Below are 288358 nucleotides of genomic sequence, written 5' to 3'. Positions count from 1 at the left end.
AGTGACTTCTGGAAGGAGAGAAACCCCAGAAAGCCCATCCCCAGGCAGGTTTTCATAACGGTTACGACAACATGTCTCTGCCGTGGGGTGACACCTGCTCTCTTGTTACTGAAGAGGAAGGAGAAAATGAATCCCTGCCCTCTTTATCCCATCTTCCTGTGACTGCTTCTGGGCTCGAAACCGAACAGGGCCCAGCTTTGTAATCTTCCTCCCAGGACCCGTTTTCCGGGTCAGGGTAATACTGGTGTTGTTCTCCTTTGTCTTCCCTTTGTATTCTCCTGTCTGGGGTGAAATGTGGGACCCAGGAGGACAGGGAAATGGATCTGCTAACCAACACTCGGAGCTCCGGACGACCCTGCTGAGACCCCACCTGGAAAGCTGTGCTCAGCTCTGAGCCTCTAATTACCAGCCAGGTACAGACAAATGGAGTGACCACTGGGGGGGAGAAGCAATGAGAATGATGGAAGAGGGGAGCTGGATTTATGAAGAAAGATTAAAAGAGCTGAATGGGTAGAGCTCCATAAATGATGTTCCGGGGGAACTTGGGGACCATCTACTTACATCTGAAGGTTGTAAACAGTCAGCAGAGCAAGAATTATTTTGGTTCAACCTAAGAAATATAACAGAGAGTAATGAAAAGAAATATATAATAATAATGGACTGTAATTTTATACCTATTCTATTCCCATCCCGAGAAACCTCAAACCGTATTATGGCTTAGGATAATATACGCACCACGGTGGGGTGTATTCAGACTGTAAAGTGGCTTGTAATTTTGCTAAAGCCCTGGAAAAAATAATATTTAGTGAGAGGGTAATGGGCACTTTGTGTATAAAGAGCACGGCCCTGGCTTGGCTTAGCCAGTAGCATAGGGGGGAAGCAAGACTGCTTTGTGGAAGTCAGGCCACTCACAAAGCTTCCCGTGACCGTGCTCAGGGGCGCACACAATTCGACCCCCATTTAAGAAAAAAAATAGTAGAAGGATCTTCACGGTCAGAGAAATATGGGTCTGGGAAAACCGTGGAAGGCTGCTACAGCTCACATCTTACACGGTCTCAGGTTGTCAGCTACCTGATGGGGTCCACACGGCAGCGGCCAGACCTCCTCCGTCCTCACCTGCTCCTGCCCAGACCGGGAAAGCCTGAGGATTCGGTGGGGTCTCCGCGTCTGTCTGGACCTCACCTTCTCAGTCCCCGCTTTAGGGGGGCAAATCTTTGCCTCTTTTCCGACTGGGATACTGAGCAATGGGTGAGCTTTCGCATTTTGCGGCTGTCTCTGCTTAGGACGCCCCTTTCTCAAATGCCCACGACTCTGGCATGGCTCACTTCCTCATTCATTCAGGTGTAGAGACTGCGTCTGGCTGCCCTGTCTAAAATAGCAGCACCCTCTCCCCTCATCACCCTCTTGCCTCTTACTCTTTATTTTTTAAGCATACTTACTAATACCTGAGCTATTATATTATATTATATTATATTATATTATATTATATTATATTATATTATATTAATTATATTGCATTTTCTGTCTCCTCTGACTAGAATGTAAGCTGCTTAAAGACAGAGACTTAGCTGTTCTGTTTACTCCCAGCACCTGATCACTTCCTGGCCACCCACAGCATCTGCTCAGCAAATATTACCAAAGTGAGGTTACCTGATGTGCCTTGGTCGTCTCAGAATAAGCGGACTTCATGAATTGCACGTGTAGTTTGTGTCTGCAGCATGTTTTTAATCTCTTAAAATTCTTACCCTTTCGATAGTCCCATGGGATTCACAAGCCGTCTTCTCCCCAGTTTACGGGTAGGAAAACTGAGGCACAAAACTACAACCGGAGAAAACTTCACATTGCAGGAGCCCAGTTTAAACCCAGAGCTCCGGAATTTTTGGACCCTTTTCGGGGCCCTTGGGTTTCTCCTGCCAGAGTCCAATTCTACGTCTATCAGCTCCTTGCCTCCTACGTTGCATAAACTTTCGGAAAGCTGTAAAGGGATTGTAAAGGAACTCTTCACGCAGAACTGGAGTAGAGAAAGCAATGATCTCATTACGGGGAAATCTATAAATCCAGGCCAACCCCCCTCTGCCGCTAATTACAGGTACCTGAGGTCTCCGGCACAGGTTGTTTGCACAGCATGTAACAAACTCGTTGTGCGCTTTGCTACGGCAAGTACCTGAGCGAGCCGAAGAGGTGCTTTGCTGCCGTGGTTTTCCTGCTTTCCATCTGGTTAGGATTCTCAACGGCCGCATACGCGGCTGGTAATGTGTTTTCCGACCCAGCTTTTCAAAGATTGGCCTCCCCTTGCAATTGCTGGTGACCCCGGAGGATTCGGAGCTTTCTCGCCTCCAGCTCCTGGGTCGGCGTGTGTCAGCATCATTTTTGGTTTTTATCATGAATCCAGAGTCACCAAGATGCCGGGGGGCCATATGGGGGCCCCAAGGAGGCAGGCCCAGTCCTTGGGGGGAGCCTCACAAGAGAGTTTCACGGGAGCTTTGAGAAGCTGAGCCACGAGTGACAGCGGTCGTTGCCTTGGGCAATGAGGCCATCACGTGCTACTCACTGTGTGGGAAGCCTCTGTAACTGCTTTTTCCCTTAGCAAGGATTTCAGGGGTGATCGCCTGGCCCCGGGTGATCCAGGGTGGACTGGCCGCAGACACGAAACTTCCAGAAACATATTGCGAGGCGGCGTGACAGAGAGGATATTTGGACTCGGCTTTGCCGCTCGAGTCTCCTGAACACTGCCTCACGCATCCGGAGGGTTGATGCCTTGCTTCCTTTTTGCGGGTTTCCCTCTGCCCAGCTGCTCAGCAAGTAAGCTCACACCTCTTGGTCCTACTTACGAAGGGCAGGGGGATGATAAAAAAAACAAAGATTCTGGAGCCCACTGACTTCCCTTAATTCTTCTCTTTGAGACATGACACCCCATCTCCTGATAGACCCAGATGTCATTTGGGAAGGTCAAATTAGATAGGATGTCAGAACAAAAAAGCCAGGTGCCAGTGAAGAAGTACCTTTTTTGAAAGAAAGCATGAAGAGAGCCACCCCAGACGCTCTGCAGACTTTCCAGACTAGGTGGGTAATGATTAAGTGATTCTTCTTCTTTTTTTAATCAAAGATTTTTTTCCCCCTTCTTTTTGTCTGTCACTTGGCAGTGAGGAGAGTTCATTAACTGGGCGAACAAAGAGAACCCATTTGGGCAATGTGCTTTAGAAGGGAAGGAATTAGATTCATTTGCTGTTTTGTGCAAAAAAAAAAAAAAAAAAAAAATTACACGGATTGATTTTGGCTCCCGAAATTGTGAATGGCGGCATTGAATGCGCAATTGTTCAGTGATGTGGGTACTCCGACTGCCTCTGCGAATGATCTTCACCACGCAGAGCCTGCGTGGACCCGGACCGTAATGTTCTCAGAACGAGAATCCCCTCCTCCATCTGCAGAGAAATCTTACCTGACTTGCATGTCAGAGATCATGGTCGTTGGTCCCTTCTGAACACACCCAGGATTCTGAACAAATACAGGGGTGGAAATGGCAGGGTATGTGCGGCGTTTGGGGCGACGCACGAAATGATGATTTTCACTGAGCTCCGCGTGTGTGATTTGTTTCTGTGCAAATGATTCTTTCGAGGGTGTCTTCATCAAGTCTTGATTTACGAATGTGTAAGTTGGTCTAGAGAGTTAACGGGCTTTGACTTTCATGTAAAACACTGCAGAAAGGGAAACTGTGTCAGGTTACAGGCAAAGCAGATGTTTGGAATCCGATGTATCTGGCTTTGAATCTGCTTCTTAGTAGGTACTGTGACCGCACACAAGTTGTTTAAAACCCGGAAGCTTCAGCGTCTTTATCTATAAAAGGGAATAATAGCACCTCCCCATTATAAGAAGGATTCAGTAGAATCACGTATGTTAAGCTCCTGGCACATGGAATGCACTCAGTGAACTTCCATTCACCTCAAAATGCATCCGATTAAATGCAGAGCCAAGGTCAATGAAGGAGGCTCTGTTAATGTACGAGAGAGCTGTTGCTAAGTGCGTGTCCACCGACCCGCTGTCACAGTGGCCAGCTCATACTCAGAGCCACGCAAGGCTTCGCGGCCCCATGAGGGCCTTGGGGCAGCTGCTCACAGCACATCGACTTTGTTTTGAATCCAGATCCTTTAATGCTTTGTTCCTCTTTGGAGACGCGGTGTGACCTTGGGGAAGTCAGCGTGGCGTGGGAGTGTGGAGCTGACGACCAGTGGTCATGGAGCTGATGACAAGAGACAGACCTCTCTTCAGTGCCTTCTTCTTCCCGGGTGGGGACAGTGCGTGCTCTCCCGGGTTCCCGGGGAGAGACGCGGGGCGCTCCTCCGCATTCTCGAAACTTCAGTGGAAGGCCCTGCCCTCGCAGTGATGGTGGGGAGTGACCAGAGGCGCTGTGGAGCCTATGAAATGCATGCCACTCACAGCTCAGAGTGATTGGTGACCCTGCTTTCCTCCCAGAGTGAACTAGACTTCTTCCCTCCATGCTTTGGAAGGACACGGGCCCGTTCTGTCTTGCAGAATGGGGGAAAACCTTGCCTTCCACCCTCTCCTACTTTCTCCTCCATCATTCCAGATTCTCCTGGAGATTTTTCTCTTTAAAATCCAGTTTGGTTTAACTCAGGTGGAAAAAATAAATCACTTCCCTCGAGCTCACGACCTCCACCACCCTCAGAAATGCCGATAAATACCTGGCATGGCTTGAAACAACTCAGGAGGCTCCTAGAGGAGGTTTCCTGGTGGGGGGAAGTGTGATGTGGTGTGCTGGAGGTGGTTTGGGAAGCAGAAGGAGAGCATGGGAGCCCCGAGGCCGGGGAAGGGTGAGGGGGATCACGGAATGCAGAGAGGTGGGGTCGTGGATGAGAGGTGGCTTCAGGGCAGGGAGAGGTGCAATGATCCTGGTTGGGGAGCCCAGCTCTCCCTCAGTTGTGTGATGCAACTCTCTCTCTGCCTCCTTGAGACACTTTCGGGAAAGGCACATGTTACCTTTCAAAACCTTCTGCAGGAGACTTCGGAGGATTTCTTTTGAATGCAGCCCTGTGCTGAGACACGCCTTCAACCAAACAGCCCAGCTAAATTCAGGGCCTGGGAGTAGTCACTACATGTTTGCTGGGCTCTGGACCCTGGTGACACTGGTTGAACATTTCACATTCATTTGCTCACCTGACCTTTGCCACAATCTTACACTGAGCCCCATTTCACAGAGTAAGAAACCAAGGCTTAGCGTGATTAAAAAAAAAAAATTAAACAACAAATATTTATTTCTCATAATTCTACAGGCTGGGGAGACTAAGATCAAGGAACCAGCAAATTCAGCAAAGTCACACGGCTGTGATGTCGTTGGATAGAAGCTTGGGTGCGTCTGGCTCCAGGGTCTAGCTCTCCCGCCTCTTCCCTGCTCTCTCCCTTCTCTGTTGTAGAATGTGCTATGCTTTTGGAAGGCAGCTACGCTCACCAAAACCTTGGTGCGGTGTCTTTGGAAGTCTCCCTAGCACTGGGCGCATCACATAGTGTGTGCTCAGTAATGTTTGCGGAGCAAGTGAATCATTGGTGGAGCAGCTACCCAGTTAATTCATGCAATGCACCTGGGCCGAGCAAGATGGCAAGAATCAATCCTTTTTGGCTTTTAAATTCCCAAGGCTTGGGGCGCCTGGGTGGCTCCGTCGGTTGAACGTCCGACTTCGACTCAGGTCATGATCTCTCGGTCTGTGAGTTCTAGCCCCGCGTCGGGCTCTGTGCTGACCGCTCAGAGCCTGGAGCCTGTTTCAGGTTCTGTGTCTCCCTCTCTCTCTGCCCCTCCCCTGTTCATGCTCTGTCTCTGTCTCAAAAATAAATAAATGTTAAAAAAATAAAAATTCCCAAGGCTTCCCAGGTATACACGTCTGGGTTCACAGTTACCCTCTCGAGTGAAGAATTCCACGGTTTAACTATTTCTTGGGAGACTTTCAGTGGCTCGGAGAAGTGCCTGTGCACTCAACACTTGGTAAGACAAACATTGGCAAACAAAAAAGGAAAGAAAGAAAAAGAAAAAAATCAGCAAATCAGCAAATCCAAGACATGGCCAAGTGTGGGCATAGATGCCTGATTGTTATTCAGGGACAGAAATGAAAGGACATCAGGTCCCTAGATTTAATATGTGGCCCAGAGCAGCCTTCAGATATGTTTTTTTTTTTTTTTTTTGATGGATTTACAAGAAAGTACCTCACTCCATCAATGAAACCGGGGCAACAGAAAACACAGGTGGGGAGAACTTCACTCAGCCTTCTGAAATCAGAGGGCAGAGTCTGGGAGAGACAAATGGAAACTCAGCACTCGAAGGAATTTTGAAGAGTCATCTAATCCGTGCCCCTAAATCATCTGAATCAGTTCATTTTATTTTGAAAGACCCCCAGGGAAAGATACTCAAAAACCTCTTTTTGGTGGAGCCATTACCGTGTTAACGGCTCTTACTCGCTGGAAATTTAATCCCCCTAATTCATCACCTGCCACAGCAAACACGAGCTGATGGAGTCTATCTATTTTTCTAAGGATTTACGTCCCTCCCTGCTTCCCAAATGGGTGTGAGGCAACCCGCTGAGGGAGTGGACTCAGAGTTTAGGGAAAAGAGAATGTATGTAAAAGAGCTGAGTGCTATGTGATATGCTGCCCCAAAGAAAGACCAAGGTAGGCTTCAGCCTGTGAAAATCCCGGCTGGACTTGGCCTCATCCGAACGAGCCAAGTGACGGTGAGCAGAAAGGCTGAGGGGCACAGTGAGAGAACCATTTGCAAGTTGCTTTGAAACACTCTAGAGAAAGGAAAAAGAAACTGGTGGAAAGTAAATGTTGACACAGTTGAAGGTTTGAGGATAGGCTGGTAGCACCTTAGTGTATGTAAGCTGTGTCACAGAGGGTCCTTAAGGCATATGTGACTCTATGCGGGGAAGCCCGAGTGAAATCCACCACCGTTCTGGAGCTGATGGAGACATGACCTATGAAGAGGCAAATTCCAGTGGCGGCCGGAAGACAGGACCCACTGAGAAAGGAAAAACTTGTGGTTCTAGTGGTGGCAGAAGTTAAGGAGGACACTGGCCACTGGCAGGGACGCTGGCTGAGCCAGGATGGGCCTCTGCTGTGGGGAGGGAATGAGGCAGCACAACAGAAAACAGTCCCACCGTCTTTAGGCAGGTACAACGCTGCCTTTAAGGCATCACTACATGAGGGTTTTTCATGCTGACAGGCTGAAAGCAAATGCAAATGTTGAAAGAAACTGAGCGAACAAGGAGGGAAAGTGGGCTCAGATGTATTAGAAGCTATCTAGACTGTGAAAACACAGTGAGGGAGACATGGAAGCTGAAATATTCCTTCTCTTCATTAAAAGGAAGATTGTTCCAATCACAGGGTTACTATTAATGCTATTATTACTACTACTAACTCAATATAATTAAACTGAGATCTGAGGCGCTTTCCCAAGACCGACTACCAGAATGGATATCATTATACGTACGTGCAGCAAATCCTGCGCAGTTCTTTCAGAGCCAGAAAACAAAAACTAGCAGAGAAGGGAAAGGAACCATCAAAGGAAAGAGGACCGAGGGCTCCTCCTTGTGGACTTTTGTGTGCCCTGCAGCTTAGTGGGAAGTTGGATTTGGATGGATGGATGAATAGATGGATGGATGAATAGATGGATGGATAGGTAGATGGATGATTAGGTAAATGGATGGATGGATAAGTGGATGGGTGGGTGGATGGATGGATGGATGGATGGATGAATGAATGGATGAATGGATAGGTAGATGGATGGATGGATAGATGGATGGATGGATGGATGGGTGGTTGGATGCATGGATAATGGATGGATGGACAGATGGATGGATGGATGGATAGATGAATAGGTGAGCAGATGGATGAATGGATGAATACAATTTAGAGTTAGAGTTTAGAGTAAAAAGGTTACTTTGAATAGGTGTAAAACAGGAAGGGGGCTGTAAGGAAAATGAGGACAGAGTCATCATTAGCTATTTACAATATCTAATAAACATCTTCTAGGGTACTGACCAGAAGTGGGGGACAACACCCTCTCTTTCCTTGCTCTGTGACAGCTAGCTTGTCCAGTTTTCCTCATCCCTTTATAGCCACTTTCTCTCAGACTTCCCAGTTGGTTTTCCTCTCCCTAAGCTCCTGATGTTGGAGTTGTCCAGACTTGGTCCTAGGCCCTGCTCTCATTTCACTCTGCGCTTTCTCCTTGGGTGACCTCATCCATTCCCATGATTTACAAGCCCTCTTGATCCTGGTGGCTCTCAGATGTGTCATTCTTGGCCAGATCTCTCTTGTGATTTGTACATACAGTGACATACACACACACAATTAACCATGCTTCAGTGGTACTTTGATGTCTCAGAGGCAGTTTCCTCTTCTGCCCTATCTGTTCCTGCTCCAGAGCTTCTGGTCTCAGTACTGGCACCTGCATTCACCCAGTTGCTCAGACCGGGAGTCTGAAAGGAGCATTCTGAGTTCTACCCTTTACCCGAGATGCCTACCCCCCAACAAAATGCATCCCCACTGCCTGTCATTTCTATCTCCCTGATTTATCCTGAATCCTTCTCTCTCTTCTATCTCTATTGTCATAACCTTGAACAAGCCAGCACAGTTTCTGCTCCAGACCCTGCAAATGGGCTCCTAACTGGCCTCCCTGCTTCCACAGTTGGTTTCCAGTTATCAGTTCATGCTGTCACCAGAAAGATCTTAAAATAAATAGGAAAGTGATGCCTCTGCTTAAATTTCCTTCATTGTTTCCCACTGCACTTCCTATAAAATCTTTAAAAAAAAATGTTTATTTCTTTTTGAGAGAGAGAAAGAGAGAGAATACAAGTAGGGAGAGACAGAGAGAGAAGGAGATACAGAGTCCGAAGCAGGCTCCAGGCTCTGAGCTGTCAGCACAGAGCCCGACGCAGGGCTCAAACTCAGGCTCAAACTCATGAACCGTGAGATCCTGACCTGAGTCCAAGTCCGATGCTTACCTGAATGAGCCACCCAGACACACCCCCCCTCCCATAAAAGCTTGTAATGTGGCTACAAGCCCTAGCATGGTGTAGGTGTAGCTCCTGAGGTCTCTGGAGCTCATCCCAATTTACCCTCTGTCTCATTCATCTCTGGCCACACTGACATTTAAGGTTCTCAAACAAGCACAGCTCTTCCCTGCCCCAGGGCTTTGTTCATGTGATTCCCTGGCCTGGAATGTTCTTCTTCCCCTTCCCTCTGAACGACTAATTCCTACTTCTTTTTCAGGGTTCAGCTTAAATGTCATTCCCTCAGGATGGCACTTCCTGGCACCCCCAATCTGTATAATCCTCCCTGTCATAGTCCAATCTGGCTACCATGACAATACCGTGGACTGGGTGGCTTATAGACAGCAGACATTTATTTCTCACCGTTCCGGAGGCTGGGAAGTCCAGGTTCAAAGTGCTGGCAGATTCTGTGTTAGGTGAACAGTCACTTTCTAGCTCATAGATGGAAGCCTTCTTGCTGTGTCCTCACATGGTGGAGGGGTGAGGGAGCTCTCTGGGGTCTCTTTTATTGGAACACTAATCCCGTTCATGAGGACTCCACCCTCATGACCTAACTACCTCCCAAAGGTCCCACCTCCAAATACCATCACCTTGGGGACTAAGTTTCAACACGTGAATTTTGGGAAACACAAACATTCAGTGTCTAGCATCCCCAGCCATTTTCTCTACCATCACAGTCTGCACTTTTACATACCATTTCCTCTCACTTAGTAATGTAGAAATTTCTGTGCCTATGTTTGGTAGTGTCCTTCTCTCTCTACAACATTACAGTTCCGTAAAGACAAGCAGTATGTTCATTTGGCTCACAAATTTCTATTTTCTAGGAATCTGGAATGGAGAACCAGAATGCGTGTCAGTCTTTTCTGGTTGCCTGCATTGGAGACAAGTCCTCCGGAAGCTGTGGCAAAGACCTTCCCACCAGGGAGGACAATGCGGAGAAAGCAAGAGGAAAATCCTTGCAAGAGGAGAGACAGATCCAGCAACAGAGAGGTGGAGAGACATAGACACACAGAGACCCAGAGAGAGGCCGATATGCCCCTGCCCACACTGGGTTTGTTGTTTTTCCTTAGGAGATAGATCTCTGAATCCTCACATCAATCCCCTTTGCACTTTGGGCGAGGCTCATTAAATTTCCGCAACCTGAGACCAACATGAGCTGGTGGGAGATGAAAACAGAATAGTTGGAAGAAAGGTCTCTTGGCCATGTAAGCAAAGAATATGCATCTTGAGTCAATCATTGCAAGTGACCTAATGACAAATTTCAGGAACTGGGGTATGAGCTCTCCACATACCTGTTCATTTGCCTGTTACTTGTCTCTGGCTTTTGACGGTGCTTCCCTGGTCTGCAGTCTCTGGAACTGTCTTCGTGCTGGAGTGTGTCCATAGGCGAGAGCAAAGCCAAGTCTCTGACCACCCCAGACACCTCAGAGTCAGATGGGAGCCCTGGAGCCCATTTTCTCTTTCCAGTGTGGCAGAAGATGTCCAGGGCAATGATGGATTTTTCCTTTCTTCCTCTGAAGGACAAGGCTGGGCTAAGCAACATATCCTTCCTGAAAATGATGCATTTCTTGGTCTCTGTGCTTAAGGGTATGTGATTTCTGAAGGGTAAACATGGCCTTAAAGGGGGAAAAATTGTTCTGCTTAACTATGCAGAGAATTCCCAGAAGCTCCTTTAATTTGGTTTTCTTGAATAGGGCACATTTGCATTCACTGACTTGGGGCTTTTTAGAATAGCAAATGCATCTCTTTCTTCCCTGTGTTTCGTTAAATGACTAGGCGGTCTCCAAGCTGCACTAACATTAGCCAGTCCCCCTGAGATTTGGAGGCATGTCGATCTAGCTAGCTTGTTTCTTTTCCTCTACCTTCCCTCCCCAGATTTTCTCATTTTAAATCCTCCTTGTCATGTGAGGACTGGACCTCAGAAATGAGTGTGTGTGTGTGTGTGTGCACGCAGTGCACTCATACAGCAGGGTGGGGGTAAGAGAGGAGAGAAGGAAAAGTGTATGAAATTTTGATTAGGATAAAAATGATTGCCTTGGTCTACAGCCGAAGTTAGGAAAGGGGGTGGATGTTTTTACTGTTTTACAGTTTAATTTTTTATTAACGCATTACCGTGTGGCACTTAATATTTGGTGTTAGGGGCACTGGGTGGCTCAGTTGGTTGAGTGTCTGACTTCGGCTCAGGTCATGATCTCGCGGTTCGTGGGTTCAAGCCCCGCATCAGGTTCTGTGCTGACAGCTTGAAGCCTGGAGCCTGCTCCGGATTCTGTGTCTCCCTCTCTCTCCCTCTCTCCCACTCACACTCAGTCTCTCTCTCTCTCTGTCTCAAAAATAAATAAACATTAAAAAACATTAAAAAAAAATTTGGTGTTAGTGACACATGATATCAACTGGCTGCTCCTGGGTGGGCAAGGGGAGGCTGAGACCAGAAGGGCATGGGAGTTCAGCCTCCAGAGTGTCACAGGTAAGTGAACAGAAAAGAGAGAGAATTCTAGAATTCTCCAAATTCTAGCAGAGAAGCCAACACACTTACGTTGATCTCACATATCCTCTGTGGGCAGACATTTTGTTTGTCCCAGTATTTTGCAAGTACAAATGAGGCAGACTGGAATCACTGATTGGGAATGTATGAAAGTAAAGAATAAAAGGATTGAACCCTCCCCCAAAGAACTCTAAAAATTTGACAGAGTTCCCTCAACATGCAATAAAGTTTACCAAACAACCCTACAATACACTGAAATTGCTAATATGTAAGAAAATAATTTTAAATCAAATTTGGTTTGTGGGACTTCATCAAGATAAAAAGCTTTTGCACAGCGAAGGAAACAATCAGCAAAACTAAAAGGCATGGGAAAAGATATTGCAAACAACACATCAGAGAAAGGGTTAGTATCCAAAATCTATAAAGAACTTATCAAACTCAACACCCAAAAAACAAATAATCCAGTGAAGAAATGGGCAAAAGACATGAACAGACACTTCTCCAAAGAAGACATCTAAATGGTCAACCGACACATGAAAAAATGCTCCACATCACTCATCACCAGGGAAATACAAATCAAAACCACAATGAGATACCACCTCACCCCTGTCAGAATGGCTAACATTCTGGCAACAACAGATGTTGGCAAGGATGTGGAGAAAGAGGATCTCTTTTGCACTGCTGGTGGGAATGCAAACTGGTGCAGCCACTCTGGAAAACAGTATGGAGGTTCTTCAAAACACTAAAAATGGAACTACCCTACAACCCCGCAATTGCACTACTAGGCATTTATGCAAGGGATACAGGTATGCTGTTTTGAAGGGGTACATGCACCCCCATGTTTATAGCAACACTCTCAACAATAGCCAAAGCATGGAAAGAGCCCAAATGTCCATCAGTGGATGAATGGATAAAGAAGATGTGGTATATATACAATGGAGTATTACTCAGCAATCAAAAAGAATGAAATCTTGCCATTTGCAACTACATGGATGGAACTGGAGGGTATTATGCTAAGTGAAATTAGCCAGAGAAAGACAAAAATCATATGACTTCATTCATATGAGGACTTTAAGAGACAAAACAGATGAACATAAGGGAAGGGAAGCAAAGATAATATAAAAACAGGAAGGGGAACAAAACATGAGACTTAAATACAGACAAAAAACAGAGGGTTGCTGGAGGGGTTGTGAGAGGGGGGATGGGCTAAACGGGTAAGGGGCATTAAGGAATCTACTCCTCAAATCATTGTTGCACTATATGCTAACTTGGATGTAAATTAACAAAATAAATTTTAAAAATTTGGTTTGTATCCACATTGTCCTTTTGATCCATTTAAGTATGCTTTTTTAGGGTTGTATGATCTGAAGCCATGACAGAGAGGGGAGAACTAGTTCTGAAGTTGAAATCCTGGTTTTGAGACACAATTTTTTCCCACCCAGCTTGGGCAAGGTGCAACATTTCTGAGTCTTCCTTTTCTGAAAGCAGTATCCACTTTACCCGGTGGTTAGAAGGGATTTGATGAGATACTGTACATGACAGTGCTTTGTAAACTGTGAACCATGAAGATATTATTTCTCCTCTAGGCTACTGGCAACAGTTTTCAGCAATGCTGATCAAGATAGTAAAAAAAAAAAAACATGGAGTGTGCACAGGAACTTATAGGTACGTGATAGTCACTATTTGTATGCTAGTGGCTATAGCTGCTATAGCTTCTGATTCACCCTGAAACCAGAATCCATCAACTTGTTCTAGGGTGTGCTAGGACTAGAACCTTCCAGGGCTGTACATACTCTGGGAGTAACTTACATTTCTGGAAATGCCAGAAATGCCGGTGGAATTCAAATGACTTTGTTGCTTTCGTGAATACGTATCTCCTTTGATCTCCTTCGAAGTTCCTCTTAGATGGAGGGCTATTCGTTCAGGGGCACTGCAGCAGTAATATCTCCTATGCGTATCCAAACTCTAACCCCACAAGACATTCTCTTAGAGAGTCCACCCTGTGGGGGTTTCTCTAATGTGCTGACGTCAAACCCGCCCACAATTTAGTGAATCGTTTCTTGCACACCCGTTTGGTGTTGGGCACAGTGCTAGGTCCTGTGGAACGTTGACTACATGCAGTTACCCTCTTCCAAGGTAATCACCAACCCCAGATACGTGTAAATATTCACATAAAGTGAACCGAGGTTTATTTACAAAAAGAATCTTGCATTTTTGCCTGTAACATGCCCAGCGTGGTTTGGAAAGTGGCACAATGATGCTGTTAAACATTTCAGTGCCACATTATCACAGAAATAAAAGCAGTACAGGGTCCAGAAAGACTCCTTTGGTGGACATTGCTTCTTGATTTTTCATAAAGCGGTTGGGCCTGAGCATTTCCTTTCCTGACTGTTGGAAGCTTAAGGCAAGGGAAATCTGGCTGATGATGAATCCTTAGATACAATAACACTCTTAGGACAAGGCGAGTTGTTAGGAGGGCACCGTGGCCAACCTGCTGTAAAGCCATCGGCACAGGAAAGATGGGCGAAGTGATAGTTTGGCTCGTGGCTTTTGTCGGGGTGCTGGGGGCAGTTATTGTCTTGATAAATTCTGTTTCATAGAAGGATGTTAATTTTGCCAGTTTTCCTTGTCATTGACTGCATGGTATTTACTCTTGAAAGTGACATTACTACAAGGATCTGCTCTTCTCTAACGTTAAGACGAGAGGGAGCTGATTCCATTTGATATAAACTTCGCCTAAATAACAGATTTGGTGAGGCAGACTGAAGTCTTACGATTCAACCTTGACAAAGCCTGTTCTGGGGTGATATTTGCATACTACTTTCCAAGGGCCATTTAGACTGTACACAATCAATGGGTTCCAACTAAATAAACGTCATACACAGCAGGGAATAGACACAATCGTTTAAAAATGGGTCTACTGGTAGCTATGTCTCCCCATCATCAATTGCATAGTGATACCTTCAGAGATTCATTAAAATATACTGTTTCGATTGCTGAACTTTTTTTTTTAAATGTTTATTTTATTTTTGAGAGAGACAGAGACAGAGTATGAGCAGGGGAGGGGCAGAGAGAGAGGGAGACACAGAATCGGAAGCAGGCTCCGGGCTCCGAGCTGTCGGCACAAAGCCCAACGTGGGGCTCGAACCCACACACCTCAAGGTCATGACCTGAGCCGAAGTCAGATGCATCACTGACTTGCCACCGAGGTGCACAGATTGCTGAAACTTTTTCAAAAGCTACTTCATGTACAGTTGCAAGGTTTCCTACAGCTTACAGAGCTTACAGGGCTCTGAATACCTTTACTTGCCAAAGTGTTGTGCTTAAAAATAGACAAGGAAAGTTATTCTGGCAGTAAGAATGCTGCTAATTTGATATAGATCCATACATTTTGGAAAGTGGGACATATTTTTAATCTGTTCCGGGGCTAGGGATACTCCGAAGTTTGTCACATTTGGGGTGGGGAGGGTCTCTCTAAGTACGTGTCCTCATTAGCTTTTCTATGCTCATCAGAGGATAACATTCCCACACTTAGCTGGCACATGGTTTGACACTTAGTCATGACATAAAATACCCCTTCTCCAATGGTTATCAGGGAGTATAAATTGACCCGATAGCTCTCAATAGCTTACCTCAGAGAAATTGTACTGATGGAAGTTTTCTACGCGGCTGTAGCACATGCACAGGAGATACTCTATTAAATACTCTAATTTATCCCCGAATTGAGGCAGATAGAAAGACTTTGGCCACATTATTTTGGGCTATGCTCAGTGTTATGATTTTTCTGAACTGTGCTTAGTGTTGTGCCATTGGTCTGTGAGTCACTGTGGAGTGTTAGAACAAACAACCCCAGGAGACTCTGTTTTGTTTTAGAGAAGATTTCACTTTACCCACACAGAAGTCTGGCCTTTGTCCCAGCCTCCGGGAGGTAGTTGCTAAACCCGTGGAATTTCTTGGCTGATAGGAATGTCTTGTTATTCATGGTGGGCCCCTTGGGTCACACTTGAGAGTTTATGCTAACGAGGTGAATTAGGGTGAGGCTAGCCATACCAGAAAGACCAAGCATGTGATTAGAGAACTGAGGCTCTGGGCAACCACACGACAACAGATTCAATCAGTCATGCTTACATGATAGAAACCATGGACACTGGAGCCTGGGTGAGCTTCCTGGTAATACTCTGTATTGTCACACATCAATGATGGGAAAGTAATGTGTCCCTGAAGACATGAGAGCTTCAAATTTGGGACTCTCCCAGACTCTGCCCTGTGTATCTTTCTTTGGTCCATTCTGATTTGTTTCTCTTTGCTATGAAAACACTCCAAATATAGCACTTTCCCGCGTTCTGTGAGTCATTCGAGTGAATTATCAAAACTGAGGATGGTTTTGGGAAAACCCCAAACTTGCAGTTGGTATCAGAAATCTTGGGCAGACTTACTTGGCATCTTAAGCACTGTGCCCATAATCTGAGTTTACCTAATTCTTGGTAAGATGTTTTAGAGGACGTTGTTCTCCACATCACATCATGGGGAGTGGGTATCAGAAAGGCACATCTGGACACACTTTTATCGATGAGAGACGCCTCCGCTCAGCTGCTGCGTGAGGGGCTGGGGAAGCGCATCTCAGGTGGATTGAGCCGATTTCTCCCCCTGATCCCTATGGAGAGGCCCTGGATCATATTTTCCTATGGAAGATAGTGAAAATATGGGACAGCCTTTTGAGGTTCTCAGAAAGACAGACAACACCGTTAGACTCACAGATCAGACCTAGTCCTGGGGGACATAGCATTTCATGATACATTCTGCCATCTGGCTGAGATAGGAAGAACAAGGTCCCCACTGGGGTCTTTCCATCCTCAAGTAAGACAGGGAGGGACCAGCGTTAGCAGGACAGCAGCACTTTCTCAAGCAGAGGTGGGATGCAGGAAGCATGATCTCCTAGCAGTGGTGCTGGTGAGGCCACAGCCCTGGCCACAGGGAGAAGTTGGAGGGACAGTCACAGAAGGTTTATACCAAAGAGCAGAGCTTGGTGGCTTTGATTCTTCAGCAAGGATAGTGCTCTGGCTATGGGTGCCACAGAGATCCAGTGAGGCACCACAGCTTGGGTGCACAGGTTAGTGGTTTTGAAGTCTTGTTCTCAATCACCAAGAGTCTAGAGAACAGACATCTCTCCTACACAGTCCTCCCGGGCAGGGGTTGTCACTAAACAAAAGGACATGGGGAGATGAAATCTTCAGACCAATTGACCATAGAAGATTCACATCTCCTGTCTCTTTCTCAGTGTGATGGATTTCAGCCAAGGAATTCTCAGTGTTCCCAACAAATCCCCAAGTTTAGATGAGCATATGTTGCCTGCTTAAGAGGCCAGAGTAGATTGCGGGGGAGTTCTGGAGCCCGCACAACATCTACCTTTTATTTCAGACATAAAGCAGATCAAGTCATAGTTCGTTTACAAATATCGCCCCTTACAACTCTATTAATAATGGTTCCTGGCAATGTTGACATCTGATTGGAGGTAGTTTGGTGGAGCTTTAGTCATAGAAACAAACAAACAAACAAACAAACAAAAAACAAAAAAAGACAATTTGTTGTTTTTTTTTTTAATTTTTTTTTTCAACGTTTATTTATTTTTGGGACAGAGAGAGACAGAGCATGAACGGGGGAGGGGCAGAGAGAGAGGGAGACACAGAATCGGAAACAGGCTCCAGGCTCTGAGCCATCAGCCCAGAGCCTGACGCGGGGCTCGAACTCACAGAACGCGAGATCGTGACCTGGCTGAAGTCGGACGCTTAACCGACTGCGCCACCCAGGCGCCCCAAAAAAAGACAATTTGGATAGCAAGCATCACAATAGTGAGCTGCTAAGCACGTTGAGAATAAAGCAGACTTCTTTGGCTAATGGGAAATTGACCTACGGCTTCATCCATCCTCCGTAGTCAGCATAAAACTGTGAAGGCAAGGGCGCCTGGCTGGCTCAGTTGGTAGAGCATGCAACTCTTCATCTCAGGGTTGTGAGCTCAAGCCCCACCTTGAAAGTAAAGCTTTAAAAAAAGAAGTTTGTGAAGACAGGTGAGGGGTGGGACGGGGCAGAATGCAGGGTGCTGGAGAATGGACTGGCTTCCATGAGCACTGTGGAATGATGGGTGGGGACTAGGGTTTCCCGAAGGGCAATGGGGCCAGAGTGTGCCTGGGCTTGACCCAAGTTTAGGATGTTGCATTTTATTTATTTATTTATTTATTTATTTATTTATTTATTTATTTATTTATTTTAATGCTTATTTATTTATTTTGAGAGAGAGAGAGAGAGAGCAAGGGAGAGGCAGAGAGAGGGAGAGAGAATCCTGAGCAGGCTCAGAGCTGAGTCCCAGCCCCACGAACCATGAGATCATGACCTGAGTTGAAGTCAAGAGTCAGACGCTCAACAACCCGGCCACCGAGGCTCCCCGCGTTTTGCATTTTAATGTGTAGGCAAAGAAGAGTTTCTAGAAAGATTATGGCTTGAGTTAGCACACAGCTGAGATCTAGTGGTTCGTGAACCTCTCTTCCAAATGGTGCAGTATTGAATTCATTTAGCATAACTGAATATTCTAGATAAGAAACTTGCTCAAGAAATATGGTGAGGTCTTTTTCTCTCCCAAGATACAGCAAGCAGCTGCAGCCCCTGGAGGAAGCTACCACCTGTTTGACGTGAGTGGAGTCCCTCCTGTCACCACTGACACCCATGGGGTGGTGACGGGGCTGAGATCGGCAGCAGCCATGGAACAGAAGAGCTGTCACTCCCTCAACAAAGAACAAGGATCCCTGACACGGACTCCATCGGGGACAGTCTGCGAACTTGGACTTGGCAGGGGTCCCAGCTGTTTTAAGCACCTGGCGGTCTGTGACGACTGTGTACCACCGGCTACTGTCCCTGGGCTTTCAGATGTCAAACACCAGAGAAGTTTCCAGTGTAAATTTTGGGGGCTGACATAGGGTTGTCATTTTTAAATCTCGACAAGTAGGGCTTAGATAAAAAAAAAAAAAAAGTGTTAAGGTACCATCCACAATCGGCATCACTTCGTAAAGAAAAGACATTTCAATGACAAAAAAAGTGGGAAGGAAATCATCACAGAATACAGGACAGTCTTAAAATGGAAAATTTAGTTTTTTGAAACACTCCTCAGACTGACCTTATTTTGTATCACTTGTCCCCGATCTGTTAAAAAAAAAAAAAAAAAGGGCGGGGGGAGATGGGGTGCCGGTGATATTCGGAATTAAAGGACCCGGGTTCAAGTTCCGACTCACCCATTGGCTCTGTGGCTTGGAGTGAGTCACTTCCGGTTTCTCGGCCTCGGTTTCCTCCACCACTGTCGTGAGACTCAAGTGAGACCCCATGTAGGGAAGGGCTTAGTGAATCGTCAGGAGACAGGCAGAGGTCGGCCACACACAGACCCTGGAACCCGCGGGCCGCATATAATCACACAGTAACACAGGGCTGAGGTGGACAGTTGATTTTCTCTACTTCCTAATGATATTGACCTGATATCAGAAGGATGGTTTGACTCCGGCTGCTCGCACAGTATGGTTTCTTATCAGAGGTTCTTCGCAGAGGGGCTGAATACTCTTTCTCTACCAACAGGGCTGTTCGGCTCCTAAAGGAGCTGCAGGAGCAGGATGCCCTAACTCGCCGGTTTTGGGGGTCACCGAGGGATGTCTCTTTTGGTGACAGCAATGGGGGCACAAGGTGGGAGCAAGCTGGAGTCTGTCTGTCCTGTCCGGTGTTCGTCTCCTTCTCCGTTCTAGTGCTTTCCCCTTGGCTTCCTGACCACACGGGACGCTGTGAATGCTGGGATGCTGCACCGTCACGGCCCTTTCCTCACACCTGCGTCTCCAGAGAATTCCTGCACAAGTATCCTGACGGTGTTTCCCCAGGCTCCCAGGCTCACCTGCGTCTTCTTCCTCTTGCTTCTGGTTTCTGGGATTCAGTCACTTCAAAAGGGACACGAGAAGTTGCTCTTTTTACCATCGTCAGATTCTAGCTAAAGCCCAGGCCAGCCATCTCAGAAGCACCAGTAGCTTTTAGGACGTTTTCCCAGCACAGCAGCAGGTCCTGGTAGTGCCGTCCCATGCCGCATGCCACTTTAAACGAAGGCACGCCATGAGCTATGGGTTGTCTCAGGTAGAACTTGAGGGCCCTGGCATTTGGGGGACTAGCTTTGGGAGCTTCTTCTTAGGACTGGAGCCACTGTTAGAAGCCAGCAGAACCTCACGTGCCATGCACGGGGCCCAACGTGTCTTGAACACTTAGCTGATCCTTCCTGTCAACAGCCCCCATGAGCCACATTAAAGGAGGCGAGGCAGGGGCACTTGGGTGGCTCCGTCTCTGTGCTCTCTCTCTGCTTCTCGCCCTTCCAGTTTGGTGGGCCTCTAAGTCCCCCCTTCCACCTCCTGCGTTTTTACGCTCTGCTCAGAACTTGGCTCTTGGCTCCATTCACTCCTCTGCTTTTGTTATCAACCAGATACTTCGTGAAAAGCATCCCACTGCAGCCTTGCAGGAGGCCCTACCACGCTGGCTGGCTCCGCCCCTCCTCTGGGGAGAGGGGGTATTTGAACAGGTGGTGCCAGTTCACGATCATCCCCGGCGGGAAGGACGCTCGGAAGCAAGACGAAGCCTTGGAGCCCGAGAGGATCATTGGCACGGGAACGGGAAGAGGCCGCACACGCTGTGTTCTTCGTGCCCCGGATACTGACCGGAATCCTTGCCCACTCTCCTGTGCATCCCTGGACCTTAGTCTCCACATCTCCCTCTGCTCTTGGGTTCTCCCATTTCCCTTTCCTCTAGCTGATGTAATCACTCCCCACTGGCCGTGCACCCAGGAGCCCTTCTGAATCTTGCCATGTCCTCCCCGATCCCTCCTCTGTGGAAGTCCATCCCTATCTGGAGCTACTTTCTCTTTATTTTCCTTTCTTGAAGTTTATGTATTCCTTTTTTGAGAGAGACAGAGACAGTGTGAGTCGGGGAGGGGCAGAGAGAGAGACAGACAGACACACAGACAGACAGAGAATCCCAAGCAGGCTCCACACTGCCAGAGCAGAGCCCGATGTGGGGTTCGAACTCACCAAACTGTGAGATCATGACCTGAGCAGAGATCAAGAGTCAGATGCTTAGTAGACTAAGCCACCCAGGTGACCATCTACTTTCTCTCTTTCTCTCTTTTTTAATGTTTATTTATTTATTTTAAAAAAAAATTTTTTTTTCAACTTTTTTTATTTATTTTTGGGACAGAGAGAGACAGAGCGTGAACGGGGGAGGGGCAGAGAGAGGGGGAGACACAGAATGGGAAACAGGCTCCAGGCTCTGAGCCATCAGCCCAGAGCCCGACGCGGGGCTCGAACTCACGGACCGCGAGATCGTGACCTGGCTGAAGTCGGACGCTTAACCGACTGCGCCACCCAGGCGCCCCAATGTTTATTTATTTTTGAGAGAGAGAGAGAGGGAGAGAGAGAGAGAGACAAAGACAGAGAGTGAGTGGGGTAAGGGGCAGGAGAAAGGCCCAGAATCCAAAGCAGGCTCCAGGCTCTGAGCTGTCAGCACAGAGCTCAACGTGGGACTTGAACTCATGAACCTTGAGACCATAACTGACTGAGCCACCCAGGCGCCCCTACTTTCTCTTTCCTAAGCAAAGAAAAGCTTCCACGGCTCATAAGAGCGATGGGTGCCCAAGGGAAATTGGGAAGCCTGGTGGGTTTTCAGGTCACCCTTTGTACTTGGACCTGATGCTGACAGAACGAACCCCTACCATACAGCCTCAGCCCCTCTTCCTCTTTGAGGCAATATCTGGCAGCCCCCCACCTCCCAGGGCTGAAGTTTAGCAAGCACCCACCCCCGCGCTGAAACTCATGCCAGTCAAGCCCTTAAAATTCACTCACCCCTTTCTGTGAGTCCCATGTAGCCTGGAATACAGAGGAGGTTCAGAACATGGAAACTGGCAATCTAGTTTCTGGGGCAGGGGGCTAGATCGGAACAGATAGGGCCTTGACTGTGCAGCACATAAAATTAGAGTAAGGCAGCGTATGGTGAGGAACACAGCTTAGTGTAAATGCTGTGGGCTTTTAAGGCAGGCAGACCTGGGTTCAAAACTCCAGCTCTACTTCTGGTGAGTGAGGTGCTCTCCGGCTGGTTATTTAGCCTCTCAGAATTTTAGTCTCCTCATCTGTAAAAGGGAGGGGGGATGGTAATACTTAGGCTTATTGTAGGATAAAGTGAACCTGATACATGGTAGGTTCCAGGAAATGCTAGTTCCCAGGGGGACCCAGAATAGCAAAGCGCAGCATGCCATCGCCATCTGGTGGTAGATTTTAGAGTTGCAAGTAATAGGTTCCAGGAGAAAATAGTTTAATACGATGGTTGGCTTTAACTTAATTTCGCTTAAATAACAGGATGTACAAAGATGGCTAAAAGCTAAGAGAAATCTAATAAATGGCTGAGCATGGGAAGGAATCCCGTTCAGAGAGAATAACAGGAACAAAAACAGAGGTGGGAATTATTACACTGAACGTCGGACGGAGAGGTATCGTAAAGAGAATCAAGAGGTTTGTTGTTTCTCATGTTGCCACAAGCTTTCCACAAGTAGGCGGTGGACGGGGACATGCTTGACCCCAGGGCATGGCCTGATATGACATTACCGCTACCATCCAGGCTTTAGAGGATCGTGGCTTTTATGTGCCTATACACAGTCCCGCGGTGAAGAGGTTTTCGGTGGCTGTCTGAGGCGAATCCTGCAACGGTGCCGGCCAAGACCGCCACCAGGGGAGTGGCCTGATGGCCTGCGGATTCCGCAGGGGCTGGATATACGGACGTCTCCAGTCCTGACCCATGAGGAACCACATTCGCCCAGCCACCACCCTCACTGGCTACTATCACCTCTCACTAGGGACCCCAAGGGGGTTCTTAGGAAAAGGTTGGGTTGCACACAGCATGCACGCCTACAACTCCGAAAAGAGAGTCATGAAAGTATGCTGTTTGAGGATTCAGTTGACGGCAGTGAAGGTATTCCGGGGTCCGCAGGATCCTCTGGGAGGAAAACAGCAGGGGCTACATGCCACGACTGATGTCCTTCGGCACTGCTCGCTGCTTTACGAAGGCCTCCGTCTCCTGGAGGGTTTGGGTGTGGTTGGGCGTAGATGGCTTGTCCGGGGTCGTCCCTATTCTTACCGATTTCCCCGTTACAGCTGGTCAGCTACGACCAGGGTGCTCTCTGAGACCCAAAGCAGTTTTCACCGTGTAATGCTAACTGGTTTGCAACTGGAATCGAACCTACAGCCTTGGCCTCATCCTCCCTGTGTTCTAAAGACTGAAATCACGAACTCAGAGGAAAATGTTAAATAAACCCCCCATGTGTGTATGCACTCACGCGCACACACACACACACACACACACACACACACACACACAAAGAGTGAGATGCCAACGTGAAACGGGCTAAGATAAGTAAAGTAGCTTTGTCTTGAGCAGAGCTGACCCCTCACGGGTGCAGCAGAGAATCAGGGACACAGCCAGAAGGACTTGGCCCCGTCCTCGTTCCTCCTGCGGGTTCCAGCCCCTTTCTCTTATCTTCTTTCCCACAGAAACACAGTCCTGCTGAATCTGCAACTGAAGCCAAAAGGCTGTCCGGGAAGCTCCCTCGTGCAGTCCATTTCAGACATTTAAGTGATGCCCTTGGTGACTGAAGGGGCGGCCGTATGGCTGGCTGCCAACTGCTCCCCGTCCCAGGAATCCAATCTGAGCCCCGGGCGATCAAAGCCATGTGCGGCAAATCCTCAGCTAATATGTCACGTCCTGGCATAGGTCCTGGCAAACACACGCTTCGGCCTTTGTGGGTCAGCCAGAGGGTCTTGGCAAGCTGGGGACCCTGCTGATCTTGCTGCTGCTTGAGCTGAAAGAGCTGTGAACCCCGAGTCTGGGGCCATCAGTATGATAAAATATGCATGATATAAAAGGTACCATTTTAACCATTTTCAAACGTCCACTCGGTGGCATGAAGTCCATTCACAATGGCGTGTGAGCGTTGCCCCCACCCGTTTCAAGCGTCATTTCATCTTCCCAAACAGAAAGGCTGCACCCATTAAACAATAACTCCCTATTCCTCTGTCTCCCAGCCCCTGGCAACCACGGTTCTACTTTCTGCGTTTATGAAGTTGCCCATTCTAGGTACCTCATGTAAGTGGAACCACACAGTATCTGTCCTTCTGCGTATGGCTTAGTTCACTTACCGTTGGCCAATTTCATCTGTTCCAGCATGTATCAGAATTTCGCGACCTCCTAAAGCTGAGTAATCTTCCATTGTATGCATACACCACATTTCGCTTATCCATTCCTCTGTTGATGGACATTAGGGCTGCATCCATCTTTCGGCTGTTGTGGGTAATCCTTTCATCAACATCGGTGTACAAGGATCTGTTTGAATCCCTGCTTTCAGCTCTTTGGGATGTATACTGATTCCTGGATCATATTCTGTGATTCCGTGATTGACCTTCTGAGGCAACACCATGTCGTTTTCTACAGCAGCTCTACCATTTTATGTTCCCACCAGCAACCTCACCAACACTTGTCATTGTCCTCTTTCTTTCTTTCTTTCTCTCTTTCTTCCTCCTCTCCCTCCTTCCCCTCCTCCTCCTCCTCCTTCTCCGCCTTTTAATAATAGCAATCCTACCATCCTAATGGGTGTGAAGTTTGTGGGGTTTTAAGTTTATTTATTTATTTTGAGAGAGAGAGAGCGCGCGCGCGAGCGAGCAAGCATGTACGTGTGCACACACAAGCGGGGAGGGGCAGAGAGAGAGGATTCTTTTTTTTTAAATTTTTTTTTTTCAACGTTTATTTATTTTTGCGACAGAGAGAGACAGAGCATGAACGGGGGAGGGGCAGAGAGAGAGGGAGACACAGAATCGGAAACAGGCTCCAGGCTCTGAGCCATCAGCCCAGAGCCTGACGCGGGGCTCGAACTCGCGGACGGCAAGATCGTGACCTGGCTGAAGTCGGACGCCCAACCGACTGCGCCACCCAGGCGCCCCCAGAGAGAGAGGATTCTAAGCAGGCTCCATGCTGTCAGCACAGACCGCCTCGCCAGGGGACTCCGTCTCATGAACCATGATATCGTGACCTGAGCAGAGATCAAGAGTCCCCCTTTAACGGAGTGAGCCACCCGGGTACCCCAGATGCACTTTCTTTCTTGTTTTTGGGTAGGGTAGGGTGTTTGAGCGGTATCTTTGGCCTCTCCCCGCTAGATGTCAGTAGCACCTTCTCCTGAGTGGTGACAATCAAAAGTGTCGCCAGGCACTACCAAAAGTGCTTGGCGCGACAGAACAGCCCCGGTTGAGAACCAGGAAGTCAGGACTAGCTAAAGCCAGCCTGGCACATCAGGAGGAGAGGTGGGGGGTGGCCCCAGTTATTGTGACCTGAGTATTAGGAGTTCCAGTTCCAACTTGCTCATTGTCTCAGTTGAGATTTGTGGGTTTTTCCATCTAAAAGTGGAGCTCAAAGGGAACTAATTTGCTGCTATGCTACAGAAAACACGGCGTTTTTTGCTACACCACTAGGGGGCCCTGTTGCCCAAGAAAGGCTCAAGATGGTGGGGCTCTGTGACCGGTGAAGGGAGCGGAGGGCTTGAGAGGAGGCTTTTAATGAGCAGATGGTGCTCAAAAGCTCAGGTTCGCGTTCCTAAATGCACGCCCCTGCTTCTAGAAGCCCTCTCCCCTCTTCACCCCTTCTGGCCAAGGGAAGGATAGTTGCCTTTCCTCTCCACATACTCCTTCATGTTACAGATTCTTTCTTTGACGTTGCTTCCCTCCAAGGCTGAACTTGAAAGCCCTCATCAAATTTCATAGGTTGGAATAAAAGTACTTCACCTAAAATATTACAAAAGAATCCAGCTCACCGAGCCTACCGACACTCTGAGGTATTTAGCCACTCTGATACTTAGTTCCTGAATCATGGCAGCACATAGACGCCCGAGGTCGGCCTGCACACTTAGAGTCATGCACTGCGCGTGCTCTGTTGGCACTTAGAATCCATTCCCAGCCCTTTCTATGCTTCCTTCAATATTGCAAGGGAGGAGAGGCCAAAACCTACCTTCCCATTCTTTCCCAGAGCTAGGATTCTAGGTGCAATTCAGGTTGTGCCAGTGAAGCGAAATTACAAGAAGAGTGGAGAAGCAAGCAGAGCTCATCTGCCTGCTCCGGGGCTTTTGGAAGAAGGTCAGTCAGAGGGGAACGTTTGTGGTGTTTCACTCCACTCCCAGGGTCTGGTCAGTGCTTGAGAAGTGTGAGCCAATTGTGTGGTGTCATTAGCAGTGACAGCTTCCTGACCTGTGAATGCAGCTGGAGCAATTTGATCTCGAAACCAATAGCCTAAAGTTGGTCGCCTTACTTGTGCCCACCTAATAATTACGAGAGTGCCTGATTCCCAATATTCAATCCCTTTCAGCTACGGTGGTTCTGTTTCTCGCATTGAACTCTGCCCGACCCGTGTATGTTCACTCACATGCACATGCTCCCGACTGCCTTTCCACGCTGCTGCTTTAAATTTAGGTACTACTTATGGATCATTTGTTGCGTGGTGCTCTTGGAGGTTGTCATCCATAGGAATCTTCTATTGATCTTACAAAAATAGACTCTGGAACTCAGGAACCTCAGAACAGTACAAGTGAGTAGTTGCTAAGTTCCGTGTCATTCTCTTGGCAATCAGAAAGAATGGGATCAATGGAGTTACCTCATTCAAATAGGTTTGAGTGAAACTTGAAGGACAGGTCAACCCTGCATAGGTGAAGAGAAGGGGGACAGTAGGATGTGAGAAGAGACAGGCAGGGAGTGACATCTCAAAGGGTCAAAACCTGGATTGATGTTCTTGCTTTGCCACCTCTTCCAGTTGGGTCAAGGATTTGATCTCTGAAAGCCAACTTTTACCTGGTTTGAAAAACAAGAAAACCCTATAGGGTTGTTGTGAGGACCAGATGAGATTACAAAATTGATCTCTATCTATGTATCTATACCTCTGGATATCATCATATACTACACAGATGTAGGCTAGGTGTTCTCTGTTTACCCCTGCAGACCCAGCACCTCACCTCCACATCCTGTTCAGATGCTGGCTTGAATGGACAGCATCCAGGGGTGTCTTGCTCTCTCAGTGGATCTCACGTTGGGTTCACGCAATAGGAGGCTTTCACAGGAGACTAGAAGGTAAGAGGAAAGAGGGTCAGAGCCCTTTCACCAGCTCCCTCCCTTCCAGCTCCACTGTGATCCTATACCAAAGATACAGCTTCCGGAAGGCTGCTGTCTGTCTCCCAGAGGTAGAACTTGATCGAGTTGCAGTGGTGGCTCCAGGTCACCTGCATTCTCGTTTGCTGGCTTCCCTACTTCACCCACACCATTGAACATTGTCTCTTTGATAAGCTTTCTTCAAACACCCCTTTGGAAGGCGCCATTTGTTTCCTGCCATGATTCCAGCAGATACAAAAGGTAAGCGGCTGTATTCAAATATTCCCCTTGACTACGAACCTGTGATAACTCCCTGCTGTTTAATCAGGTCAAGTCCAAATTCATTTTAACAGCCTATGAAAAATGCAATTAAGAAAGCGGATCCACATTGCATGGTTTACAGGTCACCCTGCTACTTCTCCCGGCAACCATGTGCACAAAGGAGACTTGAAGCCTGAGGTTGAACATGGGGCCAGTTGGAGGGGCACAGGGATGGTCTTCCACTGGTTTCATTTCAGTCCCCTACTTCTAAGCCAGATAAACATCCCTTCTGCCCTTTTCTTTCCCTGTTTCCCCTTGCCTCCATTCCTATGTGCTCCCCCTTTTCTTTTCCCTTTTAAAATCCAAAGGTGAACACTGAAGGGGAAGCGTGAACTTAGGTGAAAGGGGGACATAGTGAACCACTGGAAAATTTCTTAGGCTTTAAAGCCCCATGGTTCATTGGGCAGCTAACCTACCAGATGAGGCAAGCGGTAGATGATTCATTTGGATAACAGGAGGTCCAGATGGGGAGAGAGAGGGAGGAGGTACAAATCACAGAGGGGCTGTGCAGTCTAATCCTGACTCAGTGCCTGCCCAGCGTTCATTCTCCATCCCTTTTTCATCCAAGGTGAAGCGTCAGAGCTTAAGACTCCATTTTCATGGACTAATGACAACCCTTTTGGAGATATAGACATGCTACACCTATGCTGACCTAAAATAAGTTTTTAAAATATTAATAGTGGTGTCACAGAGACTTCGTCTCTGAATAAGGAATTACAGGCAAGTATGGTGGTAAAGCACAGGTTGGACACGAACACACCCTATCTTATTGCATCCCACAAATTTTACTGAGCACCTACCCTCTTAGGGATCCTCTAGGACTCTGGTAAAGGATAAATTTTATTATGTAAAGACTATCCTTTGTGGCTTACAGAAGAGGCTTCTTGCCACGGGCCTTTGGTAAATGGCTTACTTCAAGCATAGGCTCAAATTTTGTCCACCCCTGAAACCTTTCCTTTATCTCGAATAGTGTGATAATGACCCTTTATTTGGCACTTACATGAGTGAAAGAATGTGTGAACCGCTTCAGGTTTTCTTTTCTCCCCCACAATTTGCCTAGGGACTGAAATCATGTTGTATATTTAAATGATTCCCAACAATGCCAAGCACAGGGTTGCATAGGAGTTAAATTAGAAAAATCTTGTGAGTTAGAAGATACTCTCAGGAGGGACCTATCCCTGAACACCTCCATTTCCAGGTGAGGAAACAGACACATATAGAAATAGACATGATCAAGTTACTTATAAAACTCAGACCAGAATTCAGATCATTGGATGTCCAATTCTGTATTCTTCCACAGCTTTCTGATAGCTTGGAAGCTGGCCAGCTCTGAGGTATCTGTACTGACACATCAGCTCAAGGGTGAGAAGGGAGCATGGTAGATCACAGAGGGATGAGTCACCATGAGCTTGTCTGCTCTGAAGATTCTAGAAAGTACTGGAATCTGGTAGCTCATTCCGGTAGCTGATCCATAAGTGTTGGATGCATATAAGAAGACATTTCCCTTTTGCATCTGGAAAGCAGGTATGGCAGGTGTGAGAGGCCAACTCCCTGGATATGGTGCTCCCCAGGCCATGATGGGATGATGGCCTCCATATTGTGGACTTTTGAAAGTAGGAATTATCCATGTATTCCCGCACTGCTAATCCATGAGAATGGGAATTTCCTACTTGAAGTTAGCATTTAGGTCTACCATCTAAGCTTACCGTATGATGACAGATGGCTGCACTTTCTTCGTCTCTCCGTACCTTTTCACTAACCAGAGCCTTACACTCATGGCTTGACTTTCTTGCCATTTCTGTGGAGGTGCATCATTTTCTAATCCGAAAGAAAAAGCCTTCAAGAAAATGGCACCTCCTCAAAGTCTACAACTGCTCAGCTTTTGGGTATTTTCTGATTCATTCAATCACAATACCAAACCAATACGTTAAACACAGATTGTATTCTGGTCATTCAACAAATATCTATCCCCTGCTTACCACTGGTCAGACCTGCAAAAGGCACTGAGGATAAAACCAGAATGACACAGTCCCTGTTCTCAAGGAGCTTAGTATTTGGCGGGGAAGACAGTCAGCCACACTACAGCGTGATGAATGATAGGGTAGACACTACCCAGTGCAATGGGAATGTTAAGAGGGGCAGGTAGCCCAGCCTTGGGATGGGGTACAGCATGGTGGCTGGGCTTCTTTACTCAAGAAAATAACATCAGAGCAGAAATTGGAGAGATTAGCAGGAGCTAAGGAGATAAAATTGGGGGTTGGTGGTGAAAAAAGTAGCCTAGGCAGGAAAACCACATATACAAATTCTTGGAGACCTTCCTGTATCTCCAGGAAGTGGCAAGTTGCATAATGTTACCAGAACATGTGGTTCAAGGGTGAAATAGCAAGAGTTGAAACAGAGAGGGCAAGACAAGTTTAGCTCATGCATGGTCTTGTAAACCCCATAAAGGGGACTGAATTTTATCCTAACAGCAGTGGGGAAACCAGTGGGGGCGGGGGGGTGGTCAGCAGGGATGTGACATAATGTGATCAGGTCCCAGGTGAGAGATCACATAAAGCTAATAACCATAATAATGATGATAATTATTAGTACTAGCATAACTGTATTCAATGGAAGGGTAATTTCCTCCACTGAGGAGGTGAGTTGAGATAATAGCCAGCTTATAAAGTCTAGGTTTATAACATTAGGTGGTTCTGTGATTATCTTTACCAGTAATTGTTCTAGGAATTTTCCTAAGGACACACACTAAAAGGCAAACAGATATTTATCGGGCACAAAGATATTTATCAACCCGTTATTTACATAAGTGAAAACTCTGAAATCTTCAAAATTTACAATAAGAGGATTAAATCAATTATCTCTAAAATGAAATAGTAAGCAGCTATCAATATAAAGTCACCAGAGATTTTTTTAATGACATGGAAGTATAAGTGAAAAAGGCAAGGCCTATGGCAGGAGTGCGTGTGTGAATTACATGAAATTTTTATTTTTTCCTTTATACTTTTAAATATAATTTTATACAATCTACGCTTATCAAAAATATTATTTGGAAAAAAATATTTTGATGACAATGACCGTCCATGCACTTTTCTGAGTCTCATTCATGGACTAATTTGGTGGGGCAGATATTCAGCAGACATGCACCCTTACGGTTGTGCACATTAACTGCTGACTCCCTTCCAACTGGTCAATGCCCTGGCATGTGCTTGGCTAAATATATATTTTTTAATGTTTATTTTTGAGAGACAGACAGAAACAGAGCACAAGCAAGGGAGGGGCAGAGGGAAAGAGAGACACAGAATCTGAAGCAGGCTCCAGGCTCTGAGCTGTCAGCACGGAGCCTAACGCGGGGCTCGAACCCACAAACCGTGAGATCATGATCTGAGCTGAAGTTGGACGCTTAACCGATTGTCACCCAGGCGCTCCTAAATATTATTAATCTCGCCCCAGGAGAAGAATTTGTATCACCAGAAGATTCATTTCTGCATAGGCATCTTCCTCAGAACACGTATGTAGTTTCAATGGAAAAATCATAGGTTTTAATGCTGGCCCTGATTCTTACTAGCTGGATGACAGATTGTTTTAATCTTCTGAGACTCATTTATAAAATGGAAATAAGAAATACCTACCCCAGAACTTATGCAGGGTGGTTGTGAGACTAAATAAATGTGAGTAAAGCCTCTGGCCCCAATGAGACATAGTTGGCTTCATCTTTGTCCACAGAAAGTATATTTGAGTTGCCATATTGCTTGTTGGCTAGCCTTGTAGTCATGGGATCCCATGAAGAATTCACTGACGTCGTGAAGTATCTGTATGTCTGCACAGCCTTTTTTGACTACCAAAAAGCTGGTGATTTTTTTTTTTCAGGAATTGCTGGTTTTGTTGTTTTCCAACAATGGTTGAGCCATTATTGACATGAAGCATTCTTTAGCTGACTTCATTCAACTGCAGAAACTTTCCACCAACACTCACTACCAGCATAGACTCATCAGGTTTTTTCTGATTGGGCATGCACAATGCTTAAAATATCCATGAAAATAGACCTTTCCTGGGATTTTCCATCAAAGTCGTTGGAAAATCTACTTCCCAGAGAAAGCTTTTCTAGTGGGGTTTTGATACCGTGGGAGGGGACATGTGTATGAAGTGTTGTGATGACTAAACCCATTCAAATTGAGAAGCCCAATGCCTACTAATGATCTAACTCAAATTTCCCAAGATCTTGTATTACCAACACAGTTGTTCAGTTAGATGGAGCTCTTGATTTGTGTGCAATGGCAGGTTGCCTATACAGCAAATAGAATTCATTTGTAGAAAAGAAAGAGAGAGCAAACATTTTTAAAATGCATTTTGTGTTGCTGTTGTTATTGTCTTCCATCAGAATGTAAATTTTAACACTACTCGATCACCTCGTGTAGGACACAGGTTTCAGTTAGTTTCCGTGGTGGATCCAGGATGGCTGCCTGTCATTGCCTGCAAGGGGTGAAGGTTTCAGGCCACAGGCCAAAGCAGAGTTAATAGAGGGGGGCGCTGAGGAAGGTTGTCCTGTGTGGGCAAAGCTGATGCTGATCACAAGTGTTTATGAATTCTGAAGAAGTGAGATGTCTTCTGTTTTTCCAGTTCTGGAAGCCAAGGCTGGGAGTGGAATTGCATGAGTCACAGCTATGCACAGAAGGTTTTCGTGGTGGGTTTTAGGGCCTCAGTGATTCATTTCTCTGGATCATTTAACACTGACCAGGCAGTGCTCAGACTTGCCCAAGACCCTGTGTACACAGGGATGTCGGCCTTTTGCAACTCACAATGCCAGCCTGAAAATAGGGAGGGAATGGTCTATGAGCACCGGACATGGCCATCTATATGGACATACAGCACTGCTAAACAATGGGCAGATGCCTGGTGCCCTCTCCCCTCCAAGCCAAATCCTACCTGGGATATTGGATTCATAAACTGTAGCAGATTGTAATCTGGGAACTGGGAATGGGCTTATAGTGTGGAAGGGGGAGGCATTTGAGGTGGGTGTCATAGGGTGGGAGAGCTGGCTAACAGCCTGACGCTGAGGAAGAGGGAAGAAGGCAGAAAATGGAAACTCAGGGTAGAACCGTAATGGTGCATTTGCTGAGATTCAGTTCTGCCGGCATCTCTCAAGAAGGCAGAGAATTTTATAATATATTTCAGAAAAGTGTCAACATTCTCATCAATAATGAGAAAAATTTATTTTTCTATTTTTAGATGCCTGGCAATTATCAGATCCTAGGAGAGTTACAAGGCAAGATGCCTGCCTGGGGAAGCTGGGCTTTTGTGGGTAGAAGAAGGAATTAAAAATGCAAGGTGGCTTCTGCTAAGTGCCAAATAAATGATTTAAGCAGTAATTGCCTTGCAATTGAAAGAAAGGAAAATAATCAGGGCTCCCTGAACCACCCCCTCCTACCACCTTATGGCCAACTTCCTAGGGAGGAAAGAGGTTATTTGTTGAAAGACTGATAGAACTGTCAAAAATCCAAGTAATCAACTACATAAATTTTGGAGCATAAGTCACAATTCTATTTGTTCTACAAGAGTGTAAAATTTACAACTTGTCATTAAGATAGAAACTAGGAACCCACTACTGCTTCCTCTAAGAGCGTCACGCACACCCCTTGCATGATCCCTTCGTTTTCATCATGCTTATCTGTGCAGGTGTCTTTGTTACCAGCATTTGTCATTTGAGGTGATAGAGGGGCCATTGGTCATCAGGTGAACTCAAGGGTGGATTTGTTTCTTGCACCTTCTGATAGGATCACTGGCATAGACTTGTACCTAATGAGGCAATTAAACAGAGAAATGGTCACGAGGAAAAGTAGATGACGTGAACCCAACAGGAGTTTACAATGTTGGCAAATTGCCTTGTCAGAAACGTCAAGGACTGGCATCATGGGACACGAAGGACTTAGGCAGGGAGAGAGGCCAGGAAAGGTTCTTCCAGGGAGGCCAAGACTGTGATGAAAGATGTGGACCCGGGTCTGGGTGGGCGTCAGGGGACAGCAGGGAAAGGGCGTGTCTGACACAGATGTTTCTCTGCAGAGACTTGTAAGCATGTGATGTAGGGTGGGGAGTGGCATGGGGAATATGAATTAGCTGCTAGTTTTGAGAAGACATGTTGTCATGGTTTGAGTTCTCCAAAGCACACTTTGAGGAATTGGGTACAAGTAGTTTATTCAGGAAGTGATCTCAGGAAGCACGGCGAGCAAGTGGGAAAATGGGATAGATGGAGGGAAAGCCAATGCAGGTGTGTTGGACCCACTTGGACCCACGGGGTCCGCAGAGGGGCTTGAGGGACACCAAAGCGTTCTTTTTTCTCGGAATCAATCATTTATCACAAAATGAACAATTTCAGTTTTTAAACATCCGATCACTTTTTCTTCATGCTTAACTGGAAATGAGTAAATGGAATTTTATTCAAACTTCACAAATACCCTTACATTTAGCCTGAGATGAAGTGTGAGAAAGTCCAACCTTACCACAAAGGTGAGCGTCTGAAAATAAAGCCAGGAACCAACAGGCATTTATCAGACAGAATTAAAGCACTCCAGCGAAGTGACAATGAACAGTGATGCAGCCCTGAGGAAGACTTTTGGCATTAGGAAGCTGAAGTTTTGATTCATCCAATTCCATCTTACAGGCTTGAAGTTTGCTCCTCGGCCTTAATTCCGGGGCACTTCGGGCTTCCCCACGAATAAGCTTTGTGTGCTCCTAGTGTCCCCAGAGAAAACCTTCAGGAGAGGCAGGTGTCTGACCAGTTTAGCCATCACCTTGTATGGGAACCTCCACTGAGCTGTAGGTGACTTCAGGTGTTCAGAGGAGAGATTCGTGGGTGCCATCAGCTTCTGCCATCCATTCTTCCTGCCTTCAAGGAAAACTCTCAGAAAGGGACCTTGGTCCCTGGATCCCCAGCTTCCTCCTTCTCCCTCTCCCTGTGCTTCATGTGGTTTCCTTTCCCAGTCCACCTCCCCAGAGTCCTTACTCTTTTTATCCTTTCCAGGTAACTGAGTGGGGGCAGGAGTTCACAGGTAGCATTTGCCTTTCAGCAGGTGTCCAAGGAAGGAATTTTGAATTATGAAATTTCATCAGATTGAGAAATACGTTTTGGGAGAGACAGAGATCTACCCAGAGCCTTGACATAAGTTACCTTCTAGGCTTCTGCCAGATGTTAGCTAACTCATAGCCCTTGGGAAACTGTGATGTTTGGTTCATGAATGCATATCCTCATCTTATTTTCTGCAAGACTGAGAACCAGGGGACAGTCTTTTGTTGACATTTGGAAGTGCCACAACTGTAAAGTGACAGTGATATTAGCTGGGCGCCAATCTGTGAGTTGAGAGTAAGAAAATAATTAAATAAGACTTTAAAACATTAATCAGAAGAATTCTTTCCAACAGGCGATCTTTCCTGCTCTTGCAAGAGCAGCTGAAGAGCCGAAATGATCACAGAAACTATCAGCCAAGGATGTACCAAGTCATCCTGCACCTGAAATTATGAAATTCTCTATTCTTGACACATGTAGTCATCTCCACAGCGACTGCCTGTCATGTCACAGAGCAGACAAGAATATGAACACAAAGAGAAATAGCACCAGCGAATGACAGAACCATGGTTCCGCGTCCATGTGAATAGTCTAGGTCAGAAAAATAAAAGAACAAAATCTCTTAACATGAAGGTAAAATTATCTAGGAATTGATTTTTTCCCTGAGACAGCCTTTCTCTTCACACAGACTGTTTTTTTTTTAAAGTTGATATTTTTGGGGAGGGTTATGAGGAGATGACAAGCCCATTAGGAACTACAATAATAAGAATCATAAATCTGGAGGGAGTTCAAGGGTTCACCTTGCTCAGCTTCTGGTTGCCAAGCAGAAATGACCACGTTCTGAAGGCCTGCAGGAAAGATGATTCTGCGTCTTTCTCAATGTCCCAGCTTGCATGTTTTAACCTCTCCACTAGATAGACCCTTCTTACATCAATTGTGTGTCTCGTATTGAATTTTAAGTCTCTATTTTATGCTCTGTTCTCACTGGCACACTGAAAACAGCTGGTTGCTGTGAATGCCACACACTGCCTTGATGATAATGTATCTGCCCCTGATCCTCTGGGTTCCCTCTGTTCCTAGACCAATAGTGTTGACCCTTCGTGTGGAATTACCAAGGAGAAGGGAATGGGGAGGAATTGGCTGAGGCGGGTGTGGAGACAGCAATTTGTCCCCCCAGATTTGCAACAGTTGCTTAAAGGAAAATTACTTTGCCTGAATTTCTGCCAGTAGCAAGTTGGGTGAGGTGGCCCAGCTTTGGCCATCCAGACCCAGTGCCTTACCAGATAGAACTATAAGTAGGGAGGAAGTGGATGGGACTGAGCTGCTCCTCTGGTCAGGACACCCTACTCTGGACTTAGCAGTCACAAAGAAAAACACTCTTTCACAATTAAGTCCACTGCACATTGGTTTTCTTGTTGGAGCAGCCTCCATTGCACCCTAACACAGGGTACAGCCACTGGTACGGAGACAAGCCAAATGGGCAAGATTCACATTCAAAACTCTCCATGGCAGACTCAGATTTTAAAGAAAACTTCCAGACTGGGAGTCAAATAGAGCCCCATGCGAAGCTCAGATGCCAGAAATTCCAACAGTCCACCAGCAGACAGCTCACTCCGGATCGAGGCCAGGGCAAGCTGGGCTCTGGTTACATACTTCCAGGTCCTCAGGCCGAGGACCACCCCATTCTCCTTCACTTAGGAAGTTATCAGGTTGGGGAGGAAGAGAGGAGTTCTTCCAGGGCTCACCTGAACTCCATGCTCAGGCATTAAAAACTGTGGATCATCCACATACCTGTGCGTGTCGAGACGCCGTCATGGTCGAATCCATTTCCTCAGCAGGTTCCACTGGTGCCGGGACTTGAGCAAACCTCTAAGAGAAAAAGAAGGTGTTAAGGGGCAGGGGGAGTGGGACGTGTAGGCCATGAAGCATGGCTCTCCAATGATTCTTCATTTTTGTCCCATAGTAATATTTGCACCACGTACAGACCCCATCACGCCTTATCTCATTTGATTGTCCTGGCTAGTTTTGTCTCTTAGAGGGAGAGAAGTAAGCAGGAGCCCAAGTCACTGAGGGCACCACTGTTCTTGGGGGCTCTCTACCCATAGTTCTGCTTGCTTTCATTATTATTTTTTTAAGATAGCCTTTTTTTTTTTTTTTTAATGTTTATATCTGAGAGACAGTGGGTGGGGAGAGGAGGGGCAGAGAGAGACAGAGACAGAACCTGAAGCGGGCTCCAGGCTCTGAGGTGTCAGCACAGAGCCTGAAGCGGGGCTCAAACCTGTGAACCGGGAGATCATGACCTGAGCCAAAGTCAGATGCTTCACTGACTGAGCCTCCCAGGTGCCCCAAAGATCGTCTTTTTTTTTTTTTTTTAAGTTTATTTATTTGTTTTGAGAGACAATGAGCGAGTAGGGGAAGGAAAGAGAGAGGGAGAGAGAGAGAGAATCCTAAGAATGCTCTGCACTGTCAGCACAGAGCCCAATTTGGGGCTCAAACCCATGAACTGTGAGATCATGACTTAAGCCAAATCCAAGAGTCAGTTGCTTAACTAACTGAACCACCCAGGCACCCCTGCTTGCTTTCATTATTTATCTTCATTCCCCCTTTGTTAAATTGCTTCAAACATGCTTGTTTCACCCTTTTGGACATTATTGCTGGGAGTAGAAAATGGTAGAATTCCTGTAAAGACCAAGTTTGCAATATCTATCAAAATGATAAGTATATTTACTTTGGGGCTAGCAAAACCACTTCTGAGAATTTATTCTCCTGATTATCTCCACACACGAAATGTGTAAGTATGAAATTATTTATTGCAGTATTGTTGATCATAAGAAGAGACTGGAAACAATTTAAGTGTTTTCAATAGGGTATTGGTTAATTAAACCATGGTACATGCGCACAGTGGAATCCCATGCAGCTGTTACAAAAAGATAGAAAGACAGAAAGACGGAAAGACAGACAGACAGACAGAAAGAACATTTAGAAACTCTGTATCTTTTAATATGGAAGAGCCTTGGGATGCATTGTTAGGTGATAGAAGCAAGATTTAGAGCACTTTATAAAGCATGCTACCTTTTGTGTATGGAAAGGAACACACCCAGTTTATAAGAAAATAATAAAAATAATAAAAATAAATACAAGAGAGGGCTCAAAGCTCAGGAAGTGGGTGAGCGAGGACAGGGAGAGAGTGAGCCTATTCAATGTATGGCATTTTATTCATTTTGATATTTAACTCCATATACTGCCTACCCCAAAATAATAAATTAAATGAAAATAAAAACTAGTTCTCTTCCTGGGATTCTTTTGTTTAATAAAGTCTGGAAAATATAGCTCAGAGATGGAAGCTGACTCAGTTTACCAGGTAACCAATGACAGAACTGAAGTTCCAGAAGCAAAGGGACTGGGGAAAACTCATAGCTGCTAATATGACAATAGTGGTCTGCTATTATTAGGAGCTTGGAAATGACTTACCAAAAAAAAAAAAAAAAATGCTTCAGTCAAATCTATTCATTATGGAAAGAGGATGGAGAGAGAGCATTTAAGGTTTATTATCATAGAATTATTATTATGGTTATCAGGAGTTTTATATATTTTATCTCACTTGGTCCTCTCAACAATACCATAGGGTACTCTCAGAATTTTCATTTGTTAGAGGAGAACACTGATCTCAGAGAGGCTCAATAATTTGCCCCAGACCACAAAGCAAGTGGGAGAATGGCTGGGATTCACAGAAAGCCTATTTTAATTATGAAAGAAAAACCATTATCAGATGCAAATCCAATTAATCTACTCAGTTATTTGTTCAAAAATGTTTAGTGAGCGTCTATTAAGTGGTAGGCGCCACTTTAGATCCTTGCGACTTATTCATCAGATTAGCTTTCCTTAAATACAGAATAGATGTCTCTTGGAGTTTGTCTCAGGAGTTTTTGATCTATTTCCTGTTCTGCAGATGCTAGCTGCTTGCACTGGGAAAAGGGATCACGCTCAGCCTCTTTTCTCACCCACTTTTCACTTTATTGATGGTTGGCTAAGCCCCCAAGAATCAGGAAAGAAAGTGGAGTCCAGGTTACTGACTTTCGATGCAGATACTCTAACCTCTGCCCATATGCACTCAATGAATGTCCTATTCTCTGATCAATCAATCCTTGGGGAGGAGGAGCTAGTAAGAGCAGCAAAAAGAGATCAGAGGTGGGAATGTGGTGAGGGTGTGGGCAGAGAAATGCCCCCTTCTTCTCCCATCTTGCCCATTCACACACTCCTATCTGAGCAACATTTCCCTGGGACTCTAGGGGGAGTGTCAAAAGTGAAATCTCCCAAACCTCAGACAAAACCGTTATTATTCTCTATTTTTACTAACAACGTAAAAGAAAGGTTGCCAGGGAAATGCAAAGATTTGGGTTAAATGTGATGCTGATATGTATCAATGGCATTTTTGAGGGCTGTATCTCGAGAATTTGGTTAGAGAAGCTCTCCTGCTAGTATTAAACCCATTGGACTGGAAGCGGACTTTTCCTGAACAGCTTCTTTGTTCTAAATACCGAGCAATTTGGGGGGAAATCTACCAAATTACATTATGTCCACTCACAAAGCAACTGACAATATTTCACACTGTGTTAATAGGAGAATCTGGAGCAGTCACTGCCCAGACTAGGACATTTCTCATGTCATACAGTTTTGTTTTTGTTTTTTTTTTTTAGAGAGACAGAGAGAGAGAGAGAGCATGAACAGGGGAGGGGCAGAGAGAAAGAGAGAGAGAGGGAACGAGAGAATCCCAGGCAAGTTCTGCACTGTCAGTGCAGAGCCTGACACAGGGCTCTATCTCACAAACTGTGAGATCATGACCTGAGCCAAAATTAAGAATTGGATGCTTAACCAACTGAGCCACCCAGGCACCCCATACAGCATTTTGAAGTCCGGGATGTCTGATGCCCTTAGGTATTTATTCCCAATACCTCCCCTGCTCATACTTGATCTAGTTCCATCTTAACTTTATTGTTTCCCTGATTTTATTTTCCTTTCAAGGTACTGAGCTCAAGGAGCTTCAGGAGCCACAGGGAAGACAATGGTCAAGATGGACAATTGTTCAAGCTAGGAGACTTAATAACTAAAAGGCAGTTCCACCAAGAACCACCTTATTGGAGTGGTTCTGATCTCCAATTCATGTTTATTTAATGACCCTTTAAGGTCCTGCACTTCTCATCAGACTCACCAGCAGGACGGGGTAGTTTCCCTCAGAACTCAAAACACGTTAGTACGCGTGACAGAGACTCTGGTGCTCACTCATACCTAGAGGCACGTGGGTGGGCTACACTTCCCTGTACCCTTGCAGGTAGGCTGATCATGTGATAAGTGATGGCCGATGGGCTGCAAGTGGGGTGTTGTCCAGGGCTGAACGTCTACTTGCTGTGATGAGAACTCCAGCCCTCTCTTCTCCTGCACATGGTGGTCATGGAATCCTCTGGGAGAGGGTCCCAAGAGCAAGGTACCACTGAGACACTACAGGGACAATAGCTGCTTGGAACGTTTTCCAGATCCAGAGTGAAGCATTTCTTGTTAAGCCCCTGAGATATTTGTATTGTTACGACAGCATCATCTAGCTTACCCTAACTGGTACACCGTGTGCTTTTAGCTAGCTATAGCTTTGTCAGCTCTCTGAACAAACTGGAATCACACGACGTTCTAGAAGTTAAATGCCTAGCCACCATCCAAGAGCATGCTTAAGGAATAACCAAAATATCTATTGCCATCACGAATAACTGTCACCCAAGGCAAGGGAGAAGACCCTAATCCCTATAGGAGTTAGTGGCACCTCTATCGATGGAAATGGAAAGAAAATACCAATTTTGGCAACTCTGAAGAACAAAGAATGTCAGTTTGTTGTGCCACAATTAAAATGGTTTTTTTGGGGGGGCGCCTGGGTGGCTCAGTCGGTTAAGCGTCCGACTTCAGCTCAGGTCACGATCTCATGGTCCGTGAGTTCGAGCCCCGTGTCGGGCTCTGGGCTGATGGCTCAGAGCCTGGAGCCTGCTTCCGGTTCTGTGTCTCCCTCTCTCTCTGCCCCTCCCCCGTTCATGCTCTGTCTCTGTCTCAAAAATAAATAAACGTTTAAAAAAAAATTTTTTTTAAATGGTTTTTTTTTTTTTTTTGTTTAGCAACAGACTCATGAAATAAGACTTAAAAACAAGTCTTCACTTAGATCGTGTTTAACTTTTGAATTTTTGTCCCTCCCTCCTTTTTTCCCTTACCTTTTCACCGTTTAGTGCATTACAGAGGTTTTCTATTGAGAAGATACAACTGTGGATCAGTTAGGATGTTTCTGGCTACAAACAGCAAAAGCCCCCAACCCAAACTAGTTGAAATGATAAGGATGTGAATTATCTCACATTATCAGAAGTCTGGAGGGTCTGTGGGGTTCTGGGTTAGCTCCTTCAGCAGCTCGGTTATGTTATCAAGGATTCAGATTATTTTCCAAAGCTGACAGCGAGGCCGTGTGTCAGTTCCAGACATCACATCCACACGGGACGATGTTCAAAGGGAGAAGAGAGATCAACTTATCCCGGGTTTCTCACTTAAGAGAGGAAATATTTCCCACAAGCCTCTTCTCATCTGCCAGAAGTGGTCACATGCCCAATCCTGAAGTCATCACTGGTGAGGAGGACAAAATCGTCAGCACTGACTTAGAACCAATTACAGCAGGTGTAAGAGGATGAGTGTTTGGGCGGAATGGGTGTTGGAGAGTCTATCACAGATATGATCTCTATTTCCACTTTGCAGCCAAAGAAACAGATATTCTGGGGGCATTTCCTTCCTTTTGGTCCTCCTGAGGTGACTCCTGTTGTCTGGATTCTTCTATCATGACCACATGTTACCGTGTGACAGACGCTCCAGACGCTCACACTTTTGGTCATAGATTTTGCAATAACTTCTCATGTGCCTCCTCCGGCTCATCTTGTTTTTCTTCAGTCCATCTGCACGCCCCTGCTTGATGAAGGTTCTTAAAATCCTCCTCTCATGCCGACCCATCTTCCTGCAGTTATGTTTAACCTCCCTCTCTCGTCATTGGTCTTTGCTTCTGACGTCTCTAGGTATTTTTGGTATAGCAATCCCATCCACCACTGCTAGGCAGACTCCCCTCTTTAAATCACTCCCCTGGCAGGGCACTTGGGTGGCTCAGTCGGTTGAGCATCCGACTTCGGCTCAGGTCATGATCTCACAGTCCATGAGTTTGAGCCCCGCGTCGGGCTCTGTGCTGACAGCTCGGAGCCTGGAGCCTGCTTCGGATTCTGTGTCTCCCCCTCTCTCTGCCCCTCCCCTGCTCATGCTCTGTCTCTGTCTCAAAAATAAATAGAAACATTAAAAAAAAATTAAAATAAATCACTTCCCTTGCTGCTCAACACATCTGGCTCAACGCATCAACTCCTGCTTCCATAGTTTCGTGTCTTTTCTCTCATCTTGAATATCTTATTCCACCTTCTCTGCCTGTCCAAAGCCCTTGACCATTTGTGTCGAACTCACCTTGTTCGCAAAGGCTTTCTTGGCTACCTCCAGCCCGTGCTGGTCTCTCCTCACTGAATTCTTACTTCACGTGTAACCAACGTCCTAAGTGTGATCCTTAGTATGTGCTAAGCTGCTCTCCCCAAATAAATGAGGTTGGTCTTGAGAGCGGAGACCACTGTTAGGCTTCGTTTCTGTACACATTTGGCACGCTTCACTGATCTTTCAGTCAATCAGCAAGCAATGACGGAGACCCACTCCTCATGGTTACACTGTGACCTTAACCCAGAGGGAGTCCAGGAAAAATCTGTACTGATTGAGCGCATTTTGACTCATGACACGGAGAGGTCCCCTCTGAGTAAGATCAACTTCGGAACAGGACTGGGAGTTGAATCTCGTGTCTGGAAGCTTCGAGCTCACTTCGGATAACCTAAATCTGGGTACCCGTTTAGAAGGTCATGCTTCTGGAATTGCATTCCAGAGTCACTGCAGAGGGTTGAGAAGCACTTGGTGTAGCCCTTTAAACAAGAGCTCCACTCACACATAGGTACTTTTGTAGATACTATCCTTTTTGTATGAAAAAAGACGTGTGCCTCAGTTCTTTTTGGTTTAATAAATGGGAAGATACTCACAGAGACATTGCGTCCTTCCCCTTGTGATCAGTGATATGCATTTGCCGGCCAGTCAGTCTGAACAACGCATACGGACAAGCACCACTGAACAGAGGGAAGAAAAGCGTCCCTTGGAGGAATTAGATTGTTCCTCTACCCTTTGCTTTGGGCACCAGACCTGTAAAGCCCTCCGGACCCTGGGCTGCTTATGTTGTATGTGACTGTGTGAGATGGGAATTAACACATAATTCTGTGTCCCAGCTTTATTGCTGAGGTCCATAATGAGTCGGTATAATTAAGCACCATTTGCCTGGTTAGTTAGTTCAGGTGTCTAAATCTGTCACAATAAAGTATGTGATGTTAAACATGTTTGGATTAGAACCTTCTGGAGCCAATGCCAATGCAGACAGCTATATTAATCACATGGGAGGTTATCTTATTTGAGATTTTCTATGCACCTCTGAGTTACAGTGTTTCATCCATCAAGGGCTTGCTGAAGACATCTGTAAACTTTGATTTATTGCACTGTTCCTGGTACAGAATTAAATAGCATTATACTCAAATATATTGGCTTAATTGACAGGTAGAGATTTAATCCTGTTAATTATCTAGCTTGCCTGAAAGCTTTCATTAACCCCTTGCTGAATCGGCAGGATTCAGAAGAGGTATGTCGGTACCTGTTTCAGGCTCAGGTAAATCCATCATTGTCTTTCCTCTTCACAAAGTTTATTCCTGCCAGCCCCAGTTTGTGAGTAAACACACATCCCCACCAGACAAGTATGTCATCTGGGGTCATCTCCTCTGGCTCTCGACAACCCATTCCTTTAGGTAAATGACATCAGGAGGTTTGTAGTCAGGGTCTCTCCTGCCTTTGGGTTTTGTAGGTGAGCATTTAATGAGATAACATACATGGAAGTTATTCATTCATTTATCCAACATGCTTTAATTGAGCACTTACTATGTTGAGGAACTCTGCTAGGATGGAAAAAGCAAAAAAAAAGAAAATTTACGTATATATATATATATATATATATATATATATATATATATATATATGACAGTTCAAATCCTCAAGAACTTACATCATTTATAAATCAAGGTGATATACAAATGTATAAGACACCTATTAATAATTCTTTATCTGTGCCATTATAATAATGCATGCTAATAGGTTCTCTATGCCAGAAAACATCTGTGCAGTTAAACTTTATCCTCCTAGAACTAGGACTTCAACAAAGGACACTAAGGTGGAAAATTTTAATCAGGGTGGCAAAGGAGCCTGGGAGACATCTGAAGGGGATGGAGATTTGGAGCTCTTCAGCTCCTCCTCACAAAGCATCTGTCGCTTCCTGCAAACATGGCAGGATCCCACCCATAGAGCCACCTCTTAGACTTCTCTACCCCTCAGGTCGACTAATGTCCTCCCTGCTGGGCTGGATATGGAGAACACAGAGAGAGGACAGACCTCTCGGCCTTCCTGCAACTCACAGTTTGGCGGAGACACAGACAGCAGTTAAGAAGGTAATGAGCAAAGGCCCCACAGGGGGGCTATCAAAGCCCTAAGAACACTGACAAGTTCAAAGGAGTGGAAATTATCATGAGGACTGCAAACACAATGCAGAAACCCTCGGGTCACATTCTGGCTTATTAATCTTGGTTTCTTAATCCGTAAAATGTGATGATTAAGGGGCACCTGGGTGGCTCAGTCGGTTCAGTGTCTGACTCTTGGTTTCGGCTCAGGTCATGATCCCAGGGTTTGTGAGTTCAAGCCCCGTGTCGGGCTCCTCGCTGACAGTGGAGAGCCTGCTTGGGATTCTCTCTCTCTGCCCCTCCCTGCTTCTCACTCTCTCTCAAAAAATAAAATTAAAAAATGTGAATATTAATAATAGGTAACTTCTATGGGTTTTGTGAGGAGTAAATGAGTTTTTACAGAGTTTATTATAGTGTCTGGAACATCGTAAGTACTTAGTACAGGTTAGCTACTCGTATTATTACCATTGTTATTTTGGGGTCACATCTTCTATTATCCCAAATAATAAAAGTTTAAAGAACTCAATCTAGTTGGTTGAGTGTCTGACTTCAGCTCAGGTCATGATCTCCCAGTCCATGGGTTTGAACTTCGCATCAGGCTCTGTGCTGCAGCTTGGAGGCTGGAGCCTCCTTCAGATTATGTGTCTCCCTCTCTCTCTCTCTGCCCCTCTGTCTCTGTCTCTCAAAAATGAATAAACATTAAAAAATAAAATAAAATAAAATAAAATAAAATAAAATAAAATAAAATAAAATAGAAGGAATTAAATGGCAACAGTAAAAGCAGAAATCATTTTTTAAAAAGCCAAAATCATAATGTGGGAAAACAGCAAAATATACTCAGCACTTACAAATTTAAGTTTTGAAAAGATGGGGACACACGCATGCTTCTGGATAACAAGACTGAATACTGTAACAATGTTCATTTTCCCCAATTTAGTGTATCCATTTATTAAAAACCCAATCAACATGCTGATGGGATATTTTTTAGAAATCAGCAGTATCTGGAGAACAAGTGAGGACAGCTAAGAACATCTGAAAACATTCTAATAATATTAAATTCATCTGACCAATCTAGATTAGAAGAAAAGTTATTTTGAGAGCAGGCAGACATCAGTATAAAAAGAACCTGATACCTTACTGAAATACTAATTGCCATCAATCTGGAATTCATATCTACTCACTCCCAGCTCTGGATCCTTTTGCCTCTTTGATGCACAGAGCTCTAAATCAATTAGACAGGTTGAGAATAAATTGCTCATGTCCCTCAATACAAGCCAAGGAAAATAGTGAAACCCTAAGGCAAAAATATCTTTGGATCTTATTCAGATGGGATCATGTGTATTTAGTGAATTTTGTTATTCGTTTCAAAAATATCTATTTTAATCACAAAAAGAATTTGGTGCACATGAGCCATTATGAATCTTTTTGATTATTTTCAGTCCATGTTTTTCTCATTTTCAGGCTGGGAAGTTTGGGAAGGTCCTGTTCAAATGTTAACTTTGTTGGCCAAGGGTAAACGCTACCACTTATAAGTAATTTGTAAAGTGACCGCTGGAATGATTCGAATTAACAGTTTTATCCCTAGGGTCTAGAAATACAGGAAGTTGCTTCATCCGACATATGAATGAAAGGAGAGGAGATTTGATGGTGGGAGCATGGCCTGGGGAGATTGTTAGCTGGGATAAGGCTCAGGATACTTGGAGCTGGCAAGATAATGGTGGGACAGAATGCACAAGGATCCCCCCGTCCTCCCAAACATACAGGTATTAAATGAAAGATGGGAAGTCTAGAAATAGAGGGGTAGCAGTATAGCAATCAGATGTTAGTGTCAGTACTGATTTCAAATACTAAGCACCATCACCAGGCTGTGGGTTAAGAAAACACGTTCTAGGGGTGCCTGGGTGGCTCAGTCGGTTGAGCAACCACCTTTGGCTCAGGTCATGATCTCACGGTTTGTGAGTTCGAGCCCCGCATTGGGCTCTGTGCCGACAGCTCAGAGCCTGGAGCCTGCTTCGGATTCTGTGTCTCCCTCTCTCTCTCTCTGCCCCTCCCCCACTCATGCTCTGTCTCTCTCGGTCTCAGAAATAAATGAACATCAAAAAAAAAGAAAGAAAGAAAACATGTTCTAGAGTCAAAAAGACACTGACTTAGGTCCTGGCTCGACCACTCATGAGCTGTCTAATGTTAAATGGGTTTCCTAAACACTCTGACTCCCAAGTTCCTCATTTCTAGTTCAAGGATTACACAGATCTCAACAAATGGTAGCCAATAAGAGACTGGTCATTGTAAGTCAAAGGTTCTCATCAAAGGCAGTAGAAAATGAGGTGGGGAGTGCAGAACTGCGGAAGTAAAAGGAACTCCAGGAGATCAAGTATTGGGTATAGACATTGTGTGTGTGCGTGCATGCGTGTAAGGGAGAGGGAAAATTACAGATATTGGGGATGGTTAAAAATACTAATGAACTCACACAACAGAAAATCCACAGAAGTTTTATGTAAAGAAGAGAAGGGTAGAGTGGATGGTCCAGAGAAATACTTGGAATTCAGCTTTGGGAGAGAGAAAGGATACCGATGGCCAAAGGTCTGACCTTTGGAAAGCCAACTGGAACCCCATTCCTGTGTGCAAAGGAGGAAGCAGCAGTTCTGGGGAGGAAGAAGATGGGTATGAGGTCAGTGGTTCCTGCTGCCCCTGGGTGACCTCTGTCTGGAGGCAGTGCTACATCAGGGGATACTTAAATGGCCCCGAGCACCGGGAGAGAGCCAGGCATAGACAACAGGGTCTCCATGGAAGCTTCTGGTACCCATGAACTCAAGCACAAGAGCTATGACCAAGAGGGCAAACTTTCTTGTACTCTTTATGCTTCTTCCCATGCAGATCATTGGATGAAACAAATGGCACCAAGTAACGCTTATGACAGCACTGGACTCGCAACTCCCTTCCAGTGTATTTCTTGTCTTTCCCAATTTGGGGCTCATCTACTTACAACTCAGAGAGCGGAGAGGGATATTGATGACAACACCAGGAGTGGGGAGCAGATGGAAGAAAGGGCTCTGGCTCAACTCTGTAAAGGGATTATATGATCTAGCAGGCTCTAAGGCCACTAGCTTGATCTGGATTTATAGGAACAGGATGTCTAGCCTAACAGAAGAGTAGCTTCAGCCTCACTTATCCGTAGGTGCCAGGATCTTAGCTAACATGTACCAATGGAGCCTGGAAGATTTGAGAAAAATGAAGCGATGAGGAAATTACTGTGGAAACCCAAAGATTCTAATCTTCTGTTAGAGTTGGAACTGTCTCAGCCCTTTCCTGAATCAGCAAAAAGAACCACTGTCGCCATACCTGTGTCCCTCAGAGATGAAGGAGAGAGAGAGAGAGAGAGATGGGAGGACAGTAGGGGGAGAGAAGAGAGAGAATTCATGTCCTACATGAATTCTGTGCAGTAGTTTCACAGTGGCACCCACAGTTTCCCTTTTCCTGTTCATTGGAGGGCACCAGGTTGGCCAACTCCAAAAGCAACACGTGGGCATGGATTCTCCACCTAGATCACCACCTCTGCGGCCACAGGTCGGTATCTATGTGAAAGACTAGCTATCTGAGCAAGGGAGTTGTCCTGTGGCACTTTTGAAGCCCCTGGCACTCTCCCACCAGTGCAGAGCTGCTAGGACCAATATGGCAGTATCTTGTGTTCTCAGAGTCCTGTGGGGATAAATGATGGAAGAGCTCCCCGAGGTGTGATTTGCTCTTTTATTGCAGAACTCAGCCATGAGCACCTCGTGTCCAGGCCAGGAGATGGGCTGTGTGACAGAGGGCTGCTTATGTCCTCAGCTGCAGTTCCCACGCACAGTGAGATGGGGACAATGCTACCCGCTTAATAGCTAGTACAAGAATTTATCTTAGGAAGAGACTTGTCTTATTTGAGAAAACTGCCTTGATAAGCTCCCTCGTGTAGTCAATTCCTTTGAAGCACGGCTATTCTCTGATGCCAAGTTCCCAGTGAAAGAGCCAAGGTTCCTCTGCATAAGAAAATTACTTACTTATGTTTTCGTTGTGTCCGGGAGAAGGAAAGGAGGAGAACAAAACAGAGGAAGAAGGAGGTAGAGTGGGGGAGACCATGTGTTGCACAGTGGGCTTCATCTTTTCCAATATTCTTAAAAACCATAGAACACTCGGTTTGGTCGGATTTCTTACGGAAACCCGTGAACAGGGTTGATGGGGTGTATGCCAACTCCAGGCAAAACAGAGGTCACAGACACAGATGAAAGAAGGGGAGACAGACCAGCTGCCACCTGTACAGCTAGACCAGTTTTCTTGTCTTTGAAGTCAAACCTGTGCAGCCTACCTGGTCCTCGGGGATGCACGTTGAGCCCCAGCAGCTGTGCCCCATCAGGGCGGAAGATGAGCTACCCTAGGTGTGTAGGCCCCAGGTGGATGCAGCTTAGGAACTACTGAAAATGGAAGCAACGATGGCGCCTGCGACCACCTCCTCTGACCGTCTTTGTAGTAGCATTTCCTTTCCTCTTCGAGGAGGGGCTTCTGCAGGCTCGGAAGGGCCTCGGCACCTTCACAGCTGCCAGGAACCAAGTCTCTGCAGTTTCCAGGAGGACCTCCGTCTCTGTCCCAGCATTCTCTTCCACTCCGTTCCATGCCACTCACCCCCCACGCATTCCCTGAGCACGAATTCTGCACACAGAGACAAACCACACACAGTCTATGCGAATAGAATGCTTCCTTCTCTGCATCGTTGGTGGCCTGGGCCCCAGGGGACTGACCCCTTATTTCTCCTTGCTTTCTGAGCACACTGCTGGGATGCAGAGCATTTCCTTGTCTTCGAGATCGGTCCTTCAGAGAAGCTAGTATCAATTCTAGCATTTCTCATACATTTTCACGTTTCCTTATACACTGTTGCTCCCTGTATGTTTTCTATTGCTGCTGAAACAAATTACTAGTAAGTTTGTGGCTTACAGCAGTATAAATTTCTTCTCTTACAGTTCTGGAGGTCAGGAGTCGAAAATGAGCCAGCAGGGCTGTGTTCCTTCTGGAGGCTCTAGGAGAGAGTCCATTTGTTTGCCTTTTCCAGCTTCTAGAGGCTGCCAATATTTTTTTGCTTGTTTCTGCAACACTCCAACCTCTACTTCTGTCTTCACACAACCCCCTCTCTGACCCTGACCTGCCTGCCTCCCTCTTATAAGGACGCTTGTGATTATATTGGATCCACCTGGCTAAGTCAATTTATTCTCCCCACCTCAAGAGCCTTCATTTAATCACACCTGCAAAATACCTTCTATCATGTAAAGCAACATATTCCAGGTTCTGGGGATTAGGATGTGGGCATCTTTAGGGGGCTGTCATTCAGTTCACTGTATTCCCCAAGGTAGAAAAGCATGCACTTGTGTCCCCACCCCTTCTGGAGCCATGTTGCATCGCGCAATGTCAGGTTCACAATGGTCTATGGCTGGAAGCCCGGTCTCCCCAAGACGTTGTGGGTTATCTTGGACGTGAGGTGCAACTGAAAACTAAACATCATAAGGCTCCGCTTTTCTTAAGATAAATTCGTTCATTTGTTTAGCAAATATTTATTAAGAGCCTACCTTGTGTAGATGTGGTTCTGAGGCATGGGGGAAGATAACAATGAATGAAACAGAGGAGTCTCTGATACTGTAGGACTGATCAACTAGGAATAACAATATAAAGGCAGGTTCCACATCATATTCAGTAGGGGATTGCGAATGAAAACAACGACAAGATTCCACACATATCTATTAAAACTCTAAAGTCCAAAACACTGACAACACCAAATGCTGGTGAGGACGTGGAATGATAGGAATTCTCACTCATTGCCGATGCAAATGATGCAAAATGATACAGCAACTTTAGAGATCGTTTGCCAGTTTCTTACAAAGCTAACCATATTCTTTTTTTTCTTTTTAATAACTTGACTTCCTTAGAGCTGTTTCAGGTTCACAGAAAAATTGAATGGAAGGTACAGAGAGTTCCCACGTACATGCTTACCATCCCCCTTCCACAGCCTCTCTCATTACCAACATCCCTCACCAGAGTGGTACATTTGTTACAACTGATGAATCTACATTGACACATCATGATTTCCCAAAGCTCATAGTTTATGTTAGGATTCACTCGTGGTCTTGTACATTCAACGGGTTTGAACAAATGTATGATAACATGTATTCATCATTATAGTAAGACAGAGAATAGTTTCACTGCCCTAAGAATTTTCTGTGTTCCAAATATTCATCCCTTCCTTCCCCTATAATCTCTGCCAAGTACTGTCTCTATTGTTTTGTCTTTTCCAGAATGTCATATAGTTGGAATCATACAGTATGTAGGCTTTTCCCATTGGCTTCTTTCATTCAGTAGTATGCATGTAAGATTCCTTCGTGTGTTTTCATGGCTTGGTAGCTCATTTCTTGTTAGCACTGAATAATCTTCCACTGTATGGACATACCACACTTTATCTACTCACTCACTGAAAGACATGTTTGTTGCTTCCAGGTTTTGGCAATTATGAACAAAGCTGCTATAAACATGTGAGCAGGTTTTTGTGTGGATATAAGTTTTTAGCTCCTTGGGTAAAATGTCAAGGAATGTGATTGCTGGATCATATGGCAAGGGCATGTTCCACTTTGTAAAAACTGCCAGGTTGACCTCCAAAGTGGCTCCACCCTTTTGCATTTCCGTCCGGAATGGATGAGAGATCCTTTGTTGCCCATCTTTGCCAGCCTTTGATGTTGTCAATGTTCTGGCCACTCTAATAGGTGTAGAGTGGTATCTCGTTGTTTTAATTTATATTTCCCTGGTGACATATGATGGGAAGTATTTTTTCCATGTGTTTATTTTCCATCTGTGTATCTTCTATGGTGAAGGTATGCATCGAATCAGTGCATATCTTTTAATCAAGTGGTTGATTTTCTTCTTGTTGAGTTTTAAGCAACCACAAGGTTTTACCCTGTGTCTTTGGGGGCAACTCTTTATATGAAGTAATACGGACTTAGCATGTTAATGGCATTCAGATCCTAAAAAGGAGGGGAAAGATGTAAAATGAAACCAATTTTTTGAAAGATCTGGTTTCCTTCAGTCTAAAATTCTTACCAGATGATTCAGTAATCATGCTTCTTGGCATTTACCCAAATGAGTTGAAAGCTTACGTCCACATACAAATCTGCACATGAATGTTTATAACAGCTTTGTTAATAATTGCCAAAAATTGGAAGCGCCATAATGTCCTTCAATAGGTGAATGGGTAAACAAACTGATACATTCATACAATGGAGTATTATTCAGTGATTAAAAAAAAGAAACGAGCTCTTAAGCCACAAAAAACATGGGGAGGGGAAGTTAAATCATATTGCCGAGTGAAAAAAGGCAGTCTGAAAAGGCTAACTACTGTAGGATTCCAACTAGATGACGTTCTGAAAAAAGACAAAACTAGGGAGACAGTAAAAAGACCTGTGGTTGCCAGGAGCTTGGGGGGAGGGAGGAGAGAAGAATGAGTGGAACACAGGTTTTTAGGGCAGTGAAATGATTCTGTATGATACTCTAGCGGCAGATACATGACATTATGCATTTGTCAGAATCCATAGAATTTCAAAACACAAAGAGTGAACCCTAATATAAACTGTGGACTTTAGTTAATAATAATGTATCCATATTGGTTCATCAATTGAAAGTGACGTACCATATCAATGCAAGATGTTCATAATAGGGAAACTGGGTGGGGTGGGGTATATGGAAACTCTCTGTACTTTCTGCTCTAAAATAAAGTCTATTAATTTAAAAATGCATAGCATGTCAGATGATGATGTGTACTGTGAAGAAAAATAAAGCGGCACACAGGTAGAGAAGCAATGGTGTGGCGGTGGAGTGTGTGTGCATGTGTGCATACCATTTTGTTTTTTAGATGGTTAGGGATGACCTCACTGATGAGGTGATGTTTGAAAATTCTTCCAAGAAGTGACAGGGCAAGTCACTTAGACTGCTAGTGAAAAAAAAAAAAAAAAACCTTTTTAGATCAAGGGAAGCAAGTGCAAAGGCCCTGTGGCTGGCATATGCTTAGTGAGTTTGATGTTAGTGTGGCTAGAGTAGATGAGCTTGAAGAGAAAGCAGGGGTGGGATGGGAGAAGGGATATGTTATGGAGCACCTTTTTGGTCACTACAAAGAATTGGGATTTTACCCTGAGTGAGATGGGAGATTGTGAGCAGAGAGGTGACACTGACTGATTTATTGTAAAGAAAATTCCTCTCACTATTGTGAGAATAGATTGTAGTAGGAGGAAGAATGGAACTAGAAGACCTAATTTAAGGCCTGCAGAGTTGGTGGGAGGAAGTATCATAGCTAAATCCAGACACAGGATCATGTCCTCACATGAGCTTCTGACCCATTTAAAAGAAGAGATTGGCTCCCAGAGCAGCTGGGAGAAAGGAAACTTGGGGAAAGAGTTTAATTCTCATGAGAGTTATTGGAAGCCTAGTATTTTGGTGACACTGTTCTCACTGTCCCTCAAAGTTCCCAGGCGAGGGCTTCCCCCTGGGTAAGTGTCACGATGTCTGCATACAGAATGAGCCTTCGCTACTGGCTTCCAAGAAAATGTGAATTCTGTGCTCCTATAATGACTTGGGCAGACAGCGTGGTATCTTCTGTGTGACTGAAGACCTGATACATTGCAAGTTCTACCTCAAGTTCCTTTACATTCACTAACTATCGTAATCCTCATAATTGTCCCATTATTAGGCCTTATCGTTGTCCCAGTCGACAAATGAGCGACTGTAGACCAGAGAGGTCAGACATCATCCCACCGTCATGTGGTAATAAGTAGTAACCAGGTCGACCTGACCCGGAAGCCTAGTGCCTTCCCAAGATGTGTGCAGACAGACGGATAATAAAGTACTGAGCACCTCAGTGGACGCTCTCCCATACAACCTTGCTGTTTAATTCCAGAGTAAAAATATGAAAGACCACCATTTCCATGTAAAACATCTTTCCTTCCTTTGGCTGTTTGACACCTGTCTGAGTGGGTTTGGGGAGAAACAGTGGAGTGAGTGAAGGAAGGAAAGGTTCAGAGAGCAGGGTAGTGAAATGTGTCAGAAGAGGCAAATTCGGGCAGATTTCTTTACTCCTCACCTACTGTTTCTTTCTTTTTTTGTGTGTGAGATATAAATGTTTATTATTTTAAGCCACTACATTTTGGAGTAAATTGTTACATCATGATGATAACCATTGGACATCCAATTCTCTTTCTTTTTTTTTTTTTTTTCAATATATGAAATTTACTGTCAAATTGGTTTCCATACAACACCCAGTGCTCATCCCAAAAGGTGCCCTCCTCAATACCCATCACCCACACTCCCCTCCCTCCCACCCCCCATCAACCCTCAGTTTGTTCTGTTTTTAAGAGTCTCTATGCTTTGGCTCTCTCCCACTCTAACCTCTTTTTTTTTTTTTTTCCTTCCCCTCCCCCATGGGTTTCTGTTAAGTTTCTCAGGATCCACATAAAAGTGAAAACATATGGTATCTGTCTTTCTCTGTATGGCTTGTTTCACGTAGCATCACACTCTCCAGTTCCATCCACGTTGCTACAAAAGGCCATATTTCATTCTTTCTCATGGCCATGTAGTACTCCATTGTGTATATAAACCACAATTTCTTTATCCATTCATCAGTTGATGGACATTTAGGCTCTTTCCATAATTTGGCTATTGTTGAGAGTGCTGCTATAAACATTGGGGTACAAGTGCCCCTATGCATCAGTACTCCTGTATCCCTTGGGTAAATTCCTAGCAGTGCTATGAGTGGAAAACAGTGTGGAGGTTCCTCAGAAAATTAAAAATAGACCTACCCTATGACCTCACCTACTGTTTCTAAGTGGTTCCCATGGTACAAAGGCTAGTGGCTAACAAGGAGGGAGAAAAGCCACTTTCCTCTGAAAGGCTGTAGATTGGGTGGGTTTTCTGCTTGTTGCCAACTCTTCTGGCCGGGAAGGGAGTCCAGGGTGGGTCAGGCTGGTCCGGACGCCCAGATCTCTGCTGTGGTTCTCAGCCGTCCTGGCTCCCAGAGACTCTCAGCTTTCTCCCAGGCTACATCTCCTCACTATTGAGTAGAAAATCCTTCCCTGGCCACAGAAGCTGGGTGGATTTGCTTAAGGAAGGTCCCGCACTTCTGTACCATGGCCTAATGGAGGTTTGGGTGGGAAAGGTTGTCAAAGAGGTCCCAGCTAACTGATGACTCTGGGGTGGGTAATATTCATGTCCACAGGCCATTAACCAGCTGAGTTATAAACTCCAAAAGCAGATACGCTGCCTGACTACACTCTGTATGTTCGTGACAGAGAGGGTGGTTGGCAGGGAGATGCTGTTTACTTTATCCCTGCCCCCCGAATCCTGAAGGCCATTTTAATCAGCTTTCAAACAGCTTTTGTACTTTTTGGTCTTTGAGTTTGTTCTTAGGGCTACACACAGACACCCATACATAATCCTATTTTAATAGAATCAGGGGAAGCATCAGAATGGCTATATCATATCAATGCCTCATTAAAATGGACATCTTTTGCTATAGCAGGGGAGAATGGCTGCTTTGTAGTTTAGCAGTGTTTTTAATTATTTAAAGCAACATTTCCACACACAGTTGCTTTGGTGAATAGAGGTCAAGTTTTATTTTTATTTTTATTTTTAATATAAACAAGAAAGGTTGTTTTCCTGCTTCCAAAGTAAGATGCCAAGGAAGGACAGGCTGTGACTGGCTTTGAATATAATATCGTATTCCTGGTAAAATTGGACATGTTTTTTAAAACATATTGCTAATATTTGGAGCGCGATTGTAAGTATTTCTGGGGGGCAAGGAGTGGGGAGCCACACTAGGGGGCTCATGGAGGAAATGAAGATACCCAGTTAGCTCTGGGTGAAAATGAGCTGTTTATGCTGTAGAAAGGGCCGCTGGTGAAATCAACCACATCTAAAAGAAAAGTGGCAATAGTGATTTCAATAATCAAGGTATTTTGCGCGTGTGTGTGAAGTGGGTCCACGCATATCATTAGGGCAGATGACGGAACCGCTGGCCTTGACCGAGCTGGCTTCAGAGGCTGTGGGTTAGGGGATACCAGAGAGAGCAAGGCTCAGAGGACAGGAAGGAGGATACAGATGTTGTGGAAGAAAGGACATGAGGTGATCCTATGGCAAAGGAGAGGCTCCGGTTCCCCCCTGCGAAAATGCCATCAAAGGTCACGGGCAGACTTGAGGCATCTGAGTAAGCACAGCTCCCCTGAGGGGAAGCCTTGTGAGGGGAGAGGATGGGGGGTATGGTGGGGGCACGCCTTAGCTGTGTCTCACCAAGAGCTGCAGAGCTTGGAACATGACAGTTTGGGGACTTGGGAAAAGTGATACTAATGAGCACTTGAAGTTTTCCTAATGGAATTCTTAGTGAAAGGCTTAATCCACATACCCAGTATGGAGTCTCTGGTAAATTGCTTTCTCTGGCATCTGTATCACTTGGGGTCCCAGAAGGAAACAGAAGGAGCACTCACACTGGGTAACTGAGGGGTGCTCAATAAAGAGACCACAAAGGTATGGGCAGTGTGAAGAAACCACAAGAGACTGAGCTCAGGGCTGGGAACAATGTGGGGAGAGCATCGTCACCACCTCCTCCGGAGCGGATGGGAGGAAGCAGTACTGAACCTGGGCAGTGGGGAGAGGACCACGCTGGTAGAGATGTACAGCAAATACGGGAGAGGGCCATGGAAATAAATACCCCGACCCCTCTCTCTTCCACCCTCCAATCACCTGCTGCTGAGTCTCATTGGTTTATCCCAATTCGAAGCCAGACGTGATTGTGTGGCTGGCATGTCTCAAATCCATAGGCAATTGGCAGGCTGGAAATCTGAGTAAGAGTTGATGTTGCAGGCTTGAGTCCAAAGGCAGAGAACTCACGTAGAGTTTCCATGCTACAATCTGGAGGCAGAATGTTTTCTTTTTCAGGAAACATCAATTTTCGCTCTGAAGACCTTCAACTGATTAGACAGGTCTCACCCAGATTATGGAGGGTAATCTGCTTTACTCAAAGCCAACTGACTGTGAATGTTAATCACATTCAAAACATACCTTTGCAGCAACACATACACTGGTGTTTGGCCAAATGTCCGGACACTATAATCTTGCCAACTTGACATACAAAATTAGCCATTACACGCTCCATGTAGTGGAGCAAGACGAAAGCAGAGTTAGGCTGAGGTTCAGTCAGGAACTTTACAGTTGAAAAATTACCCCCATACATGTTGAATTCTCTAATCAAAACCAGATAGCGAAACAGGCATTATCATCCATTATTTACAGAAGTTGCAACGGAGGCTCAGAGAAGTTATTGTCCAAGGACAGCTGGAAAATTGTAGAGGCAAGACTCAAACTCAGGTCCCTTGATTTCAATCCTAGACAGTTTCTAAGTGAGGAATACAACATTTTAAAGTCCCATTATGAAATCACATATTAGGAGTTTACTGAAAATAATAAAATGGGGGAGTGAGCAAGAATACGGATGAAACATGATTGGTCACATATTGATAATTGTTGGGGATGGATGATGGATAAATGGAAGCTCATTGCATTTTTTCTCTACATTTTGGATATGTTTTATAATTTCCACAATGAAATTTCACGCCTTTGTGAGCTGAAAAAGTAGAGTTATTCACTCAAGCTTAACATTCGTAGTCATATGAATTCAAGCCCTTTGGATCTAACTCTGCTTTTCCCTATATTGCTTTGGAAGGGCGTTACTTGCTGAGGAGCGAGGGAGGTTACGGCAGGTATCTCTGCTGTCAGGTTACACTGAGCATCTTCTGATGACATTGACCCTTGCATCTGTGGGCTGACATGCAGGTCACGCCATGGGATAATCGTCACATGCACAGACCCTGCAGCCAGATCGTCTGGGTTTGATCCCTGCCTCTGCCACTTACCAGCTGTATACCCTTGGCAGGCCACTTAACCTCTCTGTACTTCAGCCCTGCTCTCCCAAAAATAGGACAGTGATACTTTCTTGATCCTAGATTTATTGTAAGGACTGAATGAGTTTATATCACTAAAAGACTTAGACTATATCTGCACACAATTGGTGTTATGTAAGCGTATGTTGAATAAAATCTATAAAATTCTCTTTTCATGAGAGAATCAACTTTTAGCTGCATATGGTTTTCTGGTTCCTTTGTCTTTTTTAAAAAAATGTTTACTTATTTTTGGGAGACAGAGAGACAGAGTGCAAGCAGGGGAGGGGCAGAGAGAGAGGGAGACACAGTATCTGAAGCGGGCTCCAGGCTCCGAGCTGTCAGCACAGAGCCCGATGTGGGGCCCGAACCCACAAAGGGGGAGATCATGACCTGGGCTGAAGTCAGACGCCCCACCAACCGAGCCACCCAGGTGCCCCATCCTTTGTCTTCTAATGCTGGAAGAGAAACCAATAGATAAATTATTGATTCATTTAATAATTATTGAGGCCCTGTTTTATATCTGTCATGAGGATGACCGTAAAGACGAGAGTCTTTGACAACAAGGAACACAATTCAGTTGGGAAGGGCAGACCATTAACTAAATCGATAGTTCTTAACATTTACTAAGATATAACCTTTAGAGAATCATATGAAGATTATGAGTCATCTTCAGAAAATACTCATACACACACATAACTGAGTTTAATTTAACCCCATATACCATGTTAGGAAACCCTAAAATAAACAATTATAAATAGTATGATAAATACTATGATAGAGATATGTTCCCTGTTTACATCTCCAAACCAGTTTCTCAACACTCTTCTCTCTTGCTTCCCAGTTCTACTATATTGACCTTCTTTGGTTCTTTAATGAAATAAGTTTCCAAAGTCGTGGTTGCACACCACAACAGACAAATCTGTGGTTGAACACAACAACAGGTAAATAGGCAAAAACCTTCTATGTTCACACACACACACACACACACGCACACACACGCACACACTCCAATATATGTATATTTATTTACAAATTGTATACATGTGTTATCACCATTAATAGATCAAGACAAGAAGAACCACAGCTAGGGTAAGATTCAACACTAACAACAGAGGATGTAAATCCGCATTTCAAAAAGCCTTGGTGATGATTTCATATTCTTTTAGCAGACTTCTTGTCAGATTTGATTAAATAATTGTTTTTGTCTCATAATGTGGCTGAGAAAGAATTTGTTTCAGGCAGTGTCAGTTCAGCGGCAAATTCTTTTTTAAAAAAATTTTTAATTGAAGTATAATAGATAGATAGCCTTATATTGGTACCAGGTGTACAACATAATGATCTGACATTTGTATACGTTGTGAAATGATCGCCACAGTAAGTCTAATTGCCATCCATCATCCTACAAAGTTAGCTTTTAGGATTTAGTCTCTTGGTAACTTCCAAGTATGCTCGAGAATATGACTGGCTGTAGTCACCATGCTGTACATGACATCTCCATGACTTATTTATTTTGTAACTGGCATTGGTACCTCTTGACCCCCGTCATCTATTTTACCCACTTTCCAACATGCCCCCCACCCCCGGCAACCACCATTCTGTTCTTTGTATGTATGATTCTGTTTTGTTTTGTCTGTTCATTTGTCTCGTATTTTAGATTCCACATTAATATGTGAAATCATATGGCATTGGCTTATGTCACTTAGCAGAATTCCTTCAAGAATCATCCATGCTGTCACACATGGCAAGATTTCATTCCTTTTTATGGCTGAGTAGTGTTCTATTGTATATAAACCCCACGTCTTCTGTACCTATTCATCCATTGATGCACACTTAGGTTGCTTTCATATTTTGGCTATTGTAAGTAATGCTGCAATGAATATGGGGTAAATATATCTTTGTAAATTAGTGTTTTTGTTTTCTTTGGATAAATACCCAGAAGAGGAGTTGTTGGATCATATGGTGCTCTATTTTTAATATTTTGAGGAACCTCCATACTGTTTTCCCTACGGTTGCAACAATTTACATTCCCACTAGCAATGTACAAGGATCCCCCTTTTCCACATCCTCACCAATGCTTGTTTCTTGTTGTTGTTGTTGTTTTTTTTTATAACAACCATTCTAACAGGTGTAAGGTGATATCTCATTGTGGTTTTAATTTTAATTTCTCTGATGATTAGTGATTTTGAGCATCTTTTCACGTGCCTGTTGGCCCTCTGTATATCTTCTTGGAAAAAATGTCTATTCAGGTCCTCTGTCCATTTTTTAATTGGACTGTTTTTTTGCTGTCATGTATAATGAGCCTTTGTATATTTTGGATATTGAATATATCATCAAAATATCATTATTTTCTCCCATTCAGTAGGTTGCCTTTTTGTTTTATTGATGGCTTCCTTTGTTGTGCAGAAGCTTTTTAGTTTGACATACCCCCGCTTGTTTATTTTTGCTTTTGAAGTCAGATCCAAAAATTCATTGCCAAGACCAATGTCAAATAGCTTACCACTCAAGTTTTCTTCTAGGAGATTTATGCCTTTAGGTCTTACATTCAAGTCTTTAATCTACTTTGAGCTAATTTTTGTGTATGATGTAAAACAGTGGTCAGAAGAAAATCCTTGTTCATTTCTACTCACATATCTTCGATCTGTGGCTTCTTTGCAGAAACCTCTTTAAACCACGCTTCATTTTGCATAGGTTTAGACTAAGCGATATAACCCATGAGCTCATGTAGTAGACACATATAGGCTGCACATTAAGGCATGGCGGTTCTGCTTCCAGAATACATCATGTACTTCCCGTGGCACGTGACCCTCTGACACTAAGGGACTTGCTGGGTTCTGCCGCTTTATTAGACAATAATAGAGCTTAATTTCCTATTCTGTTAAACATTCAGCATAAGTAGGTGACTATTCCCTCTTCCTGCTTCCTCATGGATGGATTATTTTATGCACCTCTTGGGGAATAGCACCCTACTTGGCAAACCTGGGCTCGCAAACACCAGGCCATCTAGCTACAGTCTTCCCAAAGCTGTGATCGCTGCCTGGAACGCTTTTGCTGCCCACTTACTCGGGGCCTCATTTCTACACTCCCTTCAAGGTCTCCAATTCATCACAGCTTCTGAGCAGCTCTGTCTACCTCCCCCCACCCTTAAATCAGGTTGGGTATTTCTACTATTTATTTCCCTAGCACTTCATCACACAACTAATACCTGCTGAGTTTCTGTTATTCGAGGTTTATCTAGGTGAGCAGAATGGACATCTCCCTGCACTTACGAAACTTACAGTCCAGAAGAGTTAGTAATCATTATCCAAATAACGATACAAATAAATATGATATTAAAATTGTGTTACATGCTCTGATAGAGAAGTACAAAATGTGATAAAAGCATAAAGGATGGGGATTTGATTTCACCTGGGGAACTAATTAAGTCTAAATTTGAAGGAGTACTAGACAAAGGAGAGACAGAATTCTGGGGAGGGAGGTACGGGAATACCATATGCAAAGGCCCTGTGGCAGAAGGAGGCACTTATTTTAACAGTTACTATATATTTTATGGTTCTTTGTAAATTTGTCTGTGCCCCTCCTTAGATGCTGAGCTCTGTGAGAACAGAGACTGCGTCTGTCTCCTTCACTATGTATCGCCCTTGCCTAACATAACACCTGCCACATAGTAGCTGCTCAAGAAATACTTGTTGAATGAATGAGCACCTAGGAAAAGCAATAAATCCAGACTGAGGGTTCAGAAAAATTTTCTCAGAGGAGACAGCGCTTGGGTTGAGATAGAAAGGACAAGCAGGATTTTGCTACAGGAAGAAGCTGGAAGAAGGGAAGGAAAGACAGACTGGGAGGTAATAGGGGTGCACCGGCAGGGGCCTCCATCTGGCAGTGGTTCGTGGTGCAAAGGGTGAGGCTGGAGGGGACATGAGGTGCTGTGATACAGGTGCAGCATGAGGGCCCAAGCTAAGGCGGGTGCAGTGGGGATGGAGACAAGGGGCACTCCCAGGTGGGTGGGGGGAGTGGTGCCAGCAACCAAAGGGAGGACACAGGGAGAGCAGTTGTATGTGATGCGGGGCGGGAGGTGCGGGGGGGTGGGGGGGATGACAGCTGCAGAGGTGGCCAGGCTGAATTGGAAATGCTCGTGCAATATCCAAAGGAGTAAACGCTACTGGTGAAGGTTCCTGGGCCCGTAGTCACCTTTGCTCTCTGACTTAGGGTCAGGAAATCCCAGTGAGTGTATTGTCTAGGCTACAACAATGGCTAAGCCACTGTCCCTGTCCTGGGGTGCATTCCAGGCTATTAGGGGATGAGCTACATGTGGAATTACACGCAAGGTAGGAAGTGTTAAGTAAGGGAGGACCGAGCTGGGAATTCAGAAGGGACAGAGTGGGAGGTCACTTCTGTTTTTAGAAAAAAAAAAAAAGTTTATTTATTAATTTTGAGAGAGAGAGAGAGGGAGAACAGAGAGAGAGAGAGAGCATGAAAGCAGCGGGAGGGGCAAAGAGAGAGAGGGAGACAGAGCATCCCAAACAGGCTCCACGCTGTCAGCACAAAGTGACACAGGGCTCCATCCCGGGAACCCAGAGATCATGACCCGAGCAGAACTCAAGAGCGGGTTGCTTAACCGCCTGAGCCACCCAGCGCCCCCGGGGGAGGTCACTTCTCGAGGGGCAGGAGGTGGTGAGACTCTGCTGAGAAATCACCACATGGGGTGAAAGTCCCGTGTCATCCATATTCTGTGGGGGTAGCAGGAAAACAGGGGTGTCTTTGTGGGCACTAACCTCAAAAAGCTAGTCCTTTAAAACCCAGATCGCACAGTGACTTTTAAAAATAGCCGTTAGCGCGGAGCCTTTTGGAAAGTCTAAATAAATTGCATTCATTGGTTTCCCCTTGCCCATACATTAATCTTCTCAAAGGCTGCCGTGCGTTCATCAGGGCTGCCTTCTCCTTCTAGAAGTGCCTTTCCAGGGGAAGCTCCCCGTATCAGTGCACCGCATGGATTCCCGGCGCCTGTGGGTGCAGTGCTGGAAGGAGCGAGCTCCACTCCTGGTCCTTAGAAGCCCCTGCGGACCCTTCCCCTTCCTCTGGGTGGGGCTAGCACAGGTGTTTGCTGCGCCCCCCCCCCCCCCCGCCCCCGACATTAGGGCTCGCTGTACTGACGTGTGACACATTGGCAGAGTTGCACCATGCCACTGCCCCTCCCGCAGCGTCTGGGAAAGTCCTGGGTAGGCCCCATCCCTACCCAGGGATTTCTCTTGTTGAACAGCTAAGTAATTGGTCTCTCTCTGGTCAGCTACCTGGAAACTACCCGCTTCCATAAATAAATAATCTAGAAGTGGCCCAGCCAAAGCATCTGAGTATGTGCACCGCCAGGCCTTTCTCCCTCTGCCGATTCATTGGCCATCACCTTTAGCAAATGTGCCCTTGACTTTCCGGAGCTCGGGTGAAGTCAAGGAGCCTTCTGTGGAAGCTTTGGGGCTCCTAGCAGGGCATCTTTTGAATTACTTATGTGCCTATTGAGTCCATCTTGAGCAGAATCTGTCACACTTCGTGGGCTTCCCAGATTTAGTTGATTGACTTTCTCCACCTCTCCAAAGAGCACCAGGTTCACACCCCCAGAGTCCCCCAATGTGTCTGGCCATCTGGCCTGCCAGGGTATCTTACCCGCTAGCCGGTAAGTGTGCAATTTCAGACAAATACAGACCAGGACTGGGTGAAGGACTAGCGTTCAGCTGCATGGCTGGACAGGGCTGACCTTGCAAGGAATGGTCTGGGACAGCACTTGCTTTGCAAAGAGGGTTCAAAGCTCCGGGTGGAGACGGGAGTGTGTTTCCATGGCCTGTCCATCGCTCCTTAGCTGGCCATGAGTCCAGGAAGGATCTTCTTTATTTTAAAGAACCATCTGGAGCAGTTCAGATTCACAGGCTCCTAGATCAGCAACAAACTGAAAGACTGAAACCCATAAGGTTGGTCCCCCTTGTTTAGGTGAAAACCTTGTCTACAGTGTTTGAGATGGCCTCATCTTGGAACTGAATTAGGAGGCAGCCCAGGTGTCCATACCCAGCCTCAGAGAGGAGAAGCCGGCCATGGCTGTGAGTCAGAAGTCCGTGGGGGCGCCTCCTTCTCATTCTGTGTCACCTCTTTGCGGTGTCACATTTGGCTCTGTGTCTGCCAGTCGTGGCCAGGCTTCCCCTACCCATTGGCCAGTTTTAAAAACAATCTGAAAAATAGCATCCCTAGACCTCCAAGGCCATCCTGGCCCTTAGCCCTCGAGGGACATTTTTTTTAAATGTTTGCCTTTAAGTTGTTTTGATTCAGCGTGATAAGGAGAGAGCTTTGAATCTGAGGAATGTGCAAATGATCCCCTGAGTTTATTGTCAGGCAAAGCATGTTGGGATTGTTGGACTAGATGATGTTTGAAGTCCCTTCCAGCCATGAATGCCATGTTCTCATAGGTGGTCTGACAAGTGAAGGCCATAGTGGAAAAGCCACCCACCTCGACCCGGGAACAGTGAGGGTTCCAGCAAACCCAAGTTTCAGGAAGAAGGATCTGGTTGTAACAAGTAAGGACCAGGGGCCACTCTCACCAGGTAGAAGGCAAAGGCTATTTTTAAGAATTTAGGTTCAAAATAGGACATCAAGCCTTGGAGGAGGCAGAATAAGTTTCTATCCTATTCTTGGATGTGCTGAAGTCCTTGGAACCAAGGCAACGATTTAGGTGGAAGTAGGCTCAGGACAAAGGCTCGGCCAGGTGGAACAAGGCTGGGGGTGGGGGTGGGGGGAATTATTGGAACCAAGAGACCAATATCAGATAGGGACTAATAGCCGAAGTGGCTTACGTTCTCGAATTTCTCCTTCTAGGGTACAGGATGTAAAGGGTTGCACCTCAAAATTCTGGCTTGGTGGCCTCAGTTGAAAAGGTGAGTTTCAGCTGGTTATTCATGTTAATTTTGTGGCGTGAACCTTAAACATGCAGAGAGAGAGACTGAATCTCTGGCAACATCTGCACAGACAGCAAAGCCAGCAGAGTGGTATCCAGCCCTGGCTTTTCTATCTGTGTCTGGAATCGTCCTCAGAGAACCTTCACACAGATAGCACAATGAAGAAAGTGCTTAGCTGGCCTCACCTGGGATAGTTATCAGACATTAATGCAAAGGACAAAGATGTGCCATCAACTAGACAGGAATGAGGGACCTCGGATCACAGCGAAGCAATTCAGCAACTGAGGATATTCTCGACAAGGGCTGTTTCTGCGCCCCTCGTTTTGTAGGACACTGAGTGTTTTGGTGGGCAAGGTAAAACACAGAGTGATGTCTTCTCCGAATGGTGAGGGAAGACAGGCACACTGCCCTATAAAGTCTCTATTATTCCTTTCCTGCTCTCAGCTCTACTGCCCCAGTCCTAACCTCGCCACGCATCTCCTGCCCCAGCCCAACCCTCGCTCCGTCTCTGCTGTCCGCGGGGAGCTGCAGGGACGGGTGAAGAAGGCTTTGGATCCCCGGCTGGCATCTGCTGACTCAGCCCCTTGTGAGTAGCGTTTCTGATCACATTTGCTGTTCTCGTCGCAAACAAATATCAGCTTTGGCACTTCTGCTTGAGTAATCTTGTCTTCATCTTGCCTACTTGGTTAGAGCACTGCTTCTGGAAACGTGCTTTGGAGGAGGTGTGCGTGTGTGTGTGTCCAGGTTCAAATTTGCACACTCTAGTATGCAGTGGGTTGAAATAAGAGCCAAATTATCCTTTTTTTCCCCTCTTCTTTCGGACACATTTACGTGTAAGTCATGAAACAAAAATGTCACGCAGGACGCCTGGGTGACTCAGTCGGTTAAGCGTCTGACTCTTGGTTTCGGCCCAGGGCACGATTCATGGGTTCAAGCCCCGCATCAGGCTCCGTGCTGACAGTGCAGAGCCTGCTCGGGATTCTCTCTCTCTCTTTCTGCCCTTCCCCCCTCAAAATAAATAAATAAACAATAAGAAATGAAAATGTCATGCTCTAGAGACTGTACAAATTGGGGTGGAATTGGCTTGGAGCCACTCCTGGGAACGATACCGGAAGTGCCTCATCCACGCGCAGACCTGATTTACAGGACAACGTTCTGTATCGTATGTTGATCCCAGAATGAGGGGAGGCTTCTGCGGATGGGGGAGGAGAGTGAGTATATTGTGCACATGGGATGGGTGTGCAGCACTGGGGCCCGAGGGTGGATGGCGGCAGGCAGTCCCTAACAAGGCCCCTAATGAGCCCTGCCTCCTGGTATTTATTTATATGCTTCTGTAGCTCCCTCCCCTATCATACCAAATTTGGGCTGCATTGCCAAGAGAATACATCAAAGTGACCCTTTTCCCCTTAACTTCTGACCCATGGAAACCGCGAGGTAATAAATGTTCATCCAAAGCTTCCAAGTTTGGGGGTAATTTTTATGCGGCAATAGATGATGAATTCACGCAACACATGGGCTTGGTCATCCCTGCCCCTCCTGTTCCAGGCAGGATGACCGCCAAGGTGGAGAGATGCCTTATTAGGGGAGCAACAAACTTCTGCTTCTCTCCACTGAACAAGAACGAAGTACATAGCTCTCCCCGGCTGCAGAGCAGGCTGGGAAATGTGTTTTGGTTTTGTTTTGTTTTTCGGCTGAGAAAATTACCGCCTCAAATTTCAATCAGGGTTCCGCAAGTAAGGAAGAGAGGGAATGGATATTGGAAAGGCAACTATAGTGTGTTAAAATAGATTAATTTCAGGGGCGCCTGGGTGGCTCAGTCAGTTGAGCTTCTAACTTCGGCTCAGGTCATGATCTCACACTCTGTGAGTTTGAGCCCCGAGTCGGGCTCTGTGCTGACAGCTCGGAGCCTGGAGCCTGCTTCGGATTCTGTGTCTCCCTCTCTCTCTGCACCACCCCCCCCCACTCATGTTTTGTCTCTATCAAAAAATGAATAAATGTTAAAAAAAATTTTTTTTAAATAGATCAATTTCTAAGTGGACCACACCTCACATTAGTGCTTCCCAAACTTTTCTTATCATGGTACCTAGAAAATCATGTTTGTGGTAACCCAGCATAAATGGAGAATGTTGAAGATGGCCAAGGCAACTCACCTGGGGACACAGATTGATGTGGGACTGACCTAGCTTTTCCAAGGGCTGAGAGGATCAGTATCCTTGCAGACCAGTAACCCATTTCCAGGAAGGCCGCTTGAGAGGTGCCGTGGGTAAAGGTTCTCAGAGATTGGCATGCAGGAGCTTTATCAAGTAGTGCTTTCCAGAACAACACCTGTGAGCGGGGGAGGGACTCATAATTGGGCAAAGGGAGAAGCGGAATGGCCTCAAATCAGATACCTCAGAGGATCCGATGGGGAGCTCTGGAGCTGGGGTGGCCCTTCTGAGTTGTCCACTTTGAGAAAAGGGAGCCAGGTCAAGGGAGCCATCCCTCCGCATCACTGACGAGTCACTGGATATGGGAGGGGCCTGGCTTTGGACAAGGGACTCTCTTAGGCTGAGGGCAATGCCTTGATTGGGACTCAGCTGAGAGCCATCAGCTGCCACGACTCCCATCAGGTGGGGGAAAGGGTGCCTCAGTCCCAGAGGGGTGGGAGGGTCTGGGCAGAGCTCCCTGAATTCACTTCCAGAGGCTCTGCACTCCACGATCACAGGGCACAGCCATGCTCTCTTGCGGAATGACCCGTGGTGGCGTGGTGAGAGCAGGAAATTGAAATGCATGAAATAAAGGTCTTACCCAGAATGGCATCTGCAGTCTTATGCAAATTGGCATCTCAGCCAGCAGGTGAGTCCCAGAGGCCTGAAGGAGAATTCTGCCAGTCTTCAGCAGCGCTACAGGGTTGACATATGTATTTCTCACTGCTGTTTATTTGAATTCAGCCAGACTCTTCTGCAGCATTTAATTGTCATGGACCTCATGTTGCAAGAGGCAGCTGAGAGCCTGAAATGAGCTCCCAATTTGTCTTTGGAATTTTTTCTCCATTATGAGACTAGAAAGATTAAAGGGATAATAACACCTTACGCCCATATCATACTTTCCCACTAGCAAAGAGCTTTCAGATGCATATTATCTTATTTGAGCCTCCTGATAGTCCTGCGAGGTAGCTACAAGAGCAACCATTAGCTTAGAGGCGAGAAAATGATTAGTTAGGGAAGTTATGCCACTGCCTTATCTTCCAAAAATGGGTTGTTATTTCTTGACGAAGGCAAGTGAGCAAGAGAATTCCCGTGCTCTTATGCATTTCTGGTTTATAGCATCTTTGTCCCATCTCCGAAGCTACCATACAAGAGCTAGGAAGCAGAAACCGAAAATACAGCAACCGTCAACCTCTGTGGTTGCACCACTTATTCACTGGGCTCCTACTGCATGTTGTGGGAGTGGTCCAAAAAATGTGAATAAAAATCACAGTTCTGGTGGCGCGAACCATGCAATAAGGGACCTACAATAGGCCGAGGACTAGACAACCACGTTAGGGAAAAGACGACGATCCCAATTTGCCAGGAGTTTAGATGCTGGAATGTTCTCACGGAAGAGGCAGCCCAAGAGCTGATCCCTAACGGGGATCCTTGTCAGAAGGTGACACAGCATTACCTACCCCGAGCTTACTGAGTGCTGGGCCCTGGGCTAACATGAGCGTGACTGCATTCACCATGTGGCTGAGGCCACGGGGTCAGTAGTGAGCCCATCACACACGTGACTGCCAGCCAGCCCACCAAACAGCCCATGCCTGCTTGCTCTCCCAACTGGGCTCTTTTTTTTTAACCTTATTTTGTTTTCAATGTTGTTGTTGTTGTTGTTGTTGTTGTTGTTGTTGTTTTTCCAACACTTCTGGTAGCATGTGATAGGGCTATCACCAGAATTAAAAAAAAAATGTCTGGCTGCAGTTTTCCTTGAAAAATAGACTCTTTGGTCTGAGATCTCCTGGCGTCTTTGGGGGGGATTCAGAAGACACTTTGAGCAGCCAATGTTCTTGTATCGGCACCAAGTCAGATGTCCATTTTGCACACAGGTGATATATAAACCTGTGCCCAAGAGAAACAGCAGGGCTTTGGATGGAGTGTTGTTGTTGTTGTTGTTGTTGTTTTTCCACAGTTGCCTCTTTGTCTTGCCTTTTTTTTTGTTTTTGTTTTTGTTCCACCTTTTTTATTCTTCTCCCGGAGGGAACGTTCCTAATAGGTTTAATCAATGAAAAATGTAAATAGGCCACTACTGAAATAGAGATCTTCCAGGGATGCAATTTATTCCTGGCTCTGGAGAAGCTAAGTCACGTGGTGCCATCTGTTAATGGCCACTTTGCAGGCTGCCTGGAGGACCGGGTCCCACAAATATGAACCAGAGCTGTAAGTTGCTGGTCTGGTCTGCCGTGCGCAGCTCCCAGGGGCAGCTGACCCGTGGCAGAGCGGAAGAGGAAGATGCTGACTCCGAGGGCAGAAATAACGTCCGACCATAAACCGGTGTTATGTGGGCACGAGTCTTGGATCAGGAGGGTGAGGACTTTTATGCCTCAACTTGAAGCAGTCACTTGGATTGGATTTGAAAAGAATAGGAGTGGGACTAAGACAAGGCAAAGTGGATGTCGACTGGGGGTGAAAGTGGCAGATCCTTACGCAACAACCTTGGCTAATGGGGTATGTTTGCAGCCTTGGCCTTTTGGGAGAATTACTTGCAAGACTGGGCAAAGCCACGTGCCTTCCGGAAGCTAGACTTCCCAGTGAGGAGAATCTGCCTTTGCAGCATCTTGGTGGTCCAAACTGGTTAGGTGATCTGGTGTGTCTAGAGTTGCTCGACCTTGTATGAACGATTCCATCTCAGCATCAAAAGCTTTATAAAATACTTCTTTGCTAGATTCATTCAATGTCACCTTTGACATCCCTTGAAAGAGAGGGAAATGGAATCTGGGGTGACTTTGTCTACATCACCAACCATCCTCTCAAAAGGGGAAGGAAACTGGAGACCCAAAAGGAAATCTGAAGCACAAAGGGAGGAGTCAGGAGTTATGCCCCTGCCCCAGGTGTGGGGGCGTAGAATATGCCTCTACCTTCATTGCTACCAAAGGAAAAATCCTGAAAGGGGGTGATAGGGACTGCCAACCTGCATGTGACTTCTCCCTGGTCCCTCCTTCCCTCTCTCCAACCTTTTTCAATCCCAAGCTCTTCCTCCCCGTTATCAGAGATTTACATTTAGAACGAGACTGTCTAGGAGAGGCATATTTCTGGGAGCTGGTCTTGACCTGAACCAAAGCAGGAAGCGTGAAGGTGTCAAGCTGTGAGCAGGAGAGGGGAAACCAGTTCACTTTGCCAGGGCACTGGGTGGGAGGTGGAGAGGGTTGAGGGCTGAGTGGAGAGGGGAAGGCATGAGATCCAAAGGCAGGCTGGCATTCAGGGACCAGGCTTCCCCTGTGGCTCTGAGAGGTCGATGTTGCAAGGAGGTCCTAAGGAGAGAATTGTGACAATGGGCATGGGTCTCCCACTGCAGCCCGAGCCCAAGAATGACTGGAAAATTTCTCCACAAAAAGGCTTCAATTTCTTCAGAACCCATTGTATTTCATGGGGAGAATGAGCTTTTGTTCCTCATTCATTCATTCACTCATTCATTCACTCACTCATTCATTCATTCATTCATTCAATAAGCTGTTACTGAGTCTGCAGGGTACTACATGCTGTGGAGCCCCTTGGATTCTGTGGTGGGCGGGAGATTATACATAAAATCCCTTCCTTCAAGGAGCTTGAGTTCTAGTGGAAGGACAGGAACTCAAGACAGAATTGAAAAACTATAAAATAAAAGTGGGGGAAATGTGTAGGGTAGGCTAGGTTCAGTCAGGTGGCGAGAGAAGGCTCCTCGGAGGTGACATTTGAGCTGAGACCTAAATGAAGTCAGGAAGCAAGCTGTGGGAATTTCTGGGGGGAAATCTGTCCTCCGGCTGTGGGAACACATCTGCAAGAGTCCTGAGACAGGAAAGTACCTCGCGTGTTGTAGGAACAGAAGGCAGATGGTGTGGCTCTCACAGAGTTGAGAGACGATGTAGGAAGAAGTGAAGTCCTGGAGGCAAGCAGACACCAGCCCGGGGGCCCCAGAGGGCCCGGACTTCCTTCTAAATGTGATGGAGAGCATGATGGATTTTAAACTGTCAAGGCATCACCCTGGCTGGGGTGTGGAGAACGGACTATATAGGAAGAAAAGCATAGGAGGTGGAGACAGGTTTTTGACCCAGCTGGCACCATAATCTGGGTGCTAAGGGATGTTCTCTAAGCGTTTCCCACTTCGTGGGATGTTAGCAGCCTAAGCAAGGAGTCAAGGTCATCCCATGGGAGGGTTTAGCCGGGGTGCACGGCTGGGGGCTTCGAGGTGCCAACATCTGAGTGCCTGACTCACAGAAGGCTGGGACAGCGTGGTCTCAGAGCTTTGTGTCTTGAACAAAGATTACAGGCCAATTCCTCACTCTCATTGTCTCCAGCACCCTCCTCGGCATGCTGTGGCAGAAAAAAGACAAAGCTTGACAAAGTCAAGGAGATCTGTGTTCAGATCTCAACGCTACTATTTAGTATGCCCCCTGGGCAAGTTACTTAACCTCCCCGGCACCTCAGTTTCCTTGTGAGTGAACTCCCAACCGGAAGGGTGGATGTAAAGGCGTGAGATGAGTTATTCATGGTTCTCTGGCACAGTAGGTGTTCAGTAAGGGTGACTCTTGTGCCAATTCTGATCCTGCAAGACCCCCCGCTGTATACCAATGATTCTGCCACCTTTTCCCAGCAGCATCAACATTAGTAGAGCGTGGAAAGACTCTAGAAATCTTTCTCCAGTTGATTCAAGCACTGCCATGTATGGGGCAGGGGCAGGACCAGGAACATGGAAAATCAGAAGAATTTATTGTCAATTTTTCCATATCCCCCTTTCCTTTCCCCAAAAATAAGGAGACCCAGGGGAGGAATGGAAAAGAAAATATTGGGTGGGTAGTTGTGTGATGTCAGAGAAGCACCCCTCCACGCACACACACACACACACACACACACACACACACCCCGCCTGGCTAGCTTCAGCTCATTCCTCTGTAAGGGAAGGTTGGGTCTTTTCTTTTAATGCAGATTTGAAAAAAGTTATTTTGAGAGTGGGGGGGGAGAGAGAGAGAGAGAGAATCTTAAGCTGGCTCCATGCTCGGCACAGAGCCTGATCCAGGGCTTGATCCCATGGCCCTGGGATCATGACCTGAGCCAAAACCAAGAGTCAGACGTTCAAGGGTTGGGTCCTTTTAGCTGGAGCAGTCTAAGCAGTCTATGCCCCAGGAGACAACAGGCTGCCCCAGGTCTCCAGCTCCCTCTGCACACCAGTCAGGGCCAGAGCGGCAGCGCCTTCAGAAATCTCTTATCTCGTAGCGTCACCGAGAAGCCATGACATCGCCCATTTGCCATGATGCCCATCCCTCGGTTCTCCTCCTGCAGAAACCAGTGCTGAGTCAACCCCTGGTAAAGTGTGCTGTTGGGGAAGGCGCGCATGGCTCCTGTAGACAGATCCCGCCCACGCAGCTAAGCCCCCGGTCACGCTTGGTCACTCCACATTTCTTTACCTCCGCCCTGCCTCTCATCACCCCTTGATTTTCGTGTGCCTGCTTGTTTGCTCAGTCTTTGCGCCCCTTCACTAAAATACGCTCCGTGAGAGCAGAGCCTTCGTTGGGCCCCCCACCGTGACCTCCGCTTCCGAGAAGGCTGCTGGGCCCAGAGTGGGCGGATTCAACGGCCATTTGCTGGGCAAGTGAGCAAACGCACGCGTCAGTGATGCCCAGCGTACACGGGCAGAGTTCACAGGATGCCAGCACCTAGATTTCATCCTCAGTCCATAGGTGAAGCAAACACCCGGCTCCCCAGGGGCCGCATCCCTCGACACACAGTTCGGTGCTGAGCAAATCAGATCCGATATTCCCTCAGCCGCAGGCTACCCCAACCACTTGCCGGTTAGCTGGGTTTCCCCCCTTTCACCTTGTTCAAGCAGCCGTGGAATCCTGAGAGTGGAGGTGATCCCAGGAAAGACGCTGGGATGAGTGGGCCGGTTGGGTGTGTGGGAGGCTTGGGGAGGAGCAGAGATGCCAGAGAGCCCAACAGGCGTGTAAAATAAGGAAATAGGTGGCTCACCTGTAAGGGGCCAAAGGGGGACTTTTTCCATCTCCTGCCGGATTCAATGGTCTCTGCACCTCCTCATAGTTTTGGTTCGGACATGGCTCCTTCCTATCAGATCACACTTGCTTTTAGTGGTCCCCCTAATGACATTATGTGATTCCTAAATTGAGCTCTTATTTTTTTTTTTAATTTAGTTATTTATTTTGAGAGAGACAGAGACAGCACAGGTGGGGAAGGGACAGAGAGAGAGAGGAAGACAGAATCCCAAGCAGGCTCCGCATTGTCGGCGCGCAGCCCGGCGTGGGGCTCAAACCCACGAAACCGTGAGATCAGGACCTGAGCCGAAACCGAGAGCCGGATGCTTAACCGACGGAGCCACCCAGGCGCCCTGTAAAGTTAGCTCTTTTAAAGTCCTGTTTGCACCGTAACTAACCTGGAAGCCCTCCCTGCCCGTGCCCACATTATCCATATAGACAGGACATTGTCTCTTCATGTGACTCCAGCTGGACGCCCCACCAGTGGCTTTTGGAGCCATAGCAGAGTCCACAGGTAGGAGAGGGCAGGAGATGTCCTTAGGAAGCTAAAGGAGATACGGGCTTCTGGGCCCAGCAGGCCTTCATCCTAACTTAAATGCACTCGATTGTTGCTTCATTGATTTCAGCTGCTGCTGGGACTGTTTGCCGACCCATTAGAAAGTTCTGCATTTTCCTTCCTCTCATTTATTTTTTTGACCTGCTCCACCCTTGGTTGAAAGAAGGGAATCAGTCTGTGTCCACCGCTCGCCAGCTGGGGGCTCAGTAGTTTCCTTCCTGAGGCTTGAGCGCCCTTCAGTTGGTCCAAAACAGAATCGCTTGCAAATCTGTTTTATTATCAATGTTTGACCAGTGAATGAGCAGAGACCGTGTTGTGTACAGAAAGCACACGGGATTTGGCGAGATCTCGGTCTCATTTTCCTCAGGCCTGCCCCGTTCCCTCCCGAGAGAGACGCAAAATACAGGATTAGTGCGAGGATTAAATGAGGCGACATGTAAAGAGCCTGGCGCACAGGAGGTTATCGGCAAATACTAGGTGTTTACAGCGGATATAAAATCTCCGCATTAGGGCCGAGGGGGAAGGCAGAAAAATGACTCCCCGTGACTCTGGGCTATGGGTCAGCCTCTCCGAGCTTGACTGTCACCAGCCCCAATCTTTGTCCACGCTTTGGGACCATCTTCTCTAACTCAGTCCAGGATGTATCCCCCCCCAACCCGTGGCGAGCGTGCGACAAAATGCAACCCCTTTCCAGGCTTGCCGATGCGTCACCGTTTATCTGAATCAGAGTTGAAACAAAGGATGAAAAACATCAGAACATCAACAAATTCTAAACCGTTAGCAAAAGACAGTAGGAACTCTCCGGACGCCAGACTGCCCGAAGATGGAAAGTGGGGCAATGGCGCCACCAAGTGGTGAAACTGCGAATGACACGCCGCCTGCTGGTTTTTTCATAAACTTCATCGTCCTCAGCGGTGCCCGGGAACCGGATCCAAGGCCTGGCTCATCAGAGGAAGGTCGATGGAGCTGTAGAGAGTGGAAACAGAGCCAAAGAAATGAATCCTCTCTAGGGGGAGAAATAATAAATAATTGTATAATTTACGGCTTGCTAGTGACACAGGGAAGTAATTCGCAAAATGCTGCCCTTCTACAAGGGGCCTCAAAATCACCTGGAGAGCCCGATAAAGGTGCAGATTCCTGGCCCCTCCCCGGACCTACTGACCCGGAACCTCTGAGGATGGCGCCTGGGAGTGTGCATCTGTAACAGGTACCCTGGGCCGCCTGGGGAATGTCAAAAGGTGGGACCAGAGAGTGAACAGAAGCCAATGAATATGGAGCCATGAAGGTTTCCCAAACTCGTTCTGTTAAAAAAGGGAAAGTGCAAACAATGAACAGAGGAGGCTGATCACATTTAAAAGAGCCAGAGGGGCGCCTGGGTGGCTCAGTTGGTTAAGTTTCCAACTCCTGGTTTCAGCTCAGGTCATGATCTCACGGTTCCTGAGTTTGAGTCCTGCTTCGGGCTCTGCGCTGACAGTGCTGAGCCTGCTTGGGATGCTCTCTCTCTCTTTCTCAAAATAAGTAAATAAAAGAGATAGAAACCTGAACGGAAAGGGAACCCTGAACACTAGATTGGCACGTGCCCAAGCAGGCACGCACACACACACACACGCCTGTACATGCAGCTGAACGACTTACACGGATGGGGGTTTTGTTTGCTGCACCGAGGATTTTTAAGATCCTTTCCTTTTTCTGTTAAATCAGGTACAAGTTAAGTTGCTTAAGCTGAAGTACTTCCCACACATTTCGGTCCTGAGCAATCCAGTTACATTGTGGGGCCTTTAGCCCTTACCTGAGATCTGCCTTCCCCGCCCTTTGTCAGTTTTAGATTAGACAGACTCCAAGACCCAGATGGGCTGCATTTATTTCCAAGGAGAGAGAAAACAGTGCTTTCTCTGGCATTTGTCTTCTCCCAGGGGCCAGGAAGGTGACTGACAGATACTGGGCATTTCAAATATTTGATGGATGGAATGAATAGGTGATTGGATGGAAGGAAGGAAGGAGGGAAGGAAGGGAGGGCTGGAGGAGGGGGAGGGGGAGCGAGGGAGGAAAGAAAGGAAGGAGCTGAGCAGATGTGTGTGTCCTTTCCTTTCAACATTCCCTTCTTCCTTCTCCCCTGCAATCCATCCTTGTAACATGCCCCAGTAGCAACTCTGGTTCGAGTCTCCTTGGTCCTTTTCCACAATGGCGGACGGGGAGAAGCTATGCTATGGAAGTTCAGCAGTTATGTGCAAACGGTCCGCTGATCTGAGCATGTCATGGACCTTTTGGTGGCTGATAAATGTAAAAATGAGACAAAACCTTCATTTGCAGCATTTGCCTATTTCTGTGGTGTAAATACTCCCACTGGGGTCCATTTCAAGCCACAGTGTGATGTCACTGAACACAGAAGAGGTGCACAATCGTGTAGTATTTTACCATATAGATATAATCGTAAGTAACCCCAAGCGCAGAGATCACAGTAAAATGTAATAAAGTAACAAAGAGGTGATGAGTTTTGAGTGCTTATTCCCTTTGTGTCTGATATAATTTATTTAGTTATAAGTTACCATTTTTGAAAAATAAATTGTGTTTTTGCAAAATTCCTTTAACGGGGACAGTCGGGTCTCATGAGCAGGTATGAGCCAGTTCCAGCATATCATCCCTCTGCCACAAGAAATGTTCTGTCACTACCATAAGGCCAGAGGTGGAGGGCCAGGGAGCCAAGCTCAGGAGGCGGGGAGGGTACCTGCTGACAGGAGCTGATGAGAGAGGCTGTCAGGAGAGGGCTTTCTGAGGCAGCTATTATAGGGCTGTGCTGAGGGGGTTTCTCTCAATCTTTCCTCTTGAGGTTAGCCTTCCACTGGGCATGGAGTGGTTGCTTCTCAAAGTCCTCCCTGGTCCACTGCCTAGAGCTGGAGGGAGGGGGTGCAGCCTGCGTGTGCACTTCTAGGTCAACCCTGTCCAGCACCCAGCCCACAGGAGGGGTTCAGTGAACATTTACTGTTGAATGAATTAGCTGGTACAGAAGGCATTGGCCCAAGGTCAGAAGAACTCGGCTCTGATCTTAGGTCTTGGGTCTGCCATTGTTGGGTTGTTCAACTCTGTGGTTTCTGGATCTCAGTTCCCTCATCTGTTGGAGGAAGGAGTTAAGCTGCATGACTCTGAAGGCTCTACCAGAATCTCCAGGCCTCTCTTCTCCAGGAATATTGGCCCTGGGACCCTGTCATCAGCCCCAGCCTGAGGCCCTGACCTTCTCATCTCACCCTCAGGGCTTGACTTCATCATCGGCTCAGGGTTCTCCAACCCCTTATGAGTTGAGCCTGGTGCCACTGATGTGAGAGGCTCCGATACATGGAAAACTTTGCTTCAGAGCCCACTTGTTGCATTCGTGGCAGGATTCCAGATCCAGGGACAGGATTTCCCCAGAAATTCTGGAGAGGGGTGTGTCTCTGCCACTAGGCTGGAACATGCCTTTAGATCTCAGCTGCCAGGGTTGCCCTGGTAATGCATTCAGGGAAACTTCCAGCGCCCATTCCCTTCCTCTCTGTCCTGGGGAAGTTGTCAGTGGGATAAGAAGTCCCGGCGAAGAGTGAATATACCCAAAGCCACTGAATTGTACACTTTAAAACGGAGGATTTTATGTTGGGTGAATTATCTCAGTTTTAAAAAGCATGTGATTACTTACCAAAGCAGAAGCAGAAGAGGAGGAGGAGAAGGAGAAAGAAGTCACGAAGTGGCTCTTTGGCGGTTAAGAGAAGCAAAAGAATATTCCAAGATTCTCTGGACCAATTCCTGGTAGAGTTTTCCTTTTGGAAGAAGAGCTCAAACTGAGTACATTCATCCTTATTTGATTTAATATGTTGGATAATTAGGTGTCTGATGGAACCCAAGTGCTGAGTCCTAGAAGAAAAACAGGTCAGAGTGTGAGATCGCCACCCTGTCCGGGGTAAGAAGATGGCGGGAGAACAGAGCAGGGTGTTGCCTGGACCTGCCTCAGCTCCAGCCTCCCCGGGATGTCCCTTCCTATGGATCCCAGCTCCTGGTTCTTTACAGCTTTCAGACAAGTGTCAGCTGGGAGCTCCGGGTCCCCCTAGCACCCACAGCCTCTTATGGAAAAATCCCCTTTTCTCTTTTATTCAGCTGAGATTAAGTTGGAATTTTCCAAAAGGAACCTTTACTCAGAAACTTAGGGAACCAAACAAGTACAAAGGTATTAGGACACACACACCCCAAAACACAACAACCACCCATTCCAATAGAGGGTAGATTTCCACTGTGGTCAAAGTGCACAAAGTCGGAAGAAGACTTGGTGGGATCTCTTCTCTTACCTCAAACCTGAGCAGGGGCCCCGCTCACAAAGACCTGTCTTTGGGGCCTTTGGTGTCTTTCCTTCCTGGTCTCCTCTGGGGTCCTCCTGCCCCCTGGAACTTCCCTGAAGCCATGTCTGAGGCTGGATATTGGAGAAGGAGTCTTCCGAGGCCATATCTCCAAGGGTTTAGGCAAGATTTTTTTTTTTTTTTTTTTTTTTTTTTTGGTGCTACTTTCCAAATTAATTCCAGAATTACAGAGTGAGAGATCTGGTAGAAACCGTATTTACCACCTGGTCCAACTCATCTTTCTGGGAGGAGAAGTACGTTGCCCAGAAGGATCCACCATGTCAGGCTGGAAGGCGCTCATATGTGGCCACAGCGCTGGCCACCTGGCATTGGGCACCTCAGAAGCCAGTCCAGGCTCTTCTGTGGCTTCAGAGAGGAGAGGTCCTCATCCATGCAGCCCCCCACCTCCCCCCGGGCAGAAGAACCTTGAAAGGTGGTATGGGGGTGGTGGGAAGAGAGGAAAGTGGTGCCATACCAAAAATTCTGTTCTCTAGTGCATGGTGGGTGTTTTGCTGTAGGCGAGGCTGGACCGGATGGAGTGCGACGAAGGATCCTGAGGGCCGGCCACTCCCACAGTCAGAGATCCTGAGGGACGGTCACCCCAGGCTCCATCTTCCTCAGCCTGCAAATACAGACCAGTTTACATTTACCTTACAACTTCGCGTCCCTGGGCTGGGCCTGCTCAGTTCGCAGGCCCCCAGTCCTCCTGCAGACTCCCTCACCCCACGTGTCACCAGGTCTCGCTGAAAGTGCTCACGAATCGGGCCCGATGGCCCCCCTGCTACCTGTACTTCTCACGTCCCTGGCAGTCCTAGGCCCATGGCAGAACTGAATCCACCCTGGCCTGTCCCTGCTGACCTTAGACAACCGTCTGCAGACTTGCCAGACGGTGAAAGTCCTCTGAGGTGACAGACCGCTTGTTCCCTCTTTGTCACCCTCCCTCAGGGGCATCCCACAGCAAGGTAGGACAAGCCCGGACCCCAGATACTGCTGTTCTGAGTGGTACAGCTTTTTCAGGTCTCACCATCCCCCTGCATTCTCACACACACAACCATTTCTCTCAAGGTGGGTCCCAAGGCGACCTCAGCCCTCCCATGTGCCCCTGGGGTATGCCAGGGTCTGGCTTCTTCTTTCAGAATGTGCCCTGTGGTCTCTTCCAGGGGCTTTTCAACTTGGCCTTGTCTGGGGTCACCCCATACCTAGGACATATTTTTTCATCCCGGAAGCACAATGGAAGTTGGAATTTGAATCGCTTTTTGGCTCAGAATTTTTTTCAGCCAATGTGGATTCAAATAGATATGTGGGACAGGAGTTCAGCGGGAGTCCACATCCGGCAGCCTGCAAATACCCACCTGGGATGCTGAAGGAAGGTGCTGAATAACCCAGCAGAAGCAGCTCCCCATGGTGTTTCAAGGGATTGTGGGGGAGACTTTGGGGGACGGAGGTCTATTCTCTCTCCAGCAGTATCTGACCCCCTTCCCATGCCCTCACACTTTAAGAAAATAGCTCACTAGGGGCGGCCTCGGTGGCTCATTCAGTTAAGCATCGACTTTGGCTCAGGTCATGATCTCACACTTCTTGAGTTTGAGCCTCACTCTGGGTGAGGCCTGCTTCTCTCTCTCCTCTTTCTCTGCCCCTGTGGGATTTCTCTCTTTCTCTCTCTTTCCCCCTCTCTGGCTTGTGCCCCCTGTCTTTAAAAAATATATATATACACACATATGTGTGTAGATACATACATATACACACACACATATATGTATATAAAAATATAAAAAATATACATATACATATATATGTATATAAAAATATAAAAATACATATTTTATATACATATATACATATATACATGTATATATACATGTATATATACATATATAAAAATATATGTATATATACATGTATATACACACATATATATGTATATATGTGTATATATATGTATATATATATTTATATATACATACGTATATCTGTATATATGTATATATTTATATATACATACGTATATATGTATATGTATGTATATATGTGTATATACATGTATATACATATAACAAATATACATATTTATATGTGTATACATATATACATATATACACATGTATATGTACATACATATATGTACCTATATACATATATACATATATATAAATTTCAAGTGTATTAGAGAAAGAATATAGCTCACTGGCCATTTTGCTCTAAATCCTATGATTATTAAAGCTTTTGAGATTGGTCTTAGGCTCCTGGTACAGGGATACGCGTGGTAAGAAAGGATTCGTAGCATCATCTGTCCCCCAGAGGACCATGAGGTCACGTGAGTGTCTAAGGAATCTTTTTGAACTACAGGCCTGAATCAGGCTTGGTGGAGGCAACACAGCAGAGGTGGGAGTAGAAGGAAAAGATGGAAACCTGCAGGAGATGGTCCCCGGCAAGCCGCTCGACGCTGAGTGCTCTGGGGGACACCTGCCATCTAGTGCTCACGGCTCTTCATGGCCACGAGCCGCTGGCGTTAGTGATCCTGTCCTGCTTTAAGCATTGACTCCATCGGACTGAGCAAGGTCTGCCTCTAGCATAGATCTGAACGGATGGGTGGAAATGTGCTTCCTCTAAGTCAAAGGTGCCCCCTGGGTGAGGTCTGGCTCACAAATAGAACCATCTAGCTCTCTTCAGAGCTACTCTGAAGCTTGCCTCAGAACTTAGCTTGCAAGATATCTGAATGTTAAGAGTCACCAAAGCTAGACCTCACTCCATCCCCAGGGCTATCCGCGGCTTCAGCCCTAGACCCTGCTGGTACCCAGGATCTTGATATCTTTTTTTTTTTATTTTTTTTAAAAATGTTTTATTTATTTTTTAGACAGAGAGAGACAGAGCATGAGTGGGGATGGGGCAGAGAGAGAGGGAGACACAGAATCCGAAGCAGGCTCCAGGCTCTGAGCTGTCAGCACAGAGCCCGACGCGGGGCTCGAACTCACGAACTGTGAGATCATGACCTGGGCCGAAGTCGGACACTCAACCGACTGAGCCACCCCAGCGCCCCAAGGATCTTGATATCTTTTTACACACGGTTGCTATGTAATAATTACGACTTGGGCATCTAGGACCCAGAGGAAGGGGTTCCTGGGGGATGGCCAGAGAAGGTGGTCATGACTTGGTCGAATGGAGAGGAGGGAGGGACCGGGAGTCAGTAACCAAGTTGGGGCATGTCCAGCATGGTGAGACCAGTCTCTAGTCGACTGCCTCTGTTGTGGCTGTCTGCCGGAAATCTTGGTCCTGGAGTGACCACGTGGCTGACAACATGCCCTTATCATGGGAGAGCATGAGAAAGGCAGAGAAGGGCCTGGGCCAGTGCAACAGACTGTCTGTACAGCAGCTAAGGAGTCAATATTCCAACGGATAACCATCTGGACCGAGGATACAGAGAATCTCAAGGCAGCTATCACCTGCCAGGCAGCGCTGAAGGCAGTTCAGACATATTTTCTCATCTAACCTTCATAACGATCCATTTCACAGACTGCGAAACTGGGGTGTAGGGAGGCTATGTAACTTGCCCAAGGATCTACCAGCAAATGGAAGGGCAGGATTTGACCTGCGGGTCTGGATCTAGGGTCCATGCCACACCCAACCGTGAAGCTACACTTTCCTCAGGTCAGGGCTTGGTTGTTGGGTCCCGGGGAAAATGCACAGAGGACAAAATATGGCTTTGCCCTCGGGACGCCCGAGTGGATGCTTTCTACGTGGCTGTTTTGATTCATTTCAGCGGTGGAGCCTGGAGATGCAAAAGTGAACAAAACTCCCTCCAGGAAACTCCTACTAAATTAGAATGAGAGGCGGCCTCTAGGATCCGCCATAATAGCCTGCACATGACATGTGCTCTAGCAGAACAGACACGGGCGAGGCGGCCGGAGGGACTGGGTGGGGGTGGAGGGACACGCTTACCAAAATCCAGCCCCGGCCTGGGTGCAGGGGGAGCAGGGCAGCTCACCACCCAGGGCCTTCTGGATGCAGAGCACCAGGCGGGCACTGCATAGTCTAGGCAGGGCGGGGAGCGCACAGCTGGAGCCAAGGCCCAAGGGACTCAGAGGCTCTGGCCTAGGGGAGAAAAAACAACTTCCGGTTTGGCCAGACGGAAGGATCTGTGCGAGCGAGTCAGGTGCTTCTCGAAGTTTGGCTGCAGCTGTGAAGAGTTTGGGTCCGAGGAAATGGCAGCTACTGGGGGCCTTTAGGTGGACGCTGCATGAGCAGAGTTTGATTTTATGAGAGCTCTCAGGAGCCAGCGCAGCGGGTGGTTTGGATTGGACATATCCTAGCCGGGAGACCCAAGGATGGGTGGGACAGTGCAGTCATCCAGCTAAAGATGGCCCAGGTCGTAACCCGGGGGTGGGAGGGGGAATCCAGGGGAGGGAATGGAGGCTGGAACGGCCGATTGCCAAGGCGGGGGGTGGAGGGGGAATGGGGGTGTGGGGGGCAGCGAGAAAGAAGGAGGCCAGAGGACTCCCAGGCTTCTCAGCGGGGCAAGTGGTGACGTCATTACGCAAGACGCAAGAGGCAAGACGGTAGGAGGGGCGGGGACGCCACAGAGGCGGTTGCTCCACCCCCTCTCGGGTTTGGTTCCCGGGTGACCAGACTTCCAGCAGATTTTCTAAACGTGGTTCCCACACCACTGCTTCCCTCAGAATCAGAATCATCTGGCTTGTTTGGTAAAGCTGGAGATTCCCAAGCCACACTCAGAATCTGAGAGTGACAGGGTAGAGCCTTGGCATTGGAAAAACACGTGGTCCTGGATATTCGTGATTCCTTCCCCCCCACCCCCACTTGTTCTCCCTCGTCTTAAACTTTGATGAAAAAGGAAGAAGAGCCAGTTTTAGAGGGAAGATAATGAGTTTGGCTTTAGAGGTGTTTGCAGGAGTCCAACAGGCAATTAGATATGATAGGCTCGAGCTCAGAGAAGTCACTGGGGCAGGATGGATATAGAGATTCCAGAATATAACGGGAGGAATAATTTGAAATTGTGTATGATTTTCTCTTTTGTCTTCATGAGTCTATGACCTTTACACATAGTCTGCCTCAGGCAACCATATGTCTGGGAAGAGATTAGAATTTGTTCTAGAAGGATTGCCTGGGAAAAAGCCAAATCCATATTCAACTTTTGACGTTCAAAATAAGATTATGGCAGGACAATAATCTTCAAGCCAGGAGGCTATCTTGAGGGAAGATTCACCAAATTCTTTACTTCCCCCTTTCCCTGTTGGTTCCTTAACAGCTAGGCCCTTACCCTGAAATTTAGGCTCAGGTCGAAATCTAGAAGACAGTAGTATGACATAAGGAAGTTAAAATAAAAAGCCGGCCTTCTTCTGAATGGGGAGGTTTAAGGAAGAAGGAGAAAATGGTAGACGTAGGAGGGGTGGAAGGCTAAAGATTCTGCGGCCAGCGAGAGGGAAGACGGGGCCCTGTCATCCAACAATCTGACCGGGCCCCAGAGGAGCACATCCCAAGTTAGACAGCCGCTGGTTCAAGGTCAGAGGCTATAAGGGCACACAAGAGGCTGGCCACCATCTGGGAGAGCCAGTGACCCCACTGGAGGACTGGACGGACACACCCATGGCCAGGAGGCTCTTCTCCTAGCAGAGATAGGCCATAGCAGCTGAAAGGCTGAGAATCTTAATCCAAGAACGACTGAACAGACACTGTAAGGACTTGATAGTTACCCAGCCTGATTAAGCTTCATTAGTTGGAGGCCTCGTTTGCACAATTGCAGTTTTGATCCTGTACACCCAAGACGTAATGGGAGTTCAACGTTCAGCTCAGGGGACCAGTCAGTAGGCGGTAGTAGAAGCGAGTAGACACTGGACGTGGCTGAGGAATGTGGGCGGAAGGAGAGCGGAGGCCTGGAGGAGTGGAAGGGGTGGGCAGAGACCAAGGAGAGGCTGGAGCCGGTGGTGCCGGAGGGCCTGGAAGCATCTGTTCAGGAAGCCCACGGCGAACTTGCCAGTTCGCAGATATTAAAGAGGCAGGTGAAAGTAGTGATAGGAAAGAAGGTTGCCAGGTAGGTCCTGGTTGAGGGAGCGAGTGATGAAATGGAAACAGCCGGAGTGAGCTTGCCCTTCGGAGGGTTTGCCCCGGGAGTAGACACAGTGACGCCAGACGGCAATTGGAGAGGTAGTGGGGATGGTGGTGTGGGGGACTGAACAGAGAGAAAGGATGCAGCCAATGAGAGAAGGCTAAGGTGCTAGGGAAGCAGAGGGTATGGAGTGTGCCGGGTGAGGGAGAACAGAAGGACTGGCCAAGAGCATAGGTGGAGGGACTGACTCTGTGAAGGAGGAGGGGGCCTCCCTCTCCAAAAGAGGAAGACAAGCGAGGACACCGGTGGTCTCAGGTGGGCGTGAGGGTTTATTCATAAAAGAGGCTCGAGGCATCTCTGCCTCTCTTTTATTCCTTCAGGGACTACAGAGTGAGGTCATCTGCAGGATGAGGCTGCGCAAGAGAGGACGAGTCAGGTGGCGGAGGACAGGACGAAGACCGGGCCGTGTGTGGGTGATATACATAGGCCCGGGCGCTCAGCCTCTTCCCCAGGCCCACGTCTCCTAAATGGGAGGCACCTTGCTGACGCAGTTGGTTAAGCACTGACAGCTGGAGTTGGGGACAGTCGAGCTTTATAAATGGAGGAACCCAGAGAAGCGGGGGTTCCCCGGGAACAATTCCCAAAGCTTTGTTGATCCTAATTCCTCGTTAATATAATTGTACGGATAATCTTTACTTTATTGCTCAGGGAATATTGTCAAACTATAACAGATTTTTTTTTTTTTTTTTTTGCATCAGGCTTTTGTGTTTCCATGTGTCTTCTCAATCCTAATCCTAATATAATACCCTTGTGATTTTTACGTGGTTTTTAACCAGAGCACAGATTTCAGCAGATTGTATTTTCTGAAACAGAAGACCGGCGGGGGGGGGGGGGGTGGTGGGGGTAAAAAAGTTACAGAGAGGGAGGGAGGCAAACCATAAGAGACTCTTAAATACTGAGAACAAACTGAGGGTTGATGGGGGGCAAGGGGGGAGGAGCACTGGGTGTTGTATGGAAACCAATTTGACAATAAATTATATTTAATATATAAAAAAAATGATGTTTGAACTCAAAAAAAAATGGCCAGAGCAACATTTCCAGTCCTAAATGCTGCTCCTACTTGTCACTCTCTCACGAAAGGCACAGTCTCTTTTTCTTCCCCCCTCTGAACCTGGATGGGACTTTGTGACTCTCTCAATGGAGATGAAGTGACGCATAGTTTCTAAGACTAGATCATATAAGGTCTCTGTCTCTGTCTCTGGGAACTCTCAGCCTTGAAGCCCAGCCACCATGTTTTAAGAAGACCCGAGCCACACACAGGTGTCTTGGCCAAAAGGTCCGTCTGAGGTCTGAGCTGACAGCCAGCATCGATAATCAGACATATGGGCAAATGAGCCTCAGATGATCCAGGCTCAGCTAAAGCTCTAGGAATCGTGGCTCCAGAGAAGACATACACTTGTGTCCTGTCTGAATTCCTGATCCGTAAAAAATGGTTGTTTCATGCCACTAAGGTTTAGAGTAATTTTTATGCAGCCATGGTAACTGAAACGCATATAGAGTTTTGTTTTATGATTTTTGCATTTGTTAGCGTGAGCATTTACTCCTGTTGCCTCCTAGTCATGATTATTTTATTGGCTGCAAACATTTTGAATTAATGTAGTATTGCTTATTTAAATATTGTGCTATTCTTGGCTACTTAGACTACTTTTCATTTGCCACTATTAAGTAATGATATTAAAAAGTTGTGCACAGCATTTTTTTTTTCTTTGAACTGCTTCACTGGGACAAATTCCCAGAAGTGGAATTACTTTGGGAATGAACATTTTTCTGGCTCCACAAATGTACTACCCAATTGCTACTCAAACAAACTGCATCAGTAGATTCTGCCATCTATTGTGTTAGGCAATTTCAGCACATAAAGCCACCTCAAATTTGTTTTGAATTGAAGTGGGCTATAAATAAACAGCTGCATTAAAAAAAAAAAAAACCCTTTACTACAATGTCAGCAGCATTAGCCACTGCTTGTAATTTTTGCTGATTTAATTGTTGAAATTGTATTTTATCCCTTTTATACTCTGTATCTCTTGAGTGAGTACGAAAGCTGAGCTTTTGCTATCTTCTGAAAGTGTTTTTTCCAGGGGCACAGTCAGTTGAGCGTTGGACTTCAGCTCAGCTCATGATCTTGAGGTTCGTGAGTTCGAGCCCCACGTCAGGCTCACTGCTGTCAGCGCAGAACCCGCTTCAGATCCTCTGTCCCCCTCTTTGCCCCTCCTCCACATGCACTCTCCCAAAAACTAAATAAATATTTAAAAGTGTTTTTTTTTCTGTATTTTAAAAATTGTAAAAATATGTTTTATACATAGAAGTATCTATGTATAGTCTTCGTCCAATAATGTATTTATAAGAGCTCTTGGAATCACTGTTTTTTTTTTTAACTGCAAGTCACAGTTCATTTAATAGATTATGAAATCAATTAAGTGGCTCATAATGAGCATTAAAAGTTAGAATACAATAAAATAAAAACAAAAATATAATTTCGCGGCACAGTGAGTTTTTTCGTGTGAAACTTGTGTTTCAGGGTAAGTATGTTTTGGGTCATGATGCAAAATTTTAAAAGCTGGCCTTATAGAAACATATTTATCAAGCCCTTTTCATACTGATGTAAACATCCCCCAAGCTGTGTCTTACTTTTTTTTTATATTGAATTATCTTTCTTTTGTACCATTTTAATTTTTCATGCGGCCGGGCCCTGGCCGTCCTTTGTAATTTCTTATTGCAGTTCAAAACAGAAATTCATCTTGTTTCTACAGAGGTGATAAATGATCCATCCCAGTTTCTGTCAACTCAATTCTTACTGAAGCGTTCTCTGGACACCCCTGAACTTATAAAAATTCACGTCGGCTCAGCAAAATGCAAATAAAGGCGCGGGCGCAAATGCTGTTATGGAGCAGGCCGATGGAGAAAATGCCATAATCGTGAGAGTGCGGGCTCCTGTTCTCACTTGGAGTTGTCAGAGTGCACGTTGCCTCAGCGAACTGAGTTCTGGGACAGATGCTGCGTAAGCAAATGTTATAATAGTCATGCAAAGGTAGCTACAGAACGATGAACGAACTTGAAGACAAAGCAAAGCCAAAAATTCCCGAACAGGTAGAAATACTCAGAATAATAGGGGAAGATGAGTTTGGGGATCAATCAGTTGAAGACTAATAAATGCTAATGATGATAAGAATCATGATGATGTATTATGATTTTCCAGGCTCATTTACTCCTCACCATCACCTGTAAGGTTTATCATTACTCGCATTCTGCAGGTGAGCAGATGTCAGTCCCAGAAGGCTATGTGACACGCCCAAGGTTACACAGCTAGTAGGTTCTCCGGGAATTTGAACTTCAAGTCCATGCTTGTTATCACCGCCCCAGGCTGCCTCTCATAGGGGAGCCAGGGCTTGTAGTCAGAGGAAAAAGGCGAATGCCTGGGGACGGTTACTTACAATTTAGGAATTGTAGTAGAATACTTCTATTGCTCTATGGGAACTTTCTAGACTTCCCCGTCCACTCTGGCGAATTTTTTTCAAATAACTGGATCTACTCACCTAGAATAGAAGTCGCTGGAGATAAACAGACTCGTGTTTTGTATTTCATCTATTATTTTGCTGGACTCCATCCAGAACGTGAAAACTCCTAGCGTTCTAAGGGCTCAAAGAGGCAGTGGAGACCGTGGCTCAGGGCACAGATACGGCAGCCAGTGTACGTGGATTTGTGACTCAGCTCAGCCTGCTGGCTGTGCGTTTTCTCACTTATAAGATGGGAATGATAATAGTACATACCTATTATTACAGACAGTGCCTGGTCCACAGTAGGTGGTACATTAGTTACATTATTATCGTATAACATGGTTGCTTCTTTGAAGCCAGTACACAGGTACCCCCCACTTTTCAAAAGTCTTCGGTATACTTACTGCTTCTACAAAAGGCCTATGTTAGTACCTGTTTTCACTAATCAAAAGAAATCCAGAGAGGATTTTCGCTCTTACAAAAAAAAGTCCAAGAGCACACACAGCATTCAGCACCTGTTCTGCAGCGAGCCCTTAGCACAGGGTGGCCCCACCCGGCCCCTCCCCAGGAACCACACTCAGCGTCTCAGCATCGGCACTGTGTGTGTGAGCGTCTGTGCTTTATCTCAATTTATTTTGTGCAACGATTAGGAGGTTGTGTCCTCAGGTAAGAGAAAAGCTTGAGAGAAGTTAGTTTGGGGGTCTGAGGATGCTCAAAAATTTTCTATGCAAATTAATGGTAATCGGTTTTTCAATTTATACCATTTTGGATTAGGAAAGTTTTCATAGGCGCACTCTAGTTTGGGGTAGCAGGGGGAACCTGTACTTTATATCGGTTATTCTTTGGTTTCTCCAGATTTTAGGAAATAATCTAGTTTTATCAGCAGCATGTTCGCAGAATTTTTATGTTGGCGTTTGTAAGTTGCATTCAATCACCCGCATTTTCCCATAATTCTTCAGTTTCCAGGGTACGTGCTATCTGAGGGGGGGTGACCGTATGTCCCAGCTTACACTTTTGTCCCAGCGTAATTACCCGACGCAGGGCTTGAACACACGAACCGCGAGATCATGACCAGAGCCAAAGTGGAATGCTCAACCGACTGAGCCACCCAGGAGGCCCGCAGTGTAATTATTTATTTATTTATTTATTTATTTTTATTAAAATTTTTTTAACTTTTTTTTTCCAATATATGAAATTTATTGTCAAATTTGTTTCCATACAACACCCAGTGCTCATCCCAAAAGGTGCCCTCCTCCATACCCATCACCCACCCTCCCCTCCCTCCCACCCCCATCAACCCTCAGTTTGTTCTCAGTTCTCAACAGTCTCTTATGCTTTGGCTCTCTCCCACTCTAACCTCTTTTTTTTTTTTTTTTTTTCCTTCCCCTCCCCCATGGGTTTCTGTTAAGTTTCTCAAGATCCACATAAGAGTGAAACCATATGGTATCTGTCTTTCTCTGTATGGCTTATTTCACTTAGCATCACACTCTCCAGTTCCATCCACGTTGCTACAAAAGGCCATATTTCATTCTTTCTCATTGCCATGTAGTATTCCATTGTGTATATAAACCACAATTTCTTTATCCATTCATCAGTTGATGGACATTTAGGCTCTTTCCACAATTTGGCTATTGTTGAGAGTGCTGCTATAAACATTGGGGTACAAGTGCCCCTATGCATCAGTACTCCTGTATCCCTTGGGTAAATTCTTAGCAGTGCTATTGCTGGGTCATAGGGTAGGTCTATTTTTAATCTTCTGAGGAACCTCCACACTGCTTTCCAGAGCGGCTGCACCAATTTGCATTCCCACCAACAGTGCAAGAGGGTTCCCGTTTCTCCACATCCTCTCCAGCATCTATAGTCTCCTGATTTGTTCATTTTGGCCACTCTGACTGGCGTGAGGTGATATCTGAGTGTGGTTTTGATTTGTATTTCCCTGATAAGGAGCGACATTGAACATCTTTTCATATGCCTGTTGGCCATCCGGATGTCTTCTTTAGAGAACTGTCTATTCATGTTTTCTGCCCATTTCTTCACTGGGTTATTTGCTTTTCGGGTGTGGAGTTTGGTGAGCTCTTTATAGATTTTGGATACTAGCCCTTTGTCCGATATGTCATTTGCAAATATCTTTTCCCATTCCGTTGGTTGCCTTTTAGTTTTGTTGGTTGTTTCCTTTGCTGTGCAGAAGCTTTTTATCTTCATAAGGTCCCAGTAATTCACTTTTGCTTTTAATTCCCTTGCCTTTGGCGATGTGTCGAGTAAGAGATTGCTACGGCTGAGGTCAGAGAGGTCTTTTCCTGCTTTCTCCTCTAAGGTTTTGATGGTTTCCTGTCTCACATTCAGGTCCTTTATCCATTTTGAGTTTATTTTTGTGAATGGTGTGAGAAAGTGGTCTAGTTTCAACCTTCTGCATGTTGCTGTCCAGTTCTCCCAGCACCATTTGTTAAAGAGACTGTCTTTTTTCCATTGGATGTTCTTTCCTGCTTTGTCAAAGATGAGTTGGCCATACGTTTGTGGGTCTAGTTCTGGGGTTTCTATTCTATTCCATTGGTCTATGTGTCTGTTTTTGTGCCAACACCATGCTGTCTTGATGATGACAGCTTTGTAGTAGAGGCTAAAGTCTGGGATTGTGATGCCTCCTGCTTTGGTCTTCTTCTTCAAAATTACTTTGGCTATTCGGGGCCTTTTGTGGTTCCATATGAATTTTAGGATTGCTTGTTCTAGTTTCGAGAAGAATGCTGGTGCAATTTTGATTGGGATTGCATTGAATGTGTAGATAGCTTTGGGTAGTATTGACATTTTGACAATATTTATTCTTCCAATCCATGAGCAGGGAATGTCTTTCCATTTCTTTATATCTTCTTCAACTACTTTCATAAGCTTTCTATAGTTTTCAGCATACAGATCTTTTACATCTTTGGTTAGATTTATTCCCAGGTATTTTATGCTTCTTGGTGCAATTGTGAATGGGATCAGTTTCTTTACTTGTCTTTCTGTTGCTTCATTGTTAGTGTATAAGAATGCAACTGATTTCTGTACATTGATTTTGTATCCTGCAACTTTGCTGAATTCATGTATCAGTTCTAGCAGACTTTTGGTGGAGTCTATCAGATTTTCCATGTATATCATGTCATCTGCAAAAAGCGAAAGCTTGACTTCATCTTTGCCAACTTTGATGCCTTTGATTTCCTTTTGTTGTCTGATTGCTGATGCTAGCACTTCCAGCACTATGTTAAACAACAGTGGTGAGAGTGGGCATCCCTGTCGTGTTCCTGATCTCAGGGTAAAAGCTCTCAGTTTTTCCCCATTGAGGATGATGTTAACTGTGGGCTTTTCATAAATGGCTTTGATGATGTGTAAGTATGTTCCTTCTATCCTGACTTTCTCAAGAGTTTTTATTAAGAAATGGTGCTGGATTTGGTCAAAAGCCTTTTCTGCATCGATTGACAGGATCATATGGTTCTTCTCTTTTTTTTTATTAATGTGATGTATCACGTTGATTGATTTGCGGATGTTGAACCAGCCCTGCATCCCAGGAATGAATCCCACTTGATCATGGTGAATAATTCTTTTTATATGCTGTTGAATTCTATTTGCTATTATCTTATTGAGAATTTTTGCATCCATATTCATCAGGAATATTGACCTGTAGTTCTCTTTTTTTACTGGGTCTCTGTCTGGTTTTGGAATCAAAGTAATACTGGCTTCATAGAATGAGTCTGGAAGTTTCCCTTCCCTTTCTATTTCTTGGAATAGCTTGAGAAGGATAGGTATTATCTCTGCTTTAAACGTCTGGTAGAACTCCCCTGGGAAGCCATCTGGTCCTGGACTCTTATTTGTTGGGAGATTTTTGATAACCGATTCAATTTCTTCGCTGGTTATGGGTCTGTTTAAGCTTTCTCTTTCCTCCTGATTGAGTTTTGGAAGAGTGTCGGTGTTTAGGAATTTGTCCATTTCTTCCAGGTTGTCCAATTTGTTGGCATATAATTTTTCATAGTATTCCCTGATAATTGTTTGTATCTCTGAGGGATTGGTTGTAATAATTCCATTTTCATTCATGATTTTATCTATTTGGGTCATCTCCCTTTTCTTTTTGAGAAGCCTGGCTAGAGGTTTGTCAATTTTGTTTATTTTTTCAAAAAACCAACTCTTGGTTTCATTGATCTGCTCTACCATTTTTTTAGATTCTATATTGTTTATTTCTGCTCTGATCTTTATTATTTCTCTTCTTCTGCTGGGTTTAGGCTGCCTTTGCTGTTCTGCTTCTAGTTCCATTAGGTGTGCTGTTAGATTTTGTATTTGGGATTTTTCTTGTTTCTTGAGATAGGCCTGGATTGTGATGTATTTTCCTCTCAGGACTGCCTTCGCTGCATCCCAAAGCGTCTGGATTGTTGTATTTTCATTTTCGTTTGTTTCCATGTATTTTTTAATTTCTTCTCTAATTGCCTGGTTGACCCACTCATTCTTTAGTAGGGTGTTCTTTAACCTTCATGCTTTTGGAGGTTTTCCAGACTTTTTCCTGTGGTTGATTTCAAGCTTCATAGCATTGTGGTCTGAAAGTATGCATGGTATAATTTCAATTCTTGTAAACTTATGAAGGGCTGTTTTGTGACCCAGTATATGATCTATCTTGGAGAATGTTCCATGTGCACTCGAGAAGAAAGTATATTCTGTTGCTTTGGGATGCAGAGTTCTAAATAGATCTGTCAAGTCCATCTGATCCAATGTATCATTCAGGGCCCTTGTTTCTTTATTAACCATGTGTCTAGATGATCTATCCATTTCTGTAAGTGGAGTGTTAAAGTCCCCTGCAATTACCACATTCTTATCAATAAGGTTGCTTATGTTTATGAGTAATTGTTTTATATATTTGGGGGCTCCGGTATTCGGCGCATAGACATTTATAATTGTTAGCTCTTCCTGGTGGATAGACCCTGTAACTATTATATAATGCCCTTCTTCATCTCTTGTTACAGCCTTTAATTTAAAGTCTAGTTTGTCTGATATAAGTATGGCTACTCCAGCTTTCTTTTGGCTTCCAGTAGCATGATAAATAGTTCTCCATCCCCTCACTCTCAATCTAAAGGTGTCCTCAGTTCTAAAATGAGTCTCTTGTAGACAGCAAATAGATGGGTCTTGTTTTTTTATCCATTCTGATACCCTATGTCTTTTGGTTGGCGCATTTAATCCATTTACATTCGGTGTTATTATAGAAAGATACGGGTTTAGAGTCATTGTGATGTCTGTATGTTTTATGCTTGTAGTGATGTGTCTGGAACTTTGTCTCACAGGATCCCCCTTAGGATCTCTTGTAGGGCTGGTTTAGTGGTGACAAATTCCTTCAGTTTTTGTTTGTTTGGGAAGACCTTTATCTCTCCTTCTATTCTAAATGACAGACTTGCTGGATAAAGGATTCTCGGCTGCATATCTTTGCAGTTTAGCATACTGAAAATCTCGTGCCAATCCTTTCTGGCCTGCCAAGTTTCAAAAGAGAGATCAGTCACGAGTCTTATAGGTCTCCCTTTATATGTCAGGGCACGTTTACCCCTTGCTGCTTTCAGAATTTTCTCTTTATCCTTATTTTATTTTTGAGACAGAGAGAGACAGAGCATGAACAGGGGAGGGTCAGAGAGAGGGAGACACTGAATCCGAAACAGGCTCCAGGCTGAGCTGTCAGCACAGAGCCCGACGCGGGGCTCGAACTCCCGGACCGTGAGATCATGACCTGAGCCGAAGTCAGCCGCCCAACCGACTGAGCCACCCAGGCGCCCCCCCTGCAGTGTAATTATTAACAGTTCCCCCTTTCAATTTGGAAGCATTCTGGTGTGGAAGATAAACCATACGGTCATCTTTTTTTGGATACTGATCAACACGCCCGTCCCTGGTCACTGCTACATTATATGATCTGGGTCAGGAGGCCCAAAGTCTGGCACAGGACCAAGGGCAATAGTTCTTACCATCTTTCATGCTAGGTCCCGTTTGGCTGGCCTCTGAACCCTTTCTAGGCATAATTTTTTAATACATATAAAAATGTCCAGGATTGGGGCGCCTGGGTGGCGCAGTTGGTTAAGCGTCCGACTTCAGCCAGGTCACGATCTCGCGGTCCGTGAGTTCGAGCCCCGCGTCAGGCTCTGGGCTGATGGCTCAGAGCCTGGAGCCTGTTTCCGATTCTGTGTCTCCCTCTCTCTCTGCCCCTCCCCCGTTCATGCTCTGTCTCTCTCTGTCCCAAAAATAAATAAACGTTGAAAAAAAAAATGTCCAGGATTACCGCGGGATTCCATAATTTTCAGAGAATGCTATCAAAATATTGAAAAAAAATGAATTTGTGATGTAGTAACATACATACATCTTATCAGTGATTAAATCACAGGCCTGATGACAGGTTTGATAGCTATTGTAATTTCAAAGCAGTGATGAGCGTAAATGCTGTGTTGAGATACCTGTGACAATGGTGACATGATACAGAAACACCTGTGATTTCTATTCGTGACAAAGCCACAGCATTTCTGCTTGGTTTCTGTATTCTGCATAGAATAGAATTCCTTCCCCATCCAAGTTCACAGACCCCTTGACTCTACTCAGGCCTCTTGTGAGCTCCACTTAAAAAACCCCTGCACTAGAGCTAATGTTTGCCACACCAGGAGAGAGGCAAATTGCACAAAGAATGAAAAGAAAAGAAGAAGACTGTGATGGTCATAAGTTTGGTGATGGGTATAGGAAGTAGAGACAGGTTTCCTGGGTGTGGACAAAAGGAATAAAAAGGCGTGGTGGGTCTGTCACTGCCTCTGTTGACGGAGAGTACGGGCGAGTATAGCCCATCCAGGATATGGCAGGCGAGGAACATGAATTTGCACAGTGGCTCCAGATGTGGGCTCTGAAGTCTGACACACCTGCGTCTCAACCCTAGCCCTGCCATATGCCAGCATGTCCTTTGCGCCCTCATATAACTGCTCTCTGACTCAGTTGCTCCTGTGTAGTGGGAGTAATAATACCTATTGCGCAATGTTACTTTGAGGATTAAATGATATGATGTATGTGAAAAGCTTAGTGCAGCGTCTTATGTGTTTTTATAAGCCCTCCACCGATAGTTCTAGCAATAGTATCGTGGTTATTGTTGTCACTGTGGAGACCCGCTTCTGAGCTGTAAACAAGGGCTCAGTACAAGTCGCCAAGCATCACTGAAAACGTTGGCATTGACTCACATGTGGCCAGCAGGAGGCAGCAAACACCATACTATAGGCTTAGGAAGACAGGAAAAGGCAGTGGCGAGTGCGGATGGAAAGTGCCTTCTCCCACAGAACGATTCTGATGAGCTAGGTTCCTTCTGCCCCCTTTGCTTGGCCCACAGTGTCCAGAAGGCTGTCCAGCCTCGGTTCCAGACCACTGAGGCACTGTCAGGAATGTTCTGGTGAGGCTGGCCAGGGACCAGGCCAGAGACCAGCTGTTTATACATACCCCATCCTAGCCAAGCAGTGTTTTAACCATATAACTGGAGACAGCCATATATTTGGGTCCCGGGAAGAATTCTGTGTACAATGTGGGCCACTCAGTCTGCTCTCATTTACTCCCTCCTTAAACTTATCTTGTATCTACCTTTGCCCCTGCCCTCCAGCCAGTCCCAGGAGCCAACAGTGTCTACACTGGGTGTGCCCCACTGGGAAACATCCAACCTAGGACGTCCTGTTCTGTCCTCTCTCCTCCCACTCACTATGAGGGAATAATTGCCGATGCGATCCTGGAGAGAATAATCTGGAAATCTTTTGAACGAGAGATACCTGTGCACACGTAGAAAGAAGTCATCCCTATTTTATAGTGGCAGAAAGTTAGTGAGTTGTTGGTGCCAAGATCATATTTCCCTATCCCTTTTCCCTTTACAGTCCTTCTCCAGGACATCCAAGAAATGAGATCCGATTCAGTGTGATGGTAGGAACACTGTGTATGAAATGGGCATGTTGAAGCAAGTATTCGTAAAACTGTTTCCAAAGGAAAGTGCTTCCCTCCTCCAAGTGACTAACCTAGGGATCATTCATGGGTCTGTACTTTGAGAATGGAGTAATCTCCTTTTCTATGCCTCTTAGCCATGGAACTGAATGTGACACGAGGTGTCCAAGAATACTTACTGAACTGTATCAAAACCTGGGAAAAGAACAGAGAGAGCCCCAGGAGATCCAACTTGATTCCCCATTGAATGATTTTTTTTAAACATTTATTTATTTGTTTGTTTTTGATAGAGACAAGAGTGTGAGAGGGGGAGGGGCAGAGAGAGAGAGGGAGCCTCTCTCCAGGCTCTGAGCTGTCAGCACAGAACCCGACATGGGGCTCGAACCCACGGACCGTGAGATCGTGACCTGAGCCGAAGTTGGACGCTTAACGACTGAGCCGCCCATTAGCCCCCGAATGCGTTTAATTTTGGGGCAACTCTTTTTTCACGAATGAAATCTTACACACAATTCCAACAAACAAAGCGGATAAAAAAGGAATTCGCTCTGGTAGAGGCAGAGGGGAGGGAGACAGGACACCTCTACTACCCCTTCTTGACCCCCAGCCCTGACCAGTGAACCCAGGCTGCCTCAGAAGGGCAGTTTGAAGTCCTTGGCTTCCCAGTGGATGACGAACCAGTCCAATCTCTAGGGCAGATGAGACCACAATTGAGCGGTTTGGGGGTTCCGAAATGGTGTGCCCAGACTAACAAGACAACAGTGTAGGTGACTACAGAAAAGGAAGCACTGGATAAACATCCTAAGACCTAAGTTCTGATCCTGGCTGTTTTCACCACTTGGTTGGCTGCTCTTGGAGTCACTTGGCCCCTCACGCACAATGAAAGCTGAAACCAATGACCTCGGAGAGCCCTGCCAGAGTAACCGTTCTTGTCCAAGTCGGCTAATTTATAGCGACTGGGAGGGAAGCGCACACAATTCTCTCGGGGCCCAGGTCCAGGCTGAGAGCCTCTGCTGCAGGTTCCCGTGGAAAGAATGCAACAGGAATGTGTCTACAGCCATTCTGCTCTGGGCTTGGTCCCACGCTGGGTCCTCGTGGCCTCCCTGCTATACTGAACCATGTGGAGGTACCCTTTGGTCAGTGGCCCCTTTTCTGGGCCCTTTGACCCTGCCCTCCAATTTCACAAAAACATACCTGACTTCTGGGTCCACAGGCTGACCTTTCCTTCCCAGGTACCAGTTATCTAACATGTACGGAAAAGGCACTGATATTTCTCTTCCCAAATCTGCTGTCTCAAGGATGACCACCTCTCTCACTTCCTGATGCCAACCGTCACTATTCCTGGCTTGCAACTCAGCATGTACCTTGCTTCTCACTAGTGAGCGAGTATCTTATCTACACAGCGCAGCAAATCAAGAACAGTGGGAGAGAACATAGATTTATTATTATTATTATTATTATTTTAGAGAGAGAGAGTGCACGAGTGGAGAGAGGGACTGCTCAACACGGAGCCCGACAAGGGTCTCGACCCCACAACCCTGGGATCATGACCTGAGCCCAAACCAAGAGTGACTCAACTGACTGAGCCACTAGGTGCCCCGAGAACATAGATTTTTAAAAGACAATTCTATTTTTTTTTAACTACTTAATTTTATTTATTTATTTTTTTTAAATTTACATCCAAATTAGTTAGCACATAGTGCAACAATGATTTCAGGAATAGATTCCTTAGTGCCCCTTCCCCATTGAGCCCATCTCCCCTCCCGCAACCCCTCCCATAACCCTCAGTTTGTTCTCCATATTTATGAGTCTCTTCTGTTTTGTCCCCCTCCCTGTTTTTATATTATTTTTGTTTCCCTTCCCTTATGTTCATCTGTTTAAAGACAATTCTATTTTTATTTTTTTTTTATTTTTATTTTTTTTTTAATTTTTTTTTCAACGTTTATTTATTTTTGGGACAGAGAGAGACAGAGCATGAACGGGGGAGGGGCAGAGAGAGAGGGAGACACAGAATCGGAAACAGGCTCCAGGCTCTGAGCCATCAGCCCAGAGCCCGACGCGGGGCTCGAACTCACGGACCGCGAGATCGTGACCTGGCCGAAGTCGGACGCTTAACCGACTGCGCCACCCAGGCGCCCCGAGACAATTCTATTTTTAAACAAACAAACCTGTCTCTTATTTTGCTCAATAACATGCAGTTGGTTACTCCCAATTTTCTGTGTCTAGAGTTAAGACAGCAGCAGAAATAGTCACAAAAATCAGTTTCAGTGTGATTCAGTAGAAAGGTCACAGAATACGGAGAGGAAACCGCTGACCTGCTATAAGATATTTGGCATATCAATGAATTACTCTGGATTTAAGTTCGTTTTCTGTGAAGAATCATGATACAGGAGTCTCACCGGATTGTTCTAAGGATCAAACGGGATAATTCATTATTTTGAACACTTATGTTTTCTTATGAAATATTCATACACAAAAAACTGTGTAAAATCTCTGTATCTCCTTTAAAGGACTAAAATAAAACGTGGGGTGCCTGGATGGCTTAGTCAGTTAAGCATCCAAGTCTTGGTTTCAGCTCAGGTCATGATCTCACGGTTCGTGGGTTCAAGCCCCGCATCGGGCTCTGTGCTGACAGTGTGGAGCCTGCTTGGAATTCTCTCTCTGCCTCTCTCTCGCACGCTCTCTCTCTCAGAATAAATAAAAATAAAATGAAATGAAATAAAACAAACACACATATTCCCAGAACCCAGTTTAAGAAATAAGGAGTGACATAGAAGTCCCTTCATGTCCCTTCCTGATATCAAACCTCATCTGACCTCCACCTCGTGTGTGTGTGTGTGTGTGTGTGGTAATTTCAGTCTGCATTTTCCCAGGTCTGTCTTTGTTTTCCAACTTACTGAGATATCATTGACACATAGCATTGTGTAAGTTAAAGGTATACAATGTGATGATTTGATACACACATATATTGGGAAATGTTTGCCACAATAAGATTAGTCAACTCATAATTACCATTCTGTTGTTGTTATGGTGAGAACATTCAAGCCCTATTCTCACAGAAACTTCCAAGAACACAATACAGTATTGTTTACAGTCACCATCCTGTACATGGGATGCCCGGAACTCATTCATCTTATAACTGGAAGTTTGTGTCCTTAGAACACATCTCCCCATCGCCCCCACACCCTAGCCCCTGGCAACCACCACTTTCACGTCTGGGTCTATGAGTTCCATGTTGTCAGATGCCACATAGAGGTGAGATTATATACTTTTTGTCTTCCTCTGACTTACCTTCCTTAGCAAAATGACTTACGGTCCATCCAAGTTGTTGTAAATGGCAGGATTTTCTTTTCTCGTGGCTGAATAACACTCCGTTATATATACACCACATCTTCTTTATCCACTTATGCATTAATGAACACCCACGTTGTTCCATGTCTTAGCTCTTGTGAATAATGCTGTGATGAATGCGGGGCGTGCACATATCTCTTCGAGATACTGATTTCGTTCCCTTTAGATATGTACCCAGAAGTAGGATTGCTAGGTCATGTGGTAGTTCTGTTTTTTGATTTTGGAGGAATCTTTATCCTGTTTTCCATAATGGCTGCACCAATTTACAGCCTCACCAACAAGGCACAAGGGTTCCCTGTCCTCCACACCCTCACCAGCACGTTACTTCTTGTCTTTTTTATAGTGACCATTCCAACAGGTCTGAGGTGATACCTCCCTGTGATTTTGATGTGCATCTATCTCCCTAATGATTAGTGATGTTGAGCGTTGTTGGCCATTTGTATTTCTTTGGGAAAATGTCTACTCAAGTCCTCCTCCCACTTTTTAGATGAAAATTTTTTTTTTTTTTTTGCTATTGTCAACTCCCACTCTTGAATCTTGAACAAATTACTCCTTGCTCTTTGTTACAGTTTTATGACCTGGGATTATATCCTTACAAAAATGTACTGTTCAGTTTTGCCTATTTTTGAACTTTGTATTAGTAGAATCTTACTTATGTCTTTCTCTGTGACCTTTTCTTGCCTCAGTGCTCTCCTGTTGAGAATTGTTCATGTGGTCGACTACAGTGGTAGTTGGTACACCATGAGAATACGCCATGGTAGGTATATGAGATGGCTGTGGAGATGCCCTTGGCCACGTTAAAGAGATTTTTCTCCCATCCTGAGTCTGCCAAAATATTTTCTCATAAAATGATTTTAATGTATCGAACATTTTTTGTTTGGATACATACATAAACCTTTATTTTAGCAACGTGGTGAATTACGTCGATGCCTTTCTGATATAAAATCAACATTGCATTCCTGTGATTAAAATTGCATCGATCATTTATACATTATTGGATGTGACCAAGTATATTCTGTTTCGGATGTTTACATACACGTTCTTCAGTGGGATTAGCCTGTGATTTTCCTCTTGAACTGTCCTAGTATTTTGAGTATCGAATTGTGCTGGCTGTATAACGTGATTTTGAAAATATGCCCTCTTGTTCTACCTTCTGAAACAGCTTGGGTAGGACTGGCATTGTCTGTACCTAGAATGTTACTTTACATAACAGCACTTCTATAAAGCCATCTTTATCTGGTATTTTCTTTGTGGACATTATTTTTAACTAGTTATTCTACTTATTCTGTGCTTATAAGACTCCATAAATTATCAGACTCCTAAGGATTGCTTTAGCTGCGTCCCCAGATTTTGATATGTCTTATATTTTATTTTATTCCACATGTGTTTTCTACTCTAGCAGGAGGCAGCCTAACAGACCCAGAATACAGACTCTGGAACCAGACTGCCAACATGCAGACCCAGCGCCACCATTTTCCGGCTATCTGACCTTGACCACGTTGTTCACCTTCTACGTGTCCCTGGTTTCTTCATCTGAAAATGGATGATAACAGGACCAACCTTGAAGGGTTGTTTTGAGGATTAAAAGATATATAAAACTCATAAAACATTACATGGGACATAATTAATTAGCAAATGCCATATATAGCGGCCGTTATTTTACTCCTTTAACCCTTGAGTTGATTGTGTGTTTTAAAATTTCTGAATGTGAAGGGGGGGGGGGTGGACAGTTCTTAATCTTTTTTTGCTAACATTTTATATTTTTATTAAATTGTGATCAGACAATATGATCTATATGATATCAATTTGTTGAAATTCGTTGAGGCCAGCACTTTGGTCTAGCTTATCACTGATTTTCATAATGTCCCACATGTGCTTGGAAATATGTGTTCTCCAAGAACAGGATTGGTAATCAGGCTATTCAAATCACCCTTGTTAGTTATTTTGTTTGTTTAATCAAGGAGAGGTATGAGGATTTTTAAAGCAAGTGAGTAATCTAGGCTTGTTATATTTTGTTTAGAAAAGCAGCTCTTCATGAGTATTCTATAAAGTTTTTCTTAATGAACATTTTATTTTTGACTAGTTTTAAATTTACAGAAAAATTTCAAAGATAGTACAGGCTTCCCATATACTCCACACCTAGTTTCCCATTGTTAACATGCTACATTAGTACGCTACATTTGGCATCATTAGTGAACCAATATTAAAAAATTATTAGTTGAAATCCAGACTTTATTCCGATTTCCTTAGTTTTTACCTAAATGTCCTTTTTCCTGTCCCAGGATCTTATGCAGTTAGTCACCATGTCTTCTTAGACTCCTCTTGGTTGTGACAGCTTCTCAGACCTTTCATGTTTTTGATGATCTTCACAATTTTGAGGGGTGTTGGTATTGGTCAGATATTTTGTAAAATGTCCCTCAAATACAATTTGTCTCCTATTTTCTCCTGATTAGACTGGGGTTATGGGTTTGGGGGAGGAAGATCATGGAAGTAAAGGACCTTTATCATCACATCATGTCAAGAGCACCTATTATCAACATGACTTATCACTGTTGATGTTAACCTTGATCCCCCGGTGATAAGGTTGCACATGCATGCAAGTTACTGTAACTTTTATTATAATGGAATGTTATTGTAATAATACCATGATGAATGCAATAGACTAGAATGCAGACACCTGGATTCTAGGTCCATTTCTGTCACTAAATTGCTCTATGAGTTTTGGCTGGTCGCTTGACCTCTCTGATCCTCTGGGTTTTCTGTTGTTGTAAAACCAAAGGGTTGCTTCACTGGGCATGACAATCAGGACATACATTCTTTTGAAATATTATTTATTTGCATGTTTGTAATTACTTCTGAAATGCTTTCTAAACAATACACAGTTCTAGGTTTACAAATTGTGGTAGCCAGCTTCCAAGCTGTACCCAGTGGATGGGGATGGTCTTTTGTGGAAATGGTGGTATGTGACTTCTGAGGTTAAATAATGAAAGACATTATGGCTTCTACTTTGTGATCTCTTGGATCACTCATCAGGGAGCGTCAGCCACCATGTCATGAGCACTCCAGCAGCCTTGTGGAAAGGTACGTGAGGTAAGGAACTGAAGCCTCCTGGCAATAGCAAGTACTGGCTTGCCAGTGATTGAGTGCACCCCCTTGGAATCAGATCCTCCAGCCCCAGTCATACCTTCCATGATGCAGTCCCAGCTGCCTCTTAAGAGACCCCCATCCAGAACCACCCAGCTAAGCCACTCTGGAATTCCTGAATTCCAACAACTGTGTGAAAGAGATCTTTACAGCTCTTAAAAACGAACAAGAAGGGGTTGGATCCCAAGGCTTTGAAATTCTGACCAGGCTCTCACGGTTAGGGGACTCTGTGTGAGGGTACTGTCTGTCTTAGTTCCAAGACTCCTCCCCCACTTACACCACAGCAGCTCTGCCTTAATCCGGTTTATGTATTGAGGATCCATGTCAGACTCTTTCAAAGAAAGAAGACTGCAGCCAAAAATAAGTTGGAAAACACTGGATTAGATGATCTCCAACACTCAATGATTTCATCCATCAGTACAAAACAAAACAAAACAAAACAAAACAGAACACTTCTTACGAATTGGTAGTGTTTTCTTCAAGGCTTGTTTTTCTTGATAGGAAGCACTGTCCTTGAGGTTGGAAACAAAAGGCCACAGTGTGCTAAATGCATTAGAAGCTGTCCTTCCTTTGTGTGAGGTGGTCAGAGTCAAGGACGTGAAGAAAGTGCTGCTCTCTGGGCAGAACTCCATCCCCCTGGACACCATCTGCAAGCTATGAGGGAAAGATGGGTTTGCTTCTCTTGCCAACATCTAGTTACAATAATAACCATGATATCAATTGGGCACCTGGGTGGCTCAGTTGGTTGAGCATCCAACTCCTGATTTCGGTTCAGGTCATGATCTCAGGGTTCGTGAGTTCGAGCCCCATGTTGGGCTCTGTGCTGACAGTGCAGAGCCTGCTTGGGATTCTCTCTCTCCCTCCCTCTCTGTGCCTCCCACACTTTGTCTCTTTCTCTCTCTCCCAAAATAAATAAACAATGTCAACAATAATGGCAAGCATATACTTGAGTGCTGTGGGCAAGGTCCAGGATAGGGGCTATCTCACTGAATCACTGTGGCTACTAGGAGGCAGGCCATTTTATAGATGGGAGAAACAGAGGCCAGAAGGTTAAACGATTTGCCAGAGTCGTGTTTTAGGAAGAGAAGAGCTGCGCTGAAGACCCTGTCTGTCTGCATCTGGAAAACTCTCTGCCTCTTTCATGTTATTTCAGGCCACAATTCAAAACTGAGCTGCCCTCTTTGGGTCTGAAATGCACCGATTTTACACTTGGACGTTTTAATAACTAGCTGTTAAAGGAAAAGCTTTTCATTCTTGTGCTCCCTCGTTCATGCAAACAGAATCACTGAGCACCCACTCTGTGCCCAGGCGCTGTTCTAGGCACTGAGGACGGAAGGAAAGGAAAACAGAGGCTGGGGTTCCCCCAGGCCTAGCTGGGCGTTGGGCTGGAAGAGGACCTGAGAAGCCATCAGCTGCTTCCACTGCTTGTAGCCAAACTCCAGGGAGGGAAGGGGAGACGGAAGGGGAGGTTCCTTCAGGACCTGAGGACCCAGGTCTTCTGTGGAACACAGCTAGACAATGCCTTCAAGGGACAAAGACTGGGTGTACCCTGGAGCTGGACCCCAGAGAGCCACAAACCCCCAAAGATAGTCCCTGTTGTCCCTCTAGGAACCCTTCTGGGGCTGGACCCAACACTCACTGTACTCTCTAGGCTAGGCACCTGCCACGGTTATGCCAGCCAGCAGCAGAGATATTTCACCAAAATAGCTTGCTCAGCAATCCTATCAACACGAAGCGGGACGGAGTGTTGAGAAACTGTGCTCTGTGAAATTGGCCCTTGAGCAACTGTGCTGTTTGCAATTAAGTCTGCGTTGTTCAGAGAGATTTTCAAGTGTGGGTCTTAATCGCCTATGTGATTCAATTAAATTTAGTTCCGTCTTTCAGTGGGTCTCATTATCTTATTAACAATTCTTCTCTCTGGCTGGAACTTTGTTTTGGCAAAAGTCCAACTATTTTATGGATGTCTTTGCAGGCCCTACCAAATTGGGTCCTCGAAGAGGGGACCAGCACGATTGTTCTAGAATTCCCACGGCCGTGACCCCCTGGAGAGTCACTTTATTCGTGACAAGGCGTCCACCTGAGTGTCGAGGTTGGGTTGGAACCCACCCAGGAAGGTACAAAGGTGTGGGGGTTTAGTTCCACAAAGGGAAGGGGGGATGGGGCTCTGCACTGGGAAGGCGGCACCTGTCTCTGCAAGGACCCTGGTGTCTGATTGCTCCATCCCTGGGTCCATTAGCTATGGAATGAAGCTGGCCCCCCAAGGCCCGCCTCGCCCACTGCGTCCTGGAGACACATTCTAGCACCAGGGAGCCAGGCCTCCACCCGCGCCAGGGCCACTGACCGCAGGACACGCCCCCTTCTTATCTCCAAAATGCAAAACAAGTTCTTCAATCAAGCTTTAGTTTTCCTCCCCTCTTGCACCCCAGGCAAGGCTCCTTCTCAGGGGACGTGTTCTTAGATATAATCTGAGTCTCTGCTACAAAGTAGGGACCAAGGCTGGAGCACGGCCTTTCATCTTTTTGGTTTCTTGCTGACTTTGTAATGGTCTAATTTTTGATAGCGTTCTTAAAGCAGGGAGCTAGCACACTGGCATCTGATTTAAACGCTTACTAGTGATTGTACCTCAAAGTTTTTCCAAAGCATGTGAAAGCCGACTCTGGGCTAACTGGAGAAATAGCGGGGGGGACTAGGTCAGAGACTATTTCACTCAACTTCCAAAAAAATGAATAGTGTGTTCTTGATCTTGATGACTTAAGAGGGTGATTGTGGAGGTTTGCAGCTTAACCTGGGATCAGGTGGGATTTGCCTACCTGGCAAGGGAAACTGAACCACTGCAGGCTGTGGGCGCAGGTGGGGCTCTGGGTCTCCCATCTGGCCCAAACTCTGCTACTATGCAGGGCTCCCGTGCTTTCCTGCCTCCCTGGATGAGGTCCAGCCACCACCTCTGCCCAATTATCTAAAGCCTTGGGAGTGTATTTGCCATGTGGATGGTCTGTGAAGCAGTTAATGTCACCTAACAAGACGGGCTATAGTCATCCAACACGGAGAGTCGGCAACAAAGCCATTATCGTCATGAGATCCGAGGTTGCCTCTTATCTCGTCCATCCCTTTCCCAGCCTTTGTCAATTTAACTCTGGAAAAGAAAACGTTAATAAACATAAGCAACAGCATTTGTAAAAGTTAAACAAAAATGGACCTGTACTTGTGGGATCCTATTGAGAACATTCTTCTTTCTCTGGCAGGTGAAGACACAGGGAGAAGTGGCGACCCACCACCCGGGGAAGGTTCTCACCAGACCCCGCCGGCCCCCGCCCTCAGACTTCCAGCCTCCAGAATGGGTGAGAAATACATTTCTGTTTACACCCCTCAGCCTACAATATGCCGTTATGGCAGGTGGAGCTAATACAGACGTCATTTACTGATGCTGTGTTCCCTCTGGTCTAGACGGTGAGCTTCATGAAAGCAGTTCTTTGTGAGCAGGGCTCCTTGTAAACAGGACTTTGGTCTTCACGGGCAACAGGAACAACAAAGTAACCTGTGAAATTACAGATGGGTTTACCACCCCGCTCAGCCCTACAGCGGCGGCTCTCAGCCTTGGCTGCACAGTGGGAACACCTGGGGAGCCTGCACGCTTTTTGTGGCCTGGCTCCACCCTGGGCCACTCAGATGGGTCTCTGGGGGTGAGGTCCAGACATCACTAGCATTAAGGGCTTCCCAGGGGACTCCAACGTGCACACAGAGGAGACCAACCACCCTAAAGCTAATTGGGTGAAGTACTGGGGCCAGGGGCCCCCAACTAGAGGGTAAGACATCAGGGGCTCATTCCTGTTGCCCAGTTGAATGGCCTGCTTTATGGGTATAGATGGGACGAAGGCCGAGTGAGACACAAAATGGTGTATCGTTTCGATAAATCAAAATAAAACAAACAGCATCAAGTTCACAAAAGTACTTTTTATTTGAGGCAAGAAGTCCGGCTGAAAGGGTTACGCTTCCCGGCAGCCAATAACCGGTTGTTAGTAGCACTATTTAGACTCTGTAGATTCAACTTAGCCAGAAAAGGGTACTAAGGTCCTACTTTCCCCAGCTGAAGAAGAAGGGCAAAGAGACCTGGAAGAGACTTCTATGGATAGTATCTATGGATACTACTCTCTGGACCCAACACCACGTGGGCCAAGCCCTCACTGGCCCGTCCCCAGGTCGTGGACCCACCACTGATGGGCACAGGCCACACTACGCTACATCCAGGAGAAGTGACACGGGGAACAAAGCAGCAGGCCACCTGGAGGAGGACAGGCACCGACGGCTTCAAAACTCATCGGTGAAGGGATAGTCCTTGTGGGAGGCACAGCTGTCAGGAGACAAAGAGGAACATGTCAGCTTTTCAAGGGAGAGACTCTGACCGTAGCAAATCACAAAAAGAAACGGTGAGTGTCTCCTCGGGGTGAAAGCAGAGGCCTCAGAGACAACCGCCAGTTCCGAGACCGCAGATCACGGGTCTGCACCCGGGCGGAAGGCCCCCTCGACTCCTCTGCCACAGGCACGATGGGACACCCTGCTCCCTGTGCAGCCGGCACCGTGCCTGAGGCCTGCGGGGCAGCAAGACACGATTCCTGCATCCCGGGAACTCAGTCTAGCTGGCGGGACCAGACAGTATCCCGTTGTCTGGAACGGCAGGAGGGTGAGGAGAGGAGCCAGGGGTCCGTATGTGTGACAGAGCGAGACGGCGCGGGCATCTCCAGAAGCTGCCCGCCAGCAGTGGGAGCCGAAGGGAGCCGAGGAAAGTAGTGGAGGATTTGACACAGGGAAACACAGGGCAGGAAACAGGCCAGGCATCCACCTGGGAGCGCAGAGCTGCAGGCACGTTTGAACAGGTTCACTATCCCACCTGGTTGGGCCGACGGCCTGTGCTGGGAGCGTAATGGCACCACCGCTGGAGACACAGGCTGGGCACAGTGTGAAAGGCCCAGGGTGAACCCCGCTTGGGGCACACAACTCTTGCTCATTCAAAACTCCTCCACACTCCATTTTTTTTGGCATCCCATCAAACCCGAGTAACATTAACCCTGCCATTAGCCATAGAAGCTCAGGACAGCATGAATTTCCAGAAAGGCACTGGATGTGTATGTCGAGTGAGAAAGCTTCCTAGGTGACCCAGGAATGTTGGAACCGGCCTCTCCCTCCCCACTCCAGCCCCAACCCATCCCCATTAAACATCAGTAGCCCCCGGAATAATCTGACAGCTCTCTCTGCGACGGCACCGGAGTGGAGGGAGTGTAACGGGACCAGTTGGAAAACCACTGTGGTCTGTCAGCCCCGAGAGCTTCAATACCCCTCGTGGGCTGTGGGAAGGGCCAAGGGAACTGACACAGAGTCCCTCCAAGGAGCACAGAGGTCACCCGGTCAACGAATCATTTCTCTCTCCCTCACCTACCCGACCCAAAAAAGGATTCTAATGCTTAAAGGTTAAGTGCCATTAACACAAACAGGGCTGTCAGAAAGGGCCTGGTGTGGGGCTGCCAGCGATAAAACCGTTGGTGGCCTATTTGGAATGCGAGGCCACGGGTGTGACAGCCACACGCTCACCAGGCACCATCCTGCCTAAAGCACAGCGGAGATCTCAGCCCAGACGCAGACCCGGTGGACACCTGCGGGGCGGGGGGGGGGGGGGGGGGGCGGGGCGGCTGCCACACCTGCGGTGCAAACCAAACTGCAGAGGCAGCAGAGGCTGGAGAGAGAAGGCTGGCACCCCACCCCACCCCAGGGAGAGTCCAGATCTCACTCAGAAGAGAATGTAACCATGAGGAGACGGAGGGGAAACAGGCAATAAAAACCATGAGAGAGGAAGCTCTGAGTCCCCGCTGTAAAACGGAATTTTTCTGGAAAGCAGAGAATGAATTTCAAACTTTACTTAGTCATTGTACTGTAGGGAAAGTCACCTCCCTCAGCTTCCAAACTACCAATTGCCAGAAATACAAGGACCCAGCAAATGGGTAGCCGGAGGGGCCCTGGGTGCCTGCCAGTCAGGGCGTCGAGTGGTTTTCTCAGTCATGTGGCTCATCGGTGTCAGAGCCCCAAGCACCACGGTCTTCCTATGGAACCCCTTTTATTAAGTCGGTGTCAGACAGGGTCACATGCAAAGTCTGCCAGGAAGGGGGGTGGACAGGAGCCACATGGGATCACCTGGCTTCAGATGAGCCACTGAGAGTTGAAAATTAACGCTAAAATATGTGGTGGCTGCCTGCGGCGGAGGGGAGAACATATCTAGAACAGATCTCCGGGCATTTTCCCCGTGGCTATGTGCACTGCGGCTCCCACGGGACGAAATGCTTGCTGCTGCACGTGGATGAGAAGGCAAGGCAACGTACACAGGTCGGAACGGTTGTGCTAACAGGCCCTGGGCAGCACGGCCTGCAGGAGCTTCTCTCATTCTGTAGCATCAGATCCCCTCCCAGGACCCACTCACCTCACTAAGGCACAGACTCTCCAGTTCCGGTTGTAGCTGAGTAAGGTGGTCATATCCACGCTGCTCAGTTCAAAGTCAAAGACCTAAAAAGAAATAATAATAATAAAAAAAGAGTCCAGTAAATTCTGCAAATGAAGGTCAAACACAGAGTACCCAAGTATCCGAACAGCCCTGTGCGGGGCCGCTGGCGGGATGCTGCCCTGAGTGCGGAAGGGCAGACAGGAAGACAGATCTCGGAGAGACTTGACTGTAGGACTACGGAGAACGCACGTGGTCTGTCTGGATGCCACACACAACCGGGAAAACAGGAACCTCTAAGCAAAAGGGTACTTTTCAGTCCATTTAGTTAATGTCAAAGGCACTGCTGAGCACTTCTGTGACAAGCACCAGTGGGGAAGGAAATGAAGGGTCACAAGTATCTCCGCCTCAGTTTCCAGTGAATCGAAGGGTAATCCCACAGCTCCAACACAAGGAATCATCAATCGCACACTCTGCGTGAGATGCTACACACAGCACTCGGGGGATCCAGAGGAACTAGGAATGAATTCCAGCCGGGGAGCCGAAGGATGTGGTCAAAGAAGATGGCATCTGAGATGGGCCGAAGCCGCCAAGTAACGTCCAAAGAGGACAAGAAAGGTCGTCAGGAGGGAACCACTTGCCTGAAGAGCACAGCCTGCCTGGGAAGACCTCGGCCCTCACGGTGCCAGCAGGCAGGCCCGAGGCAGCACCAGAAGAAACTGGGGTGGTGGGGGTGGGGGGTGAGGGGACGGCTGCACACGGGGACATGAGGGAGGCCCCTGGGTCAGATGACTGCAGAACGTGCAGGAAAGAAGCCTGCCGCACACTCTGCGATCACAACTGTGGGCAAATGTGCAAACACTACAGAGCAAAAGGCAAGAATAAAATAACTGTGTTAGCACTACAAGATTAATCATTTAAAAACGTTTTTCCTACCACCTTTAAAACAAACGAAACAGGAAACCAAGGACCCATCTCTGGCAGGATAGGTTTCTCACAGCTCACCACTTGAGCTCGAACAGGTAAAACGTGTGGCCCTAACAAGACGACTGTCTCCCCTACTGCGCAGTAAGGGCCCCCCACCCCCACCCCCGCCCCCGAGGCCTCTCTGGGTCTCCCAGGGGACCGGAGGGTGGCACATGCCCTCACAACCCACGGCCGCACAGCACACAAAATGAGCAGCCTGCTGTGGCAACGGCTGCTGGGAACCGGAGGGGTCAGAGCGATCCTGGCAGAGCGGCTTTGCTCAGGGGGAGCAGAGGCTCACGGGCATCAGGCCCCCCGCCTGGAGCAGCTCTTCCCCGCCCCGCAGGGACCCCTGCCCCTGGGTGCAAGCGGCAATCTAACCTGCCCTGGCAGGGGCTCTGAGGGCCCACATGAACACCTCCCTGTGCTCTGAGCCCTGTGCTCTGCCTGTTGCCGGAAGGGGTCCTGGCACGGGTGGTGGGTGGGCTCACGGCCTACAGGGTGTCCGCAGTCCAGACTCACCAGCGCTCCCGGAGCGCTCACTCAGGTACCACGCACCACGAGAAGCCCTCTGATGCATCTTATTTAATCTTCGTGACAATTCTCAAAAGAGGTATCACTTTACAGACGAGGAAACGGAGACAAGGTACCGGAGCCCCAATTCAAGCCCAGGCGGTGTCGCTCAAGGGCCACATTTCTCAGGACAAATGCGGAGTCACCGAGGAGCCTCAGCAAAGGTGGGTGCATGTACAGAGGGCATCACTGAGGCACGAGGCCCACCCCGGCATGGCGCCTCCACCCAAGAGAAGCCACAGTCCCGAGTGCACGGTCTGCTCACTGCAGCCGAGGCTGGCTTCCTGACTGAGAGGTGACAGGAGGGTGGGTGGGGGTCTCACACGTGACAGTTGAGGCACGGGAAGAGAGACCCTGTGCCCTTCTCCACTGAACAAAACCTGGCCGACCAGCCAGGATCTTACCTGGAAGTTCTCGGCAATGCGTTCGGGTGTCACAGACTTGGGGATCACGACCAGATTCCTCTGTATGGGGAACCGGATCAGAACCTGGGGACAGATGCGCCGAGCGAGTATGTACACCAATCACCCACACGGTTATGTCACTTAGTCTTGCACATCCATTCCCCACGAGGGAATTCCAGAACTCCACACGTGAGAAAACAGAGGCCCAGAGGGGTCAGGGTCACCCCCAGCCACACCACGCGCTTCCATGTCTCCCGTGTACTGGTCACAAGGAGGAAGCCGTGGCGCCACACGGGAGAAAGAGAACATCTCCTGGGCAGCTGGTCACAAGTGCTCTTCCCTGAGCACAGAGACGAGCTTCCCACCTACATCAGCAAATGCGGACCCTCGGGGTGGCCTGGAGAGGTCACTGTCCCCATCACACAGCTGTCTTCTAACTTCCAGTCCGTGCCCTTTCCACCACCCACTCCAGGACCCCAAGCTGCACTTCCAGGGAGGGCTCGGCTGGGCTTGGTCGCCTCCCCCCTGCCCGGTTAAAGGGGACCACTACATATGCGGGGGGTTCTGGCAACGGCCACGGGCGCCTGGAGATGACAGTACCTGGGCTGTGGTTTTATTGTGCTTGGCTGCGATCGCTTTGATCCTGGGATCCTCTAACAGGGAAGGGTCCTCGGGCTTGGCCCTGGAGACAAGATGGCCCGTGTGAGCAACCATTATCGCCGCTGCTTAAGGTAGCCAGCAACCCTATCTCCCATCGACCTTAGAAGGCAGTCCGTCAGTCTCCTCCTGATTTGAATCTCGGGTACAAACTCCCAACCCTCTGGAAAAAGAGCAGCCACCTTGCCACTAGAAGCTACTGGAACCCCAACAAGATGCTCCTGGGCAGGTCTGCAAATCAATGCCAGAAGCATGTTCCTTGATGCTGACTTTTTCTTTTTCACCACTTCTAACCTTCACCAGAGGAAAAGAGAACACGATCTGGTGGAAACCTCACCAGGGCCTGTCGGGAGAGCCGAGGGGACTGTAGGCAGTCACCACAATGCCTTTGGACTGGCAGTACTGGATTAGCTTCTCCTGAGTGAGGTACGGGTGGCATTCGATCTGCAAATGCAAACAGGGGGCTGATGGTGACGCGTGGGCACAGGTGCGGGGACAGACAGTAAGTATGTCTCTTCCCCAGACAAAAAATTATGTATGACCGATGTCTTATCTCCCAGATAAGTTGTGACAACTGTTTACACCTCCCAGCTAGTGTCCTCAACCCGAAGAACAATAATCTTATTACTGATGTACCCTGCTCATGGGCCCTAAGGGTTCATTCTGGCTTTGGCCACTTATCAATTGTGACGCGTCTAAGGATCTCAGTGTCTGCACACTGACAATCTGGGAGACCCTGAGTCATCACAAGCCGGGCTCAAACTCCGTCTCTCCTGCAAGCTCGGCTCTCAGATGCCTCATCGTCATTCTCGATCGCAAATCAGGACCCACCTCCTGCCTGGGTGACACGGGTTCGGATAGTAACCCAACAGTCTCCCATGCACAGCCTTCCCTGCTGGAGGTTTACCTGGTTAACAGCCGGCTTGTATTTCAAGCCGGGCTTGTTTAAGATCTTCTCGACTTGGAGATGGTTGAAGTTGGAGATTCCAATAGCTTTCACCAGCCCGGCATCCACCAGCTCTTCCATGGCCTAATGACAAAACAGGGTCTCTGCTTGCTGCTGACACGTGCCCAAGAGGACAAGAACGAGAAAAGCACCCTTGGCACCAGTCAGGTTAACAGGTCCTGCCCTTACTAACAGGTGCCAGTGAGTCAGACCTCTGAGAAGCCAAGAGATGCCAAGACAAAACCAGGCTGGCTGCAATGAGACTGGAAGAGTAACAACGGTGACAGGGTGACAAAATGCAGTGGAAGACAAGGCAGAGCAGACCACTCACAAGGAGAAAGGGAAACCAGCCAGGAGGAAGAAAGCCAAATCAGGGGCCGCCTCACCTCCCACGTGTCCACAAAATTGGTGTCACTGGGGATCACGTTGCCTTCCCCATCCAGTGGGAAATACTCCTTCCCGGGCTGTTGATACGATAACAATCAATCAGTAACGGCTCTTCACAGTCCTGCATCTTTGGAAGCAAAGTTCTAAAAAAAACTCACTCTTAACTACCATAGCTGTTTTTAGAAGACAATCAAGGGCAAATCCACGGGCCAGTGTGAAAGAGAGACAGGCAGACAACTCCCGAGGCCCCCCGACACTTTTTCTTTCAAATGGGTGGCAGCTGTTAGATGGAAACGGTTCCTGGTCGGTGAGATGAGCCCTGCCAGGGGCCGGGCTGGGGACAGGGGAAGGACTCGGGGCCGGGGGCACGGGGCCCGTGTCACCCTGCTGAGTCTCAGCGGCTTATCATGAAAAACAAAGGATGGGAGGTCAGGCCCGGTACACACGGCACAATTAAAACAGGGCCACAGGGTCAAACCCACCACACACCTTCAGTCTGGCTGACAAAGCGGAAACCCAACCCTGTGACTACAGTGAAGGCAGAGAGTGTAATAACTCGAGTTTATTTTGCGCGGAGACTCAGGCTGCCAAGAAGTATCTATCAGGCTTCCACAGCACGGGGCCTGTGTGCAGCACGCAGGACTAGACACACACACACACACACACACACAGAGGCAGAGGGGGCAGCCAATGAGGTCTTTGGGCCACGTGCAGAACACCACTGGAGCCATGTTGGAGGTCACCGTTTTAGACCGTACCGCCAGCAAATGACAAAGCACAGGGCTCCTCAAATTTTGTAACGTGCAAACGAGCTGCCCATGGTTCCCGCGCAGCAGGCCTGGTGGGGCCCGAGGCTGATCTCCAACAAGCTCCCAGGTGGCAGCACTGGCCGCTGCTCAAGGTGCGGAGCCCGGGCCGGTGACACACAGAGCGGGTCTCCACCTGCGCCTTAACGCACCACGGGCTACGTGAGCGACAGGGGCCCGGCCGGAGCCCTGAGCCGCCTACCTTGAAGCCCGTCGGCCAGTGGATAAGGTAGAGGTCCAGGTAGTCCAGCTTGAGGTCGCTGAGCGTCTTCTGGCAGGCCCCCTTGACCATGCTCTTCTCATGGTACGTGCACCACAGCTGAAGCCAGGGAGAGAGCACGTCTTACGCCGCGCACAGGAGGCTGCTTCCCGGCCAGGAGCCCACCCCACCCCTTTCACTGTGATGCTCCAATGGGTGGTGAGGGGGTTTCCACCGCACACCGTGGGTCCTAACTTCCCAAAGGAAGGGAGGAGAAGCAGGTCAGGGAAACCTCTCAGAGGGACCCAACCGAAGGCAGAGTATAGAACGGACAGTTCATAAGGCCCGGGCCCCAAACGGGAGCTCTCCAGGCCATCTTCCTAATAGGCTGGTCTCTGTGGAGTCAGTCTCACCGGCCCAGCCTGTGTCCCTTTGGGCACCAACAGCCTCCAGGTCAAAGACAGTGGCCAGCAGTGGAGATCCATCCGGTCTCCAGATGGAAACCAAGTTCTGTCCTCAAGGGTAACTCTCTGGGAAGGCAGCACCAACCCACAACCTAAGCCTCACCAACAAGGGGCTCCACCCAATGGGTCTACGCTGAACGACCCTCCAATGGACCATGGATAGGTGAGCTCTGGAGCCCTTGTGGCCTGCAGTCAACACACTGCCCCAGAAGAGCGGCCTCTTGAGTAATAACTACAGCATATTAAGTGGCCCTGGAGTGTGGCCTTGGCTCCCAAGCTGACACTGCCATTGGACCAATATCCCTCCCTGCCATCACCCCCCCCCCCCCCCCGGGCTCCCCTGCAGAGTGGTACCTTGCTGACGATGAAGAGGTCCTCGCGCTTCACCACCTGCTCCTTGAGTTTCTCCTGGATGGCCAACCCCACCTCATTCTCGTTCTGGTACACATGAGCACAGTCGATGTGGCGGTACCCAAGGTCAATCGCAATCTTCACAGCCTCTGTCACTTTGCCCGGAGGGGACTGGAGGGAAAAGGAAAGGAAGGCATGGAGTCAAAATAAAAAACCAAAGCAAAACACGGCGTCTGCATACAACCCAGGAAGAAGGGCCGTATGGACCTCCTGCTCGCTGAGGAAGCTCCTGCCCCTTAAGGACGGGCACTGGAAGGTGGCCTCTGTCCCAAGCAGCTTCCCAAGCCGTCTGCTCGCGGAGAGGGGGTAGGGAACCAAGGTGAAATACCACACGGCTTCACTTTCGGCGATGCTGACAACCACTTAACGGCAGCACAGACCACGTTAAAACGATGTGCCAAAGCGGTCTCGCTCGCGTCTTTCCGTCTGTTGACTGACAAACCACTGTATGAAAACCCCCCAGCTGAATCTAACAGGTTCCCAAGACGATAAGGGACACCATTTCCTCCGAACAGCTCAGAAGATTTTAATAACTGCTGTCAATATTTACCCAATTCCCTTTCGGTTTCCGAGCTGGCGCTAAACGCCGATGCTTTCCTTTCTCCTTTTGGGTGCGACATTCTCACAATCACTTGCTTTTAAGCAGTTCTGGGAGATTATCATAAAGTCCAGAACGTCACTGATGCAGATTCCAAGGTGGGGGCTGCATCTGTCACCGCGTAAGAATCTGCTGTAAGAGGCAGAGGTGGGGGACGGTCCCTCCGAGATACCAGCTGACGGAAAGGAGTGGGAAGGAGAGGGGAAACGGGGTCTGTGGAGGTCACACATAATTTGTGGGCGGGGCTGCAAAGACACCGAACGGCTGTCCGTGCCCGAGCCATCTGACCGTCTCCGTCACCAGGACGGGAAACGGGCTGGCTGTCGAGGAGGAAGAGGGGACTCTGGAGCCTTCGAGCTCCACCAGCACCCAGACTGACTGCGCAGACACTTTTTCCATCCCCTCACTGATCCTACTCAGACCAGAGAGGTGAAAAATAAACACATGTGCAACAGACTGTTGAACGAATGCAGTGCATTCCTCCAGAGAGCTGGGGGAGAAGAGAATGAAAAGGAAAACTCCCCAGGGCCACAAGCAGCTGCAGACATTTGCTGTTTTGACAGCAGCTGCTGTGAACAGGAGGAGGGGCGGGGAGGGGGGTCAGAATATGGGCCAGTGGGAACAAATGTATGGCCAGAGCCTGTTGGCACACTCAGTTTGCTCACCCCCGAGGAGGGAGCGGGGGGCGGGCTGCCAAACTCAGGTATAAGACAGGAGGCATCTTCAGATGGTCTGACAATATCCTCTTTCCCTGGAGGACCAAAGAAGCTGCAAGTGCAGCCTTCCCCACCATTCGAGATTCAAGGCATGGGGCAGAGAGAAGCCCAGCCCCGAACAGGCCACACGCTGCATCTGCCATGACAGCCGGTGCCGTGACCAGGCATGACCCAAGCCAGGCCTGCGAGACTCGGTCTCTGGAACTACCAAGACAAGCTGTCATTCTGCTGGGGTCACCGCGCTGGGAGACTGGGAGCCGGGAGCTGCTTGAAGAGAGCAGGCAGGAGAGAGAGAGACTGCTCCTAGTGACATCATGCACAGCCTTGAATTTGGTGCACCTGAGGGCACCCTGTAGGTCCATGAATCCCCACCTCAAACACACTTTTTTTCCTGTTTCGGATGAAGTTGGTTATTCAATTCCCTGCAACCAAAAGAATGCAGACTAGGATAATCAAGGGTGCTGACCGACTGGTACAAAAGTACTGAGAAAAAGTTCACCTTATGTTTTCATAGAGAAGCCAAAGACAGAAATGACCAACAGATCATAAAGAGGCTGTCACTCCCTGACCCTTCCCTGGAAGGGGGCTGACTGGCTAGGGACACGTGTGCTGGGAAGACGGCCACGCTGCTTTCAAAGGGTAAGCAAAAACAGAGGGAAGAACTGTTCGGCCTTTTGTAAGATAAATTTGTAGGAGTGTGGCAATTTGTTGCAAGCCTCCTGAGCAGCTGTGGGCCAGCCTCCCCTTTTGGGGGACAGCTTCGCAGCGATGGGGAAGGCTGTGTGGGGCCACGTGCTCTGCCGTGGGGGCACTGATGGCTGTCCTCCGCGCTGACCCTGGAACAGGCATCCTGGTTACCACCAGGCTGAGCCAGGACAGATCACGTCACTGAAGGGAACCTGACCAGCGGGGCATCTAGCCAAACTGGCTCAAACTGAAAAGGGCAGCTCCCATTTGCTATGAGCCACTTTTTACCAGTTTTAAGTATGTGAATACGCTGAATCTTTATCACAACCCTGGCACACATTGTTATCTCTACAGATAAGGGAAGTGAGGCACAGAGAGGCCACGCCACTGGCCCATGATCGTGCAGTCAGTCAGTAAGGGGACATCAGGACTCAAAGCCTGGAAGAAGGACCTTAGAGCCATGCTCTGCCAGCAGCTCTGTGCTCCGGTGTGGACCCGAAGAGGCACAGAGACTCTGGTCGGTGACAGTACAAGTCTTCTGGGCTGGGAAAAGTCATCCTCTGCAGTGAAAATGCACCAGAGTCCACAAACCACATTCAATATTAACCATCTCAGTATAATCCTTCCCAAAAAGAGATTAAAGGAACTTCTCTTATCACTAATGAATCAGCCAATTTAAGATCTAGTGAAAAATCACACAATAAACTTGGGAATGCTAAGACACGATGACGCCATCTCTCCATGTCATGTCCACATTTAAAAATGCAAACAGAAGGGAGTGGCCCCAACTGAAAACTTGGAAAAGAAAATAAGTCATAAAGTATATTTCTATACGCCAAACAGCAAATCTGCAGACAACCAGTACAGGAAACACTCCAGTGACATATGACCAAGTTGTACAAATCCTAGACTAAATTATGTTTTAACCCAATTCTGCCCCTATTCTGCCCTGTGACTTGGGCAAATCTGTCCATGCCCCAACCTCTCGGACCTTCCAGCTCCAGAGCGCTAGCTCAGGCAGCAACCTGACAACGGTCTGGGCTGTGGGCACCAACTGATGGCAGTGAGAATTCTCTACTCCTCGGGTCCCCATCATCTCCACGAGACAGGCCTCCCCATGTCCTCCCTTTGTAACACCTGCAGCGGGCTAACACCAGCTCAGACCATCACTATCAGTCCCCCCACCTTTACACACACACACTTGTCGAACCCAATCATCTTCCCTTTGCTTGTAGCTCTTGCTACAAGACAATAAGACAGTAACTCTCCCTTTATTCCCTCAAGGCTCCAACCAGAAAAGTTATAAAAGAATGTGGATAGTAAAAAGAGAAGGCATCTCAGAGACTGAATCCCTTACAGTATGAACCGTGGGGATTTCTGGGAAGAGAAGACTGTTCATTTTCTGATGTACTTTTAAAAAATTTCCTCTAATTAGCAGGTATTACTTTTGCAATGAAAGGGAGCAGGTCTGGAACAAAGGAAACTACTTTGTCCGGGGGGGGGGGGGGGGGGGAACTTGGGCGAGATGCAGAAGAACAGGGTGCCAATGGTAATCCTGGAATAAGGAAGAGGAAACCGTAACTTTCGATGTTAACTTAGATTTAATAAAGAAACAGGGCCATCAACCGCAAAAGCCTGGAAAAATACCCTATCACAGAAAAGCTGTCCCCCAAAAGCATTGTTTAACTTCTTCCGATTAAACCAGCTTTTCCTTAGAGAAATTCAATCTGCATCTAAGAGAAACTTACCATTTTTTATTAGTTTTGTTTAAATACTAGTGGTCTTACAATACAGTGTTCTATTGGAAGTGTAAGGGTTCATCGTGTAAGTAAGTCATTTCAACCAGATGCAAGTTACACAGGCATTTGTGACTTTTCAAAATGTCTTCCAAATTCTGGGGGCGCCTGGGTGGCTCAGTTGGGTAAGCATCTGACTCTAAATTTCGGCTCAGGTCCCTATCTCTCTGCCCCCGCCCAACCTGTGTGTGCATGTACACACACTCTCTCAAAATAAATAAACTTAAACATATTTCAGGTTCCAATTAATTCACTTAGAATTTTCTGGAACAGGAGTTGGCCAACTTTTTCTGTAAGACGCCAGACAGAAAATATTTTAGGATCTGTGGGCCAAACAGTCTGTTGCAACTGCTCTTACTCTGCTGCTCCAGCACATAAGCAGTCATAAAGAATACAGAGAGGAATGAGAGGCGTTCTAATAAAACTTTATTTACAAAAACAGGTTTGTGGGTTATAGATTACTAACCCCTTTCTCTACCAGAAGCAGCATACGAAGAAATGGGGATTGGGCAAGAGGCCCAGGCTTGATTTTTCCTAATTCCTATTCACAAATAAAATTTCTGGGATCCAGTTCAGCATCGTGATAACAAAAGTTAGGTATTCTGACACGGAACACGGATATTTTGGTGGCTAAAAGGGTTTAACCAGTTGACAATACAGTCTCCATCAACTTGGGTCAATCTGAGCAAGCTGGGCCTGCTCAGGCTCTGAGGACACAAAACGCTCCCACGCTGCACAGGTGGGAGACTGGCGACCTGCAAGTTTTGGATACACAGGGTTTAAAACCTGCAGCGCGTCAGACTCCCACAGACCGAGCACGGGGGAGAATCCAAAGAATTAACTACAACATGCTACACTTCACGTCCAACCCACGGTCAGCAGAAAATGTGCTTTTCGATGCCTGGTGCAGGCTCATGCTCAGTACGTCCACGTTCGTTTTAACGGTGTCACGATGTAAACTGCACTTTCAAATGATAAAGAGTTGACCATACTTTTCAGTCGCCTTATCACACGAAAACAGTCAATCTGGCTACCATTCTGCATCAAAGCTCGTAATCGGTCTGGGCAACAAACACAAACCAATAAAACCGAAATTAACTTCCTCCCACTCAATCTCTGAATTCAAAGACACTGATACCTCCACTGGACTGAGATGGGGACAGACCAGGACTGGCCTTGCTTGGGGAAGACTTATTTAAGGATCTCTGATCATGAAGCTTGTCAGGTTGAGGCCTACAGGGAGATGAGGTAGGTGAACAGTAAAACCAAGCTACTGTTTTAGCTGCAATGCCAGCCGGCTACCCTCTCTCCCAACCCCGGGATCCTGGGGCCAGTACACGCTTGCCCCACTTTGGGAACGTGACAGGAAGTTCTTCTTGGCCATTTTCTTCTACCTCATGTGTTGTTTTTTTTTTTTAATTTTTTTTTTTTTAATTTTTTTTTTTCAACGTTTATTTATTTCTGGGACAGGGAGAGACAGAGCATGAATGGGGGAGGGGCAGAGAGAGAGGGAGACAGAGAATCGGAAACAGGCTCCAGGCTCTGAGCCATCAGCCCAGAGCCTGACGCGGGGCTCGAACTCACGGACCGCGAGATCGTGACCTGGCTGAAGTCGGACGCTTAACCGACTGCGCCACCCAGGCGCCCCTTTAATTTTTTTTTTTTAATATTTATTTCTGAGACAGGGAGAGACAGAGCATGAGTGGGGGAGGGGCAGAGAGACAGGGAGACTCAGAACCTGAAGCAGGCTCCAGGCTCTGAGCTGTCGGCACAGAGCCCGACGCGGGGCTCGAACTCACAAACCGCTGGAGAAAATGACCTGAGCCGAAGGCGGTCGCTCAACCGACTGAGCCACCCAGGCGCCCCTACCTCATGTGTTCTTAAAGGGGGTGATATCATCCCCGAAGTGGCAAAAACTGGTTCACTAGGGGCAAAAAAAACCCCATCTTAGCTTATACAATGGTTTGCTGTCCTCTGAAAGGCCACAGGACACCAACAGATGTACAGTCTATCTGTGATGTTAAAATTTTACGTGGGGGGCAATTACAGGAAAATGTCTCAAAGGTTCCTAGGTAGGGCAGGGGTGGTGATAATGGAAAAGAGGTTGAGAAACACAGTTTTACCTCCCCTCCTAGCTTTGGAGTATGTGGGTGCATTATAATGACCAAACTACCAACAATTTTTCAGTTAAGTCAAAACATTTACCAGCAACAGGACATCGACCAGCATCAGAAGTAATCTATGCTTGAACGAACTCCTGGCAATACAACGTGGGTGGGTTTACTTACTACCCTATGGGAAGGCAAGCTTGCCGGAGAGAAATGCTCGCTGAGCCACGAAGGGTCTGAGGCAGAGATGCTCTCCCCTCTGTCTGAAAGCCTCACCTCCAAAGACAGAAGGGAGCATGTGACAACCTTTGATGCAAAAGCAGATTGGAGACGACCAGAGCCCTGCGAAGGGTCTGGATGGGGCACAGCTATCATAGGAAAGATCCAGAACAAGGAGCTGTGCCCAACTGAAGAGTGACCCCCCCCCCACAGTTCCTACAAAGATAAGCAAACGATATTTAGGTCACCCCACCTTTCGTCCAGCATCTGTGAAGAAATACGTACACACATATGGGGGAAAAGGGAATAACCCACTACCTATATAACTTTTATACTTAAAAAAAAAAAAGAATAAAAATGCATTCTAAACCCATACCTAACGCTATTTATTTCAGTTACTTCCTCCATTACAGCTCAACACAATTCTGCACAGACCTCGTCTCCTTACCTCCCCCACCATCCAAAGTTTTCCTACTTCTTTGTATTAATTCAACATATACTTACGTATCTTTTGGATACCTATGATTTACCAGGCATTGTGAGAAGTGCTAGAAATGCTTGTGAACAAGGCAAATGCTACCCTCGCCCTCCAAGAACTTAGTTTGCCAGGACGAATGACCTAAGTGTAGATTTCATAATGTTATTTTTAAAGAAACACACAGCCTTTCAGGGCACTAAGTGCTCCGGTGCCATGATTTAAAACCCTCTGTTAACCTCTTTTAGTCCCTATTTACCCCAGAGCAGTAATTTTCAAACGACAGGTCAAGGTCGGGAACAGAACCTCTGAAAACACAAAATAGAATAAAAATCTTGGGATTCATCCCACCTGTAACGTAAAGCATCGTCTCCCCCACCTGTAAGGTAAAGCATCGTGTCCTAAATCTTTTGCTCAAGTCCTACGTATATGTGTGCATATATGTGTGCACGCTGCTTGCAACATTATACACGCTGTAATTCACTGTTGCCGAGAAAGTGTCTTTTCACATCCGTTCCAAGAGAATAACCTTGCACAGATGAAAATGAACCTGGTGTCATGGTCCTGATTTAATTCCACCCTAAGAGCCACCACTGGACTTCTTGAAGGAAACACAAATTACATATACACTGATTACTTTCGCCAAGAAACACTTTCTGTGTGAAGCAACTCTATGCCCCTTTTCTGATTTACCTTATAATTTGCTAATTTGCAGCTGCAGGCCGTAGGGAAGAGGTAAACACCACCCTCTGTTCTATATCCAACCATTTCAGGGTGCACTCAATCCTTTCTCCCCCGTGTTCTTGTCAGTGTGTAAACATGCAGTGCCCAGGCCCATATTCAAAGTTCCTGGGAAAACGTGGGTCACAGCTGTAAATGTGATATACAATACCCCAAGGCTAACTTACAAGCGGCTTAAAAATACTGGGTTTTGTTCCAGCGCCCATAATACTAACCTTCTGTGCCCCCTAATTTTCAGATCATCAGGCGAGCCCTTTTATTCCTAGCCATTTCTTAGGGACGTTGTGGAAAGATTTCAGCGGTGGGAAGGTTTCCGGAAAATTTTAATACTGATGCCAGCTAACAGTTTTTTCTCTGGGCGGCAACCACCCTTGCCCAGATTCTCTTCGAAGGTCCACCTCGCATACCACACCCCCGAGAAGAAGCAAGCCCGGCTACAGGGGATCAGCGTCGTGTGTTTGGGGACACGGAGATAGACGGATCCTGGGCAAACTCGTGGCAGCTAATTTAATTACCTGCAGTCTCCGAGCTTACTTTGAGTGCTTATTCCTGGGAGAGCGAAAACGGAAACAATTAAGGACAAACTAGTAGAGAGACAAAGGCGCAGATGCACAGGTGCGGTGCCGACGGGAACGCCAAGCTCGGCCCCATATCCCTGGCTTCCCCGACTCCCACCGCCCGAGCAGAGCGGCAGGGCAACAGAAGACCCCCTCGGTGATTTTCCAGCTGGGAGAGGATTCCAACTGCGGCCTGGGAAATCCCACCCACTAAGCGTCCACAGGAGCGCCCCCCCCCCCCCGCCCCCGCAAGCTCCCGGGACCGCATGCCAGCGCCCCGTACCCTTGTCCCCGCGGGGCCCGCCCCGTCCCGCCCGGGCCGCGCAAGCCGAAGTATGGCTCCTCGGAGACCGGGCGTCCGCGGCAGTGGCCGCTCAGGGTCACTGCAGGTCCCGGCCGCCCCAGGCCGCGCCCCCCCAGGGCACCTACCTTCCAGGTGCCCAGCCCCACGATGGGCATCTTGGCGCCATTGTAGAGCACGAGGTGGCTGGCCATAACCGCTGCGCTCCGCAAACCCCCCAACAAACGACCACGCCACACGGGCCTTGGCGCAGACCTTTAAATAGCCGGTAGCGTCTGCAGAAAGGGCGGGTACGATTGGCGCGCCGCTCCGCAAAGGCGGCTTCTGATTGGCCGGCCTGCGCCGAGGTTGGAGGCGCCGCAGTCAGCACAGATGCTACTCGAGGAAGCTTCTTCCGCTAGGTCCTAGAGTGACCGGATTCCTTCCGCTCCGCTCGCTCGCCCACGCCCCACGCAGCGGTAGAGATCTCACCAAATTCTGGGGCACGTGGAAACCGGAATGCTTAAGCGAAAATATAAATAAAGTAGGCTGGGAAGGGGGTTGGGTTTCATTTTTTTTTTTTTTTAAGAGCCCAGAAGGATACAGTTGTCTATTGTCCAAGCCTAATCATGCTCTTTGAGAATTGGACAAATGTCCTATCCTTAATCTGTACGAATCGTACTGGCTACACGTATAGTTTAGCGCTCTTTGCTTTTAGAAAGGTGCGTATCTGAGAAATGGCTTGCAGTCTTGTGGCAGAACACCTTCTGGAGATTTGAGCTTACACAGCCTGTTTGTAGCTGCCTAGGGCTATCTTGACAGCCAACCTTAGGTGCGTGTTTTGTCTGTACCACTGAGTGAGGTTGAACAAGCCTTCCAACCAAACCCAGCATCTCTTGAGGTTAGGAATCCCTGATGAGCTTGATCCAGGATACATGGAAGACGTTCGGTCTTCACAAAATAAGACTCTTATCAAAACAGCAAGTTTCAATAGGATAATTTGGCAGAACTCTCTAGAAGAAGAGTGAGTAGACAGAAACTCACAAAAGTTAATTTTAATATGGTAGGTTCAAGTGTTTCAAATTAGGAGCTGCTAAATAATAAGTTGATTAGCCTTAATTGGCAAGTAAGAAGACATCATTTTCCAAGACAACAAAAGGAAAGTTGCTGGATGATTGGTTTCTTTTCAACAACCTCTCTCCACCATTCTCTATCCTACCCCAAACCTGCTCTTTCTGCTCCATCACCCTCCAATCTTTCCTAATTATGCAAGATTGAGAACTACATCTGCCAGGCAATGACTCAGGAACCAGGCCTCACTAAACCCCATTCTGGTGATTTTCCGCTTAGTGACTTCTGAAAAGTGCCCCTTAGGAAAAATTTATACACAACAGACTAGCCCAGATACTTTTCCATTTGACTTTTATAAAAAAACAAAAAAACCAACTTGTTAGTTGGCAAATCCTGCTTGCTGCTATTTGCCCCAAATGATGGCATTTTAATTAGACCCTGAAGCTGGGAACTTGGTTTGTGGTAAAACAGCAGTAGACTAACACTCTTCATTCATAAGATTTCTGTTGACATAGAGATTACTTCCGAGAGTTGCCATCCAAAAGGTAGTCCCTTGGGAAACTGATAGCCCTTAAATAACCAGGTTGGTATAACACAGAGGGGTCGTCTGTTAGGGACATGGGCTCGATTTGAGAGGCTTGTTGCTGTTTCTATGGTGACTGAGTATGGAGGCTGACTGCACGAATAGCTACAAGTCCTGAGTAGTCTGTGTTGGTTCTGCAACTGTGACAAGTCAGGCGTGGGGATCTTCTATAGCAACAGTACTACTATCATTGGAACATAGCATGATCGTCTCCTAACTTCCCCATCGCCTGTGTAGCCTTTGTAAAATGCCATTGTGCCCATATCAAAATTATGCTTTGCACACCCTTCAATGGAATCCTTCCGACAGACATGCTAGTACTTCATTTCAAAAGCAATAAGAATCTTCGTGTTCTGAACCAGCAATCCCATCATGAGAAACCAGTAATCTCATCCTGAAGAAATCATTTAAAAGAAGAATGCCTGTGCACATACAGGGTATGGGCCTGGGACTAGGGCGAGGAAAGTGAGATATCATTCTGGTGTAGCCTGGGTGTGCATACCTCCTTGAGGTTTACACCTGGGCACTTCACTTGCCTGGTGTGTGTGTGTGTGTGTGTGTGTGTGTGTGTGTGTGTGTGTTAAACACAGTTCTAACCACATAAAGTAAAACTGTAAGTGTCCAACTGTGGCAATAGACATGATGTAGTCACTGAAAATGAAGACAATACGTAGAGGAAAGTGTACATGAAGTAATACGAAGGCGACAGTAGAGGACAAAATTCTAAGTATGGCCTCATTATAAACATGGGGGGAAAAGCCATGTACCATACAGATAAAGTTAGGAAGAAGCCAAACAAAATGCAAATACTGTTTGCCAGACTATCGTTAATTAAGTGCCTTTTACAACCAAAAGACTTTTTCCTATTAACTCTCCAATTCTTAAACTCTTAAACTCCATAGCCTGGCATTCGAGGTCCTGTGAAATCTGGGATAACTGTGAATATACGAAAAACCATCCGATCGTATATTTTCATAGGGTGACTATTCCACTCCCATCTACGGCCTCTTGGCCAGACCTATTCACAGGGTCCTGCCTATCTTCGCTGGGGTGGGGAAATATCTTCTTGTGTGCCCGAAAGCAGAGGACAACAGAATATAGTAGAATATATAGTAAGCACCCGACGGCTCTTCCACAAGGGGGAACAACTATTGAGCCTTTATTATATTTCAGGCAGCACTGTCTTAGGCACTTTACATACATTATATGAAGGTGCTGCGGCTAATAATAATAATATAATAGCTAATGTCTGTGGAACTTGCCATGTGCCTGGCACTATTCTATAAGCATTATATGCATCAAATCACTTATTTTCATTGCCACCCATTGCAGTGGATACTATTATTAATTCATTTTACATATGAGGAAAGTGAGGCACAGAGAAGAGAGGTATATTGCTACAGTCTCATAGTGAGTAAGCGGCATGGTCGAGATTTAAACCCAAGGAGTTGGACCGTACCACCCACACTCTCAACCCCTACGCTGGTGGCTTTCAAATCATTTTACTGCGGGGGCGCCTGGGTGGCTCAGTCGGCTGAGCGTCCGACTTCGGCTCAGGTCATGATCTCGCAGTTCGTGGGTTCGAGCCCCGCGTCGGGCTCTGTGCTGACAGCTCGGAGCCTGGAGCCTGCTTCGGATTCTGTGTCTCCCTCTCTCTCTGCCCTCCCCTGCTCATGCTCTTTCTCTGTCTCAAAAATAAATAAAAACATTAAAAAAAAATTCAAATCATTTTACTGTGACTCATGGGAAGAAATACATTACCTGTGACACAGTACACACATAGGTGGATAGAACAGAAGCAAAAGATGTACAAAGCAATCCCCATCCTTATCGCGTGTGGCCTACTCTGATATTGCAGATTCTGGACTATCTTAGCGCTGATTTCAATCATGCTTCACTCATGGTTCCGTGATCCATGATTTCATGGTCCACTGGCGGTTGGTGGCTTGTGGTTGGAAAACCTCTGCCTTCCATCCACTCTGTGGTCTTGTCACTACTCCTCATCTTAGGTAACAGGAAAATTATGACAACCACATGCAAAGGACATGATGACAGCTCCAGGAGAAATCTACAGGCTGAGCATTTCTACCCTCCCCCTAAAACTGACTTTCTCCCCGCCCCTGCCCATTCTGTCCTTCCCAACACTCGGCCAAGCGGTCCTAACTGTAGAATGAGAACCGAGACTGGTCCTTTGGCAGCTGGAAGGAGGGGGAGGCAAGGAGGCAAAGGAGAAAGAGTGAAAAAGCCACAGGAACAGGCCAGAGGCCTCAGCCCCTGCCACAGAGTGGAGTTGGTCTTAAAACTTCGGGGACTGGTCGACCGAGGACCCGGCTCCAGGGTGTCAGTATTTATTCATATTTGTTTGTGAGATGAAGTTTAGGTGGCAAACATCATTGAGAGAACTGACCGTGTTAAACTTCCTCATAGATACTGGAGGAGGAGGAGGAGGAGGGAGAGGAGGAGGGGGGAGAAGGAGGAGGAAGGGAGGGGGAAGAAGGGGAAGAGAGGAGGAGGAAGAGGAGAGGGCGGGAGGAGGAAGAGGAGGAGGAGGGTGGGAGGAGGGAGAAAGGGAGGAAGAAGAAGAGGGAAGGAATGAAAAAAAACCCATTTTGTCACTTTTAGCACAGCTGGTCAATACATTCTTGTGAATAATGACATCCACTGTTTTCTGAGTGCCTTCTATGGGTTAGACACTTCAGACCCATTACTTGACTTTATCCTTACAAACTCCCGGCAAAACACTGACCCTGTTCCTTTCCCATTTTTCAGAGTGAAGAAACTGAGGTTTGGTAATAATAATTTGCCCAAAACCAAGTTGTTAGTAAGTAGCCATACTTTAAAAGTTTGACATTTTGTTCATCATGGATTCTTCTTGCATTAACTTAGATGGTTAAAATACCGTATTAAAATGTAATTTATTTTGATTACTGAGATTTTAGGTGCTCTCCCTTCCTTAACTTCTGCATTGAGGCAAATTCCTCATTTGCCTCACAGTGCCTAAGAGCGTCAAAATAACAACAATAATAAAAAGACCACTCACAGAGGTGAAGTTATTCACACAGAGCAATCGTTTTTCCACGTTGCCGTGATCCGTGACTGCCATGAGGACGTGAACATCAGTATGCTTCTGCACGGTTCCCCTCCCTTGCAGCAGTCATTCTACCCCCTTTTCTCCCAGGGGCAGAGAATCTCCTGGACCTGTGGCTTGTCCTTTCTGATGAGGGGATTTAGGATGCTTGGTGGCAAGACGGGAGATGTACCTACCTCTACATGATTGCAGGGCAATGGGCCTTGCAATGCAAATAAATAAGTCTCCTGCACTCCAATCTAAGAGTGGGCTACTGGTGAGATTGAGCGGTCTCCTTATTTACCTGGGGTGACGGTTTGGGTGGCAGTGGGGGTGAGGGGAGGGCAGTGAAGCTACGGGATTGCTAATACAGGCTCTGGTATTGTTAGGCAGTGCATTGAGCAGCTGTCATTCCCATCAGTGTGCACCTGCAGGAGGCGATAGATAACTTCTTGGGTGCCAACTCCGTCCTCCATGTTTCCTTCTTAATGGCCAGATCCATATCTTTCCTGGGAAAATCTACTGGAAGACAAGATCTCTGTGCAACACAAAACACGTGTGGTATTAGCAAGTTTGACACTTGTATTCATTCAACACGTTCATTCATTTACCTAATAAATATTTACTGAGTATTTAATACCACCAGGTACTGTTTTAAGTCCTGAGATTACAAGAGATAAAGAGAACAAAGTCTCTGACCGCGTGAAGCTTCCTTTCTAGAGGGAGAGATATCTAGTTAACATATCCCAAAACAAGCCAATGTGATTTGTGGCCAGAAAATGATAAGGGACATGAAGAAAAGAAAGGAGATAAGGACAAAGATGAGTACAGGGTCGGCTGTGTTGACAAGGAGGTTGGAGAGGGAGTGTGAGCCCTGTGCCTCTCCAGAGGGGCACGTTCAAGTGGACAAGAAGCGTCGTGCATGGACCTTGAGGGCAGAATGAGCTGGGTGGTGTGTGTATGGGACCTGGGGATGAGGGGTGGGGTGCATGCAGGGGGACCAGTGGGAGAAGCAAGGAAATCTGTGTGGATAAAGCAGAGAGGATGAGCTGGCGGTAATGAAAGATGACGCTAAAATGCGAGAGGTAGGCACAGGTCAGATCATATAGAGCCTTAAAGGGCCATCACGGAACAATTTGCTTTTATTCTGAATGTGATGAGAAGCCTTTGGAAGCATGAACAGGGGAGTGTCATGATCTGATGTACACTTTAGAAGGCACGGGATGCCCTCCCCCCGCCTCAAACCTAGGCAAGAGTCAGAGCTTATAATTTAACGGGACTCTTGCTATGTCTGCTGGCAAAATGACTTCATCATGGTAGTTGCAAGATGCAATCATTTGTCCATTCCTCTACTTGGTTGGAATGTCCCAGAATGCCCCAACCACCGGACCCCCAAAATTTCACTGGTATGGTATGCATCCTGAGTTATGGTGGGTTTATCCCGCCCTCTGGGATGCATGTTTCTTTCCAAAGTCTCCAATGTGCTAGCCCTTTTTTGCTCAGACACTCCAATCAGCATGATGTCATTGATATAGTAGATCAACGTGGGATATCCAGAAGATCCAGATGTTTTTGAGCTGTGACAAAGAGCAAGACAGTTAACTTCTTAGCCCTGGGGCCCAAGTGTAAACAAACGCATACTATCGTCCGTTCTGTCTGAACGCAAACTGTCTTTGATCCTCTTTAGTGATGAGAACAGAAAAAATTTATTTGCCATCTACATGTAAATGTGAGGAGCTGTGATTGCGGTAGATCGTGGAATCTAAGCTGGATAAAGAGGGAATCAAGGACGAGAAAACATTGACTGTCCAGGAAGGTGGCGATAGGGAAATGAGACAAGGTTAGTGGATTAGGGGTCTCAATGGTGTCAAAGACTTGATGATGTAGAGGCACCCAGAATTACGAGGATATTGAGGGTCGCCAAGAATGATTCCAGGAGGGGTGGTGGAGAGGGTAACATCTGACAACAGAGGAAAGGTGACCCTGAAGTCAGTGGATGGGATAGTGGGGCCTGGAATGAGACACGACGCACTTCCAAGTATGATGATGCTGACCCAGTAAAGGGACAGAGAGCTGCGGTATCCAAGGAGGATAGTCACCTCACTCGTAGGCTCCCAGCTGTGAGGACTGACAGAGGAAAACACAGCTGTCTCGGAAGAGGGCTGCAGGGGAACCCCCGGTCTGCCAGGGAGCACACGCTTTCACTTTCATCAAGCTCATGACGTGACCATTCAGAGGAGACAGAGACATATAGTACAAGGATCTGGGTGGTGAGGTTGACTGGCAGGGGTCTGTGGATAAACATGTAACATTTGTTTGTTCTGAGGGGCGGGGGTCAAGGGGAAGTTCTTTTTTTTTTTTTTTTTTTACGTTTATTTATTTTGAGAGAGAGAAAGAGAAAGAGTGCACACTGGAGGGGCAGAGAGACAGAGACAGAGACAGAGACAGAGACAGAGAGAGAATCCCAAACAGGCTCTGCGCTGTCAGCCCAGAGCCCCATGCAGGGCTCAAACTCACAAACCACAAGATCATGACCTTGACCTGAGCTGAAACCAAGAGTCAGACGGCTTAACCAACGGACCCTGACCAAGCCACCCAGGCTCCTCCAGGGGGAGTTTTCTGACTCGCAGTGATTTTCAGTTTCTGTGGAATAGCTACTTCTCCCTTCTCCTCCCCTGGAACTATTTTAAGCTGCCTGACCTCGGAGGCCATGATCAGAGTGAATCAAGTGAAGCAATCCCCCTCAGGCTTGAAACTGAATGCTGTGGCCAAAAAAAAACGCCCTCAGTTATCATGATAAATAAGACTTTAATACTTTAAAGAAAGGAATAAATTCCTTAAATGAATGAACGCGATGATTTCACATAGCGATAACAATTATTGAAAGAACTAAAACAGGGTAATTGAGTGGGGATGGCTTGGGAGTCAGGGAGGGGCTCCTTTGGTCTCTGAGGAGGCTCCACATTTTGTTGTAGATTTCCAGTACGCTGCGAAAATCCTGAAAGAAGTCTTGTTTACTGCTGCACGCCTCATCAGTTTCATCAGAATCAGGGCTTTGAATCACCATTGGAATCACAAGATTTTAGCAAGAAATGGGAGCACACTCCAACTCACTGACTTTGCAGAGGCCTTCTGGAAGCACATGATCAAACTTCGGGCAGTTTTTTTCCCTTTGTGGAGAGGAAAGGAAAGCCCATTGTCAAAACAATTTGCCAAGCTTGAACATTTAGGAGAATGAATGAGCCAGTAATTATTGTACATATTTTTTAATATTAGATCAGGAAAGAAATACATTTCAATGCAATAAAAATCCATTAATGCACAATTTGGAGGATGTTTTTATGTGCATTTTTCCAGGAAGGCATTCAGAGCTTTCTTTTAGATCCTTGTATGGGTTTCTGACTCCAAAAAAGTTAAGAGAGCAGCTTTCTATAAAATGTAAATGTTAAAAATCTACACTATAAACCCACACACTGAAAACGCTTAGGTGACCTTCCAAATTGAATGGTAAGACTGCCTGCAAATCTTTAATTTGGGAGGAAATTTTTTTGAAACAATGTGATTAATTTTGATGATTAATGCAGAAAAATGCCTAGCAAGTTTTATAGGAAGTAATATTATAGTTAAGAAAATGTTCTAATTCTATGCTAACCAAGCAAAGGGAATTGAGTGTTCTAAGAGAACATTTCTTGGTAAACATAGTGGCTGGTAAGGGGTTATACCAGTCCAGTTCTTTTTCTCTTCTTTCTGCTGCCTGGAATGTGGATATAATGGCTGGAGCTCAAGCAGCCAGTTGGGATCATGAGAAAGCACGGCTAAAACAGCAGGATCGAAAGAACCTGGATTCTTTAAATGGGGCAGCTGCAATAGCGGACCTGGATTGCCTTCTTTGAAACTTCTTTTTCATTAGAGAGAAATGAAAGAAAGAAAGAAAGAAAGAAAGAAAGAAAGAAAGAAAGAAAGAAAGAAAGAAAATTTCCCTCTTATTTACACTACTGCTTGCCAGAGGCTGCACACATAATTTCACTTATGCATCATAATCACCCAAAGAGGTGTGTGCTGTTAAACCAGTTTTACAGATGAGGAAACCGAGACCCACAGAGGCTGAGTAAGTAGCAGGTGGACTGAGACAGTCTGACTCCAGAACCAGTGTTCTTACTCCATCCCGGGTGTTTTTCCAAACACTTACCAAGGATTAATTTATAATCCCCCCTGGAAACCTAGAAGATAGTTAATGTTCTTCTCCCCAACCCGAGGCAGGAAAAGATTTAAAAGATTCTCACAGATCACAGTGAATAAGGAGCCCCAGTCGAAGGCAGGGCTCTGAGTCTGGGTGAGGTTCACTGTCTGTGACTTGGCCTTGCTCAGAGGCAGAGATGAACTCTGTGTCCTTAAGGACCATTATCTGGTTAAGGTTTATGAGGCTGCTTTTGTCCAACGGACAGATACCGATCATTTGCATAAACCGGGTTCGGGGCCTTGGTTTAAACATGGCGTGGAAGAGACATCAACTTTGTAGCATTGCCAAAGTCAAGATTATCTATGGATATTGATTTCGGAGGTGAAACCAAAAGCTAATATTTGCAAAAACTCTCTTCAGGGTCCATTACAACAAATGTCAGAGAGCTAGCCTTGGAGCTGCGCTTAAAAAAATATTTACCCAATCATAAACTGATTTAATGCTCTCACCCACTAAAGCTGGATCTCTCTACTGTCAGAGCTTGCCTGATAAAAACAAAACAAAACACAACAAAGCCACACACTTACATGACATTCAGAAAAAGGCCACAATGTATGTTCCTGGCATGAAAATCTCTGGGCAACCAAAAGTCAAAGTCATAGTCAACATGTATTAATCACGTGCCGTTGGAGTTCGAGCTCTTCTTCTCATGAGTTGAGCACACGCTGAGCAACAGGTACAAGAATCAGGCATTCGGAAATCAAAATACCAGCTTTGTTTCTGGCAAGAGTGAGTTGGAAAATACGGTTTGAACTTTGTAGACGGGCTCCACAATATGGGCCCCAGGACTCAACGTGCTTACCAGCGTCAGGCAAAGCGGGGCCGCTGTGCCTTCCTCTCAGAGGGAGGTCATTTACCTGCTGGAAAAGGTATGTGACCTGAACTCAGGGTTCTTTCTCTCAGAGATAGCGTGAGCAGATTCAGAAAAGCCTGTGCCAATCATACGGGATCTAAATTCAGAAAAAGTGCTAAATTCACCAAATGAGTGAATTTTTAAAGAAGAGTGACAGAGGGGACCGGTGAAAGGGAATGAATGTTATTCTCTAAAGAGTTCCCCGAGAGCAGACTGTCCTACCTTCCCTGGGCAACCTAGACTCTGCAGAAATATAACAAGGAGGTCCCGCTAAGAGGACTCAGGTGAAGGGCAATGTGCTAAGTGTTTTGTATGGCAAGGGGACAGGTTGTGAAGTTACGGCAAGGTGACGGGTCGTGAAGTGGTCTGACTCCAGAGACCCCATACAGAGCGTCCACCCCTGCGTGCGCATTTCCAGTGCATGAAGACCAGTCACCAAGGGCCAGGTTGGATCAGGGAGCCTATCTCATCAAAGGAGTGTCGCATATAATTCACTGTTCGGTCATAAGTATGCATCATTCTCTCCACTCCTAAAGTGGGTGTCCGGTCAAAGATGTTCTAAAGTGAAGGGGGCAGTGTGTGGAATTGCCTCCTCTGTACAGCCTACTTACTTCCTGGTTTACTACTCCACCTTGTAGGTGGGCATTATCTTATAAGTGAGGTTTTAGGGTTCAGAGGGGTTAGGGAACTTGCTCAAGACCATAAAGAGCCAAAAAGAGGATAGAGATGAAATAACGTTAGAAAACCCCCTCACTTTCCCCCTTATTTCATTGCCAAAGAGACAATCAGCTTCCAAGAGCTCGAACCATGTTGAGGAGGATGTCATCAACTCATCTACACCATAAGATTTCTTAGTAAGAGGGGATCTGTAAATAGAGAAGGGTCATGGCGATGGGGCTATGAATACATGATGAGTTTAGAATTTCTTTTTCCTGGCCCCTCTAACTGTCCAGAGCAGATATCTGTTTCTCAGTCCCATGAGATCTTCAGAAAGTTCAGAACTACGTGATATTCTCGAGTACCATATAGCGGAGACAGTACGTATCTGTCAGCTATGAACTTCAACAAATTTCGTTTTTGTGCTACAAGCTTGGGGGGCTTTGTGTTTCACACTTACAGCTTCCTGATGGGCCAAGGATTGAGAGGCAGAAGCTCCGTCTAGCTGGAAGAGGTGTTGGGATGGTTAAGGGCAGAACTTGAATATGGATGTCACTTGTTAGAACATGGGAGTGGGCAGTTCTTTAATTTTGTTATTTATTTTAAAACAAACACTTAGAGTAACACTAAAGTAACTAATGGTTTATTAATTTCAAGAGTTATGCTTTTCAGGAAGAAGGAAACACATGCATCGCCAGTTTGGGTAGAGACTGCATACTATCCCCTTAAATCCTCACAAAACCCTGCAAAAGTAGGCTATCATCTCTCTCTCTCTCTCTCTCTCTCTCTCTCTCTCTCTTTCTCTCTCACCTCCCATTCTGTCCATTGCCTTTTAGTTTTGCTGATTGTTTCCTTCGCTGTGCAGAAGCTTTTTATCTTGATGAGGTCCCAATAGTTCATTTTTGCTTTTGTTTCCCTTGCCTCTGGAGACGTGTTGAGTAAGAAGTTGCTATGGCTGAGGTCAAAGAGGTTTTTGTCTGCTTTCTGTTTTAAGATTTTGATGGCTTCCTGTCTTACATTTAGGTCTTTCATCCATTTTGAATTCATTTTTGTGTATGATGTGAGAAAGTGGTCCAGGTTCATTTTTCTGCATGTGGCTATTCAGTTTTCCCAACACCAGTTTGCTGAAGAGACTGTCTTTATTCCTTTGGATATAAATGCTTTGTCAAAGATTAGTTGGCCATATGTTTGTGGGTCCATTCCTGGGTTCTCTATTCTGTTCCATTGAAATAAGTGTCTGTTTTTGTGCCAGTACCATACTGTCTTGATGATTACAGCTTTGTAATGCATCTTGATGTCTGGGTTCATGATGCAGGTCTTTTTTTTTTTTTTTTTTTTTTTGATTAAAAAAAATTTTTTAAAGTTTATTTATTTATTTTGAGAGAGAAAGAGAGAGAGAGCAGGGGAGGGGCAGAGAGAGTGAATCCCAAGCAGGCTTTGAGCTGTCAGCACAGAACCCAATGTAGGGCTCAAACTCACAAACTGTGAGATCATGACCTGAGCAGAAACCAAGAGCTAGACGCTTAACCAGCGGAGCCACCCAAGCGCCCCCAAATGCAAGTCTTTTGAATTGCACTGCCCCACTGAAATCTGAGACACATTCCTTTTCACCCACAGGAAGCCTTTTGATTTGAGTCATGACTTCACAGACAGAACAAAGCTGGCTGCCTAATGACAGATCAGGGGTTCATGTGTTTAGACTTAAAAAAAAATCTAAATCTACAAAGTGGTTACCAACATCACTATCTTTGAAAAATCCTTTAGGTGCAATTATGGATGGCAGCTTCAAGGTGTATTATTAACAGTGACTTGATTAAATTAATAGAACTTTTGCTATCCACTCCTGCATTAGAAAGGGTTCTCCAGGAAATGGAACCAATACATACAATACATCTATATCTATATCTATATCTATATCTATCTATAGATATACAATATATAGATTATAGATACATGATAATATAATATAGATATTACAATCTTTCTTTATTTCTCTTGAGATTTATTATAAAGAATTGGCTCACGTGCTTATGGACTGCACAGATCTGCAGTTAGCAGTCAGCAAAATGGAGGCCCAGGAGATCTGGTAACATAAGTTCCACTTAGAGAGCAGAAGAACACTGATGTCCCAGCTCCAGAAGTCAAGTAGGCAAAATTCTCTCTTGCTCAGCCTTTTTTTTTTCTTTAATTCAGGTCTTTAATTGATTGGATGAGTCCCTACCCCCCCTCCCCACAACCTGGTCCCAACACACACATCAGGAAGGGCAACCAGCTTTACTTAGTGTACCAATACAAATGTAATCACCCTTACAGACAGACAAAGATAATATTCAGTCAAATGTCTAGGCACCCCATGGCCCAGACAAGTTAGCACGTTAAATTAACCCTCACAATCCCTAACCAATGACGTGGACGTCAAGGAAGGTCACCAGGATCTTCCACCACATATACCTCATTGCTCTTATGACAGGCAGGATAACGGACAATCATTATATTTGCAAAGTCTAGAAGTTTGCACCAATTCTGTAACTTCTCTTTGTCTCCCACTCGCAGTATTAATTCTCTTCATGCATCTCCTGTATTAAGCTGCTTCATAATTCCACGATCAACACCTGTCATCTAAAGATAAGTTTCACCAACAATGAAAGTTAACATGGTATGGAAGTGCAGAGGGCCGGGACCCAGAAGATTTGGGGTTGGATTCCACTTTTGTGTCTTACTAGCTAACATCATATTAAACCATAAAAGCTAACTTATAAACATTCAGCTTGGTAAAATACAAAAACGTAAGTTTCGTGTCATTTAACGAAATGACAGAATAAGTGTGTCAAACATGCTATCGCTTGTAGCTCTCACAAAACTCTTGTGAAATAGGTTTCTCATTACCTCTGTTTTACTGATGAAAAAATGGGGGCTCAGAGTTTGCCCAAGGCCACAAACTATTGGGTGACTAAACTACAGGTCTTTCTGTTTCCAGAGCCAACAGTCTTATTTATGACATGGGTGAGCCACCCAGCATTCTAGGCCCCAGACATCAATAATCTCTCCCATTTATCCTCTGCAAGGAGAAACTCAGGGGTTTCTTTCTTCTACCCATTATAATCAAAGGAGAAAAGCCTTGAAAACTGACAGAATTCATGAGTAATGGAATAAAGATTAAAGAAGATCAAGCTGACAGCTAAAAAGAAAAAACTAAAGGGTCAGATCTAAATACATGTAATAATAGAGTATTACTAGTGAAAGTAAAAATGATTAATATGAATGTGTGATACCAAAAAAACGTGTGATGCCTTCTGTACTTAAGATTAAGTTATATTTTGTTTCTTAGGGAAAAGAAGTGTTTCTAGACGAAGTACTACAGTATGTAAATTGTTATAGACAGCACAAATAATGGATTCCTTTCTAGGTCATTGTTTAGCTCCTTGCCTTTCCAATTGTAGACTTTCCTATCCATGTAGGAATTGTGGCCAAGGACAAATCATCCCCCCTCATTTCTCTGAAGAAAGAATTTTGGAAGGCACTCGGTATAACATAAGATGGAGACATTCAGCCTCAGTGGAGGAAGACCTCTATCCTCCCTGGGATTTAAGGCTTAGATGATCTCAATGAAGGCCCACCTGTGCCTTGGTGGATCTATGGGTCCTTCTACCTGGGGGCTGGGAGGGCAATGGGGAGCCCCCTCCCCAGTGTCACGTCTGCCATACCCAAGACAAAACACCATAAAAAATATATGTCCTCCTCCCTTTACTCCCCTAGACCCTCTTTCAGGGCTCCAACATGGCAGCTGCACTGGCAGATGATAACTGAGACACATTATCAGCTAAGAGACCTTGTTGTAGACTCTGGGTCTGGAGTTCTTTCTTGTCCAGCAAGAAAGCGGGACGCAGGATTAAAAATATGAGAGAGGTTAGTGTTCAGGAGAAGACAAGAGCCCTGAATAAGGATCCTTGCTCCATTTTTATGGATCAGAAGGCTTACAAACGTGGTGATGGGCGTGTACAAAGAGACAATGGAATCGTGAACATTAACTCATGGGCAGTGAGAGAAAGGGGGTTTTGAAGATATGCAGTGTTAGTGGTTTGGGTTAATACAAAACAAAATCCTGGTGCCCGCCTGGCGGAAGGTTGTTTACAGCAGATCTGAGGCACCACCTCTGCTTACTTAAACTGGTCTAAGGGACAAGAGAGACAGAGCATGCTACCTCAGGGTCAACAAGGCACCTTTCCTTTGCTAATTAGCTCCAATCTGGGCAACTTCGCCCGGCAGTGGTCTATAGCCCTATTTACCTGTTTACCTAATTTGGTCCTTCTTTCCTGTGAAAGCAGCTTACTGCTATTGTACTAAGTTGGGGGCATTTCCGCCCTGACCACTAATCTTGTTTACCTCATCTTGGATGTTTTCATCATGAGATTCTCTATTCCTACACCTTTGTCCTATACTGGGGCCTTTGCCCCGCTTTACCTATATTGGGGATCTTTGTCCGATTTACCTAATCTCATTTACCTAATTTTGTTTACCCAAACTTGGGTGTGTACATCCTATGGCTTTCTAATTCTTTATGCCTTATTAACCCATCGGTGCAAGCTCAGGAAATTCCTAAGCTTACTCCCCACAGTACCTGAGAATTATAGCTGTCATAAGTACGAAAGAGAAGAGCTCAGGAAGAGGGAGCAGCCTGGGTGACTCCTTCGGTTAAGCATTTGACTCTTGGTTTCCTCTTAGGTCATGATCTCACAGTTGGTGAGTTTGAGCCCTGCGTTGGGCTCTGTGCTAACAGCACCAGTCCTGCTTGGGATTCTCTCTCTGCCCCTCCCCTGCTCTCTCTCTCTCTCTTTATCTCAAAATAAATTTAAAAAATTAAAAAAAAAAAAGAGAGCTCAGGAAGGCAGGCAAGGGTTCTCAAAGATGGTGGGGGAAATGAAAGACATGAGGAAAAAAACGCATTTTTTTTTTTTTTAACAATAAGAAGCACTATGATCAGCCTATGAAGACTCCTTCTTACCTGACATGTCCTTCCAGCCCCAGTCAGCTATCTGGAAGGAAAGGTAAGAGAGCCATTCATGGGTCTCAGACCACATAAAACAGAATCTTTGCTCCTTTCTTGAATTAATTCCTAACATCTAAGATCAATTGTCTAAAGGAGGGGAGGTCGTTATACTTTAGGTGAAAAAAAGAGTACTAGTTAAAAATATCTGTGTTTTGTTTTGAGATTTTTTAATTAATGGAAGAATATCTGTTTTTAAATTTTTTTTTCAACGTTTATTTATTTTTGGGACAGAGAGAGACAGAGCATGAACGGGGGAGGGGCAGAGAGAGAGGGAGACAGAATCGGAAACAGGCTCCAGGCTCTGAGCCATCAGCCCAGAGCCCGACGCGGGGCTCGAACTCACGGACCGCGAGATCGTGACCTGGTTGAAGTCGGACGCTTAACCGACTGCGCCACCCAGGCGCCCCTTTAAAAATTTTTTTTTCAACGTTTATTTATTTTTGGGACAGAGAGAGACAGAGCATGAACAGAATATCTGTTTTTAAATAAGATTCTATTTGTCTCCTCCCTGGAAACCAGAAGCAAGAGAAAAACAACTTTGATAGAGAGTAGGTTAAATTTTTTGAGTGTTCTTATTTTTCTTCCTTTTTTCTTATGTGTCTGCTCACCCTGTAATGCAATAAGGAAACCACCATAGGGGTTAAAAGTACAGTAAAAGTAGTGTGCAAAGTGGCTTAAATAAAGTTAAATCAAACCCCACCAAGTCAAATCAATAGAGTTCAACCAATGTGTGTTGCACCTTGCACCAGCCAGCAGGGCCCCCAGAAGCTCACAACCCAGTAAGAGCAGACATCCAGAGCTAACCACGAAATGGTGGGGCAGCAGTGATAGGAATGCAGAGGCGGGAGGGAGGGAAAGTTTTCACAGAGGGGGTCCTATTTACATCTGGGCTTGAGGTTGGACAACGTCATGCAGAGTGTTTGGGGAGGGCATTCTGAGAAGTGGTTACAACAAGAAGCAAATCACCTGGGCATGAATAAAGATGCTGGGGTCAGAAAATGGCAGGTATCTTGCTTGGCAGATAGTCAGGGAGGCACTGGGGAAAGAGAAGGGGCAGAGAATGTGGCTGCAAAGGTAGACTGACCCAGACTGTGTAGGTCTTGAATGCCAAGCAAAGGAGCCACTTCATCTTGTGGGTTGTTATGGGAATGATCTCAGAAAATCCGAGTGTGTCCATGGTCAAGCAATGATTAAAGTGGTATCAGCAATGCTGCCTTAAAGAAACAACCATGGAATTTTTACTAAGTAAACGGACGGTTCTGTTTACTCAGCACTGATTGTTGTGAGTGGACATACCATTGGTTATTGTAGGTGTCATTCTTTTGTTTGAGTGTTGGGGTTATTTCTTTGTTCACTCCTCTCAATGTTTTCTTAGTAGCTAGCAATAATTTCTAAAATTCTTGCCCAACTTAGCTATGCCAGGGAATTGAAAAGAAAGGATATTTTTGTTCCAACTTGGGTTGGAATTGTAAACTGCACTCAGGGATCTGGGATGGTGGTGACCAAGGCATAAAATATTAGAGCTCAGAAAGGAAGAAGGAACATGGGAGATAGAATCAGGCCACTTGGTCAGCTTCTCCTCCCTACCTGGACTGTTTTCGTGCATTCGACTCAACAGATATTTCTAGGTATATTTATTGTTATAATTTACATTATTTATACATGATACATGTTCAAAATAAATAGTTTATTAAAATATTTATATATTAGGCATCCTTTTCTCTACAAAAATTGTGTGGCTTTCAGATTTCTTTTAATGAGAAGCCCAGTGAGAATTGAAACCATCCACACCACACAACTTACGGTCTATGTTAATATGGGTTTACTTTCTTCATGAGCGTTCTTCTCAAGGACATTCTTGCCCAGGAAGATAAAAATTGCAGATAACTATATTGCTCATTTCAGGCATGCAGCAAATGGCAGTTTATACCCCAACAATCTTTGAACACTATCTTCAAAATCTTTACCTTGCTGGACCCACTGAACCTACTCTGTTGTGACAGAATTTTTCCCCAATTTGAATCCAGCTTCAATCATCACCCCTTCCTCCTTCAAAAGACCAAACTCAAAATCTCAATAAATATCCTAACTTCACCTTGTCTCCCCTCTGAGATGCTGATGAGATCCATAGAGGCTCATCAACAGGTTGCTGTGTGTGATTTGGGGGACCCGACGTTCCAAAGAAGTCTTTCTCTTAAATTGGTAGAAATACGAAGGTTTGAGCTGGAAAAGTCTAGGGGGAAAAAATTTTAAAGAATTGAATTATTGAACTACAGCCTTGCCTAAGAAGTAGATCACGATAGTAGGGAGAAAAATCAGATGCCCAGGTTAAAAAAAAGAACAGGAGAGATACACAGAAACTGGCAAACCAGGTAATTGTTAGCAACAAATGAGAAAAAGCAAAAGTGAGTTTAGGGAGTTGGATCTTTTTGGAAAATGATTAGGCAACTTCATTTTTTACTAAGCAAGTATTGTAATTATTATCCAATTACTAAGAATAAGCTGTGGACTGGGCCATAAGCTTGGCTTGTTTTGAGAATAATCTAAATATCTTAGCAGTATGAAAATGTAGCAAAATGATTTTGTTTAGATATTGGGCTTTTGTAATATGATATCACACAAAAAATATTTAGACAGGTCGATTTAATAGCTTCAGTGGTGATAAGCTTCTATTATTTATAAGTTAGCCCAACATTTTGATCTCAATCTGCCTGAGGTTTCACACATAATGAGTAAGTACGTGTTTTAGCAAATTTATAAAAATAGAAATTTGGACACACAGAAGCAAATGCATTCTCATAAATATGATCTAACGTATGTTTTTAGTGCTGTGAAAACATGTCAGTTTAAATTTAGTTTAAAAAATTCAGTGCCAGTTGGAGTTTCTTCCTCTTCAACTGTAAACATGTTTGAGCATAATTATCACAGAGTTTCTGCAGAACTGAGAAAACAGTGAAAACTACGTGTAAATTAAAATCACGTTCAGATTTCTGAAGCAAGGAATTGCTTTTTGGACAACCGCAAGTTTCAATTTCCTCATAGATATATCTACCTTGACCTGACCCCGTTGTGAAATTTCTTCAAGATAGCTTCTTTGCAGGTGAATCATTTAAGTTCATAACAGTCAATGATATGACGCTGTGAAGAGTGTTGACCTTCTACTAACTGAACATTCTGTTACCTCTTGTTATGAAAACAACAACAACAAAAAAGGAGCAATCTTTTTGGATGTTGAGGAATTCATAATGCCTATGCTTTCCTCCAACGTAGGATCTGTTCAGTCCTGCACTGGAAGGGGAGAGCCTGGATTCTTCGTGTAGTATCGTTTGTTCCATAAATTGGGTTGATACGATCAGATTCTACACAGTTGAAGTGTGACTGTGGCATGTGCACGATCCTGAGGGTTCATGGGCCCCAAACTATTTTCATCAGTAATACTAAGACAGCATTTTCTTTTTTCACTCTTGTCCTCCCACAAGCATAGGGTGGAGTTTCCAGAGGCAATATGGCCACAGAGTGAATGCAGAAGACACGCAAATTCAGCCGTCCTCTGTTAAACTACACACGAAAGGGCTTTGTAAAAATGCAACATAACACCACTCTTCCCACTACATTTTTTGTCTTGGAAAATACAGTCATTTTTGCATAAAAATGTGTTATTTGTAAGAGTGGGGTTATTTTTTGGTTATCTTTTAATGAATGAATACGTCAACATTTGAAAAATGTCTTGGTTTTCCTTTCTAACATAGTAAATATTGGTTAATGCAGCTCCACTTTAAGCTAAAACTCTTTGGGGTCCTCAATAATTTTTGAGAGTGTGAAGGGGTCCTGAAACCAAAGTTTGAGAATCACTGCCATCAATTTCTACGATTGCTCTCTGATGACAAGTCATTTACAACATCTCTAATAGTGGGTCACCCAAACCAGGAGACAGGAATTGCATTCTTGTTGGGGTCAGGGATTTGGGAGGCAGCTTGTCCATCTGTCAGACGATCTCAGTTACCGTAACGTCTTTATTTTGTGCCCTGTAGAACTGCGGGAACCATTCTTCTCTTTTTGGTCTCAGTGCTTGCTGTCATAAATGTTTTGTATGAGAGTTCTTCAAATTCTTTATTTTTAAAAAATTTTTTAAGTGTATTTATTTAAAAAAAATTTTTAATGCCTATTTTTTATTTTAGAGAGAGAGAGAGAGACAGAGCGTGGGCAGGGGAGGGGTAGAGAGAGCGGGAGACACAGAATCCGAAGCAGGCTCCAGGCTCCGAGCTGTCAGCACAGAGCCTGACGTGGGGCTCGAACCCACAAACCATGAGCTCAGGGCGTGAGCTGAAGTCTGACGCTTCATCGACTCAGCCACCCAGGCACTCCATCAGTTCTTCAAATTCTGAAGACAGTATCGTATCTTGCCTGGTATATTTTCAAAGTACATCATCCCTAGTTCTTTTGTGCATTCTCTGTCTGACCTAATTTCTAATCTTCTCATTAGTGCAATTCAGTTTTTCACGGGCTCAGCACAACACAACAAGAAAAGAATTTCTCCGGGGGCGCCTGGGTGGCTCAGTTGTTTAAGTGTCTGACTTCGGCTCAGGTCACGATCTTGCGGTTCGTGGGTTTGAGCCCCACCTTCGGCTCTGTGCTGCCAGCTCAGAGCCTGGAGCCCGCTTCAGATTCTGTCTCCCTCTCTCTCTCTGCCCCTCCCCTGCTCACACTCTGATTCTCTCTCTCTCTGTCTCAAAAATAAATACACATAAAAAAAAAAAAAAAGAAAGAAAAGAAAAAGAATTTCTCTGGAAAGGATCTTACCAGAGCCAAGTGCAATGAAGGCTGTCAACCTTTTTTGATTTGTCGTTCTGTTTTTCACATCCTGTCTTGCTGAATTGCTGATAGGTAATCTTTATTTCTTTTTATTATGAGTTTCACCAAAGATTAGGTCTTTCCTATTCTGTGTTTGTGCAATGGATTCTTTAAACCCTAATGCTCATTCAGACCTCATTGTGGGTTCGGTTCCAAATTTGAACCTATCACATTTTTTAAAATCTTCCCTTAACCCAGAAGTGGCAACGCTTTATTCCATTATTTTCTTCTTCCATTCTTGGAATAAGGAATTGGAGTATGAACTTCTGAAGCAAGCGAACTAGCAAAAATGTGACGTTATATTAAAAACGGAGAAGTTTAATAATGATAATTATAATGATCTACCAGTTCGGTGGGTGTGGAAAGGGTAAAAACTGTAGTGGGAAGCTGTCTCACGTCTTTTCAGGAATACCTGAAATAATCTTATTGTCTTTTAGGCAAATTGCCTGAAACATCTGTACCATGAAAAAGCCTCTTACTGGTTTTTATCTCCAAAGAAAATATTAACCAAATTGTCTTACTTCACCCTCCCTCCCTGATCTAATTTCAAGCACTGAAGTTACTGCGTATTTATAGCTATCTTGGCCTTCAGATGAATTTATGTCATAGGAAATATTAAGTTAACTTCTGGGTCTCATGGCTTTGTTAAGGCACAAGTGACATTATCGGGTGCAATCATCCATCAAAAGCCAAGGGTACAAACTCTTCAGAGTGTCTCACAAGTGTGTGATAGGAGAGCACAGCCGTGTCTGTTCAATTCAGGTTATGTTAACAACACAAATATTTACACTGAAAATCCACGATCAATATACACAGGGACATTCAATACAACTTTTAACATTGTTTAAACATCGGATAAAGCTTTGCTTTTAACATTGGATAAATTGCTCCAAAGAATAATGTCAAACTAAAAATAATGTTCATGGGGCCCCTGGATGGCTCAGTTGGTTAAGTGCCCTACTTCGGCTCAGGTTGTGATCTCGTGGTTCGTGAGTTCAAGTCCTGCATCTGACAGCTGATAGCACAGAGCCTGGTTAGGATGCTCTGTCCCCTTCTCTCTCTGCCCCTCCCCCACTCACGCTCTCTCAAAAATAAATAACCATTTAAAAATAAAAATAAAAATAATGTCCATAAATCTGAATGAACATTAAGGCTTTTGTATTGAGACTTTGATAGGTTACATTGTATACCTTCAATCCTAAACCTACCACTAAACACAAAACACAGAATTATAGCTAATAATCCCACAAAAGATATAAAATGAACTCACAAAAGACAGTGCATCTAAAAATGCAGAAAAGGAAAAAAAGAGAACAAAGAACAGATAAGACAAATAGAAAATAAATAGCAATATAACAGATTGTAACTGGAATCCCATTTAATCCCATTAAATGGAAATAGGTCATAATAGTCTAACCCCTATTAAAAAGCAAAGATCATCAGATTAGGTAAAAAAAGCATAACATTACTGTATGCTATTTATAAGGAAACAATTAGGTGAAGAGTAAAAAGATAGGAATTATATTCCATGTTAAAAAAAAAACTAGAGGACTATGTTGTTTAAAAAAATTTTTTTAAGGCTTATTTATTTTTGAGAGAGAGAAACAGAGCACGAGTGGGGGCACGAGAGTGTGAGCAGGGGAGGGGCAGAGAGAGAGGGAGACACAGAATCTGAAGCAGGCTCCAGGCTCTGAGCCGTCAGCATAGAGCCCGACGTGGGTCCCGAACTTGTGAAGGGTGAGATCATGACCTGACTTGAAGTCTGACACTTAACCCACTGAGCCACCTAGATGCCCCTAGAGGACTATGTTAGTATCAAATAAACTTGCCTTCAAACGAATAATATTTCATGGATAAAGAAGGTTATTTCAAGGGCACCTGGGTGCCCTACTGGGCCACTGGGTGCCCATCCTGGGTGCAACTACTCAGGGAGTTGAGTCACCAACTCTTGATTTCAGTTCAGGTCATGATCCCAGGGTGGTGGGATCAAGTCCTGCGTTTGCTTAAGATTCTCTCTCTCTTCCTCTGCCCCTCTCTCCTTCTTGTTCGAGGGCTCTCTCTCTCTCTCTCTCAAATAAAAAAAAAAAAAGGTTATTTCAGAATGGTAAAAGGGTCAATTCACCAGGAAGATATAATAATCTTAAACATTAGTGCACCTGGTAACTGACTTTTAAAATACGTGAAGCATGGGGCATCTGGGTGGCTCAGTGGGTTAAGCATCCAACTCTTGATTTTGACTCAAGTCACGATCCCAGCGTCATGGGACTGAGCCCCACACTGGGCTCTGTGCTGACAGTGCAGAGCCTGCTTGGGATTCTCTGTCTCCCTCTCTCTGCCCCTCCCCTACTCGCTTGCTCGCTCTCTCTTTCTCTCAAAAAATAGATACATAAACTTTAAAAAATCAGTAAAATAAAATATGTGTAGCAAAAACTGCTAGAACTGAAGAGAAAAACACACCAGCCCACAACTGTAAGAAGGGATTCCAATACTCCTCTTCCGATAATTGATAGAACAAATAGGAACTCGGTAAGGATATACAGAACCTAAACAACATAGTCAATCCGCTTGACATAATAGAAATTTACAGAGCCCTCCACCCAACAACAACAGAATATATATTCTTTCTTTTTTTTTTTTAATGTTTTATTTATTTTTGAGAGAAAGAGAGACAGAATTCGAGCAGGGGAGGGGCAGAGAGGGAGACACAGAATCTGAAGTAGGCTCCAGACTCTGAGCCATCAGCACAGAGCTCGACGTGGGGCCCAAACTTATTAACGGCAAGGTCATGACCTGAGCTGAAGTCAGACACTTAACCCACCAAGACACCCAGGTGCTCCTGAGCACTTATCTTCTGAAACTTGGAGCTAGTGTGTTGGTCTAGGGTAGACGACAACTTGAGGGCTCCCACAGGAAATATTCCTTCCACTTAATCATGCTTCTGATACATAATCAAGTCAGTGTCCCCAAGCTTTGACACTTCAAATCACTTCTACCTCAGGAAAATTCCCTGCCCATCTCGCCAACTGCCCGCGATGAGGAAGGGTCTTTCATTCTTCACATCTGAGTCAGGGGTCTTGGTTCTGGGACTTGTTTCCTATTATGGGTTTGTCCAGGGGATGATCATAACTCCATGCAAAGAGGCTCCTGAGGCCTCCTAGCATTTACTTGGGTCCCCGGATGTGGAAATCACACTTTCTCAGGACCCCCATATTTAACGGTCTAAAATAATAACATCTATAATAATTCCCAAGACCTTAAGCTTAGTTGCACAAATACAATTTTCATGGTATTAGCATAAAATAGAGTGATTTCTACCCCAAGACTCAATCTAGTTTGGTTCGTCTAAGGTATATGGGTATATAATGATAACTATAGATGCTAGGGATGCCTGGGTGGCTCAGTAGGTTAAGCATCTGACTTCGGCTCAGGTCATGATCTCATGGTTCATGAGTTCGATCCCTGCATCAGACTCTGTGCTGACAGCTCAGAGCCTGGAGCCTGCTTCAGATTCTCTGTTTCTCTCTCTCTCTGCCCCTTCCTCCACTTGTGCATGCTCTCTCTCTCTCTCTCTCTCAAAAATAAACTTTGAAAAATATTAAAAAATAAAGAATAAACATAGATGCTAGAATTATAGAAATGTGCTGCGTTGACTATTTACTTACTCTTCTGAGGGAGAGAAAACGAGCTGCCTCTTTATTCTGCAAAAAACACGGGATTGTTTCGATATTCCCGTGAATCCGTCAGTTTTCCGATAATACTCCCAGGTGGGGCCTAGCCTGACCCGAGGAGCAGGCTCGGTGAGATGCAGGCGCAGCTGGGAGGAAGGAGGACTTCATTTCCTCTTCCCTGTGCCCTTGCAACGCACATCAGGTGTAGGCCTGTTTATTTTATTCTGCATCTCGAACAATCCCCAGCGAATGGAACACAGCAGTCTTTTGGGGACAGTGTCTCCCTAGGCCAGTCTGAGCCAAGCCAGTCCATCTTTCCCTGGGAGGTGGCAGTCCGCACTTTCAGGGGTGTCCTGAGGTTTCTATTAGAGGGTTCTGCTCAGCATCTGGCATTCTAGAAACGGAAGCCTCAGCCTCCCTCATGGTGCCTGGCTGCGGGTAAATGGCCCTCCCAACAGGGCTCTTCACACCCAGCCAACACTTAAATCCCCAGTAAAAAGTATGCTTTGACAAGCCTTGGGGCCATTCAAAGACAATGCCAAGTTGTAAGCGTGAGTCACAGAAACAAAGGTCATTGGTTCCATGGGTGTTGGCACCTTCCATATTTTATGGAATGCAAGGCTGAACGGTCACCAACACCAAAAATAGCTTTTCTAAATTTCTCTCTAATCTTCTTTAGGAAATTAAGCTCAATTTGGTTACAAGAAATGTGCTCACATTGACGAAAGCTTGTTAGATTCAGAAATTCAGTGACCAGGGGCTCCTGGGTGGCTCAGTTGGCCAAGCGTCAGACTCTTGACGTCAGCTCAGGTCATGATCTTGCTATCATGAGACGGATCTTGCTGTCATGTCTTGGGCTCTGCATGGTGGGTGTGGAGCCTGCTTGGGATTCTCTCTCTCCCTCTCTTTTTGCCCCTCCCCTGCTCTCTCTCTCTCTCTCTCAAAATAAATAAATATATAAACATTTAAAAAAATAAAAGAAAGAAATCCAGTGACTACAATTGTGTCACTGATGGTGATCCACACCAGTGTCAGGTAACTGGCCGTCTCTGATGTCCTATCAATAATTTAATGTCCATGGCATCAGGCAGTTCCTGTTTATATTTTCCCATGACTCTAGGGTGATGGAACTCTACATTTCCTTTTCTCTTTCTTTTTTTTTTTTAATTTAAAAAAAAATTTTTTTTTCAACGTTTTTATTTATTTATGGGACAGACAGAGACAGAGCATGAACGGGGGAGGGGCAGAGAGAGAGGGAGACACAGAATCGGAAGCATGCTCCAGGCTCCGAGCCATCAGCCCAGAGCCTGACGCGGGGCTCAAACTCCCGGACCGCGAGATCGTGACCTGGCTGAAGTCGGACGCTCAACCGACTGCGCCACCCAGGCGCCCCTCCTTTTCTCTTTCAATTGAAATATTGGTTGAATGCCAACCCTACATCCAGCACTTTTCTAGGTGGGAAAATTCAAAAGTAGAGGACATAGTAGGAGGCAAACACTCATGAGGTGAGTGAGGTACTTAGCACCCTCTTCGCATGGGCTCAACATTGGGATTGAGCCTTCTCTCTAGAAACAACAACAGAACTCCCCCACCTCTCCGACCTTCTCTACCAATTCACTCACACGATGTCAGCTCTGATGTAGGCTTTTAAGTGCAGATGTCCTGCAAGAGGTAGTTCCCTGGATACAAGAGCCATTTATGGCTCACTGCGAAAAAGTTTTCAATGGGTTTAATTATGAAGAAAGGAGCCGAGGACCTCTGGGGACTGGATTTGGGCTTGGGACACCTGAAACACTAAGGTGAGTCGTAGGGTGGGGGGGGGGGGGGATTGGGGAAAGGCACACAATGAGGCAGGTCCTGTGGGTATAATGAGTTTATATTCGATTTGCTCCTGAGCGCAGAGGAAGTAAGAACATGCCTGGTATGAGTGAGCAGGGACACAGAGAAAGAAAAAGGGAGAGTGAAAGAGAGAGAGAGAGAGAGAGAGAAAGGAAGGAGGGAAGAAAGGGAGAGAGGGAGGAGGGAAGAGAAAACTGTTAGATAACGCAGTTCACGGATGCCCCCCCTTCTAGACCAGTCCCTCCCCTTCTCCTGTATGTACTTCCTTAAGGAAGAAGATTCGGGGATTCACACAGTCAATTTCTTCTGCCTTGTTCACTTCCAGGGTACGTCTCCGGTTCCATGGTGCCTCCAGAAAAAGGCCGGCAGTTTTCTAGGTCAGCCCCATGTGCTCATACATCATCCTTACGAGCTCCTGTCACGACAGCTCTTCTACCCAAGGGCCTCTCACACGGCCTTGGGGCCAGGCACCCGCCTCCAAGGACCTATCTGAGCGTCCTGAGAAAGCCTTCTTCCTCCAAAATAAGTCCGAGGCCACTACTCAAACCCTGTGTCCGCACAAAGACAAATAACCCCGGAAGGAGGTCCTAGAGAGCACTCACTCCCCAAGAAAAACTGCTTAGTGTTTGCTTTCTCGCCGACAGCAGCCTCCCTGTCAGAACATGGGATTTGGACAGGAAGAGGAATCTTCTGGACAGAGGTCCTTCCTCGAAGAGGTGTTGAACAACCAGCGAGAAGCCTGATCTCTAAGGGCCAGCTGCCAAATGCTGACAAGTAAAGCAAAAGAGTTCGTACTTGGAAGGCATACATTTCTATATTTCACACCAGCTCGGGACAGTGGGCTGTGGGTATCAGTTCAGTGTCGAATCTCTTTGGGGCATCTTGCCTCAGGGCTCCCTGGCCCAGCAGCCACCCAAAGACAAATCCAGCTGGAAGGTTGGAAACAGGCTTGGAAGCCCCTGAGTGGCCTGAAGACGAAATCTCAGGGATGCCGAGGGGCCACACGAACCGCCCTCCTCCGGCTAAGCCTGAAAACCAGCAGGAAACCGCTTCTGCGGTGTTGTCCTGTGTGCAGGTGAGGTGGAGGGAGAGGCCGGGGACAGGGAACGCGCCAGGTCTCTGGGCGGCACGCGTGTGTAGAGAAAGGGTGCTTACAGTAGTGTTTTTTGAAACTTCGGTCGTGAACACAAACCACCTGGGAGAATTGTGGAGCTGCAAATTCTGACTCAGTGGGGCCTGAAATGCAGCAGTCTTGATAAAAACCCCTCAGTCAGGCCGAGGCTGCGTGTCCGCCGATCATACTTTGAGAAGCAAAAGGGGAACACAGCAGGAAGCGGTGAGCTTTCCGGCTTCTGGGCCTTGCCTTGGTCTAGCCCTGGACCTGAGCTTGAGCTTCACGTTGTGCTCCAACTGTCTGCCCGAGGAGCCTTGCTAAAGGTTCTCTCACAGATTCGCCTGGAAAGCCGGGTGCCCAGGTTTGTGCTGCCCCCTGCTGGTCATAGTCTGACACGTCTGCCCCAGGCCCGTGGGCTCTGGGGGATGGAGTTTTCCGTCACGCCTGAAACCGCCTGACGGGGCCATTGGAGTCCAGGAAAGGTGTTAGATTCGTTCCTTCAACCTTGCAGGTTCGTGCCGTAGCAAACCCTCAGATATCCACATTTTCTGAGCTTTAACACAGGTTCCTAGTGCACAGCTAGCTCTTCGGGTTTGGTGTTAGATCTGGTAGGGGCATTCGTGGTCCTGTAGTATTGGGGGGGGGGGAGGTGGAGGGTGTCAGAGTGACTTTGGAGTTGCTTTCACACGAGACAAGACAGAGCTTTGTGTGCTCAAGAGGCATTCCGGGCTATTCTAAACAGCCCTCTCTGTAGCAGCCTTTTTCATAGCTCAGCACGGTAAGCGACAGGCCACATTGATGGTGGCACAGCTGACGTTGGGACCTAAATCGTGGCACATGCCCCTCACACAGAATTCCCAAGTCACGGCTGTGCACTGAGTCTAGGGTGGCTGACTGGTCAGGGCTTCACCACCTCCTGCCCTGTAAGTCAAAGATAGTTTCTTGGTCGGAAGGACGGGAGAGGGAAGCAGGATAGCCTCTACTAATTCTTTTTCTTAAGTTTGCTTGTTTGTTTGTTTGTTTGTTTGTTTGTGGAGAAAGCATGAGTGGGGCAGAGGCAGAGAGAAAGGAGAGAGCGAGAATCCCAAGCAGGCTCCTCACTGCCAGCACCGAGCCCGATGTGGGGCTCGAACTCACCAACGGCGAGATCATGACCTGAGCCAAAGTTGGGCGCTTAACCAACTGACCCACGCAGGTGCCCCTCTACTAATTATTATTTATGCAAACCCTCCTGTAATAACGTGACTGTGGCTGTCTCCAGGCTTCCTTTGTCAAGGACAATGCTTGTGAGAAACCCTGGAACCCACAACTGGGAATTTTAGCCCCAGGACTTTGCTTTAAAGATTATTCTGGGAGATCAGACCGGAAGGGATCATGAAGAAGCCCCTCTCCTTGTGAATAATAAAAGCAACATCCTTCCTGGGGCGCCTGGGTGGCTCAGTCGGTTGAGTGTCCGACTTCGGCTCAGGTCATGATCTCGCGGTCCGTGAGTTCGAGCCCTGCGTCGGGCTCCGTGCTGACAGCTCAGAGCCTGGAGCCCGCTTCGGATTCTGTGCCTCCCTCTCTCTCTGACCCTCCCCGTTCATGCTCTGTCTCTCTCTGTCTCAAAAAGAAATAAACATTAAAAAAAATGTTAAAGCAATATCCTTCCAGTTTCCATCTTATGATGGAGAGCGACTTCAGCTGACATTCTAAGGTTCGTGCGTATAACCCAGTTAATAGAGAGGAGGTTCATCAGCTCGTTCATCGTCAGAGTATCAACTGGTTGTGGAAAAAAGGGTCTAAAAGAAAAGGCCAAGACAACGCGGTCACTAGTAGCCGGAGAGAAAAGAGGAGGAAAAAGAATTGGTACCTGGGAAAAAATCCAAGAGGCCAATTCAGCTGTCTTTTACCGTCTCCCTTCTTCAAAACTACTTTATGCCTTCTCCTTCCTCCTGAAATCGCCAACACTTTGTCTTCAAGTTGAGCTGATGATCTCTTTGCAAATTTAGAGGCAACGAGACAACAGAAAATGGGCAAGCCCCACCTCACTGTGAGCTTCACCTCCTCCTGTCCTCTGCTGTCCTGTGCCCCCAGGAAACGTCCCTCCTTTTTTTTCCTTAGTTTTTTTTTTTTAATGTTTAGTTTTGAGAGACACAGAGAGAGCATGAGTGGGGGAAGGGGAGAGAGAGAGAGAGGGAGACACAGAATCCGAAACAGGCTCCAGGCTCTGAGCTGTCAGCGCAGAGCCCGACGTGGGGCTCGAACTCACGTACCGCGAGATCGTGACCTGAGCCAAAGTCGGACGCTTAACTGACTTGAGCCACCCAGGTGCCCCTATTTCCCTCCTGTAATAAAGCGATGCGTGACCATGGTCCTAATGATGACTTCTTTTTTTTTTTTTTTTAGATTAATTATTTATTTATTTATTTATTTATTTATTCAAATTAAAAACAATTTTTTTTTCTCAAGTTAGTTAACGTACAGTGTAGTCTTGGCTTCAGGAGTAGAACCCAGTGACTCATCACTTACATGTAACACCCAATGCTCATCCCAACAAGTGCCCTCCTTCATGCCCGTCACCCATGTAACCCCCCCAACCCCCCATCAATCCTCAGTTTGTTCTCTGTATTTAAGAGTCCCTTCTGATTTGCCTCCCTCTCTGTTTTTTATCTCACTTTTCCTTCCCTTCCTCTATGTTCATCTGTTGAGTTTCTAATGAGGACTTTCTAAGGAAGAGAGAGCAAGACTTTAAGGGAATCGGTTCCCAGGTCCTTACGGAGACGCCGGGGTAGTTGTCTAAGCTGTGGCCTCTTTTATACTACTAGTCATGTAGACATCCTTGCTACTTAACCAGCCCCAGTACCAGACTTTTCTGGGAACTTACCAACACAAGGGATAAATCATGCCTAACATCGTGGACGTACATTTCTTGCTTCAGTAGGACAGTTCACGATAATTCCAGGCCCACTGGAATTAGCTCTGACAACTAATTCCCACCACCTCACCCCCCACCCCCACCCCCAAGACCCCAATCCGTGGTCAAAGGCTTTTTTACAACAAAACAATCACTCTTAGTTTGACAGCCTTTACTTGTCTCCTAACATTACCTCATTGGATAGACGTCAAAATGTACATACAGATTCAAAACATTTTCAATAGCCTTGGAGGGGTTGGTGTAGGTTTAAACAAATAGCCAAAGCATTCAGTAATTCTGCCACAAACTATCTCCTATCTTTGTGGTCACTTTACAAATCTTTTGCCTCCTGGATCTGTACCTGTCTGCACTATGCGCCGGGCATCTGTTGGGTAATTAAGAACCACGATCGATCACTCAGTAAATCTAAATCCTCAGGCCAATTCTCTCCCACAGATAGAACATCCTGAAGGGGCTGTAATTCAACCTCCCAATAAATTCGATCATCATCCATATTATCTGTCATAAGTTTTCTTAGCTTTATCAACATTAATTTTACCTATGCTTCCTAAATTATAGCAAGCAATACTCTACACATGGTTCCCATGGAAATCAGACATATCTCCATATGGATTTATAAACTGCTGTTTTGGGGCGCCTGGGTGGCTCAGTCGGTTAAGCGGCCAACTTCGGCTCAGGTCACGATCTCACGGTTCGTGGGTTCAAGCCCCGCGTCGGGCTTTGTGCTGACAGCTCAGAGCCTGGAGCCTGTTTCAGATTCTGTGTCTCCCTCTCTCTCTGCCCCTCCCCCGTTCATGCTCTGTCTCTCTCTGTCTCAAAAATAAATAAACATTAAAAAAAAATTTTATAAACTGCTGTTTTAAAAAATCTCCATTTATCTTTTTTTTTTCTTTTTAATAAAACTAAGTCAAGCTTAGCATTATCCTTTTTTTTTCTGCAGGGAGATTTGGAGGTTTTTTTAATTTTTTAAAGTTTTTTTTTAATTTTTATTTTTTGAGAGACAGAGAAAGAGTGAGAGTAGGGGACGGGCAGAGAGAGAGAGGGAGACACGGAAACCGAAGTAGGCTCCGGGTTCTGAGCTGTCAGAACAGAGCTCAACACGGGGCTCGAACTTGTGAACCGTGAGATCGTGACTTGAGCCGAAGTCGGTCGCTCAACCGACCGAGCCACCCAGGCGCCCCTCCATTTATCTTCTTTGGTGATGCATTTCCAGTGACATTTTACCAATGTTTCATGATTTTTCAAAAATTTAAATTACATTCATATTTTAAAAAATCATTTTTGTACTAATATTTATTCTAACGATAACTTGGTTTAGAAGAAAAATTTCCTAACCCTTAAAACCTGCTGGTCACAGGCAATAAAACATATTAAAAATGTGCATTTGTAGATATTTTTGGTGCAGAGAAACATACTTTAATGAACAATATCAGTCCTTCAACCATAAAAAGGCACTACGTAAGGATAAAATCCTATGAGGGTGGTAATCTGGAATTATAAATTAAAGGGGAAAAAGGCAAGAAGTAAAGCTTCCAAATGCTAAAGACACTCTTACATTTAGGAGTTACATTATTTTCCAGGGTCAACATTGGTAACCTACTGGAATTATATTCTTCGCAACTATTTCAGACACTTTTTTTCTCATAAAAATATGAGATTTCCACATAAAGTATGTGAGGAGGCACGCAGTTTTTCCAAATCCTTTTTAGGTATATGTGCAAACAATTTGAAGGCATTGCCCTAAAGAAATTTACCGAGGCCTATTTGAAGAACTATCAAAAATTTTCACAGCTGCATTTTTCAAACTAGCAAAACAAGGGGCTCCCAGGTGGCTCTGCCGGTTAAGCATCTGACAGCTGATTTCAGCCCAGGTCATGACCTTGCAGTTTGTGAGTGTGAGCCACGCGTTGGGCTCTGTGCTGACGGTGTGGAGCCTGCTTGGGATTCTCTGTCTCCCCCTCTCTCTGCCTTGCCCCGCCTGCTCTCTTTCAAAAATAGACAAACGTTAAAAAAAAAAAAATAGCAAAACTATCTGTCTATTATCTATCTGTCTGTCTATGTATTGGTGTGAACAGTCCAGATGTGCATTAAATAGGCTTAACCCTTGGCACAAGCAAATGTTATGCAAAAGGAAATGTGTCCGTAGGAGCTGAGTTCAGTGGTTGACCAACTATAGGCCACCGTCCCAATTTGGCCTGCCGCCTGTTCTGTAAATAAAATGTTACATAGTGTTTATGTCCATTTCCATATTGTTTATAGCTGCTTTCATGCTACAGCAACAGAGCCTGCATGGTCTGCAAAGAATAAAGCAACTCTCCACCCGCTTCTCACAAAAATATTTGCTCCTTTGATAAAGTCTGGCTTTTTATAGAGAAAACTTCCTGCCCCCCACCCCCCGGTTTGGTTCATCAGCTGCGTCCTTTACAATATTCTGTATATCTTATTGGTACATTGTGTTTATTCTTTTGTAGGTATAAAATATGGTATACGTTTTAAAATTGATATAAAATATCAAAGAATACTTTCTATTTCCGTATAATGCAAGATTCTAAGTATGTGGTAAGAGCCCTCTGGACTACTAGAACATAGTTCTAGACTTCTAGACTACTAGAACATAGAAATAAGTCCTCTTTAGTATTGTTTCCCATAGTGTGCTCTGTAGTTCACTCATCTCGAGGATGATCTACTGGCAAAGCAGGGTAAGAGCAGGAGGATAATGCTCCCTGTTGAAAAAATCTTAGATACCTCCACTTCAAGATTCAGAATGCACATGCTTAGTGTATTAAAGGCTCTGACAAGTCCTGCAGACAAGAACCTATTTAAATTCGTTTAACCCAGAACTTTCCAACTTTTTGGAATGCATCCATTTTTTTTTCTTTTTCGCATAACAGCTCTTCCATGGACCATACTTTTAGGATTCCTTTCAAATGATCTGATGGCAGTGGGTAAGAGGAAGAATGGGCCAAAGGGAAGCAAAAGGCCATAGCAATGGCCACAGGTGATTCTCTATGGTTCTGAACTAAAGTGGAGTCTGTGGACAAAAAGGTATGGAATGAAACAGGAAACATATTATATTATATTATATTATATTATATTATATTATATTATTTATGTTTATTTTTTGAGAGAGAGAGCACAAGCAGGGGAGGGGCAGAGAGAGTGGGAGACACAGAATCTGAAGCAGGCTCCAGGCTCTGAGCTGTCAGCACAGAGCCCGATGCGGGGCTTGAACCCATGAACCATGAGATCATGACCTGAGCTGAAGTCGGATGCCAAACCAACCTAGCCTCCCAGGCGCCCCAGGAAACATTTTAAAGAAAGAGTCAATAATGCCAGAACTGTATTTGGATATGAGGTAGAGAGCTGGCAGATAGAGCAGGATCACTGCACGCATCTTCATACTGGAGTGACTGGGGTCAGTTACAATAGGAACGTTTGTGGAGATAGTCTGGGCTGGCTTATCAGTTGGGTTGACCAAGGGCCTGTTTCTAGACCAGAGGAGATGGCCTGTATGTGTTCCTGTCATTCAGGGAAAGGGAGGGAAGGGACCAGCCTAGAATTGTAGTAGATCAATGGGGGGGGGGGGGGGTTACTGCAGAATAAAGTGATCTTCCTTCTCTTCTCACAGGACAGAAGGCAAAACTCATTTGTTCTGATAAGCTTGTCATGAAATCCACCAGCAAGCATCTTCTGCTTTGATTCGTGACATTTTATTGATTGATTACTGTTACATAATGGATGGAGTGACCAAAAGAATTTTTTCTTTTTTTTTTTTTTTAGGTTTACTTACTTATTTTGAGAGAGAATGCGTGTATAAGGGAGTGCACAGGGGAAGGGCAGAGAAAGGGAGAGAGAGAGAGAGAGAGAGAGAATCCCAAGCAGTCTCCGCACTGTCAACGAGCAGCCCAAAGTGGGGCTCAAATCCACGAACTGTGAGATCACAGTCTGAGCTGAAATCAAGAGTCCGATGCTTAACTGACTGAGCCACCCAGGCACCCCGTCTCCCCCCCAAGGAATTTCTCTTAAATGTCCTGTGTTTTTTGGTGTGATCCAAGGTGAAGGTTGGTGGTTGTTCAAAACGTAATCAGGAGTTTGTGTTTTATATCTGGTTTTATAGGTTTTATACCTTGTTTTTGAGCAGAATGTTGAAAGTGAGGGAACATTCTTTGACAGACTATTGGACTCCAGTGTAGCCTTGATAATGTCAAGTGAGTCAGGTCCCCTGAGCAAGGTCAGGGGATAAGATAAGGACAAAACTATGAGAGAGAAGAAAGTGAATCCCAGGACAGCTTTTTGGTCCTGGGAGGCAAGGACACCTGTGGCGGTGGCCCTTGGAAACTCCCGACACCATTTCCTTGGGGTCCGGGCCCCTCCTGCCTCAGGATGACAATGGCAGTGACCCTCCTGTGGACTGCTGTCCCCCGGGGAAGTCTACTCTCTCTTAACGCGGTCCTGCTCAGCACGCAACAGCCCGCTTGTCTCCCTCGGGTGGGGCCCTCGGTCCCCCGACCCGTCAAGGCCAGCCTGCTCCGTCAGGATGCTGCCCTGTCACCACAGGTGTCCCGCTCACAGGCCCCCAGCCCTTGAGGTGCCAAAGCCGCACTGCGGTCGGTGGCGGGAGATGAGCTTGGAGCCCCCCGCCCCTCCCCACCATGAACCTGGGCACCATGCCGTCCCGGAGGCCGGGGGCTGCACCCCAGCACTGGGCACAGCGGCTGGCGCCTCGTGGATGCTTGATGGCTTCGACGAAAGTGGATTGAGAGCAGCAGACCCAGCTGTGCTTCGTCACCTGTGTGCCACCCCTTCTTTCATCAGGTGGGCAGAAAAGGACGACGGGAAGGGAGAGCCTGGAGGGGGGAAGGGCAAGGCTCCGGGGGGAGCGGACGCACACCAGGCTTGCCGCGCGGCCTTGAAAATCGGGAACAGGTACCATTAAGCAGCTTTTCTTCTGCAGGCAGAGCAGCAGAATCAGATCGAATAGAAGTTGAGAATGAAATGCGCTTATCTGAAGGCTGGCAGGGAGGGGGGGGGGGGGCGGGCGCGGGAACAAGGCCAGTGACTGTCACGGAAAAGCCCCAACGCCCAGACAGACACCTGTAGTTCTACGTTCGCACAGGGTGGGAATTATTTGCAAAGGGGTCAAGGGGGCTGACCTCTTCAAAGGGGGACCTTGGTGCGAAGGGCTCCCCTTTACTTCATTTAAGATGAGAGTTTCCTTAATTGAACACAGATACTCGGCAAAGAAAATGTTTGGTCATTACCAAAAGTGTTGGGGAGCACCACATTTCTGAGACACCCCCCCCCCCCCAATCAGCGGATTTTGCTATTGCCGGGTGACTTCGAGACCGACACTCCTTGACAACGAGGGGTCAGAGCACAGGCGATAGCGATGTCCTGTTGCCCTGCTCCTGCCGTTTGTCCTGGCCTGGCCTTCGCCAGCAATCGTGCTATAGCTGCTGAGGCTCCCTCTGACCTCTGGCCGTGTTGCCCCAGCTCTGGAGTTAACGCTATTGGGGTGGCAGGGTTTGGGGGGAATATACCAACAGCCACGGGCCTCCAGCATCCAGGTATGGAGTCATCTTGTTCCTCCTAAAGCCAGAACGGTCCCCCAACTCTTCCTGCAGCCAGCCTGCGAGAGGGTGACTGCTGACTTCCTATTGAATATCGCAGTGCCCTCTGAGGACCCAGGGAGCACTGTCCTGGGGCCCTGCCGCTCTTTCCAGCCCTCCTACCCCCAGACCCTGGACCACATATTTTTCTCTCCTTTAGCCTCTTAATATATGATCTGAGAGTGTGATTCCTTTTTTTTTTTTAATGTTTATTTATTTTTGAGAGAGAGACAGAGACAGAGCGTGAGTGAAGGAGGGGCAGAGAGAGAGGGGGACACAGAATCCGAAGCAGGCTCCAGGCTCTGAGCGGTCAGCACAGAGCCTGACGTGGGGCTTGAACTCACAGACCATGAGATCATGACCTGAGCCGAAGTCAGATGCTTAAGTGACTGAGCCACGCAGGCACCCCTACTTTGACTTTTAATAGGTACATTCAAAATATTTACATCTATTATAATAAAGATATGTTTTATCAAATATCTGTTATCTAGACCTTATTTTCCTTGTTGTCGTGCTTCCCTGACTTTTTCCAGATTGAAAAGGTTTCCTTTATCCCTGATGGTTTCTCTTTCTGTCGGCTTGGATGCTCTACAATCCATCCATTCAGTGAATATTGGCTTAAAGAGCAAAGGGATTCCACGCACAGTCAGCATCCTTGGATACGTTTCACCTGCCTTTTATCTGACGAGAAAGTGAGATTTTGCATGAGGCACATTCTCAGACGGTCCTATTTGAATGGGAAGTTTGCCAACTACTGTGGTCAAATGGGATGTCCTGACTTCTGCTTGGATGCTCCCTCCTTCACCTTTTATCCCAAATTTCTCCTCCTGGAACTTTCCACTATCAGCCTCCCTGGGTAACAGCAGCTGTATACAAAGAAGAAACAGGAGACCAAGTTCCAGGGGGTAAGTAGTTCCCCCAGGTCCCGAGGAAGACGGCAAATAATAGATAGAAAGTAAGCAGCAGCAAGACATCGTCATTGGTTACTTAAAAAAATAATATTTCAGGTTATGGAGCCTACTTCCGTGAAGACTTTCACCGACCTCATTCATTCATTCGCTCGTTCATTCATGAAGGGCAGACTGAACACCTCCTATGTACCAGGTACTCTCTCAGGCAACGGGGTGATGGCGGTGAATGAGATTCCTTCCACACGGAGTTGATGTTTTGTGATGGGAGAGAGAAATCCACAAGTAAACAAACATTAATTCAGATTATAATACCCTGATAGGAGAAATACACTGACTGTGAGGTAGAGAGTCATTGTGGGTTTCAGGTGGAGGGAAACGCAAGTGCAAATGTCCTGGGGCAGGAACGAACCGGGAATTTTGAGAAATAGCAAGTGAGCACGACACACAATAAGCAAAAGGAGAGGGGCCCAAGAGGAAGTCAGAGAGGCAGTGAAGGGACAGAGAACAGAGGCCTTGAAGGCTCCATCCTGAAGTCTGTGTTTTGCTGTAAAGTGCAGTGGGAACTCATTGACGGATTTTGAAGCAGGGGGATCATGCCCCGTTTTAATTGTGGGACGTCTATAGTTTAGAGAATGGTTTGTAGCAGTGGTTCTCGGTCTCTGGCACGTGTCAGAACCACCAGAGGGGGGTGGGCTGTGAAAACAGACTGCCGGGCCCCACATCCAGTGTTTTTGAATCAGCGGGTCTGGGATAGGGCCCCAGAGTGTGCATCTCTAGCAAGCCCCTGGGTGCTACGGTCTGAACTGTGTCCCTTCCAAATTCATATGTAGAAGCCCCGACCTCCAGAGTGATGGCAGTGGGACATGGGGCCTTTGGGAAGCAATTAGGTTTTGAAGAAGTCCTAAGGGTGGGCTCCTCAGGGTAGGATCAGTGCCCTCATCAGGGACACCAGAGAGCTTGCCCTCTCTCACTTTCTCTGCCACGTAAGGACGAAGTGAGAAGACAGGTATCTACACACCCGGAAGCGAGCCTTACCAGAACCCAGGCGTGTTGGCACCCCTGATCTTGGACTCCCAGCCTCCACAGCTGGGAGAAACAATTTCTGTTGTTTAAGCCACCCAGTCTGTGATGTTTTGTTATGGTGGCCCGGGCTAAGACATCAGGTACCGGGCGGGGGTCCACCCTCTGAGAACCACTGCTCTGGAGGGATACAGAGCACAGGGACCAGGTAGGAGCTCTTTCACGGTTTGGGGTGAAACGGACATGTGATCCAGTGCACATGGAAAGGAGATGGAAAGGGAACCAGCCAGCTGATCTGTAAATAGCATTTCCAGTCACAGAAACGAGAAAAGTTCATATATTTCCCAACTACATTTTATTCTAAAGTTTACAAAGAAATTCTTCCCACCTGTCTAAACATGCTTCTATTTTTTTCTTGTAAGTATTTAAACATCACACATTAGGGGTGCCTGGGTGGTTCAGTTGGTTAAGCGTTCGACTTTGGCTCAGGTCATGATCTTGAGGTTCGTGAGTTCGAGCCCCACATCGGGCTCTCTGCTGACAGCACAGAACCCGCTTTGGATCCTCTGTCTCCTTCTCTCTCTGCCCCTCCCCCACTAGCTCTCTCTCTCTCCCTCAAAAATAAATAAACATTAAAAAAGATAAAGATAAAATGAAAGTCACAAATTAAAAGGTTCAGATAAAGGGGTGAAACAGAGAACTGAATGCTTTCTTGGACATAGGTGACAATTCTCACGCCAACATCACGGCAGCATAGAACATCCCTGCTTTTGCCTTCCTTTTTTGTGACAACTAATTAGGCATCCATCCACACACAAAAATGCCTCTGTGGGAGGTGTGGGGTCCAGCACTATATGCCAGGGGATCCAAGAGGCCTCTCACCCACCTGCGCATCTGGGAGCAGGCAGACAGACCTCAGCTCCAGCTGTCGGGCCATCAGAGCTGGCGAACCTGACCTCTCTTGGCCGTGGCCAAGGAGAAACTTGGAGGATGCTGACTTGGGCAAATACCCATGGATGAAAGAGAATTTGTACAAGTCCAGCCTTCCCGAGGGAAGATTCCAGCACGCCACTGGAGCGAGAAAGGAAAAAAAAGCATACGCAGTGGAGAGGGTAAGAGGCTCTTTGCCAGTACTGTCTCTTCCCAAGACAACACGGTGTGGGGCTGAGCTAGCCCCAGCTGTGCAGGAAGGTGCTGGAGACCGCTATTTCTCCCCAGTAGCACCCAGGGTCCTAATGGGGTCCTCCGTGCCTAGACAGAAGCAGATGGGGAAAGGGGCAGATAATACCAAAGGGCTGATCGCACTCAGGACTGTAGCAGGAAGCCTGCCCGCGAGCTTCTGGGAGAATCTCACCTGAGGATCACGCCTTCGGCCCCAGTCGCCCCCAATGCCCCACGCACTACACACACATCCCCACTCAGCAGCTGTGTGTGCTCCCAAGTGCGGGGGCCAAGGCGAGTCCAGTAACAGGGGTGCTTTCAGAGAAACAGACCAGGATCCGCGGGCATGGACGAAACCACAAATTTGAGCTATAGTACCGCCTTCTGAAAAAGGAAGGAGGTTTCCAGTGGCCAGCTGCTGAGTGTAAGAACCAGAGAAGACATAAAAGCCTCAGGGTGCTGCCACGGGAGGGAGCAAGAGGCGTGGAACAGGGGGACCCATCCAGGGTCAGAGAGAGAACCCAGATGGAACAGTCTATACCCCGTCTGGAGGCAACTGGGAAAGATCTGAGGAGGTGCCTGCTGCCTCAAATGCGAAAGCAGCTGCACAAAACTAAGCAGCAGGAAGAATCAAGGCAGCGTGTCCTCATCAACAGCCCAAGGCACGGAATCTTGCGGTCTAGCTGACAAAGGATCAAAATGAGCTCTTTTGAGGAAATCCCACGAGCTACAAGAAAACAGAAAGATAACGCAGTGGTAGCAGTAAAAAAAAAAAACAACAACAACAAACCAAAAGAGAAATGTAACTAAGAAATATAAATCATAAGAGAAGAACCGAACCGAAATTCTGGAGCTGAAGAATTCAGCGAAGGAAATACAAAATGCCTTAGGGAGCACCTGCTCCAGGGTAGATCGGGTGGAAGACAGAAAAAGTTATCCAGAGGACAGGAACTTTGAAATAGCCCAGTCAGAGGAGCACAAAGGAAAAAGAATAAAAACGAGTGAAGAAAGCTTACATGATATAAGGGACCCAGTGAAATGTACCGATGGGAAAATCGGGTTTCCAGAAGGAGAAGAGAGGGAGAAGGGGGCAGAAAGTGAATTTAGAGAAATAATAGCTGAGAAGCTCCTTATTACTCCTATCATACAGGTAACCCAGGTCTCTGCAACTTTTTTGAAAGTTTATTAATTAATTAATTAATGTATTAGAGAGAGAGGGGGAATGCACACTAGTGGGGGAGGGGCAGAGAGAAGGACAGACAGAATCCCAGGCAGTCTCTGAGCCATCAGCACGGAGCCCAATGCGGGGCTTGAACTCATGAAGTTCGACCTGAGCCGAGATCAAGAGCTGGACACTTAACTGACTGAGCCACCCAGGTGCCCCTAGGGCTCTGTAACTTAACTCAGGTTAAGGGGAGAAAAGGACAATCAACCACGATAAGACATGGAGGCAACTTAAATGCATATTAATTACGAAGTGAAAGAAGTCAATCTGAAAAGACGACATACTACATGATTCCTACCATATGACGCTCTGGAAAAGGCAAACTGTGGAGACAATAAAGAGATCAGTGGTTGCCGGGGTGTGGGGAGGAGGGGGAGGGATGACTCCGTGGCACACAGAGGACTTTTAGGGCAGTGAAAATACATGTGACATTTTAATGATTGACACACGTCATTATGGGTTTGTCCAAACCCATAGAATGTACAACACAAAGAGGGAAGCCTAATGTAAATCATGGCCTTTTGTTAATAATAACGCATCAGGGACGCCTGGGTGGCTCAGTCGGTTAAGCATCTGACTTCGGCTCAGGTCGTGACCTCATGGTTCACGAGTTTGAGCCCCGCATGGGGCTCTGTGCTGACAGCTCAGAGCCTGGAGCCTGCTTTGGAGTCTGGGTCTCCCTCTCTCTCTCTCCCCCTGCCCCACTTGCGTTCTGTCCCTCTTTCTCAAAAAATGAATAAACATTTAAAAAATTAAAAAAGAATAATAATGCATCGATATTTTCTGTAAACCTAATACCATGCAAACAATTAAAGCCTATTAACGAATAAAAGAGGAGAAGGCTGAGAAGTCATAGGAGAAGGCTGGGGCTATCATCACATCTGGAAATGGGCCTGCAGGGCCCATCTACTCATGGAAGCCCAGTGGGTACAACATCTACAACCTGTGATACTTTCGGAGAGCCACAGCAGTGTTTTAATCTCTTTCAAACTCAGAAGAAAAACCTGCACATATTAATGAATACACAATCATAAGTTCAGTCTGTATACCAATGCAGTCATAAATTACACTTTCAAAAACGTTTATGGAAGAAAGAGTTCATGAAGGCAAAAGTGGCTAGGGCCTCAAGCGTCAAAATGCCGCCCCTTCCGAATGGGTGAGACCTAACACCCGGTGAACTTGGGTGTGGGCTTGCTCCAAGGTGGGGTTGAGTTGGAAAGGACCTAGAGGGTAGATACAGAGCTGCTATGTTAAGAAGAGAGGAGGACTCGGGCAAGTTGTTCCAGATGGAGCCTGGGCAATCAGACTGCTGTTGGAAAAGAATTAAACAGCAAATTAAAAACTGCAAGACAGGAGCTATACTGGGATGGGGGCGTGGGTAGCCAGAATCTCTTCTAATTTGAGTAAGAAGATGGGCTCAGAGGCATCGGGGACCAGGGGCACAGGGAACAGCTAGTCAGGGGGGCTGGATTCTTGTAGGCAGGGACCACATGAGAGAGAAGAGTCTCGTTCTCAGGCTGTGGGGACCCCAGAGGGAGAGACTCCGTCCTGGCTGGGTAGAGACTGAACAGGCCTGGAAGTCACTTCTGGTGTTTGTGTCTCACAAAGAAGCAGTCAGAAAGGCTTTCCTGGCAGAAAGCCTGTGTGTGCTCTTTATCCCTTACTGATAAGAAGCTATGGCCTTGACTTAGCCCCAGTGATAAGCAATCCAACAACAGAATGTTTTCTTGAGTTACAACATTTTATAAAAATAATATACATCCCCATGGGTATCTTTGGGTGGATGTGTGTTCACGTTTCTGGTGGGTATTTACATGGGCGTGGAAGGTTAAGAGTTTGTAAAAATCTTGAATTAAACAGTCCCCGTTCTTGTACCAAAGCTTTCAAAACTAGTAATGCTTGAGAGGAGTGCGTCTTACACAGAAGCCCTCACTGAAAGCAAAAACCCATCGTTGCCTTTGGTGTCTGCATTTCATCAGTTTCAAAATATCTTGGATTGAGAAATATTATTGCGCATAGATTGACTTCTTTGCATTATGGCCTAATGCAGTAGTCTAAAGCTCTGGCGTAAGAATCACCTCGGTGCAGGGTTTGGGGGCGGTTTGTGAACAGGATAGACTCCCAAAGACCACTCCCCCCATCCCCAACCAATTCTGGTTTAGTAGATGCAGAAATCTGCATTGTAAACAGGTATCTGAGCTGGTTTGGATGTCTGCTCATGGTAGACGGTACCATAAGAAACATCTACATGGTGCTTAGGGTATACTCTCTAGTCTAGAGAAGAGTTTCTCAACCTTGGAGCTATGGAATCCACAGGAAGCTTTTTTACAAGTCCAGTGTCTTATCCTTGGACTCCACGGTTCCACTCCCATGTAAATACCCACCAGAAATGTGAACATACATTCACCAAAAAATCCATAGGAGAATGTATAAAGGAACACTGCTTCATAATAGCCCCACGCTGGAAAGATCCCTAAGGCTTGCTCATCAATAGTTGACTAAAAATATTATAGTCTTTTCATACAGTGGAATGCTATACATTCCTACAGCAGTAGGAATTAAAAAAAAAAAAAACTACAACTGCGTTCAGGAACGCGGATGGGCCTTACAAGACTACTCCTCCGCGAAAGGAGCCAGACACGAAAGAATGCACCATGTATGGTTCCATGAAAACATTGAAATAAAGCTCAAAACCAGGCACAACTGCTCGGTGGTGTTAGCAGTCAGGAGACCGAGTTTTCTTAAGGGTCTGGGGAGTGACCAGGAAGGGGCACGAAGGGGCTCCTCTGTCTGGAGTGTTGGGTTTCTCCTTCCGGGTGTGGTTAGGCGGGAGAGCTCCCTGAAATTCATCAACCTATGCCTGGGTTCTGAGCCCTCGTCTGGGTGTATGTTACGCTTTAACAAAACATCAACTTGAGACTAAAAAAGAAAAAAAAAAGTCAGCATTTGGACCCTAGCCCAGTCCAAATAAATCCGAATCTCTTGTGTGAGTGTGAGTGGGGGTAGGTGGGAGGTCCCCGGCTAACACAGTCAACAGTTTCCCCGCGATGCTGATGTGCAGCTAAGGCTGGGAACCACTGCTCTAGAAAACGCTTAGTCTGCTCCATCACAGCTCTTTCCCTGATTGGTTACGTGACGTTGAGGTGATCAGCTGCCTCAGTTTGCCCCGGACTGACCTGAACAATTTATCTAACCCCTCTGAGCTTCCTCATCTCCAATGTAAGATTAATGATGTCTACTGAGAAAAGTTACTTTGGATGTTAAAATGGGTAAATCGCAAGAAAGCACTTAGCATGACACCTGACGTCACCCTTTTCATCCCTCCTTCCCCAGTGTGTTTCCTCTTCTGCCCTGTCTCACACACTGATCCTTGTGCCTCACACTCCCTTAGGGGACCCTCTGCTCTTTGGACTGTCTTCCTCCTTGAGAACAAAGGGTGGCTTCATGTGTATCAAAACGGAGACTGCCAGTAGGATGTGGTGGTGAATGCACAGCATGGAGCTCCAGGTAGAGCACGGCTGCTAGAAGTTACGTGTTTCATGTGTGTAACAGGGCACTTTCAGTCTGTTAAAAACACATGCACACTTGGGGTGCCTGGGTGGCTCAGTCCGCTGAACGTCCGACTTCGGCTCAGGTCATGTTTTTGCAGTTTGTGAGTTCGAGACCCGTGTCAGGCTCTGTGCTGAGCTCAGGGCCTGGAGGCTGCTTGGGATTCTCGCTCTCTGCCCCTCCTCTGCTTGTGCTCTGTCTCCCTCACTCTCAAAAATAAATAAACATTTAAAAAAAACACAGGCATGCTTAACACCAGTCAACATTACGAAAGAATGCGCTAAACATGTTAGGATGATGGTCTGAGCATGAGAAGTGAAGGATAATACAGGATAAATACATAAATCCACGCATCAGAGAGAAAGGGCTCCGTATGAAGTGATAATGTACATATGCCATGAGTCAGTTCGTGCACCTGACCCCAAATAAATACATGAATGAATAAATATAGAAATTGATATTTAGACATGTCTTTTTTTAAATTTTATTTTTTTAGAGAGAGAGAGTGTGTGTACATGCAAGCGGGGGTGGGAGAAGAGGGGCAGAGAGAGGGAGAGAGAGAATCTCAAGCAGGGTCCACGCTTAGTACAGAATTTGACTTGTGGCTTGATCTCATGACCCTAAGATCATGACCTGAGCCAAAATCAAAGAGTCGGATGCTCAACTGTCTGAGCCACCCAGGCACCCTGAGAAATGTCTATTTTTGAAGGAAACAAAGATAAAAGGTCAGGAATCTGATGTATATTCTTTCGCCCTCTACTTCAGGGACCTCCTTCCTGAGGACCCTCTCTCATGAGAACATGGTTTTCTGGGCAGCAGAAGTGAAGCTTCAAAGCCTTCTCCTGTTCTGGTCATCTTCCCCCAAATGTTTTTTTCTCTTACACTCTAGATGACTCACTTTCCCTGAATTACAAGTTTGATATATTATCAGTTTGGAGACTCAGAGTGCTGGCCAAAAACCATTGTGAGTCATCAATCCACAACTTTCTCAGCGAAAATAGAATAATCAATGCATGCCTTCTGGAGCGAGGTGCATTGAAATCGGCAGAATAATCAGATTAGACAGTTCTGCCTAAGCATGTCTGGGCTTAATACTGAGATTGGTCCGATCCACAGTAAACACGTTTTCATTGAGATGAAACTCACATAAACTTTACCATTTTAAAGCATACAGTTTAGTGGCATTTGGTCCATTCACCATGTTATGCAACCATCACCTCTAGCTAGTTGCAGACACTTTCACTACCCCAACAGGAAGTCCCCAAACCGTCATTTTGCCTTTTCCTCAGACCCAGCTAACCTGCTCTGTCTCTGGGGATTTACTTCTGGATATTCCACACAAACGGAATTGTACACAATTTTCCTTTTGTGACTGGCTTATTTCACTTAGTACAACGTTGTCAATATCTCTTGTACCATACATCAAAATGTTCTTCCTTTTCAAGGCTGAATAATATTCCATTGCAGGCATACACCACCTTTTGTCTATTCATTCGTCCCTTGATGAGCACTGAAGTTGTTTCTACCTCTCTGCTACTGGGAGCTTGGGTGCACGATGCTACGGTTTTTATGAAGTGTATGGGAGAATGTCTACAAAAGGCAACCCCCAAGTTTCCTGATGATGGTGATGCTACCTGCCTTCAAGTAGTGAAATGTCAGCTGGTGTGGGGAACCTGCAGAAGATCTTGCAGGTGCAAGGGTGTGACAGGGTGCAAGGGTGGCGAGTGGGCTTCCATGACCCATTTCAAATGAACTCATTTGGAGAAAAGTGGGTGACGGGTGATGGTCACAAAAAGATGCCCGGCTACGGATGGGATGACTGGCAGTTGGACAAGAGGCCGATGAGGGCTCTCTCCGAACCACGTGGGGCATGTTCATCTTGGCAACAGTAGGAAGTATTTCCTCGACAATAAGCTCAAACGTTAAGAAGAAATCAAGGGTGATCCCAAGGACTGTTGAGGACAGTTGAAAGAATTTTGTTGAAAAGTTCGAAGATTCTGTCTTCTCTCTCTCGCTGTTCCTTCGTCATCCTCCTACCAAAAGAGCAACCACAACAACAACAAATCTCTATAATAAAATGACTGGAATAAAACATTGAAGCAAGAGTGAAAGGCTTGTCCATATACCAGGAATAGTCATTGGAAATGGGAACAAGACAGGATCCTCTTTCACCACCGCGACAAAAGATGAAAAGTACCTAGGGGTAAGCTTAACACACCCTGTGTCAGAACTATATGAGGGAAACTGTTACGTGAGGACATAAAACAATACTTCAGTAAATAAAAAGGCATATTCTGTTTCTCTAGAGAGTTCATAGTCATCCCGGTATATGTAGGAACTTAATGTATAAAGAGCTGGTTTTTGCCTGCCAAAATGGTAAGAAAAAAAAGAATTTTTTTTTAATATGAAATTTATTGTCAAATTGGTTTCCATACAACACCCAGTGCTCTTCCCAACAGGTGCCCTCCTCAGTACCCCTCATTCACCCATCCCTCCCTCCCACCCCCCATCAACCTTCAGTTTCTTTTTAAGAGTCTCTTATGGTTTGGCTCCCTCCCTCTCTAATTTTTTTTTTCCTTCCCTTCCCGCCATGGTCTTCTGTTAAGTTTCTCAGGATCCACATAGGAGTGAAAACATGTGGTATCTGTCTTTCTCTGTAGGACTTATTTCACTTAGCATAACACTCTCCAGTTCCATCCACGTTGCTACAAAAGGCCATATTTCATTCTTTCTCATTGCCAAGTAGTACTCTGTTGTGTATATAAACCACAATTTCTTTATCCATTCATCAGTTGATGGACAATTAGTCTCTCTCTATAATCTGGCTACTGTTGAAAGTGCTGCTACAAACATTGGGGTACAAGTGCCCCTAGGCATCAGCACCCCTGTATCCCTTGGGTAAATTCCTAGCAGTGCTACTGCTGGGTCATAGGGTAGATATACTTTTAATTTTTTGAGGAACCTCTACACTGTTTTCCAGAGTGGCTGCACCAGTTTGCATTCCCACCAACAGTGCAAGAGGGTTCCCGTTTCTCCACATCCTCTCCAGCATCTATAGTCTCCTGATTTGTTCATTTTAGCCACTCTGACTGGCGTGAGGTGGTACCTGAGTGTGGTTTTGATTTGTATTTCCCTGATGAGGAGCGACATTGAGCATCTTTTCATGTGCCTGTTGGCCATCTGGATGTCTTCTTTAGAGAAGTGTCTATTCATGTTTTCTGCCCATTTCTTCATGGATATTTGTTTTTTGGGTGTGGAGTTTGGTGAGTTCTTTATAGATTTTACATACTAGCTCTTTGTCCGATATGTCATTTGCAAATATCTTTTCCCATTCCGCCGGTTGCCTTTTAGTTTTGTTGATTGTTTCCTTTGCAGTGCAGAAGCTTTTTATCTTCATGAGGTCCCGATAGTTCATTTTTCTTTTAATTCCCATTGCCTTTGGGGATGTGTCAAGTAAGAAATTGCTGCGGCTGAGGTCAGAGAGGTTTTTTCCTGCTTTCTTCTCTAGGGTTTTGATGGTTTCCTGTCTCACATTCAGGTCCTTTATCCATTTTGAGTTTACTTTTGTGAATGATGTAAGAAAGTGGTCTAGTTTCATCCTTCTGCATGTTGCTGTCCAGTTCTCCCAGCACCATTTGTTAAAGAGACTGTCTTTTTTCCATTGGATATTCTTTCCTGCTTTGTCAAAGATTAGTTGGCCATACGTTTGTGGGTCCACTTCTGGAGTCTCTATTCTATTCCATTGCTTTGTGTGTCTGTTTTTGTGCCAATACCATGCTGTCTTGATGATGACAGCTTTGTAGTAGAGGCTAAAGTCTGGGATTGTGATGCCTCCTGCTTTGGTCTTCTTCTTCAAAATTGCTTTGGCTACTCTGGGTCTTTTGTGGTTCCACACAAATTTTAGGATGGTTTCTTCTAGCTTCAAGAAGAATGCTGGTGCAGTTTTGATTGGGATTGCATTGAATGTGTAGATAGCTTTGGGTAGTATTGACATTTTAACAATATTTATTCTTCCAATCCATGAGCACGGAATGTTTTTCCATTTCTTTATATCTTCTTCAATGTCCTTCATAAGCTTTCTATGGTTTTAAGCATACAGATCTTTTACATCTTTGGTTAGGTTTATTCCTAGGTATTTTATGATTCTTGGTGCAATTGCGAATGGGATCAGTTTCTTTATTTGTCTTTCTGTTGCTTCCTTATTAGTGTATAAGAATGCAACTGATTTCTGTACACTGATTTTGTATCCTGCAACTTTGCTGAATTCATGTATCAATTCTAGCAGACTTTTGGTGGAGTCTGTCGGGTCTTCCATATATAATATCATGTCATCTGCAAAACGTGAAAGCTTGACTTCATCTTTGCCAATTTTGATGCCTTTGATTTCCTTTTGTTGTCTGATTGCTGATGCTAGCACTTCCAACACTATGTTAAACAACAGTGGTGAGAGTGGACATCCCTGTCGTGTTCCTGATCTCAGGGGAAAGTTCTCAGTTTTTCCCCATTGAGGATGATGTTAGCTGTGGGCTTTTCATAAATGGCTTTTATGATGTTTAAGTATGTTCCTTCTATCCCAACTTTCTCGAGGGTTTTTATTAAGCAAGGATGCTGAATTTTGTCAAATGCTTTTTCTGCATCGATTGACAGTATCATATGGTTCTTATCTTTTCTTTTATTAATGTGATGTATCACATTGATTGATTTGCGAATGCTGAACCAGCCCTGCAGCCCAGGAATGAATCCCACTTGATCATGGTGAATAATTCTTTTTATATGCTGTTGAATTCAATTTGCTAGTATCTTATTGAAAATTTTTGTATCCATATTCATCAGGGATATTGGCCTGTAGTTTTCTTAAAAAAATTTTTTTTTAATTTATTTATTTAAATTCAGGTTGGTTAACATATGGTGTAGTAATGGTTTCGAGAGTAGAACCCAGTGATTCATAACTTATGTACAATACCCAGTGCTCATCCCATCAAGTGCCCTCCTTAATGCCCATCACCCATTTAGCCCACTCCCTACTCACCTGCCCTCCAGCAACCCTCAGTTTATTCTCTGGATTTCAGAATCTTTTATGGTTTGCCTCCCTCTTTCTTTTTATCTTATTTTTCTTTCCCTTCCCCTATGTTCATCTGTTTTGGTTTTTAAATTCCACATATGAGTGAAATCATATGATATTTGTCTTTCTCTGCCTTATTTTGCTTAGCATAATACACTCTAGTTCCATCCATGTTGTTACAAATGGCAAGATTTCACTCTTTTTGAACACCAAGTAATAGTCCATTGTGTGTGGACTATATATTACATCTTCTTTATCCAGTCATCAGTCGATGGACATTTGGGCTTTCCATTATTATTCACAGTGCTGCTATAAACACTGTAGTGCATGTGCTCCTTTAAATCAACACTTTTGTATCCTTTGGATAAATACCTAGTAGTGCAATTGCTGGGCCTTAGAAGACCTGTTTGTAACCTTTCATCACTTGACCTTTACCCCTTTGTTTCTCAATTTTCTCCTCTGAAAATAAAACTAATAATTGTATCTGCCTTATAGCACTGTGACAATTGAATTGGGGAATGCCTATAGGCCATATAGCACAGTGTCTAATTATAAACAAAGAGACAAGTGCATGGCTCTGGAGAGATATAGCCTGTATCAAATCTCAGCACCACCATTTACCTTGAACAAATTGCTTACCATCTCTATGTGTCAGTTCCTCATTTGTGAAGGGGGGGCAATAATAATAGCACCGACCTTATGAGGTTGTTTGAAGAGTAAATGAGAAAATGTGTTAATCTTTTTTTAAAAGTTTATTTATGTATTGAGAGAGAGAGAGAGAGAGAGTGAGTGAGAGAGAATCCCAAGCAGGCTCCACACTGTCAGCATAGAGCCCGACACAGGGCTCTATCCCAGGAACCGTGAGATCATGACCTGAGCCAAAATCAAGAGTTGGACACTTAACCAACTGAGCCGCTCAGGCACCCCAAGAAATGTGTTAATCTATTTAACAGTACGTAGCACAGGGCCTGTTAATAATAGTAATAATCAACCATAAAGAGAATGTGCTGGACTCAGAATCAACCCTCTCCTCATTTGATAATGAAGGCCTTTTTTGTTTGTTTTAAATTAGTTAATTTTTGTCTGGATCATTCTTCCTATGAGGTAAATTCTGAGCCAGATATTCCTCAGCTGATCATGGAACTGGAACTTAATTTTTTTAAACAAAGTTAATTTTTGGTACTATAAAGGAAAAATAATGGCTGGGAACAATGGCTCTTGGCGGATGGTATCCACTTCTGAAAATGTTCTGTCACTCTCCCAGCTCACACTTGCTTTTGCCTTCATTCCACTTTGACTTCCATTTATTTTAGGATTAAAATCCATTATGTTAGGATTTTTCGTCTGGAGGTATCATCTGGGCTTAGGAGTTTAGGGGAGATGTGAGATGTCAAGGTGGGGGGTGGTGCCTGTGTGGGTTGCCCTCTGTATGTTGGCGTCCCCTGAGACGTGGCTCATATGTCTGGTCCTTAGGTGTGACCAGCCCTGCAGTTACCCGAGATGTCCATATCCCCATCAGATCCCTAGGCACTCAACCCCTCTGTAACCTCCCCAGATTGGGCTGCCCTGAATATGAGGTGCAGGTTGAAGAGGTACATTTCACAACCTTCACACTCCCAGCTCGGGGACATTTAGAGACTCTCCAGGAGCTTTCTGCCAGGCAGCTTTGCCCTCATGTGAACACAAGAAACTGGTCTGTTCTCTCAAGCACTGAGCTGGGACTCCTGGACACCCCGAGGCTGCCATTGAACCCACTCAGATGGACACCTGCCATCACCGTGACTCTACAGCTTAGTGACCTGGGAGCTTCCTTGACCGGGTGTCTTCTTCCCAACCTCACCCTGGGAAACAGGGCACAGTTCTCTGCTTTGAGACTTCACAACTCAACTGGGTATCCCCAGACGTTAACAATAATAATCCCCCAAGCGTTGATAATAATCATCTCGAAATGTGGAAATATGGATGGATTTTATTTTCTTATATAATCTTTCCTGTGCTCTCTAACGATTTTTCTGATGGTTGTCAGAAGGGTTTTGTGTGGGCATGGGTAATTGATAATGGGGATGAAGGAGTGCACTTGTGATGAGCACTGAGTGATGTATGGAAGTGTTGGGTCACTATATTGTACACCTGAAACTAATATTACGCTGCATGTTAACTAGCTGGAATTTAAATAAAAACTTAAAAAAGGAAATGCCATTGACTTGCTGACCCCCTGGTGATCTTACATCCCTGGATCATGTATCTGAACCAACTCTGCTATAAATGGCCTGTCCCCTGTTAGATCAGGGCGTAAGTCAAAAAGCAGGAAGAATGAGTATGATGCGGCACTTCCTTTACCCATTACTGATGTCTCACTCTTGGTTCCTCGCAGCTATGGTCCACCTTCTTTGGGAGACCCTTAGTGAAGGAAGCCCGTCAGAATACCCTTAGGGATCTGAAACAGGACTGTCAGGACCTATCTTATTCACTGGCCACAAGGGTTACAGGTTAAAGCTACTCTCTGTCCCAATCTCCAGTTCCCGAGCAGGGAACTAGAGTGGGGTACTAGAAAACAGCAGCTGTGCAGGGCTGGGGGCTGGGGTGGGCTGCAGCATGGGGTCTTGCTCTTCATGACCTGAACTGCAGGTTTTCAGGAGGAGACAATGAAACAGAAAGGCACTGGCCCAGAAAGGAGGCTGAGTCCACATGTAGCTGCTGAGATGACCAAGCGCCTAGGTCTTCTTACAGTTACGTCCAAGAGAATCATGATTTCTGGCAGCCCCAGCAAGCAATTGCCACATCATCTTTGTCCTCCTTCTGTGCCAAGGGTTCCCCTCCCAGGGGAGCTCTTACATACTGCAATTGCAGGGTTCAACCCTCTGGTTAATCAAAGCACACCTTTGGGTGCCATCTTGGAGAAATGCCCAAGCATGGCCATGCTGGAAGACAGACAGCCCTCAATGAAGAAACAGAAGAATGCATTGTCTGGGGCTCCCCTCCAGCCTGCTTCGGAGAGGTGAGAGGAACATGAGTTCCTGGCTGTCTCACCTCATGTCCAGCTAGGGTGATGACAGTGTGCCATCCCTAACGGCTGGCTTCTTGAGGCTGCTAGAATACAAGTTGGCCAATATCTTCCCCCAGGAAGCCACTCCTTTGGAAGTTAACCCTTGTCTGGTGATTTTGAAACTGAAGGTTGCCTCCAAGTGTATATGGGGCCTGGTTATATGAAGTTAATGTCCCTGATGATAATGGTGGCTTTGGGGATGCGTTAATGACAGATTTTAAATCAATCCAGCAGTTTCTAAAATATAAAAACTTACTTACTCCAGTAGACTGGTTTAGAGGTTTCATTTCAAATCGCAAAGTTCAGAGTTTGTACAAACTACACATTCTGATGTTTGGACTCTGGAGCATTTCTGGGGGAAAAAAATGGCACACAGATGTGGATGTTGAACGCAGGTTAGGATCTTGAAACCGCATTTAACAGAGCTGAGTGTTCAGGTGCGCATTGCACTAAGCTTTTTGTGCTGCAGTTACAGCCTGGGAAGATCCTTCTCCCCACAGATGATAAAAACAAAGTCCTCAACAGTAAAGTAACATTCTTGGATGCCTGGGAGGTAGGCTCCATCTTGTTCTACGTGTGCTGGGAGTGAAAACTTGCCTGTAGCTATCCACAAGGGTCTACACTGGTGTGAAGGAGCCTATGTACTTGATGCTGTTTAATTCCATCATCATTATCCTCTAATCTAGCTTTTTCAACTCCTTCCTAATCACCTCTGGCTTTTGGGTTCATCTGACAATATGTATATTTTCAAAGGCTAAGGACTGGATCATCAAAGGAGATAGGAATACAATGTACCTCAATATAGAGGATATACATGCTGTTCTGAAACCAGGGGGAAGGATCTGGAACAGAGGGTTTGCCCTGGGGTTGCATGCCTTGGCTGAGTAACCTGGCGTTATGTTACCTGATTCCTCTAAGCCTCAGTTTCTGCCTCTTAAAACAAAAACAAAAACAACTTTATAAAAATATATCTTTTAAGCTCTGGTAATTTAAAGATTAAGATAGCCAACATCTGTTGAGTGCCAGGAACTTTAATCATGGAGCTTATTTAATTATCTAACTTAATGGGGCAGGTACTATTATCATCCCCATTTATAAAAGAGGAAATTGAGACCTAGAGAGGTGGATGACTTTTTCAGACCACATTGCAAAAGTGTGGCAAAGCTGGGATCAGACCCAGGTCTACCTGTCTCCAAAGTCCAACTGTTCGAAGCCCTGCACGTGGTGTTTGGCACACAGGGAATACACACGTTTGCACATCAGGGGACACAAGTGCTTGGTTTCTGAGATCAAGTAATCACCTGTTCCATGTAATTCTTATTCAAAATCGAATTAAGGAGTGAAAGTCTTTTTCTGGTATTTTTCCCCCCTGAAAACATTGTTTCTTTCTCAAATGCTAACAAAGAACAGAGGGAATGAACAAACTGCAAATGACTGGTGACAACACCACCAAGAGTTAACTGCGTCATTTTATCGGCTTGTGGTGTGGGGGCACACGTCCTTATAAGTTTATATTGTGTTTTACTGCTTAAAACCGGATTAGGACTCACCTTTCTGAGGAGCTTAGAATTGGCATGATTTAATTAAATGTAACTTTTCTGTGGGTGGTTTGTTCAAAAGTATTTATCCGGAAGCACGGGCTTTCTTGCTACTTTGAACTTTAGCAGCTAATAGTTAGAACATTTAGAGAGAAAAATTGATTTGATAAGGAAAGCGTGATGAAGCAGAAAAGTGATCATTTCATAACGGCAAGGTTAGCAATCTTGTAAATGTATTTGAAGGGAATTATCTTTGGCAAGTAAGCCATTAAATTTGCTGGCTAGGAATAGAAAGGATGGAGGAAATGATCTGGATTTCTATGGGTGGGTTTTTGAGACTGTTATGAAAGCTCTCTAGGTTGTATATAAAGCAAATCCGCCAGCTGTGATAAAGATCTTCAGTATCACCACTGAATTTGCTCGACAGGATATGTCATTTGCAGTTAGGTGCTACGAGCCTAAATTCGCAATAGTAAAATAGCAATGATTTATGTCATTAAGAACCATACTAAATAATAAATTACTGAAAATACATCTCACGAGCAAGACACTATCCATCGAAGTAACATCAAATAAATAGTCTCATGAAGCCATCAATTTGTCATGCCTTCTGCTATTTTGATTATGTAATTAAATACAAACCCACAGTCAATGTGACAAAATGTCACTGCTATACAAGCCATCAGCTGGGTGAGCCCACATACTAGAAAGATGGTTCAAACTACAAGCTGAAACATGCCGTTTTTTTTTTTCGGACTTACATATTCTTATTTGCCTTAATGACCACACAAGTCATTATCCAACTACCTAGTCTTAAGTACTTGTTTGATGTATTTACTGAAATAAATTTATTAAGCCTGAATCTTGGAGATGAGATATTAATTTCTCTTTGCTAGTGACAAAATCATAGCCATCAAAACATAAAAAGAAACTCAAATTCTGGTACTTAACTATAAAAAAAAAAAAATCAACATATTTCTTCTGCTACCACAAACAACCTTCCAGTAGGGAAATGTTTCAGGTTTGATGATTTATTGAGCAACATAGTGGTTTATGTGCATGGATTCAACTCAATGAATGTTTTATTCCCGGGAATGAAAACTGTGGCAAGACCTACAACAAAGCCTAAAATTTCAGCAGACTCAGACTTTGCATTAAATCTGATAAGAGGGCTCTATGATATATATTACCCAGGTAAAATACGACATCTTCTACCCTTAGGAATTATTCTTTGTGAAATGTGGAGACCAGCACACCTCTAAGGTTGGTTCTGTGAGACTTTTTGCCCTAGTTCTTATGACGATATTCAATGTGGCAATTATGTCATTGTTCTCTGCAATGACAGAAACTGAAACCCCAGTTTCACAGTGCCATGCCCTTGGAATGGATTTCAGAATAACCACTAACTAAAAGATTCGGGGGCATGAAAAGATTTTGATGATCAAAGTCGGTGGGTCCACGATGAAACAGACAGCACTGAACACGTAAGCGATAGATTTTTATGCGGATCCAAGACCAGTTCGATAAAAACCTAACTGACCACCCTGAACCACATGGGAGAAAAAAGTATAAAGGAGTCCACGTGGGTCCTATACCCCCTTACACCTGATCTGTGACACACAGAAACTTTTATAGTATCTCATTGCTCAACTCAGACATGTCGTGGACCTCGTGATCTCATCAATTCTAAACTCCTTTGCCCAGTTTGAAGACCTACATCATCTACCCTAGTGGCCCTCAGCTTTGGCTGTACCTTGAAATCACTGGGGGAGTTTGAAGAAATTCCAGTGCTGAGGCTACATCCCAGACCAATTTGGTAAGAAACTCTGGGAGTGGATCCTGAGGTCGGTATATTGTAAAGTCCTCAGGGGATTCCAAATGGCTGTCAGATTTAAGAACCACCGCATGAAGTGTCCCTTGAGCACCTCAAGTTTGTCCCTGCCACAAAGCTCCTGCTTTCTTCCCTCCACCCCTGCTCTTGTTCTTTCTCTCTTTCTTCCAAGTCATTTTTCAAGTCCCAGTTTAAACTCCACCCGGAGTCCGCCCTTCCTTCTCTGACCTCCCTGATTCCCAGTGCTATGCTGTCAAGCGACTGGAGACAGCCTCAGCATCTGGTGGACTGATGGATCCCCAGAGGGGAACCCTAGCACTTTAATTGGACTGTGAGAGTCTTGGCAGAAGGAGGTACACGGTATACTTTTATATCCCGACAACTCCTGGACAGGTTCTGGATGCATAATAAATGCATAATAAATACATGTTGAATCTGGACTGCTGTTAACATATAGGGTATCTTGGGGCAATTTCGGAAAAGTATCCTTCACAGGCTAAAAATCATGGGAAGATACCTTTCCTCAAGTTCAATGTAGTTTCTGTACCTGGGAACATGTCTTGGTAAGTGGCTAGTGGCCAGATTGGGGCCCCATTCAATCACTTGGCCCGGTGCCCCTGCCAGGGCACAACCTGCATGACCCTCTCCAGTGGCCCTGATATTACTGCCAGCCAAACCGATGTCAGCGTGGGAGAGGGTGACTCCAGATGCAGACAAGAGGTGCTTCCCCACATGCTGCTGCCTCTTCCAGGGCCAACTTGTGTCACCCAGATGTAGGCAAGAGGAGGGGAGCAAGTATATCCAAGCTTTACCTTTTCCTCCTTGTTTCACTGGGGCTGGTAAAGGGCAGTAGGGCTGAAACCAATGAGCTTTATGGCACACATGAGCTGGACAACTGGACTGAAATTTCCTTTTCATACTTCAGCTAACGTTGCCATGATGGCTCCTTTACCAGCTTCTCCTGCCCCAGAGAAGACGAGGACAAGCCAGGGTCCCTGCAGTCTCTCTAGGACTGCTCCAAAGGTGTTCCTTTCTGTGATAGGCCACGGAGGAGCTGGTGGACCAGGGGCTGGTGAAAGCCATTGGCATTTCCAACTTCAACCACTTCCAGATTCAAAGGCTCTTGAACAAACCTGGACTGAAATATAAACCAGTGACTGGCCAGGTAAACTATTTAGGGAAGGGTAAGAGTCCTGCCCTTTTCCTTCTCAAACATTTGGGGCAAGTTCATTGCTGTGTACTCAGTCATTGGGGAGCGGCGAGACAGGTCTCAGGGTCTGGTTTAGGCAGTCCAGCAGTGGGAAGGGTTTGACCTCTGCTTGGCAGTCTTTTTTTTTATGTGGGGGGCTCCCTCTGTGCAGCTCAAAATGCAGGCCACCTTCCTTAGTGATGGCAGGTTGGGTGTCATCCTTACCTTATACAGGAGAAACAGATCCAGTAATGTCACTCCAAGCGCATCACTGTCACATGGTGGTATTTGAAGCCATGTGATGGGGTAAATGAGTTTCCTGGAAAGCAAGTTTCCATAGAATAGAGAGGTTAAACAATGCATTCCTCCAATTTACTTTGTCAACCATAGGTTTCATTCTTAATTGAATGCTTATTAAAGGAAGTGGGAGTAACTTCACCTTAAATCTCTTATAAGCATCCAAGATGAATTTTTTACTCTTGCTAGGTGATCCTTCTAAATGATCTATTAATCTTTCACCAATGCTTTCTGATTATTAGATCCCATTAAAGATATCAAAGATATTTGTCCTTGGGAAGATGGCTTGTGACATTTGATATTGCCAGATGCCCAGTTTAATGACAATCTGAATCTCTTCTATGGTTTTTAAAGCCAAAACAACAACTCAGTTTTTCAAGAGCATTTCAGTGTCTCAAGCATCAGTTTGCATGGCATGATGTTCCATATCCACCCTGCCCACCCCGGGTATCATAGAGCTGCCTTTCCCCATCTTACAACTGCTCATTTTTGTTAGAGGGCAGCAAAGCAGCAGCTACTTAGAATGACAAGGAATGTCAAATGTCAAATGTGACCTTCCCCAGGATGAAACTACCTCTCCTCCTACCAGCACCATTTCCGATGGAGGCAATAGAGGGGTGGGCTCACGAGTGAGAGTCCACATCCCAGCTCCGCCATTTATTTCTTAGCCTTGTCACCTTGGGTAGATTTCCTGTTTCCCAAGTTGGTTTCTTTATCCACAAATTTGGGATGATTGTACTAAGTGCAGCTAACATCTACTGAGTGTTCGCTCAGAAAGGGGTAGGCATCCTAAGCTCTTTGCATGTATTATTAACTCACCCAATGCTCACAGCATCCCCTAAACCATTCTCTTGTTCTCTACTCACACGGTTGTGAGAATAAGTGGGGGTGGTACTGGGAGGGCACTCAGCTCCATGCTGGGCACCAAGCTTATTATTAGCTATCCATTAGGGTTTACTCTGGTGCCCCGATCCCTGCTTCCTGCCCTCCTTCCTAGCACACCATTTGGGGCAGTTGGATGGAAGGTCAAGGCAGGGCCCCTTCTTGTGTCCTTACAGCATCTTGTGGGGAGGGGTCTGAGGGAGCACAAAACCATAGGGCACACCACAGGAGAATGCCTTCTCAACTAGTTAATGCTCACATACTCTCCTTTGGCCTTGTTTTCTCTGCAGGTTGTCTCATTTGGAGGATTACCCCTTCCAGAATCCAGAATCAGAATAAGAAAGCTGAATATCCTGATAAGATGACCCTACAGATTCTCTCTCTTCACTTTATTGAAGTGTAACTCTTTCTGCCAGAGTCTGACTTTTGCCAGACTTGTCTGAAATCATACTGACACTGGCCTCATAGGCCAGGATCTAGGCAGTGTTGTATCGAGACTGGTATGCTCAACCAGGAGCAGATTATCACAGGGAGACCTGAATTAGATAAGCAAATTACAGGGTGTCCTCTTTTGCTACCCCCACTCATTTGATCTGATGATCATCACAGGGGAACTCTGCTAACACTGAGGATCCAAAGATAAAAAGAATAAAGAACGATAATAATAACCAAAATGGATGGAGAGATTGCTTATGCGCCAGCACTATTCAAAGTGTTTTTTGTATCTGTTCTCATTGAATCTTGCAACCACCACACTTTTACAGAAAAGCAAATGCAAGGATGGAGAGGCCAAGGGACTTGCTCAAGGGCATCCGTGTTGTGAGTTGCTGAACCAAGTGTCAAAGACAAAAAGACTGGGAGATCTCACCGTGATTGGTCATCCTCTCCCTCCCAAGTTTCTGGAAACTTCCCTCTTTGCCTTTCCTTCTTCTTTTCCTTCCTCATCCTCCTACTCTGCCTTTAACATGACCTCATGCCCAAGAGTCAACCCTGGTGATTGGTAGAGGCTGTAAGACCCACCCACTTGCCACCCTCCTTTGAAGAAGAGCCATGGCGAATCATCAGGAGTGAGGTTGGAAAGGGAGGTGAGTCTAAACAAGGAGAATGTTCCTTATTCCATTAACCTAGAACATTTCTTTTTTTTCTACAATAGTTTCTTCTTTGAAGTATTCCAATTATGCAGAAATGCAAGAGACTACTATAATGAGCATCTGGCCACCTACTTTATACATTTAACAGATGCTGACTTTTTGCCATATTGGCTTCAAACTTCAAAAAAAATTATCAATGAAATAAGTGGTTACCAATACAGTTGAGGACCACTCTGTACCCTCCCCTCCCCATTCTCTGGACTCCCTTTCCAGGAAGAAGGTCTTGCCCATCCATGGGTTGGTGAGGCGCCTGCCCCCTTTTCTGCCACTCACTTGCCTGCTTGCTCCCAGCCATTACCCTAGTCTATTCTCAATGGGAGGGAGAAGGGGAGTCCACGGACTACATTTCCCAGGATTCCCAGCCACTTCCGCTGGGTTTGGTCAATGGGAGGTACAGTCAGGCGATTAGAGGGCAGGAGGAAGAGAGAAGCCAGGTGTTTCTCCCTCTCTCTCAGCCTTGAGTGGCATCTCCAAAAGCAGTTACATTTCCTGTGTGGTCCCAGCTCTTGCCAGACAGCCTCCACTTGAATTTCTCTCTCTCTCACCAGGGGACATGGCTTCTGGGATTAGAAGCGTCACTTTCTCCTAGATGCTCCATCTAGGACCATAGTTCTTTCCTGCTGCTGTTAACCCCTGAGTCACCTCACTGGCTCTTCTCCCTTCTCATATCCCAGCTCTTCCATCACCTGGGTAACCAAGTCTTTGAATTAAATATCCAATGTTCAACAATCTTAGAGTGCATTCTGCTCTCCCAGCTGGACCCTGACTGATACACTTCCCATCCATGTTTTTATATTTTTACTATTTATCTACACATCCATAAATAATCTATGGGAGTGGTTTTTTTGTGTGTGTGCTTTCAAAATGTTATAATTTTTTTCTTCATGTGATTATGATTTCCTTGATTAAAAAGCTTAGATTATAAGATAAAAATATTTCTATTAATAAATTACATGACATTTTTGTTTCACTTAAATTTAACAAACCAGAGGTAAATAAATAAGCTAATAGAGAGAAAGGCTGTATTCTACAAAAAACAACTTCTTATTTATTGCTGATTTTATTTTATACATTTGCATCTCAAGGAACGAGAACTTTGCCAACCTTGGGGTCCCTAATATCACAGTTCTAACAGATACAATGAATCCATCCTAAAATTTGTTCACTGTTTTTGAATTGCTGGGAATAAAGCCACTCTAGGCATCAACTGAATCTGCATCCACCGTCATAGAGAGTCTAAGGTATACATTACAGGGGTGTGTTAAGTGAACGCTTTCTACTCCATGAGTGTGTAGGAAACTTGCTTTATCTTATGGAGAGAGAGAAGGGGAGTAGCTGGGGAGGAAGGGATCCAAGGCAGGATGTGGAAAAGAAGGGAGCTTATCATGGAAATTTGTGGGCCCTCGTGTCCCTAGTACCTCTCTTCCACCCACTGTCCCGGATTGGTCTGGAAAACAGGGTACTAGCTAACCTGGAGATCCAGGAGTCACTGCTGCTGTCCTGCAGGTCCCAAGAAGTCTTGGGACTTGATTTGACCCCTCAGTATGTAAGTGAGATCTAGCAAATGCCCGCCAGCAGATGTCAAACTACGGCTGGGACCTGGAGGGATTGGAATTGCTCAGCCAGATGCCATAATGCCCAACTGTCCAGGCCTGCTTTAGTCAATCATTAAACCTACAGTAATTGCATTTTATGTAATTAAATTTTTGGACCCTACCTATTGCATTATTGTGGGATTTCACTGTACATTATAGAGCAAAAGCAGTACCAATATAGAGCAAAAGCAGTACCATAATTTTCAGTAAAATTTGAAAAGACTCTTTTAGTGAACATTGTTGGAAATAAATATTTTTTTGGCTTTAATATTGAGTATGCATGACTATAAAAATGCAAAATTTGGACATAAAAACTATGCAAAAATAATGGGCAGTAAAGAATCTTGGAAAAAACCATTTACCATGAATGTGACAGAAAATGGATTCATGGTTTTCTTATGATTAAAAAGCTTTTTCAGATTGGTAAGAAAAATTTAAGAGAAAGCAAAGTTGATACATGAAACCTGGCCAGTAAAGCATGTGAAAAGTTGTTCACACTAGTACCCAAAAATGCAAATTAAAACAAGCTATTTTCACTATCAAATCAACAAAGTTTAAGATAAAAGGGAAATCTATCTAGAAAGATAGAAATGTAAATAGTTTTTTTTTTCCTATGTAGTCACAAGCAAATTTTGTTCTTGTTATTTCACATAATTTTCAAGTTTTTTACAATGGGAAATTCATTTTTACAATCAGAGAAGTATTAAGCCTTTTAAAAAATAACAAATAAGGATCCAACTCAATTAAATATTTCATACACCTACACTGTTACTTGAAATTATTTTCATTCAATTGGCCTTTCAACTTTAGAAAACAAATATTCTGAATGTACTACACAGTGGAATTTGATTACATTTTACTTTTAAATTCTACCCAGCTTGCTGCTCCTCATTTGTTGTCAGTAGGGTAAATGTTTTCCCAGAAATTTCAGGGAAGGGCTTAACCCTTCAACTTGATAGTGCTGCCTACAGGCATTTTCATTGTTTCTTTAAAAAAATTTTTTTTTGGGGGGGCGCCTGGGTGGCTCAGTCGGTTAAGCATCTGACTTCAGCTCAGGTCACGATCTCGCCGTCCGTGAGTTCGAGCCCTGCGTCGGGCTCTGGGCTGATGGCTCAGAGCCTGGAGCCTGTTTCCGATTCTGTGTCTCCCTCTCTCTCTGCCCCTCCCCCGTTCATGCTCTGTCTCTCTCTGTCTCATAAATAAACATTAAAAAAAATTTTTTTTTAATTTTTTTTTCAACATTTATTTATTTTTGGGACAGAGAGAGACACAGCATGAACGGGGGAGGGGCAGAGAGAGAGGGAGACACAGAATCGGAAACAGGCTCCAGGCTCTGAGCCATCAGCCCAGAGCCCGACGCAGGGCTCGAACTCACGGACGGCGAGATCGTGACCTGAGCTGAAGTCAGATGCTTAACCGACTGAGCCACCCAGGCGCCCCCACTTTCATTGTTTCAAAAAGGTCAGCCCTTGGGTAAGTTGGGGAGTATTGGTGGGGACCAAGAAGAAGAACTTGACCATCATTAAAATATAACACAAGACAGGTGGTTTGGGGTTACCACTGTGTTTGTGCCCCAGGACCTTTGCCATTGCTATTCTCGTTGCCTGGGATGTGCCACCTTCATATATGGGAGTGTTTCTCTGCCTGATATTCTTCTGGTCTTTGCTCACTAACCATCTTCTCAGGCCTCAGTGAGGACTTCCTTCACCGCCCTATTTAAAATTAATCCATCTCCTGTGGTAATCTCTCTCCTTTCTTTGTTTTCTTTTCCACCATATGATATATATATATAATTTATAGTTTGTTGGCTTGCTTGCTCTGTTTCTACCCAAAAGAATGTAAGCTCTATGAGAGCAGGACTTCTGGTCTGTTCTGTTTGTTGCTGTATTCTCTGTTCCTCAATCCTGTATTTTGAATAAATGGACGAATGGATGGGTAGGTGGGTGGGTAGGCGGATGCAAGGTGTGCTTATTGTTATTTTACACATGAGAAAACTGGAACCAAGCCTCTTCATTCTTACACTTCCTGGCGCCTACCCACATAATCTGAAATGATTCTACAAGTGACTTAACAACTAATTATATATATTTTTTTATTTGAGAGAGAGAGAGAGAGAGAGAGAGAGAGTAAGGTGCATAAGTGGGGGACAAGGGCAGAGGGAGAGAGAGAGAATCGTAAGCAGGCTCCATGCTTAGTGCAGAGCCTGACACAGGGCTCTATCCCATGACCGCAAGATCATGACCAAAGCCAAGATCAAGAGTTGGTCGCTCAACCGACTGAGCCACCCAGGCACCCCTACAACTAATTATAAACTTCAGGGACTATATGACATTCTTAAACTGGAATTGAACTGACCATTTTGGAGTCAGGGGTGATACATGGAGAATGTCAGTTAACTCATGATCAATTTTTTACTCCTGTCCTCACCTGGGTATAATTGTAAGGGCTAAAATAACCATTGAAAAACAATTCGTATTCTCCTCCTTCAGTTCCGTTTGTTTGATTCCATACCAGAAACAAGTGAATTCCTTTTATTAGCAATTCCTTCCTAAATGTGATTTGAACAGGGCTTGGTGATAAGCCACAGTCCCAGGATATTTTCTACCAGGGCACATCTTCAGAAGGCCAGGCCAGGGAGGCAGTGAGTGGAGGAGAATGGCCGTGGTCCTATTCTCCATGAGTCAAGTGATGCTAGCAGCTCAGGAAAGCAGCAGGGCCAATCACAGCCTATTTGTCAGTCTTCCAGGGGTCTTAAGCTGTCATAATTGGAAAAACTGTACTCCACTGCCTCAACCTTGGACGAATCCTGGAAATTAAGGAAAGATAGTGGCTGTCTCATGTTGATTGATAAGTGGAATTCATAACCCTTGCTATCTTCCTATGAACAGAAATATTCTGATTTTTCCAGTTTTGATTTCTTCCTTAGTGCCTGTTCTAATTTTCCCAGGGTGGCTGGAACAAATTACCACAAAGTTGGTGCCTTAAAACAGCATAAACTTATTCTCTCACAGTCCTGTAAGTCCAAAATCAAGGCCATACTCCTTTTGACAGCTCTAGGGGAGAATCCTTCCCTACCTTTTCTGGCTTCTGGTAGTTGCTAGCAATGCTTGAGGCTCCTTTGCTTATCGGAAAGGGGACAGGATTCCAATGTCAGCCTCTGCTTCTATAACCTTCTTATAAAGACACTAGTCATTGGATTTATGGCCCAATGTACTCCAGTATTACCCCATCTTAACTTATTATATCTGCAAAGACCTCATGGTCAAATAAGGCCACATTCTGAGGCCCTGGGTGGACACAGACTTTCGAAGGACACTATTCAACTCAGTACACTGTCAACTCAGCGTCAGTTACCATGACCATAGTTGAAGGCCCAATACTTGTGAGAATGTATTTATGGACATTCTTGAACAGGACTTCCCTTTAGCATTAGTTTGTTACCCAAATAGCTAAAAGAGCATCTGAACGTCATCCGAATCATATTTAGGCCCATTTTTTCCCAACAGCCTGTTTGCTTCTGTACGTATCCATTCTCTCCGCTTTCTGCCTGTATTACCTTATCCAAGGCGAAGCATTTTCAGCTGTGTTTGCAAATGTTGGCAGCTTCCCTGGCACCATGCCTTTGCATTTGCCAGTCTCTGTTCTCTGACATGAGAATTGCGCCTTAGGAAAACAGACACCTGTTGCCTCTGCAGAAGAACCCAAATTGCCTGACATGACTGAAGAAGTTTCTGGATCTTTATCCATCTGGCCTACAGGTATTTTCCTCTTCAGATCCAGGTCCAGCAGGGGCCAAGATAACACACTTAACGTGATCACAAATGAACTTAACAATTTCCTTGGGGTCACTAGCCATTATCTATCTTAAGGTAGATGTAAAAGGCAGAATGAAGACAGCCTTCAATGACCCTCACTCTTGTATAATCTCCTTCCCTAGAGTGTGGAGCTTATGCATATGATAAGATAGTACCCAAATATTGATGTGATATTGTATGGTAAAGGGGATTTTACAGATGTAACTAAGGTCCCAAATCAGCTGACCTTATGACAGGGAGATCGCTGGGGTGGGCCTGACCTAATCATGTGAATCCTTACTTGTGTTACTTCTGCATATCAGACAATCCGTTGCACTGAAAATGACAGAGAAGAAAGGAAATATAGGGCAAACCATCGTTCGTTTTCTTTTCAGTACATCCTCATTCATCTGTAAGCCAAATGTAGAACCAAATGTGGGAAAATGCATGCATATCCAGAAATGAAATAAAAACAATTGAGTTAGTTTTATACAATCTTTCTACCATCGTGGTAAGAATGACATCTATTCATGTGTATGAGCTCCAAAATATAGCTGTGTAACGTTGATGATTTTGCATATGAGTTAAATGCTCTCCTATTTGCGTTTGAAACTGATATTGCAGAATATAAAGATAAATAGTAAAATTCATGCTAATAATTTTCAACTTAAAATTTTCTTTACTTAAAATGACATTAAATAGCAAATTAAAAAACACTATGGTGGAGAGAGAGACTATGAGCAAAAATTAAAAGCTTTTATATTTTAGTACCTTTAATAGTATTTTTTTCCTCCCAGGGGATAAGGGCTCTGCATTTTCATTCTCCATTTAGTTCTGCAAATTATGGAGTCAGCCATGGACTCAGATTTCTTGTTTTAAGCAGTTACAACTACAGAAAGACACAAAACTAGAATGAACTCTGTGGAATTGGATTAGGTTTGCTGTGAACTCATGAGTTTCTATATGGATGGGGTGGCATAGAGGTAGAGATGTAAAGATCCATATAGCTATAGATATGTATGTACTATTCTCCATTAAAAGAAACTGGTTACTTGGAAAGCTAGATGACTCCAGGATTGAATCAGGGAACAGATTTTTCCACCGGGAAGTGAGGGAGTGCTCAGTGAATGATGGGCTTCTGCCTAAAGGCACAGAGACCAGCTCAATTAGAGCATAAAATTAATAATGACACTAATGGATTATGACCCATTGAATAAAAGAGGAATTCATGGAACCACTCTGAAATGAATAAATAAGGACAGAAAACTCTCCCTCACCTATATTGTCAACTAATATGCAGGAGAAATAATGGAATCAGAGGACCATGATTTTAACCACCATATTAATAATTAACCCATCCAAGAAACATCAATTGATACTTAAACTAATTAGTGGGTAAACATTTGATAAGGGATAAGATATTTGTCTAGTCTTAAAGTACCTCTTTACAAAATGCTTATTAATTGCTATTATGTACTAAATGTGTCTCCCCAAATTCATAGGTTGAAATTCTAACCCCCCAATGTGATGGTATTAGGAGGTGGGACCTTTGGGAGGTAATTAAATCATGAAGGTAGAAGCTTTATGAATAGGCCCTCATAAGAAGGGCCTCATAAGAAGTATATTAACATATACTTGAAAGCTCAAAACACACCCACTTATGATCTCACAGTTCTATAAGTCAGTAGTGTGGGTGGCTTCAATGGGGTTCTCTGCTCTGAGTCCACCAAGATTGAAATCAAGCTGTCAGCCAGGCTAGACTCTTACCTGGAGTCCTCTGGGGAGGAATCTACCCTCTAAGCTGGTTCAGGTTGACAGGACTCCACTTCCTTTATTTCTTTGTTAATTTTTTAATGTTTACTTATTTTTGAGAGAGAGACAGACAGAGCACGAGCAGGGGGAGGGGCAGGACTCTGTTTCTGGAAGCTGTAAGACCGAGTCCCTATTTCCTTGTTGGCTGTCAGCTAGGATCCAGGAAAAGCACCCTGAACCTACAGGCTGATCTTGGGTCTTTGCCTTGGGTCTTCTTCATCTCCTTGAGGTAGACCTTCCTAGAGTTGAATCCCTGTGACACTTCAAATCTCTCTGACCTCTGCCTCTGTTAACAGTCAGTGAAAACTCTACTTTTAAAGTACTGATATGATTGTGTCCACTAGATAATCTCCCTTTTGCCATATCATGATCATAAGAGTAACACCACCAGCCAAAGTCATAGAGCCATCCTAAGTTTCTGCCTATTAGCCCACCTTAATCAAGGGCTCAATTTAATATTACCAGTAATATGACAAATCGAAATTGTATACCAATAGGATGCAATGAGAAGAACTCAGCATCACATCTGTGATATTCCTGCCAAAGTATAATTTAAATACAAACTTGAAAAACTTCAAACAATCCCATCATAAGACACATTTGACGAAATTAGTGGTCTGTAATCTTCAAAATGGTCAAAGTCATGAAAGTCAGAAAAAAATTGGGGGAACTGATTGAGATCAAGAAACACAAAAATACACAAGAAACAAATGTGATGTGTGACTCTGAACTGGATTCTTTTGCTATAAAGACATTATTGGGACAACTGCTAAACCTTGGATGGGGTCTAAAATTAAGTGCCATCAATGAATTACAGTTAATGTTCTCGTTTTGAGGGTTGCAATGTAATTATACGGGAAGTCCTTGTATGTAAGAATTGCACACTAAAGTATTCAAGGGTGATGGAGCATCATGTCAGCAAATCACTCAGAAAGAAAAGCTCTTCCTACTATTTCTGAAGTTATTATTTAAATCATTTCAAAAGAAAAAAAAAGGAAATCATTACTTAGTCAAGAAAACAAGAAAAACAGGCTAGATTCCCAACAGAATTTAAAATAAATGATTTTAAAATAAATTCTTCTTTCTTTTTAAATTTTTTTAAATGTTTACTTATCTTTGAGAAAGAGAGAGAGAGACAGAACACAAGTGGGGGGTGCAGAGAGAGAGAGGGAGACACAGAATCTAAAGCAGCTCTCTGAGCTATCAGCACAGAGCCTGATGCGGGGCTCAAACCCACAAAGTCTGAGATCAAGACCTGAGCTGAAATCAAGATGTCCAACCAACTGAGCCACCCAGGTGCCCCTTGTTTTGAGTATACAAGAAATTAAATGAAAACCAAAGAAAAGGATTTGTTCCCTTTAGGATGTCAGTTTGTAAAAATGGAGAATTTGCTAACTGGAAGAAAGTGGAATTGAATCAGAGTGAGTTAGAAAACTGGTCTGAGTAGTTGTCAGACTAATGATGTATCACAATGGAAAAGCTGAAGCTCAGAGGGACAGAAAAATAGAGTATTTGTTTCTCCAGTGTGTTGGGAAAGTAATTCACATTTTTTATAATACAATTGACTCCTGACCAAGCCAGGTTTGGACAGTGTGGGTCCACTTACACGTGGGTTTTTTACAGTACGGCCTTGTAAATGTATTTTCTCTTCCTTATGGTTTTCCTAAGAACATTTTCTTTCCTCTGGCTTGCTTTGTTAGAATACGCTATATAATACACATAACATGTGAAATATGTGTTAATTGACTGATTATGTTACCAGTAAGGCTTCCCATCAACAGTAGTTAAATTTTTGAAAAGTCAAAAGCTGTATGTGGATTTTCAGCTGCTCGGGGCAGAGGGTGGGGGGTCGATGCCCCTAACCCCTGTACAACTGTCTAGGGGTCAACTGTATACAGAAGTACAAGAGTTTTGTCAGGGTCCCAGACCACTCCTTGTGGTTACAGAAAGAATGGCCTTCCTTTATAAAGCAATAAGCAGGGTTTACGCTAGTTATGTTTAAAATAATTAATATTGATGGATTATTTTTACACATTTCTCCTAGAATTCAGCATTTAATAATTACATAGGGACTACTCTTTGGTTCGGTAAAAGAAAGAGAAAGAAAGAAAGAAAGAAAGAAAGAAAGAAAGAAAGAAAGAAAGAAAGAAAGAAAGAAAGAAAGAAAGAAAGAAAGAAGGAAAAAGAAAAAGAACACTGGCTTTTTTTTTTTTTTTAGAGCTCTGTTGGTTTCTGCACTTTGCACGACCCGTATCCAAATACAATCTTATCTTTTGTTAAGCTGTTGGCTGACTTCCCCAGCACCATGACTCTGCATATACATCTTCCTCACTCTGTCTTTAGATTTAGGGCTTTGACCTTTGTCGGCATAAGCCCTAGGATTGTCACTCTTTCTCCCACCAAGGCAAGGGCTGTGGAGTCTCAGAGCGGGTAGGCTTCTGAAGATCCAAAATACCCATAAGCTCTAGCTCATGCTTTCTAGTGACAACCTCTTTTCCTGCTGTTAGTTACTGTAATAAAGCAACATATACGTGACCCATACATACTCCAGTATAAATCAAATACCAAGTATTTTCTTAAAAGTCCCGAAACAGAAATAGGTTCGTAAAGTGGTGAATTGGAACCGACAACTCTTGCTAAAGTATTATCTCCATATCCACCAAAGTGAAGTTCCCTCTCTGCTGCCTGCCTCAGATTAGTCGCTCCAGAAAAGGCTCTTCCTGGACCCCACACTCTCCACTTCCTGGCAACAATATGAATTTAGTTCTAAGGCCCTAGAACTCCTGAATAAATTTCCTTAATTTTTGCTTGGGCTTTCAGAAGGGGGAAAAAATGATTTCGGGACAATAAATCTCTCTACTCATTTCTTCTTTGATTCCAGCACTTTAAGACTGCAGCTTCTGGGGCGCCTGGGTGGCGCAGTCGGTTAAGCGTCCGACTTCAGCCAGGTCACGATCTCGCGGTCCGTGAGTTCGAGCCCCGTGTCAGGCCCTGGGCTGATGGCTCGGAGCCTGGAGCCTGTTTCCGATTCTGTGTCTCCCTCTCTCTCTGCCCCTCCCCCGTTCATGCTCTGTCTCTCTCTGTCCCAAAAGTGAATAAACGTTGAAAAAAAAAAAAAAAAAGACTGCAGCTTCTATCTTTCAGCATTGCTTGATTTATTTCTAAGCCAAACGGGTAATATTCTAAAGCGGAAAATCCTGCTGTAATTGTGTTCTAATGGCTTATAACTCAATTCAGCTCCACCTGTAAGCTAGAAGCCAAGAATCCGGACCAGGATTTTAAACACTTGCTTCCTCATAATGATCAGCCTTGCAACATCATGCATTACGAATCTAGGAGATGAGAGGCAGCACTCTCATCGCCACAAGCTCAAATAAAGATGCAGGTGTGTGTCCCTAGAGCCACATCCTGCTTCCTTGTAAGGAGCTGAGAGAGGGCTGGCAGCAAAAGGGGCCTCAGTTTCCGTACAGTTGTGCACTTGGGGTTGCAGCAGAAATGACCGGGCTGATTTAGGAGATCACAGACTCTCAGAGCTGGTGGGATCTTAGAGGCGCTGGAGGTCTTCCAGATCTTCAACACCACAGGCTGGCAAATCCCCAACCCCCTCAGGTGACCAACAATTCACTTTTCCCAATGAATAGAGAAATCTTGTTGTTTAGAGGGGTCTTTGTGATGCTAAGCTAAAATGGGCTTTCCCACATCTTCTACCTGTTGATCTTCATTCTGTACATGCTTTGACCACACAGGACAGGTTTTACCCTATTCAAAAATCTTCTGAATATTTGATGTAGCTGTTGTATCCCTATGTTATACCCAATTGTTTGTGGTAAATACTGCCAATCAATTGATACAGTTTAAATGAGTTAAATGCATCTTGAATAATTTAATTTGTTAACAAATTTATTATCCAATAAATTAATTTGTTAATATTAAAGCTCATGGCATTAATTAATATACTAATTCACTAATTCAATGAATACAGATTAAAATGGACGTGCCTTTGGGTTGATAGTGGTAGCTTTAAGAGAAGGAGGATCAGGCTGAACTTTAGAGGATTCCAGCCCGCAAATTAGTGAGCTCATTCTGAGGCCAAGGTCACATCTACAGCATTGTAGATTTCAAAATTCTTTCTTGTTTGTTCACTCAGGAGTGATCTGGGGGGGGGGGGGGGGGTTGATGATCCATAATAATCTATTTCATAAGAAACTGATGAAGATGATGGAATTCTCATTTACATCACTGTTCTCAGAGATGTGCCCGTCAAGCAGACTAGAACATGCGTGTATCTGCTGGCCACACATTATCTTTCCATTAGATAAAAAGCCTTTGAGCACTACTTGAATATCAGCAGTGATTATAATAAAAAAAGTTAAGCCCGAGGCACTTACTCTTTGTCTGAACTCACAGCTGAGCACACTGGCATATGCCTGCTGGCCAGAGAGCGGACTCTCTTTCCACAGTGCTGGAGGGAGAGTCTGACAAATTCTGGATGAATGATTCTTCTTTTAAAATATTCTTTATCTGCCACAAAAGTGCTGCATCAGCACATTTGTGTATATGGCAGCATGTCGTGGTTAGGAGTCTCGGCTCAAGTCAGTAAGTATTTATTAACTGAATGAGTGAACAAATGAATCAGAAATCATTGGATAGGACAAGGTCAGTGGAAATCTTCCAGAATAGAATATATTTTATGTAAGTTTGTTACTTTTTAGGGAATAGGTTGAAATCACTGTCTTTGCAGATGAGGTTTATAAAAGCTGCCGCCCAGGGCTTCTTCCTGTAAGTCAGGAAGCACTCCAGTCACCAACATTTGTAACTGGACTGGACTAAACACTTGTGCACCCCCAAAATTCATATGCTGAGACCCTAACCCCCAACGTGATGGCATTTGGAGGTGGGGTTTAGGTTAGTTGACGGGGTGAGGGCCTCCTGATGGGATAAGGGGTCTAACAAGAAGAGAGAGAGATCTCTTTCTCTTTCTGTATACATCCTGCCAAGGAAAGACCTTGAAAAGATGTAATGAGAAGGTGGCAGGTGCTCACCAGCTACCGAATTGGCTGGTGCCTCCATCTTGAACCTCCTAGGCTCCAGAATTGTGAGAAATAAATGTTAATTGTTGAAGCCTCCCAGGCTGCAGTGTTTTATTATAGCAGCCCGAGCTGATGCAGAGCGTAAAGTATCTTTCAGAGAAGCAAATTGGTTCTGAGATGAGATGCAGGGTATTGCTTTATTACTTGTATTGAAGAGGGTGGCATTCCTGACGTCTTCCCCCACCAACTCTAGGAAGGTCCCACGGAGGACTCTGTAGGTCCTGTGCTCAGTCTGCAGTGGACAGGGGTTGCAGGGAAGGACTGGTTGGATGGTCCCAGTCCTTAGATAAAGGAGGATGTGAGACTGGGGAGCTGAAATGTGGAAAGGGACTTCAGGGAGTGGAGCAGGATTAGAATTGTGTCTATGAGCGATGCCCCAAGGAATTAACTACGGACAAAAGGAAAGGTGAACAGCCTTGAGGTCACCACTGAGGTTACAAATTATGGATGCAGAGTTGAGAAATGTGTAGACCGTTGCAACTTTCTGTAGGAGAACCTGGCTACCCAGAAGGAGAGAGGCAAGAGAGTTGGCTACTTAGCAGTGGGGATCAGCAAGGCAGTTAAGAGCAAAAGATTCCAGGAGGCTTACTGGTATTAAGTCACTAACCCTGAAATAGAAAGTGCTTCAGAGAAGTTAGGCAGCGAGTGTTTCAAAGCAGAGGGAGACTGACCACATGAATAGGTACGAAATGGTTACAGTCAATGAACCTGGGAGTGTCCCGCTACCCCCCTCCCCCGTTGCTTAGGTTCAGCCACTTCTCTGGTTTACATTTACGTGGAGGCTCAAGATCTTCTTGTCCCCAGCCAACGTATCTCTCTGTGTTCTCTACCATTTGTTTAATTCCATTTCTTCCTTAAACTTGAGGCTCCAGTGATTAATAACGATTATCTTGGGGCCCAAGCTCGGGGACAGTTTAGTTAAGACTCTGCTGCCACCTAGTGATCCTTGGTCGCTTTACATGCCTGTGGCATTGAGGCTAGGAAAGAGGCAAGTGAAAACCAAGAGAGCTGACTATATGGATATGAATATCCAACGGGTCTGGGGTTCACGCTGAGAATAAAGGGGAAAAAAATTAATCGGTGTGAGAATTACAGAAGAATAAGGGCTTGTAGTCTAAGAGAATTTCAGAGTTTGAAATCTTGACCACGAAGGAATATCAAGTGAGGATTGATTCCAAAGGCATGGCTATGGTTTTGTGTACCTGAAAATGTCCTGAAGAGAGAGGTTTAAGTTGAAGGTCAAAGAATCCAGGGCCAGGTTTTTCCAAGGGCCATTTACATTCTCCATTTAGAAATGAATGCTCCTGTGTTAGAGTCCATGTTTCAATAATATTTTTCCTCTTCCACACTTCCCGACACATGGTTTATAAAAGGCTATTTGAATGGATTTGAAGTTTACACATCATTAATGGTGATTATAGAGGATGGACTGGAGATTACAACCGTGAACTGGTTGGCCTATATTTTAAATATGATAGAGTTCCAAATATTTGGTTTTCTCAAGCCAAGCAGCTATTTTCTTTTTCTTTCTTTTTTAAGTTTATTTTATTTATTTTGAGAGAGAGAGAGTGAAAGCAGGGGAGAGGCAAAGAGAAAGGGAGAGACAGAACTCCAAGCAGGCTCCACACTGTCAGTGCAGAGCCCCACGCGGGGCTCGAACTCACTAAATGTGAGATCGTGACCTTAGTGGAGATCAAGAGTCAAACACTTAACCGATTGAACCACCCAGGCGCCCCCAAGCAGCTATTTCCAACCTTCCAGTAACTTCCCCTATGCATCTCTACTAGGCAGATGATGTCCACATACCTGGTACTTCCCGGCTTCACGTGTATCTTCCTAGGGCAGGAAAACAACCTGGATGTTGCTACTCCTTGCCTGAAGTGGACACACCATATTCCACAATTCCCCTCTTGCCTTCCCTGCCACTTACTCTCCACTGTGAACTTTCTATAAGATTTTCATCGAGGGATTCTTAATCTGGGGTTCATGGATCCCAGGCTTTGGGGAAGCCCCTGAAGTCAAATGCAAAAATTTATTTTGTGCACACTTGTTTATTTTCTCTCATTTAAAAAATTGAAATTCTTAAAGGAATGTGTGGCTCATGAAAGAACAGCCCTTGCTTCAGGCAATTTGACTTCCTTTGATCTCAGGCAAGTTTCTGAACCACTGAACTCCATCACCTTTCCCTCCTTTCTGAGTTTGTAAAAGTTTTTCAAAGTTAACTCACTCAACTTTTCCATGCTTGTCCAAGGAAGTCTGGAAACCCTGCATATCTACCCACTGGGTTATCTATCTTTTGTGCATACTATCCTCAGTCAGCTGAGTCTTTGGCTGAGCCAGAGGGTTTCCCTTCTCCACTCCCCAATGGGCAGAGGATTTCTAGACATTTTTTCCATTCCTTACCGAGTGGATTCTACATTTCTTCCAACTGAGAGCTCAACCAAATCATATGCTTGACTCATTCTTGCTGACCTTCGGATTCTCCCCGGGGCCCGTTAATTCTAGGGCTGAAGCTGGCAGTGGTTCCCCAGACATCCAGGGCCTGAAGGACCCACTGCTGTCCGGTCCTTTGAACACTTTGATGAATACTCTGGTTACCTCGTGATTCTTTTTTGAAGTTTATTTATTTATTTTGAGAGAGACAGAGAGAGAGAGAGAGAGAGAGAGAGAGAGAACAGGGGAGGGGCACAGAGAGAATCCCAAGCAGGCTCTGTGCTGTCAGTGCACAGCCCGGGGCTCAAACTCATGAACCGTGAGGTCATGACCTGAGCCGAAATCAAGAGTCGGATGCTTAACCGACTGAGCCACCCAGGCAGCCCTGGTTACCTCTTGATTCTTAAGACAGCTTTATAGGCCAACTTATCTATCATGTAGCTTCCTTGTCAGTTGTGATAGCAGACATTATTTTTTTGTAACTTCTTACTATGGAAAATTTCAAACACATACAAAATTAGAGAGAATAGTATATTGACTGTAATGTACAGTTTACTCAGCCTTCATCATTTTATGACCAATATTATTTCATCTGTACCCCCTTGCTTTCCACTCCTGCCCCTGATTATTTTGAAGCAAATCCCAACATCATGCCCTCTCATCTATAAATATATCAGTAGATATCTCTAAAAGATAAGAATTCTTAATACCACATCACATCTAAAAATTAGCAAAAACTTTCTGAAGTTCATTGAGCATTAAATAATAGTGGTTGAAGGTGGCTCTTGTTCAGAAAGAAAACCTCAATTTCAGTCTTGAGCTAAAAACAAAGAATCGCAATTAAATTTTACCACTACTAAGACACCAAGTCAGGATATTTTGCTTCTATTTCTTTTTCTTTTTTTTTAAGTTTAGTTATTTATTGAGAGATAGCAAGCTAGTGCAAGTGGAGGGGCAGAGAGAGAGAGAGATGGAGAGAGAATCCCAAGCAGGCTCTGCACTGGCAGTGCAGAGCCCAACACGGGAGCTCAAACCCACAAACCACAAGCCACGAGCCACAAGATCATGACCTGTGCTGAAGTCAGACACTCAGTCGACTGAGCCACCCAGGCTCCCTGCTTCTATTTCTGACAAAAATTCATAGAATTGAAGATGCTTAAGTCCATAAGAGTGAATAAAGTTCATTTTTTACACTCTTGGTTCCACAACACAAAGATTCAAATATTTTCTGCAAAGGATATACTGATGAATAATACAATAAATAATCACAGGCGTTAACATCTTATTGTTTTATAAGTTTGTAAGTTTATAAGTTTGTAAATTTGTCCAATTAAGCCTTTTTCTGTTCCACAGAAGTTTTTACCACCAGCAGTTGTAATACTGTTTAGCAGATTCTACCTCGGTTTGTACTGCATTATAGACCTTCTCAACTTGTCACTGTTCTTTACACACCATTTGTAGGATGCAATTCTTCAGCCATTTCAAACTTGACATTGACACGTCAAGTAAACAGCAATAACTGAGCATTATCTGGGACACCTGTCAACTCATCAAGATACAAGGAAAGATATTCAGCCATTAGCCTTGTTGTTTTATGTTTTGTTTGTTTCTTTGTTTTAACTAACTGTTGATGTTATTCCCAATGTCTTCAGCACTTGGACCAGCTGTTCTTACCAAAAGACTGGTTACCTTAAACAAGTTTCTTTTCTCTGGACACATTTTTTTCAGCTTCTGCAGTCAAACATGTTTTAATGAATTTACTAATGGTCAATGGCTTTTCTTGTTTGCTACCAAATGAGCCACTTGAAAACGTTAGTCTCATTTACGTGTTTAATTTTTGCGAAGAAATTCTGCTATATTGAGATATTCCATTTTAAATTTCTTAATATTTCTGACTATCGCTTTTCTGTGAGTTGGAAATATTGTGATGGCCGCTTAATCTGGTAAGGTTGTTTTAGCACAATTATAGTGTCATTACATAATGAGTATAATCCAATAAAAAGGAAATCACACTCCAGTGATGAAAAAGTGCAGCATTTGAAGTCCCCTTTTCTTGCTTTGACATGAAGGATATGCATTGGTGATATGAAATGAAGTGAAATGAAATGAAGTGAAATGAAATGAAATGAAATGAATAAAATAAAATAAAATAAAATAAAATAAAATAAAATAAAATAAAATAAAATAAAATAAAATAAAATAAAATATCATGGTACAACAATATGCTTAGCACCCATAATACTGTGTTGAGTGAGTTATGCTCCCCTGAGAAGCAGTATGAAGTGAAGAGAGTTCCACATATAGTCTCTGTTGCAACTTTTCAGCTCTACTGTTGAAGCTTGAATGTGGCCATAGACAACACATAAATGAATGAGTGTCGCTGTGTGGCAATAAAATGTCATTCACAGACACTAATCTTTAATTTCAAGTATTTTTCACATGTCACAAAATACTATTCTCCTTCTGATTTTTTTTCCCCCAACCATTTAAAAATGTAAAACCATTCTCAGTTTGCAGGCCATATAAAAATAGGCAGTGGACCAGATCTGGCCCATAGGCCATAGCTTGTCAACCCGTGGTCTAGACCACCATGTCTCTAAAAATTCCACAGATGTGTCAGTTTCTTGAATCATCTCCTATTATCTCTTACTTACACATTCAAAGTTCTAGCCCACTTTCTGATACCAGGCCCAATTGGCATGGTGTCATCAGGGTAATAGAACAGTGACCAGAATGTCCAGATAACCAAAGTCCATCCATCCACAATCTATATACTTTCAGCAAGGACCAGACTGTGAATTGAATGGGTTACCGTGAAGAGCATCACTCCTGTATCCTTTGAGTGGCTGAGGGTGACCTCAATTGCTGCAGGATTCTCTGTTGGCATCAACTTACTATTTTTGCCTAAGGATAGGGATCAGGGAGGATTTTTAGGAATTTCCACTTAGCCTTTCCTACGATGAAGACTTAACTCCACAGAGAACCAACATGAGAGTTCTTCCAGCTGCTAAGAATACCACAGCCCTCTGACTTGGGTTAGGATGACATCTATTACCTGGCCTCTAAACATCCCTCTCTAATAAGGATTTTGATGCTATTTTGGGTCCCTTGGTGTCCATGTCAGCCTATCCATGGCCCTCAAAATACCCGAATATTCACTTTCCCCTGTATATAATGAATCTGGTTAAAGTCTATAGACTCCTTTCGGGAAGGATTGTTAATAGCCACTGTAACTACTTGCTATGGTGCTTCAAAGTCCTTCCTCAAGGGGGCATGGCCCTTCAATCAATGGATTCTGAGACTGAAAACTGCCTAAACTCTTGAAACTAGACAGGAGACCATGATTTTCCACTGTGGTACCGACTCAAGAGGAGGTTTTCTTGGATATATAAATCAAGCAATGCCTTCATTGCTTGCCCATATATCTCACTCCTAGGTGACCTGGCTTTGCCACAATTTCTAAGGGTCAAGTCCTCTTGGTTGTCACTGTTTCCCATTAGGATAATTGCATCGACCTGGCTTATTGTGGCAATTAACACAGCCAATTAATTCCACCGGCCCCACCTTCACTCTGCTACTTTTGTGTTATCAGCTGGCTTCTGCTATTCCAGAATCCTATTATCCCCATTAAATCCAGGGAGACCACTTTCCCGGAAGATCTTCTGTCAGCTTTGGCCTGCAGAAACAAACAACACTGAGTTTGTCAAGGTGTTGGTGTCTCCCTTTTGAAGCATTTCTTTCTACTTTAGTGAAGAGTGTTCTCTGGGTTTTGCTGAGAACCACCGGCATCTGATAGTTCTCTGGTGTTGCACAGTAAGTCTGTTCTAACATGCCCACCTTTCTGAGCCTTTCACCCCTTCCTCAGCCAAGGAACTTCCAGCATGTCTACCTCATTTACTATAATTATCATTTTTTCCAAACCTTATTTAAGAGGCATTCTAGCAGTGTATTAGGAGTGGCTCCAGGTATGCTTACCAGGCAAGCTGGGGGAAGAGAAAGCAAAAAGAAAGGGAAGCAAAAGAATAGGCCACATATCTTTTTTCCCACTGGTAAGTCCTCAAACCAAAAATCAGTTCTGAGCTAAGGGAAGGGAAACACTCTCACCTGGATGACAGTTTGAAGTTTTTGACTGGATAATACCTTCTAATACTTGAAAAGCCAAGCTGTTTCAATACTCAAGAGCAAATGGAAAGTGAATGGAGAGGCTTTGGATCTGCCCATGATATCACCAAGGGAGAGAGAGGGAAGGGAGAACCAGCAGAGTATTTCAAGGCAGAGGCAGAAGAAACATAGAGCTGTTTCCTCATTGTACCCTATCAATCATAGATGGTTTAAATATCCAGTTGCACAAGTGGCGAAGTACAAAATGGCGTTGCTGCCTTTTAGTTTTCTGAGTTGTTTTTCGCATTTAGGAAATGGGTTACAATGAGCCATTATGCAATGTGAAACCACTAGACATTCCATTTTTATAAACAGAGGGAACAAAATGAATAAGCTGTCCATGTCATCATATGTAAACTGGCCTCAGAGACTGGCAAGTAGCAACATAGGTGCCATACAAAAGTTTTAGCTATGTACTATGGAGCTCAATGAAGGAAACATTTCATCTATGGGTCAGTGGTTGCAGGGTCAAAAAGGAGATGATATTTAAAAGGAATTTGAACTACTGAGTATGACTTTGAAAGGTGTAGAGAAAGAAGTCCTTCCAAGTGCAGGAAACAACAGGGAGAGGCCTGGCAGAGTGATACTAGGGATGAGAACTTCAATTTAGATGAAACAGAGAACCTATGTAGAGATGTAATAGAACAAAGATTGAAAAACACATTCCATCTGTATCTGGAGAGTCCTGGGTACCAGGGAGCGGGATTTATATTTCATAGGGAGGTATAGGAGTGATTGATTGTAATGCTAATGCTTTCCTTAGTATTTTCCAAATAATTTCTTGGACAGTATCTTCAAGTTGTTGTTTGAAAAACAACCCAAAGGTAGAGTAAGTGGGAGTAAGGCTCTGCTAAGGAGCCAGTGGGCAGGGACTTGCTGATGCAGAGCAGTGACTGGGGGTGGCTATACCATACTGTTCCATAGCAGTGACCTGGAGAACAGGCAGAGCTCTAGAGTTCTTGTCCTGCCTACCAGCCAGCAGTAGCTGAGGTGGAAGGAAGCAGGTGCCATTTCTGGGTTTGACAGCTTTCAGTAAATCCCCCTTTCCACTGCCCTCCTCCAGTCTTGTCCTGGTCTGAGTACAGGAAGTGGGTGGTGAACACTGTGTTGGACCCTATGAGCAAAGGACCTTTTTCCTCTAAAGTTGATTGCCTAGTCTTCAAGGTGAATATTGGAGCCCAGTGTCAGCGTACTGTATTTATATGAACAAGCTTATGCTTTCCCCTCGCTGGATCTTCAAAGGGAAGAGAGTTATTAGAACACTCCTAAGGTGCTAGACATGCACCAGTGGCTATCTCAGAGAGTTTGTGCAGGGAGGTAGTGCAACAACACACGTAAAATGGTTATCATTTCCTGGCACAGAGTTGACACAATATTAAGTTCCCTTTCTGTCACTTTTCTATGTCAGGGAGCAGCACAGAGTAAGTCATCTCTTATCTCCTTGAACCCCTGCCCCCCACCCAGGTAACTGAAAACATATTACATCCTTTATCAATTATATTCCCCATTCCTGCAGACATTTTCCATAGGAGATGGTTTCAGAGTTGCCTCTTCCCAGCCACTTCTTCTGGACCTCTATGGGTTGATGTTGTCCCTCAATAACACAATACCTGGAAGACCACTCAGTTCTCCAGGTAAGGGCTGACCAGCGAAGGAGAAACAAAAGGGTTCCCGCACCTCGCCCTAGATACTAAAATTCTGTTTTTCCAGGTTAAGATTTCTTTAGGTTTTATTTTATTTTGTTTTGTTAAGCAGCAACAACTTGCTGTTGACTCATATTTAGCTTCCAGCCAACAGAAACTGGAGTCTTTTCTTTTTCCCCATGTGGTGCCATTAAGCCATCTCAACCCCACCCAGGTCTTGGACATTTGTTTGTTTTCATAGATCTGAATAAAGGACTTCTCATGTCTGTTAAATTCCATCTTGTTAGGTTCATTTTCTCCATTCTAGCTTCTAGCACATTAACTATCCTGTCCCAGCCCTATCCCATAAGAACCAGATACCAATCTTCTTTAAAATAGAATGAGTTTTAATGATATCCTTACTGAAATTTACTAAAAATTTTAAAAGGAGCAGCAGCCCCCCAAAAAAGGCAGCCCAAAGCTCTGGGACCTGCCACAAGAGGCCTCTTAACAGAGTGAAAGGAAATTCAGTAAGTGCCCCTCTTTGGGTATGGTCATTCAACTGGACATGAATTCACCTAATTGATCTAGAATCCAGTTCCCATTGTTACACCCTTTCTAAAATAAATTATGAGGGGACTTGCCAAATGCCTTGCCCACGTAAACAATTTATGCTGTATTCACTCCATCTTCCAGTCTAGAAACTCTACCAAAAATGAAATGAATCTAGAGTGCAGTGGCTTCCTCTTTGTGAATACAACATTTACCACGACCTGGGGCATTGCCCTTCCATCCCTCTTCCCTACACAACAGTGGTCTCTAAAACATACTCCCTTTTTCACAAAGGCAGCACTGTGAGAAAGATCATGAAGAGCATGAGTCTGGGCTTGAATCCTGGCTCCTCCAATAGCTGGCTGTGTGAACTTGGGCAATTTGTCTCACCAATCTGTGCCTCAAGGTTTTCTTCAGTAAAATGGGGATAAGAATAGAGGCCACTTCATCAGGTTGGTAGGAGAATTGAATAACTCAATATTTGTTTAAAGCATGTAGAACTATTTCTGGCCCATTCATAAGGAATATAAAAATTCTTGTTAAATAACTAAGTGAAAAAAATAATAAACCCAGTGTGCTGGTATACAGGTGTCAGAACAAAGCCTAAAACATCAAATCATGGACACCCCTCTAGCGGCCAAGTATAAATAGCAACAAAACACACCACAGCAAACATAAACTGTAGTTTTCTTAAAAATAACCCACAAGCCTTGTAACTGACCAGAGGTAGAGTCTCTGTTAACTTCTCAAAACTTTAGAGTAAAAAAAAAAAAATTATTAGGGGAATACATTACGTCTCCAGAACTTATGATTTCTTATTACTGTCTAGTAGTCATATGTGTATTTTGTATTAATGAGCATATGCTTTCCTCTTCCAAATCATTTTAAATACTCTAATTGGTACTAAATAACTGAATAGCACAACACTTTCTATTACTTTTACTTTTACCAGAAAAAAAGTCTATATAAAATCGGGATATCTCTTAAGTTCCTGTGCATTTTATACTCTACTTCAGATTGAGGAGAAATTCACATAACATTAAATTCACCATTTTAAGGTGAACCATTCAGTGGCATTTAGTACATTCACAATTTTATACAACCCTCACCTACCTCCATCTAGTTCCAACACATTTTCATTACCCCAGAAACTCTGTGACCATTAAATAGCTAATTAAACTCCCCATTCTCCTCTCTCTCAGTACTGCCCTGACAATGACCAACCTGTCTTGTTTCTATCGATCTGCTTATTCTGGACATTTCAAATAAATGGAATCATTCAGTATGTAGCCTTTTGTGTCTGACTTCTTTCACTTAACATAATGTTTGTGAAGTACATTCATGCTGTAGCATGTATCAGCACTCCATTCCTTTTTATGGTTGAATAATATTACATTATATAGGTGTTCCACCTTTGTCGATTCATCCACTGATGGATATTTGGATTATGTCCACCTTTTAACTATTGTGAATAGTGCTGCTATAAACATCCAGCACATGTATTTGTTTGAATATTGATTTCCATTCTCTTGAGCGTATACCTAAAAGTGAAATTGCCAGTGCATATGGTAATTCTAAGTTTAATTTTTTGAGTACCCACCAAACTGTTCTCCATAGTGGCCGCACCATTTTACATTCCCACCAGTATTGTAAGGAGTTCCAATGTCTCTATACCCTCACGTGTTTTATTTTATTTTTTTTAATTAATTTGTTTTTTTTAATGAAATTTATTGTCAAATTGGTTTCCATACAACACCCAGTGCTCATCCCAAAAGGTGCCCTCCTCAATACCCATCACCCACCTGCCCCTCCCTCCCACCCCCCATCAACCCTCAGTTTGTTCTCAGTTTTTAAGAGTCTCTTATGCTTTGGCTCTCTCCCACTCTAAACTCTTTTTTTTTTCTTCCCCTCCCCCATGAGTTTCTGTTAAGTTTCTCAGGATCCACATAAGACTGAAAACATATGGTATCTGTCTTTCTCTGTATGGGTTATTTCACTTAGCATCACACTCTCCAGTTCCATCCATGTTGCTACAAAAGGCCATATTTCATTCTTTCTAATTGCCACGTAGTACTCCATTGTGTATATAAACAACAATTTCTTTATTCATTCATCATTTGATGGACATTTAGGCTCTTTCCATAATTTGGCTATTGTTGAGAGTGCTGCTATAAACATTGGGGTACAAGTGCCCCTATGTATCAGCACTCCTGTATCCCTTGGGTAAATTCCTAGCAGTGCTACTGCTGGGTCACAGGGTAGGTCTATTTTTAATTTTTTGAGGAACCTCCACACTGTTTTCCAGAGCGGTTGCACCAGTTTGCACACCCACCAACAGTGCAAGCGGGTTCCCATTTCTCCACATCCTCTTCAGCATCTATAGTCTCCTGATTTGTTCATTTTGGCCACTCTGACTGGCATACCCTCATGTGTTTTAAAGTAGTCCCTCATCATCCTTTCTATTTCTGTAAAATCAGTAGTAATGTCTCCACTTTCATTTCTGATTTTAGTTTTTATGTCTCCTCCTTTTCTTCTTTGCCATATATCCTAAGGTTTTTTAGTTTTGTTGATTTTTTCAGAGAAACAACATGTGGTTTAATTGGTCCTCTTTATTGTTTTTATATCATCTATTTCATTTGTTTCTGCTCTAATCTTCATTTGTCCCTTCCTTTTGCTAGCTCTGGGTTAACTTTGCTTGTCTTTTTCCAAGGTATAAAGTTGGGTCATTGGTTTGAGATCTTTCTTCCTTTTTATTTTTTATTTTTATTTTAATTTTTTTTTTTTAATTTTTTTTTCAACGTTTTTTTTATTTATTTTTGGGACAGAGAGAGACAGAGCATGAACGGGGGAGGGGCAGAGAGAGAGGGAGACACAGAATCGGAAACAGGCTCCAGGCTCTGAGCCATCAGCCCAGAGCCCGACGCGGGGCTCGAACTCACGGACCGCGAGATCGTGACCTGGCTGAAGTTGGACGCTTAACCGACTGCGCCACCCAGGCGCCCCCTTTCTTCCTTTTTAATGTGTTCAGCTATAAACTTCCCTCTGAGCATTGCTGTCACTGCCTCCCATGGGTTTTAGTATGTTATGTCTTCACTTTCAAAGTATTTACTAATTTCCATTGCAATTTCTTTTTTTAAGTTTGCTTGTTTGTTTATTTATTTTGAGAGAGAGGAGAGAGACAGAGAGGCAGCAAAAGCGGGAGAAAGAGAACCCCAAGCAGGCTCTGCACTGTCAATGCAGAGCCTGATGTGGGGCTTGAACTCACAAACCACGAGATCATGACCTCAGCTGAAACCAAGAGGTGGCCACTTAACTGACTGAGCCACCCAGACACCCCTGTTGCAATTTCTTATTTGAGCCATTGGTTGTTTATGAGGGTGTTGTTTAATTTCCATATATTTGTGATTATATGCTACTTTAAATCACACTTCATAGTCAATGTTAAATTCTATATATTCTACCTTAAGGATCTTATTTGAATCCTTACTAAACCTCATTTTCTTGTATTTATCATACCATTTAGACAAATTGTTTTTGGATTCCGATTTCATCATTCAATATATTTGGCCTAGAAGACTTTTATCAAATAAATGATAAAAATGTAGAACAGGATTAGTTAAGATATACCTGTCTTCATAATTAGTACATAATTATACATAAGTTAACAGTAGCAGTTCACTTTATTCTTTTTTTACCTTTTGAAAAAGTAAAAGGTTAGGATTGAAGATCCCAGCCTACTTTCTTCAGACTATAAATCCTTAATATAATTTATATACTACAAATATAATTTAATACACTATAATCTTGCTGTGATGGTTCATTTTATGTATCAACTCAACTGGGCCACAGTGCCCAAATATTTGGTCAAACATTATTCTGGAGGTTTCTATGAAACTGTTTTTTGGATATGATTAGCATTTAAATTGGTGGACTTTGAGTAAAGCATATTACCCTTCACAAAGTGGGTGGGCCTCATCCAATCAGTTGAAGGCCTTCTGGGAAAAGACTGACCTCCCCCTTGCAAGAAGGACTCAAACTATACCACTTCCCTGAGTCTCCAGCCTGATGGCCTACTCCATCGGATATTTGATTTACCAAGCCTCCACAATCGTGTAAGCCAACTCTTCAAAGGAAATCTCTCTTTATACACATACATGTTGTTGCTTCTGTTTCTTTGGAAGAGTGACTAATAAACTTGTTAGGTAGTATTATTCTGAAACTAAATATTTCCCTTTTGTCCTCTGATTTATACTTTGTTTCCAGAGTAAAACCTATCCAGAACTTAATTTCTCATGTTGGATTCCATCATGCATTCATTGATTCATTCATTTGGCAAACATTTACTGAACATCTACAATGCACCAGGCACTGAACACAAGGCAGTGGACAAATAAGGAAATATATAGCATGTCAAATGGTGGTAAGTGTTATGGAAAGCAACAAAGGGCAGGATGCAGGGGGTGTTTACGAGGATACAGGACTGTTACCATACACCTTCTGTCTTCTTCTCTAGATCTGTTCCCTACCTTTCTCCGCTCCATTATCTGTCATCAGAGGGTGATATGTATAGACTACACAATATACTCTTTTGTACTTCGGCATCCAGGTTGGTTTGGCTGGTTGGAGCGCTGGCAAAGGATTACAGGAAAAGAAAAGAGTTGATTTTGGGTATTTCTTCTTCTGGCTCCTTTCCTATCACATTACCATGTTTCGGCTATATCTTTCTACTGAAGCTTTTGCAGGTGGGATGTCCATCTCACTACACCTGTCTCTCTTAGGGTTCTAGTAAGCTGCCCTTGCCTGGTACATTTCAACCTCGGGCACTTCTTTCCCCTAGGGGGCATTTAGTGATGTGTGGAGATCATCTTCATTGTCCCGATGGGGGGAATGCTACTGGCATCTAGTGGGCAGAAGACAGGGACGCTGTTATACATCCTTAAAATGTGCAGAACAGCCCTCCCCCAACCACATAAAATTATCTATCCCCAAACGTTACTAGTGCTGAGGTTGAGAATCCCTGCCTTGCCCCCTTGGGCCTGGGAGTTGGTAAGTAATGGCTCCAGGCCGTTCCTGGCCCAGAGTTACTGTACCATCCCTTGCTGTTTCTCCAAAACCAAACCAACACCTGTGTAAACAGTTCCTTTTATTAAACTTTCCTCTAATTACACGTTTCCTTCTGGGACTGAAACTGATACAAGTTGTCAGTCAGATTCAGTGACTCCAACAGAAATAGGCCTAGAGAATCAAAAGAGAGGAAATTTTTGGGAAGAATTGATTGCATGGGTATTGGGATACCTGAGGGGCCAAACAATTCACATTAAAGAAACCTGGAAATCAACAATGGCTGGAAGCCACTAGCATTCCTAGGCTGGAGGAACAAAGGGTTGGACAAGAGAATGATAGGAGAACATGTAGGCTCGTACCTAACAACGAAAGTCCCTTCTAAGTAAGATGACATTTCAGTAAGAACTTGAACGAATGAATAGGCAAACCATGTAGATATTTGGAATAAGAATTTTCTGGGTTGCAGGGAAAAGTGCAAAGGTCCTAGGAAGTAGCATGCTTAGTGTATTAAGAGGAAAGTATTGCTAATGATCCCACAACAGAAAGAATGAGTGGGAAAGTGGTGGGAGGTAAGATCAGAGGTTAAGACAGGCAGCAGACAATATGGGACTTTATGTGCCATACTATGGACTTGGGTTCTGGCTCTGAGATGAAGTCATTGACAAGTTTTGAGCAGAGGAGTAACACAACGTGATTATGGTTTAGAAGGATCCTTGTGACTGCTGTGAGGAAAACAGACTTTTTAAAAAAATTTTTTTGTTATTATGTTTGTTTTTTTGAGAGAGAGAGAAACAGAGCATGAGTGGGGGAGGGGCAGAGAGAGAGGGAGACACAGATTCCAAAGCAGACTCCAGGCTCTGAGCTGTCAGCACAAAGCCCAACGCGGGGATCAAACCCATGAGTGTGAGATCATGACCTGACTTGAAGTCGGACGCTCAACCGACTGAGCCACCCAGGTGCCCCAGGAAAATAGACTTTAATGGAGCAAGAGATGAAGAGAGAGAAAGAGAGCAGTTGGGAAATTATCTCAATAATCTAGGGAAGGCAGCTTGAGTGAGGGCCCAAGGGGTAGATGAGAAGAGGTAGGGTTTTGCACATATGTTGAGGGTAAACCCAACAGATTTGGTTGGGTGATACATAAGTGTGAAAGAGTCAAAAATGGCTTCAACTTGAGAAGTGCAGTTTGGAGAGAAAATCAGGAGCTCACTTGTGGACACATTAAGTTTGAGATGGAGACTAGATATCCATTCAGAGCTGTGGGGGAGGGCCATTGGATATATGATTCTGGAATTTGGGGGATGTTTAGATGAGAGATATAAATATGGGAGTCATTGGCATAGAAGGAGCATTTGTCTTAGTTTGGGTTCCCCTAGAAGCAGACCCTGACAAGAATTTGAGTGCAAGCAGTGTGTTTGGGAGGAAGGTCCAGGAATTACCAGTAGAGAAGTGAAAGCAAAAGAGGAAGGAAGTGAAAGGTACACAATGAAGTAAGTTATCCCTTTCAGCAACTTAACTCTATTCCCATTGTGGAATTCTAGGAAAGAGTGTAGAATAGGCCTCAAAGGCATCCTGAGGGATCAGAAAGCTAGGTTTATTACCCACCAAATTGCCATCCATCTTTGGTTGAGGGCTTGCTCTTGGGGACATTTACTCTCTAGGACTTCCAGGTTTCTCCATAGGAGAGTCCAGTACTGCCTGGGCCAATAAAAGCCCCCTTGATAGAACATCAGAAGTGAGGATCCAAGTAAGCAGCGCTCTGTGTGCACAGGTCTTAAAGAACATAGGTGGGGGTTCCAGTCATGAGATGGTCCAGCGTCACCCCCAGAGTGAGTGAGGTTAGAGAGAGAAGATGTCTGGTCTTCTATAAGCTCTATAAGCATTCCATCATTTAGAGATCTATAAGCTCTCTGGCTGGTCTTCTATAAGCTCTATAAGTATTCCATCATTTAGAGATCAAGGAAAAAAGGAGACTGAGGAGAGGCCAATGAAAAAGAGAGAATGGCGTCCTAGAAGCCAAGTTCAGAAAGTGCTCCTAAAGGTTGGAAGAGATTAGCTACCAAATGCTGCAGAAGGTTCAAGTAAGGTGAGGATTGACGATTGACCATTGGATTTAGCAATTTGGAGGTCACTGGTGACCTTGAGAAGATCCAAGGAGCAGTGGTTCAAGACAGGGAGTGAGTTCAACAGAAAAAAGAAATCAGAGACAGTCTGTAGAGACAACTTTTTCAAATAGTTTTGTTGTAGAGAAATTGTATGCTAGCTGGAAGGAGATGTGGGGGTCAAAAGAGATGTGTGTGTGTGTGTGTGTGTGTGTGTGTGTGTGTGTGTGTGTGCGTGCGCGCACACACACACACGTATGTTTAAGATGGGAAGTGTTGCAGCATGTTTGTGTGTTGATAAGAGTAATCCAGGCAAAAGGGAAAAACTGATAATGCAGGAAAGAGAGGAAAAGTCACAGAAGTGATATTCTTGGTACACAAGAGGGAACGGGGTCTGTACACAGCTAGACAGAACTGCCTTAGGAGCACAGATATGTATCAGTAGTGACAGAGGGAAGGCAGAGGGTAGCTGTGGAGGTGGTGGAGTGTGTGGAAATGCTCTTCTGAATTGCAGTATTTTTCACAGAAGCAAGGAAGACAGCTAACATTTGAGGGTGGAGGAGGAATTGTTGAAGGGTTGGGGAGAGAGAAGAGGTATGAAATAGTCGTTCAGGATTGGGAATAGTGGAGAGAAATAGAGAAGGATGGCCAAGAAGCAACTGGCCTTAGTGATCATGACTTTGAAGTGAGTGCAGTCAGCGTGGTTGAGTCTGTCTCCAGCCATGTTCAGCTGCTTGGGTGTGGCCATGGGGTGAGACAACCAGGCTGACTGCTCTCACTTTAAATTAGACTTGACCAAAGGTTTGGTGTGCTTTGTTTACAATGCCCAGCATTTCATTTCGCTCCAGAAATGACGTTTCTTGGGGAAATCATCCTAAATTCTCAGATTCTAGAGAATACGTTTATAAGCAAAGGGAGAAAAAAGAGATTTGTGGGAAGATCAAAGCAGAACTTGCTTTATTGAACACATTTTGAAAGCGTTGCTCTGCCAAAACCGATCTGGGACTCAGCAGGAAACAATAGGTCAACCCCTTTACCTTCGACAAATGTAGTGAGCTGGATTTCCTCTCTGAGTTTCTTGACTCTGGTGAACTCTATAGCCACTGATTAAGGAACTGGAACCCAACATGCCATTTAACTGTTAGAGTTCTAAATAATTTATTCCAGTTTACAAGAGGCTGAGTGTACTACAACCACAGGGAATGTAAAAAGCAAGAAAGGTGTTTTTGAAGTTGCCCCACCTTCCTCTAGTAAAATTGTCTTACTACTTTTGCAGATAGAGCTCACATCTTTGATGAGCCTCTGGTCAAAGATTCCAGTAAGAAAACTCTTGAGACAGGGAGCTGTATACTTTGGACTTTCATTTTACCCCCGGCCAAAGAGAATTAACATACTGAGTCTTTGTGTCCCAGTAGCTAGTTTCTGAACAAGGTCAAACAGCCCATTTATGAGTGCTCAGAAGACATCCATAGCATTAAGCCACCAGATAAAGGCAATGAAAGGGCAGGCACAGTGGTTGAATATTGTGCCCCCAAAAGATATGCCCAAGTCCTAACTCCTGGAAACTGTGACTGTGACCTTGTTTGAAAACAGGATCTTTGCAGACATAATTAAGTTAAGGATCTTGGGATGAGATCATCCTGGATTTAGGGTGGGCCACAAATCTAACGCCTGGCATCCTTACAAGAGAGGGGATGAGACACATAGAGACGCCAAGAAGGGCAATGTGAAGATGAAGAAAGAGACGCATGGCGTCCATGAGAGGCAAGGAAGTGATGGGACGGGCACATAACAGTCTCCCTCCGCTTCTCCCGAAGGAACCAGCCCTGCTGACCCCTTGATTTCAGACTTCTGGCCCTACTGAACAGAAAGAGGATAAATTTCTGTTGTTCAGGTTTGTGGTGACTTGTTATGGCAGCTGTACAAAACTGATGCAGGGAATGAACTCACATTTTAATAAAATGAAAAGTGCATAGTCAGGAAAATGGTACTGAATGAAACGTTCTTGGGACTAGGGAAAGAGGCTGGGACCACTTGCATTTCCTAAAACCTTGGGGTGTTTCCCTTAGTTTCCCTCTAGAAGAACATAGCTAGCTAGCTTCTCCTCCTGAAATCATGCCTCCTGACAGTCTGGAAAACATGCCCGTGAGTCCATCGCTTCATTTCCATGAAGGTGTTTGCAAGTATCCGGCTCCCCCAACAAGTCCTACCCTCATGACTTCATCAGCCTGATTCTGCAGTCCTGAAATTTCTGCTTGTAACAGGTCCGAGCTGAGAAGTCTGTACTTTAGAGAACAGCCTCCCAGACACCTGTCTCCCCCTGGATTCTTGTCTCATCTGGAGTGAAAAGAAGTAACAGCTAGCACCACACTTTGATGTGCTTTTTTTTTCATTCTGATCTCTACTTTAATGCCCACACTCCACTTAGGGAACTCTTGCCTCTCCTTCAAGACTTGCCCAAATGCCTTCTGCTCTGTGATGGTCTCCTTGGAACCGCGGAATCAATTATGTTTTCTTCTACATTCCCACAGAACTTGAGCACCTCTGTTAAAGGGCATAATTAAATTTTATTACAGCCTATTTTTTACCTATCTGTCTTACCTGAAACACTCCAGAGGAAGTGTTATTCATGTCTGAATCACCAGCAGCTGGTCTAGCTCAATAAATACTTTTTGTATAAATTAAGGAAAGCAGTATCTTAGAAAAGTCCACAATAACCAAATTCAAAGGTTCTCAAAAATATACAACTGCTGTTAATTAACTTCATTTATTTTGGATTTCAAGCCATTAGCACTTGGCAAAGAAACAAAGCAACATAGAAATTAGTATGTCCTATATGAGTAAAGAGTTCAGTGCAGAAGTTTGGAGGTAAGTGTTGACTGCTTTGCCATTAGCAAGAGGGAAACTTCTTTCCCGGAGATAAAAAGGGCAATGTTACCCCCAGGATGGCAACATTCTTCAACACATGGGAGATAAGTTCTTCCTATTTTGGATGAAAGTTTAGCAAAAGCTTTCTAGAATTAACCACTGAAGCAGCACAATGAACCACATTTCCTTCATCTGGTCACTGCAGAAAGCTGAAGTGTTCACAGCAGATGGTGTTCAGTGTGATGTTATCATACCACGGCTTATCCAAATGTCTCCTTTCATCATGTTTTGTTTGGAGTTATACCTGGAGTTTTATGTATTTGAAAATATTCAAAATGAATCCTCAGTTGTTGAAGAAACATGGATTGTGCTCTAAGCTTATATGTGAACATGTTCTGTAGAAAAGATGAAAACATCCAAGTGAACAGAGGCACAGAGCATAAATTTAAGAGGAGGGTTTGAGTAGGTAAGTATGTATGTTCTCATGGGAACACACAGCTGCTGCCAACAAAAACCATGGGAAAAGGCCGCAGACTCTTTCTATGATTCAGGCTAAAATCAAATTTGTAAAGGAGTCAAAATACCCATGAATCATCTCCTCTTTCAACCACCATGATCATTACTATCTCCAAGTCAAAAGCGGGCCAAGAGTTACAATGAAAACCAGCCTGTTGTGACAACTGGAGATGTTTGTACTAAGTAATCTCCCTGCCAAGGAATTCTGGCAGCTTCTAACATCCCCCAAATACCCTTTAACTTCCTTTGCTTATTAAGACCCCCATAATCTGGTACTATAATTGCTATCTCATCTAATTTGTGACCACTTCCCCATTTTGGTCAAGGTGGTCTTTTCACTACCCGGTACACTTTCATGTTCATTCATGCCAAAACTTGACTCACTCTTTGTCCCCCAGTTCATGTTCCTTCTTCTTCAGGTATTCAAACCAGTTTGTTCTTAAATTCCAGTCCCAGTACCATCTGATCGGTGGGGTCTGTCATGACTGCCGACCATATTTGCATTACCCTGCTCTTAATTCCCATACTGACACTTCAGAGCTAGAATCACAAGCTAATGTTTCTTTCTTTTTGTTTGTTTATTAGAGAGAGAGAGAGTGCAAGTCAGGGAGGGAGAGAGAGAGAGAGAGAGAGAGAATCCCAAACAGGCTCTGCACACAGTGAAGCCCCAATGTGGGGCTCGAACTCACAAACCATGAGATCATGACCTGCGCCGAAGTTGGATGCTTAACCGACTGAGCCATCCAGGTGCCCCCCAAGCTAATGTTTCTTTTGAAATCAGTCTATCATCTATGGACGCTCATTGGATTCACACACTGCTAGGAGCATAATGGAGATTTCTGGTTGACCTTCTAGCTATTGTCTTTGCTGCTCACCATTGTAAACATGTCTTTCCTTCCCAAAGATGATCAAGATAAGTAAGGGCTCTTGTTCCTTTTTAATCCTATGCAAGGGAAACATCTCTCCCCCTTCTCAGGCAAAAAAGAATCAGTTCGTACTGAACTGGTGAAAGCTATTGGAATCTTGACTTTTAACCCCTTCCAAATTGCATAAACCTCAGCTAAACTACAAATCAGTTACTAGTTGAGAAAACCCTATGCAGATAAAGGAATACTGGTTTGGGGTACCATTTGGAATAAGTGGTCTGGATCCCAGATTTTGGATATCCAGACTGTGGAGTCACTAATAGGCATATTCCACAGTCAGGATTCAGAATGAGAGTAATTCTTTTGGAATCTGAATCTTGCGGGGAAAAATAAATGAACAGGGCTAGATTCAGGTCTCAGAGTCTGGCAATCACAGTTTAGTCACGAACAGATAATGGAATCTCTGTAACATTTGCTTAACATCTAAAACCTCAAAATGCCTCCATTTCTCGGGCAATGTCATCTTTGTATCAAGAAACCATTTCTGGGCATGGAGACATTTAGCCTGGTATTTTATTTTATTTTGTTTTAGCCTGGTATTTTAAAAAGTCACACTAGTTCATCTGTGCTGAATGAGAGGAAAACTGAAAGAAATTTTTTTCCACCTCTTTAACTGAACAAACTGTAGCTGCCCTTGAATGACCTTTCTGTAGCTTACTCACTGCGTAAGTCACTGTCAAAAATGTTTACACCTTTCCCCTCCATGAAAGGGACATCCTTCTCCCACTCCTTTACTTTGGTTTGGCCATGTGACCTGCAGCTATGTAAGATTAAATGACTGTTATTCCACTGAGTTTGGGGGAAAGTTTGTTACACAGAGTTCTTGTGGCAACAGCTAACTGATGTACATACCATTACCTTCATAGGTAGGTAGTTTCCGAAGTTTCCAGATTTTCCGAAGTTCTGTTTCAGCTCCCAGAAAATGCCATTCGTGACCCTGAAAGATTCAAATATAATATTTTCCTATGGGCTTCTAGATCAAATGGCGTAGTTGCTTCAGACACATGCTTCTATTTTTTTTTTTCTTTCAATTTCCGACATCGTGTTTCCTGCGGAATATTGCAAGTAGTCACAGGGAAATGTGATGTCTCTATGTGCACAGGTTACTTGAGTCCAGGCCCAGAGGGATCTGGTTGTGATCCCTAAATCTGTCACTATGTCATGGACCGCTGAAAAGTTGAAGGTAGGAGGCTACATCAGCCAGGGGCTCAACAAGAAACAGAGGGCACACGCAGTTTTGTTGTGTAGAGGCTTTTTATTTAAGGAACTATTTATAGAGATACCGGTAGGATTACAGGAACCCGCGCGGGAGGAACAAGAGACTAAGGACAGCGGAGATCATTTGCAATCCCCAGCCTGAACAGCAGGGGGAGACAACCCTATTACCAAGACCCTGGTTGAGAGCTAAAGTCAGAGAGGGACTTCCCCATGGTAGCTGTGGTTTGGTGATAAGGCCATAGACCTCAGGGAAGCAGAGTGTTTGGGAGGGAATAAATGCCCTGGCATCTCTCTCCATCCACATTCTGACCTCCTGCTGGTGCCTCCTACTTGCTAGAGGGTGACATAGCCCATAGAGGTCAGCTTCCCAGGGCAAAGAACACAGAAGAGGAAAACAGAACAGATCTGGGGAGAACCAAAGAATAATCAGAATACAGGATACCTCAGAGATATCACGGACTCAATTCCAGACCACCACAATAAAGTGAATATTGCAATAAAGTGAGTCCAATGAAGTTTTTGGTTTCCTAGTACATATAAAAGTTATGTTTAAACTATAGTCTAGTAAGTGTGCAATAGCACGATGTATATACCTTAATTAAAAATTCTTTATTGCTAAAAAGTGCTAACCATCATCTGAGCTTTAAGTGAGTTGCCACCATCTTTTTGCTGGTGGAGGGGCTTGCCTCAATGGTGATGGCTGCTGACTCATCAGGGTGGTGGTTGCTGGAGACTGGGGTGGCTGTGGCAATTTCTTAAAATAACACAACAATACATACACCGTGTTGATTGATTTCCTTTTTTGCAAATGATTTCTCTGTAGCATGTGGTGCTGTTTGATAACATTGTACCTACAGTAGAACTTTCAAAATTGGAGTCAATCCTCTGAAACTCTGCCACTGCTTTATCAACTCAGTTTATGTCATATTCTAAATCCTTTCAACAAACTTCGCAGCATCTTCACCAGGAGTAAATTCCATCTCAAGAAACCATTTCCTTTGCTCATCCAGGAGAAGCAACTCCTCGTCTGCTAAAGTTTTCTCATGAGATTGCAGCAATTCAAATATAATAATAATGAAAACATTTGAAAAATATTGCAAAGAATTATCAAAATGTGAGGCAGAGACCCAAAATGAGCAAACATGGGGAAAATGGTGCCAATAAACTTGCTTGACTCAAGGTTGCCACAAACCTTCAATTTGTAAAAAATACAGTACCTGCGAAGCACAATAAAACAAAGTATGACTGTAGATGTTCATTAACGCTTGACCCAGTTCCCTCAGGAAAAAAAAAAAACATGGCAGGAAGGGAGGCCAAAAATGGTGTTATGATTAGGGAAAGTGCATGGTCTTTCATTGTTAATTGATTAGCAAAAAGATGGAGATTTAGATAACCTGTAATTGGACCAGTAGGTTGCTTTGCATTGCACCTATGTTGCCTTCAAGAATTTCTCTAAAAGCATCATGACATAAGCCAGTGGCACTAGAAGGCATCAGTGAAATTAACACTAAAGTATCTGGAAGATAATATTTTGAGGAGGGCAATGAAACTAAGGCTCAGACCTGAATTTATGGATTTGGAATTTTGATTTAAGAAGAGATAGGTTAATGGATAATGAGGCAAAACCTATCTTGGTGCCAGAAGATTTCTAGCATCTGAGCCACGAAACCCTAATGCTATTTCAATTTTGTGATATTCTTCAGTTTCTTGACCTATAAAAATATTATGTGGAGATATTTACCAAACTTAACTCATGACACATCCATAAACCCAAACTTTCCAAAATATTTTAGGTGAGGGTGTGGAGGGCAAGGGTTACTGAGGACTCCTGGGTCCGTATACACGCATGCCTATACATACACCAGCATCAGCTGTCTTTCTTCAGCGGAATTACACTTCCTTTCCATTTTTTGGAAACAAAAGTATGCTGAAGTGAGTAAAACTAAAATATCAATATGTTGAGGGTACCTTTTATTACACACAGAAATATCTTAATATGCTGGGAAACAGTATTATACATTATACCAATTTGTTTTGAGAAATCAATTAGCTGACTATTCATCTGAACTCAAATATGTGAGACACACTTCCATGGTTTTGAGATCATTCCTTAAACTGGATCATTATCTCAGGAGAATTCTCAAACAGTAATATTTCAGGGATAATGTTAGGTAAACTCAGAGGAAATGAATTCTAGGTCCTTAGGAATGCTGGATGTGAACCAGCTGAAGCATCAGAAGATTTACCACCAATATTTTCATCCTAATATTTTATTAGTGCATTTGCTTGATTTAAAGCTAGCCTCGATCGGGTTTCTCCAGAACAGACCCTGACTAGGACCAAGGCTACAAGTTTATTTGGGAGGTGATCTCAGGAAACATTGGGCTGGGGAAGGGGCAGTGAGCCAGGAGATGAATCTATGAGTATGCTACAGCTGTGGGAAACTTGGGCTCATTCCAAACGTGTTCCTCTAGGAGGTGGTGTAGAGCATACCTGGTCATTGTTGCACTCCAAGGATGAAAAACGTGGAGGACTTAGCCACCGAACCCCCACCTGTCATTAGTTTGAGGCTGTTCCCATGGATGTTAATGTGCTGGCACTTCCTGCCCGCCTGGCACCCAGAATGCTCCTGTGGTCAAAGAAAGCTCTCAGCCTAAGGGGTGCAGGTATTGGCAATAGAAAGCTTATCGGCATGTATAGGAATGTTGGGTTACAAGGGGATAAAAATGGTGTGCCAAAAGTACCTACTCAGAAGCATAACCAATTATAAACACATGACTAAATCTTTCTCTCAGTGGGAGGAAACCAAAAGGCCAGCAACCGAGGGTGGCAAGATCTGGAAAGCATAGACTGTAATCCTTCTGATAGCAGTCCTACTCTCTTCCCACACAGGATCCTTGCAAGCTTCTCCTCAACCCCCAGTCAGTCACTGGAGGTCAGACTAAGGGAGGCCTGAGAACATTTTTTGCTTATCTTCTTGGAAGACATTGGGAACAGGTCAGGGAAGAAGCTATACAGAACACAGCAGGAGAATGCCATGCTTTTCTAATCAATGGTAACTTAGAGTCCATATTCCAAAGAAATAGTATTTCTCATGCTGTAAATTGTAATCATCCTATTTCTCTACAGGCTTGAAAGCCACAGGATTAACTCTTCAAAGGGAAATATTGAAGCTGAGGTGCTTACTGTTCTTCAATAAAATTTCCACATAGTACTTTCCTTTTAGGTTTTGTGGTATCTTACATCCCAGCCTTACAAGCTTCTTGTACCGCTTAACATCAAATTGAATGAGCAACTATGACTTGGGCTGTTGGTATTTCCTAAATTGGGAATTGGAGGAGGGTTGAGGAAAGGGGAGTTTCCCCTGCCCTAAGCTTTCAGTGCCCTTTGAAAAGACAGTGGTTGACGCTGAGTCTAGAAAACTGGTTCTTCTGTAGCTTTTAGGCTTATTTCCTCATCTCCTAACTTTATAGGAGGAAGGATTTCTTTCAATAAAGGACTAGATAAGGAGTAAGTAGTTAATCAGAAAAGCGTGGTAGTAAATGTTCTGGGCAAGGGAACCACGTGTGAAAAACATATTAAGCCAAAGGGTGCGCTCATGAAAACATGTTCAATATCTAGCCATTAGAGAAATGCAAATTAACACTAAATGGAGGTACTACTTCACACCCACTAGAATGGCTAAAATTTAAGACTGACAAATACCAAGTGTTGATGGGGATGTAAAACTATTAGAACTCATACATACTGCTGGTGGGAGTGTAAAAGTGTGGTAAAGGGCGTGGTAGTTTCTTATAAAGTTACACATATACTTACCTTATGATCAGCAATTGTAGATCCAGGTCATTGCCCAAGATAAGTGAAACTATATGTTCACAAAAGGAGTTGTATAAAGAGTGTTCATAGCAGTTTAATTCACAGTAGCCAAGAACTGAAAACAACCCAAAGGTCCATCAACAAGACAATGAGTAAGCAAGCTGTGGTATATTACCACTCAGAAATAAAAAGCATGAATTAGTAATGTTCTGATACCTGCAACACCATGACTGAATCTCACAAACCTGATGCTGAGAAAAGCAGCCAGACACAGAGGGTATATAATTAATGTTTCCACTTACATGAAGTTCTAGAATAGGCAAAACTCATCTAAAGTGGAAAAAAAAATCAGTGGTGGCTTTTGGGGGACTTGGGGGATCAGCTGGGAAGGGCAGAGGACTTTCTCACAAGATGGACTGCTGGTAAGATTGTAGGTACACAAGTGTAACTAGTTATTAAAATTGTTCAATTAAGATCTGTGCATTTCAACGTATGTAAATTTTACCTTAAAAACTCTAAAAATAATGATAATTAAATAGGCTGGGGAGTGGGTGGAATAGATAAAACAAGAGTGGTAGAATATTCACAATTAAAGTTAAGTGGGGCTGATTATACTATTCTGTTTATCTATGAAATCTTCCACACACACATGTAAAAAAAAAAAAACAATAAACAAGCATCATCAAAAGGCTTTAAGGGAACTGAAAATAGTTGAGAATGATTGAAGTGGAGAGTGTCTTTTCCACTCTTTCATCTCGTAGGAATCTTACCAGACTGTGCTGGACTGAAGATACCAAATCTCTTAGTCACATCTCACTTTACAGCACGGATGGTTACAATGACGAGCTAACATAAACAAGTAACTGTGGCAAAAACAGACATTTATATCTCATGTATAAACATAACTTACCAAATATTGTTCCTTGAGGTACCTTGCAGCAATTGGAACAAGAACTTAAACATGAGCCATTTGGCTACCATGCAATATGGACATGTTTACTGGTACAGGCTCAGACCAGTATAATTCCCTTTCTTAACCTGGTAGAGCTCCTGAAGTTGCAGTAACTAAACTATACCACACCCAGTCAACAACTGGTTTTTAAAAAGCCATAAATGTCTTATAAATCAAAAGTCATGTCTGAAAATATATAAGAAATACACTCAATAAATCATCACCTCTCATCACTTCCTGCTTTAAAACAGATTGATGCCAATGCTGTGAATGTTTCATACGAGTTTACATTAAAATTCCTTCATCTTAATGTAATGCAGTTTGTGTGTGTGTGTGTGTGTGTGTGTGTGTGTGTGTGTGTGTGTGTGTGTGAGTGTGTGTGTTTGTGTATGTGTGTGAGAGAGAGAGAGAGCGAGAAATCACAGGTCTGTGTAGACTTGTTAGAGTGAATTACAGATTTCCTTTTTAGGAAAAACTTAAAGCTCCCTTTAATTTTGCAGATGAGGGAACTGAAACCAGAAGTGAGATCGCTGTCCAAGATAACAAGAGTAAGAACGTCACTCAGATCTTATTTCTTCAAGTTGAGATGGATCATTCTGCAACGTGCATAAATATGAAATCCTTTCCATTAGCTGTATCCACATTGAATAACTCAAGAGAACTTTATCTTGGCAGTTTACAGAACACTACACAAATTCAGAATTGTTCAAAATGTTTCCAGTGCATTAGTAGAAATACACTTTTGAGCCATGGAGATTACTATACTGGAACATGGTGACTCCTTCAAAAGACCTTGGAAAATACCGCCAATTTGCCATTTGCATATGCTTGCTGACCCAGCATTAGAGTAGATAATTGAACTACTCAAGATCTTTTCCTCGCTTTATTTTTTTTTTGCTTGTCCACATTTTTACTTGGGTGATATCACACACTACACCAGTTTTTTTAAGTAGTGTGTTATAGTCCCTTAGTGAGTTATGAGATCAACTTAATGGTACACAATTAGCATTTTTTAAAAAAGAAACTAATTAGATTAGAAAATAGTGTACAATATACATACTTAGGGCAAGGATTATTTTGTAAATTTTTTGTTTCATATACCTATGTGTGGAGACTGGGTGACAATATAAAACATTTATTATTATAGATCACAATTAAAAGCACTTGAAAGCCATCAGCTCTCAAAACTAAAAATTCCCACAAGCAATGTTTGAGGGTCTCCTAAGGACTTTAATGCTATAACTCTTGATTACTCCTCTCTCAACTCACTTGTTTGTGTTGCCTACTATTTTAACTCTCACTCTTAGAACCACACGAATGAGGCATTATTATCATCATCAATATTATGCAATTTCTGAATTTACCTATATGTTTGTTAATTTCTTTGCACCTGTCAACTTTATCGTGGTGAAATTCACATCACATAAAATTCAGTTTTAACCACTGTAATGTGTATAATTCAGATGTACATTTAGTACATCACCTCTATCTGGTTCCAGAGCATTTTTATTATCCCAAAAGGAAAACTCTACAGCTGTTAAGCAGTCACTTCCCATTCCTCCCTCTCCTCAGACACTGGCGACCAGTAATCTGCTGTCTCTATGGATCTGCCTATTCTGAATATTTCTTTTTTTTTTTTTTTAATTTTTTTTTCAACGTTTATTTATTTTTGGGACAGAGAGAGACAGAGCATGAACGGGGGAGGGGCAGAGAGAGAGGGAGACACAGAATCGGAAACAGGCTCCAGGCTCTGAGCCATCAGCCCAGAGCCCGACACGGGGCTCGAACTCACGGACCGCGAGATCGTGACCTGGCTGAAGTCAGACGCTTAACCGACTGCGCCACCCAGGCGCCCCTATTCTGAATATTTCAAACAGAGTCATACAGTATGTGACCTTCTGTGTCTGGCTTCTTTCACTCAGCATAATGTGGTTATTGTGAATAGTGCTGCTATGAACATTTGTGTACAAGTATCTGTTTTCAATTTGGGGGGGTGTGGTATATAACTAGAGGTGGGTTTGCTAGTTCATATGATAATTCTATGTTTAACTTTTTGAGGAACCATCAAAGTTTTTTCCATGGCAGCTGCACCATCTAAAATTCCCGCAAGCAATGTACACGGGTTCTAATTTCTCCACATCCTCCCCAACACTTGTTGTTTTCCATTTAAAAAACTATAGCCATTCTACTGAGCATGAAGTGGGTATCTCATTGCAGTCTTGATGTGAATTTCTCTAATGACTAATGATGTTGGACATCTTTTCGTGTGTTTGTTGGCCATTTGTGTATCTTCTTTGGAAAAATGTCTATTCAAGTGTTTGTCCCACTTTTCAACTGGGTTGTCTTTTTGTTGTTAAGTTATACAAGTTCTTTATAACTTTTGGATGCTAGACACATGATTTTTATGATTTACAAATAGCTCCCATTCTGTAGGTTCATTTTTGATAATGTCCTTTGATACACAAAATTTTTAATTTTGAAGTCCAATTTTTGTTGTTGTTGTTGTTTCTTGTGCTTTTGGTGCCCTAAGAAACCATTGCTAAATCCAAGATAATGGAGATTTACCCCTATGTTTTCTTCCAAGGGTATTGTGGTTTCAGGTCTTTATCCAATTTGAGCTAATTTTTTGTAGACTTCGTTCTTTTGCATGTGGGTATCCTGGAACTTGTTTTTAGAATCATCTTTCTTCTTTTTCAAGTACATTCTTTACAAATTCCTTTACAGAAGGTTTCTTGGTTGTAAATGCATTCTCTATTTATCTGAAAGTGTCTTTTATTGCCTTTGTCCTATAAAAATAGTTTTGCTAAATCCACAAATCTAGGTTGACAGTTATTTTCTCTTCAGAACTTTGAAGATATTATTCCACTCTGTTCTGGTTTCCATTGTTGCCACTCAGATATTGATATCTACTTATCCTCCTTTGTAAATTATCTACCTTTTTCCTCTGCCTGTTTTAAGATCTTCTATTTGTCTTTGATATTCTTTGGTTTTCCTAACATATATCTGGGTGTGGCTTTCTTTTTATTTCTCTATTTTGGACTCTTGTTTCCCGTTATCTCTGGATTCATGTCCTTTTGTCAGTTTTGGGAGAATTTCAGCCTTTATATTTTCAAATATTGCCTCTTCTCTATTTTCTCCTTCTGGAACTCCAATTAGATGTGTTATACATATTCATTATATCCTCCATGTAGCTTAATCTCTCTTCCATATTTACTGCCTTGTCTCTATGTATTATAGTCTGAGTATTTCCTTCAGATTTAACTCTCTTCAGCTGCATATATTCTGCTGTGTAATTCATCCACTAAGACATTAATTATAATAATTATATTTTATTTATAAATGTCCTAAGTGGTTTTTTTTCAAACATGCCTGTTATTTTCATTAGATTTATATTTTGACACTTTTTCAGTTTTTATTCCATCTTTAATTTCTGGAAAAATTTAATCCACAATTATTTTATACTCTCTATCCGATCATTTCAATATCTTATTATATTTTATTTCTATGTTATGTTTTATTGTATTTAATTTTAACAAATCAGAAGTATTCACTGGGGATTTCTGTTTGTTTCTTCATGGATCAGTGGGGGTTGGGGGGAGAGGGAGGAGATTGACCTGGGACCACTCTAGCCTCCTTCAAAGACTCTTGGTTAAGGGAAGGGTTTCGCTCTCCACTTTGCAGAAAGCCCAAAGCCTTAAAGTTTCTATAGTTAAATAATATCTTAAATTTACAGACAAATAACTTAGATTACAGTTTTAAGCAATTTATCCTAAAGTCACACAACTAGTATAATAAATCGTGGGAGTAAAGTCAAAGTCTCCTGACTCCAAGCCATGCTTATATATTACACCACATTCTACCATTGAATTGACTTGATACTAATTGTTCAAATATGTGGCATTGCATACCAAAAAGAAGGGGGGAAAATGCTCTCTTTGAACTAGTTGTTTTCTTCCCTTTCTTTTTACAGAACTGATGACTTCACTCATAACCTTGTTTACTGAAAGAAGCACATAGTTTTGATGAGTATAAATCCTCTATTGTGTATTTTTTTAACTTTTTAAATTTAACTTTTTTTATTTATTTTTGAGACAGAGAGAGACAGAGCATGAATGGGGGAGGGGCAAAGAGAGAGGGAGACACAGAATCGGAAGCAGGCTCCAGGCTCTGAGCCATCAGCCCAGAGCCCAACGCGGGACGAGAACTCACGGACCGCGAGATTGTGACCTGAGCTGAAGTTGGACGCTTAACCGACTGAGCCATCCAGGCGCCCCCTCTATTGTGCATTTTTTTAAAAAAATAATTTGCACCATAAGAACAAAAATCTTTTCTTTCCTCCTTCTTTTTCTTCCCCCTTTTGGTAATTGTTCAACTCCTAACTTCAGTAGATAAGGATGGATACTGCCCAAAAGTAAACAAGAAACACAGTTCTAGTTAAAGACCAGGAAAAAAGCTGATTGGTGCATCAGAATCAAGATGTCTCAGAGATATACATAGAAAATGAGTGATGAATGAGGTTAAGGAAAGGTAGAGCTTGTATGCGTGTGAAATGGGGCAGGTCGAGATTTGAAATTCCCAGAGATATATATGCTTAGCTGTTGCTGACTTTGGGGTAGGTTGTAAAGGGGTAAAGGCTCAATACACATTAACTTTGTCTACTTTTCTATCTCCCTTCAGGGTGAGGCCTAGTAGAACTGGACTGGAGTTTCTTTAGTGATTTAACAGAAGGTTACTAGATGGTCGGGCCTGGCTTGTAGCACTTATAGACTCCCATTTGGTAATCAGGTGCTGCGGCTGTTTTCCATAATGCCGGGAATCCAGGATAACATTTCCAGTCCAAATTTCCTTCCTCAATAGCAGAGGTGGACTATGGAGGCAGAGTGTACAGGATAGATGTAGCTAGGCTGGGTGGGTCAGGGGACAGTGGAGGACAGGTGTATGTAAACATACAGGTGAGGAGGGATGGAGACGGAAGTCACATACAGTGACAACCTTGCACACCCAAGAATAGCACAAGTCTCTGCCTCACAGCTGGGATTAGTACCAGATTGGCTAGGAAGATACTACACATGTTTCACTGCTTAAATAGACTTCTCTGGTGTGCGTCACTTGTTTAAGATCTGATAGCTCTTTTTTTTGCCTACTGGTGGGTAGAGCAGGAAATGATCAAATAGGGGGTAGATACACATAGAGTGGATACGAGAGACTGGTCAGTAGGTTATGCAGTCAGAGAGAAATGATGGCCACTTGAATAACAAAAGGATTATTCGTACAGTCAAAAAAGATAGTTGAATTGTATAAGAGAACACTACATAAAATTTTGCCCCAAACTGGAAAATCTAGATGCAATAGATGATTATATAGAAAATACAAATGACCACAAGCAACTAAAGAAGAGAGAGAAAAACTTAGGTAGACCAAGTAGCACCAGGGGTGGGAGGTGGGGTTGAAGGTGTAAAAAGCAGGTAAAGGGGGAGAGGGAAGATGGCGGCGTAGGAGGACGCTGGGCTCACCGCGCGTCCTGCTGATCACTTAGATTCCACCTACACCTGCCTAAATAACCCAGAAAACCGCCAGAGGATTAGCAGAACGGAGTCGCCGGAGCCAAGCGCAGACGAGAGGCCCACGGAAGAGGGTAGGAAGGGCGGCGAGGCGGTGCGCGCTCCACGGACTGGCGGGAGGGAGCCGGGGCGGAGGGGCGGCTCGCCGGCCAAGCAGAGCCCCCGAGTCTGGCTTGCAAAAAGCGGAGGGGCCTGACGGACTGTGTTCCGACAGCAAGCACGACTTAGCGTCTGGGAGGTCATAAGTTAACAGCTCTGCTCAGAAAGCGGGAAGGCTGGAGGACAAAGGGAAGGAGAGCTGCTGAGCCCCCTGACGACAGAGCTCAGTTTGGTGGGGAACAAAGGCGCTCGCCAGCGCCATCTCCCCCGCCGATCCCCCAGCCAAAATCCCAAAGAGAACCAGTTCCTGCCAGGGAACTTGCTCGCTCCGCGCAAACACCCAACTCTGCGCTTCTGCGGAGCCAAACCTCCGGCAGCGGATCTGACTCCCTCCTGCTGCCACAGGGCCCCTCCTGAAGTGGATCACCTAAGGAGAAGCAAGCTAAGCCTGCCCCTCCTGCCCCTGTGCACCTTGCCTATCCACCCCAGCTAAGACACCAGATCCCCAGCATCACAAGCCTGGCAGTGTGCAAGTAGCCCAGACAGGCCACCCCACCCCACAGTGAATCCCGCCCCTAGGAGAGGGGAAGAGAAGGCACACACCAGTCTGACTGTGGACACAGCGGTGGGCTGGGGGCAGACATCAGGTCGGACTGCGGCTCCGCCCACCAACTCCAGTTATACACCACAGCACAGGGGAAGTGCCCTGCAGGTCCTCACCACGCCAGGGACTATCCAAAATGACCAAGCGGAAGAATTCCCCTCAGAAGAATCTCCAGGAAATAACAACAGCTAATGAGCTGATCAAAAAGGATTTAAATAATATAACAGAAAGTGAATTTAGAATAATAGTCATAAAATTAATCGCTGGGCTTGAAAACAGTATAGCTGACAGCAGAGAATCTCTTGCTACAGAGATCAAGGGACTAAGGAACAGTCACGAGGAGCTGAAAAACGCTTTAAACGAAATGCATAACAAAATGGAAACCACCACGGCTCGGATTGAAGAGGCAGAGGAGAGAATAGGTGAACTAGAAGATAAAGTTATGGAAAAAGAGGAAGCTGAGAAAAAGAGAGATAAAAAAATCCAGGAGTATGAGGGGAAAATTAGAGAACTAAGTGATACACTAAAAAGAAATAATATACGCATAATTGGTATCCCAGAGGAGGAAGAGAGAGGGAAAGGTGCTGAAGGGGTACTTGAAGAAATAATAGCTGAGAACTTCCCTGAAGTGGGGAAGGAAAAAGGCATTGAAATCCAAGAGGCACAGAGAACTCCCTTCAGACGTAACTTGAATCGATCTTCTGCACGACATATCATAGTGAAACTGGCAAAATACAAGGATAAAGAGAAAATTCTGAAAGCAGCAAGGGGTAAACGTGCCCTCACATATAAAGGGAGACCTATAAGACTCGTGACTGATCTCTCTTTTGAAACTTGGCAGGCCAGAAAGAATTGGCACGAGATTCTCAGTGTACTAGACAGAAAAAATATGCAGCCGAGAATCCTTTATCCAGCAAGTCTGTCATTTAGAATAGAAGGAGAGATAAAGGTCTTCCCAAACAAACAAAAACTGAAGGAATTTGTCACCACTAAACCAGCCCTACAAGAGATCCTAAGGGGGACCCTGTGAGACAAAGTACCAGAGACATCACTACAAGCATAAAACATACAGACATCACAATGACTCTAAACCCATATCTTTCTATAATAACACTGAATGTAAATGGATTAAATGCGCCAACCAAAAGACATAGGGTATCAGAATGGATAAAAAAACAAGATCCATCTATTTGCTGTCTACAAGAGACTCATTTTAGACCTGAGGACACCTTTAGATTGAGAGTGAGGGGATGGAGAACTATTTATCATGCTACTGGAAGCCAAAAGAAAGCTGGAGTAGCCATACTTATATCAGACAAACTAGACTTTAAATTAAAGGCTGTAACAAGAGATGAAGAAGGACATTATATAATAGTGACAGGGTCTATCCATCAGGAAGAGCTAACAATTATAAATGTCTATGCGCCAAATACCGGAGCGCCCAAATATATAAAACAATTACTCATAAACATAAGCAACCTTATTGATAAGAATGTGGTAATTGCAGGGGACTTTAACACCCCACTTACAGAAATGGATAGATCATCTAGACACATGGTCAATAAAGAAACAAGGGCCCTGAATGAGACATTGGATCAGATGGACTTGACAGATATATTTAGAACTCTGCATCCCAAAGCAACAGAATATACTTTCTTCTCGAGTGCACATGGAACATTCTCCAAGATAGATCATATACTGGGTCACAAAACAGCCCTTCATAAGTTTACAAGAATTGAAATCATACCATGCATACTTTCAGACCACAATGCTATGAAGCTTGAAATCAACCACAGAAAAAAGTCTGGAAAACCTCCAAAAGCATGGAGGTTAAAGAACACCCTACTAACGAATGAGTGGGTCAACCAGGCAATTAGAGAAGAAATTAAAAAATATATGGAAACAAACGAAAATGAAAATACAACAATCCAAACGCTTTGGGACGCAGTGAAGGCAGTCCTGAGAGGAAAATACATCGCAATCCAGGCCTATCTCAAGAAACAAGAAAAATCCCAAATACAAAATCTAACAGCACACCTAAAGGAAACAGAAGCAGAACAGCAAAGGCAGCCTAAACCCAGCAGAAGAAGAGAAATAATAAAGATCAGAGCAGAAATAAACAATATAGAATCTAAAAAAATGGTAGAGCAGATCAACGAAACCAAGAGTTGGTTTTTTGAAAAAATAAACAAAATTGACAAACCTCTAGCCAGGCTTCTCAAAAAGAAACGGGAGATGACCCAAATAGATAAAATCATGAATGAAAATGGAATTATTACAACCAATCCCTCAGAGATACAAACAATTATCAGGGAATACTATGAAAAATTATATGCCAACAAATTGGACAACCTGAAAGAAATGGACAAATTCCTGAACACCCACACTCTTCCAAAACTCAATCAGGAGGAAATAGAAAGCTTGAACAGACCCATAACCAGCGAAGAAATTGAATCGGTTATCAAAAATCTCCCAAAAAATAAGAGTCCAGGACCAGATGGCTTCCCAGGGGAGTTCTACCAGACGTTTAAAGCAGAGATAATACCTATCCTTCTCAAGCTATTCCAAGAAATAGAAAGGGAAGGAAAACTTCCAGACTCATTCTATGAAGCCAGTATTACTTTGATTCCTAAACCAGACAGAGACCCAGTAAAAAAAGAGAACTACAGGCCAATATCCCTGATGAATATGGATGCAAAAATTCTCAATAAGATACTAGCAAATCGAATTCAACGGCATATAAAAAGAATTATTCACCATGATCAAGTGGGATTCATTCCTGGGATGCAGGGCTGGTTCAACATTCGCAAATCAATCAACGTGATACATCACATTAACAAAAAAAAAGAGAAAAACCATATGATCCTGTCAATCGATGCAGAAAAGGCCTTTGACAAAATCCAGCACCCTTTCTTAATAAAAACCCTTGAGAAAGTCGGGATAGAAGGAACATACTTAAAGATCATAAAAGCCATTTATGAAAAGCCCACAGCTAACATCATCCTCAACGGGGAAAAACTGAGAGCTTTTTCCCTGAGATCAGGAACACGACAGGGATGCCCACTCTCACCGCTGTTGTTTAACATAATGCTGGAAGTTCTAGCATCAGCAATCAGACAACAAAAGGAAATCAAAGGCATCAAAATTGGCAAAGATGAAGTCAAGCTTTCGCTTTTTGCAGATGACATGACATTATACATGGAAAATCCGATAGACTCCACCAAAAGTCTGCTAGAACTGATACATGAATTCAGCAAAGTTGCAGGATACAAAATCAATGTACAGAAATCAGTTGCATTCTTATACACTAACAATGAAGCAACAGAAAGACAAGTAAAGAAACTGATCCCATTCACAATTGCACCAAGAAGCATAAAATACCTAGGAATAAATCTAACCACAGATGTAAAGGATCTGTATGCTGAAAACTATAGAAAGCTTATGAAGGTAATTGAAGAAGATTTAAAGAAATGGAAAGACATTCCCTGCTCATGGATTGGAAGAATAAATATTGTCAAAATGTCAATACTACCCAAAGCTATCTACACATTCAATGCAATCCCAATCAAAATTGCACCAGCATTCTTCTCGAAACTAGAACAAGCAATCCTAAAATTCATATGGAACCACAAAAGGCCCTGAATAGCCAAAGTAATTTTGAAGAAGAAGACCAAAGCAGGAAGCATCACAATCCCAGACTTTAGCCTCTACTACAAAGCTGTCATCATCAAGACAGCATGGTATTGGCACAAAAACAGACACATAGACCAATGGAATAGAATAGAAACCCCAGAACTAGACCCACAAACGTATGGCCAACTCATCTTTGACAAAGCAGGAAAGAACATCCAATGGAAAAAAGACAGTCTCTTTAACAAATGGTGCTGGGAGAACTGGACAGCAACATGCAGAAGGTTGAAACTAGACCACTTTCTCACACCATTCACAAAAATAAACTCAAAATGGATAAAGGACCTGAATGTGAGACAGGAAACCATCAAAACCTTAGAGGAGAAAGCAGGAAAAGACCTCTCTGACCTCAGCCGTAGCAATCTCTTACTCGACACATCGCCAAAGGCAAGGGAATTAAAAGCAAAAGTGAATTACTGGGACCTTATGAAGATAAAAAGCTTCTGCACAGCAAAGGAAACAACCAACAAAACTAAAAGGCAACCAACGGAATGGGAAAAGATATTTGCAAATGACATATCGGACAAAGGGCTAGTATCCAAAATCTATAAAGAGCTCACCAAACTCCACACCCGAAAAGCAAATAACCCAGTGAAGAAACGGGCAGAAAACATGAATAGACACTTCTCTAAAGAAGACATCCGGATGGCCAACAGGCACATGAAAAGATGTTCAGCATCGCTCCTTATCAGGGAAATACAAATCAAAACCACACTCAGGTATCACCTCACGCCAGTCAGAGTGGCCAAAATGAACAAATCAGGAGACTATAGATGCTGGAGAGGATGTGGAGAAACGGGAACCCTCTTGCACTGTTGGTGGGAATGCAAATTGGTGCAGCCGCTCTGGAAAGCAGTGTGGAGGTTCCTCAGAAAATTAAAAATAGACCTACCCTATGACCCAGCAATAGCACTGCTAGGAATTTATCCAAGGGACACAGGAGTACTGATGCATAGGGGCACTTGTACCCCAATGTTCATAGCAGCACTCTCAACAACAGCCAAATTATGGAAAGAGCCTAAATGTCCATCAACTGATGAATGGATAAAGAAATTGTGGTTTATATACACAATGGAATACTACGTGGCAATGAGAAAAAATGAAATATGGCCTTTTGTAGCAACGTGGATGGAACTGGAGAGTGTGATGCTAAGTGAAATAAGCCATACAGAGAAAGACAGATACCATATGGTTTCACTCTTATGTGGATCCTGAGAAACTTTACAGGAACCCATGGGGGAGGGGAAGGAAAAAAAAAAAAAAAAGAGGTTAGAGTGGGAGAGAGCCAAAGCATAAGAGACTGTTGAGAACTGAGAACAAACTAAGGGTTGATGGGGGGTGGGAGGGACGAGAGGGTGGGTGATGGGTATTGAGGAGGGCACCTTTTGGGATGAGCACTGGGTGTTGTATGGAAACCAATTTGACAATAAATTTCATATATAAATAAAAAAATAAAAAATAAAAAAAAATAAAATTAAAATAAAGCAATAAAAATAAATAAATAAAAAAAAAAAAAGCAGGTAAAATGTCTACCCTCTAAAAAGTCCCCAAGCTAGGATGATTTACGGAGAGCACTCTACCAAACATTCAGAGTCCAGGTATTATCTGTGACAGTCACATTATTCCAAAGTATCAGAAAAGAAGGAATTTTCCCAACTCATCTTATAAGGATAGAATAACCCAGGACAAAAATCCTTCCCAAGAATCATTCAAAACTGTAGACTAGTCTCTCAAAAAAAAAATATGAATAAAATATATAACAATTGATTCTAATGGCATATTTATAAAATACGCTGTGCCAAAATAGGTCTTATTTCAGAAATTCAAAGACAGCTAAATACTTGAATATCTATAAAGTGATCCATTAATGAATTTTATTAATAGAACATATGACTTAAAAAGCAAAAGATCAAGAGCCAATAGCTACAGAAGAAGGCAGAGGCCGAAAAATCAGCCTATTTGGAGTGCAGTCAAAATGCAGCAAAGATGATTATTCTAAGCAAAGAAGAGGGACAAAGAGAAAATTTAAGCATAGGGGCTGAGTCTCTAATCTAGATATGGTTGGTGATGTCTCCTGTTGTTTATTTCCCCTTTGGGGCCATTCTACTACAGTAGGAAGATCCTTTCTGGCACAAATAATTCAAGCCATTTAGTATATATATATATATGTATATATATACATATATACATATATATATATATATCTACACACACATATAATATAGTATAATAGTATATGTTATATATATATTAAATATATATTTATATATATATATTTAATACATATATATATATTGACTTAAGTGTGCCAATATCTTGACTTAAGTGTGAAGTTGGCTGGTGACAAGGAGCTCTATCAGCCTACAGACGATACCTGTGAGCCGTTAAGACCTGTGAGGAGATTTCAGTCCGTCAAAAGACATTTGGGGTAGATGCGGAGTAGGGGCTATGGCTGCAGACAGCCATGAGGAGGACCTCTGCTCCTGTCACTCACTTGGTGACCTGGGTCATTTACTTCAATTCTCTGGGGCCCTATATTCTCATCTGTAAAATGGGGATAATATGACGTGTGTCACGGGGCTGTTGTGAGAATGAAAGGAGATCATGAAGAGGACGAAGCCCAGAGCCTGGCAGATGGCAAGGCCCGGGAGCCCTGCCCTGAAAGCGCTCACTATTGTGTTCTTTCAGAAAAGCCCCTTCACACGTGTGATCTCCTCTGAGCACCAGGCAGCACACCGACACTGCCCTTCCCCAGGGACCACCGCTCGTAAGTTGTGCAGCCTGAGACCTCAGATTATACTGCCCTGCTATGAATTTTGGCGGAGCAAACCAACCTTCTTGAAAGGCATATGCACAGTATCTGCTTTCCTCCTCACGTTGGTTGAGCAAGGAGTCGGCAGCTCGCAAACCCAGAGCCCTTGAATATGAACTTGTACGTAAGGTATACTAAACTTCTGGCATTAGGAAGCAAGATCATTTGAGGTATGAATTTTCTTTTTCTTTCATATTTTAGAACACTTCATTACTTTTTCCAAGTACTATTCTACAGTTACAAACATTTCATTTTATCCTCACAATAACACGGGAAAGTTTGCAGGACAAAGTACATTTTTCCCGTTTAACTGGTATGGAAACTGAGGCTCGGAGAAGTGTGGTGATTCATCCAAAGCCAGACAGACAGTTGGTGTCAGAATTTGAACTACCACCAACTAGATCTTAAGACACCATTACGGGAATGCTTTTTTGTTTTTCTTTCCTTTTCTTCATCTTTCCCGGTCTCTTTCCATCCCTTCTTTGCTTCCTCTCTTCTTTTTTCTTCTTTCCCTAACTCCAATTTCCCCTCACTACATTATACAACACACACACACACACACACACACACACACACACACACACACACACACAAACGGTTGCCTATAGTCCATTTACCCACCTTTCTGTTTAAGAAATATACTACCATTATCTCTTAAGCTTACTGCATCCCACCCCCTACCTGTAATCCACTATCCTGGATTTTGTATTTATCATTCCCTTTTCTTTCTAGTTTTACCATCTTATCATTTATGCATCCCTACAAATATCCACACTGTTTTATTTTGCATGTTGATGGACTTAAAGTGGAGGGAATCATACTTCATGTTCATTTTTGTGCAATATTATGTGTCTGAGATTTATTCCTGCTGACGTGTGTAGTTGTAGCTCATTTCCACCGCTTTAGAGTATTCCATTTTATGAATATACCACATTTTACTCATCTTTTCTCCTACTGATGGGCATTTGGGTCATTTCAGTTTTGTGCTTTTCTGAACAAAGCTGCGCTAACTCCTGTCGCACATAGGCAAGAGTTTTTCCACTGGAATTACTGGTGCATGGAATGTACCTACCTACAACTTTACTAGCTAATGCTAAATTGTTTTCCACACTGATGGTACTAATTCTCATAAGCATATGAATTCTAATTAGTCCAAATTCTCATCAACTTGAAATTGTCAGAAATTTTAGTCAATTTCACATCTTTCGCTCAGATCTTGGTTTCCAAACACGCCTCTAACACAACTGTTACACTCTGTTTCTTCCTTGGGAAACAGTTGATTCCAGGGCCAGGGCACATCACACGTAAGATGAACCTGGAATATGTTGCAGTGCCAGAAAGTAAGAACATGGTCCAAAATAAAACAGAACTAGGGACCAACCTGAATTAGCTCTTAAGTGCCAAAGCTGGAAAAATTTGAGCAGCAAAATAAATAATCACAGTGTTCGATCTAATCCATAAATATAATAGATACCCACGAGTCCATACAGATAAAAATAATTAATTAGGGGCGCCTGGGTGGCTCAGTCAGGTAAGTGTCCGACTTCGGCTCAGGTCATGATCTCGCAGTTCGTGAGCTTGAGCCCCGCGTCGGGCTCTGTGCTGACAGCTCAGAGCCTGGAGCCTGCTTCACATACTATGTCTCCCTCTCTGTCTGCCCCTCCCCCACTCAAGCTCTGCCTCTCTCTGTCTCTCAAAAATAAACATTAAAAACTTTTTAAAAATTAATTAAATCAGTAACTGGGGGAGATGCGACAGCTTTTCCTTTGGTAGAATTTGAACAAATACATGTAAAAGGAAAGAGGAAAATATAAAATTATCAGGAAATACCACAATAATAATGCCTGCGGACAAACTCCATCACCAGATGGTAAAATTAGTGGGTCAAGTTTGTGGAGAAATAAAGTTTGCATCATTTCAAAATATCTGCCCCAAGATATTTATTAATCACAAAGCAGAATTCAGTAGTTTTAAGTGGAAAAACCTGGCAGAAGCCACCTTAACCAAGTGATGAAGGTTTATACCACCAATGATGAGACACATCAGTATCATGAACTCTGTGATATGATGCAGGAAGGAGAACACGGTATTTCGTGGTATTCTCACCTAATGTGCATAACCTCAGTTTAATCATGAGAAAATATCAGGTGAACTCAAACTGAGAGACATCTGACAAAATAATCTGTACTCTTCGAAAATACCAAGGTCATGAAAGACAAGAAAAGCTGAGGAATGATTACACACTGCAAGGGACTCAGGATAGCTGTCAACTTCTTTGCACCCCCAGAGCCTCCCCCCTCCCTACATACTTAATACTTCCATCAAAACATCTCAATAATTACACTTGCACTTATATTTGTTGGGCCGTAATGAACAATTCATGAGTTGGTCTCTTTCCTTTTAGACCATACTCCTTAGGGGCAAGGAAAATGTTTCACTTATATTTTTATATCTCTCGCTCCCAGCACGGTTCCAGGTAGGCACTAAATGTACTGTTAACTCACTTTGTTCAAAACCTAACACAATTTCTTAAACATGAGGAGACATTCAATGAATGATTGGTTACTTTTGGGTTTGATTTGCTGGTTGAGACCAGATCCTATGCATTTCTGAAGATGTTACTGGGGTTTGTTTTTTTTCATTTTTTCTTTTCCTTTTTTGTTCTTCTTTTTTCTCCATTGTTAGAGAAGGTGGAGACTCCATAAAGCATAAGAAAATATGGGAGTTTAAGCAAAGAGGAATACATATTATATATTTATATATTATATACCTGAAAATATAAGGAGTTATATACATATTTGCTGAATTTACCCTTTTCTGGAGATAAAAAATGTAACTTTTTCCACAACATTTTGTTAAAAGTTGGTCTGTTGTTAATATTTTGCCTAATATGATTTGATTTGGAGCTGAGAACATAGGTTTCTTTTTCCTATTGGTCTTAAAAATACTTTTCAACACAAGGGAAGTGTTAGCAAGATACAGATGCCTGGCCTTTACATACTTGCTTAAAGTTCCAAAGGTGAAGAAATGTAGGTCATGTGGCATTGCAGGTTCTCTGCTTCAGCTGTCACGGAGTAATCATGGATCACAACAATCTGAGTTTCAACACGTCATTCAGCACGTCAAGAATCATCAGCATTGGTGCCTTTGCCATTACTCACCTTATACACCATACCTAGTTTACAGAGCAACCTTTTTTTTTTTGCTAACTTTTCCATTCTGTGCTTACCACACAGGTGATCTACCTAGTTCTCTTATCTGACATCCCCCTGAGAGATAATGTCAGAGACTAGGATACTCAACTGGCATAAAAGACCAATGCTCAGTTGTTGGGACTGGCTGATGGTCGCAAGACTGGTAACAAATTGCTTATTCTCGTTACTCTGTACTTGAAAACTCACGATAAACGAAGCCAACCAAGCAATCTTCTACATGTATGTAGTGAAGATTCAAATGGGGAACATAAAGAGCTTAGTCTCACTCATGTTGGAGTCACAGACATGTAAGTAAAGTAGCTTACAAAACAGAACTTAGAAGGAGCTACAGAAATGACAGCCCTGAAAGCCACCAGAGAACATTCTGTTAAAAAATTCTGGGACCTCAGGTAGCTTCAAAAATGTTTATTACGCAAGGAAAAGATACTTTACATAATAAGGCTTGGTTTAGAAGCGTATGATAATTTCATTTGTAAATAGATTGTCTTTTGTTTGCTGTTGTGATTTTTTAATACTATTTTAGATTTCTTTAGTGTTTTCCTCTCTGTATTTTTTAAACCCCTAGGCTTCATTTTCTTCTCAACACGCTAGCATCTGTGTCCTGGCACTTGTTTTCACTAAGTAATCACATGTCTTACCCTACGTAGTGCAGCCCCTGAAACCTTATCTGCTAGGACCAGCCTTCTCCTGCCCTAAGAGGGCCTCCCAGTTGCCTACTGTATCAGTTTTTCTCTAGAAGAAAAGAGAATATCAACAAGGTTGATTTTATTCTATACATAAGAAATAATATTGGGCCCTTAATCTACCCTGGAGACTTTTTAAAGCTAAAATTTATTGACCTCCTTCCATATGTTAACTTATTTAAATAATACAACTTTATAAGATAGGTACCTTTAAATAAGGCAAGGATGCTAAACAGGTTGTCCAAGTTCACATGGTTAGCACAGGACAGAATCAGGCAGACTGCTTCCAGAGCCCACACTCTTACACTTCTTTTGAACCTCCAAGTCATATTTTCTTCCTGTTGGATAATTATTAGTCCCCAGTAATATACCTGCATTAGAGATTCAGCCTGGGAATTAGGAAATTTGAAATATTGTTCTATACTTTAACTGGGGAGAAAACAGCATTCTAGGGAGGGAAAATGCATGCACAAAGTCTTAGTGGCTATGGAGAGGAAGAAGGAAGGCCAATATTAGGAATAATGGGAAACCATTGCAGTGTTTGAAGCTAGAGGGGCTGGGAGATTAGTTGTGATATGACTCCAAAGATACTCTACCAATATCACCTTGGCTGCCTAAAAGAGAGCAAGAGTGGATTCAGGAAAATTTGGTTAGGAGTCTACTGAGAAAATCCAGGCAGGAGGTAATGGTAGCTTGGGTTAGGGTATTGGTAGTGTGTGTGTGTGTGTGTGTGTGTGTGTGTGTGTGTGTGGTGGAAGGATGGAAAAAGGGTATTTTAAAACATGTACCCTTGATTAAAACTGATTTTGATTAGATCATATAAAGAAACTTTAGCAACACATTCTAGAAACTACACCTCCAGATAACATGTTACTGGCTTCAAAGTACCATATTGGGATGTTAAACACCTATTTCAAAATGCTTCATGGCTCTAAATAATTCTGGAAAACCTTTTTTAGAATTTCCTTCAGAAACCATTTATGAGCCAAACCAGAAAAATAGGCTCATTGCTATATACGTGCTTCATATTTTATATATATATTTTAAGTCACATTTCATATTATACATATACATACACACACACACACACACACACACATATACACAGGTATACTTTATAAATCCCAAAAGCTAAGGGAACTGTGTATAATGTTGTTAAATTGCTGCAGGATTTATAAGAACTTCCTTTTACGACTCTCACCTTCCAATGTATATAGTAAGGACACTTCTATAAGAAAATAAGCAACACAGGGGGAAAAAAGCTACATCATCTGATTGTTCACCAAAAACTGAAGATACGTTCTTTTTGGCAAACAGTGAGCCAATTCAGGAAACCCATAGACAGAAGGAATTCTTGGAAAGTCAGGAGGTGTTTTGTTTTGTTTTTTTTTTTTTTTTTTACGGAATAGATATAAATATATATCCTAGAAGATTGACAACAAATTTCTCACAGGAAAAAAAAAATGAAGTTCCACCCATCAGCTTTTAGGAGCAGTGGACAGCATGGTGGGAAGAGTCAAAATTTTAGAACCATGCCTAGGAGTCAAGCTCTGGTTCTCTTAACTAGCTACGCAGGTTCAAACAAATTCTCGGAGCCTTACTTTCCTCATCTATAAAATGGAGACACAAATGCCAGGAGTTTTGTAAGGTTCTATTAACGGACCCCTGTCCATTCCCTCCCCCAATTTTCTGTCACCTAAACTCCCTTTTCCTCAGGAAACTCTGAGGCAAGCAGGACTTACAGGCCAACCCCTCTGGGAGCTTTAGGCTTAAATGGCTTCTGCTCTCTCAGCCCTGCAATACCAGGGCACAGAGAAAAGGATTCTTGGCCACCTTACCAGCCCTGTCAAAAAAGAACTGAGACCAGCAGGCAGTCCCTTTGGTTCAACAGACATTTCCAGAGCACCCTGTCACTGGGGGAAATAAGCAGTCCATTTAAATCCCTGAATCTTTTGAAGACACTGAAACACCCACAATGTCTGGAAGTAGCAGACTGGTTGAATTACGAGACATAATTCTTGAAGGCACATTCACATGATAGAATTATGTGCTGAAAAAGAATTTTAAATGACGGGGAGATGTTCATAATAAATTAAGTAAATGTTGCTGTAAAATAGTATATACATTAAGGATTCCAGGGTTTTTTTTTTTTTTAAATAATTGATTTATAGGGAAAACCAGAAGGAAATAAAAATTGTCAATGATAAGTTCTGAGTGGTTGGATTATGGGTATTTTAATTTTTTTTAATGTTTATTTTTGAGAGGGAGAGAGACAGAGCGCAAGCAGGGGAGGGGCAGAGAAGAGAGGGAGACACAGAATCTGAAACAGGCTCCAGGCTCTAAGCTGTCAACACAAAGCCCACATGGGGCTCAAACTCATGAACCGTGAGATCATGACCTGAGCCAAAGTCGGATGCTTAACCGACAGGCGCCCCAGATTACGGGTATTTTAATTTTTTTCTTTTCTAAACCTTATACAATAAATGTAATAGTTTTCAATATAGTGTTTCAATATGTAAATATGATACAGCATTTAGGAAACAACTCCACTGGGCAGAAATTGTGACTACCTTGTTCATCACCATAGAAAAATAAGCATTTTTTTAAAAATTTTTTTAACGTTTGTTTATTTTTGGGACAGAGACAGAACCTGGGTGGGGGGAGGGTCAGAGAGAGAGGGAGACACAGAATCTGAAACAGGCTCCAGGCTCTGAGCTGTCAGCACAGAGCCCGACGCGGGGCTCGAACTCACAGACCGCGAGATCGTGACCTGAGCCAAAGTCGGACGCTTAACCGACTGAGCCACCCAGGTGCCCCGAAAAATAAGCATTTTAAAGAAATGTGCCCTTTTCCTCAATAGAGAGGTAAAAAATTTGGATGGGGCAAATTTTTTGGATGAGGCCCCTCCCTCCCTTGTCCTTGAGTTTTGGGTGTCCCTACACAGCCCAGAACTGAGAGTGGAAAATTAAAAAAAAAAAAAAACACCATCCTGGCTCTTTTCCTGCCCATAGATGCTCAGTGTTGAGACTTAGAATGGGAAAATTTCACATAGTTCAGACCTCCCAATACAGGGGCTCCTGGCCTTGTCCATAGGTCTGCACCCTCTCCACATTCACTTCCTGACAGTCGCTTCCCCGGGTGGCCGTGAGATACTGGGAGACTCTCGTCCTATATCCTCTGCAGGAGGTCAGGTCTCTGCTTGGGAGCAGGAAAGGGAAGGAAGACACAAGGCCCAAATTTTCTTGAATTCTTAAAATGCGAGTACTGCTAAGTAGTTAGAACACTTGACATTTATCATTAGCGTAATTGTTAAGAATAACTACCACTTACTGAATGCTTTCCAGGTGCCAGGTACACACTGTGTTCTTTCATTGAATTTTCACATTAGCCACATAGGTTTTATTCCTATTTCACAGATAAAGACACAGGCTGAGGTCAAGCAGCATGCCTAAGTTCCCAGTTCTATAAAATGGCTGACGTAAGGTGCTTCACAGATTGTGAAACTGTTTCAAAACGGCCTCTGTTATTTTTCACACTACTCTGCGAGAAGCGGATTCTACGTTTCCACTTGTGAATGAAGGGGCAGATGGCTTTAATGTCCTCTCTGTGGGTCTACGTGCCTGATCCATGAGAGCATTCCCAGCGTTTGGTTTCAGTTAGAGGGGTCCTATACTTAGCAGGGCGATGGTGGGAGCCAAACCTGACCCGACTATACTAGATTGTGCGTGACAGATTTTAATCTGACTCTGAAGAAGGTAGGGTGTGGTGGGAGACTAGATACTAGCAGGAAACAACCAGATCAGGCTGTGACCTGACACTGTGAAGACAAGGAGACAGTCCTGTACATTGGACATAGGGTCAATTAATTCTGGACTTTGCTGGTGAGAAGCGGGGGGAGGAGGGAGCCAATGGCTCTGCAGGGAAGAAAAAGGCAGAATAGCCTAAGTCAATGGATGATGTTTTGATGCTCGGTGGACCAGCTCGACCCTACCTCAAAGGCTATATAAACAGCTGTGAAATTCTTTTGGCCAGGTATGTATGCTATCATAAAAGTATTTTATTCAGGTTCTGAATAAGACAATCTGCTACTAACCCTTAAAGTACCACGTGTTAACATTGACTTTTCAATATACACACGTAACAGAGAGAAAAACAAAGAGACAACACGGCTATGATAATTTACGGCATTTTCTTTTTTTTTTTTTTTACTTTTTAAAATGTTTTATTTATTTTTGAGAGAGAGAGAGAACGCATGTGCACGAGTAGGGGAGGGGGCAGAGAGAGGGGGAGACACAGAATCTGAAGCAGGCTCTTCAGAATCTGAATCGGGCTGTCAGCACAGAGCCCGATGCAGGGCTTGAACCCACGAACTCTGAGATCATGACCTGAGTCAAAGTCGGATGCTTAAGCAACTCAGCCACCCAGGCGCCCCAATTTACTGCATTTTCATTTGTTTGGATGAAAATGGGACTACACCAAAGTTGCTGGAAACAAAGCAGTGAACTGTGACACTATTTCCATAGCTAAACTGCTTGCCTGTATCAGAATTAAATTTCTCCTGATTGGCCTTAATGGAAGTTAATTTTAACATCAGTAACCTTGATTAAAAAAAAAAAAAAAAAAACTATTGGGGCCCCCGGGTGGCTCAGTCGGTCAAGTGTCCGACTTCAGCTCAGGTCATGATCTTGCAGTCTGTGAATTTGAGCCCTGAGTTGCACTCTGTGCTGACAGCTCAGAGCCTGGAACCTGCTTCAGATTCTGTGCATCCCTCTCTCTCTGCCCCTCCCCCACTCACGCTTCTGTCTCTCTCTCTCTTTATCTCAAAAGTAAATAAACATTAAAATCATAATTAAAAAAAACTATTGTTTATTTTTGGGGAAAGCAGCGGAAGAGGAAACATTTTCTCAGAATTATGAATCGGCAACCTTGGGTCCTTGTCACGGCTCTGTCCCCAACTGCTGTAATAATTGTGAACGTTAAACCTTTTAAAGTTCCGATTTCTCACCTGTAGAAAGAGATTCTAAAATGCAAGTGATGTTTGGGATTGTTCATGTCCTAGGTGCCCAGCTAGCCCTCCATGGGTATCCACAACAGTGAAACCAAATCCAATGAGCAGGGGCCCTTAAGTCCTAAGTAAGGATCTCTAAATGTCAAATGCTGTAAGAGTCTGACACGTGAATGGTCGTCTTTAGACTCCAGAGTAGGGATGGGGGGCGCGGAGTAGGGAGCTTCGATGCTACCCTGTAGTAGAAAAGCTTTTTCCTCACTTTGCCCCCATCTGGCATGGAGAAGAGGAAAAACAAGTGAGTACAAGTATAGGATTTAGAAGCTGCATTCCTGGACGCTGCCTCCTCCAGTTGCTCTGACCTGACTCTGGTCAATCTCGTGCAAGGTGAATTCTAACCATCGCTAGGTGGGACCTATCACCTGCTGGGACCCGTCAGGCCTTGGAGGTGTGCTCTCCCAGAAGTAAAGCTCTTGTCTTTGAGATTCCAGGAGGAACTGTTACATTCAAAGACAGGGAAATGCTATGCCGAGCTAACTACAAACACTTGGGTGGGAAGGAGTTCAGTACATAGTGTGTCACAGAGTTTAAAATGTGGAAGGATGATCTTTTCAAAATGATGTTTAATTTAGGCTTATGTTTATGCCTGGTGGTCACAAACCTACTGAACTTGTCACGAGGATGAAATAGGAAAAAGCCAAAAGAGGACACTAAACAGTAGGTAGGGCAGCTTCTAGAAATCAAGGAGGACAATTTCCCAGGTGGTCAGGCAAACCTATCATTCCTTATCTTTCTCGTCCACCCAAAAGTTCTGACACTCGCTTCAAAGCTGTGTGGTAGTTCAAAGCTACTCAGATGCTTACAGGGCCTCGTGCCGAGCTTTGGGTATTTTCATGGGTTTCTCCTGTTCAGTCACTGTGGCCTCCCAATCTATAATTCTCCTCCTCCTTCCATTCCATCCTTCCTTCAACTGTTCTAGAAGCTTTCTTCATGCATCCCTCTTATCACTTTTCTTCCCCAACCAAAATAGTGTCGGGGAATTGCCCAAAGGGAGTCCCTATGAACGTACTAAGAGGAAGGGGCATGAGTTACTGCTCATAAATCGGGCACTTTTAAGGCTTTTGCTTTAATCACGATTTAAGTCTGACAACCACTGAGGAAAGCAGGAGCTTTTCGCCTGCGAGGACTCCCACCTTCATCCCCAGGATGAAAATTTCCCATGAGTAAAAGAAGGTATCACCTCATCACTTCCAGGATTCCACGGACACTTCTCTACGTTGGCAGACAGTTCATTTGTGACCCGAATCGCTTTCCAGCAGCACCTCAAGGGTTTAAACGCTACCCAAGCCCAAAGGTTTTCTATCGCCGCGGCGATGCTCCCGGTTTTGTTTTTTTCTACTTCCCCAGGCCCAGGCCCGCCCCTCGGCGTCGAAGTCAGGTCTTTACTGGTCTGCGAGTATGCTCGTCTCCGCAGAGAGCCAATCAAAGCCTCGCCTTCTACCCCATGGCTTTGGGAAGCGGAAAAGACCCGGACCTGATCCCGGGAGTGGGGCGAGGCCTCAAATGAGTGACAGCTCGACCCTCCAATAGGCAGAGCTCTAGGACCTGCCCCTTCTGGCTCCAGAGCTAGAAAAGAGCGTCGATGCCGGCGGCAGTGATGAGTTGTAGGAGGAGCTGGCTGCTTGGCGGTTCTGAGGAGAGGTGGCTGCTGCTGCTGGTGGCCTCTTTGCAGGTGAGTGGTTTTGTTTTCGAATTTTGCTGTTGCGACCCTTAACGTTTTTCAGTGATGTGGTGTTTTAATTTGAGCGCAGGAAGGCCATTTCTTTACTCCCCGGATTCCGTCTTTGGAGAGAATCTGGAGCTCGCTCGTCCGCCCCTTGAGCTCCCACCCTCACTTACTCCCCAAGGTCCCTCTCAGCTGTTCCTTTCGCAGAATGTGCCCCTCTGGGAGTCAGATCTGTCAGCCGAAAGGAGGACTCCGCGTTGGTAGTGGTGTCTTGACGGCAAGAATAAATAGGAGTTGGAGGGAGTGATGAACTCCTCGCTCCTGGACGTTTGAGGCACAGTGTGGCAGAGCCCCTTCACTAGTAGGGGTCCTGGAAGCAAGCTCGGGTGTTTTCAGAGCCATGCCACTACGACGATGGCAGACCTGGCCCTAAACGTCTAAGTAGAGAGAAAAAAACTGAATGGCAGGGAAGGAGAAAGAGGTGAATATCTGCGATGGTTTCATGTAGCTCTCAAATCGAGCTAAATCACAGGTTCTTAGAATCACTAAAAATTAAAAAAAAAAAAAAAAAAGTAAGTTTATTTCTCCTCCTTCCAAAGGGATGGGGGCTGCATTACTCGAGAAGGGCAACAGAAATGCATGATGGAAGTAAAGTTCACAGTTACTCTGAAAAAGTAAAGTTAAAGGATAATTGGTTGTTTGCTAACTTATTATAACCCTCTTCCCCTTACTGCCTCCCTTCCAAATTATGGAGGATTTACAGCCCGTGAGTGGTACCAGAATGTTGACCGAATGTAGACTTTTCGAGAAAAGAATCAAATGCTGCGTTTCACCAGTAGCTGCTACAGTTTTCTGTGATGAGAGCAGAACACATGTCAGTTTGTACTTTGTTCTAAACCTCTCTCCCCTGAGGACAGGGACTAGGTTTTATCCATCTTTGTATTCCTGTACCATCTCGACACACCACAGATGCCCCTCGAATGTGGTGGACTTTCTTTTATTTTAAGTTTTTATTTTTAATCCTAGTTAGTTAACATAGAGTGTTATATTAGCTTCAGGTGTACAACGCAGTGATTCAACACTTCCATACATCACCCTGTGCTCATCACAAGTGCACTCCCTAATCCCCATGTTGGTGGACTTTAGAGAAGTGTAATTCAAACATATGGTGTAATGGAAGGAGCTCTGAGCTGGAAGTCAGGACACCTAGGTTTTAGTCATGAAGCTGTTGCTATTTGTGTAATCTTAAACAAATCATTTCAACCCTCTGACTTAGTTTTTTGCATCTTTAAAAAGCGGATGGTGCAGTGGATTATTTCCGAGGGCCATGCCTGTGTTAAAAGCCGGTTTTAAACTAAAGGTGATTAGACATTTTCCACCATGAGTACATAAGCAAAAAATCTCATAGCAGTAAATTCTGGGCCAATCTGTTAGCAAATAAAAGTTCCCATCTACAAAGGGTGGTACTTACTCTTTTGTGCTCCCGTTTAAACCAAACCACATGGATCATTGTAGAAAATTTGGTCAGTGTACAGAATGACCATTGTACAGGGCGTAATGTGGCAGAAAATGTCATCCTTTATTCCGTCGCTCAGAGGTAACCACTGTTAGTGTTTGGGCAGATCTTCCAGTCTCTCTTCCTCTTTTGCCTTCTACGGTTGGTTGAAATTAAGTGGCACATTTCATTTCAAGTAATGACTGGTACATCTAAATTCAGCTGTGCCTTCATTTCTGTGGGCCTGGTGCTCAGAGAACAGAGGATACACAAATATTTGAACCAACAGGTCTCTTGAACATCCTTGGAATGAAGTCTGGTTGTGAGAGGATGTTTACGTGGAAAAATAAGACTACAAGTATTACTTAATGGTAATACTCTTGCACTGAAATTTGGCCACAAATATTGAAAAAAATGTACTTTATAAAACATAAACTTGACCAAGGCATTTGGATTGTAGAATACTGCTTAATATTTTGTATGTTTCTAGAGCTGTATCTTAACATCAACTCCCCACACCCCCAAATACACACAACATTTGATTGTATTTCTCCTTTCACTACCTAATTTAACCTTTTCTCTTTACCCCTGCCCTCACTTTACTTTTTTTAATTATTTTTTAAAGTTATCATTTTTTAATGTTTATTTTTTTTGAGAGAGAGAGAGAGAGCATGAGGTGGGCGGGCTGGGGGGAGTATTGAGAGAGGGAGACACAGAATCTGAAGCAGGCTGTAGGCTCTGAGCTGTCAGCACAGAGCTCAAAGCGGGGCTCGAACTCACAGACTGCGAGATCGTGACCTGAGCCAAAGTCAGGCGTTTAACCGACTGAACCACTCAGGTGCCCCTCATTTCACTTTATTCCCAGCATTTACTTCTGTGCATACCTCAGCAAGGAGGATCACTTTCAGGAGCCTGAGGTCTGTGCCAGGCTTGGTTCATCAAAGTCTGCTGCATTCAACCCAGAATACTTTTCACTTCGGCAGGAGTGCTTCACTGTAATTTCATTTAGTCTCACCCATAGCCCTTGAGAACAGCAGTTATCCTTATCTTTATGGATAAGGAGCCTGAGGTCCAGAAAATTTGAATAACTTGGTCAATATCACGCTGTCAGTAAGTAGCAGAGCTGGGACTAATGTCCAGGTTTCTTGACTTCAAACTTCTGGGATTTGGTGGAAATAGCTTGTGTTGACAAAAGCTACTATCCTGGGGGAATAAGTAACCAAAGTTAGGAAGGAGGTGTCATGAGTGGGTGTTTTGCTCATCAGTGATGCCGTGCAGGCCGGAACAAGCAACGTGCCTCAGGCAAACACTCAATCTCATTACAGATGTAGATGTCTTCCCTGTGAATAGGGGTCTCCCTGCTGTGGTTTGCTTTGCATGTACCAAGTGATCAGTGGGGGCTGCTGGTAGATGTAAAGCTGGAGAATGACAGGGTCGTAATGCCTGCAAAACACCTGGAGGTGATAGCATTTGCTCCTGGTAGAGAGGCGCCCTTAGATTACAAATACAAATAGAAAAGTTACTGTAAAGCTTTAGGGAAAGTAATAGATAGTGGAAAACAAGGTACTTTCAGGTACATGTTTGAACTTTTAATATTGAGCTTGATTTGGGGGAAAGAACGCTTTGTTAAGACTCTAAGAACTGAGCTCTGGATTTCATTTCCCTTAAAAACAGTTCCTTTTTAATTTATTAGAAACATGGCTAACCCCTCTTTTTTTTCTGTCCTCAAATACAGCCAGCCTACGTTCTGTAGAGTTGGATTCCTACAGAGTTAGGTTAAGAGTTGTTCAAAGCTGTGCAATGAGGTTTTGGACTAGGAAAAACATCAGAGTGGTTGAGGGTAGCATTTGAAGAGCTAATAATTAAGGGTAATCTTTTGATCAAAGCAACCCTGACTCTGTATCCCTTTTTTTTAAGTTTCTTTATTTATTTTGAGAGAAAGAGCAAGAGAGAAGGAGTCAGGGAGGGGTAGAGAGAGAGGAAAGGAGAGAATCCCAAGCAGGCTCCTTACTGTCAGTACAGAGCCCTACGCAGGGCTCAAACTCACGAACTGTGAGATCATGACCTGAGCCAAAATCAGACACTTAACTGACTGAGCCACCCAGGTGCCCTTCTGTATCCATTATTTTTATGTTACCTCAACATGATATCACTGATCACATTTCTTCCTCAGTTTTTGGAAGCAGAAAACAAACTAAGTTTTTAGACTGGTCTTTAGCCTGTAATTTTCCCCACCCATTCACGAGTTGTTATGCTAGAGTATTAGACATCATTACTTTTCAAACACCTGAGGAAGGGAGGCAGCAACGTCTCAGGAGCATTAGTTTGGAAGACGGAACGAGCGTCAGTTATTGGGGTTGGCGGGGGAGGTGAGTGAAATTATATGCTTTAATGAAAGGCAGGAGTAGGAGGCAGCAGCAAGATTGTTGTGCTACATTTGTTGAAACTACCTAGAGGTCCTGGAAATGTTGTTGTAGTAACCTCAGTAAATGCAGGGCCATGTGTTTGCACCAGTCCCCTACCTGCCTGCTCTCTCCAGGCTTGCCTTGCTGAAAGGATGCTGAGTCTAAAAAAATAAATAAATAGGGGCTCAGCCGGTTAAGCATCTGACTTCAGCTCAGGTCATGATCTCCCGGTTTGTGGGTTCAAGCCCCGCAGCAGGCTCTGTGCTGGCAGCTTAGAGCCTGGAGCCTGCTTCAGATCCTGTGTCTCCCCCTCTCTCTGTCTCTCTCTGTTTCTCCCTTAAAAAAAATAAACATTTGAAAATAAATAACATAACTTCAATTTTATGGTGGCATTTATGGAAAGAATATTTTTTTGGCTCTACAAGCGATTTAGGTGGAATTTCTATGCCTACACGTAGTGAAAAGTCTTTGAAAAGATGTCACCTGCATAGCGTGTTTCCTTTGAATCACCTGTCGATTTACTGCCGGGCCAATTGCTAAGCTTGTATTCCCGAGCAAGTGTATATTCACCTGAAGCGTGAGACACTGTGGCAATTTATGAAGACGATAGTCTAAGAAAAGTAAAGCATGTCAAAATGACCTATTTTTGAAGTTGCTTACTACCATGAATACGTCTTCTCTCTAACTTTACCTTGGACCCGTTACGAATTACGTGAATTAAGCAAAAGTAAGCTCCTCAGACTGATTTAAATGAGTTCAGTATTGTCTTCTGTGAGGAATAAAAACAATTATGAATGGGATTTCATTCCTCAAGGTACTTGTGGTTCTGGCCAAAAATAAAATCAGGTGATTTAATAATTCTGAGATTATCCCATGACAGGATGCTTAAAGGTTCGAAATGCTGATATGATTAGTAGGTCTGAATATGATACCCAGCTAGGCCAGGGATTGGCAAACTAAGGCCTTCTGGTCCACTCCCTGTTTTTGTACAGCCCACAAGCTCTGAATAGTTTTTACCTCATCTACTGGTTGAAATAAGTCAAACAATGACAATATTTCACATGTATGAAAATTATATAAAATTCTAATTTCAGTGTCCACACATAAAATTTTATTGGACCAAAGCTTCATTTATTCATTTATGAACGGTCTATGGCTGCTATCAGCTACAATGGCAGAACTGAGTAACTGCAACAGAAGCCAGATAGCCCACGGAGCCTAAAGTGTTTACTATTTGGCCTTTTACAAAAAAAATTGCCAACACCTCAGCTAAGCTGTACTGTCTTTCACGTTCATCTCCTTCATCGCATCTCAACAGCCATTATCCTGGTCCAGGTCTCCATTATCTACATTTTCAGAATCATTGCAAAAGCCTCTCAAGTTTTCCTGTCAGTGGTTTTTCCCATCTCATTCTGTGTTTGTAAGTGCTGCCTGATCCTCCTAAAATACACATACTTATTTTAGTGATGTCCCAATACTTATGGAAGAACCTATCTTCTTTGCACAAGACCTTTCTGGGGCCACTATTCAGTCTTCTCTTTCTAGGCTAATCTCCTCCTACTTCCTTGTTAGACCCTATACTTAGGATAGAGATCATAAAATCTTCCAAATGGGACACTCAAGTGTGAAAGGGGCCCTATAATGATTATGTGGGGGAAACAGGCCTAAAGCAAGACTGTTCTAGGCAAAGCAGGAAATGTGGTCACACTATCTATACTCCATCCGGTTTGAATGGCTCACCGTTCTCCATGTGTACCCGTTCCCTTGCTTCTACTCATTATTCCCTTAGGCTCGAGTTCCTTTTCCTTGTTTTATAAGTCTGAGTCTTGAACATCTTTCCAAATCTAGGTTAAATAGTGCCATGTCCATGAGCCTTACTCAGAAATAATCTTTCCTTTTTTTATCTCCCTTATGAATGGCTTTCTCATGGTGTGGATGACTTTCTGCCTTAGTGATACACACACACACACACACACACACACACACACACACACACACCCTTTTTCCCCATCAGTTCCTTGAAGACATAATCTGTGTTGGATCCTATACTCCTCATAGTCCTAGCATTATGTCATGCTCAGGTGGTGGTTGCAACACATGTTTAAAGAATGAATTAATTGACCAGACTGGGGAGACTGATGAATATTTGGGGCTGTCAATTTGTAAATCATCCATTTTAATGTGATTAAAGTAGTGAGAAAAGTTGGGTTTCCAAGGACTGAGGAGAGCCTCGGATGTCAACGTGGCAGTGTAGCAGAGTGGTTCTAGGCGTAAAGATAGGCGTTGGGGTCCAGCCTGCCTGAGACTGATTGCCAGCTCTGCCATTTACAATCTATGTCACTTTGGGCAAGTTGACCTTTCCTCCTAAGTTTCTGCATCTGTAAAATGGGAGTAGTCCTAGAATCTTCTCCATAGAATGGTGGTTGAGGATTCAAATAGTCCCAAATCACATGGTGAGCCCTCTATGAATGTTAGCTGCTGTGATACCGCATGCTGTCTTCATCATCATGGTGCTATTAATGGTGGGTAGGAAAATACAGCGACTCGAGACAAGGATGTAACAATAGAAGAGCTGAGAGAAATGCAGCCCCGAAATCTTAGAATAATTGTACCCCCTTGATTGAAGTAGTCAGTTTCAGAGGGACCAAAGTGGTGTGAGTCCTGCGAGAAGATGGTTTCACTTAGTAAGAAATGACTAGTTAGCAGTTTTTTGAGAGACCAGTTCAGTCGAGTGGTCAAGGCACAGGTTAGGTGTCCGAGAACTAAATAAGTATTGGCCAGAAGGCGGGGAAACAGTGAATAGGAAGGGGTGAGAAGGGGAGACACAGAAGCATAGAAAAGATCTATTTGTTTAGTAAGTTTTTTCTTTCAGCTTTACCATACTTTAAAAAGGAAGAGGGACGCCTGGGTGGCTCAGCTGGTTAAGCGACCGACTTCGGCTCATGTCATGATCTTGCAGTTTGTGGGTTCGAGCCCCGCGTCGGGCTCTGTGCTGAGAGCTCAGAGCCTGGGGCCTGCTTCAGATTCTGTGCCTCCCCCTCTCTCTAGTCCTCCCCTGCTCACGCTGTCTCTCAATAATAAATAAATGTTAAAAAAAACAATAAAAATAAAAAGGAAGAAACCCTGGGATATGCTAATTCAGTGACCTGTGTGGCCCTTTTTGGAATGAAGTAAATCATTGACTAAAATTGGTGCTTAATTCAGGTGCTGGTAACCCTTGCCAAGGGATACATAAGGAACCTTCAGAACCAACTCCAGAGTGGTTAGCTTTACCAAACACAACACAAAAAACAAAGCTCGATTTAAAAAAAATAATAATAATTTTTCATTTGAGAGTGGGGAGTATATATTCATAGTATGGCACCCCTCTAAATTGCCCACTTGACTTTGTACCTTGAGGTTTTTCTCGAGCAGTCATAAGCTGAGCCCTCCTTTATACTCACCTCGTTTGTATGCATTTTATGAAATGACTGCCTGGGTTTGGACGGACAAGTTGTGACTGGAGATGCTCCTGTGAAGTGAAGCCAAGTGGAGCCGAGATACTCAAAAAACCCAGACCCTGAAGTCTCTAGTGGTGAGAAGAAGGAGCACAGGTATTGGAGGCAGAAGGTGTGGATTGTCGTTCCAATTTGCCACTTAGTTGTTTGTTGGTTGGTTGCTTGTTGTTGTTGTTTTTTTTTTTTCCAAGTTTTTATTTGAATTCCAGTTACTTAACAGATGGTATAATATGGTCAGTTGGAATCTCTTCTTCCTGGAGATTATGACCATTCATGAATATATTAAACTGTCAAGGACACAGAAGTGTAATGGATGATTGTTATCGGCTCTGGCTTTGCCACTAAATACACTGTGATTCTTGAATTAAGGCTTCCTAACCCCTCGGGCCTGCCAACTGAGTGGTTTTTACTTTGGCAGTTACCGCTAAAACGGTCAGGCCTTAGGCTCATTAAGCACAATGTAATCACCCCTGTCAAACTGACTTCAAGTCAGTCAACACAGCTCCTTACTAAGTACCTTGTGTGTGTCGTATGTCAAGTGTCACGCTAGATTCCAGAGATAGGGCAAGTAGCACCTGCCGTGATACAGTTCACAGTCTAATAGGGCGCCCAGATGCTGGACAAGTAATCTGTCACAAGTGACCCATCACAGCTGTATGCAGTGTTGTAGAGCAGGGTGCTTCACGAGTGTTTTCCAAGCAGGACTGTCGACTTCCCAATGGGTGAAAGGGAAGGGTAGAGAAGTCTGCCTAGAGCAGAGGTTCTCAAAGCATGGTCCTCAAACTGGCAGGATGTCAGCATCATGTGGGAACTTGTTAGAAATACAGATTCTCAGGCCCGCCCAGATGTGGTCAGTCAGGCCTTGGAAGTGAGGCCCAGCACTCTGTTTTAACCACTTCTCTTGGTGATTCTCATGTACATTCAAGTTTGAGAATGATTGGCCTAGAGGAAATAACATTTAAGCTCTAAAGCTGTTCTGATCCGTTTGGTAGCCACTGGTCACATGTGGCTCTTGAGCCTTTGAAATGTGGCTGGTCCAAATTGAGACGTGCTATAAGTATAAATACGTATCAGGTTTCAAAGACCTACTATGAAAAAAAAGAATGTAAAATACCCCATTAATACTTTTATATAGATTGTATGTTGGAATACTATTTTGATTCTATAAGGTTAGATAAAATATATTATTTTTTTGAGTTTATTTCAAGGAAGAAGAGACAGCATGAGTCGGGGAGGGGCAGAGAGAGGGGAGGAGAGAGAATCCCAAACAGGCTCTGCACTGTCAGCATAGAGCCTGATAAGGGGCTTGAACCCACAAAACTGTGAGATCATGACCTAAGCCAAAACCAAGAGTTGGGCGCTCAACCGACTGAGCCACTCGGGTGCCCCTCAATAAGGTATATTATTAAAATTAATTGCATTTATTTCTTTTCCCTTTTTAATATGAATTTTAAGAAATCTAAAATTATATATGTGGCTTGCAGCATATTGTGATTGACACAGCCGATCTAAAGGGTGACTAGAGGTTACCTCAAGCTGGGTGGGACCAAAGTGGCAGTGGAGGGGAGGGGATGCAGGGTGAGGGTTCTGGGTAGGGTACAGTGTGTGCAGGGGTCCTGAAGCAAGAAAGAACATGGCATGCTCAAGGAAATAAGAGAAAACCAAAGCCTTGCAAGTCATGTTCAGGATTTTGGACTTTATCCTAAGACCAACAGGAAGTGATTGAGGATTTTAAATAGGGTGCTCACTTTTCAGGAAGTTTGCAGTTAATAAATGAAGGCAAGAGAGCTACATCTGAATATATCAAGACTCTCAAAGTCAAAGCTTCTCCCCTCCCCAAAAGATGGTGGGCATGGAGGCATTTGGTCCGGATTGAAAGGGAGCAGGACCCTGCCCGTCACCTACCCGTGCCCCAGGACTTTAGGCCCAAACACCCCCGAGTCAAGGGAGAAGCAGACACCTCGAAGAGGTAGTTTTGCTTTCAGTTCACTTTCAGCATGGTTAAAGCTCAGAGCTGGCCGAAGCATTCCAGGAAGAGTCCAAAGTTGAGTGGAAGTTTGATTACAGAGCTGAGGCTCTTCAGGGCACTGGCCCAGGCTTTGGTGAAGAAGGGTCAGGGACAAGGAGCCCAGCACATGTGGGGGTTAGAGGGTGTTGGACAAAGCAGAGGAAAGCTGGGATTGGAGCCTGGGGTACTGACCTTCTCCTGGGGTATGGTGGCCTCTTCATTCATCTGTGGCCTGGAGATTTCCCTGTAAGTCATGGTGCATATGTTAGCAGACTCAAACTGGCCTCCAGACACATTTCATTTAGTTCATGTTTCTAAAATGTATTTAAATTAGTCACCAGTATTAATATCAGATTTCACATAAAACTGTGCATTTCTGGGGCACCTGGGTGGCTCAGTTGGTTGGGTGTTCGACTCTTGATTTTGGCTCAGGTCATGATCCCAGGGTTGTGGGATTGAACTCCATGTCAGGCTCTGCACTGAGTGTGGAGCCTGCTTAAGATTCTTCCCCCACCGCCCCTCTCTCTCTCCCTCTCCCCCTCTGTCCCTCCCCTGCTCACAACCCCCCCCCTCTCTTTCTCACTACAGTTGTCTTTAATGTGCATTTCTGGTGTTTTTGAAAATTGGAAGATCCAGGAACCCCACAGAGACATGGAGCAGCCAAGTAGTAGCTACTCCTTTTATTTTTATATGAACTTTTAGGAGCTGAAATGACCATTTAAAAAAAATTTTTTTAATGTTTATTTATTTTTGAGAGAGAGACAGACAGACAGAGTGCTATAAGGGGAGGAGGAGAGAGAAAGGGGGAGACACAGAATCCGAAACAGGCTCCAGGCTCCGAGCTATCAGCACAGAGCCTGACGTGGGGCTTGAACTCATGAGCCGTGAGATCATGACCTGAGCTGAAGTCAGACACTTCACTGACTGAGCCACCCAGGCACCCCCTGAAATGACCATTTTTATGTGTTTTTTTTTTTATTTTTTTTTTAACATTTATTTATTTTTGAGACAGAGACAGAGCATGAACGGGGGAGGGGCAGAGAGAGAGGGAGACACAGAATCGGAAGCATGCTCCTGGCTCTGAGCCATCAGCCCAGAGCCCGACGCGGGGCTCGAATTCACGGACCGTGAGATCGTGACCTGAGCCGAAGTCGGACGCCCAACCGACTGAGCCACCCAGGCGCCCCCATTTTTATGTTTTTTAAAGAAGACATTTATTTACCCTAAAGACAAAACTGAGTCCCTAGGTTCTCTGTGGTCTGACTCGAAGTATTGCAGTCTCTCCAGTGTTTGCTTTGAGGAGTCCCTTCTTCTGTGTATTCTCCAGAAAGGTTGTAAGAATGGGACCCTTAGTTCAGTGAGACCAAGTTATACAAAAGCTCTGTCCATCTGCACAAGAGCCACGTCCATCAGAGAAGCACATATGCTCTCTACAGTTTTCCATGGTTCCCATCATGCCTGTGGCTCAGTGTGTGTGTTTGTGTGTTTGTTGGTAAACACTTGGTATACCAGCTCCCATGATGATTAAAATCTTAAACTTTAAACCTCAGCAGCTCCCCTGTAAATATTCAGTAGTTAATTAAATGGGAAGTCAGTTGATAGCAGCAAGGAGGAAAGAAGGAAGTGACTTTATTTACCCAAGATAGATGCACTAATCTGTACTTTGTCCTATGTTCACCCCTGTACACCAGAGGGAGGGAGGGGTGTAGTCTTTGTGGCTGTGGTACTGTTTCTCTGCGCTCTCTCTCTCTCTCTCTCTCTCTATATATATATATATGTATTGGGGGTGGGGGGAACAGAAATTGTTTTATTTCTTAAACAGAGTAAGCAAATATAGCAGATTAAAATACTGCAAGCTTGGTGGTAAGTGCCTGAATGTTCATGATGTTATTGCCATATATATTTTTTGTTCTCTTGGTATAGTTCATAATCAAAGGCATTGGAGAAGTGCTTTTGCCTACAGAATTTGTCCATCCTACCCTTTTTTAAAATATATATTTTAGAGGGAGAGAGAGAGAGAGTATGAGCAGGGGAGAAGGGCAGAGGTAGAGAGAGAGCATGAACAGGGGAGAGGAGCAGAGGGGGAGAGAGAGAGAGGGAAGGAGAGAGAATCTTAAGCAGGCTCCACACTCAGCACAGAGCCCAATGTGGGGCTTGATGCAGGGCTCAATCCTGTGACCCTGGGATCATGACCTGAGCCGAAATCAAGAATCAGAGGCTCAACTGATTGAACCTCCCAGGCACCCCATCATACCCTTATTCATTTAAAGGGAAAACAGCTTTATTAGCATAAGGAGGCTTCTTGCTTGACACGACAAAGTGAGGGTTGGGGTGGAGGAACACTTGATAGCCTCTCTTTTCTCCATTCCCTTCTCTACCAGCATCAAAAAAACAAAACAATAAATGTTACAGGAGGGTGGGTCTAGTTTTTGATCTGACAGAAGTTTCTAGTACTTGGTGAATTGGGGCTCTTTGAAGAAACAATATAAAAATGTCTTTCTTTTGCAAATTAAACACACACACATACACACACGCCCACACATTCATTATTTGGTCTCTCCCCGTGCCTTAGACGGGGTTTGTTCAAGTGAAGGATCCTGAAATTTGAGCTCATTAGCTTCGTGATTATTCTGCTTCTGGGCACCAGTGATCACACAGCAAAACACTGCCCAGATGTGTGTCATCCCATTCTCTGTTCTTCCGCCAACCTCATGCCCCTCTGGGCTGAGGGTAGAATCATCCCTCTTCCTCCAGAAATTCTCAGCTGTCTGATGTACCTTCGCCCGAGCCCAGGCTCTTCCAGATGCTTCCTGTTTCACATGCACTAAAGCTTCAAACCTGATGCTTGACCAGAAAGGGGTGTCATAAACCTGACGACCCTGGTCTTTCAGCTACTTGCAGATTACCTCAATCTGCTTCTTCCCTCAGGGCCCCATCAGTTTACCTTCTCCTGCAGTGAGATGAAGCCTTGTTTTAAAGGGTTTTTTTTTCCCCTTCAGAATCTCTGGAAATTACTAAAGAAAGGAAGAAACTAGATACCTAGATTCCAGTTAACTTTGTCACTGACTGTTATGTAACTGTGGGTGAATCACGGATTAAGTGGGCCAGAAAATCTCCCATTTCATGGAAGTTGCAAGAACGGCAGGAGACCAGGCCCCGATGTTCATATCATTTTTAGTCCCCAGTGTGGAAAACCCTGGGGTGGAAGTGGAGAGCCTGGGCATGCAAGGCGGGCAGTGTTTGTCGGCATACATATGTCCACTGCAAGGAGGCTGAGGGCAGGCTGATGCAGCCGGAACAGCAGATTCTCCAGGGGACGGAGTGGGCCCAGCAGACCTTCGGGCCAGCAGCCTAACTTAGGGAATTCAGAAACACTCTAAGGTTGTCTGTCCCACTTCACCAGATTCTTCTCCCGCTGAGATGCGGCTGGTGTGTGTAGGGCAGCCTAAGATTTGGGCAGGAGGGGGCGGGGCCTCCTTATCAGCGTGCTTCCTGTCACTTCTTCAGACCTGCTCCTGCTAATCTCTTTCTACAGGCAGCATCTCTTCTACAGCTGCTTGCATTTGATAGCTTTTTTGCATCAGGATTTATGCCTGCCGAGCGTTGTTTTGGGGGCAGGGGAGAGATTATTTAGGTGAGTACCGTATTCAGTGTTAATGTTGTTTTAAATCACTTTTGGTGTCGTTTGAACGTTGGACCATAGATTTTCTTATATGTAGTGTTGCCTGTGGCATTGAAGAGCGAGTTGCCACCCATTAGTGATTTACATACCAAGCAGATGTGGTGGTTCATTGAATTAACATGTTTAACTTCTATAATAAGGTGACACTGGTAAATATTCTTTTTCCACGGGGGGAAAAACAAAGTGAGAAGGATGCCTTCAACCTGGAGTCAGCTGCTAGGAGCTGGGAGTTCCCAGCTACTAGTCATACTTTCAGACATCTATAACTCATTCTAGTAAATCCTCTCTTCTGTAAGCACAGACTGCCTTTTTATCTGGTGGAAACGCAGCATGCCATTAGAATGACATGTCTTGTCATTTTACATCATACAATTAAGATATTGTCTAGCTGTCAGAAAATTCAAATCGACTAGGCTCCCTGTAATTAATTATCTGTAGAATGTGCCATAGTGTATATGTTGTAAAGTTCAGGTAGTCGGTTGAATGAAGACCATAACATACTTTTTGTTTCTTCTCTTTCTAGATGTCTTGCTGTCATTGAACCCACTTGAAAGTGCTAGGCGAGCTCAGCCATCAGTATGTCCAAGTACAAACTGATTATGTTAAGACATGGAGAGGGCGCTTGGAATAAAGAGAATCGGTTTTGTAGCTGGGTGGATCAGAAACTTAACAGTGAAGGAATGGAGGAAGCTCGGAACTGTGGGAAGCAACTCAAAGCACTAAACTTTGAGTTTGATCTCGTATTCACGTCCATCCTTAATCGGTCCATCCACACAGCCTGGCTGATCCTGGAAGAGCTGGGGCAGGAATGGGTTCCGGTGGAAAGCTCGTGGCGTCTGAACGAACGTCACTATGGAGCTCTGATCGGTCTCAACAGGGAGCAGATGGCTTTGAATCACGGTGAAGAACAAGTGAGGCTCTGGAGGAGAAGTTACAATGTGACCCCACCACCCATTGACGAATCTCACCCTTACTACCATGAAATCTACAGTGACCGGAGGTATAAAGTGTGCGATGTACCTGTCGATCAGCTGCCACGATCTGAAAGCTTAAAGGATGTTCTGGAGAGACTCCTACCCTTTTGGAATGAAAGGATTGCTCCTGAAGTCTTAAGTGGCAAAACCATTCTGATATCTGCTCATGGAAATAGCAGTAGGGCTCTCCTGAAACATCTGGAAGGTACCATCCTTATGCTACTACTTATTAGAGGTTGCTAAATGTTATGCTTGGACCTTAATCTAGAAAGGACAGGGTTTCTGAGCACAATTTACATAATGGACTTTCTTGCCCTATTCCCTTTTGTCATTTCAGTCTTTTTTTTTTTTTAATTATATGAAATTTATTGTCAAATTAGTTTCCATACTCATTTCAGTCTTTTAAGAATCATTTTGTTCTATTAAATCAAAAACGCTATGCCTTTCACATTCATACTATATAAAGCAATGATTCTAAAACTTTAGCAAGCATCAGATTTCCCTGGAGGGAGACTTTGGTCTACTCCAGATTGCTGGCCCCATCCTTGAAGTTTCTGAATTTGTAGGCCCCGGGGGTATGGTTGGAGAATTTGCCCTTCTAAGGTGTTTTCAGGTGATGTGGTTACTGCTGCTTGGGGGTTTTCCACTTTGAGAACTATTGATCTAAAGGATAATAAGGTTTTTGCTGTAGCAAGGTAAAAGCAGGCTAGGGAGGGAATTAATTTCTATAGAGATGGTATGCAAAGTCAATTTATTTATTTGAGTCGTTCCAGATAAACAAAATTATCTAGACTTCAGCTTTGCCCATGCTCTTCCAACTCTAAACAATTATTCCTGCGTTGCAGATCTGTGTTTCTTGAACAATTCCTTTGTTCCAGCTCTTTTTTTCCAGACCAGGCCTACTCATTGATTGGGAGAAAGTTAGGGGGAAGGTAAATAAAAGGATTGCCTGTTGGAGATAATCAGTGGGCTCAATTTTATTTTAACCACTTCATGTTGTGTTCTAAACATATTCTGAAATGTACAATATTGTTATCTTCCTCTTAACTGATGTAAACTAGGAACCCCTGAGGACTCAGGCTCACCACTTTGGGGCATCAGCGACTGCACTGTGACACAGGGGGTTCTTCCTTCCCCTTTCTCCCTTCACTAAGCAATCCCAGGCATTTGTGCTTTTTGAGTGATCTGCTCCCTCGTCCTTTGTCCTGACAGCACCAGCATTAGTTAGCCCCTGATATTAGAATGCATTTCTCTAACATTCCTTGCCCATTCTGCTTTACTTTTCTCTATGAGGCTGTGAAAAATGAAGAGGTTGACATTGTATGTGAAATAAGTGAAAATAGGTTATTGGTAACCAAACAAAGTGATCTTTATGAGATTTTATTGTAAACTTTTTAGCATGTGCTTTTGCCCCTGATTTTTATAACATGGCCAAAAGCCAAATCATTACTCGAATACTTGCATCCATTAGTTGTGCAGAGATCTAAACTCTACAGACTTTATTGGCTATTAAAAATGTTATTGGCTAGACATGGCGCTCACCCTGTTTGTGTATATATCTTATTTACTCAACTACATAAAGGCTTCTATTCTTTTTCTTTCAGAATAGTCAGGTATTTGATTAAGTGATAAATAACTTCATCATTATTGGACTACAGTACTTTATTGTTTGAAGAAGAGTTGAGCCTTCTCTTAGGACAACAACAAACTGAAATTCAGAATTTCGAAGTTTCTGCCAAAAGGTGTATTCTGTTCCACCACTCCAATTCCCTTGTTCCAGAGACGAGACTTCGATCTCTCTGTGGCCAAGCTCCCTTCCCTAAAGAAGATGCCATCATCTGCTTCAGGAACCTCTTTTCTCCCCTGTCTTAACTAGGAAACCCTCCCGTTAAAAAATGATTTCTTGCTATTTAATACCATTTATTCTTCAACTGTCTTTAGGTTTAGATGTCTTTAAGATTATTCTGCATCCCCAGCCACAGCCCATTCTAGATACTCCCTTCTATTAGTGCATCGAGGATTTCCCTATTTGTTACTGTTGTTTTTTGAAGGGAATAGGAAGGTTTAGCCAATGGTGAAGAAGACTGTCACCCTGGTCAGAGTAGAGGAAGAATTACCTGTGGACGGCAAGGTTACCCATAGAAAGCTTACTTTCTGTATTTGAGGGAGGTTTTGAAACCATTAATAATTTACCGAAAAACAATCATTTGGTATAGCTGCTGTGGAAAACAATCCGTCAGCTTCTCTATAGATTAGACCTGCGGTTACCATACGATCCCACCAAATCTATTGCTAGGTATTTACCTGTATTCATTTCCTAGCGCTACTGTAACGAAGTACCAATAACTGCAAGGCTTAAAACAACAGATACTAATTTTCCTCACAGTTCCCGGGGCTGCAAGTCCTAAATTAAAGTGTTGCCCGGGTCATATTCTCTCTATCCTTTCTTGCGTCTTCTAGCTTCTTGGGCTTGTTGGCAATCTTTGGTGTTCCCTGGTTTGTAGGTGCATCCGTACAGACCTGTCTTCACTAGGTGTTTTCCCTGTGTGTCTCTGTTTCTTGTCCAGATTTCCCCTTTACATAAGAATACACATAATATTAGAGTAGGATGAAAGATATCATTTTAACTTGACTACCTCTATAAAGACCCTGTTTCCAAATAAGGTCACATTCTGAGGTTAGGACTTCAACGTATCTTTTTTGGAGGCATAATAGTTCAACCCATAGCAATACTTAAGAGAGATGAAAACCTATGTCCAAATGAAAACATGTACACAAACCTTCATAGTAGTAGTATTCATAAGAGCCAAAACACAGAGAAGCATCCCAAATGTGTGTCACCTAGTGACTAGATACATTAAATTTGGTATCCATACAATATAATATGATTCAGCAATGAAACAGAATGAAATACTCTTATGTGCTACAGTGTGGATGAACTTTAAAATCATCATTACCTGAAAGAAGGGAGTCACAAAGGAATATTTATTGTGCAATTCTACTTAAATGAAATGTCCAGAATGGCCACATCTTTACAGACAGAAAATAGATTATGTGTTTCCTGGGCCTGGGGTAGAGGTGGAAGGGTGTGGAATGAACAGTGGCTGCCGTTAGGTACAGAGTTTCTTGTTGGGGTGGTGAAACGTGCTAAAGTTGATTGTGATGATGGTCGCACGAGTCTGAATATACTAAAAGCCGTGGGATAAATGGATAAATTGTATGATATGTGAATTACCAAGTTAAAGCTGCAAAAATAGTTTAATCAATGGGATTGAAAGATTAAAGGATGTGGCATTGGCCTAGAGAAAAATATTGGAGGGCAAATATGGGAAGCAGTGTCAAAGTAGACATGTATGGATGTGGAGTAAAGAATAAGGAAAAATAAAATAAACTACAGCTTTGGTCACTAGAGCAGAAATGGATTTATAGGGGTTGCTGAGAAATTAGTAGGCATTAGTCCTCAGGCTTTATTTAAGCTTTCTTCTGGAGGTCTTTTTTTTTTTTTTTTAAGTTAGATGTATAATGCTAAATGACTTTTCAGAGCTTAACACAACTGAAGCAACCTTAAATTATAATTCCTATCCCTCTCCCTATCTATAGGCCTTATACAAAATGTTGTTATTTGGAAGATAATTGATTTAAAACAGCAGTTTTCATGCTGGAAGAGGCAAATGGTATGAGATTTGAGAAGGAAATACGTGAAAGTAGAAAAGGCATAAAGTTGGCTGATGTCTGCAGCAGAGGACAGGGGAGGTGTAGATGAGGGAGACAGGAAGTGGAAATGGGAGGGTTGGTGACCATGGCAGATGGCAGACATTCAGGGGGAAAAAATGGCAGAAAATCCAGAATATGCCATTAGGCACAAGCCATAGAGTGGGGAAGCAAAAGCAGTGGATGTGAAGATTGGGATCTGTCCGTAGGAAGACAGAAGGCTGGTATGTAAGTTTGGCTCACCCACCCCGGGCAGAACAACTTGGTTCCTTTTGGCCTATGGTACCCCCTGGTGGTGCCGTTGTTAAGACTCATGGAGCTCTTTGGTGTCGCTGTGACTCCCTTTAGAATGACCTCCACGCCTAACATGGAAGAAATTATTTTAGATTTTAGAATCACTCCATAAATTAGTTATCATGTCTTATTTTAGGAGTTCCCTAAATACCAATCTCCACTAATGGATTTCTCTTACTATATATTGAAAAATAAGATCCATGTGTTCGATGTCACAGCTCTAAGAATTAAGCATAGATGACTTTGCCAAGATCCGAAGGAACAGTGTATGTTATTTCTTCCACATAATTTCTGTTAATGAGATTTTAGCTTTTTAAAAATTTATTCTGGATGTATATGTTTACCAGAATAGGAATACCAACATTAGTCTTACCTCACACATCTGACTTTCAGGAACTCAAGTTATAGGGCTTTATGTGGTATTTGATAAATTCTCAGCCTAAAAGAAAATATTCCTTTGAATTTGGATGCTAACTTAAAAAAAAATATTTTTTTGACGTTTATTCATTTTTGAGAGACAGAGACAGAGTGTGAGTGGAGGAGGGGGAGAGAGAGAGGGAGACACAGAATCCAAAGCACGCTTCAGGCCCTGAGCTGTCAGCACAGAGCCCGATGTGGGGCTCGAACCCCTGGACCGCAAGATCATGACCTGAGCCGAAGTCAGATGCTTAACCTACTGAGCCACCCAGGGGCCCCTGGATGCTAACTTTTTAAGATTCCAGAAATTAAGTGAATCTTACTTACTTTAGGGGGAAATACAGGTATTTATCCTATAGGAAGGACCACTGGCCAATTTATTTGTGTGTGTGTGTATGTTCATTGTGTTAAAAAATATCATAAAATTTACCATTTTAATTGCCAGTTTATTCTTACTGTAAAGTTACATGACTGTATCACCCCCATTTTCTGGTTAATACCTGTTGTTCCAGTGCAATTATTAATAGCATCTCCTTTCACTTTCATAAGTGCCCTGCTTGAATGATAAATTATGTGGTCACCTTACCATAAAGGTGTTAGCCTTTGCTAGTATTAAGAATGAATCCCTGAAATAGGTGTGACCAGATTCCATATTTCCTGTAAACACAAAAGTTGCTAAATTCTTTGCATTGATTACAAAAGTAAAGATGTTTGTGGTTGTAGATTCATCTGATTCCTAGTCATGCTTTCTAGATATGTTTATATAAAATTCTCTCCTATTAACAGGATCTTTCAAGGAACTGGGCAATTTTTCCCTGTATTATCCTTAAACTGCCTGACAAACTTAAAGCATGTTACCTTCTGCTGGGGAGGAGTATGGTAGCTGATAGAATCAACGACCGCATACTCTCGTATCACAAAAATACTTTATTGTTTAAAGACTATAACTTTGGGGTAGGAAGGATGATGTCCCAGTAAAAAAACTAATTAGAATATTAGTCTACCCTGAAATCTCCAAGTGCCTTATGATCTCTCTACTTAAAAGTATACTAGTGTTACACATCTACTCTACCTTGTATACACCTCAACAGTGGAGACTGTTGGTTCTTAAGACGTTATTTTGTTTGTCAACTATTTGGTGCTATGACTTTATCCTATAGGCAGTCCAGTCCTGACTGACACTTCTTCCATTTGTGAAAAAGAAGACAGGTGCTGTTGAGGGGAAATGAAAGCCAGACAGACCTCAGATGACTTAGCCATGATCATGATAATTAGTTGGAGTCGTGAACTCCACCCAAACCCAGTTCACTGAGTCTCCACACATGATTACCACCTGGGCTTTTTTGTTTTAAATGTTTTCTGAAAAGTAGCCCTTCCCTTGATCTATTTTTTGTTTGGAATACTATGTTTTAAGAAGCTGAGTCAAGAGTATCCTTGGCAGGTTAACCATTAAAAGTTAATTTGATGCAGCTAACTGAGTCTCAAATTATTATTGCTGTTACCCTAATATTGTGGTTTGTGAATGGTGTTCCCTAGTACAGATGTACCAGGTGACTTTTTTTTTTTTTTTTTTTTTTTTTTTTTAGCGCATGTTAAGTGCAGCTCTAGGCATTTACATACATATCCTGTTTAATATAGGAACTAGAGCCAGGCTGTGAACTCACTGGAAAACTGAGGTTCAGTCCCGTGTTTTACACTGCTGTTTAGTGTATCTGGGTCATACTTTTTATTTCATTTGACCAATCATTGATCACTCAGCTGTTTTGCTTAAAGAAACTGCTCTAATGAAAAGGAACAAACTACTGATACCCTCAACATCGTGGCTGAACCTCAACGGCATTATGCTAAGTGAAAGACCTGGGCTCAAAAAGCTGAGTATTGTACATTCTTGTTGAAGTCTTAGCCTTCAGTAGTTCAGAATGTGACCATATTTAGATAGAGAGTCTTTAAAGAAGTAATTAAAGTAAAATGGGGCCATTAGGGTGGCCCTAATCCAACGTGATTGGCGTCCTCATAAGAGATCAGGACACAGACACACAGAGAGAGAAGACCATGTGAAGGTACAGGGAGATGACAACCATGTACAAGCCAAGGAAAGTGACTTCAGACTTTGATATCCCCAGAACAGTGAGAAAAGAACTTTGAGTTTTGTTTTGTTTGTTTGAGTTTTGGTTTTTTTTGTTTTTTGTTTTTTTTTTTTTTTTAGCAAAAAACAAGCAAACTATGCACTGTATGACTCCCATTTATATGCCTGTCAGGAAAAGGCAACACTGTCGGGTCAGAAAACAGATCAGTGGAAGAAAAGGTAGGATGCAGGGGGGCATAAGGAAATTTTGGGGGGTTCATTAGAGCTATTCTGTACACTAAAACCGGTAAATTTTACTGCATGTGAATTATAGTTCGGTGTAAAAAGTCTAGCTTTCATCCAGTGAAATGACCATTTCCCTAATGGGGACCATGGCTTTTGTTGCCTCAGATAAAGACTCGATTAGTTTGTCAACTAGTAGAATTAATTAAATGAAGGTTGCTACATACGCCTAATTGTGCCTTTGAAAACTAACCCGGAGGGCCCCGGTATGCTCTCTCAAGACTGGGAGCAGGTAGTGCTGACTTTACGCAGCACCCAAACCATGGACATCACAGGGAATCGCTGGCGCAGCCGGTCTTCGCAAGTGACCTAGAAGCTGTTGGACCAAGAAGCTTTGTCCTTCGAGGTTGTGAGCTTGTCTAGGAAAGGTTTTCCTGCCCCAGAACTATTTCTGCTCACTTGACACTGAATTCTCTAGTCGTCCTTGGGTCTTCTGTCTGTCCTTTTTTTCTTCTCACAACCACCTAGGCAAGGAGTAGGTCAATGCAAGAGCATGAAAAGAACAGCAAGGCAAGTGTTACTGATTTGGAACTAGGCAGCACTCTTGTACAAGAATTGCAAACACAGGAACCCATGTCAGGGCCTAGGATACGCTTCTTGCCTGATCAGGACAGCTTCTACCATGTCGATTACTTATTTAACATCTCTGCTTTTAAATTGTAGGTAATTGGGAGATTGCATTACTTTTAACTGGAAAGTAGTCCTTGACACTTTCAGAAGAAGGACTGCAGACAGACCTATGAGATACGATACAGTAAGAAAATTCCTACCTAAGGAACTGCTTTACCTGTTTCTAGCAGCGTAGAGGATTGCCTGTGCTGTGCTAATAAGTCCAGGCAAAAGCAGGGCCCTGCGCTGACTGGTTCAGACACACTTGTCACAGAGCACCACCGCGAAAGCTCCTAACACAGGCTTAGTATCTAAAAGCATCTTGTTCTGTAGCGCTCCAGACAGGCGTTTGTTTCTTTCTCTGTGGTTGGCATAGTCACTTCCTGTTTGTTTGCTGCTGGCCCACACTGAAGGAAAATCCAGGGCCTGAACTGAAGCGTTGGATGTAGTCTGCGCCTTGCCAGCGGAAGTGGATTGTTTAGTCTGGGTTCAAGCACAGGACTAGGCAGTTTCAAGTTTGGAATCAGAGTGGCATGCAGGAGACTCATGAACGACAGGCTTGGTCCCTGAAGAATTGGGTGCAGCTGCACACATAGCAAGGCAAGGAAGCCTTGAGGCAAAATTAGAGAGCCGGGGAGGGCAGGTCAGCCGGGGCCAGCTGTGGCGGCGGGGCTGACGAGTGCTTCACCTTTGGCATTTTAGCGTGATATTTTCGGAAGCTGCAAATTCAGACCTCTCTCCTGTAAAGCAAATGCTTGTCTGGTGGTATGGTCAGGCTTTCTCTTATTCAAAGTTTAATTGATGTAGGAAAACTTTTACTTTTAAACTATACTATACACTATAGACTTGGGGTTTGCTTTCATCCTGTGACAAATCTGTCTCCCTGGCCATCTTTTCTCCTGTTGCCCGAGATGAGCAAACCTTTGGAGGAAATCAAAGAAAATATATAGACAAATTTAATTTGAATTGTTTATTAGCACTAAATACCTTGTATTCAAGCCTAAGTGCCTTCTCTCTCTCTCTCTCTCTCTCTCTCTCTCTCTCTCTCTCTCTGTCTCTGTCTCTCTGGTAAGGTTATAAAGGAAACACAGTCTTTAATCAAGGTTTCAAGAGTAAAAGAATAGATTTAATTAGAAAGCCCAGAGAGTTCAGGTTTATTCATTTCAGCTGTGTGCTGAGGGCCTGTCAAATCAGGTGCTGTTCTTGGCACAGGATATAGCCCCTAGAATTGGACACGCAAAATCCTGGCTTTTGAGGAGCTGTGTCCCCATTTTGATCTCTTTCTGAAATTCGGCCGATACTGGAACTCTGGCAAAGTCTTCAGAGTGCTTTCATGTATGGACTTTATAAGTTAGAGTTTGTAGCTAATGTTCTGTTCCTTATCGCTTGTATTTGTATATAAGAAGTAGATTCATACAATATATACAGTTGTAAAAGTGGATCATACAGCTGAACAGTTTCTGGATCCTGGCAGCCAATGCATATAATAGAAGGTTCTTTACAGTTGAACAAATATTACTGAGTTCTCGCAGGGGGTAAGGCACTGGTCTGAGAGCATGTGTGACACAGGGATGGATGAGACATGGTCCCTCTTCTCAAAGCGTTTATAATCCTGGTTGGCGAAGCGAGCATTTGCACAGCCACCTCTAATAGAAGGCCAAGTGTGAATGCTGTAAGTGTATCTTAATATACTTAATTAATGTATATACATATTAACGTAAGTATTAATATACTTAATAATGTACAGTGATCTCGGGGCACCTGGGTGGCTCAGTCGGTTAAGCGTCCGACTTCAGCTTCAGGTCATGATCTCACGGTTCGTGGGTTCGAGCCCTGCCTCGGGCTCTGTGCTGACAGCTCAGGGCCTGGAGGCCGCTTCTGATTCTGTGTCTCCCTCTCTGCCCCTCCTCCGCTCCAATTCTGTCTCTCTCTCAAAAATAAATAAACATTTAAAAAATAAATAAAATAATGTACAGTGATCTCAATAACTGGCTGTGGCTCCTGTTCCTGCTATAATGACTTGGTGGAGAGGGCTCATAGGTGCAGATTTGACTTTCTAGAGCTATTCCTGTATGCAGAAAATGAAGTTGTTTGAATTTCTACCCATACTGGCATTGAGTTACCCCCTTTGACTTACCATAAACTTTCATTATTTCTTTTTTTTTTTTTTTCAACGTTTATTTATTTTGGGGACAGAGAGAGACAGAGCATGAATGGGGGAGGGGCAGAGAGAGAGGGAGACACAGAATCGGAAACAGGCTCCAGGCTCCGAGCCATCAGCCCAGAGCCCGACGCGGGGCTCGAACTCACGGACCGCGAGATCGTGACCTGGCTGAAGTCGGACGCTTAACCGACTGCGCCACCCAGGCGCCCCACTTTCATTATTTCTTACTCGAAATAGCCCAACCATGTGGATTGACCACAGTTAACTCCTAGATGCTCCTACGTGAAGATTCAAGAATTAAAGACAATGGTTGGGGGCTGAAGAAGGGGTGGCAGTGGAGGGAGTGGTGACGGAGAAGGGCAGTTGCAGGGTGAGAACTCTGATATTTCCCTTCAAACGTTCTTGGAGCCAAAAAAACAACAACAAAAATCTAAGCCAGTTATCAGACAGGGGATGTGCTGTTTGTTCACTCATTTTAACTTTCATATGATGTTCCAGTTAGTGAATTTATAATACAGTATTGCGTAATACAGGATTGATTCAGTTTGGCTTAATTCAGTGCAGATGCATTATTCTAGCCTTAGGAGTTCTGCTGGCTTAAAACTTTCTCAGGATGAAGAATGGCTTATGCCAAAATCGAGTAATGAGCAATAGCTTCACTGTGGTTTTTCCTAATTTGCTATTTTAAAATTTCAGTCTGTTAAGTCTCATTGACTGATTATTAACCAGTCTAAGCATTTTAAATATTTGTAAGTAATTAGTCTGCTGTGTGGATGATTTGAGTAGTCATTAAAGTGGAATGTCAACTTGGTGTTTATTGGAAATGTCTCTATTTTTGTTGAGCTCTCCTTCCTTTGTATGTGAAATATGATAGTACTCGTGGCCTTTGTTTAGTTGGCTCTTTGATTTGGTCCCACACAAAAGTGGGATGTTATCTGAGCCATAGACATGAGCTCGAGTGTGGTGCTGTTGAAGAGAGGACCTGTCAAGATCTGGTTAGATCTGGGACCTTGGCCAAACAGGAGAGTCCCATGTGCTCTCCAGCCCCTTGCCAAAGACCTAGAACTCATTTCTAAGGTCCCAGACGACAACCCCTAAACCTGGCGCATCATGATCCCAGTGTGTTAGCTGTTTCAAGGGGATCAGATGAATCTGTTCATGTCCTTACCAGCCCTGAAGACGGAGGAACACGAGGTGCTACTGTTTAGTTAGTACCCAGCCCTTCAAAAGGGCAGAACATGATTGCAAACATTCTCTTCTCTCCTTATACTGCGCTGGAAGTAGCCGTGAACAAGTCGGATGACCAGAGTTGAAATCCTGGGATTTGGGAATAAGAAAACCAGGTGCAGTGTGATTGCCTTATCAGTCTTGTGATTTGAGAAATTTAATTTAACTTCTCTGGATCTGTTTAGTATTTTTTAACAGCTTTCTTGAGATATAATTTACATAATGTACAGTTCAGTGGCTTTTAGTATGTGTACAGAATTGCCCATCTATCACCACAGTCAATTTTGGAACATTTTCATTAGTCCCAAAAGTAACCCTATACTTAACTGTCACTTCCCCATTTCCTCATTCTCTCTAGCCCTAGGCAATCACTAATCTATTTTTCTCACACTAGATTTTCCTATATAAATGGAATCCTACAACATGCCGTCCTTTATGACTGGCTTCTTTCATTAGCATAATGTTTTCAGGGGTCATCAATGTTTAGCATGTATTAAGCACTTCTTTTTTTATTGCTAAATAATGTTCCATTGTATGGGTATACCGCAATTACTATAGTTAATTTATCCATTCATCAATTAATGGACATTTAGGATGTATCCACTTTTTGGCTATTATGCTACTATGATGGCTCATGTACAAGATTTAGATAGGAAACATGAAGGAACAACAGGTTGCCCTGAAGGGTATCTACTATCCTAAAATTTAATATGATGCGAATCTCTGTCTAAGCTTTTTTTTTTTTTTTTTTAAATTTCTGAGAAGTTTTTATACTTCTAGGAACTATAGCTAGAATCCCTTACCGTATCTGGAGTGGTTCCAGACATGCCACTAATATGGGACTCAATAAATGTGCAGTGAAACAACCGAACGGAACTACTTCCTTTGTTGTCTTTAATGCTTTGTCCCTTCCTCTCCCAATCTACAGGTATCTCCGACGAAGACATTATCAACATTACTCTTCCCACTGGAGTGCCCATTCTCCTGGAACTGGATGAGAACCTGCATGCTGTTGGGCCTCACCAGTTCCTGGGCGACCAAGAGGCTATCCAAGCCGCCATTAAGAAAGTAGAGGATCAAGGAAAAGTGAAAAAACGAGTTGAAAAATGAAAGCTTTCCCATTTACTTGCTAGGAATAGCTGCAAAGGAAGTGGCATGCAGTATTTTGTGGGTGCTGATCTCCCTCTCTTTTTTTTCCCCTGATTTTTCCAGAACTAGTCAATGGGATAGAGTTTATAAGGTAACTCGGTAAATGTTATTGCCCAGATAAAAGATTTAGGATGCCTGAGCGCTTTGTCATAAGTCTGATGAGAACTCTCTTGCTAGTCCTGTTTGAATTAGTCATTCATGGGGCTAATTGGTAACCAGTGGGGCTTAATCAAGGTCCTGAGCGTCTAAGATGAGAGAGTAACAAGTAGAGGTGAAGTTTAAGGTATTCATCATTTAATAAATCATTATTGAGTCACTATTGACAGACACTACTTATTCCAATAGGTAGTTCACTTTTATATTTACTGAGACTTTCTGGGATGATAGTAAGGTATATTAGATAATATGCTCTACTTAAGTATTTATTACTAGTCTTCTCCTCTAGGAAAAGGGATGCTTTGCTAGTTAAAACCAGAGGCCCATTAAATGGGAGAAATCACCGATGGATTCCTCCAAGAAAGCCAACAACAAACAGTAAGGCACTTTGCCTTGTCTCTAGACCAGAGACATCCTTTCTTTGACAGTTGGTAGGATTCCCCTTTGGCTGCTGGGATTAGCAACGTGTCGACAGCCATAGCTGTTGATGTTCTCCTTTTGTTTTGTTGAACTTTAATCATTGGTTACTTAAAATTGCTTAAAACTAAAGGTCTGTGACCTCAAATGAATCTCCTCAAAGCATCTCCATGTGACTGATAAACATTAGGTAAAGGCCTCCAAACTAGTCTTTGGCTCAAATCTTCTGTAACTCTCAAAGTGTTGCACCTATTTCATTGCATGGACACTCCTAATTCCCTATAAATTGAACATCAGGGTCAGGGGGAAGGTAAAATATAATGCATGTAATTTTATTCCCATGAGCAGGAAAAATATGGTACATTGGGGCTGGCCATACACATTTATTGTTCATCAGCAGAGAGCAAAAGATTATAGTATGTGACATAGAGCAGCTAGGGTAGGCCACGGACAGAAATGGTTGCTGATCAATCTCAATGATACTGTTTTCCAGATCATATTTTTAGATGTCATGGGTATATAAGTCACGGTTTCTTCAAACTCTTGCCTTATTTTAAGGCAAGGGACATATATTTCAGTGACAAAGTTATGGAAAAAAATCTGTAGCTGTTTATCAGTTTTTCATGATTTTCCATTTGTGGGTTAGTCTATTTGTATCCATTTTAGAGTAAATGGCAATGGAAGAAAACTAATTCTAAAACCCTTGCCACTGCTTGGTCTCCATTTGGTCCTTTCTTTGAGACTTTTTAGAACAAAGATGTCTGGGAAGAAGAGATGACCCTGGTGTGCTCCCAGCTGGCCACATCTGGGATGTGTCAGGACATGGCATGTGGATGCTTTACATTTCTGACGAACCAGTAGTGTCTGCTGTAGCCCTTCATTTTAGTCCACTTACTTAACCAAATAATATTCTTTGGAATTCAGAGATCAGATCTTTCTAGAATTCCAAGCCTATGGCCAGGCTATACCTCAGACCATTCTTTAACAGCTTCATCTCTGGATTTTCTGAATTTCCTAACCCGAGTGGTGACCGTATCTTAATGCAGCTGAAGACCCTAGAGTTGGATTCTTCCCTTGTCCTTCACTTGTCCTCGTTCACTTCCAGGGAGCGCCCCCGGCAGAATGATGTGGTTCTGCACACAAAGCGACACTCACAACCAGTCACTTGGGAATCTGGCAGATCTCCTAAGATAGGGATAATTTTTGCTGATACTTTCTGATGTAATTTGGTGTATTGTTTTTGAGATCTTGGCTGAAATAAATGAGACATTTATGAAAACCTCATGTTAAATTATTTTTTTTGTAAAGATTCTATTTTTAAAACTCTACACCCGGGGCACCTGGGTGGCGCAGTCGGTTGAGCGTCCGACTTCAGCCAGGTCACGATCTCGCGGTCCGGGAGTTCGAGCCCCGCGTCAGGCTCTGGGCTGATGGCTCGGAGCCTGGAGCCTGTTTCCGATTCTGTGTCTCCCTCTCTCTCTGCCCCTCCCCCGTTCATGCTCTGCCTCTCTCTGTCCCAAAAATAAAAAAAAAATAAAAAATAAAAAAAAAAATAAAACTCTACACCCAACATGGCGCTCAAACACAATCCCGACCGAGATCAAGCGTCGCATGCCATACTGACTGAGCCAGCCGGGCACCCCATTTTTTTAAAGACAGGTAAAATTATTTTTAACAATTCCAGCACTTCGTCCTTAGACCGCCTAATGTAGCTGTTTTCTTCACATGGCTCACATCCAGAATTTTTGATGTACGAATCTTGAAGGCCAACCTGCATCCTAATCTTGGCAACCTTCTGTTCTCTATGAAGCTGGGACCAAACAAAGGGGGATTTTTTTTTTCTTTGAAAGTAAAGGCAGATAGCCTGTCTAGAAATTTGGCTGTTAGAGAGGGCAGCCCGGCCTGCTGCCAGGATGGACTTGCCCTGAAGCCAGCTAGACCCGTCTCCTCTGCCCAGGTTGGAATGACTGACTGCCCCCGGGGTGCAGCAAGTGTGGTAAGATAAGGGCCACAGCAGGATGCTTCTCCCAGGCTTTAAGTTATAAATTTTCCACAAGTGCTGTATCCCAGTACACCGAGAATCTTTTTTTTCTAAGAGAGCACAAGTTCTGCTTCAGAAAACGGAGGTTTTCACATCCTCTAATGCTAATTTGAGCACTGACAACAAAGCGTCCTTGGATGAAAATGCATTACGTCATGTATTTTTCTTTGATAAGATGTGCAGGAAAGATTTCTAAATGAGACCTGTTTATCTCTCAAGCTCATCCAGATTTTTTTGCCTGTGATTTGTAGATTATTTCCCATCTTGGAGCTTGATCACCTTGATGGAAATGCTGTTACCACATGTGCACAATAGGGTGGTGGTTCTTTGTCTTCCAGTCTGGGAAACGTCCCCAGGCCCTGTAGCTTTTAGAGGGGATTTTTTTTTTGGGGGGGGGGGGGTGGGGTGGTCAGTGTGTGAGCCTGTTAAAACCAGTCCCAGGTGGGCAGCACTTGGCCGATTTGGTGGCCAAATGTAGAAACCCTCCTGGTCATGTTGCCACCCCCAGAAAAGAGAGAAGAGTCAGGTAATTCCCTGCTTCTTCCCTCATGTCGCTGTAGTTCTTTATTTCCCTAGCCCCTTCCTGCTTTTGACCGAATCGGTTAGGGGAAGCACTTTTACTACACAGAGGTTTCATCATCCCTGGTGTCATTTTTCATTCACTTTCTTGCTTTTATAAGCAAGAGTGACTTTTCAAAGTTCAGCTTCCCTATTACCTGGAAAGCCTTTCTTTTCCTTTTAATGATGTATTTATTTAAATTCTAATTAGTTAACATACAGTGTGATAATGATTTCAGGAGTAGAACCCAGGGCTCATCCCAAAAAGTGCCCTCCTTAATGCCCATCCCCCCACCCACCTCCCCTCCAGCAACCCTCAGTTTGTTCTGTGTATTTAAGAGTCTCTTGTGGTTTGCCTCCCTCTGTCTTCATTTTATTTTTCCTTCCCTTCCCCTATGTTCATCTGCTGAGTGTCTCAAATTCTACGTATGAGTGAAATCATACGATGTTTGTCTTTCTAACTTCTTTCACTTAGCATAATACACTCTAGTTCCATCAACTGATGAATGGATAAAGAAAGGGTGTTCATGCGTGTGTGTGTGTGTGTGTGTGTGTGTGTCCATACATAATGGAATATTACTCAGTGATCAAAAAGAATGAAATCTTGCCATTAGCAACAACGTGGGTGGAATTGGAAAGCCTTTCATATGTTCTTTTTCCCTCAGAAAGATACCAAAATTGCCTCAAGGTTGCAGTTCCTTATTATGTTTCCTGTTTTTCTGTTTTGCATAATTGGATTTTGCAAGTTTTTGGCTGACTTATAACAGCACTTGTTGTATTAAATCGTGCCTTGCCTCACAGCAGGTCTGGCTTTGGTGGATGCCATGTTATGCTGTGGCCTGGGGGTTTTCACATTGGACTGTGAAGGGAATTTAAGCCACCGATTCCAAGAGGAATATGAAACATCCAAAATGTAAGAATATTTTAATCGTTGAATCTCCTTCTTATGACAAAGTCATTTGGCTGAATGATGGGCAGAACGAAAGTCATTCTTTTTCCGCAATTGGTAATGTTTTACTTATTGGAGGATAATCTGGCTGTGTAGCCTAGCCTTTAAGACATTGGGACCTTAAGTTGCCCAAAACTGTAAGTTCCTTTGACAGTTTTCTAGAGGTAAGCTAGAGTGTCCCCATCACTGCCTCTTTACACGTAAAACAGCCACATATCTCTTACTTGCTTTTTATTTAAGTCAAGGGCTTATTTAAGTTAAAGGCTGGCCATTTAAGCTTCCACTTACTCTGATTTGACAGGAATACATTTTTAAAAATCTTTTTATTGTAGGGATGCCTGGGTGGCTCAGTTGGTTGACCACACCGGATTCTGCACTGAGTATAGAGCCTATTTAAGATTCTCTCTCTCTCTCCCTCTGTCCCTCTCCTCATTCTCACCCTCTCTCCCTCTCTCTAAAATGAAATAAACAAAAACAAAAAAAAATATTTTTATTCTAGAATGCTTTAGAGTATAAAAGCAGAGAGTATAAAAAGTACAAAGAAGGGCGCCTGGGTGTCTCAGTCGGTTAAGCGTCCGACTTCGGCTCAGGTCATGATCTCACGGTTCGTGGGTTCAAGCCCCGCATCAGGCTCTGTGCTGACAGCTCAGAGCTCGGAGCCTCCCGCAGATTGTGTCTCCTTCTCTCTCTTTCCCTCCCCGCTTGCACTCTGTCTCTCTCAAAAATAGATAAACATCAAAAAAAATTGTTTAAAAAAATAAATAGTACCAAGAACACTCATACGCCCATCTGCCACTCAACTGCCACCTCATTAGCTTATGACCACTGTTATGTAGATCTTCCCTCTCTCTTCCCCCACCGCACTGGATCATTCTGAAATATGCGCCACACATCAAACAGGATAGATTTCAAAAAGAAAACAGCTTAAGTAGTCTTTGCGCAGTTAAAATCGAAGCCATCAATCATCTGTTCCGAATTTTGTCTTTTGTTGGTACTGAAGAGAAACCAAACGGCAGCCATTGCTAAATCGTCAAATTTGAGTCGGGCTTGTATATAGTCTGTACTGTCTCTGTTTGCTGTCTAGAGACCTGTTGATCTGTTATGTGTGACTTCTGCTGAAGGATGCAGGATGATTTGGTGACTGACGTTAAGGATGAAAATGTTAAAAAATGAGCAAATCTGTTGGTGTTCTTGTAAATCAGGGTGCTTCCTACGGAAGAAGGGAGATAAAACATGGAGGCAGATAAAGAGGAATGCTATTTTATTGGTTTTGAACTGGAGATATTTATATGACCGTGTGTGTGTGTGTGTGTGTGTGTGTGTGTGTGTGTGTGTGTGTGTGTTTTCCTGTCCCTAACACCCTCCCCTCCCCACCTCTCGCCCCCAACTCTGTCCCTGTCCTCTGAAAGGACCTAGAATCAATAACCTAGTAATAATAAGCACGTCTACCCTCCTGAGTTTGCCTTCTAATTACTATTCCACAGAACCAGGGTGTTTGCAAAAATGGTCAATTGCAGGTTTGGGACAGATAAAGTACCAAATGAGCTTCGAACATCTTAAATCAGAAAAGAAGAAATAGCCCGAAGACTACTGGGACACAAAAATTGGCCCCAAGGGCCACATTTGGGACAATTTGAAGTTAAAGGCAAGAGTAAGGACAGTGGATTATAGAACATTTGTCTTGGTATACTCAAGCTGCTATAACAATACCACAGACCAGGTGGCTTCAACAACAGACATTTATCACAGTCTTGGAGACTGGGACGTCGAAGATCAAGGAACTGGCAGATTTGGTGCCTGATGGGGGCCCTCGTGGTTTTCAGACAGATGTCTTCTTGCTCTCCTCACATGGTGGAGAGAGGAAAGGAGGGCGAGGACACTAATCTCATCACAAGGGATCTATCCTCATGACCTCATGTAAATCTAAGTACTTACCAAAGGCCCCACCTCCAAATCCCATCACACTGTGGACTAGGGCTTCAACATTTGAACTTCAATTGGATATTTTCAAGTTAAAAGTCATAAAGGACATTTGGGGTCTGTAGCATTTAAGGGTGAAGTGTCGTGTCTGTAACCCACATTCAAATGATTAGGCCAACACAATTGTCCCTCTATATTTAGAGAGAGAACGCAAACATAGTAAATGTTATAATTGAAGGAAAGAATGTATAATACTGTACTATGGTACTATTCTTCTAGCTTTTCTGTAGGTCTGAAATTTTTCAAAATGAAACCAGGAAAAATAAGGTGACGGGAGGAAAAAAATACTGACAGAGCAGCAACGGAAACAACCTCTGTGTAGTAGCTGGATAAAGGCTACTGCTTTCTGTGCTTTTTTACTCTACTTGAAATCTCAGTCCTTTAGGTAAGTCGCACACTCATTTTATTTCGGTTATGTTTGGCACTACAGTTAGGTGTTAGACCAACAATCAGCTTTTCTGTTGATACAGCAAATCAGGAACAGGATTATGATTGCCATTACCTTGTAGCCGAACAAATAGTAAATGGAATTTCTTTCTCCTGTTGCAAAGCCTTCTTTGTAAATCTCCTTTACTGCCTTAGGGTGGCATCCCTTCTTCCTGTCACCAGTCTGGCTCCTAAACTGTATGTAATCTTTGGGCCTACATTCCCTTGAATTTGAGCTCTGTGCAGCAGCCACCTTGGAAGTGTCCCATGGGTCACTCAGTGACATAGCCCAGTTGAAAACGTGATTCTGAAGCAGCCTGGGTTTCTACTGTTCCTCTATGCATCCTTCTACTAAGACTGCTGAGGGTCAATGAATGGTTCTCATTGCCCCAAACTAAAGGTAAATGGGTTGTGTTGGTACCAAAGATATGCCTCTTATTTATGTTGCGATTGGCCACGTCAGCCTTAAGTTTATTCTCACTTAAAACAAAAAACAAGGTTCATGAAAAAGATCCTGTTTTCATGAAGGAAGCTCTACCCATCAAGACAGCTTTATCACTCAACCTGTTCATTTAATTCTCTGCAAAGCCAAGTTTTTAAAAACTTCAGCATAGCCCAGAATGTGACATAAACATGTCTCCAAAGAGCCAGCACCTGGTTTCCAGTCTGGAGAAGATAGATGCTGACTGACAGTAACTGGAGCAACCATTGGCCAAAATGTCAAATGGTCATTTTCTCACTTTCTCGATAAGGCACCTGCAGCACCTGAAGGAGTTATTTTGCTGCAGAGAGTTTACTCAAGAATTTTTCATGAATTCACTCTAGCCACACAGCTATTGAAAAGGGAACGTTCGCCAACTGTACAGCCTTGCATCCACTTGAAGAGGAAACTTCATTTGACATAATGTTGACCTTGGTGGGGAATCAGAGGTAGAGTTTTTATTAGTGAAATTCATTACATAAATTTCCCTTTTAGTGAGAAGAGTCTTTGGAGTAATTGAAACTGGACCTTGGAGCAGAGAGGGCAAAGTCCATGCATCCATTGGCCACTTGCATTGAGGCCACTTCATCCATTCTGGCACTTGTCCTATAGAACATCCATTAGAATTCTCCAGGCAGTCATTAGCCATAAGTTAGCTAGTCGGCATTTTAATTTCTGAAGCACATTAGGATTCTGAATGGCATTGTAGGGAATGTTACTTGTTCCGTAGCTTCAATTCCAGGTCCTCTCTCAGAAGGCTTGGTATCTTATAATCTTTATTTTCTAATCCTTATTTAATGTTTATTTCTGCACCCAGACACTGGGGGTCAGTATTCATTCATAAATGCCTCTAGATTTGACTGCAAACCTAGTTCCATTTATAAAAGGTCATGCCCAAAGAGGCCTGGAATCGATTGTGGGATTTCTTTTTCCAATAATGTAACTGTAGAGCTTGGCCTATGTAAACATAAAATGTAAGTATAAACATTATGGATCCCCGTGGGATTGTAACCTGGGAAAGAGGCAGACATAAATAAATATAAATTTATAATTTCAATCTAAAATATAAACTAATACTGAGTCCTTGCTGGTTTCTGGAGATTGGTAACACTGGTCCTACCAATGCCCTCTGATGCTTAGCCAGCATCCTGGCTGCCATCCTTGGCTTTCCTTCTGACCAGTTACAGAGTCCTGGTAATTCTCTTTCCTCATTCCTTTCAAATTCATCTCCCCTCTATCCCCACTACTCAGGCCTTGGGTCACATCCTCAGCTTTTCTCTCTTTAAACGTTTCAAAAACTGATCTCCCTGCTCTTAATTTTACTCTTCTCCAATCCTCTCCAAAAAATCTGTCAGGTGACTATTCAAAAGCTCTGCCACACAGAGCTTGATGCAGACTTTCAGGGACACCTGCACTTTTTAAAGGCTCTGCCTTTGCCCTCATTCATTGTCTCTCTTCTATCACCCACCCACCTTACCTTTTTTCATTGCCTGCATAGTATCGGCTCATCCCTCAGGATGCTTAGGCTCCCTTAGAGTCCCTGACTTACCTATGCTGGACCTCATGTGTCCCCTTGTCCCTTCTCTTCCCTGGCAAGAGAACTGAATGAATCCTAAGTCCTCCACCTCATGAAGTTGGTGCCAGACAAAGTCATGCAAACTTATTCTCCAAAATTCCAAAAATGTATTCCCCTTGAGTCCTGAACTATCCATTTTTATAGATTCTTTAGATTATTTCTTGTCTAGCAGATATTTGATCCTAATCTGTACAGCCCTCTGTGGCTGTCTTCCCACTATATCCACAAGAGCAAAAGTAGAAACCCTGCTGCTGGCAGACAGAAAGCCAAGGGAGGCCAAGTTGCCTGACAGCTCAAAGCGTTTCTCCATTGGCAGCAGCCATAATAGTGTGGGAACGGGTTAACGATCTGTGTTCTTGCTTTTTATTCAAATTATAGAGCTAAGTGTAGCAGTATAAATAGTTTGAAAATAAGTAGAGAAGATTCCTTAATCCTACCATCCTGAGAACTATTTCATTTATTTCTTTCCGTATGTATTTTTCATATAGCCTTAATTTACATTCCATTGTGCTTTTTTAATCATAAACATTCCTCCATGGTTCATAGTCTTCAAGCAATCTTATTATATGGATAAATATTGTTCCATCATTTGGATAGAACTTAAATGTCCCACAGGGAAAAGAATTAGGTGCTTTGTTGAAAGCTATTATTCTGCTATAATAAATAATTCTGTTTATTTAACTTCCCTACAGGCCCATCTTGAATATGCGTGAGGTTTGATACAAGAGCATAATGGTGGCCCACATGCTACTTGTCTATTTTAAAATACCAATCAAGCTAGCAAACTTACATAAAATATTTTGTATGTTTTATATAACTTGATAAATATACCTTCAAAACAAAAATAAAAAAATAAAAATATGTGAAGCCATTTCACATGATTGAAAGCCACCAAACATCGAGAATGGTTATGGAGGGGCACCTGGGTGGCTCAGTCAGTTGAGCATCCCGACTCTTGATTTTGGCTCAGGTCATGATCCCAGGGTCATGGGATTGAGCCCCACATCAGGTTCCATGCTGAGCTTGGAGCCTGCTTAAGATTTTCTCTCCCTCTCCCTCTCTCCCTCTCCCCTTCTCCCCAATTTGCTCTCTCTCCCTCTCTCTAAAATAAAAATAAATCAATAAATAAAAGAATGGTTATGGAAGTCTTCTCTGAAAATATTTCATATGTACTATACCTTGAATGAGGCAGTGTGTATATCTATCTGTGTGTGTGTGTGTGTGTGTGTGTGGTGTGTGTGTGTGCATGTACACATATGCATGTGTCAGTGCTAAGGCAGAAAAGGTTGTCAAAAAATAATAGCTGAGGTCAGGGTAGCTTTGCACAGTAATGAGTAGTGAAGTCTCATGGGATGGGATTAGAGAAGTAGACAAAAGTCACATTGGGCCATGGTGAGAGGTATGGGAGATATAGAAAGTTTTCTAAGCAAAAGAGTGGTCCAATGGCCCAAGCTATTCTTGCCATAAAGAGCTTCAGCCAGGGGCATCTGGATGGCTCAGTTGGTTAACTCTTTTAAGAGTTGGTTAACTCTTGATTTCAGCTTAGGTCATGATCCCACCAAGAGATTGAGCCCTGCAACAAGTTCTGCCCCGAGCATGGAACTGTTTGGGATTCTCTCTCCTTTTCTCTCTGCCCCTCTCCTGCTCATGCTCTCTCTCTCTCTTTCTCTCAAAATAAATAAACATTAAAAAAAAAAAAAGAGCTTCACTCATTTGAGCATATAGTCTCCCCAAGGCAGCATTTACATTCCACTCTTGTGAAATATGATCCCCTTGAGAACTGTAAATCCTATCACATTTAAAGAGAGATTAAGGCTTCCAAATATATAATTGTTGAGGAACTGAAGGGAGAAATGGACAGCAATACCACAACAGTAGGAGAGTTTAATACCTCCTCTTAAGTTATGATAGAACAACTAGACAGATCAACAAGGAAAAACAGAAGATTTGAACAGAGCAATTAAACCAGTTGGATCTAACAGACATATACAAAACACCGCACCCCAAAACAGCAGAATACGCATTCTTCTCAAGTGCACATAGAATATTCTTCAAGAAAGACCACATGTTAAGCCACAAATCAAGCCTTAACAAAGTTAAGAATATTGAAATCATATAAAGATCTCCTTTGACCACATGAAATGAAACTAGGAATCAATAGCAGAAAGAAAACAGGAAAATCATCTAAAATATGGAAATAAATAATTCACTTTAAACAATTAGTGATTCAAAGAAGAAATCACAAGGGGATTTAGTAGAAATGAAATCTGGAGATAAAATGAAAAAACAACATACCAAAACAGATGGAATATAGTAAAAGCAATACTAAGAAGAAAGTTTATAGTGGCAAACGCTTACATTAAAAAGAGGAAGGATCTCAAATCAACATCCTAATTTTGCATCCCAAGGAACTACAAAAGGAAGAAAAATTTAAACCAAGAGTTAGCAGAAAGAAGGAAATAATAAATATTGGAGCACAGATACATGGAATAGAGAATAGAAGCAATAGAAAAATTAACAAAACCAAGATTTTTTTTAATATCAACAAAATTGACAAGTCCTTACCTAGACAAAGAGAAAAAGAGTTGAGACTCAAAAAACAAAATTAGAAATGAAAGAAGGGACATTATAATTGATGTCACAGAAATCAAAAAGATTCTAACAGACCACCATGAACAATTATATGCCAACAAATTGGATAACCTGGAAGAAATGGATACATTCCTAGAAACATATAACCTACCAACACTGAATCATAAGAAATTAAAAGATCAGAATAGACTTATAACTAGTAAGGAGATTGAAGCAGTAATCAAAAGCCTCCCAACAAAAGAAAGTCTAGGACCAGAGGCTTCACTGGAGAATTCTGCCAAACATTTAAAGAAGAATTAATACCAATCCTTCTTAAGCTTTTCCAAAGAATTGAAGATGAGGGAATATTTTCAAACTCATTCTATGAGGCCAGCATTACTCTGATGCCAAAAAACAAAAAACAAAAACACAACAAATTGGAAAGGAAAAAGTAAAATTATATCTTTTTCACAAATGACATAATTTTATATGTCAGAAACCCTAAAAATTTCACGAAAAAACTTAAATTATTTTAACAAAGTTACAGGATAGAAAATCAGTAAACAAAACTCAGTTGTGGTTCTGTGTACTAACAATGACCAATCTGAAAAGACAAGAAAACAAGCTCATTTAGTGTAACATCAAAAAGAATAAAATACTTAGGAATAAATTTAACCAACAAGATGAAAATCCTGTACACTGAATACTCCAAAACATTGCTAAAAGAAATGAAGAAGATACAAATAGATGGAAAGACATTCTGTGCTCATGGATTAGAAGACTTAATATTGTTAAAATGTTCATACTACCCAAAGTTATCTACAGATTCAGTGCAATTCTTATCAAAATCCCAATGGCATTCTTTTCAGGGATAGAATAAAATATCCTAAAAATGAATCTCAAGAGACCCTGAATAGCCAAAGCAATCTTGAAAAAGAAGAGTGAAGTTGGAGGCCTCACACTGCTTGATTTCAAAACATACTACAAAGCAACAGTAATCAAGACTGTGTAGGAGTGGCATAAAAACATATGTAGAGACCAATGGAACAGAATACAGAGTCCATAAATAAACCTTTGCATAATATGGTCAAATGATTTTTGATAAAGATGCCAAGACTACACAATAAGGAAGGGACAGTCTCTTCAAATGGTACTGGGAAAACTGGATATCCATGTACAAAAGAATTAAGTTGGATCTTACCTTACACCACATAAAAATTAGCTCAAAATGGATTAAAAACCTAACCATAAAACCAAAACTATGAAACTCTTAAAAGAAAACATAGGGGTAAAGATTTAGGACATTGGACTTGGCAATGATTTCTTTGGTATGATACTAAAGGCACAGGCAACAAAAGCAAAAATAGGCATATGGAGCTATATCGAATGTGAAAACTTCTATGCATCAAAGGAAACACTCAACAGAGTGAAAAGGCAACCTACAGAATGGGAGAAAATATTTGCAAATCATAGATATAAGAGGTTATATGAAGAATATGCAAGGAACTTCTACAACTCAACAACAACAAAAAATAACCCAATTTAAAAATGGGCAAAGGACTCAAATAAACAATTCTCCAAAGATAATATACAAATGCCCAACACATATATGAAAAGATACTCAACATCACGAATTATAAGAGAAATGCAAATCAAAGTAATCAAAACTACATATCCATTAGAATGGCCACTATCAAAAGAACAGAAAATAACAAGTGTTGGCAAGGATGCACAAAAATTGGAACTCTTAGGCACGTTGGTGGGGATGTAAAATGGTGCAGCCATTATGGAAAACTAGAAGTTCCTCAAAAAATTAAAAATAGCATTACCATATGATCCAGAAATCCCACTTTAGATATATATCCCAAAGAATTCAAACCAGGATATTGAAGAGATATTTACACACCTGTCCACTGCAACATTATTCAAAATAGCCAAGAGATGGAAGCAAACCAAATGTCCATTGACAAATGAATGGATAAAGAAAATGTGAAATATACATACAATGGAATATTATGTAGCCTTAAAAAAGAAGAAAGTTCGGGGCGCCTGGGTGGTGCAGTCGGTTAAGCGTCGACTTCAGCCAGGTCACGATCTTGCGGTCTGTGGGTTTGAGCCCCGCGTCGGGCTCTGGGCTGATGCCTCAGAGCCTGGAGCCTGTTTCCGATTCTGTGTCTCCCTCTCTCTCTGCCCCTCGCCCGTTCATGCTCTGTCTCTCTCTGTCCCAAAAGTGAATAAACGTTGAAAAAAAAAATTAAAAAAAAAAAAAAAAGAAGAAAGTTCTGTCACATGCTGCAACATAGATGAACCTCAAGGACATTATGCTAAGAGAAATAAGCCAGTCACAAAAAGACAAATATTGGTGATTCCATCATATGAAGTATCTAAAGTAGTCAAAATCATACAAGCAAGAAATAGAAAAGTCGTTGCCAAAGGCAAGGGGGAATTAGTATTTAATGCTTACAGAGTTCCAGTTTTGCAAGTTGAAAAAGTTTTAGGGATCTTCACACCAATGTGAATATACTTAACTGTACACTTAAAAATGGTTACATTGGTAAATTTAATGTCATATTTTTTATCACAATATAAGAAAGAGCTTAAGAGGAAGACTTCTATACTTCCAAATGTACCACTTCTGGAAATGATGTCATGACAAGCATCACAATGAAATGAAAATGATGATGACTATTTTTATGACTGTCAAAGTCATGCAAAAGTAGCAAAAGTACCATATTTAAAATCTCGATTTTAAATTTTATCACACAAGTATTCCCAAAGATGATTCTCCAATGCAAATTGAGCCTGGTCATAGATCTTCTTAAGATCTTACAGAGGAGCCTGAGAAAAGCTGAGTAACGGGCCCAAAGTCACAAAGCTGGTATATAGCTGCTGCAGGATTCAAATCCAGAACTCTCTATAGCCCATGCTCTTGGTCACTATTCCATATGGTTTGTAGTTTGAAAGAAATTTTAAATTGAGGTGTCCATCTAAAAGTGGCCAAAGAATAAGATCATCCAATGAAGCCACAATGAGCAAATTTTATTTTCACTCTCTTACAAAATACTACGGTGCCACATAAGTACAAGAGAACACTGAGTGGAGCTAGAGAGCTTTGATTTTTTACACAAAATTTAAGTGTTTGCTTTTCTCAGCGAGAGAAACAGAGTTTTCTTTCCTTCTTTCCTCAGACCACCTGCTCTGATATTTGGGGACTCCAGAGCTTGTGTATCAAAGCCTAACTGGATTATTTGAATACGTACACAGAAATAGGTACACTAAACATTATATTTGCCAAAAACTAAAGCAAAAATTGTGCCTTCTTCAGTAGGGGATATTTAAAGCCACAGCCCTCCAACCTCAGAAAACTATATTGTGTCAGGATCCTCAATCAGAAACAGTAGAAACCACTCTAGCTAGTCTAAACAAAACAGGAATTTGTTAAAGGATATCAAGTGCCTCACAGACTTTTGGGCAAGGCCAGAGAGCTAAGTTTGGAAGGCCACCCAGCTGAGAGTAACACCCCCAAAGCACAGTGTGGGATGGCTCTAGCAAGGTCTCCAATGACCCTGCTATTGGGCACAGATGCTGTAGTTCCCAGCGATGTTGTTGGGCACCCAGTGCTAGAACATCTGCTGCTGTTTACCCCAATTGGCAATAGTCTTATAGATTGTAAAAATGGCCATAAATTCTTCTTGTCTCCTGTATCCATCCATCCATGCTCCTTTGCCATGAAACATTGAATGACCCCCCACCTGATTCTGGGCTCAGCCATTGGGATCCCGGGAAAGTGAAACAAGCAGACACCTGAGAAGCCTGGGCACTATGGAGCTTGTCTTCATTCAGAACCCTGAAGCTGTCACGTGAAGAAACCCAAGCTGACCTCCAGGATGATGAGATATACATGGCACAGTCACTTCTGTTACCCAAACCTTCAGCTTGACAACCACTGGACACGTGATTGGAGGTCAGCCTAGGTCTCCCATCTATTAGGCAACTTGCCAGTTCACCATGACATGTGAGTGAGCCCAGCAATGATCAACAAAGCTGACACAGACCACACAGTCTGGCCAACCCACAAAATCACACACTAAATAAATGGCCGCTATTCTAAGTCACTGTGTTTGGAATATCAGCAGCGGAAAGGTACCTGATACTAGTTTTCTAAATTCTTTCACATACCTTTTCTCACAACTTACCCTACTCACAACTTTGTAAGGCAGGAGGAGCAGGTATATTATCCACATGTTTCAAGGAGGAGCAAATTGAGCCCCACAGAAGCTTAATGACTTGCCAAACGTCAAACCACTAATAAATAAAAAAGGTGGATTTAGAATGGAGGTTACCTTGACCCCCTAGTCAAAATATATACGTCACCCATATTGTTTAATTTGGGGCGAAGAAATAGCGCAATATGACTTCAGCTTAGCCAATGGTTCTGGTAACATATCATCTCCTCTGATTGTCATCTAAACTCTTAAAATTCAAAAATCTCTTCCATCATTTAGAGGCAACTATCAAGTAGCCAGACTTGGCTGGAGTTTCAGGTGATTGTACGGAATAAACAGGCAAATATGTCCTGTGAAGAGCATACTTTGGAAGAAGTCAATATTTCTTAATCTCTGTGCATCTCTGTTATGGTCTCCCACTTGCCGATAAACTCTTACAGGCACCAGTGTCGGTAAAAGGACTCAGCATATTACAGGCAAAGATCTTAGGATGGAGTTTTGTGTCAGTACTAATATGAAGGCAAGCTCTTGGTTCTATGAAGGAGCTTAACTCAAGTTTGTCATTAGCTATGGTTCCAGGAGGAATGTGCATAGCGTTATGAAGTGGGAATAATAAAATACTGTTGGTGCTCATTAGCAGGGTTCACAAAAGCTTTCATGAGGGAGGTCGCATCGGAGTTGGGCTCTAAGGATTGCCAACAGAAGGATGGGAGGAAGGGTGGGGGGAAATGAATCTGGCAGGAGGCTGGCTAGAAGGGATCTGAGAAAATGGGAAGATCCAAATAGACTATGGTAGATTTTAAGCAGGAATGACCTGAATAGCCTTAATTAAAGTACAGAAGTGATTCATAAAGGCACCAATTCTAGGATTTGCTAGCGATAAGAAACCAATGAAATAGGTGCTAGCTTATAGTCTAAAGAAGAAAGAAAGGGGCTGGTTTAGGGAAACAGATCATGAGTTTCATTTTGAATATGTCGGGCTTGAGGTATCAATCGATTGTCTTTTTTTTTTTTTTAAGTTTTTTTTTAACGTTTATTTATTTTTGAGACAGAGAGAGACAGAGCATGAATGGGGGAGGGTCAGAGAGAGGGAGACACAGAATCTGAAACAGGCTCCAGGCTCTGAGCTGTCAGCACAGAGCCCGACGCGGGGCTCGAACTCACCGAGTGTGAGATCGTGACCTGAGCCGAAGTCGGCCGCTTAACCGACTGAGCCACCCAGGCGCCCCATCAATCGATTGTCTTTATGGGCATGTCTGTGACCAGTTGAAAACATAGCCCCAGACCACAAAAGAGAAGTCGACAGGCTCAGCTCAGCTCAGCTGTGATTCCTACCTTGTAGAGTTTTGTGAGAATAAGTAGGATAATATATCTGCATGTCTAGCAGAGCGCTTGGCCACTAAAGAAAGTTTAAATTACCATTCAGTTCCTAGAGTAAACAGTTTCCTTTACTCCACGTTTTTCTTCTCCCTTGGAAATGGGGAAGCCTGACTTTGAATGTTTCCTGGGACCCGCCGAGACTACCTGAAAGACCTTTACCAAGCACCCATTACCATGAATGGTTTGTGAACCCCATTCTAGAGAAAACAGTATGGTGGTTTTAAAACAATTAAAAACAGGATTGCAATATGATTCTGCAATTCTGCTGAGCACGCGCACAAAATAATTGAAAGTGTGTTCCTGAAAAGGTATTTGTATACCATGTTCTTAGTAGCGTTATTCAAAAGAGCTAAACCATGGAAACACCCAAATGTCCATTGACACTTGAATGGATAAATCAAATGTCTTATATACATACATTACAATATTATTCAGCTTTAAAAAGGAAGGAAATTTTGACACATGCTACAGCACGGATAAACTTTGAAGCTACTCTGCTAAGTGAAATAAGTTACTCACAAAAAGACAAATACTATATGTTTCCACTTAGAATTTGGAGTGGTCAAAATCATTGAGACAGATGATAGAATAGTGTTTGCCAGGAGCGGGAGGGTGGGGAGGGGGAATGGGGAGTTAATGTTTAATGGGTACAGAGTTTCAGTTTTGCGAGATAAAAAAGGGTTCTGGAGATGGATGGTGGGAGTGGCTGCACAACACCGCGATCTGTACACTTTAAAATGGTTAAAATAATAAATTTGTGTTATATATATCTTACCACTATAGATATATACATTATATATATGTATAAGTACATACATATACATATATATACATATATATGTGTGCGTGTGTGTGTGTGTGTGTATATATATATATATATATATTTTTTTTTTTTTGAAAAAGAAATCACATCACCTGGAGAGCTTGGTAAGATACAGATTCCTGGGCTTCGCCACCAGAGGCACTGGTTCAATAGCTCTGAAGTGGGGTCTAAAATTTGAAATTTCTACCAAGATCTCAGGTGATGCTTAAGCTGACCAGCCCCAGACCGCACTTTAAAGAGAGCACTGCCCTAGGGGAAAGCAGATGAACAACAGGAAAGGAATTGGGGTCACTAAATGATCTTATGTAACAGGGAAGACAGAAATAAACTTTCTTCCTTTCTTTTTTCTTTCTAATGTTTATTTTTGAGACAGCGCAAGCCTGGGGAGGGGCAGAGGGAGAGGAAGATAGAAGACCCCAAGAGGCCTCTGCGCTGACAGCCGTGAGCCGACCAGTGGGGCTTGAACTCAAGAACGGTGAGATCAGGAACCGAGCGGAAGTCGCACGCTCAACCAACTGAGCCCCCCCCCAGGGCCTCCCGGAAATGAACTTTCTTGAGCCAGTGTCAGTATAGCGCATGCCACCTTGTGGTAGATTAGCTCCCATCCTAATTCAGTTGGTACTCAATAATTGCCTGTTGGATGACTAAGTGGACTCTTGTGTTTAGAGAGAAAACAACAACAACAAAGCCTGGGCTGCTTGGTTCTTCTGGGTCTTTTGCTACTTGTGAGAGGCAGACTGATCCTGACTCCTGAACGGGACTAAGATGGAGACTGGGGCGCGGCCAAGGGCTTCAGGGCTTCAGGGCAGTGAGAAGTTTCTACTGCTCCCCAGGGCCAGGCGCTCAGCTGGGGCTCCAGGAGCTGCTGTGGCTGCTGCCTGCCTGTGTGCAGGTCGGGCCGCTCCCATTCCCCTGGGCCTCCAGCTACCAGCCATTCAGGCCCAGAGAGAGTTAAAGCACCCGTTACCTCGCAGGGCATGATGGGCGCGCAGGCTTGCTGAGAGAGCTTGATTCCAAGTCCATGAGACGAAGAGACTAATAATGGGCAGCGTCAGACCAGGGAGGCGCTGCTGTGGGGGGAAAGAATGCTGGTCTCGACCACTTCCTTCTCTTTATCCTGCAGAGCAGTTAAATGCTGGCCTTGCCCAAATGTCACGCTGAGACCTGGACCTCAGGAACTCCAAAACACACACCCTTTCCAGAAATTTGTAATTTCATCATTTCTTGACCAAATGACTCCAACCGCAGAAAGGCACAGATTTTTCCATTGGGATTTCTTCTGCTGCTCCCTTTTGGTGGGCATACTCTTTCTGTCTTGCTTTTGAAACCCCAATTCATTATATGAAGTATAGGTTTTTCAAAACTCATTTTAAAGTAAGCTTGTTATTAAATATACATATCTTGTCTCTGTCTTTCTTGTTCCACTTTATGGGTTTGAGAATGGAGACACAGAACAGCCTATGGCTTAGAGAAGCTAAATTCGCTTTTCATTTGGACCATGCACCATAATCTGGGCTTTGAAGTCGAACGATCTAGGATTACCGGCCCTCTTCCCTGCCCTCGGTATGGCCAGACCCTGATGCAAAAAGCCAGGAACCTCATTCCCCAAGTAAAAGCAATCCAAGACTTCCAGTTTCTGGTTGCAATCGAAGGCTAGTAAATTTGGAGAACAGAATGGAACTGTTTCTTGTACAGGCAAACAATTTGTAATCGTTAAGAAGTATGAACCTAATGAAAAGCAATTAGTCCAACGGCAAGCCTCGCCATAAATTTTATTCCCGAGAACACATGATACAGGCATGATTCTTGATTTCAGATAAAGTAGAAAATGTGGAGCTATTATTAAATCCAAAGCAAAACGACATGAAAAAATGCCAGGAGATAGAAGGAATGTAAGCGGGAGCCCTGGGGCAGAGGGAGGGAAGAGCTAGCGAAGGCGGATGCGTGGGGAAGGCGAGGGGTGAGGGGCACTGTGCTGTGGAGCTGTGCCAAGTTGAGTCAGTCTCCAAGCTGGCGATGAGGGGCCAGCGACAGAGCCAGCTCCCTTCCCCCCCACCCCAGCCCAAGGAGTTCTGAGCCTGGATCTCTGCAGCTCTGTCTGAACCACTCAGCCCTCCCCACCCCACTGCCCCTTCCACAGAGAGTCACATGGTGCCCTCCCCTTATGGAGCAAGAAATAAAGAATGACTCCTCATTTTCCTGGAACACTCCAGACCACAGGGGAGTTGGCAGAGGCAGGGGAAAGTTAAGATGTTTGGTGGAATGGGGGCAGGGGGAGAGGGCACTAAAGCTACCTATGTATCTCTCCCTCCCAGATGGAATGCCGGCCGAATGCATGTGATGGCTTTTGAGGTGGCCTGTGGTTGAAGAATCAACCAGGATGAGCATAGAGCCAAAATGCCAGGTAGGGATCTCTGCCTTTGAAAGATTAAAATAGAATTTGCTCCTAGGCCACCTTAAGGGTACCTTGAATGAATACCTAATATGATCACAAGATCTTCCTAACCACAAGAAAAAGTGTCTTCCCCTGTTTCCATCCCAGATGCCTGAAATTCCTCCGATACAGGACAAAAAAAAAAAAAAAAAATCTTTATGAAATCATTCAAGATAACATTCTCAAAGCAAATACCACAGAGGAACAGAGCATACCGAAGACACTCATTTATGATAAAAGGCAGTAAATTAGGCACTAAATTGAACAATAGGTGACATTTTGGGCAGCAGATTTCCCTGTTTTGATAGAAAGAAGGGGTGCTAAAGAAGAGGAGGGGCTCATGTGGAAGAAAGACCTGGAAAGCAAAGTTATTGACTAGCTGACTGTACTAAAGGTTGGCCTTGTTTATCTTCAGTTGGGGTGGAGGAGAGACAAGAGTGCACTTTCAAGCTGGGCATGAAGATATCTTTGTCTCACGGGGCTGTTGACAATAGATAATCTCATGCACACTTTATGGAGATTTGGCACTTGCTTTCTTAAAGCTTCCTAAAAAGCATTATTTGAGCATTCCACAGCATCATTATTTGAGATCTACATGTCCGAGAGACAGGTGGCGGCCCAGCACGGTGAGATGCTAAGGGCCTGGTATTAGAAGCCCCAGATTTGTGATCTGCCCCGGGCTCTTGCCACCCACTAACTAAATGACCTGTGGCCAGTCATTTCAGTGCTGATGCT

At 44.2% G+C, this 288358-nt stretch overlaps 2 protein-coding genes and 2 long non-coding RNA genes across 7 annotated transcripts; 1 reads left to right on the top strand and 3 right to left on the bottom strand.

Moving 5' to 3' along the window:
• Positions 1-75198: 75198 nt before the first annotated feature.
• On the bottom strand, positions 75199-81228 carry LOC147583043 (uncharacterized). Its single transcript, XR_015242756.1, has 5 exons — positions 80735-81228; positions 77274-77420; positions 76751-76872; positions 76108-76322; positions 75199-75552 (listed from the first exon to the last, which is right to left on the bottom strand). It is a non-coding gene; the product is annotated as an uncharacterized LOC147583043 (long non-coding RNA).
• A 23546-nt stretch (positions 81229-104774) lies between these two features.
• On the bottom strand, positions 104775-121622 carry AKR1B1 (aldo-keto reductase family 1 member B). Its single transcript, XM_025929540.2, has 10 exons — positions 121464-121622; positions 113081-113248; positions 112266-112382; positions 111257-111334; positions 110832-110954; positions 110262-110368; positions 109868-109949; positions 109268-109351; positions 107307-107389; positions 104775-105191 (listed from the first exon to the last, which is right to left on the bottom strand). The coding sequence occupies exons 1-10, from the start codon at positions 121527-121529 to the stop codon at positions 105149-105151; spliced, it is 951 nt and encodes a 316-aa protein (XP_025785325.1). The 5' UTR covers positions 121530-121622; the 3' UTR covers positions 104775-105148.
• A 44226-nt stretch (positions 121623-165848) lies between these two features.
• LOC112866935 (uncharacterized) lies at positions 165849-241270 on the bottom strand. Of its 2 annotated transcripts, none has more exons than XR_015244862.1 (5): positions 241120-241270; positions 213077-213161; positions 177588-177681; positions 173065-173156; positions 165849-166729 (listed from the first exon to the last, which is right to left on the bottom strand). It is a non-coding gene; the product is annotated as an uncharacterized LOC112866935 (long non-coding RNA). The 2 variants fall into 2 exon arrangements; XR_015244861.1 differs by having other exon boundaries at positions 213083-213161.
• BPGM (bisphosphoglycerate mutase) lies at positions 238602-269457 on the top strand. 3 transcript variants are annotated; one of them, XM_025929624.2, is made up of 4 exons: positions 238605-238906; positions 241287-241611; positions 255216-255871; positions 267385-269457. In XM_025929624.2, exons 3-4 carry the CDS (start codon positions 255271-255273, stop codon positions 267564-267566), a joined length of 783 nt encoding a protein of 260 aa, XP_025785409.1. In that variant the 5' UTR covers positions 238605-238906; positions 241287-241611; positions 255216-255270; the 3' UTR covers positions 267567-269457. The 3 variants fall into 3 exon arrangements, with proteins under 3 accessions (XP_086545807.1, XP_025785409.1, XP_086545814.1); XM_086689681.1 differs by lacking the exon at positions 241287-241611 and having other exon boundaries at positions 238602-238906; XM_086689688.1 differs by lacking the exons at positions 238605-238906; positions 241287-241611 and adding an exon at positions 254503-254644.
• The last annotated feature ends 18901 nt before the right edge of the window (positions 269458-288358 follow it).

The sequence above is a fragment of the Puma concolor genome, chromosome A2 (genome assembly GCF_028749965.1).
Source record: "Puma concolor isolate L17-30 chromosome A2, mPumCon1.1.hap2, whole genome shotgun sequence".
Taxonomy (NCBI): domain Eukaryota; kingdom Metazoa; phylum Chordata; class Mammalia; order Carnivora; family Felidae; genus Puma; species Puma concolor.
Note: the sequence above shows the minus strand (reverse complement) of the source record. Positions and strands in the feature narration are given on the sequence as shown.

Coding starts and splice junctions, on each gene's coding strand:
- AKR1B1 (XM_025929540.2), bottom strand. CDS start 121,529: ATGGCCAGCCACCTCGTGCTCTACAATGGCGCCAAGATGCCCATCGTG. Junction 107,390..109,267: donor GCATTGCCGAGAACTTCCAG/GTAAGATCCTGG, acceptor ATTTCTTTTTAG/GTCTTTGACTTTGAACTGAG. Junction 105,192..107,306: donor AGAGTCTGTGCCTTAGTGAG/GTGAGTGGGTCC, acceptor GTCTCCTGACAG/CTGTGCCTCCCACAAGGACT.
- BPGM (XM_086689681.1), top strand. CDS start 255,271: ATGTCCAAGTACAAACTGATTATGTTAAGACATGGAGAGGGCGCTTGG. Junction 255,872..267,384: donor TCTCCTGAAACATCTGGAAG/GTACCATCCTTA, acceptor CCCAATCTACAG/GTATCTCCGACGAAGACATT.